Source organism: Natrix helvetica (genome assembly GCF_964273705.1).
Source record: "Natrix helvetica genome assembly, chromosome: 12".
NCBI classification, from domain to species: Eukaryota; Metazoa; Chordata; class Lepidosauria; order Squamata; family Natricidae; genus Natrix; species Natrix helvetica.
The window spans coordinates 10,891,601-11,154,706 of NC_138556.1; the positions used below are offsets into that span (position 1 = coordinate 10,891,601).

The 263,106-nt window shown below is 43.3% G+C and overlaps 3 protein-coding genes across 9 annotated transcripts; 1 reads left to right on the forward strand and 2 right to left on the reverse strand.

Annotated features, from left to right (window-relative positions):
• The first annotated feature begins 65,666 nt into the window (after positions 1-65,666).
• On the forward strand, positions 65,667-142,902 carry ACAN (aggrecan). 3 transcript variants are annotated; one of them, XM_081964549.1, is made up of 19 exons: positions 65,667-66,089; positions 87,761-87,837; positions 89,666-90,052; positions 92,259-92,433; positions 94,032-94,159; positions 97,943-98,236; positions 99,433-99,918; positions 101,894-102,068; positions 104,330-104,457; positions 105,474-105,767; positions 107,088-107,252; positions 110,152-112,275; positions 114,471-114,584; positions 122,095-122,208; positions 130,255-130,413; positions 133,279-133,361; positions 134,854-134,998; positions 137,714-137,896; positions 142,539-142,902. In XM_081964549.1, the coding sequence occupies exons 2-19, from the start codon at positions 87,768-87,770 to the stop codon at positions 142,613-142,615; spliced, it is 5,301 nt and encodes a 1,766-aa protein (XP_081820675.1). In that variant the 5' UTR covers positions 65,667-66,089; positions 87,761-87,767; the 3' UTR covers positions 142,616-142,902. The 3 variants fall into 3 exon arrangements, with proteins under 3 accessions (XP_081820675.1, XP_081820676.1, XP_081820677.1); XM_081964550.1 differs by having other exon boundaries at positions 89,669-90,052; XM_081964551.1 differs by lacking the exon at positions 122,095-122,208.
• Positions 142,903-150,911: 8,009 nt separating this feature from the next.
• Positions 150,912-168,355, reverse strand: HAPLN3 (hyaluronan and proteoglycan link protein 3). 4 transcript variants are annotated; one of them, XM_081964407.1, is made up of 7 exons: positions 168,200-168,332; positions 166,999-167,127; positions 166,620-166,728; positions 158,240-158,376; positions 156,643-157,011; positions 154,028-154,330; positions 150,919-151,939 (listed from the first exon to the last, which is right to left on the reverse strand). In XM_081964407.1, the coding sequence occupies exons 3-7, from the start codon at positions 166,655-166,657 to the stop codon at positions 151,659-151,661; spliced, it is 1,128 nt and encodes a 375-aa protein (XP_081820533.1). In that variant the 5' UTR covers positions 166,658-166,728; positions 166,999-167,127; positions 168,200-168,332; the 3' UTR covers positions 150,919-151,658. The 4 variants fall into 4 exon arrangements, with proteins under 4 accessions (XP_081820531.1, XP_081820534.1, XP_081820533.1 ...); XM_081964405.1 differs by lacking the exon at positions 166,999-167,127 and having other exon boundaries at positions 150,912-151,939; positions 158,240-158,357; positions 166,620-166,733; XM_081964408.1 differs by lacking the exon at positions 166,999-167,127 and having other exon boundaries at positions 150,917-151,939; positions 158,240-158,357; positions 168,200-168,355.
• A 20,188-nt stretch (positions 168,356-188,543) lies between these two features.
• On the reverse strand, positions 188,544-223,459 carry MFGE8 (milk fat globule EGF and factor V/VIII domain containing). Of its 2 annotated transcripts, none has more exons than XM_081964552.1 (10): positions 223,253-223,459; positions 212,010-212,135; positions 210,518-210,643; positions 208,136-208,249; positions 204,470-204,651; positions 201,342-201,497; positions 196,614-196,758; positions 194,659-194,843; positions 192,552-192,707; positions 188,544-189,774 (listed from the first exon to the last, which is right to left on the reverse strand). In XM_081964552.1, exons 1-10 carry the CDS (start codon positions 223,323-223,325, stop codon positions 189,631-189,633), a joined length of 1,407 nt encoding a protein of 468 aa, XP_081820678.1. In that variant the 5' UTR covers positions 223,326-223,459; the 3' UTR covers positions 188,544-189,630. The 2 variants fall into 2 exon arrangements, with proteins under 2 accessions (XP_081820678.1, XP_081820679.1); XM_081964553.1 differs by having other exon boundaries at positions 194,659-194,861; positions 223,253-223,458.
• Positions 223,460-263,106: the final 39,647 nt, after the last annotated feature.

The window sequence follows — 263,106 nt, forward strand, 5'->3', positions numbered from 1 at the left end:
AGCGATGGGCCGATTTGCATATTTTGAAACTTTCCCTGTTTATGAGTGCATCCAAAGGGAATTTGGGACCACTTAGGGCAAAACATTTGATATCTTTCTGCAGCAAATAAGGACTGCTTGGAAGAATAGAACTCTGCCCAGCTTCAGTTGTTGCGAATTCCAGTTGAAGTATTATGATGCTGAACAACACACACACAAAAAACACACACACACACACACACACAGGAGGGGAGGAGAACCCCACAGATGTTCAAAGCTAAACTAGGCTCTCTAGAATATTAAACAGAAGCAGGAATTAGTCATCTCTAAAAGCAACTAGGAGTTAAGGGAAAAGTGCCTCTCTTGTTCCATCATGCCTTTCTTCTATCTGAAATCTAAAGGTAGAAAGGAGTCTGCTTCACTGCTTTTGACAGTTGCTCACGGCTTGATGTTTTCCCGGAAGTCTCTGATGCCATCATCTGATTGTGTCAAGGCTCCTTTCGTTACTCGAACAGAAATGGGAAACCGGCTTTGCTTTAGAACCGTGATGGCGAACCTATGGCACTTGTGCCAGAGGTGGCACGCTGAGCCCTCTCTGCTGGCATGTGCACCATTGCCCCAGTTCAGGTCTCCGTGGCGTTTCTTTCGTGAGCTTCTGTTTCCCTGCAAACGACAAAACAAGCTCACGAAAGAAAAAGATCTTCCCTCTTGCTGCGCTGCCGGTGTTGGGATGCCCCACTTCCCACCGGCCAACTGATCTTCGGGTCTCCGTTGTGCATGTGTGCATGCCCACGCATGCATGCAAATCCGTGCGTGCGCACTTTTCACTTTGGGCATGCACACACACGCACAGTTTCAGCACTCGTTGTCTAAAAGGTGCGTCATCACTTGCTTTAGGATTACAATTCCCAACATCCCAAATGTTTGGCAAATACTGCATGAGAGTTCTGAGGTTGATTGTTTATTTGGAGGGGTGTCTGTGTGTGTGTGAATGATTTCTCTACCTGGAACTGGATTCCTGGTTAACAAACTTCTTTCATGTGTCCATATGCCTTTAAATTAAACTGCACTATAGTCACTGTTTCCACATAACACTGCATGCACATCAGAATTTATCCTAGCTAAACCACTGGCCTCTTTGTATTTTGGGGTGGGGAAGATACACAATTTCTTGAAAGAGTGCCATTGTTTTACAAAGTATTCCATGAGGAATATTTCTTTGCATTCTGTCCCAAATTTCCCACTGGTCAAACGTTGGTATGAGGATTAACATGGCTTTAACACCCTTTATTTATTATTATTATTATTATTATTATTATTATTATTATTATTATTATTATTATTATTATTATTATTATTATTATTATTATTATTATTATTATTATTATTATTATTATTATTTTAAAGCTTCATCTTGGTGTGTTGAGTTGAATGTCTTCTTTGGTATCTTTTTATGCATGAAGTATTCGCCCATAAGTTTCTCCCAGCTGGATTCGGAAATTTGAGGTCCCTAAACAAGCTTACTTCCTTTCCTTACATTTGTATAAACGAAAGTCTTAATTCATGCAGTGGGGGGGGGGGGGGGCTCGGGTCTTCTTGAGATATCTAGGACTATGTTCAAAAATACCTTTACTTTCACTAAACATTGTACATGTTATTCATATTTTGTGCATGTAAACATACATACATACAAATAATTTTGTTGAATGAGTAAATAAAGGCATTTATGTTTGTATCAAAAGAGAAAGAGGTACCTCAAGACCACTGGGATTTTGTTCTCAAATCTCAAGTACAGTTCCAAACCGAAGTATGTCACCTGCATTATTACCAACCACAACACAGAATGGTACGAAGTTTCGTAAATTCTCCCTCCTCCTGATCAATGCTGTGCACAAAACAATTAAGTCAAGTGTTCTCCTGTCCTTCCAACTATCTTAATTCAGGATGAGGGGTCATTAGTTGAAAAGTTAGGATCCCTGTACTTAAAAGTGCCTGGAAAAACATGAATGAAAAGTTAAGATGACTTAAATTCTGTACACGGAGGGCACAATCTAAAAGCAAGGATGCAATGAGTATCTCTGGAGATTCCCAGTCATCCAGGTCTTCGTTGTCCCAAAGATGGTTTTTTTTTTCCAAACGGCAACAGGGATTTCTTTGTTTTTCCTTGAAGATGTTTCGCTTCTCATCCCAGAAGCTACTTCAGATCTGAATTCACCTTCATTCTTCAAAACTGAAGAAGCATCTTGGACGAGAAGCGAAACGTCATCAGGGAAAAACAAAAGTCCCGTTGCCTTTTGAAACTGCACCTTCGGGATAAGGATGAAATGGGTTTTCACTCAGTTTCGTACTGGGTTTCTCATGGCTTCTCTTGCAGAACTCGGGGCAATTTGAACTGCAAAATGTGATTCATCGGTTCCAGAGATCTTCTATCTGAATTGTCAAAAATGGGGCTCAAGATTCGGAACAGTGTGAGATTACTGAGGTCTTGGATTCAGGAGTAATACAAAAGACGCAGCAATGGCAACTCTGAACCTGCCATTGCTGCGAAGTTGCAATCAATATGTTTTGAATACTGTAGAGTGATTTTGAAAAGTGATTTTGATCTTCATGGGGTTTTATTCCCCCCCCCCCATCTGCTTAAGGGAAGGTTAATGATGCCTTTATGAAACAAATATGAAGAGTCCTGCAGTGTTAGCTTTTGAATATGAGATGGATTTGTGCAATACCGAGCGTTCTGGAAACTGCAAAGGAGACACCGCATTTTTGTCGCTATTATTGCTTGGCATGATATATGTATTCCAGCTGGTCCGGTTATGGGTCAAGGGGTCAGGCGCACACACACTAACTGACTGCCCCACCAGTTTTATGTCAAAGGATGACCTTGAACATACCAGTAATAAATAAAGTTTTGCATCCAGTTGTCTATTGAGTCCTCATTGCTATCAGTGTATTGACTTTGATGGGAGGGGCAGGGGGGAGAATCCATGAATGTCAAATGCTGGTTCAGAATAGCAATAGCATTTAGACTTCTATACCACTTCATCATGTTTTACAGCCCTAAGTGGTTTACAGATTCAACCTATTACCCCCATCAATCTGGGTCCTTGTTTTACCGACCTCCAAAGATTGGAAGTGGAGTCAACCTTGAGCCAGTCAGGATCGAACTTCTGGCGGTGGGCAGAATCAGCCTGCAATGCTGCGTTTTAGCCACTGCAACACCCAGAGCTCTAAATATCTGGTAGCTTTAGAGAAAGATTTGCCATGGAAATTTGAAGTTTAAACTCTTCAAATGAGATCCATTGGAGGTTACTTTAAAGAGAGTTATAAGGATAGCCATCTCCTCCACATGGCGTGACTGCCTCAAATAGCAATAGCCCTTAGACTTATATACCACTTCATAGTGCTTTACAGCCCTCTCTTAGCGGTTTACAAAGCCAGCGTATTGTCCCCAGCAATCTGGGTCCTCATTTTAACGACCTCAGAAGGATGGAAGGCTGAGTCAACCTTGAGCCGATCAGGATCGAACTGCCAAATTGCTGACAGTCAACCAACTTAGCCCGCAATACTACCTTCTAATCACTGCGCCACCATGATACCCAAATTCACCTCTGCTCTAATTTGCCACCTTTGGTGTGTAACTTGCAATTGTTGGTTCCACTTTCCTGTCAAATACAGCTATTTGATGTGTTAATGTTTAGGCCCTTGTTGCGTTGCAGAACCTAATACTTGTTTCAAAGCATTTTGATTCTCTCTCAACCTGACAACAGCAGGGAAAGTTAGGTGGCCCTTGGCAGTCAGGCAGAGCACAAATGTCGCTCTCTTCCAACCCAGGAAAATGGCGGAAGCAGAGACCCAATATTCAGGAGGCTCAGCTGGCATTTGTGGTTTGAAGTGGCCACTTCGCTCTGTCTAATGCCAAGGATTGTATATGCGTGCCGGGAAGAAAATGTCCCTTTTCGTTCAAGGACATCAGTCTGTTCCAGCCAGCCAGACGGAGAAGGTATCTTGCAGAACTCTTGACTGATGGGGTCCAGGGAGACAGCCTTCTCTGCCATTGCCTCTGCTTCAGAGGGGGGTTCTACCAATTCAGACCAGTTCGGCCGAATAGGTAGTAACTTGGCGGTCTCTGTCACCGGAACCGGCAGCGACCCAGGCCTACCATACCCCCAAACTGATTCTCTCAGCGGCGCCTATGGCGGTGCCATCTTGTTTTTGGATTTTTTTATAGTACTGTGCATGTGTGCGCAGGGCGCATGAGCAAACTGGCAGTAGCAGCAGCTGGAGCCCAGCCCTGCCCTGTCTTATGGAATCTCCCCCACCCCTCCCTGCAGAGGTGAAGTCGTCCTCCACTCTCCTGGCTTTCCCAAAAAAGGTTTAAAACACGACATTGCATTAGGAGCCCCAAGGAACATCCAGCCATGGGGTTGGTAGGTGTCACGAGAACCCTCTCTCCGCCCTTGCCAACTAATTTTTAATGGGGTTCAATGATGCGTCTCTTGCTAAAATGTATACAATTTCATAACTCTGAAAAAAAAAACGGCCATAAGTCACATTTTTCAGTGCTGCTGCGACTTTGAATGGCCACTAAAACGACCTGCTGTAAGTCAAGGAATGCCTGTATATATTTTATGTGTCTTATTGTACATCACCCGAGGTCCTTCTTTGAAGGAAATGGGCAGTTCAGAAATGTGAAATGTAAATAAATAAATGATAAGGCTAACTCGGAAGGAAGTGTCCTGATCTTCTCCATCACCTACAGCTTTCCCAGCAATAGCACTTAGACTTCTATACGATTCACAGTGCTTTACAGCCCTCTCTAAATGGTTTACAGAGTCATCCTCTTGCCCCCCAACAATCCACGTCCTCATTTTACCAACCTTGGAAAGATGGAAGGCTGAGTCAACTTTGAGCCGGCCAGGATCCAACTCCAGGTTATGGGCAGAGTTTACCTGCAATACTGCATTCTAAGCATGGTGCCATTACAATCCTTCCTTCCTTCCTTCCTTCCTTCCTTCCTTCCTTCCTTCCTTCCTTCCTTCCTTCCTTCCTTCCTTCCTTCCTTCCTTCCTTCCTACTTAGCAATAGCACTTAGACTTCTATACCACTTCACAATGCTTTACAGCCCTCTCTAAGCGGTTTACAGAGTCAGCCTCTTGCCCCCCAACAATCTGAGTCCTCATTTGACCCACCTCGGAAGGATGGAAGGCTGAGTCAACCTTGAGCCTGGTGAGATTCGAACTGCCAAATTACAGGCAGCCAGCAGAAGTAGCCTGCAGTACTGCACTCTAACCACCGTGGCACCGTGGCGCCTACCCAATGATATGCAAAAAAAACCAAAAAAAAAACCCAACCCTGGAGTTCTTCCAGGAGAAAATCTGTTCCTCAATGACAGCATAAAGAACCCCAATCTCCCCCTCCCCACACCTCCCAAATTGTCTTGTAAGACCCTGACTGAGACTGGTGTGCCATCTGCTGTGTCTATGCAAACAAAATTGGCATGTCAAGTGACTGATTCTTTCATTATGTCTCTCTCCCTCTCTCACACTCCTGGTGTTATTTTCTAACAACTCTTGTTGTTGTTATTTTTTATATATATATAGCAAATTGGCCTCTTCCCCCTCCCCCTCCCTCTTTTAAAGGTTGAGCCAAGCAGATGGAAAACTCTGCTGGTTTTTACTATGTTTTCCCTTAGGTTTGCAAACTCACATTTTAATAAGTCGAACAGTGTTCTCTATAGCAATGCCACAGTATCGGGATTTGAGGAGGTGGTTTAAGTGAGAATTGCCTAGCCGAAGATGGGAATCCAAAGTAATGATGCTGGTGGAGCTTTGGGGTTACTGGGAGACCTTGCTGCTGACGCCTATTGTACAGGTACAGAAATAATCTAGTCAGAGATTTAACAGATTAACGGACTTGGAAGGGACCTTCTAGTTTATCTAGTCCCGTGATGGCGAACCTATCATGGGCATGCCAGCTGTTGCCCCAGCCCAGCTCCACCTGCCGGCCAGCTGGTCTTTGGATCTCTGCCATGCATGCATGGAGGCGGGGCGCATGGGGGAGACATGCATGTGCATGCACAGGGGATGCATGCACGGGGGGTCGTGTTGCATTTGGGGGCCTTACACAGAGCCCCCACATCCTGCTGTGGCTTCCAGGTTGGTGCAGAAGGCCTTCCAGGCCCAAAAATGGAGCACGGTGGTGGTGGTGGATTGTATTACAGGTGAGGGCACTTTTGGCATGTGACGACAAAAAAGTTAGCCAGCATTGATCTAGTCTAACCTCCCTGTCCAAGCAGGGGACCCTATACCACTTCTGACAGATGGCAGTCCAGTCTCTTCTTGAAAGCCTCCAGTGATGAAGCTCCCACAACTTCCGAAGGCAACTTCCGTTCCATGGGTTGATTATTCTCACTGTCAGAAAGTTTCCTCCTTGTTTTTAGGCTGAATCTCTCCTTCTTCAGTTTCCATCCATTGTTCCTTGTCCGGCTTTCAGGTGCTTTGGAGAATAGCTTGACCCCTATGGATATACCCTTTGTAACTGAGCAGCATGTGAAGTTGGATTCGTTTTAAACCGGGTTTTTTTTGTTTGAAGTTTGGCTTTCTTTATGAACTCAGCCCTTTTGTTTGATTTATGATTCTTTATATTGTCAAACCCATTCATTCAGTTATCACCTTAAATATTAAATAGGGAAACCCAAGATCTAGGATTAGTTCAGGATTCAGGGCATCAAATTCCACCCATAAAACTGGATTAATTTAATAAAATCTAAGGTAAAAATAACCACAGCTGGGATATGAATGCAGCCTCTAATTAGCACATAGACTGAATATGTGAATGATTCTCTTGGTAATTGTTGTAAGAATGAAAGAGCGCTCACTGTACAACACCCAGCCTTCAGAATTTCATCTGTTTCCTTAAATGAGTTACTGTTCCTCCAAAGTGGAATTAAAAACAGTTCAATCATCTGATTATAACCTCCCCCCCCCCAATTTTTTTTTCTGTGGGTGTGGCAGGGGAAGGATACTGCAAAATCCGCATTTCCTCTCCATCAGCTGGGACTTGAGAGGTAGAGAATAGATGGTGGCAGGGCCAGTCAGAGGTGGTATTTACCAGTTCTTCGAACTACTCAAAACTTCCTCTACTGGTTCTCCAGAACTGGTCAGAATCTGCTGAATACCACCTCTGCCCCCAACTCAGAAAATCAAAGAATTAGGCAGCCTGCATAAAGGAAAGAGACTGTAACTGGGTATTTTTTAATGTCCCCAAGATCCAGAGGTTCGAGGCCCAACATACGCTTCCAAGAGTGGGTCAACATATTTATCCTAAAGAGATTCACATTACACTGAGCCAACATCATGAAGAGACCATGCTACAGTCTATTCCATCTTTCACAGGGGCTTCTGGAGTCAAGTAGGACCTGTCCGTGGTACTGAGGATTTTTCCTCATTATGCTATGACACGCCCTCAGGGCTCACATCAAGAAGAGGACATCAAGGAGACAAGAAGGAGGATCTCAATTCCTAGTGTTTGTACAATCCATAGGGTTTCTGTGCAACTCCCAAGTCCAAAATTAGAAATCATTCTAATTTTCCTTTTAACACATAACCACAGACCCATGGTCATAGTGACTGCAACAGATTTCCAAAATGTTCAGAACACACCTCTTTTTAGAAATGGACTGTTCTGGTTTGCGAATAGCTTTTGTTTTCCCTCCAATAAGAGTGTATTGGGGTCATTTTGACCGCAGAGCTTTGTTAATGTATATATTTTTTAATAATGTCAGGGCCACATTTTCTGCCCAAAAAGAGGGTGATTTGGTGATCCAAACTTTGAAGAAACTGTTCTAACATGGTATGAAGAAGCAGAGAGAGCGATCTGAGTGAAGTGGAATTGGATTGCAATATATATTTTTTGTAATGGACGATGAGGAACCAGCCACTGGCACCGATTCTGATATTAGTGATGAGGAAGCTCCCGATGACGAGGTACAATCTACATCATGCCATACTTTATATGGCAAGAACAAATGCAAGTGGTCTCCTGCACCTTTTGGAAGCAATAGTTCCAGACCACTAGTCACAATATTGTAGTGCAATTACCTGGTCTATGGCCAGCATCTAGAGCAGTCATTATGACCTCATGTCTGTAATAGCATAGCCGGAATAGTATGTCTGTGGTTAAGGGTTAAAGCTGCACTTTAGGCTTTGGTAACTGGCAACCCAAGTGAATCAGATTACCAGCCTATTGCATTGCACTAGCATCCTTCAGTCTCAAAAGACACTGGTATCGTGTTCTGGAAAGAGGTCAAAGGTGGAGTGCCCTCTCCAGAGCACGAGGTCTGGGTAGATTAATATGGAGGATAGACTGTTACCCAAGCAGCAGATCCCCCTTCTCCATGTTGCTGAAATAGTCCAATGGAACAGCAGAGTCAATACGATTGGTTCCAGCTGCATCGCAGGAGTTACCAGAACGTCGTTGTACACAGTCACGAACTGCTTCCGGGACTCCGGCTCCAGATTTTGCCTCGAGGTTGACCCCTGAAGCTTTTTCCAGGAGTGGATAGAGCCCACAAGGTAGTGGAGGTTTGTCATCAGAGTTTCCCTTCTCCTAGAAGATGGTTCTGCTGCTTTATCTGCCATTGGGGCGTAGAGCCCTCTTCCGCCTTCAAAACCGTTGACTGTCTTCTCCTGTAACCCTGGAAAGGGGCCCTTATGAAGTGCTACCAGCTGGGCCAGCTGAACCAAGGTTTTTTAAGGAGGTGTTACTCCTCCATCACTCACCCTTTGTCCTGGCTTGTGACAGGCAAAGCCTGACTTACCAAACATTGGGCCCAGGATGGCGGGTTTACCAGCCTACTATAAATATTTTTAAGGATAGCGTGAGGGGAATTTATACAAAGCTTTTTGAACATTTCAAAATAGCCACATCAGAGACAGAATGGAGCAACGGCTCAGAAGTGCTCAAATTTGAGATCAGAGCTCCTACTAGCACAAAGGTTGTCTTGGGTGCAGATCGAGATTCCCCCCCCCAAAAAAATAGCACAAAATAGATTGGACAAGATGAAATATCAAAAGCTTTTCCTATTTCCCCAAGCTACTACCACGAAACCTGCCTGACAATTTTCTCCTCTTAGTCTACTGGACCGGGACGCCTTACGCACAGTCACTCATGCGCTGGTGACGTCTCGCTTGGACTACTGTAACGCTCTCTACATGGGGCTTCCCTTGAAATGCACCCGGAGGCTACAGTTGGTCCAGAACGCAGCCGCGCGGGTAATTATGGGGAGTACTAGGTACTCCCATGTGACACCGTTCCTGCGCGAGCTGCACTGGCTTCCTGTGGTCTATCGGGTGCGTTTCAAGGTTTTGATAACAATCTTTAAAGCGCTCCATGGCTCAGGACCTAGTTACTTGCGGGATCGTATTCTGCCCCATACATCCCTGCGACCAATCCGCTCGCACAGAGAGGGCCTCCTCCAGGTGCCGTCCACCAGACAGTGTCGAGGGGCGGCGCCTAGGAGTAGAGCCTTCTCTGTGGCGGGCCCAGCCCTGTGGAATGACCTCCCTCCGGATATTAGGAATACCTCTGACCTCTGCTCCTTTCGTGTAAAGCTCAAGACCCACCTTTTTCAAGTTGCTGGCCTGGCTCAACTTTGATCCAACTATATCGCTCCTGACGGGTTTTTTATTTGGGGTATTTTAATTGCATTCAATTTATTTAGGGGTTTTTAAACATTGTGTTTTTACTTGTTTTTATCTATCAGTTCACCTCCTCCTTGTATATGTCGTGTATATGTCTTGGTATATGTTTTGTTATATGTATGTCGATATATTTATTTCCTATGTTTTGTTGTACGCCGCCCCGAGTCCTTCGGGAGAGGGTGCGGCTAAGAAATAAATATTTATTATTATTAGTAGTAGTAGTAAGAGTATCCTGTTCTGAAACCTATACAGGATGGAGGTAGGATTGGTTACAAATACTGCAATACACTCACCTATGTTATGACTGCTGTTTCAGAATGAAGGTTTCCCCTGTTTAGTTGAGTCTGATTTCAGGTGGCGGTGCTCATCTCTATGTCAACTCATAAAGTATTCCTGGCCTGCTCTCGAGTTGCCATAGGCAGGAGGAGGGAGAACTGATGAAGCAGCTTGGCTGCCACAACCAGAAGCACATTCCAAGCATTCCTTTCTCCAGATTGTATCCCAGGTTACCAGAGCCAGCTGGAGAAGCGTGTTTTCTACAGCCCGCAAAAGTGCTCCATTGGAGAATGTGATTTATGGCACACCCTGGAAGGAGGGGGGAAACAAGGTCATGGTTGGGCCCTACATCACGTGGAGCAGAGCTGACTCTACTCAGGTAGGTGCTGACATGTTGCTCCTAATAAATAATTAGATTTATTTTGAAACTTGGCTCGAGGCTAATGAATTAATTAGGGCATCCATCAGAATCCTGACACTCTATTTCCGACCCGAGGGAGTCAGCATTATCCAAAGATCCCTCTGTGGTCATGTGGCCAGCATGTCTATACTCCAAAGCACATGGAACACTGGTATTTTCCCATTGAAGTGGTACCTATTTATCTACTCACATTTTCATGTTTTCAAACTCCTAACAGTGTTCGCCTTAGTGCCTGGAGAATTAGAGCCCCATTGATGGTGTGATGTGGGAGACTGTCAAAAATATTTTGATTGTCCTTTCATGTTCATGTTTTGATAGCAATAAGCAAAAGTGTTTTGGGGGGGAAACTCTGGTCACGTAGACCTGGAATTCCGAAGACTGTCCTAATCCATCTAAGAGCACCCAGCCTGGGGAACCTAGAGTAACAGGATTTAGGCTTGGATAATGATTACATATTAACAAAGAATTTTCTGTCTGGATTTTTGCAAAAAGAAGAAAAAAAAAAGAAATCCAGGTTGCCCTAAGGAAGCTTGGCATTGCCCTAGAATTCCAAATTTGGTGCCTTTATGAATACCAGAGTATTTATTGACCTCTATATCCTAAGAATGTTTTTACAGCTGCATGGCGGCCCCGATCAGCTCTGCGGCAGCCCCAATCAGCTGTGTGGAGGCCTCAATCAACTGTGCGGTGGTTCTCAGCTCAGCTTCTGGCATGCAGTCCCCGATCAGCTGCATGGCGGCCCCGATCAGCTGTGCGATAGCCCCGATTGGCTGTGCAGTGGCCAGGTTGCAGCCTATAGCAATTCATCCTCTCCTCTCATCGCCACGCTGCAGCCTTCATCAATGCTCACTCCAGCACCCATCTCCCCCCACCTTTGGCAAACCCCGGGCAGTTTCCAAAGTTTGCACAATTAGTGGGTGTTTGGTGAACTTCTACTGTGTCGACCTTCTACTTTCAAAGAAGCCCTCCTGAGTTATTGAAGGGAACCAACCCATTCTTTCAGCCTTGGAGCTACCCGCTTTCCAGTAAGAACTTTGTGTGGGAAGAGGCCTTGGAAATGAAATTTAAAAATCTGAGATTATCACCTATTCTTTGCAGAGACCTCTTCAAACTCTATTGCTTGACTTGCCTCAAGGTTCTTTGAAAGTCTATCTGAAAGAATATTCTTTAAGAGCAAACATCCAGCTTGGTGACCAAATTGAATTGAACATTTTATTCATCATTAGAACTCATTGCTGGGGGGGGGGGCAGGGGGCATTGCTATTAAATCAACCTCTGAGTAGCAGCTGTTGAAAAGGAAACAATTGGAATACAGCATTTTCCTCTGACGCAAGGATCTCCAAAATGCATTTCCTTTAAGTACTATTATAACAGTTTCTGCTAAATTACATTGCGTAGGTGGGCTTGGAAGATAACTCCCAAGATTCCTAGAGAACATGCTGGTCAAAATGTATGTTCAGAACTGCCCATCCTATGGATGAAGAGAAGACCACATTAAAGAAATTGTTTCATTATTTGGAGCTTACTTTTAGTTTCACTCTTTGTTTTAGCTCGGTATTTCATTCTTCCAATGTTTTCCTCTGGAACTTGTTTTAAGAAAGTGAACCGGGACACCTGTGTCTTTAGGCAAAGTGTAAAGATAAAGGTTTCCCTCGTACATATGTGCTAGCTGTTGCTGACTCTAGGGGATGGTGCTCATCTCCGTTTCAAAGCCAAAGAGCCAGCGCTGTCCAAAGACATCTCTGTGGTCATGTGGCCAATATAACTAAATGCTGAAGACGCACGGAACGCTGCTACCTTCCCACCAAAGGTGGTCCCTATTTTTTCTACTTGCATTTTTACATGCTTTCGAACTGCTAGGTTGGCAGAAGCCTGGACAAGTAACGGGAGCTCACTCCATTGCACGGTGCTAGGGATTCGAACCGCCGAACTGCCGACCTTTCTGATTGACAAGTTCAGCGTCTTAGCACCTGAGCCACCACGTCCCCTTAGGCAAAGTGAGGCAGCTGCTAAGCAGAAGACGTTGATGGATTCAGAGCAGGTAAGGTGTCGGAAAGCAAAGGTGTGAATATCTTGTGGCTCGCCCTGAACGTTTTAAACTGCTCTGTCAAGTAAGATTCCTTCCCCACCATCGATATTAAAATCAGATTCCACTTCCAGTCTAGTGGCCTTCCTTCTGTGAGAAGACAAAGGAAATCAACGTGACCAAGGACAAAGTGAACCAAAGCAAATGAGTTGCAAGGTAATCTTTTCTTATTGGTGGGTGTCTATTCCTTTCTTCTTCTAATCATAAAATGACTCCAATCCCCATTCCACCTAATTTTGCAAGATCACTTGACATGGTTGGGGACCCCTGAAAAATAGAAGGAAGGGAAGCAAAGACTGTTGAGTGACAATATAGGGCAGGGATGGGCCACTGTAGCGCCTTGACAACATGTGGACTTCAACTCCCAGAATTGATTTTCATTTGAACCCACCTACACAATATAAACCAGGGACGTGGTGGTTTAGTGGCTAAGACGCTGAGCTTGTCGATCAGAAAGGTCAGCATTTCAGCAGTTTGAATCCCTGGTTCCACGTAACAGAGTGAGCTCCCATTACTTGTCCTAGCTTCTGCCAACCTAGCAGTTCGAAAGCCCGTAAAAAATGCAAGTAGAAAAATAGGGACCACCTTTGGTGGGAAGGCAACAGCTCTCCATGTGCCTTCGAAGTTTAGTCATGCCAGCCACATGACCACGGAGACGTCTTCCGACAGCGCTGGAGTGTTCAGACATACCCAATTCCTACAACATGTTTAGCCTCCAGACCCCCTAAACAACTTGTGGGTCCCCACCCAAGTGTTGACCAAGTGAAATATGACATCATCTCAACGCTCTGCTAAGTTCTACATTTATAATCCTAGGACATCACTTACATCAAGTCCGGGAGAGTAATTTGTATGTTTGTGCCTTGATTTTATGTAAATATTGGCTTCGCATGGGCTTCGCATGGGCAAAGTAACTACCTTACTTGTGTATAATGAATTGGAACAAAGGGGGGGAAGGAGAGCTTTTATCATTGAGATATATTATCACAGCTGCTGCAGCTGATAAGTGATGGTGATGTCATGGAAGTGACCCTTTTCCTTCCTTACCTCCCTCGCTGCGCCCCACCCCCCACCCCCACAAGCAATAAAAGAAGGCTGGCATCCTCTGAATTGCTTTTCTGTTTAACAGCAACCTGATCATCCACCTACCACCATTCGGATTCCAAACTTCACCTCTTATCTCGTAGCAGCAATTTCCAGTAAGTGGCAAGGCTCACAAAATGGATTTCAACCCCGAGGCTGATTCGTCGGACTTAGAATCGCTCCATGAAATGTAATTGGATCAGAAAAAACCAACACCACCAAAAAAACCCAGTTATGGTGGAGGGATTGTTTGCTAACATACATTTCTAATCAACACCAAGATAATGTTCCTTCCTTCCATTTACAGGAACTCCACTATAACCGCAGCCAGTGACTAACTTTGCCTGATGTCAAAGGAGCAAAGCAGAATCAGGCACGATAGGATTTAAATTGAAAACCAACAGGATATTTCAGTGCTTCAGGACTAGTCTGGGAAGCTGAAAAACCGTTTCAGACTTTTAAAATTAACCGAGAGTTAATTTTTGACTCTAGAATAATTTTACTTTAGGTGTAAAGGTAAAGGTAAGATGCTCTTCCTGACCTCCATGTGGGGCAAGGAAGGGCATCTCGTAATAAATGCTCAGCTCCATCCAATCCAATGTAAAGGTAAAAGTAAAGGTTCCCCTCGCACATATGTGCTAGTTGTTCCTGACTCTAGGGGGCGGTGCTCATCTCCGTTTCAAAGCCGAAGAGCCAGCGCTGTCCAAAGGCGTCTCCACGGTCATGTCGCCGGCATGACTAAACACCGAAAGCGCACAGAACAGTGATACTTTCCCACCAAAGGTGGTCCCTATTTTCCTACTTGCATTTTTTTACGTGCTTCCGAACTGCTCGGTTGGCAGAAGCTGGGACAAGTAAGGGGAGCTCACTCTCTTACACATTGCTAGGGATTCGAACCGCCGAACTGCCAACCTTTCTGATCGACAAGCTCAGCCTCTTGGCCACTCAGTCACCGTGTCCCTGTTTTGCAGGAAATGAAAGTTGCCTCCAAGTTTCCTTCTTTTGCTCCGAGGCTTCGTTCATTAGCACAAAGAGGGTTGTGTATGTAGCCCAGGGGTGTCCAAACTTGGGAACTTTAAGACTTGTGGACTTCAACTCCCAGAATTCCCCAGCCAGCCATGCTGGCTGGGGAATTCTGGGAGTTGAAGTCCACAAGTCTTAAAGTTCCCAAGTTTGGACACCCCTGATGTAGCCCAACGTCAAAACTCTTCAGGCTTGTGAGACTCCTAGCCGTGACCCTCAAGATAATGCTTTAGAAGTGGGGCCTCTGCTTGCTTGGCATAGCAGCCTCAAAGAGTCGCTTTGTGGGGGCCATCCAAATGAACCACTCCTCCTAAATTTTGCTAAAGCCCCCCTCCCGCCAAACTTGTCTCCTTCCTATGAATGTACGACAGCTTCCCTCCTCCCTATGTGAGCAAGCCTGAATGCACAAACAAGCATCCTTCACATGTGCCTGCACATGTGGCTGTGTGGCAACCAAATGAGTTTATCCGGTTAAAAATAGAAAGGAAAGAAGGGGAATCAGACGAAGGGAAGCGGGGAGAGTCATCAACGCCTTATAAGCTCAAAATGAACCACTACCTTGTTGCTGTGTGCGTAAAAGCCGGCAAGACCGTCTGGCGTCTGGTTGGTTTCAAACGTATCCTGGGGACCAATGAACAGGGCCAGTCTGCGTCCTAGCAACAACATTTCACTAATGAGCACCCAAGGCTTGATGAGTCTGTCTGGATCCTCAGAGAAAGGACCTGATCCTGTAGCAACAAAATCAGAGCATTTATGAAAGAAAGAGAGAGAACAGAGGGTGATTTCTCTTCTCTCTTCTCTCTTTTCTTCTCCCCTCCCCTCCCCTTCTCCTCTGTCTTATCTCCCTCTTTCTCTTTTTTCTCTTTCTTTCTTTCTTTCTTTCTTTCTTTCTTTCTTTCTTTCTTTCTTTCTTTCTTTCTTTCTTTCTTTCTTTCTTTCTTTCTGCCTGCCTGCCTGCCTGCCTTCCTTCCTTCCTTCCTTCCTTCCTTCCTTTCCTTTCTTTTTACTTCCTCCCTTCCTTCCTTCCTTTCCTTTCTTTTTACTTCGTCCCTTCCTCCCTCTTTCTTTTTCCTTTCTTTCTTTCTTTCTTTCTTTCTTTCTTTCTTTCTTTCTTTCTTTCTTTCTTTCTTTCTTTCTTTCTTTTCTTTCTGCCTTTCTGCCTTTCTGCCTGCCTTTCCTTTTGTTTCCTTTTATTTCCTTCCTTCCTCCCTCTCTTTCTCTTTCTTTCTTTTTTCTTTTTCTTTCTTTCTTTTCTTTCTGCCTTTCTGCCTGCCTGCCTTTCCTTTTGTTTCCTTTTATTTCCTCCCTCCCTCCCCTCCCTCTCTTTCTTTCTTTCTTTTTTTCATTCTTTCTGCCTGCCTGCCTTTCCTTTCCTTTCCTTTTCCTTCTTTCCTTTCTTCCTTCCTTCCTTTATTACTTCCCTCCCTCCTTCCCTCCACCCCTTTCTCTTTTTTGATTAAGGTGATTTCTTATTACTAAGATTGCAAAGGTTTTTTTTAACAAAGGTTTTTTGTCCTGACAAGCAAAAATAAATAAACTGGGTGTTTTTGTTATTAACATCTCAGTGGCAGACACAGGCACCCACGAAATGCCCAAATGGCAAATGTGAACATGCTGTCAAAGCCCTAATCCCTTTTTTATGTCCATTACCTCCTGAGGTTGTGGACACCATCTTCAGTTTTTGATCTTTTCACCCACGGATGATCTTGCAGGCAGGATTGTGTTACCTTTCCCCATACATTAATTGATAACATTCTTGACTTTATACTGTATGTTATTTTTTATGCCAATTTTATTCAGTGTTAGCTTGGGAGAGGCAAGTTCTCCCAGTACAGGTAGTCTTCAACGTACGACCACAATTGAGCCCAAATTTTATATTGTTACGGTAAGTGAGACATTTCTTAAGTGAATTTTCTCTCATCTTATGGCTTTTCTTGCCATGGTTTTTAAGGGAATCATTGCCTTCATTAAGTGAGTAAGAGAGTTGTTAAGTGAGCCCAGCTTCTCCATTGTCTTTGCTTGTCAGAAGGTCACAAAAGGGGATCCCATGACCCCGGGACACTGCAACTGGCATAAATATGAACCAGTTGCCAAGTGTCCGGACTTTGATCATGCAATCATGGAGATGCTGCCAAAGTGTGAAAAATGATCATCGGTCCCTTTTTCCACTGCCATTGCAATTTTGAACAGTCACTGAATGGACTGTTGTAAGTCAAGAACTACCTGCAAATATTTTGATCCCCAGTGCCCTTCCCTGTATGTACTCTTGGAAGCGGATACACAATTTCTTTTCTTTCAATAATATTACATAAGGGAAATGTAAAACACATTTTGCCCCATCAATACAGTTCCTCTTGATTCTTTCCTTAGTACTCTTATGTAGCTCTTACATTCTTTTCCAAAACCCAGCCTTCCGCCTTTAAAAACCATCTGAAGAGTCAATGTTACCGTGGGGGAAGTTTTTATTTTATTTCTAATCCATATACTCCATTTTTAAGTGTTTTTCGGGTTGTATTTCAGAATAAAGTGCATCAAGAGAAAAGAGGAGAAAGAGGAAAAAAAGCGATGTCTATTAAGGCTACCAACATTTCAACATTTGTTGAGGAGTAAATCAGACTGAATTCAACAACGTTCTTTCTTGAGTCAGCAGGTGTCATGTGGACTTGTAGGAGTAGTTGTGGTCACGAAGAGTCCCCCACTCCTCTACTCACAATAGAATCCCTTATGCCACCAGCCTTGAAATTTTCGGCTTGGACAATCTGGAACTGTGCCGCCTACGGTCCGACCTAAGCATAGCACACAAAATTGTCTGCTACAACGTCCTACCTGTCAATGACTACTTCAGCTTCAACCACAATAATACACGGGCAAACAATCGATACAAACTCAAAGTAAACTGCTCCAAACGCGATTGCGGAAAACACGACTTCAGCAACAGAGTGGTCAACGCCTGGAATGCTCTACCTGACTCCGTTGTTACAGCCTCAAACCTTCGCAGCTTCAACCTTAAACTGTCTACTGTGGACCTCACCCTATTCTTAAGAGGTCCATAAAGGGGGCGTGCATAAGCGCAGCAGAGTGCCTACCATCCCCATCTTACTGTCCCCATTTACTTGTATTTACAATACAATACAATAGTAGAGTTGGAAGGGACCTTGGAGGTCTTCTAGTCCAACCCCCTGCCTAGGCAGGAAACCCTATACCGTTTCAGACAGATGGCTAGCCAACATCTTCTTAAAGACTTCCAATGTTGGAACATTCACAACTTCTGGAGGCAACTTCTGTTCCATTGATTAATTGTTCTCACTGTCAGGAAGTTTCTCCTCATTTCTAAGTTGCTTCTCTCCTTGATTAGTTTCCACCCATTGCTTCTTGTTCTACCCTCAGGTGTTTGGAGAATAGTTTGACTCCCTCTTTTTTGTGGCAACCCCTGAGATATTGGAACACTGCTATCATGTCTCCCCTAGTCCTTCTTTCTATTAGACATATCAAATTCCTGCAACCATTCTTCGTATGTTTTGTGCTCCAGTCCCCTAATCATCTTTGTTGCTCTTCTCTGCACTCTTTCTAGAGTCTCCACATCTTTTCTACATCGTGGTGACCAGAACTGAATGCAGTATTCCAAGTGTGGCCTTACCAAGGCATTATAAAGTGGTATTAACACTTCACATGATCTTGATTCTATCCCTTTACTTGTTTTGTTCATGTTTATGTTCATACCTATACTTGTTTCCTTGTACATGTTAGACAAACAAACAAACAAACAAATGTTGCAACATTAACTTGCCTGACGTGGAAAATTCTCCTGGCAAATATTTTTTCCCCTACTGTTTTTCATTAAAATTTGATGAAAGAGAAACGACTTTTGGCATTTTAAGACAGGTCTTTAAAGAATAGAATTTGGCTGGCATTCCCATGGCAAAGCATTAGGGTTTTGTACCTACGTAGTTGCAAAGTGGACAACATTTTAATTTTATTCTAGAAAAATAGAATCATAGGGACCTCGGGGGTCTTCTAGTCCAACCCCTTGCTCAAGGCAGGAAATGAATTTTATTTTACTTTTTACTTTCATTTATTTCTATCCTGCCTTTATTATTTTTACAAATAACTCAAGGCAACAATGGATACCAACCCAGGCAAATGGTTGTCCGGTCTGTTTTTGAAAACCTCCCATGATGGAGCCCCCACAATTCCAGGAGGCAAGTTATTTCATTCATGAATTATTTTCATTGTCAGAAAACGTCATCCTTCTAGGTTCAAACTCTTCACCTGTTACTTCTTGTCTCTAGTGCTTTGGAGAACAAGACAATCCCCTCTTCTCTGTGACAGCTCCTCAAGTCCTGGAAGACTTTTATTTGGCTGTCCTTAAAGAGCATCTTGAAAGCTGCAGTTGGTGCAAAATGCAGTGGCATGCACGGTTTTCTGCATACCCCAGTATGCACATGTATCACCTCTCCTGCTGCAGCTGCATTAATTGCTGATTTGCTTCCCGGTGCAATTCAAGTGCTGGTTGTCACCTTTAAAGCCTTTCATGGCTTGGGATTAGGTTATCTGAGGGACTGTCTCTTGTCGGTCACATCTACCTGACCCATCAGAGAGCGGGGCCAGGGAATGCTGCAGGCCCATCCCCTAAGAAGATATACCTGGGGGGACCCAGAAGAAGGGTCTTATCCGTGGTGGCTCCCTCTCTCCGGAACATCATTGCCGCAGAGATTAGAATGGTCCTCACTCTAATACTGAAGACCTGGTTCTGCCAGCCGGCCTGGGGAACCCAGAGTGGGATGGAGACCATTAAACGGGTCGTGTGATCGGCTATCGCTGGGGCGGGAGGTGAGGGGGTGATTTTATTACATTAATTGATTTGATTTTTAAAATTAGTTCTACTGTTTTTAGATATGTTTTTTTTTTATACTCTGTAAGCCACCTTGAGTCGCCATGGGTGAATTGGCGGCAATATAAATGTAATGATAAATATATCAATAAAATGTAATGATAAAAAAAGACTTTTTTGTTTTATAAATATGTACACACCCTCCTCCCGTCTTAGCTATGAATCCTGGGGGCCCTAACCACGAAAATAATATAATAACGAAGCCGCTGTAACTCAAGGCAAAAGCAGAATTAAAAGAATGCCAATACAATAGGCAAGGTGCCACTATGCAGCTGCCTTGCCTTCCTTTATATAATAATTTCTCCAGCGGTTTGTTCTAATAAGCCTTCTTGGTTTCCCAACCTTCCGTTCAGTCCATGGAAAGCTAACCGAGGGAACATCTCCCATTGGGTTTTGCAATACGATGTGGCTGTTTCCACTAAGGACATGACCTGCGCTTGAGAAATGTTGGAAAATTCCTCCTTCTGCTGAAGAAATATGGGGAGGGGAAAAAAAAATCCTCCAGCTCATTTCCCTGTCCACAATTTTCTTGTAAAATGTCCAAAATGTCCTTTTATGCCCAGCGCTTGTTCTTGGCTAACCTGTTTAAATTCTCCTTCTCTCCTTTTTCCCCCCCACAAAAAGCCACTGGGTGGAACTATTGGGCTGCTTAACAGTCTGCTCAATATGTTCTTTATTAAGACTGCTCCAAATTGAAAACCCATTTGGAACACAGGACTGTCCTTCTCCTCTTGAAATAGTGTTCATTTTCCAGGGGGTGGGGGGGAAAGGAGGGGAGAAAATGGTATAAACCTGACACAGAACAACCAAAAGAAATAAAAGAAACCTGTCATGGGCCCTGCTCTCTGGAATGAGGTCCCCTCCCCCTGAGATCCAAATGGCCCTTACCCTATTGCAGGAGTCGGCAACCCATGGCTCTGGAGCCACATGTGGCTCTTTCATCCCTCTGCTGCGGCTCCCTGTCTCCTGTTGGCTCCACAATTGATAGAGCTTTTAGTTAGGACAGGTAGAGGAAAAAGGACGCCTTGCTAGGAGGAGACTCTATGGTGGGGGAACTGGACTTCCGGTCAGCTCCAGAATTGAGCTTCCGTTTAGGACCTTTGTGGTTCTTGGAGTGTTTAAGATTGCCGACCCCTGCCTTATTGGCATTCTCAAGGACCATAAAGACCTGGTTGTTCTCCAGACTTCATGTTCAGATGGTTACATAATATTAGAGTTGGAAGGGACCTTGGAGGTCTTCTAGCCCAACCCTCTACTCAAGCAGGAGACCTACACTATTTCAGGCAAATGGCTCTCCAATCTCTTCTTCCACTGTTGGAGCATCCATAACTTCTGAAGGAAAGCTGTTCCATCCGTTGCTTGCTCTCACTTTTAGGGAAATTCTACTTAGTTCTAGATTGCTTCTCTCCTTGATTAGCTTCCATCCATTGCTTCTTGTCCTGCTTTCTAATGTTTTGGAAAAAGATATTGCCTCCTCTCTTCCTTGTGGCAGACCCTCAACCATTGGAACACGGCTATCATGTCTTTCCTAGTCCTTCTTTCACTAGGCCAGACACATCCAATTCTTGCAACTGTTCTTTGTGTTTTAACCTCCAGATCCCTAACTGTCTTTGTTGCTCTTCTCTGCAACTTATCTGTGGTTGATGCCCACCTTGCTGTATGGTAGTGGTTGGTGCAAAAGATGATTCATCATCTTTCTTCTTTTTCTTGTCCCAGTCTGGTTTAGTTGTCTGTTTGCTTCTCTTACATAGCTTTTTAATTGTATGGTGTTTTGTGAGCCCCCCAGAGTGGTTTAAAGGTGGGCAGCATCAAATCGATTCCTCATCATCTTCATCTTCTTCCTCCTCCTCCTCCTCCTCCTCCTCCTCCTCCTCCTCCTCCTCCTCCTCCTCCTCCTCCTCCTCCTCCCACCCCCCAGATTGGTTGGAATGGGAAAGCTTCTATGATCCAGACTGTTGCTCAAGATTTCCATGTCTTCCAAAGGAAAAAATTACTAAAAGGGGTTGTTTCTAATGCAAACAGCTTACCTGTTGCTACAGAAAACTAGCTATCATCCAAATTGTTGTTAAACGGGGCAACACCAAGGTGATCCTTTTAGAGAAATACTTGGCCATGTGACCGAAAAACAATTATGCAAACATTCTAAATTCACATCCTGCCCTCTCAATTTCTGAATATAATAACTCTTTTTTAGTCCTACCTGCTTATGCCCAGCGTGGAAAGACAGATTTAGCTCCTAATGGAGGAGAAGGCCATGGAAATATCCTGAGATGCACTTTCTCAAGAGCATAAACTATCCCTAATGTAAATGAAGAGGACGCGGTGGCTCAGTGGCTAAGACACTGAGCTTGTTGATCAGAAAGGTCAGCAGTTTGGTGGTTTGAATCCCTAGTGCCACGTAACGGAGTGAGCTCCTGTTACCTGTTCCAGCTTCTGCCAACATAGCAGTTTGAAAACACGTAAACAATGCAAGTAGAAAAATAGGGACCACCTTTGATGGGAAGCGCACTTTGTGCCTTCAAAGTTTAGTCATGCCAGCAACATGACAACAGAGACGTCTTCAGACAGCACGGGAATGTTTGGGCATACCCAATTCCTGCAACATGTTTTAGCCTCCAGACCCCCGAATCAACTTGTGGGTCCCCACCCAAGTTTTGACCAAGTGAAATATGACATCTTTGGTCAGCGCTGGCTCTTTGGGTTTGAAACATTCCCTAGAGTCAGGAAGGACTAGCATATATGTGTGAGGGGAACCTTTACCCTTAATGTAAATGAGAAAGGAAAACACTGTATAAATTACTTAAATTTACTATACCGTTACATTTATAGCTTACACTGCAGGAATTAGACATTATCCCTAAAGAAATCTGCATAGCGTCTTGTAACTTGTAACATCTTTTTTTTGCATAGAGATTTTATTATTAAAGAGGTTTTCAACAGAATAAAAACACTATAAAGCTTGAATTACAGAGAAAAGAGAATAGGGAAAAGTAATAAGGAAGTAAAAGAAAGAAATTGACAGAAATAGAGGAGGAGGAGAAGAAAGGAAACAAAGAGTACAGATGGCTACTAATCTGGTTAACAGCAGTTGTAAGTACATTTATCTTTTAACCTCTCTGTTTTAAGGTTACATTATAATTTTCTTCTTTGCATAATCTTTCCTTTATAATCATCACACTCATAAATCACCAGTTCATTTTTTTTATTTTTAAGCAAAAAAATAGTCCATAAGTGGTTTCCAGTCACTAATAAATGTAGTCATTGATCTTTCTCTAAGCAAACAAATTATATTTTACCATCTCTGCTAGTTCTATCGTCTTCACCAGAATCTTGTAAATGTCTACGGATTATTTTATCAGCTTCTCTTTTTCTTCTCTTTTTTTTAAAGCTCAGATTCTTGCTCTGAATTGTTACATCACTTTAAAGCAGTTGCTGCGCTATTAAATTGGTGTGGTCAGTATGTTTGAATTGGACAGGCTGGCCATGTTAGTGGTAGACTAACAACCTTCTTGTACTCTTTGAACCCTTTTCAAAGATGTTACTAAACTTCCCTGCTGTAATGGCTCAGAATTGACACTTTTGAGAAAGAAAGTACATGAAAATTGTACTGTTACTGTAGGGAAGGAAGGAAGGAAGGTTGGAAGAAGATTGAAAGGAAAGAAGGAAGGAAGGTTGGAAGAAGATTGAAAGGAAGGAAGGAAGGAAGGAAGGAATGGTGGAAGGAAGGAAGATTGGTTGGAAGGGTGGAAGGAAGGAAGGAAGGAAGGTTGGAAGGAAGGAAGGGAAGGAAGGTTGGAAGGAAGGAAGGGAAGGAAGGAAGGAAGGAAGGAAGGTTGGAAGGAAGGAAAGTGTCAGCATTCCAGATAGCATCCAAAATTAAATTAGAGTCCAAGGCAACAGCCTGACAAAAGGTGGAAGGAAGGAAGGATGGAAGGAAGGAAGGAAGGAAAGGAAGGAAGGAAGGAAGAGTGGAAGGAAGGAAGGAAGGAAAGGAAGGAAGGAAGATTTGAAGAAGATTAAAAGGAAGGAAGGAAGGGAAGGAAGGAAGGAAGGTTGGAAGGAAAGTTGGAAGGAAGGAAAGTGTCAGCGTTCCAGGTAGCATCCAAAATTAAATTCGAGTCCAAGGCAACAGCCTGACAAAAAGTGGAAGGAAGGAAGGAAGGAAGGAAGGAAGGAAGGAAGGAAGGAAGGAAGGAAGGAAGGAAGGAAGGAAGGAAGGAAGGGGAAGGGAAGGGAAGGGAGGGAGGGAGGGAGGGAAGGAAGGAAGGAAGGAAGGAAAGTTATCTACGCCATATAGGTCTTTCTTCCTCTTCCAAATAGATCTGGAAGATTCAAAACAAAGCCTGATAGTAGAGTCTCCTGCTGAAGCAGGAGCTTGGCCTTGAAGAACCACCAAGGTCCCTTCCAACTCTGCTCTCCTGTTCATTCTTCTATTATGTCCATGGATTGGAAATGCACAAAACGTCAGCAGCAGCAGGCCCTCTCATCCATTTACGAATCCAGCCTGCATGAAACCTAACAAATTTGTTCCATCTCACAGGGCTGGAGATGTCCTGGAAACTCCAGCATGCTGAGTCAGATTATGGGTTTTTTTTCCCCCTTGTTCGGAGTAAGTCACATCAGCTTCAGAATATATTGCCACTGTCTTCCTTCCCAACCCTAGACATTCTGACTCCTCTCTTGATGGGTTACCCTGAGAAACAAGGCGGCGTCTGCCAAAACTCACACTTTGCATAACTTTTTGTACCTTATAAGGTGTTTTTGCACTGTTTGAGATGCAACCTGTGCATATTTCCACATTGGAGGGGGGGGGATGGGACAGGACCCTCCTCCCTATGTTTCCTTCTGCTTTGGTTCTTCCCACCCACCGTGGAGAACTGGCAGTTCACCAGCTTCAACTTGCTGAATGAGGCATCCTCAACCTTTATTTCTTACAATTGGCTGAAGAGTGTTGAAAGCATGAATAATCCCACTTTATAAAAGGGAACGTTTACATTTTCCCTCTGATTCAGTTTGACTCCTGGTGATTAAAGGGGCACATCCTTGTAATTTTCAGGGTAGCAATTTGGAAATGGTTCACCACTACTGCCTTTGGAGAGTTGCTTAAAACTTCCCAGTCTAGTTACAGCGCCGTGATTTCCTAATGCCAGGGATTTTCTTTTTTAAAGTAAAATAAAATTTTAATCATGATACAAAAGGTAAAGGTTCCCCTCACACATACACTATATTGCCAAAAGTATTAGCTCACCCATCCACATAATCAGACTCAGTTGTGAGTGAATACTTTTGGCAATATAGTGTATGTGTTAATTGTTACTGACTCTAGGGGGCAGTGCTCATCTCCATTTCAAAGCCAAAGAGCCAGCGCTGTCCGAAGACGTCTCCGTGGTCTTGTGGCCGGCATGACTCAATGCCGAAGGCACACGGAACGCTGTTACCTTCCCACCAAAGGTGGTTCCTATTCTTCTACTTGCATTTTTACTTGCTTTCGAACTGCTAGGTTGGCAGAAGCTGGAACAAGTAACAGGAGCTCACTCCGTTACGTGGCACTAGGGATTCGAACTGCCAAACGGCAAACTCAGCATCTTACCCATTGAGCCACCACATCCCCAATCATGATATATATGTAAGGCTTACATTGTAAGCTAAGATATCCTGGAGGAAAGATATTGCAGGATTTCAATGTTACCTTCTTATGCTCACCTGGCAAAACAGATAGTTAATAATCTTTTAGGCTGTAAAGACTCCGTACAATAGTATTAATTTAAAACCCATTTTTAACAACGCCAAATAATGGGAGATTTATTCTGAGGGTAGGAATTAAACAATAGCTCTAATGAGATTCATCTTTTTTTTTTCAAGATGCTTGATTTCTCCCCATTGAAAAACTGTCAAATATAGCAAGAAGGGGTCCAGGATAATTTCTATTTCAAACGTGGAATTTAATTTTCAAATAAGGGACCCGGGAAAATAATTTCGGGACCGGATTGCAACTATCAGGCTGAAGCGCTTTATGTACTCTGATCAAGTTTAAGAGCCTTATTAGCCGCGAAAGGAAATGCTCATATTCGTTCTGCAGTGCAGGACGATGATGAAGACAATTTACAGTAAATGGGGAAATTAGATTGCAAAGTGACATTATAATTCCATCCATTTATCTGAACTGAAGCACCTGAAGGTTCGGTAACTATCCTTTAATCTACTTTTTTTTTTAAAAAAAGTATGTCAAACTATGAATTTGGATTTGATAAATCTGTCATAAAACCTTAGGTATTGCTCAGGTCATTGTATAAAAGGTCACAAGATGATGCTGATGATAATGCAAAAGAATGACAGGGGGTGTAATAATAATAATAATACAAAGGGTGCGATGGTTAAAGACACTGAACTTGTGACAGTTCAAGTTCAAGACCCGAGCTCCACACAATGGAGTGAGTTCCCGTTATTGGCCTCAGCTCCTGCACACCTGGCAGTTCAAAATCATGCAAATGAGAGTGGATAAATAAGGACCACTTTAGTAGGTGCTCTGACGAGGCTCCCCGAGAGCATGAAGCAAACTCCTTGTCCCGACAAAAAACCCAATTCAATTGACTGTGAATTCTGCTCATTCACATCCAGCAAAGTCTTTCAAGGGAGGATTTACAGTCACAGATCTTATCTAGCTTGGAGAGCTTCCAGGCCGATATCTGCAAAACTTGGCAAGGAGTCTCTGAGAGTCACGAACCAATTAATTGAACTAATTGTCTCCTGCAAACTCCACTCCCCTTTCGCTTCTCTTTTATTTCCTCTGGGAGGAGCCATTCATCCTCCACCTGTGGCCTTACTCTCAAGTCGACCCCTGTCCTTTAGCTGTTCCCTTCGTCTGGCAATTCTGCGCATGCGCACACTGGGAACAGGCTCCAGCTGTTCGTCTGCCTCATTGATGTCTGACTCTGAAGGCAGCTGATAACCAGCATACGGCTCTGCCCCCCCACTGCCTTAGACACAGAGCCCTCATCAGAGCTTTCCCCAGACTCCAGGAATGGCCCATGTTCCTCCCCAACCTCCTCACTGCCCGAGTCTGCTGCCAGCTCCACTGTCAGGCCACAATAGTAGGATGTTAACCACATCCTGTATGCCTTTGGCATATAGCCATGCTGTCCACATGACCACAGAAATTGTCTTCAGACAATGTTGGCTTCCTCAGTCAAGAAACCAAGATGAGCACCAGGCCCTAGAATTGGGCATGACCGACAGGGAAATCTTTACCCTTAATAATACCCCTAAAAAAGATGAAAGGAAGAAAACCAAGATGAAGAGGAGGGGAACTGGCATAGTAATAATAAAATCATCATCATCATCATCATCATCATCATCATCATCATCATCATCATCAAGTATCAAGATCTGGAAACTGAAATGGAAAGAAGATGGCATAAACCAGCTGTGATGATTGTAGTAGTTATCAGCACACTGGCTGCTCCCCCCCCCCAAAAAAAAGTTCCTTGGATGGAACTTAAAAATAATCTGTGCCTTAACCAAATTTCCATCTGTCAATTGCAAAAGTGCTTGGGTCCATGCTTACGCTAATATATTACAATATCCTAGGTTTTTGGGAAGAACTCAATGCGTACGAAGGCCAATACCACTTAATAACTGGCAGCTGTGGCCTCACATTATTGTGAACAGATAATAATAATGCTATTTAACTCTCTTAACTTTGCACTATATTCTCAAGAGCTTAACAGCATAACCCAGAATGCAGTTGTGTAGACTATAGCAAAACTGATGTAAATGTCTAAACGTTGGGCATGTATTTACACAAGCGGTTTTACTAGGCTACAATCACCTCTTCTTCTCTAATCTTTGAAGAAAGATGACCTCGATGCAAATACACAGGATCTGTTTCTTGGCCAAAGGGGGTTGAAGCATTTGTCCAGAACAAGATAAGATTCAGAAATGGATCAAGCAGGTCTCGTCCTATTTCACAGAAGGGGAAGAAGGCGTAACAAAATGAGACTGGCAAAATACTATTATTATAATCTCAATAAAAATAGTTTTAGCCTTCCTGTAGAAATGATTTCCCGGTCTGGTCTAGATAGTGGGGTTGACACTCTTAACATTTTACATTATCCTTACACACGGCACAAAATTGGTTGTGTGGATGTTTCTCAATTCTGAATCTATAAATCCAATTCAATGCCATATACTTTAGCATGAACAGATTCCCTGCTAAAGTCTTATCTTGGGAATTAATTGAATTGTGGGAAGCTAGGGAGGATAATTGGAATAAAACACACATACATACACATCTATCTATCTATCATCTATCTATCTATCTATCTATCTATCTATCTATCTATCTATCTATCTATCTATCTATCATCTATCATCTATCATCTATCATCTATCATCTATCTATCATCTATCCATGTCATACCTACCTACCTACCTGCCTGCCTGCCTGCCTGCCTGCCTGCCTGCCTGCCTGCCTGCCTGCCTGCCTGCCTGCCTGCCTGCCTGCCTGTCTGTCTGTCTGTCTGTCTGTCTGTCTCTGTCTATTTATCTATCTTTCTATCTTTCTACCTATCATCTATCATTTCTGGTCTATCGTCCAGTCTCCAACCTTCCCTTTCTAGCGAAGGTTGTTGAGAATGTGGTGGCGCAGCAGTTTCCACGACACCTTGACGAATCCGATTATCTAGACTCACACCAGTCCGGCTTCCGACCCGGGCACAGCACGGAGACAGCCTTGGTCGTGTTGGTTGATGATCTCTGGAGGGCCAGAGATAGAGGTTGTTCCTCTATCCTGGTCCTATTAGACCTCTCGGCGGCTTTTGATACCATCGACCATGGTATCCTATTGCGCCGGTTGGAGGGGATAGGAGTCGGAGGTACCGTTTTGCGGTGGTTTGGCTCCTACCTCTCCGACCGGAGGCAATGTGTGTTGACAGGGGGACAGAGGTCGACCCTGAGGCCACTCACTTGTGGGGTGCCACAGGGGTCGGTCCTCTCGCCTCTCCTGTTCAACACATATGTGAAGCCGCTGGGTGAGATCATCCGTGGTTTTGGGGTTGAGTACCACCTCTACGCTGATGATACTCAGCTGTATATTTCAACCCCAAACCACCCCAACGAGGCTGTCGAAGTGATGTCCCGGTGTTTGGAAGCCGTCGGGGTCTGGATGGGGGACAACAGACTCAAACTCAACCCCTCCAAGACTGAGTGGCTGTGGCTACCGGCACCTCGGTTCAGCCAGCTGATTCCATCGCTGGCCATAGGGGGTGAACAATTGCCCCCTGTGGAACGGGCACGCAATTTGGGTGTCCTCCTTGATGCCCGGCTGTCAATGGATGACCATGTGGCAGCCGTGGCAAGGGGGGCATTCCACCAGGTTTGCCTGGTGCGCCAATTGCGCCCCCTACTGGACCGGGATGCCCTACGCACGGTCACTCATGCGCTGGTGACGTCCCGCCTGGACTACTGCAACGCTCTCTACATGAGGCTGCCCTTGGGACGCGCCCGGAGACTGCAGTTAGTTCAGAACGCACCCACGCGGGCTGTGATGGGGAGTACGAGGTACTCCCACGTAACACCTCTCCTGCGTGAGCTGCACTGGCTACCTGTGGTTTTTCGGGTGCATTTCAAGGTCCTGATTACCAGCTTTAAAGCGCTCCATGGCACGGGACCTAGTTACTTGCGGGATCGCATCCTCCCACATACATCCCTGCGGCCAATTCGCTCACACAGGGAGGGGCTTCTCCTGGTGCCATCCACGAGGCAATGCCAACGGGCGACACCAAGGAGTAGGGCCTTCTCTGTGATGGGCCCAACCCTCTGGAATGACCTCCCCCCCGACATCAGAACCACCACTGACCTCCGCTCCTTCCGGCAAAAATTGAAGACTCACCTGTTCCGAATAGCAGGCCTGGCATAATTACAACTGTTCCTCCTGGTAAATGTACTATTAACTGGTTATTTTAGGGGTATTGTTTTTAATTTAATTTGTGTGTGTCTTAGGGGTTTAAAATTATATTTATATATACTGGCTCTGTACAGTTCTTTTTAATTCCATTTTTAACCTCCTCCATATTTAACTGTACATATTTAATTCTATTTATTGTATTGTGATATATTCTTTACATGGACTGTACACCGCCCCGAGTCCCTTTTGGGAGAGGGGGCGGTCTAGAAGCACGGTAAAATAAATAAATCAAATAAATATCATCTATCTATCATCTATCCATGTCATATCTATCTATCTGTCTGTCTATCTATCAATCTATTTACCAACCTACCTACCTACCTCTACCTCTACCTCTATATCTATATTTATCTATGATCTGATCTGATCTGATCTATCTATCTATCTATCTATCTATCTATCTATCTATCTATCTATCTATCTATCTATCTATCTATCATCTATCCATCCATCCATCCATCCATCCAGGTTGTGGGAATAAATTTACAGTGATAGAGAATTGACCTTGATTGAGATGAACCAGGTCTGTTACCAGAGGAAGAAGAGGAAAACTATGGCTTAAATCCAAAACAAGAAGACACAAATGACTCCAGCAGACCCCACCTTAATTCACATGGTGCATAAGGGAGGGGAGGAATAAATCACACTTGCAATAGTCAGTTAACACAGCCAATAGTAATGAAAGTAGTTCTAGTTTTCTTGTGAAGTTGATTTCTTGGTTTGGGTCTTCCTGGTGGGGCTGAGCTCAGTTGTGAAGTTGAATGAGAGTTGGTGGCATAAACGTCAAGAAGGTTGTTGTTGTTTTCCATAGCACTGCTATGGAGCCCATCCAGAGTTCCATGATGGAAGAAAGATATCATGTCTTAAATAAAATAAAATCCAAAGGAGCTACTGTATGTTCCCAGTTGAAAGATACTTTGTGTCCTTATCTGTTGAACAAACTTCTTTTTCTTTTCTTTTTTTTCTACAACCACCCCTTCCTTTCCCAGGTCCCAGATGTGACCATCCATTCATACCTTTGGTAGCCGATACTATACTTCTCACCTCCTGTTTCCAGTTTCTACAGCTCTCAAAGGGCCCACAGAAAGAAGCCCTGTGAATTGATCACTGAGGGCATTCCTACAAAGCATCTATTCATAGTTGGGTCTTTAAAAAAATTATACAAACTCCATGACAGAGCAGTGAAATAGCTCTTTATATACCAACTTGGGTTTAAAAGGTCAGTGTAATTAAGCTTCTGCCCCCTATAGATTACTCCTGCCTGCTCCTTTAAGTTACAAGAATTTCTCTGGATTGCTGGAAATATACAGATGGAAAAGAGGAAGCATCATGAATTGTTACGACCTTGCACCAAAATCTGTCCTCCGGATTCCTGAAAAGGTTCCTTCTCTGTCCAGTTTGGGTAATGAAATGTCTGCAAAATGTCTATGGAGATTCTCAGTCATCCAGGTCACGGTTGTCCCAGAGGTGTTTTTTCAAGGGACAGCTGGACTTTTATTGTTGTCCGTGGAAGATGTTTCATTTCTCACCCAAGTAGCTTCTTCAGTTGTGACTGAATGGTGGAGGATGGAAGGATTTATATTTCTTGCAGTCATCAGGTCCCTCTGCAGAGGGAGTGCTAATGACCAGATGACTGCAGCGAATGTAAATTCTCCACCATTCATTCATCTTCTTGGATGAGAAGCAACAGAAAAACAGCGAAAGTCCAGTTGCCTCTTGAAAAAGCACTTTTGGGAGAAACATCTGCAAAACAACCAAGCTCAGAGAGCTCCAAGGACCCCTCATTTCAACCCTGAGATACAAATAGTCTCCTTTATCAGCAATCATCTATCTCAGGCCCTTGACCACGAATTCCAGATTTTGTGGACAAGTGACATGAATACAAACCGTGGCCAGAAAAATATAGTTTAGTTACAGTTTCCCATAGTGCCTACAGAATGAATGATATCAAAGACCATTGTATTTGTATCTATTAGTTTGTCAAATACATACAAGATAAAACCCACCATCCTGGGCCCAATGTTTGGGAAGCCAGGCTCTGCCTGTTACAAGCCAAAGGACAAAGAATGAGTGATGGAGGAGTAACACCTCCTTAAAAAAAACTTGGTCCAGCTGCCCTGGCTGGTAGCACCTCGTAAGGGCCCCTTACCAGGGTTACAGGAGAAGATGGTTTAAGGTTGAAGCTATGAAGGTTAGAGAATGTAACAATGGAGTCAGGTAGAGCATTCCAGGCGTTGACCACTCTGTTACTGAAGTTATATTTTCTGCAATTGAGTTTGAAACGGCTTACTTTGAGTTTTTATCGATTGTTTGCCCGTGTATTAATGTGGTTGAAGCTGAAGTAGCCGTTGACAAGTAAGACGTTATAACAGACAATTTTGTGTACTGTGCTTAGATCATACCACAGGCGGCGCAGTTCCAGATTGCCCAAGCCCAAAATTTCAAGCCTGGTGGCATAGGGAATTCTATTATGAGTAGAGAAGTGGGGTACTCTTCTTGTGAAATACCTCTGGATCCACTCAATCGTATCAATTGTTGGAAGTCAAAGCCATGTTGAGATTCAACTTCCTGATGCCATGTGATGTGTTGGGCAAAGAAAGTGAGGACAAGTAGCACTGATGGACTCTGTTAAGGTGATGGGTCCTGATGTTGATTCTGGCAGCGGATGAGCAGGGAAACTTTTCCCTCTCAATGTCTGTTAAAATTTGCAATTATAGATGGGGCTTTTTTAGGCTGTAATGAAAAGCACATCTGTTGCATCCAATAGCACAGTGAGGAAGCCAGGAGAAGGAAATTGTTTCATCAGCCCAGAATAAGTCTGTTAGCAGAAGAAATGGATATTTGAGCAGAGGCATACACAAAATGTACTTTAGGTGTGTGTGTGTGTGTGCGCGCGCGCGCTTGTCTTTTAATTTTTACTGGGAAGGCAAACTGATGCAGAAACTGAACAGAAGGCATGAAAACAAGCAAGGAGTGAAAGTAACTTTGGAAGCATTTGCTGCTTTGCCTTTGTTCCAGCTGTAGGAAAATGCACAAAAAGATGCAGTAAAGGGCCAGCAGGCAGGCAGGCAGGCAGGCAGGCAGGCAGGCAGGCAGGCAGGCAGGCAGGCAGACAGACAGACAGACAGACGGACAGACAGACAGACAGACAGACAGACAGACAGACAGACAGACAGACAGACAGACAGACAGACATCTCAGCTGTTACAGGTGGCCAAAGAATTCTCCCATGGATGGCACCTCTAATAGATATTTGTTCCATATTATTAGACTGGTTGTTAAATAGTTATTTCTGAAGTTTGGATTTTCAGGCTTTAAAGAGATCATGGCTTCCTCTGGGGGACGCTCTTTCTGCTCAAGGAAATGGAGCCTAGGGAGACCATCCTTGAGGTGGAGAGGCTTACGAAGTAGAAACTGCTTCCGTGAAGAACAAAACTGCTTTACTAGCCCAGAACTGAATGGAAAGAAACCCATTTTATCAATATCTAAGGGTGTGGTGAAGGCAACTCTTTTTTAGATGATGGGGAGATCGTCTTCAATAAAGAGGCAATTGAGAGATGCAGAGTGTCATCAGAGGAACTAGAGGGTAGACATTTTTGGTCTTTCTGTAGGTAGGTAGGTAGGTAAGTAGGTAAGTAGGTAGGTAGGTAGGTAGGTAGGTAGGTAGGTAGGTAGGTAGGTAAGTAGGTAGATTAGATAGATAGATAGATAGATAGATAGATAGATAGATAGATAGATAGATAGATAGATAGATAGATAGATAGATAGATAGATAGATACATGATAGATAGATAATAGATAGATGATAGATAGATAGATAGATAGATAGATAGATAGATAGATAGATAGATAGATAGATAGATAGATAGATAGATGATAGATAGATAGATAGATAGATAGATAGATAGATAGATAGATAGATAGATAGATTCTTAGGGAGACGGGAAAAAGCCTTCTGTTCAAATTTGACATTTTGCTGTGGACATTCAGTAATTTCATATGGAACAGTTCAAGGATGAGCAGACAGGATGATGAAGAAGTGATCTAACCTTATCTACCTCCATGGCAACTGAGCCACTACAACTTGTTGAGAACTTGTTTCTGCTACCATCAGAAAATTGTCTCTTGGGCTGGACTTACCAGGCTCTTTGAAACCTGAATCTGGTCTTGGGAAGGAAAGAAAATGCCAGCAAAACATTAATATTAATTTTGGTTGCTGCTTCTCCAAAATTGCAACCAAGGACGTCTGCAAGGGAGGGTCAACAAAAGTCAAGATGGCAGCCGCAATGGAGCCCCTTCCTTTTTTCACAAATATCTCATGCCTTTAAAAAGAGATGGGGTGTCAGCTTTGTGTAGTTGTAGGTTCTGTCTTGACCTTTTGTCCTCCCCTCCCACCATGGATGCCTACTGCCTTCAAGCAGTTGGAATGGTGCAGTGGTTTTAATGAACTATCTCTGCTTAAAGCTCTGAAATTCCAGGGGGGGCCAACAAACCAGGTTGGGTTCATAGTGAAAGGGGTTAAACCTGCATCCAAGAGAAGTTTTCTTGGTTCTCCAACAAAGAAGAACTAGAGCAGGGGTTCCCAATCTTTTGGACCTCAGGGGGCACTAAATTCATGATTTTAAATCCCCAGGACCACTAATATGAACTACCTAATGATCGGTTGGTTGGGCATGGCTAGATGATCATGTGACTGGGTGGGCATGGCCAACTTGATGTCACTCACATGAAGGGGAGCCTCGCCGGCCTCCCAGCCATTCCTCGGCTCACTGTCTGGGCTCCTTAAGGCCCTAACAGGATGCCGTTGTTGGAGCTAAGCAGCCACCATGAGAAAGAGTTGGCAAAACAGCTGGCTCAGTTCAGATTGGATCTGACCAAGAAGGAGGCTCAGCAGAAGTACCTCACTGAGAACTACGAGCATAGGCTTTCCAAGCAGAGGGAAGACCTGCGGGAGTGCAAGGCCAGGTACTGGCACTTAAAGACTCAGCAGGCTGAGATGGTCAGCCAGTTCCAGGCCATGATGCAGTCCCACTGGAACGAGGCTCTCCGGCTCTTTGCCACCAGCGATGCTTCTCTCCAGCCTTCGACCAAAGCCCCGCAACAGGAAGCTGAAGCAGACCCCAAGTCAGAATTTCTGTCCCCCCGACCAGCACAAAAAGACCCCGAAGGGGGAGACTCGCTGCAACAACACAAACATTGCATGTATCCAGTCCAGGAGCCATAATACAATACAATACAATACAATACAATACAATACAATACAATACAATACAATACAATACAATACAATACAATACAATACAATAGTAGAGTTGGAAGGGACCTTGGAGGTCTTCTAGTCCAACCCCCTGCCTAGGCAGGAAACCCTATACCGTTTCAGACAAATAGCTATCCAACATCTTCTTAAAGACTTCCAGTGTTGGGGCATTCACAACTAAATAATTTAAGGACCCCTAATTTAATGCAATAAAAAAGTGCAAATAATTTTTCTGCGGAGCACCAAAATTTTCTCACGGACCCCCAGTAGTCCATGGACCACCAGTTGGTGACCGCTGTTCTGGAGAACATTCCTCCTGAGTTCTATACAGATGGCAAAGCCTCTGGCCACCTTCCTTTGGACCACCTAACCAGGGATACCTCAGGTGCATCCAGAGTGCTCCTCCTGGCCTTTTTGGCACTCCCAAGAAGAGAGCCACGCAGTTTGAATAGTAAGACTCTGTGACTTCTCCAGAGTCTTCCAAAGAGTGTCTTGTTCTGGGGAGAAATGAAACAGTGTTCCTCCAGCGCCAATCTCTCTGGCTTTTCCCTCCGCAAACATGTGATTATGTCATGCCTTCTGTGAGATGAGGCATGCACCCCTAACGTTAAAGAAGCTTCACCTGTGCCAGCCTCCTTTTGCAAGGTCAGCATGAGTAGCAATGATGTTACACTTCCCGAATTGCTGAATGTATGTGCGTGAATCCATCTCTCTCTGACTCTGCTATCCCCCACTTGTTTTCTTCCAGGCTGATCTTGAAGCGTATCTACAATCCCCCCAAAATAAAAAACAATCCACCACCAAATCTATTTCAACCATCATATAACACTTCGTGCTTTTTACATTTTGGGGGGTACGGGAAGGAGGGGCCCAAGCTTCCTCTTTTCGTAGCGTTTTGTTTATAAACAGGAAAGGGTTTTTCGGGGTGTGTGTGTGTTAAACATCAGAAATTCTATCAATGTACTAATGCCAATAAACTCTGATAAACAACTTGATTTGTACTCCCAAATCAAGGAACTGACCTCTCTTATTCCCTCATACATAATTGCCCAGAGTCAGTTGACGTCAGGTGGGGTGCAAATTAAAAACGCCTGCAAGAAAGGAAGCTCAGAGAGCACTAAGAACTCACTACAACTCTCTTTGTGCATGGCTAGGTTAGTCTGCCTCAGTGGTGGGTTCCTACCAGTTTGGACCAGGTTGGCTCAACTGGTAGTGTTTTGGCGGCCTGGGTCGCTGGCAGTGACCCAGGCCTGCCACGCCCCCCGAACTGGTTCCCTGGGCAGTGGCGACAGCGGCGTCATCTTCTTTTTCAGTTCTGCGCATGAGCAGAACAATTTTAATTGCAATGTGCATGCGTGCGCAGCGCGCATGAAGCATGTACATGAGCAAACCGGCAGTAGTGTCTGCCTGAACCCACCCCTGGTCTGCCTTCATCAGCTTTCCAGGGACAAAAGGAACGGAGAGGGATTATCTGATGCATCTTCTCTCTGGGATAAAAATCCACCTTTTTTGTTTCAGAATTATCTTTGAAGGACCACCATTTTTTAAAACTGTTCTTGTTACTATTATTTATTGGATTTTTCTCTTGTCCATAAGGGAGTTTTCCAGTTGGGGTGATGGATGAGCACGCTGACAGTTTAGTATAGTTGGGAAAAAAAAAACACCCAAAAAGTCTTCTGAAGGGAAACATTAGAACTGCCCTGAAAATTATGGTCTGCTTCGCTGCCTGAAACCTCTTGCAGCTTACATCAGAGTTCTTTTCATTCTACCTTTCACTCGAAGCGATGTTTTTGCAGCCACTTGGAACAAAAGGGAGCCTATTGCAAGAGGTCTGGTTGAAATACGGGGAGACGTATGCCTTCCCGCTTGGCTTGTTTAGCTCCTCGGCCTGAGAATATTCCATAATCACTGCCACGTATGATTCAGGAAGCAAATGCTGAAGAGAATAAGCAGCTCTGTCCTGCACAGAGAAGGATATCCAAACCCCAATCCGACATGATTCATTGCTCATGTTTCTGCTAGGAAAGGCAGCATAAATCCTGCAATGCAGGCAGAATAAGAAAAGAAGAAGAAGAAGAAAAAGAAAAAGGGAGGGCTCTTTTATTTCCTCATCTTTCAACAGAAAGTCTCGGTCTACATTTTGAACATGCCAAGCCCAAACTGGAATTCTTTGGCCAGTATCTTGAATTCCTGGTTCGGATTTCCCAATGGCAGTACCGCTAAGACTGCGAGAAGTCCAGCTGGTTCCTTTGCACTCTCTGGTGGGGAGGAGGGGGCATTGTCATTTTTTAAAGTGCCCCCATATCCAGCAAAGCCAATGTTGCTAAACGTGCTGAGAAGCTTGTCTGAAGTGGTGTAGGGTTTCCTGCTTGGGAAGAGGGTTGGACTAGAAGACCTCCAAGGTCCCTTCCAACTCTGTTATTATTATTATAAATGCTCCATTAATTACTAAGTACCTGCTTTAAGTCATTTAATCAACCCAACTTGGGAAGGAAGTGACTCGCTTGGTAAGGGCCAAAGGGATGGGAACCAAAATAAGGCCATTTGTGGGAAGTATCAACAGGATTAGGAAAAACACAACATGTTTGTGTGTGAGCATGTGTGTGAATAGGTGGTATGAAATGGGGGGGGGGAGTGTTGGGACGGGTGCCAATTCTTCCCAATAGCATTTGAACATGTTTACCCTATCAAGTGACTCTGGGTGACTTACAAGTTATAAAATATGTTTTAAAAAGCATTAAAATTACACATATTATGATTTTTAAACTATTGTTGTTGTTAGTTGCGAAGTCATGTCCAGCCCATTGCGACCCCATGGACAATGTTCCTCCAGGCCTTCCTGTCCTCTACCATCCCCCAGAGTCCATTTAGGCTCATGCTTCCCTATCCCTATAAATTAACTAACGAAATAAAAAAATGTTATATCTGGAGAAGAATTAGACATGGTAAAGGTAAAGATTCCCCTCGCACATATGTGCTAGTCGTTCCTGACTCTAGGGGGCAGTGCTCATCTCCGTTTCAAAGCCGAAGAGCCAGCGCTGTCCGAAGACGTCTCCGCGGTCATGTGGCCAGCATGACTAAACGCCAAAGGCGCACGGAACGCTGTTATCTTTCCACCAAAGGTGGTCCCTATTTTTCTAGTTGCATTTTTATGTGCTTTCGAACTGCTAGGTTGGCAGAAGCTGGGACAAGTAACAGGAGCTCACTCCATTACGCGGTGCTAGGGATTCAAACTGCTGACCTTCTGATTGACAAGTTCAGTGTCTTAGCCACTGAGCCACTGCATCCCTGAAACTACATATAGTAGGAGCTAATTGTATATGTAAAGGAAATTGGAAGCTCTTCTATTTCTTACTATTTTTTTTCTTTTTAGACATCTAGCCTTTTCTTTGTTCTTTTTCTCCTTTCTTTCCCCTTCTTCCTTTAATAGTAGTCCTTGTTAGTTTTTTTTTAATCTTCTTAAAATCCTTAATGAAATAAAAATAATTTATCTCCCAGGTTTATACGGTTACCTTGTATGCGTGCCAGAAAGAATAACGAAATAATAACACATAATCTTCCTTCCTTCCTTCCTTCCCTCTTTTCTTCCTTTGTCCATGCCTGCCAACAGACCTTGTCGCATCTGGTTTTAGTAATAAAGGAGAGAATCCAGTGACCACATTTTTATGGCCCAGTTAAGTTCAATAAATTTCACTAAACATACTAGTTTTGTGGTTTGAAGCACATGCTCAGAATTCATTGTTAGTAGCCTTAAGTCTGCAGGATTTTTAACTGCGGTCTTGTCAGATTTTCTTTGATGGAACAAGGGCCTGGCAACTGGAAGCCAAAGTTATGCATGATCCATAACCCAAAAAGCATAATGATTGGGTAAGATTCCATGTTTTCTTTCCCCTTGAATCAGCATTCGGTGATTAAAGTTACAGTTTTCACTTTGGCAATGGATCTAGAAATCCCGAAAGAACAAATCAATTCAAAGGAGATAAAATTTATCCTGTCTTATCCAAAGAATCGCGGGATTCATGCCTTACAAAGTTAGAGCGTTTGCATCTTTAAAATGATTTTTTAAATGAAAAAAAATGCGAAACATTAAGAAGCTGAGCTCCCGTGAACTTCAAAGGCTAACAGAGTTAACCTAATATGCCAATTAAATCAATCCGCTATATATTTAATCTCTATATTTAACCGAAATCCTGTTGGTCAAATGCTGAGAATTTTGACCACAGTGGACCAAATTAGGGAGAAATTTGATTTGCTTTTTAAAAAATATGCCAACTGCTAATAAAACCTCCTCTTGCATTCTAAATATAGTTTGAATACATGCAACTTTTATGTGATGTTTCCTTACTTTCTGCCAATTCATTTTCTATTCTTCTATCACTTTGCCAAATATGGTACTTTGAAGTAGGACATAAAATGTCAGAAAGAATCAAACCAATAACTGATTATTGACAGGTATGCCCAACATTGAGGGATGTGGTGGCTCAGTGGCTAAGACGCTGAGCTTGTCTATCCGTAAGGTCGGCAGTTCGGCGGTTCGAATCCCTAGCGCCGTGTAACGGAGTGAGCTCCTGTGACTTGTCCCACCCTCTGCCAACCTGGCAATTTGAAAGCACATAAAAATGCAAGTAGAAAAATAAGAACCACCTTTGGTGGGAAGGTAACAACATTCCGTGCACCTTCGGCATTTAGGTAGGTAGGTAGGTAGGTAGGTAGGTAGGTAGGTAGGTAGGAAGGAAGGAAGGAAGGAAGGAAGGAAGGAAGGAAGGAAGGAAGGAAGGAAGGAAGAAGCCTACTACTCATATACTGCTCCACAGTGCTTTACAACCCTTTGTAAGTGGTTTACAGAGTCAGCCTCTTAGCCCCAGCAATCTGGCTCCTCATTTTACCAACCTCAACATTGAGTTGGTGAGGACCGAACTCCTGGCAGTGAGCTGAATTAACCTGCAATACCGCCTTCTAATCCCTGCAGCACCACCGTACTTCTTAATACTTCTTATTTATGGACTCTTTAAACATTCCTCTGCACTTTTTCTCTCCATCCCTCTTCATAAGCTCTTCTTCCCCAAAAGCTTTTGAAAGGATTTTTCTTCTTTCGTGGATATCTATTCCAGCTGGGAAGCATGTTGCCAATACCACAGAAGTTCCAGGAGGAGGCCGGCTTTCAGCTGCCTGCTCCCTTGATTCATGAAAAAAAGGATATAGCTCCTAGTGGTGGACTGACAGTTCAGAAGAAAAATGTCCATATCTCATTGCTACAGGAGGCCTTTCATCGTCGTTGAGGCCAAGGGGCCAACAGCCTTCTCAATGACAAACATCGCCTAGAATAAACAGCTCCTATCCAACACTGGTCTCAAAATATCAAATGGAGTTACCTGAGGATAGCTAATTACCTGAGGATAGAAAACAAAATGGGAGACCTATAAATATAACCGAACACGGGCCTCTTTTCCAAAATAAATACAAATGAAATTTTGTGGAAGCAATGTAAGAGACACATGAACTGAATGGAGCTGGGTGTTTTACTGGCTTGATGCCCTTCCTGTCACCACTGTGGAGTTTTTTGTTCGGCAGATATATTCTCATTGTGCCCAGAGAAAGAAATATCTGCCTCTACCTAGGATCGAACTCACAGCCTCCTGATTGTGAGGTGAGAGCTCCACCTCTAGGCCACCAAACCACTCCTTGACACATCCTGTGGTGATGTCCATTTAAATGGCTCTGATGGATTTTGTTCCCTACTTGTGCTTGAATAATTCCACAGGCAGGGAACTACAAGTAGGATGGAGGTGGAGGTTCTTTCTCTGAGCTTATGGGTTGGTTTCTGAATATTTGGGCTAGGTAACATCTTCAGTGGAGTTTAGGTAATGTCAGTGCCGGTGTCCTTCTATTTATAAATGGCTTCAGGTGTAGAGCTATCTCATTCTAGCCAAAAAAAAAAATTAACTGCATTTTCCCCCATCCAAATCAGGATGGAGGCATTCCCTGCTTGTGGTTAAACTGATTTTTTCCTATTAAGTCATTCCTTGTCAACCTGACGGTTTATATGAGTCAAAGAGCATCCATTTTTTTCCCACTAATGTTTCACTGATAACTTCAGTTATTCAATGTAAGTGCACACATTTTTAGAACAGAATCAGCATTTACTGCATCGACTTGTGACCACAATTAAGCCCAAAATTTCTGTTGCTAAGCGAGTCCTTTGTTAATTGAATTTTGCTCCATTTTATGACCTTTCTTGCCACAGTTGTTAAGTGAATCACCAGATTAGTAACCCAGCTTTTAAGTGAATCTGGCTTCCCCATTGATTTTGCTTGTCAGGAACTCTCAAATGGGGATAATGTGACTCCGAGGCATTGCAACCGTTGTAAATATGGATCAGTTGCCGAGTGCCTGAATTTTGATCCCGTGACCATGGGGATGTTGCAACAGTCGTAAGTGTGAAAAATCGTCATCTGTCACTTTTTTCAGTGCCGCTGTAACTTTGAACGGTCACTCAATGAACTATTGTAAGTCAAGGACTTCCTGTATTGAAAGGTAAAATAAAATAAATATAATAATAATAATAATAAATTTGGATTTATTAGCCGCTCCCTTTCCGGGCAGGACATATTTGTAATGAAGGATGGGTGGCTCAGTGGCTAAGATGCTTAGCTTGTTGATCAGAAGGTCGGCAGTTCAGCAGCTCAAATCCCTAGCGCCGCATAACAGAGTGAGCTCCCGTTACTTGTCTCAGCTTCTGCCAACCTAGCAGTTTGAAAGCATGTAAAAATGCAAGTAGAAAAATAGAGACCACCCGTTCTGCCCTAGGCTTCCTGATACAGTAAAAAGCACACGCTTAGTCTCAAAAACCCTCTTTTTATTTCAAAGGCTGTAAATTATGTTCATTCACAGCCCATAATGAGTCCCAAATAGTTTGTAAAGAGTTCTACATTAGGCTGCCAAAGTCTTTCAGGATAAGGCTGATAAGCACCCACCTTTATCTTCCTTGAAATACTGCCAAAGACTTAATTGGCAATTAGCTTGGCAAACCACATGGAGCAAAGAGTCAGAACGGAGCTTCAGAAGGTAAACTGACCAGCATGACCCAAGTTGCTTCCTGCAAAGGCTCATGTGCCTTTGCTGCTCCATTATGTCCATTATGGGAGGGGCCAATCACCCCCAAGCCTTACTCCCGAGTCGTCCCTTCCGTTCTTGCCTTCTGGCAGCTCTGTGCATGCACACACTGGGAACAGGGGAAGCACGTTCCTCTGCCTCGCACGTCCAACTCTAGAGGCTCCGGAGGCAGCACATAACTCCCAGATGGCCCTGGCCCGCTCTCTGCCTCTGATGCAAAGCCTTCATCCAAGCCTTCCCCAGACTCCAGGACTGGACCATGTTTCTCCCCAACCTCCTCACTGTCCTAATCAGCTGCCAGCTTTTTAGATTGCCTGTGAGCCACAACACCACCTGAGTGGGAAGGTTAGGGTTAGGGTTAGGGTTACTCATGCTGGCCATATGAGAGACATCTTCGGACAGCGCTGGCTCTTCAGCTTTGAAATGGAGATGAGCACCCCCCCCCTAGAGTTATGAACCACTAGCACATGTGTGCGAGGGCAACCTTTACTTTTAAAGAGTGGGAGAGGTGAGTAAATGGATATGATTTATTTTGTTCTCCTGAACTTTCTTGGTTAACCTTTTTTTTTTTTTTTTGCATTTACAAAAGAAAAAGGAAACAGCCAATTATAGGGACAACACATGCCACAGATATGTTTACAGCCTTGGAAGTCAACGCGGAAAGATCCTTGGTATCTTTACAGATAAAATCTTAATCCCTCCAATGGGATAAATTCTATTCCTAACTTGCTAAATTCCTTTTCTTCTCCGCAGTCCTCTCTGCGACAGGCGGCTTCACTTCTACAAAGAAGTAAAGTCACAAGTTGATTGCATTCCAGAGACTCTCCCTGGCCTGAAGCTGGAAATGAAAACAAAGTGAACAGGCAGAGCAATGGAGCATGAATGTTGAACATGGTCAATGGAGCTAAGTAATATGCCACAGGGACAACTAATTTGCCACAGGGGTTTTGATTTAGCTTAATGTCTTCTACCGACCTAGACCCTTGCACATTCCACAAAGTTGAGGAAGCCAAACACCAGGGCTCATGTGCTTATTTATTACTGTATTTATTAGATCCATTACATTTCTGTCCTACTTTTCCTCCATCGTAGTCTCTATTCCAGTTTTATTTCCTGTAATAAAAGCCCAGGTTGTTAGGTTGAGTTAATGAGGGAGAAATCTTCTAGTGAAAAGACAGACTAGGGGTGACATGATAGCAGTGTTCCAATATTTGAGGGGATGCCATAAAGAAGAGGGGGACAACTGATTTTTCAAAGCACCACAAAGCAAGACAAGGAGCAATGGATGGAAACTGAACAAAGAGAGAAGCAACCAACTGACAGTAAGAACAATCAACCAGTGGAACAACTTGCCTTCAGAAGTTGTGAGTGTTTCAACACTGGAGGCTTTTAAGAAGAGACTGGACAGCCAGTTGGAATGGCTTAGAGGTTAGACTAGAAGACCTCTAAGATTAGACAAGGTATGACAAGTAGACCTCCAAGGTCCCTGTTATTGTGTATTCTGAAATGACCTAAAGACTATCATTGCTGAGACTGGATTTTTTACCTGGACTTCCTCATTTGTAATCCAACATTTTAACACATTGTATCTCAACAACATAATTCCAATGTCAGGATGGACATGAAAGGAGAAGTAGATGAGCCCACATGGAAATTGTTTTACAACAAGTATATCAGAATTCCAATTCTAATCTCAGGAGTTCATTTTTTTTTTAAATTTAAATGACTCTATCTAATTTGGAACTAATTAGAAAGATATATATTCATCCTAACGGTGAGAGCAATCAACCAATGGAATAGTTTGCCTTCAGAAGTTGTGAATGCTCCATCACTGGAGGCTTTCAAAAAGAAAGGCAGCCATTTGTCTGAAATGGTACACCTGCTCAAGCAGGGGGTTGGACTAGAAGACCTCCTAGGTCCCTTCCAACTCTTATTATTTTTCTATTCTAAATATTCAACACACAGGGGATCTTGATCCATCACTATACTAGACATCTGTTGCCAGAAAAAAATAGAGGAGGCAGAAGGTTTTTGTCTAGTTAGCCACAGTCCTTCTATTTCATATAGGAAACTCATGTGCTTTGGGTCATATAGTTGGAAGCCAAAATGATTGATTGCACTGGGGGGGGGGCAGTATTGGGAAGAAATAGGTGATGAACAAGAAGTGCAGATGGCAAAGAACACGTCCTAAGGTCCTACAACAAACATTAATTGTGAAATGAGTGTACCAGAACTTCCAGTGCTTCTCCAATATGTTGTCCTAAGGGATTACTGCTTGCCTGCCAGATTCTTGTGGACAACAACTTCTCTGGCTGAAGCACCTAAAACAAGATGTCCCAAAATACTCGAAATGAAGAGCTATGGAACCACAGAAGCCATATATATTGCTTTGCTACTTTCAGAAATTGTCCTAATGGAAAGTAGAGTAATGCTTTCTGTGACATGACATGAAGCCTTCTGTGACAGCATTTCTCAAGTTTGGGGCTGCAGAAACATGATTCCTTTTGGTTTCTTAAAAAAAAAAAACGCATCTATCTTTACGGTACAAAGAGTTTAATGTCTGGTTGGGATTGCACAACGTGTTTAATCATTTCAGACCTTCCCCATGCAATGTAGGTATCTATGTACATGGCTCTGCATTTTAGGATTCCTTTAAAGGAACAGTATGGAAAATGCTCACATTGGAAAATTCTACCATTTACTCCGCTGCCCTTAATCTTAGCATCAGAATGTTGGTGGGTTTAACACAAATCAAGATAAATCTGTCTCTTCACCTGATGTAGCTCTAAATTTTCTCTCTCTCTTGGATAATGTACTGGAAAATACCAGTCCTGTAAAGTTTTACGGCAAAAGCCATCTGCAGCCAGTTCTAGTTGACTAACTCCTGTGCCATCACCAACATACGCCCACACAGTAGGAAATTGTCATGGCTAATGGGCTAAGATCTTTCTGCTTCAGGATTTAGCGCACAAGAGCATCCTGCATATGGAAAATTACTTATTGCCACATAAAGTGAGCCTGGGACTTGAGCCCAGGAGAAAATGCTTAAGGTGAAAATAGATACTACTGCTGTAATGATGGAAGTGCTAATATGTGGCAAAGATACATATGAACCCAGAGGGAAAATATTTCATGCCAAAATTAGCAATAACAATAGCACTTCGACTTCACAGTGTTTTACAGCCCTCTCTAAGAGGTTTACAAAATCAGCCTCTTGCCTCTAACAATCTGAGTCCTCATTTGACCCACCTCGGAAGGATGGAAGGCTGAGTTAACCTTCAGCCTGGTGAGAATTGAACTGCTGGCTGTGGGCAGAGTTAGCCTGCAATACTGCATTCTAACCACTGCACCACCACAGCCTTGAACAAAATTAGCCTGAACAAACACAACGAAAAGTTTGCTAGAGCAAAAGTGGGTGTGAAAAGGGTCAGCAGAGGGAGCCATAAGTATCACAAGTTATATCATTTGCACGGTAGCCTCACATTGTTCACGATAGCATTGTGGCACCTAGGGTGCATCTGTGGATGAATTTCAGTGCAGTCCACCTTGTGGATCAATAGCACGCAGCTGTCCAAAGATGCAAGTATACAAAGAAACTCTCAAAGGATCATTCTTATTTTCATTTTCATTACATTTTACTTTTTTTTTTTTTTGCTTTCTTTTCATCCAGCTGTACCTTAAGATGGAAGTAGATCAGAGGTGGGATTCAAAAATTTTTTTTAAATTTTCTGTGAGTGTGGCTTTGTGGGAAAGAAACTGTGTTCCCCATGCTTTGGTGTACAGTCATGCTGGCCACATGACCATGGAAAGTGTCTTCGGACAATGCTGACTCCCTCAATTAGGAAATGGAGATGAGCAGAGCTCCCTCACAACTGGACTATCTATCTATCTATCTATCATCTATCTATCATCTATCTATCTATCTATCTATCTATCTATCTATCTATCTATCTATCTACCTACCTACCTACCTACCTACCTATCATCTATCTAACTATCTATCTATCTATCTATCTATCTATCTATCTATCTATCTATCTATCTATCTAGTCAAGTATATATATAAGATAACAGATAAAAGTATAAACACGATTTTGAATACATGAAAAGGATACAAATAAAAAGGGATGGTAGGCATGTTGGTGCGCTTATGCATGGCCCTTACAGACCTCTTAGGAATGGGGTGAGGTCAACAGTAGACAGCCTAGGGTTAAAGTTTTGCGGGTTAGGGGAATTTGTGATTTATTATAAAGAAACAGATACTGAATTTGTTCATATTAGACTAGGCTGAAATCTGTAATTCACTGTACTATGAAATTCAGCTACATTGTCTTAGTGAGTTGCATGAACCAGGATATCAAGTTGCACTTTAATTACATTTTTGCTTGTTTGTTTGTTTGGCATACCAAGGAATGCAAGAAGTACAGCTTGGATCACCCAATATTTTGGATTTTTTTTTTTTTTGCAATCCAGGTGTGGGGTACACCTAAGAAATGCAGACCTTATCCATGGTGTGTACGTTACCTATAGATTCTGAGAGCACATTCTCCTCTTACTTTATCAATGATCACACTGCATTTTAAATAAATTAAAAAGTATAACGTCCTTGTTTTTTTTGCTTCCATTGTCAGGCCTCTTTGAGGCTTATTCAAGGCCAGCCTGTGATTCAAGGAAGCCCTCAAGCAAAGGACTTTGTGAAGGCACTTTGCTTGAAATTAGCCTTGAGCAGGTTTCTAAACCCTTTGAATGGTGCAGAAGTATGAACAGATTCCAAAAAAAATTGCAGACTACAGGATTCAGGTGACCCTGAGGGCACTGAACCTCCAAGTGGCCTCAACGACAGAAAGATTGCTAATGACAAATCTAAGATCTAAGCATAGTACATAAAATTGTCTGCTACAACGTCCTACCTGTCAACGACTACTTCAGCTTCAACTGCAATAACACACAGACAAACAATCTATACCACTCCAAATTCGATTGCAGAACAGCAACAGAGTGGTCAACTCCTGGAATGCTCTACCCGACTGCATTGTTACAGCCTTAAACCATCACAGCTTCAACCGTAAACTGTCTACCGTGTGGACCTCACCCCATTCCTAAGAGGTCCATAAAGGGGGCGTGCATAAGCGCACCAACGTGCCTAACGTCCCTGTCCTACTGTCCCCATTTATTTGTATTCATTTTCCTTTGTTTATATCCATTATCATACTTATACCTGCTACCTTGTACTAATAAATAAATAAATAAAGTGACTACAAGGAATATAAATTCTTCCATTCTCCACCATTCAGTCAGAACAGAAGAAACTTCTTGGATGAAACGTCTTCAAGCAAAATTAGAAAGTCCAGTTGCCTTTTGAAAGAAAGCACCTTTGGAACACATATACTGTACTTGATGATATTGGCCTGGAGGCTTTGAAGTTATGACCAAACTCATTGAGATGTCACCCAGTTGACTAAAACTGTTTAAAAGATACAAGAGAAGACACCTCTGTTCCAGCCAAGCTCATGATGAATGCTTCCACCTCTGAAGTTGTGGCTAACCAGAGCAGCTAGATAGCTACATGCTGGAACAAGCAACCTCTGGTGAACCTTCGGTCAGACCTTTGAGTGCTTTGGCTCCAAGGGCTACAGCGGATAAAGAATAATGCCATACAAGTAGGAAAGGATGGGGTTTCTGGATTGATCTAAGGAGTTGCAAATATTTGTTCTGTGTTCTAAGTGAGCCACTGGAAAGAGGCAATTTATAGATTTAGTTTAGGTTTATTTTTCAGAGCAAATTAATAGGAAATAATGCCCTTGTTGAGAACCTTTTTGGTATAGAGCAGGGGTGTCCAAACTTGGGAACTTTAAGACTTGTGGACTTCAACTCCCAGAATTCCCCAGCCAGCCATGCTGGCTGGGGAATTCTGGGAGTTGAAGTCCACAAGTCTTAAAGTTCCCAAGTTTGGACACCCCTGGTATAGAGTAAGGGGAGTATCTATGGCTCCTTTATGACCTCTGGACCTCTATGGCTGGCTCAGGAATTCTGGGAGTTGAAGTCCACAGGTTGTAAAGGGGCCACAGTGCCCACCCCTGGTGTTGGGTTAAGGCACCAGGCTAGAAGCCAGGAAAACATCAGTCCTAGTTGCAGGGGTGGGATTCAGCCAGTTCGTACCAGTTCGGACTAACCAGATGTTAATTTTGCATCTGGTTAGCTGAACCAGTTGTTGCAAGGTGGATGGCAAACTGTGGGAATGGGAGGGGGGAGGTGAAGATAATGTGGGGTGTGTAATCATAACATTTTTCCCTTGGGAGTCAAGGTTGTTCAGCCTGCACCTGGGGAGGCGTGACTGGAGGTCAACCAAAGTTGGGACAGTGACCTAATTGGACCATGTGATGCACATGTGGATGGAGGGGAAGGAACTTTGACTTTACTTTGGGTGGGGAAAACCCTTGAGCTTTCAGATTCGGGTTTCCCAGAAGTGCCAATGTGACATCTCTAATAAATTCATGCCTTGACGAAGATGCCTGCTTCGGAGTTTTGATTCTGTCGGGAGTGTTACTTGGAACCCTGACATTAATCTTGACTTAGACACAAAGCCAACAAGACAACCTTGGGCTAGTCACTCTCTCTTAGCTCTAGGGTGGAGGCACTGGCCTACCACTATCAAAGAAACATGCCAACCCCCACCTTTGAGGGATTTGGTCTGCCATCACGAACAAAATAACCCTACCTCTAGTCAGAGTTACCATTAATCACTTTGTTATGTTGCCTGAGTGGATCTGAAATAATTTAGAAATAATTTAGAATAACAGAGTTGGAAGGTCTTCTAGTCCAACCCCCTGCTCAGGCAGGAAACCCTACACCACTTCAGATAAATGGTTATCCAAAACTTCCAGTGTTGGAGCATTCACAAATTCCGGAGGCAAGTTGTTCCACTGATTAATTGTTCTAACTGTCAGGAAATTTCTCCTTAGTTCTGCTTCTCTCCTTGATTAGTTTCCACCCATTTCTTCTAGTCCTGCCTTCAAGTGCTTTGGAGAATAGCTTGACTCCCTCTTCTTTGGGGCAACCCCTGAGATATTGGAAGACTGCTATCATATCTCCTCTAGTCCTTCTTTCTATTAAACTAGACATACCCAGTTCCTGCAACCGTTCTTCATATGTTTTAGCCTCCAGTCCCCTAATCATCTTTGCTGCTCTTCTCTGCACTCTTTCTAGAGTCTCCACATCTTTTCTACATTTTGGCGACCAAAACTGAATAAATCTTCAACTGACCCAGCCTAGCATTTTTTGTGAATGGAGTCATAGGGAATGCCGGTGACATTATAGTGAATCATATACCTTATAGTGAGTCATATATGAAGGAAAGGGGCCTACCATAATGTGAAATGCCTTGTTTTGTGGTCCAATATTTCCCCCAAACCAGTTTTGTTATTCTCACATCAACATGACGGAGGAGTCACCTTGACAAATGCCATTCAGTAAACCTGGAAAAATATACTGTGGTCCATTCTGGCCAATTTCTCCCAACACCTGGAAGTCCTGCCTTGCTTCTGAAGGAGCTCTTTCTTACAGCGTAAACCTTCATATTGTCCTATTCCATCACTTGCAGTCTGGAGGCTTTCAACAAATTGCTGCAATTAAAAGACAGAGCTTCCCTTGTTTCTTCTTTAACATTTCCAGTAAGGCCATTTTTTTTTTGTATACTATGTTCAGTTATTATAATGAGGTGTGAAATAGTTTTCCTCTGTAAATGAAGGGAAGTTTTTTTCAAAAAGAAAATCGACATACTGGAGTCCTTTCTGTTGACAGATCTTGAGGGATGGGGCCAAAAGAAAGAGCCAAGATGCATTGTGTCCCCAGCCTCCTGTGGATTTTTGCAAAACCACAATATTTGTGGTTTTTTATAACCACAAATCTGGTGTTCTCCAAGCCAATGGACCCAAGGTTCAATCTTTTGCCATTTTTAAGGAAGGGCTAGGACAGAGCTGTGCTGAAGTTCTGGAACATTTCTGCCATTTGATTGACTTTATTCATTTTGTAGCTCTTTATATCGTACTGATTAACCTGTAAGATTCCAAGATTATTTTACAGATCCACAGAAACGTGGTCATTACAGATTACAGATTAACAGAGTTGGAAGGGACCTTGTAGGTCATCAAGTCCAACCCTCCCACCCAAGCAGGAGACCCTACACCATTTCTGACAAATGGCAATCCAATCTCTTCTTGAAAGTCACTAGTGATGAAGCCCCCACAGCTTCTGAAGGCAAATTGGTGGATTGCATTGGTAGATTGTTCTCCCCTTCAGAATATATCAAATCACAAATTGTTCAATAGAGAAACATAAGTACCTTATCGTTATATATCAAGTCTTCAACTATAATTTATTCTTCCTTAATTTTAAATAGAATATTCTAAATATTGAATTCATGCATACAACATCATTCCATTACATCATTCTAATCTGTTTAACAATGCTAAACCCTTATAGTATCACATGTATCATTCTATTATTCTTAAAATATAAAAAAATTCTTCAATATTTTCCGTTACCATGATTGTTTATCTAACCATTGATAAAACAAATCCCAAACCTTATAAAAAGGTTAACAACTCTTGATGCCTTTTGCAGGGACCATTCAAAGTTACAACGGCACTGGAAAAAAGTGACTTGTGACCTTTTTTCACCGTTACAACCTTTCCAAGTTCAGATGTTTGGCAGCTGGTTCATATTTATGACCGTTCTTGTGTCCCAAGATCACATGATCCCCCTTCGCGACCTACTGACAAGCTACGTCAATGGGGAAGGTAGATTTACTTAACAACTGGGTTGCCAAGTGATCAGCTGCACTGATTCACTTAACAACCGAGGCAAGAAAGGTTGTAAAATGGGGCAAAATTAATTTAACAAATATCTCACGGACCAACAAAAAAAATGGCTCAGTTGTAAGGCAAGGACTACCTGCACTTGGCACCCAAACAGTTGGCTGAACAGGTACACAATTCATGCTGCCTCAATCCTCCCCTTAAAAGGGGACTGTAAAGGTCAAGATAAAGGTAAAGGTTCCCCTTGCACATATGTGTTAGTTGTTTCCAACTCTAGGGGGCGGTGCTCATCTCTGCTTCAAAGCCAAAGAGCCAGCGCTGTCTGAAGACGTCTCCTTGATCATGTGGCCGGCATGACTAAACACCGAAGGCGCACGGAACGCTATTATCTTCCCACCAAAGGTGGTTCCTATTTTTCTACTTGCATTTTTTACGTGCTTTAGAACTGCTCGGTTGGGAGGTTTAGCATTACCAAATTGGGATCTATACGCATCGGCAGTATCAATAACATGGGTGAAGGATTGGATAGAGCTAAAGAATAAAAGAATTTTGACTTTGGAAGGCCGTGATTTGCAAGCAGGCTGGCACACCTTCCTATGGGATGATAAAAATAAAACACACAAACACTTTCAAAATCATTTAATTAGAAGAGCGTTATTGCAAAAATGGCTCAAAAAAAAAAAAAACACTATGTGAAAATTCCGAATTGGTTATCACCAACAGAAAGGACGACTCATCCAAATTTTATAGATTTGGACAAAATGCTAAGATTGGCAAAGCTGGGACAATAACGGGAGCTCACTCCGTTACATGGCCCTAGGGATTTGAACCACCGAACTGCCAACCTTTCTGATTGACAAGCTCAGCATCTTAGCCACTGAGCCACTGTACCCCTAAAAAGGACTGTATTTATATTTAAATTCCACCAATCCATTTGGAATGCTCACCTACCCTTATAAATCATGACACAGTAGTTCCATGTGGTCCATCTGTTTGCTTTGCAACAGTGGACACCTAGGATGACCTTAGCTGACCTACATGGAGTAGTGGTTAGGGTGGCATTTTTAGGGCAGGGATGAGGGGGGGTGAGACTAGATACTCTTTTCTAAGCTCCCAGCTGATGATTCAGCATCTCCAGAATTCTCCTGGAGCGGTTCATTTGTATAAGCACTAGCAGTTAGGACGGCCCATCCCTGTTCACAAATATTGACCCAGAGATCGCCATGTCCAGTGCTAAGAATAACACTTCTAGGGCAGCTTCATCAGACCAATCTTTGCAGAAGCAAAAGGAGATGGAGGGAACTGGTGCTATCAGTCATTCGAACATGTTTTTAGGATCGCAATCAAAAGAAGGCTTGTAGTCCTTTAAACCAGGGCATGGCAAGGTTTGACTCTGTAAATACTGATGAAGTTCAGTTTGAATATCAGTCATACTTGTCCAGGTCTGAGAGCTAAGAGTGATAACTCATTGATCCCCAAAAGGCCACAGTTTGCTTAATCTTTGACCAATTCAATACTGGTGATGCCAGAAAGTTAGAATATAGATATTCTAAGTAGAAACCATTTATCCTCTTGTGACTTACAGCCTCTTCTCACCATCACCCAAACATCACTGCACTGATATAAAGGCTTTATAATGAATATCATGGTTTACATTTGTTTTTATTGTTCCAAATTGCTGGCACATTATATAGACTAAGATAAAGGAAAAGATGTTTTTCTGTTCAGTTGTCTCTAGGATGCGGTGCTCCTCTCTGTTTCTTGGCCAAGGGAGCCAGCATTGCCCGAAGACATTTCTGTGCTCATGAGGTCAGCATGACGATGCACAGAATGCTGTTACCTTCCTACTGAAGTGGTACCTATTTATCTACTCACATGTGCATGTTTTCAAACTGCTAGGTGAGCAGGAGCTGAGGCAGGAATAGAAGCTCACCCTGTCGTACGGGACTCGAGTCTCGAATGCAGACTGTCAAGCTTTCCAGCTGACAAGCTCAGCATCTTTAACCACTGAGCTGTCATGTGAAAAGAGACAAAAGCAAATAAATAAATACTTTGGGCATAACAATGCTGGATGTCTCTCAAAAACCCTGTAATTCACTAGTGGAGAAATGACTAGATGATGTCCATTTTCTGCATAAAGACCTTCAAGAAACCTACAATATAGAACCGTGATGGCAAATGTATGGTACGCGTGCCAGAAGTGGCACGCAGAGCCCTCTCTGTGGGCACACTGCTCTTCTGGTTTCCAGTGCACACACTGGCTGGTCTTAACAATTGCTAGAAAACAGCTTGAAATCCAGGCTGTTTTTCAGGCCATTTTCAGGCTGTTTTTTGGACTGTTTTTAGGCCAAAAACAGCCTGGAAAATGGTCTGGAAATGGCCTCAAAACAGCCTGAAAACAGCTAAGACAAAAAAAACCTGAAAACAGCCCAGAAAACAGCTAGAAAGTGGCCTAAAATGGTCTGAAAATGGCTTGAAAAACAGCCTGAAAAACTGCCTGAAAATGGCCTGAAAAATGGGCAAAAATGGGCAAAAACCAGGCATGTGCACACCTGCCAGCTGTTTGGGGGTTTCTGTTGCTCTGATGCACATGCATGCACGCATGTTCCAGTTTGGGCACTCGGCCCCGAAAAGCTTCGCCGTCACTGATATAGAAGCATATCCTATGACTTTTAGAAACTAGAAAGATACACACATGTCCATATTGAGAAAATTGCCTGAAAATCCCTCTGTGGGAAAAGAACCAACCTGTATTTTAATAGAGACGACACACGTTGACTCTCTCCTCCCTAAATCCATCATTTGACATCTTTTTTTCTATTATATGTGTTCTGCTATATTGTTGTTGCTTATGATTGCTGGTGGTCGTTAATATCATTTTATCTTGGGCTGTAAGCCACTTGAGAGTGCCAAATAAATCGCTTTACGAGCTTAAAAATGATGGCTGGCTCATAAGAACAAGGTAACAGTAAAATACACCTAAAGGCATTGGTGTCTTGGTTTTTTTTTTTTTTATGTTTAATTTTCTGATTTCACCCATCCTGTTCGAAGAGGATCTTGACATCTAATTGGGGGGGATGTCAAGACTTGCGCGTGAATTGGACTCGAGTGAGGGAGAGGTGCGCAGAGTCAGCCTCACTCTCTCTTCCCAGATTCCATCTTGCTCCAGTAGCAGGACAAGAGTCGAGACAGTTGGAGATGGGCTGGGCGCAAGGGTTGACCAGGGTGTCTTCCGTGTCTTGCCGTGCTCTTAGCGTACCACATCGCTTGCAGAGACCGCCTTCATGACCGCCGTCCTATTCTAGTAGGTTTCATCCACTCGATCCCCCGGAATCTGTCTTCACATGCTCAGGATAGACAAGTCCCTATCTCACCAAAGGTCAACGACCCAACGGCTACTCTCAACCTGGTTTGGCCAACCGGTTGAAGCTGTTGCCCGGGGTGTGGCTGCTACACATGCTACAGCTACTAGGAGCCACAGGTGAGAGCTGAGTGACAGGTAGGGACCAAAGGTGGAGGAGCTGCCCTAAAAGATGCCCTAAAATGAGCTGCCCTCAAAGGACACAACATGCCCCTACACTATAGGTGCTACCCTTCCGTGAACACCCCAGACACCCCTTAATTTTCTGGTTGGTTTTACACACGCTCATACCCCACCTTCTATGGGAAAAAATGTTCTTGCAATCCTAGCATTTGGAAATAATTTTTTAAAACTATTTTAAAGTTTGGAAAAGAGGAGCACAGGTTCCTTCAAAAAAAAAAAGAGTGCAGTTAAACCAAAGGAAAGTCTAAGAATAAACCTAACCTCTATTTCTCGCCATCTCGTAGTCTGGAAATGTCCTGAACCACAGGAGTTCCTTAGAGATCATCTCAGTAAGCTAATTTAACAAATGACGAGAGGGATGGAATCTTCTTTCAAATTTATGAAAATATATAACGACTAAGCCTGGAAAAAGGACACCGGAACTGGTGTATATGAGTAAACTGACATTCCGCATTTATTTAGGCAAATACGCTGTAGCTCAATTTGTATCAATGATATGGTTATCGTCAGAGGTGGGCTTCAAACATTTTAGCAAGGGGTTCTCTGCCTGGTTGCTGGGTGGGCATGGCCATGCTGGGTGTGGCCTAGTCACCCTCCGTTTTTGCCCTCCCTGGGCTCTGGAGGTTTTCCTTGAGTCTCCGGGAGAGTGAAAACAGCCTCCCCAGGTTCTGGAGGCCAGAAAGGGGCCCATTTTTGGCCTTCCTGAACTTAGGGGTATTTTTCGCCCTCCCCAAGCCTCTATGCGCGCTCTCCACTTACCTGGATCCAAAACGGGCTGCATGGGGACTCCTAGGAGGGGCAGGGTGGGGTGAGCGGGGCCAGCCAGGTGGGATTTGGGGGTTCTCCAAACTGAACAGAATCTTAGCTTGAGGTTCTCCCGAACCCCTGCGAACCCCCAGCAGCGAACCCCTGGTTATAATATTGGCAGAACTTAATACGTATCAATAACATGGATGTGGTATCGGCAGGGCATGTATCCCAATGTTTCTATATAGGTTCCCACAATGGTATTTTATACTTTTTTTTTCCCTGGAAAAACTGCGATGGGAGGCTTCCAGTCTTCCAATCCATTTTATCCCAGTCTGATTTGGTGCGAATTCTTTTCTTCGGCTTCCAATTGATAACTTACTCCAGGTTGTCATCTCCCATTTCTCCACTCGCAACTTGACAGCATCTTCAAGAATTGTTAGACCTTCATTGCGATAAAAGGAACCATGATTTAGCGACCCAGAGTTGCCTAAAAAGGAGAAGTCGGGGGGGGGGGGCATATAAATTTAATAAATAAATCAATATCAATAAGGATAAGCTTCGTATCATTTCAGCAATGGCTGGAAGAAGCTATGAAAACCAGTAGAGAGATGATCTTGGAATGCTTCATGTGTTTGTTTGTTTGTTTGTTTGTCTGTTTGTCTGTTTGTTTGTTTGTTTGTTTTGTCATGTTTATGTAGTGTATATTAGAGGTGGAGAGCCTTTGAGAGCTGTATGCAATGACATTTCATTTTAATGTATGGCTATTAGTGGACATTCAAAGTGACAATAAAGTTATTCTGTCTTCTAAGTCTAAGCCTTGAAAAACAGTTGGCAAACCCCACCTCTGTAAACATAAATAATCCCAGATTGATGAAAGATATTTCCTTCCCCTCCTTTCTTTTTTCTTGTTTCCGATGTGCCTATTTTTTAATACATAAAATATATTAAAGGAAACTGTGGTTCTGGGGAGAAGGGAGGGTATATCCCATTACTTACATCATTACTGTTCCCAAATAGCATGTCAGAAAAACAGAAATAACGGCATGAGGTTTGCAGCGATTTTGAACAGGATCTTTATTTGGAAAACAAACAAGTCAACAAGTGGATTCTTAAATCAAAGTTCACCCATCATCTTATTTGCTAATTCCATGTTCACTTCTTTGCCCTCAGTTCATCTTCTTGGTTTCGAATAACAGAACCTGCAATATTTTCCCTGAATTTCGATTCATATTTGGGATTAAACCCTTCGATCAAAAAATATGGCTTTAAAAGCAGGGACCAATGTTCTGGGGCAATCATTTATGGAGTAAGAGAATATTAGTTGGAAAATGTTTACCTTGCCATTTATTTTAAAATAGGACCTCTAACAAGTGTGTCCTGTCTTTCTTTCTCTTTCTCTCTGTACATTTCATACTACCAAATCAACTCAGATTTAAAAGAAAAGTCTTCTTTCATCATGATTAGGCTTATATTAGGTTCATAAGTATGGGACACAATGGCTCAGTGGCTAAGACGCTGAGCTTGTCAATCAGATAGGTTGGCAGTTCAGTGGTTCAAATCCCTAGCAACGCGTAATAGAGTAAGCTCCCATTACTTCTCCCAGCTTCTGCCAACCTAGCAGTTTGAACGTATGTAAAAATGCAAGTAAAACAATAGGGACCACTTTGATGGGAAGGTAACAGTGTTCTGTGCTCCTTTGGCATTTAGTCATGCCGGCCCCATGACCACGGAGATGTCTTCGGACAGCGCTGGCTCTTTGGCCCTGAAATGGAGATGAGCACGGCCCGCTAAAGACGGGAACGATCCTTATCTTCTTATGACTATAACTTTGTTCCTTGCATCTTATGATTTGCATTGTTTTATTTAGTATCCTAATATGATTTGTGTTGATTGCTTATTTAGTATCCTATGACTATCGCTGAGTGTTGTAGTTTATGATTTATGATGAAAGCCTTTTATGATTACGATCACGATTTGTCTCATTGTTGCTTGTATGTACACTGAGAGCTTATGCCACGGAGACAAATTCCTTGTGTGTCCAATCCCAGTTGGCCAATTCTATTCTATTCTAATCTATTCACCATGTTGTGCAAAGGCTGCTTAAGAGTGAATGGGGCAAGATGGGAACGTCTGAATCATGAGAACAATGGTCTGTGTTTCAGGCCTCCCCCAGCTTTTACCTTTGCAGAGGAAAAGAGAAGCATTTCATGAGAACAAGCATTGCCATGAAACATTCGTGGGAACCCAGAGCACAGCAACTGTCAATCACCTGAGGTATTCCCTCTGTCCATCTGCAAGGTCAACAGAGCATTATTTGTCAAGAGCTGAACTCACAAAATTCTGGCAGAAAAATCAACACGGGAGACATTCTGTATTCACCCATACAATAGTCGCAACATTCTTCCATTGCCCAGTTTCATGGAGCATCAGAAGGAACAGACAATTCATTCAATTTTCATTTGTTTGTCCATATTAACACCTTCGCTTTTTTTAAAATTTGTGCTGCATTTTCAGCCCTGTGATTAGCAGAGAAGTTAAAATGCAAGGGATGGGCAGCTAGAGAATAGAGGCGATGCTGGAGCTGGAGTGAGATGGAAGCATTTTAAACTAGGTAAAGTAATGCAAGCTAACCTTATCCATCCAAGGTATCTTCTTTGGTACATACTGTCTTGTTCCAGAGTTTAAAGGAAATGAAAGCATCAATAGAAAACAAAATACTAGCACTTCATGAATAAGAATCTTTTTGGAGGGGAATGGGAGAAGAACTTTGTATCTCCTTTGACGCAAGAAGAAAGAAAAAAGAAGAAAGAAGAAAGGAGGAGGAGAAGGAGAAGGAGGAGAGAGAGAAAAAAACTTTTGAATAAAGCAAAATACACACACACACACACACACACACACACACACAAACATACACAGATACTGTATATATCCATACTGTATATATCCATTATTCAGTTATATCTTGGAAGGGAATTAATGATGTGAAATTAATAATGTAACTTGTAGCTACATCTTTATTTCTAAGATTGCCATTGGGCAAACATTGGGATGTGTGCATTTTATATAAAACTTTACTCTCTTGTTCTCATTTTTGAAACAATGGCTGTATCCACCTACGTGGCATAAATGAGAGACACTAACCATAGAGAGTATTAATTCTGCTTAGCTTCTTTGTGGCTTAAGGTGTTGTTTGAACCCAACCTATACGATTCTTTCGAGACACAACGTATTGTGCCAATCCAGAAAATGGGTAAATCCAACAATCGGGCGATATTGGATGTTGCATGAATGCAGCCAGTGGTTACGCCGGCAACTCAAGCATTTCTCAGATAAAGCTTCCAGATCCTTTAGTTTACTTTACTTTACTTTATTTCATATTTCTAGACCGCCCCCTCTCCCAGAAGGGACTCGGGGCGGTGTACAGTCAGGCTAAAACACAAACGGAATGCATAAAAATGAATACATAAATATACAAATACTTAAATACTTAAATAGAGGAGGCTATATACAACTGTACCTTCAAGTAAAGCAATTAAAAAACAGTATTTAAAAACGATCCCTAAAAATACCCCCAAAAAATTAAATTTAAAATAGTTACCCATAAAATTCCCAATTAAAATATCTGCCAGGAGGTAGGATAAAACTATGAGTGGGCCAAGCCGGCTAATCGAAACAGGTGAGTCTTTAGTTTTACAAAGATGAAAGATTTACAAAGATGAAAGATTAAAAAAGCTCGGGCTACCCAGGAAGGAAGCAGAGAGATAAGTGTACAGAGCCAAGCAAACAAAAATAAAATGAAGTTTTCTTTAGTCTCTAGCCACTCCGCTCAAAACAGTGTCCTCTGAGGTTGTTTCCTTTAAATGAAGTGGATCAAATCAAGAGTTTCTGACATTTGTTTATTTGGAATCTGAGCGTGCCATCTTTCAATCAAAGCTGCCCAAATGGCAGTTGGTATTCACTGTAGCGTGTGGGTTGCCCTACTACTTCCTGAAAGATCTTTATGTTTAATAAAAAGACACAAGCGTTTCCCAAGTGAAATAATAGGGATGCTAATGGAAACGTCAATTCTACCCAGTAATAGCTCCGGGGCTAGAATTATAGTTCAGATTTAACGTTTGTGTAGCATTTTCAAACTCTCAAAGCTCTGCATTTTGCTAAAGAAAATGTTGTAGCTTTTGTTTAGTTATTGTGACGGATTCAGGGGTGGGCTGCTACGGATTCACCCAGGTTCAGGAGAAACTATACCTGATACAATACAATAGCAGAGTTGGAAGGGACCTTGGAGGTCTTCTAGTCCAACCCCCTGCCTAGGCAGGAAACCCTACACTGTTTCAGACAAATGGCTATCCAACATCTTCTTAAAGACTTCCAGTGTTGGGGCATTCACAACTTCTGGAGGCAAGTTGTTCCACTGATAAATTGTTCTGACTGTCAGGAAATTTCTCCTGTTCTAAGTTGCTTCTCTCCTTGATTAGTTTCCACCCATTGCTTCTTGTCCTACCCTCAGGTGCTTCGGAGAATAGTTTGACTCCCTCTTCTTTGTGGCAAGCCCTGAGATATTGGAAGACTGCTATCATGTCTCCCCTAATCCTTCTTTTCATTAAACTAGACATACCCAGTTCCTGCAACCGTTGTTCATATGTTTTAGCCTCCAGTCCCCTAATCGTCTTATGTTATGGCTGGTTCGGAGAACCGCCAAATCCTACCTCTGGCTAATGCCTTCGGTGTTTAGCCATGCTATCCACGTGACCATGGAGACGTCTTCAGACAGCGCTGGCTCTTCGGCTTTGAAACGGAGATGAGCACCGCCCCCTAGAATCGGGAACGACTAGCACCTATGTGTGAGGGGAACCTTTACTTTTACTTAGGAGAAGAAAACTTTTGGAAAAAGACCTTAGCAATAATATGTTCATCGCTACCACTCATTAGGCTTTCCAATTTGTTTTTAAGGAAGTCAAACCAGAACTCTTTTTATGTAATTTAGATCTTTCTTTCAATTGTAAACATATAAATCAATAGCAGAAATGACCTTCTGATTCTAACGCTCCCTTAGACTTGAGGGAGGGATCACCAAAATTAATTAATTTTGGATCACCGAAACGAAAATATTTTATCATAAGTCCACTATTTCTTTTCTGAAAAAGGCTTCCTGGGGTGGGGTGGGGACACTCAAAGAAGAACCTTGTTTTATATTTATTCCAACCTCTTAGAATGGCACGTCGAACAAAACAGTTGTTTAAAAAAAATCAACATTTACTTTAACTTTGTTGTACCATAAATAACCGTGCCATCCAAACCTTACTTCATGACCTTCTAAATCAAGTCACGTCTTATTCTGGAAGTTCACCTACTCTTTTAGCCAGACCAAACAACAAGCATCGAAATACGGTTTCAAATCTGGTAAACCCAAACTCCTTCTTTCCTTAACATCTTGCAATGGGAATATGTTTGCAACCGAGGGCAGGACAAGAAGCAATGGATGGAAACTAATCAAGGAGGGAAGAAACCTAGAATTAAAGAAAAAAATCTCCAGGCAGTGAGAACAATTAATCAGTGGAACAACTTGCCTCCAGAAGTTGTGAATGCTCTAACACTGGAAGTTTTTAAGAAGTGATTGAACAACCATTTGTCTGAAATGGCATATGGTTTCCTGCCTGAGCAGGGAGTTGGACTAGAAGATCTCTAATGTCCCTTCCAACTCTGTTATTCTATTCTATTCTATTCTCCTTCCCTCTTCATTCTCTTCTATTCTACATGGTGGTTCCCAAGACCTCACGTTTTGGACCCAAGAACGTTGGAATGCTGTGCTGGTTGTAAGTCACTTTTTTTCCAGTTCCATTGTAGCTTTGAATTTACAACAAAAAGTTGTAAATCAAGAACTACCTGTAACAATTGGTGCTAACTACCTAAGTGGAAGGCTGGAAAGGCTCCCCTGTAGCCTCCCAATGCATTCACAGAAAAAGTATAGTTGGAACAGGGGATTTCCTGATTTGTAACTTAGTTTCTTAGCCTTGTTGGCTTTAATGCATCCTTTTTCTGGCAGGTTTGATGACTAACTGGAAAGATACAGAAGGGGTTACAAAGACAGCTGGGGTTGGGATAGCATTTAAATAGAGCTCACTTTGTAAGGCAGTCTCGTCCTTTTTGGACATGTCTGCTGCTATTTTTGCCAGTTGATGAATAAGCCACAATATTTGGGAGAGGGGGGGTGGAGAGAAGGGGAAAGAAAGCTTAGGGTGTTTATAACTAGCTATGTAAAGTGGCCCAGTCTACACCGCCTGCAATGAGAAGGAGTCTCTTTTTCAACCAACCACTGCAGGTTAAATAGACACATTGTCCCAGAACCTTTTGGCTGACAACAAAATGGTGTTAACAACCTGAAGGCCCAACCCACCTGTGGCTAACGAAGACGGATCCATCTGTCCCAGATATGAGCATAAATCTGTTGTAAGTATCATGACATGGAGATTTCAATTTTGACTCCAGCGCATGCAACCCAAGAGGTTGAGAAGAATCCAATCCAATCGGACCAAAACCCTTGTTGGTCTTCTCCGCGGATTCATGGACTCCATCTATAACACCTTACCTAAGAAAACATCTGGGAAACACTGATCTTTTTTAACACGGAATTACTGTGATCAGATCGGTATGAAATGGTTTCTTTGAGTGTGGCCAAATTCTGTGATGGGGAAAGGTAAAAAGAGTCCCTGCAGATGTTATTCAGCCAGTTGTTCCCGACTCTAGGAGACAGTGCTCATCTCGGTTTCAAGGCCGTTGTCCGGAGATATTTCCGCGATCATATGGCCAGCATGACATCATCGAGCGCTGTTACCTTCCCACCAAAGTGGTCCCTATTTATCTACTCGCATTTGTATGTTTTCGAACGGCTAGGTTGGCAGGAGATGGAGCGAGGATGGGAGTTCACCCCCTCATGTGGCACTTGGGGTCTCAGATATGGACTTTCCAGCCAACGAGCCCAGTGTCTTAACCACTGAGTCAATGTGTCACCCTGGGTTCTGCTATTCTACTAGGCTGTGTGCAAAATTAGGCAAACTTTAACTGCTCACTGTTCATCCACCATCAAATGCAATATATTATTCTGCCTTTTATTTTTATTTGTTAGCATCATTATGGTTTTAATGCTTTCATGTCCTGGTCTGTGGCCGTAATAAAAAAAATTGATCAGTTGATTGCTGGTCTTCGGTCTTTACATGGATGCCCACATATGAATGATGTATGGAGATAGCAATCTGGGCCATCCTTTTTCTTCAGTGCACTCCAAATAATGAAGATGAGGTCTATCAAAAGTGAGCATCAAAAACTATCAGTGGTGACATCAGGAGGTTGTCAGAATAGGTGGAATAAATACCCCCCAGTTCCTTACCCCATTTCAGGGAGAGGAAAATGAAACAAAGCAGCTATACAATTTTTGATTGAATGAAAACATGACCAAAATTGTGCTGCTGAGAGCTAATTTTCAATGGCACCAAGATGGAAGTTCCTGAAGTCTGCAGAAATAGGGAAACGGGTGTCAACTTGCTCATTTCTGCCCAAGGGACTCTAATATTTAGGAAGTGTATCAGCCCTGAACCAAGCAAAGCTAAGCATCCCGTCAGCAGCCACTGAGAGACTGCACTCCAGTCTTTGGCTTATCTGCCCCCTCCCTCCCTCCACAATTCACATCTATGGAATTCATCCACCCCAAAAAATCAGAAGAAGAAAAAAACACAACCTTTCTCAAAACTTCGCCGCTTAGAAAGGAAGATCAATGTTCTTCCTCTTCTCTCTCCGTTGTCATTGCATCATCCACATCTCTGTGTTAGTTTTAACAGTTCCAAAAAAAATATATGAACCTCAACTCCTGTAAAATTCCAGATAAGCTTCAGAACTATTAGAGGCTTTGTCACTCTTCCTAAAGTTGTGTAAAAAAAAAACCTAGCCAAGTTGGCATCACCTTGGAAAACTGACATGGAAAATTCCATAAACGTTACAAGGATTTGTTATGAATCTATTAGACTATTTTTAATTTCCTTGCGAAACAGGATTCTGGATTCTTTCAACCGCCATTGTCATCCTGTTTCAGAATGCATTTTCTGATTGTTTTATGGCTTGGGGGGTCCCATCGGATGACTTCCTCTTATGGAGTGATAGAAGGACAGACCTGCTTACCATTTTCCTCTTGAGGGAGAATTACCTAGGAAATGACTGTTGAGGTGATGGGACAGGTGAGCTGAAGGAAACGATGGGTAAGCAGGATTGTTTACGGTGGAATGGAAAAAGAAGTCCAGATGATGGCTGCAAATGTACAGAGCCCCACCCCCTTTTAACATGCTTGGTATGGTGTGGATGGCCCTGACATGGAACCAATACCCAGAACTCAACTCAACTCAACTCAACTCAACTCTACTCTACTCTACTCTACTCTACTCTACTCTACTCTACTCCACTCCATTCCACTCCTCCCCCTTCCCTTCCCCTCCCTCTTCTCTTCTCCCCACCACTCCCCTCCCCAGCTCCCCTTTCCTCTCTTCCCAGCCCTTCTCTTCTTTTCCTTCTCTTCTCCTCTCCTCCCCCTCCTCCCTTCCCTTTCCCTCCCTCTTCCCTTCTCCCCACCTCACCCTTCCCCTGCTCCCCTCTCCTCCCTTCTCTTCTCTTTTCTTCTCTTCTCTTCCCTTCCCTTCTCTTTTCATAGGTGGTCCTCATTTAATGACTACCAACTGTCCAGCAACCATTCAAATTTATGACAGCATTGAACCAGTGGTAACTATGATCCTTGCAGTATCCCATTACTTTAAGGAGTTGAAGAAGGATATTTACAGACCTTTCTAATTGACAAGCTCAGCATCTTAGCCACTGTGTCCCTTTCAGTATTAATACTGGTGGATAAATGCACAGCCACTGTACAGCTTACAAACCTCCCTAGTTTAATGAGATATATTGTATTGTCTTCATAGGTAACATTATTTCTATGCTTGCATGCTTTCGTATGTGCACATTACTAGATGCCTAATCGGATACAAGATGGCATCCTTTTGGGGGAGAAATTGTTTCTTAGAAGTGAGGCCATCCACATCAGCAGACTCTTGAAGCCAACCAAAAGAAATTCTGCTAGCTTTCCTTTAGTCTATCTTTAATCAATTAATCAATCAATCAGAATAGAGTTGGAAAGGACCTTGAAGGTCTTCTAGTCCAACCCCTTGATCAAGCAGGAGACCCTGTACCATTTCAAGCAAGTGGCTATCCAGTCTTTTCTTAAAAGACTCCAGTCACGAAGCACCTACAACCTCTGAAGGCAAGCTGTTCCACTGATTAATTGTTCTCACTGTTAGGAAGTTTCTCCTTAATTCCAGGTTGTTTCTCTCCTTCTCCCCATTGTTTCTTGACTTCCCTTCTGGTGCTTTGGAAGATATGTTGACCTCCTTTTCTTTGGGGCAGCCCCTCAAATACTGGAATACTGTTGCCATGTCCCCCCTATCCTCCTCCACCTCCACCTCCTCCTCCACCTCCTTCTCCTCCACCACCACCTCCTCCTCGTCATCCTCCTCCTTCTCCTTCTCCTCCTCCTCCTCCTCCTCCTCCTCCTCCTCCTCCTCCTCCTCCTCCTTCTTCTTCTCCTTCTCCTTCCTCTCCTCCTCCTCCTCCTGCACCACCACCTCCTCCTCCTCCTCCTCCTCCTCCTCTTCCTCTTCCTCTTCCTCTTCCTTTTCTTCTTCTTCTTCTTCTTCTTCTTCTCCTCCTCCTCCTCCTCCTCCTCCTCCTCCTTCTCCTTCTCCTTCTCCTTCTTCTTCCATATCCGTCATCAGACATTGGCGATCATGTTGGCAATTCTATTTTTGTCAACAGCTGCATGAAAAAGTGCTGCCAGGCTTTCTCCAAACCAGTCCCTTAGGTTTTGAAGCCATGATGTTCTTCTTCTTCCTGGACTTCATTTGCCTTCAATCTTTCCCTGGAGGATGAAGTGAAGGATGCTGTCATTTGAGTGTCGCATCACATGTCCAAAGTATTCTAACTTTCGCTTCCCTTCTCTAGACTAGCCAAACCCAAATCCTCCAACTGTTCTTCATATGTTTTGGTCCCCAGGCCTTTAATCATCCTAGTTGCTCTTCTTTGCACTTTTTCCAAAGTCTCCACATCTTGTGGCGACCAAAACTGGATGCAGTATTCCAAGTGTGGCCTTACTGAGGCTTTATAAAACGGCACTAATACTTCAGGTGATTTTGATTCTATGCCCTTGTTGATACAGCCCAGGATTGTATTTGACTTGCCCGATCGGAGCAGCAACCTCCTATGTAGGATGCTCTGAATATTTATTTCAAAAGCTTATAGCCAGCTTGCAGTAATATTGACTGCATTGCAGACACTCTCTTTTTTCACTCATCCCTTCTTGCTGAGAGATTGAGGTTTAGATGTAGCTGCTTTTTCTTTTCCCTTTTAAATTAAGCCGTGGTCCTTTGCATCTTATTCCTTGGCTCACACCTTCCTTTTCAACCACTTGTGATGTACAATCTGGCTGGTTTCCCCTCCAGATGATCCTGGTTTTTTTAGGGGGGAAAAATCTTTCATTTTTTGCTCAAAAGCTTTCTTCCTTTCCCTGTTTCTTCTCCCTTCCTCCAAGAGGTTTGGCTCCTACTTTTTCTCCCATTCCTGCCTCCCTCCTTCCCTCCTATCCACCCCCACCCCACCCCCTTGCCACTCCAGCCCATGCCTTATTTTTCCTGGATCTTTGCCTACCTGACTCAAAGTTTCATAGGACAGTTCAGTCCTCTTAGCAATCCACCAACTAGAGCAAGAGGTATCTAAAGAAGAACAGGAGGAGCCTCTCTGGAGCCGGTTGCAGCTCAACAAGGACTGTTACTTCTCTCCCTCCTTTCTTCATTCATTTCGACTTTCATTCTAGCATTAACCCTGCTGCTGCTTTTTGCTGCTTTCCGACTGAAAATTCGATACACCAGTAGCAGGAACTTCTTGGTTTTTTTTGAGGGGGGAGGGTGTAGGGGGAATAAATCAAGAACAAGGTGACCCCAGAGAAAAGCAAGGACATCTGGAGGCTGTGAAGAAGAAGCCTTAGCAGGGCTGGCCAGAAGTTATCCTGCCTTCCTGAATTCCCTCGGACACAACTACGAGACTTCTAGCCTTTGGTTGGGGCGTATGGGACTTAACTTCTCAAAGCACTGATTTGTGAAAGGTAAGATGTCGCCTGTTCTTTCCTGCTTTTTACATGTTCAGGTGTGTAAATTGATAAGGGAATTTGGGTGCATCCTTTCTCTCTGCTAGACAGCATTGGGATCACACAGCAGGAGCGAACGCCTTGAGGTCATGTTGATGCTTTCCTGGTAAAATTGCTCCACTTTAAAAAAAAAAAAAAAGGATGCTGGATTAAACAGAGGAAACCTTTTTCCATCTAGCCATGCAGAATGCCTTGTAATGCCTACCTTGAAGGGGGAGCAATTATTCCCTTTGCCAACTGTTCCAATTAAGTGGCATCCATGAGCATTCGGCTGCCTCAACAGAAAAAAGTTTGTTCATGATGAATGGTTGGGTAGACTGATGCTTATTGTTACCAGGCAACCAAGAAAAGGAACAAAACTTACATCCAACTTTGTTCCCTCATTTTGTTTTGGGGGTAGTGGGGATGGATCTGTAGACAGGGAGAAATGGATAATTTGATGATATTGCTTTTATGAGGGAGGGTTAGAAGTGGCATCCCATTAAATTGAGCTAAGGGAGTATGGGTGGGGGTGTTCTTTTGCAGAAAACTGATTTGGTCCAGGTCTAGGACCAATCCACTAGAAAGTTATGCCGGTTATTGCAGATTCTTGTTATTATTATCATATCACCATTTCCCCTGCTCTGTTAATCTATTTGGCATGTAGCCAATTTACAGAAGCACCATACATGCGTCCTTTCCCAAATAATCTGCATTTGGACTAGGATCATACTAAGCATCCATTGCTTTAACTGCAGTTTACTGAATCACAAATTCATCGGCTTCACACAACGCATGAAACCCTAGTTTACCAAAGTGGTCCATCAAATATTACAGCTTAGCGTAATGTATATTTGCAAAGTGGGGAAGCAGAGATGGAATGAGGAATGTCACTAAATGCAACGGATGCTTTGGAATTAGCTCTCTCTCGAGCAGATAAGGGAGTAAAGAAGTTAACAAGTTTGCAAATATGCAATTTGGATGCAGGCACATCTGCATTTCCAAAAAAATGGCTTCATCGGTCGGATAGCTACTTGCATTATTCATGAGCTAAGCTGTCAAAGTAGCACTAATGACTAAGCTTATTAATTACACAACAACATGCTTTTTGTCTTAAAGGATCACAAAAGTCAAAATAGATTTTTCCCCTTTTCCTTTATTACAGCAACCCTATGAGATTTGTTACACTAAGGAATGATGACTGGCTTGGCATAACAAGATTATTCAGGTCAAGTAGAAATTGCGGAGCTGAACTAGAACATCATATTAAGATTTAGTAATGTTAGTTACAGTGGCTAAGGCGCTGAGCTTGTCCACTAGAAGGGTCGGCAGTTCGGTGGTTTGAATCCCTAGTGCTGCATAATGGAGTGAGCTCCTGTTACTTGTCCCAGCTTCTGCCAACCTAGCAGTTCGAAAGCAGGTAAAAATGCAAGTAGAAAAAAAGGAACCACCTTTGGTGGGAAGGTAACAGCGTTCCATGCGCCTTTGGTGTTGAGTCATGCCAGCCACATGACCATGGAGGCGTCTTCGGACAGCACTGGCTCTTCGGCTTTGAAACGGAGATGAGCACTGCCCCCTAGAGTCAGGAACGGCTAGCACGCATGTGCAAGGGGGACCTTCACCTTTAATGTTAGTTTTGGTTTTTCTATGCGCTTTTGGTTTAATTTCTTCCGCATACCATCTTTTTTCTTGATGGTTTATTACATTGTTGGAACCTAAAAGATGGGTTCATCCACCAGCTAGGTCAAGGAGTTTGTGTGAATATAGGCAGCAATGTAGGATCACTTAGGGGGAAGCCGTTATTAACAAATGAGGATTTCAGTGGAGCAACTTGCCTCTAGAAGTAGTGAATGTTCCAACACTGGAAGTTTTTAAGAAGAGGTTGGATAACCATTTGTCTGAAATAGTGTAGGGTTTCCTGTTTGAGCATGGGGTTGGACTAGAAGACCTCCAAGGTCCCTTCCGACTCTGTTTTTCTATGTCTAAATAATCTTCCCAATTCAGTGTCATAGTGCTTGATCATTATTCCATTTTTCTTGGCTATTCATTACTCAGCGACTAAGGCTCAGTGTTAAAAATTGTGAAATTATAGATTTACATCTGCAAACCAAGAGTTCTATTATCCCTTCATGCTACGAACCCGTAATATTTGGAGGTTTGTTCTTAGAATGTCATTCTTTGATCTTACTGCAGCCTGTAAGCTGTTTGGAAAGATGGAATATTGAGCAAATGTTTTTTTTTTAAACCATATACAAATGATGAATGAGAGCATTAAGAGCTGGGGGAGAACAGTGGCTGTAGATCCTGCATTTTTTTTTAAAAAAAAAAAGTTTCTGGCTGTGAAAAGTTGATCCTAAGTCTCCGGTGACTTCTTACACAGTCTAGAGTGACTAGGGATTTTTTTTAAAAAAAAATCCAACAGATCAGCTTAGAATGGCTAAAGACCTACTTTCTTTTTGAATGAATGCACAGAACTCTCTCTCTCTCTTTTTCTTCAATGTGGTTTCGTTTTAAAAGAGAGTGTGTCATCGGCGTTTTCAAACCCTTCATTAATCCTGAATGCTTGTATTTTCTGCCTGATGCCAAACCCCTAAACTTTAGCCTTGGCCAATTAGAACTAGGCTTTGCCCAAAGAGAAAAAATGTGACCACATACATTTAAAAAAAAAAAAAGGGAGGGGGGAGAAGGAACAAGGAACATGCATGGTTTTTGTTCCTTTATTCTATTAGTCTGGTTCTTTGTGTGTTCTTTAAACTTCTTCTTTTAATTCCTAATGGGTAAGAGCCAGAATACATGTAATTATTATTATTTTTTTCTATGGTTAAAGGCGATTGCTTTTCTCCAGGAATAAATCAGTCCTCGCTGACCATAGTAGTTTAAAGATGAGACATGCTGCCAGCGTCAGGAGAAGTTTGACAAACTTTTTAGAAGTACCCTAAAGCCACCCACGGTGCACACTTTGATAGAAACCAGCAGTTTATATGAATAAAACAATAAAACAAATGTTTACACCTACAGCACCATCGCATTTTGGTTCAATAGATGTTCAAAATGTGCATTTTTCTCATGAAATGACTACCACAGTTCTTACGCAGTGCAACTCTCAAACGTTCTTGATGAATGTATCTTTTCTTTTATGTACACTGAGAGCATATGCACCAAAGACAAATTCCTTGTGTGTCCAATCACACTTGGCCAATAAAGAATTCTATTCTATTATTCTAAAGCCGTAGAGACGGTTCCTCATTTCTTAAAAAGAATCTTGGCTTATAGAATAGCCTAAAATGTTTGCCCATTTTCTATAATCGGATTTTACAAAGAAAAATACTCTCGCCCGGGTGTGTATAATCTAACACACTTCTAAAAGTTGCTGGGTTATTGGGATATTTTAAATTGTGGGGGATGGGGTGGGTGGAAATTGCTCAGATTGCTGTTCAACATTTGAGTGTCTGTCTGTCTGTCTGTTGGCTCCTGGCAACTGCCTTGACAAGTCCTTGCCGTTTTCTTGGCGAGGTTTTCCAGAAATGGTTTGCCATTGCTCCCTTCCAAGGGTTGAGAGAAAGTGGCTGGCCCAAGCTCACCCGGATGGCTTTTGCACCTGTGGTGAGACTAGAACTCACAGTCTCCTGCTTTCTAGACTGGGGCCTTAACCACTACACAGTATATGAAATCAAAGAAATGCTCTTGAATCTGATGACTTCAAGCCTAGATCCATCCATGCCATTAACTAGGCAAAAAATCACAGAAATAGGCTTCCAAGTAACACCTCCAACAAAAGAAGACTCTGAGCCTTGAGGTTCCTCAAAGTTCCATTTTATTAGAGATGTCCTATGGGCACATCTGGGAAAACCCGAATCTGAAAGCTTCCAGGTTTGCCCCACCCAAAAGAAAGTCCAAGTCCCTGCCCAGCACCCACATGTCCATCCCATGGCCCAATCAGGCACTGTCCCAACTGGAGATGCCTCCAGGTCACACCATTGCAGCTGCAAGGCAAGGTGTCCTTGACTCTCTGAGAACGGGATGTTATTTTGACTATACCCCCACATACTCCATATAACACCCCCCCCCGCCCATTTTCCCACAGTAAAAAATGTGGCAAGCCTGAAGGAGCAATGTAAAAGATGGCTACCGGGTCTGACAATGGGAGCTTCATCACTGGAAGCTTTCAAGAAGAGACTGGACTTCCCTTTGCCAGAAATGGCGTAGGGTCTACTGTTTGGGTGGGGAGCTGGACTAGATGACCTACAAGGTCCTTTGCAACTTGGTTATTCTGTTATTTAAATCATTAATTCCAAACATGTGAGGCACTGTGCAAATTTACAAGCTTTTTATGCTGTAGGGCAGGGGTCACCAATCCGCAGCTCTGGGGCTGCATGTGGCTCTTTCATCCCTCTGCTGTGGCTCCCTGTTGCCAGTTGGCTGCACAATTGATAAGGGCTTTCAGTTAGAACAGATAGAGGAAAAAGACTCTATGGAGGGGGAACCGGACTTCCAGTCGGCTCCAGAATTGAACGGGGGGCTTCCGGTTAGGACCTTTGTGGCTCTTTGAGTGTTTAAGGTTGCCAACCCCTACTGTAGGTTGGGTGTTTTTTTTGGTCAGGTTGTGTCCAATGACTGCCTAACGAGATTTAGATTTTCATTTCTCATGGCTACTAAGTCAACGATGGCTGACTCCTTTGTAGCTAAGATCACACTCTAGCTGGTGGATAGTGACAACATGCTGCTGATGAAATGACATTGAAATGCTGAAGGATCCACGCAGCTGCTGTCTTTTCAGGGTCACTGAGATGGGTGAGATGCAGAGATACTCTGTTCATTCTGGCAGGGCTCCAGGGAGTGTGTGGAGCACAGAAGGCTTCCTTCCATTGTCATTTCTAAAACGAAACAGCAAAAAAGATTCCAGTAAAAAAATTTTTTTTGCAGTGTCATCTTATCGGAGCGTCATATGGTCTTGGATTTCTCTGCAATTTGCAATCCTCGCTTTAAAGCCCAGGTTCATTTGCATTGTCCCCAGAATGCTCCTAGATCAGACACGCAAACCTCAGCAGCAAAACGACTTATTAAAGCTGCCCTTTCTAGTGATTTTTCTTCATTTGCTTGCTTGCCTGCCTGCTGACTCTCAATCTGGCCTAGAACAAAAAGACAACACAATTGGGCTCCCCAACCCCCCACAAAGCAGTGGTGGGATTCATTTTTTTTTACTACCAGTTCTGTGAGTTTGGCTTGGTGGGCATGGCATGGCTTGGTGGGCGTGGCATGGCTTGGTGGGCGTAGCAGGGGAAGGATACTGCAAAATCACCCTTCCCTCCCCACTCCAGGGGAAGGTTACTGCAAAATCCCCATTCCCTCCCGATCAGCTGGGACTCAGGAGGCAGAGAATAGATGTGGGCGAGGCCAGCCAGAGGTGGGATTTATCGGTTCTCCAAACTACTCAAATTTCCACTACCAGTTCTCCAGAACTGGTCAGAACCTGTTGAATACCTCCTCTGCCTCAAAGGCTTAGAAAAATCCATTTCAATCCCACTAAGTATACAACCCCTTGGCTGGAAATAGTTGATTTGCCCAGCTTTGCTTTAAGGGAATGGAAAGCTCTGATTTAAGAAGAAATCACACAGTCCTCAGACTTGGCATCGTCCATGCCAATAGAGCAAGAATAAGCAAAGCTGGCAGGCTTCCAGCTCTTTATTTCCCTAGAAAATTAAGTGACATGTTGCACCTGCTGAAGCTCCTCTTTCTACGCCTCTAGAAAAAGTAATATGAATGGATTCTGCTCTTGCAGTTCCCTGCCCTACCTATCAGATTCTCCCCATTTTGTTTGCTCCACCACTGTCTTGTCCCGTCTCCACCTTTATCAGGGTGCCAAGCCTTCTTCTGGGGCTTCATCTCATTTAGCTCCATTCATGGCACACACCTATATAATAATTTTGATATTTTTTGCACCCTGCAAGTTAGAGGTGGTATTCAGCAGGTCCTGACCAGTTCTGGAGAACCGGCAGCGGAAATTTTGAGTAGTTCAGAGAAACAGCAAATACTACCTCTGGCTGGCCCCGCCCCCATCTATTCTCTGCTTCCCGAATCCCAGCTGATCAGGAGGGAATGGGGATTTTGCAGTAACCTTCCCCTGCCACACCCACCAAGCTACACCCACAGAACCGGTAGTTAAATTTTTTTGAATCCCACGACTGCTGCAAATCCCTGCAAGTTGCATCGTATGTGGAGACTCTAGAAAGAGTGCAGAGAAGAGCAACAAAGATGATTAGGGGACTGGAGACTAAAACATATGAAGAACGGTTGCAGGAACTGGGTATGTTTAGCTTAAGAGAAAGAAGGACTAGGGGAGACATGATAGCATTGTTCCAATATCTCAGGGGTTGCCACAAAGAAGAGGGGGTCAAACTGTTCTCCAAAACACCTGAGGGTAGAACAAGAAGTAATGGGTAGAAACTAATCAAGGAGAGAAGCAACTTAGAACTGAGGAGAAATTTCCTGACAGTTAGAACAATTAATCAGTGGAACAGCTTGCCTCCAGAAGTTGTGAAAGTCCCAGCACTGGAAGTCTTTAGGAAGATGTTGGATAGCCATCTGTCTGAAATGATACAGGGTTTCCTGCCTAGGCAGGGGGTTGGACTAGAAGACCTCCAAGGTCCCTTCCAACTCTGCTATTGTATGTGAGCACAGGATTGGGTTGACATGCATGTATCTGTGACACCCTTTGTTCATATGCAATGCCTCTCTCATACCTTCCTCTTTTGTCCTCACCTCGCTCTTGCATATTAACCTTGAGCAGGCCGGGAAAGCAACAAAGCTTTCTCCCACTAAGTTGGTTTTATACTGCCATTTGATATGAAAGGCCAGCAGTTTCCCCTCAGTGTCACTTCCCAATTAAGTACTATAGAATTAGCTCATCTGGTTGATATTCCTTATCTGGTTTACCCTGCGAGGGCAACCTCTACATTGCAAGTCTAAAACTCCCTCCTTCCTGTCTCCTTTGCAGCCTGGGAAACAGTTTCCACCCACTATACAATTGCAGGCTACGTTGTCTCTTATCTGACCGTTCCCTTAACAGCAGCTCTTTGCCCAGTCTCTCAAGGCCTTTCCTACATTACAGAAATAGACAGGATTGCTCTAGAATTGCTCTTCAATTATATGTCTGAGAAAATAAGAGCAGGTAAAATAGCAGATAAAGCATTCCATCCTACCACGATAATCTTTTTTTTTAATGTTTAAAAAATTTCACAATCCTGAAGGATGTAACACCCACCAAGAGACATGGTGGTACAGTGGATAGAATGAAGTACTGCAGGCTAACTCTGTCCACTGCCAGGAGTTCGATCCTGACCAGCTCAAGGTTGACTCAGCCTTCCATCCTTCTGCAGTCAGTGAAATGGGGACTCAGATTGTTGGGGGCAAGAGGCTGCCTCTGTCAATTACTTAGAAAGTGCTGCAAAGCAGGATTCCCCCAACCCCCCAGGCCATGTCCCACTACTAGGCCGTGAGCTGTCAGAAGCCAAAACAGTGGGCGAGCATGCCCATGTGCGCCTCCACCAGCGGGCAAGTGCATGCACACCTGCCTCATTTGCGTGAGCAGCAGGTAAGAGTGTGCACACCACTCGTGCAAAGGGAGCTGTGTGCACCTGTGCGCTTGCTTGCTGCTCATGCAAAACTATCCCTTCTCTCCCCCCCCACCCTCCACTGGTCCACAAAGCCAAAAAGGTTGGGGAACTCTGCTGTAGAGCACTATGAAGCGGTACATAAGTCTAAGTGCTATTCTTCTAAGGACTGTCATTTCAACCACCTTTATAATGGATGGGAATAACAGAATAGAACACGGATGTCAAACTCATGTCGTCATGGCGGTGGCGTGTGACGTATCAGGGACTTTTTTCCCCTTCAAAAAACTGGGCAGGGGTGGAGCCCAGCACATGATGCATTTGGCCCATGGGCCACGAGTTTGACACACCTGGAATAGAATAACAGAATAACTGAGATGGACGGGACCTTGGAGATCTTCTGGTCCAAATCCTCTGCCCAAACAGGAGACCCTATACCAGGGGTGTCCAAACTTGGGAACTTTAAGACTTGTGGACTTTAACTCCCAGAATTCCCCAGCCAGCCATGCTGGCTGGGGAATTCTGGGAGTTGAAGTCCACAAGTCTTAAAGTTCCCAAGTTTGGACACCCCTGCCCTATACCAATCTGATTCACACAAAAGGGATAAATCTTTAACACCCAGGGAGCTGCTTACAACTACTGAATGTTACACCAATATAACCTGCAAGTCTGCTCTACTCTTACAATGGCTGGATCTTCACATGGGACTGAGTCATCAATGTATTATGGGAACGGGCACGATGGCCTAGTTCCGGGATGGTGAACCTATGGCACATGTGCCACAGGTGGCATGTGGAGCCATTTGTTAGTGCGTGCAAGACGTTGCCCTGTCAGCTCCAGTGTGCATGTGGGTGCTGGCTACCTGACTTTGACCTTCATTTTCAGCCATCTTTTGCCCTCTGGGGCTTCACTGAAATCTCCAGAGGGAGAAAAACGGCCCTATGGGAAACCCGGAAGTCCGTTCCCGAACTTCCGGGTTGCGTGATTGCCCTCTGAAGGCTTCAGGAGGCTTCGGGAACAGACTTCCAGGTTGCCCATAGAGCCATTTTTTTGCCCTCGGAGGCATCAAGGAAGCCTCCTAAAGCCTCCAGAGGGCCTCCATGGGGAGGCGGGCAGGGAGGCCATTTTCACTCTCCCCAGGCTCTTAGAAAGCCTCTGAAGCCTGGGGAGGGCGGAAAACGGGTCCATTGTGCGCAAAAAGTGGGGGGAGGGTGGGGTGGGGGGTCACACCTGTATGTGTGGGGGGTGACACACATAGAATTATGGGTGTGGGCATGCCCGCATACGACACCACCACCCTGCGCTCCCCTTGCTTTAGGCATGCAATGGCAAAAAGGTTAGCCATCACTGGCCTTGTTCATCCAATATGCTAAATTAATTGATCATTATTTTAACATATTTAATGTTCTAGGCCAGGGGTGTCAAACTCATGGCCGGGCAGCTGGATCTGGCCCACGGGGTGCTTAGATCTGGCCCGCAGTGAAAAAGGAGCTCGGGAACCCATTTTTGCTGGCAGAGCGCTTGGGCCACCACAGGCACCCCTAACATGAGTGACATTGAGCTGACCATGCCCCCTGGCCATGCCACGCCCCCCCTCAAAGGTCAAACACAACCCTGATGCAGCCCTCAATGAAATTGAGTTTGACACCCCTGTTCTACGCCATCGTGCCCCCACCCCTTTTTTTCCCATTGAGCTATCCCATTTTCTGCCAATGGAGGAGTCATCTTTTCTTCATCCAGATTTACAATTTAGCATGTTGCTTCAACCCGAGCTCCCGCGAGCTCCAACGGGCTTTTCCAATTGATTCCTCACTTTGCAGGACTGCCAGTCCCGACAAATCTGGCTCATTTCAGACCTGATCATTCTGCTCCAGAACAATGCCAATGTTCATGGGCACAATAGGAGTAGATGCTCGCCGAGGTTATGATTCAAGGCCGGCTTTGCTTAAGCAAACTTTTCAAGATCGGAATGGCCCATCTTTTCTGCCATTCCCACACACCAAGCCGAGACAATGCGATGCCAGGCACAGAAAACTGGGGCCAAAAAACAACAGGATGCACTTTTATGTTCGATTTTATGTAACACCATCCGTGGACTTTTATGGAAACATCATTCAGTTCACGCTTCCTTCTCCCCGGTTTATAGTCTGTAATTAAAAATCGGGATGGCTGTTAATCTAGCCTTCTTGATTCCTGTCCCATGCGCATTTCTTCCCAATCCAGTAGCGATTCAAACACAGCCAGACAAACGCAACAAGGTGATTTGCATCTATCCCAGCCTCCATTATTTGCTCACTTTATGTGGGGGAGCCCTGTGTAAGTTTCCTTGGTGCTTGGCTTCAAACAAAAATAACATTGGCACAGCCCTGCCTTTATTTTTTCACAAGGAGGCGCATTGGTATGCAGCTGGAGTCAACTCCCCCCGGCGTCTTCATCTCATTTTGGAGGACAATAGGCAGGTTCATTGGCTTTAAATAAGACATTTCCAATTCTCCAATCTGTCTGTCGTCCTCTGCGGCGGCTGCTTCTTTCCCAGAGTTGCACTGGAGACGAGCACTTGGCTCTTGGAAAATTTCCCCTTCCCACAATTTGGTCATCTCCTCAAAGGCCTCCACTACAGCTTTCCATTGCCCTGAAAAAGCCACCTGCCATGTTGCTCATCAGGCCAGAAGACACGGTGAAATCTCTTTAATTTCACAACATATAAACGGACTTAACCATAGCTTCTTCTTCAATTGGGAAAATATGACCATCCTAGATCAAGTCAAGTCCAAAAACTCCAAGGAATTTCTGGAAGCCTGGCGCTTTGATAAATTAGCCATCTATCTATCTATCTATCTATCTATCTATCTATCTATCTATCTATCTATCTATCTATCTATCATCTATCTATCTATCTATCTATCTATCTATCTATCATCTCTCTATTTCTCTATTTCTCTATCTCTCTATCTCTCTATCTATCATCTATCATCTATCATCTATCATCTATCATCTATCATCTATCATCTATCATCTATCATCTATCTATCATCTATCTATCTATCTATCTATCTATCTATCTATCTATCTATCTATCTATCTATCATCGCTCTGTGTGTGTGTGTGTGTGTGTGTTTGTGTGTGTGTGTGTGTGTGTGTTCCAGCATAACTCGGGAACACCTTGAGCAATTTCAACCAAACTTGGTACACAGATGACTTACTCTCTGGAAACAAATACTGTGGGGGGTAAGACACCCCTAACACCCCACTGGGTGTGTGTTCTGTTAAGATACAGCCTGTTGTGCCATAAAATGGCTTCTACTGTACAGAGCAGTGGAGTTGCCATGGTAACAGCTTCACAGTACTCCACAAGGGGGCTCCCTCTGGTAAAGGGGAAAATCCAACATTAGAAATTACATTTGGTGTGGACATTTCCCCCCTATAAATAAATACCCGAGCAACGCCAGGTTATCGGCTAGAAGACACATAAAAATAAAGGGAAAAAATTGCCTTAATGATCTTAAAGTGGAAACAACATAGAATGAGGTGTGCCAGAAGACAATGAAATATCACCTGTCTTTTTCTCAGCTTGCCTTGAAGAAGTATTTCTCAAACTAGACAGGGCAAAAGATGCAATAGAAATCAATGGCACCTCTTTAAATCACTTTAGATTTGCAGATGATGTTAGATGAGCTACAAAGACACATTCAAGAGCAGTACGAAGCAGGAGAACCATTTGGCTCAAAAATAAACCCAAAAAGGAGCCAGGTTGTGTTTAATAAATTAACTAACGAAATAAAAAATGTTATATCTGGAGAAGAATTAGACATGGTAAAGGTAAAGATTCCCCTCGCACATATGTGCTAGTCGTTCCTGACTCTAGGGGGTGGTGCACATCTCCATTTCAAAGCCGAAGAGCCAGCACTATCCGAAGACATCTCCGTGGTCATGTGGCCAGCATGACTAAATGCCAAAGGGGCACGGAACGCTGTTACCTTCCCACCAAAGATGGTCCCTATTTCTTTACTTGTATTTTTACATGCTTTCGAACTGCTAGGCTGGCAGAAGCTGGGACAAGTAATGGGAGCTCACTCTGTTACGCGGCGCTGGGGATTCAAACCGCCGAACTGCCAACCTTTCTGATCGACGAGCTCAGCATCTTAGCCACTGAGGCACCGCGGCCCATGTAGTGGACATGGTAGACCACTATATATACCTTGGCCAATGGATCTCAGTGGAAGATGATACAGTAAAGGAAATTGAATGGCGTATTAAATGTGGTTGGCAGGCAAGCTAAGCATAATTTTCAAAACTAACCTCTCCCTATGGCTTGAAGGAAAATCCGTGTCTGCTACCTGCTCTAACATATGCTGGTGAAACATGGACACTAACCTCACAATCAATCCAAAGGCTACGAGTGGCACAAAGAGCCATGGAAAGATACCTGCTCAGCATTACAAGACAAGATAGAAAGATCTGCACATGGATTAGAGAACAAACAAAGCTATACAATATCAAGAGAGTAAAAGAATTGGAATGGAAATGGGCTGGTCACATAGCAAGAAGTGACGGCAGATGGATCAAGGAGGTCATAGAGTGGATCCCACTTGATCAAAAGTATCAACGAAAGAGACCTAAAACGAGATGGATCAACCACATCATCAACTATTGCAGGCCCAACTGGCAAAAGACCATATAGTTTGGAAACATGCAGAAGAGGCCTTCATCCTGCAGTGGACAGACAATGGCCAAAATGATGATGATGAAGATGATGATGATGATACACATAGACATTAACAACATCTACAGACTATGCAAAAAGACAATCAACCAGCTAAAAGGGGAACAAAAGACCCACCCACCTCTCCGCCAGCAATCAGCACCCAGATCAACAGTTATAAGCCAAGTCAACTTGTATGCTAAAAGGAAAGGCGAATCTTCCATTTTACGATTCATAAACACTCCCACGGGCATATTTTACACACCTCCAAAGATAAATTTTGGAGACTAACACCCCGCCAACAAACAAGTCAACAATACTCCAATCAAGAAACTTCAAAAGAAGCCAACAGTAAGCACCCCAATCAAAGAACCTCTAAGATCAACCCTATCAGCATTGACAGGGCAAACGGAATATAAACTGAGCGCAAATCACACTCCTTACTAGCACTGATGCAGTTACCTAGTTGGGTAATGAAATGTCTGCAAGGAAAGAAGCAAGTTCAGAGTGCACCAAGGAGCCCTCAAGTTGCCTTTCCACAGCCAACGTCTCTGCAGCAGCAGCAAAAGTTGTGTTCCTCTCACGGCCCACACGCTGCCAGCTTTTGGCTGCCACGCAGCAGCAAAGACCCTTTAAACGTTTCATTGTCATTATTATGAATAAAGAAGCTTATTAAAAAGTTTCACACTCTTTCTGAAGAGGGCAAGAGAGTAGGGTGGCAGGCTGGCCGAGAGGGTGTTGAGGTGGAGTGAGAAACCAAGCAAGTCATTACATACGAAATTAACCCAAGCAAGATGCAACAGCGGAAATCATAGCATTTGCTTTTGAAAAACTCCCTGTTCTCCTTGGAGGGGAGCAGAACAGTTCATCCTATGTGTGTGTAACTAGAACTACTCCAGTCTCCATCCATCTGTGTGTACAAGGCAAACGGGTGTGAGCAGCTGTTTCTGCCCATCTTCCCTCAATAGACTTACAGTGCAGACATATAGAAGCTTTTTTGTTGAGCCATGGAATAGATGGGCCCTTTTTTAAAACTCTATAATGGGGATCATCCAGCTTAAAAAAAAACCTCTTCATAGCAACTGCACACACATACACACCAACCTCTGAGAGTAAGCCTCATGGAGATTTCCTCTTTTTCCACACAAAAGGGACGGATTGTGTCTTCTTCAGATAACACGCTGTTGGGCTTTAAAGAAAATCAAGGGGTAGCTCATGAGATTGCAATAGGCCATCTATCTTCAGATGGAACACCAGGTTATGCTCCAGTGGGACTGGATGGCTTGGGGTTCAGTACACTGGGAACCTTGCCAGGGTCTAAGAAGGAACAGGTGGAAGGTCATTAATGAGAGATCCAACTTAGAACTAAGGAGAAGTTTCCTGACAGTGAGAACAATTAACCAGTGGAACAGCTTGCCTCCAGAAGTTGTGGGTGCCCCAACACTGAAGATTTTCAAGAAGAGACTGGGCAACCATTTGTCGTAATGGTAAAGGCCTCCTGCTTGAGCAGGGAGTTGGACGACAAGATTTCCAAGGTCCCATCCAACCCTATTATTCTAGTTCTATGGCAGGGTGGTCAAACTCATGGCCTTCTGGCCAGATGCATCACATGTTGGCCACTCCTGGTTTAGCGAAGGGGTGAAAAGTCATGATGATGCCGCCATGACAATGCAAGTTTGACACCCCTGTTCTATCTTAGCTTAATGTGTGAAATAGGTAATCTCATTAAACAGAATATTTGCTAGTCTTGATTTTATTTCAGTTTCCTGATGTTGGACTCTATTTAAGGCTTTGATTGATTTCCTTGGAGTTTCTCTTCTGTTGTTTAGAGTTTATCTCTGACCTACATCTGCCTTCTGACTGAGTAGTCAACTAACAATGAGCTTATTTATCTGTCCTCACTTACTATCGGTGCAACAGGACATTTTCCCCTCTTCACCCAATGATTGGCACCAGAAGCATTGGAAAAGATAATTCTATGGCTGTTAAGGCACCAGGAAAGCTGTATTTCCTCCAGTGGCTGAAAAGTGATTAGCTTCAGATTCTGGGGAGTGAGAGAAAGGAAAACACGCACACATCAGTAATGTAAAATGAAAAGAATAAGAGCAGCTGAGTCAAGGAGAGAAATTCGAGAAGAAAAGACATTTTCAGAGCAAGTGTTGTCCTTTGGTAAATTTTAGGAATGACATTTAAAGAAATATGATATTGCAGCTGAAATCCTATTGGCTCTAGTAAGCAGGCCACAACTGGTCTGATGCCTGAACATCACAGAAGACCACTTTCTACTTGTATAATTCCAGAGTTTATAGGTCAGTATACAGTATAATCTCCCCTTATTAGAGAGGTTGCCAGGAAAGCAGACAACTTTTATGTAGGCTTTCTCCTCCAGGACTCAAACCTGGCTAGCATGCGTGCAGTGGCAAACTTCTGTGTTGCTGCAATGTCCACAAGAAAAAAAAATGAATACAAAATTATAACTGTCAATTTGTGCCAATATTTTGGAGATCTAACAATTTTTGAAAAATTATACTTACTCACATACTTATCGGCTCTCTACTCACGTAAACTAGGGAGTGACCCTAATGGTTGGAGAACATGCATTTTCTTAACAGGGATGTTATTATCCACTATTAATGTCAGTACTATTTTTTAATATATTGTAAACAATGCTGTCTATTGCTGGTCTATGACCGTAATAAAGTTATACGCTATTCTACTTGTAATCTTCCATGAGAAAGCATCCAAAAACATTTTCACAGAGGATAACAGAATAACAGAGTTGGAAGGGACAGTCCAACCTCCAGCTCAGGCAGGAAACCCTATACCATTTCAGACAAATGATTGCCCAGTCTCCTCTTAAAAACCTCCAGTGTTGGAATAAGCGGAATCTCTGGGGGCATGAAATAGCCTGAGAAATATTTCTAGCAATACTGAACAATTTCTACAAATTGCTACTCTTTGGTTTAAGATGTCAGAGAAGGGTGTGACTTTATCTAAAACCTGATAAATGTGATGCCTTTCGGGGCTCATGGAAGAGTAAAGTTGCCATAAAAACCAAGGAGTGGGAAAAGTGTCTGCAAGATGAGAGATGCAGAGAGGTGTGAAATTTCTACAACAAAGGGGTCTTAGAAAGAGCACCCAGGGGCAGGGCGCTTTGGGATCCACCCAAACCACAGCCCGGACTGGGGAAGCAGACAGAAGCTTCTTTGTGAATCAACAAACCTTCGTGTTTGCCTCCCTGGTTAAGCTATGAAAAAGTTAAGTTGAGTTTTAATTCTAGGTGTGGCCATTTCGTTCATCTGTGGTCTTGTTTAAATGCAGATGTGACTCATTCCGCTCTTTACTCAGGAGCCTGCCCACTGGAAAATAATTTATTCTTTAAAAAAAAAAACCTGAAATGAGAAGGTTGTTCCGTTCACTTTCAGCCTTGTACAAAATGGTTCTTCTAAGCATCTCTATGAGTCATTTGACATAACAACGGCCATCTTGTTTTTTCGAAAATGGTAAAGTTCTCCCAGGTACTCTGCTCCAATCTGGATGCTCCCAGATAGATAAACTTCATCTCCCATAATCATCAGCCATTTTGGGCAGCGTTAAAGATTCTGGAATTAAATTCTCCTCAGACTCCACACATTCAGAGCAGGGTTGGGTTCCGGCAAGCACTACTGCTGGTTTGCTGGTTTGCTCATGTGCGCCCTGGGTGCGCCCTTGATGTGTGCTGCGCACGTATGCGCAGTGCAATTAAAATTGTTCTGCACATACGCAGAACTGAAAAACAAGATGGCCACACCTATAGCGCTGCCTGGAGAACCTGTTTGGGGCGTGGTAGGCCTGGGTCGCTGCAGGTTCCAGCGACCCAGGCCGCCAAATAACTATCGGTTTGGCCAAAACGGTCCAAATTGGTAGAAACCCAACCACTGATTCAGAGGTGTCCTAGTTAAGAAAGGCTATTCAGGAAAAAAGATGGAGGCAATAGAACCAGATCCAGACTGCAATCTAGATAACAAATTAACCAAGTGACAAATAAACAGTGTTGTACCTTATGATTCTTGACGAAAGTATCTTGTCTTTCTACGTACACTGAGAGCCTAGGCACCAAAGACAAATTCCTTGTGTGTCCAATCACACTTGGCCAATAAAGAATTCTATTCTACAAATAAACAGTTTCAAGCATCAGAATTGTAGAGCTCAGTGCTTTATGATTACCTGTGTAGTTAATGGCTGAATTAGCTTGGATTTTTTGTGTTTGTAAGAGTGTACTTATTCAATATTAGTTATGGAAAGGTTAGTGATATTGTGATGAATAATTCAAATATCAGAGTTATAGAGTTCAGTGATTTATAACATATCTGTATGGTCCCTTTGCAGCAAAGGGCAGCACGATGTCGTGTAGCAACTATGTTAACGATTAAACTTACATCGCCTTGAAACGTTTGTGTTGTGTTTGAATAAGAACGTACTCATTCAACGTTAGTTATGGAAAGATTGGTGGTATTGTACTGAAATGATATTCACACTGACTGCTACAGCTGTGTTTTTATTGTGTGCTTTCTGTAATGGCTGGGTTGCTGCTGTTTTTAAATTATTATTGCTTTTCAGGTTTGTCATGTTGCTTGCAATCACGTTCCTAACTGCTAAGAAGCTGAAATAACAAGGAACAAAATGAATGGGGGTAGGGGTGATTTAATTATTATTATTTTTTAAAAAGGAAGGTCTAATGAACATTTGCAAAAGACTTAAGAATGTGCAATTAACACTCCAGAAGCTCCAGTGGGGGCAAAATGAAGCAGCATGCATGGTTTTGTGCAGACCCCGGTGTGCGCATGTATCACCTCTCCTGCAAGAACTGCATTGGCTGCCAATTTGCTTCCGGGTGCAATTCAAAATGCTGGTTGTCACCTTTAAAGCCCTTCATGGCTTGGGACCAGATTATCTGAGGGACTGTCTCTTGCCAGTCACATCTACCCGACCCATCAGAGCGGGAGGGAGGGAATGTTGCGGGTCCCATCCCAGAGGGAGATGCACCTGTTGGGACCCAGAAGAAGGGTCTTGTCCATGGTGGCTCCCTCTCTGTGGAACCTCATTCTCCCACAGATTAGAACGCCCCCCACTTTAGCACTCTTCCGGAAGGCTCTGAAGACCTGGCTCTGCCAGTGGGCTTGGAGAACCCAGAGCGGGATGGAGGCCATTAAATGGCTTCTGTGATCTGCTGTTGCTGGGGTGGCTGATTTTATTATATTAACTTATTGGGGTCATTTTATTAGTTTTACTGCTTTAAATGAGGTTTTATACTTTGTAAGCCGCCTTGAGTCATCAGGGGCGAATAGGCGTGTAATATAAATTCAATTATAAATAAAATAAATAATAAATACCATATAAGTCACACCTTTTTTCCTCAAAGAAAAGAGGCTGAAAATCTAGCTGTGTTTTATACACTGAATACAGCATTTTTTTTGCCTCCTGAAACCCCTCCCCCTTCACCAAAATGGCCATGCATAGCCTTTAGGAGGCTTTCAGAGTGCTCCTGGGGGCTGGGGAGGGCAGAAATGAACAAAAAATGGGCCATTTTTGTTCATTTTTTGCCCCCATCTCACCCCCCAGGAGCACTCTACAAGCCTCCTAAAGGCTATTCATGCCCTTTTTTAAAATTTGCCTCTTCAAAACCTTGGTGTGTCTTATACTCCGGTGTGTCTTATACTCCAAAAACTACGGTTTTTTTTTAAATTGTCTCTCTTTTGCATATTTCTTTTTAACAGACAGAATGCAGGAGAAAACTCCCTAGGCTGATTTGGCTTCCCCAAGCTGCAAGTTAATTTATTAAGTGATCCTGGCAAGACTGGTGGCACTTTTCATGGCAATGCTTCATTCTCTGCCTTTCTTTTTTATCTCCTTCCTTCCCTGTTTTCTTCTGCAATTAAGTAGCTGACAGACCAGTAAGGAAGGATTTCCCTGAAATAATGGAGGCACCTGATGTTCTTTCCCTCCATGACCCAGAACAAATAGCTATAAAGTTTCTCCTTTTTGATTTTTGACGTTTTTGTGCTCTCACAGTTTGATTGATTCCAAAAATGTCCAGGAGAGAATAGCAGCAAAACAAGAGAAGATTTTTTTTCAATGTTCTCTTCCCCCACCCCTCCCACCAAAAAACAACAGTCTTAATCCAAAGTAATTATTTATTTCCCAGGCCCATGGATAGAAAGAGGCAAGACTGGCTGAAATACACTGAGTTCAGCAGACCTGCACAAATTTTGACGTGCTAAGTGGGACCAAAGTTCGAAAGCGTGTAAAAATACAAGTAGAAAAATAGGGACCACCTTTGGCATTTCCGTGTGCCTTTGGCATTTATTCATGCCGGCCACATGACCATGGAGATGTCTTTGGACAGCGCTGGCTCTTTGGCTTTGGCTTTGAAACAGAGATAAGCACCACCCCCTAGAGTTGGGAACGATTAGCACGGATATGCGAGGGGAACTTTTACCTTTAAGTGGGATGAAGTGCATCAGGCACATGTAGGCAAACATTGGGGAACACCACTAAATCTGTTTCTTGAATAACTCCTGTTCTTCTGGCTTTGTACAATACACCAAACTCTAAATTAACCTACTGAACTGGAGCTTTGTACAAAGTTCTAAGCAACAAGGTGAAGAAACCAAGATTAAATCTGACTCGACGTGCTATATCACTAGGAATGAACAAACTATTTGATTTTGCACAATTGTGCTGCAAAATATAAAGAAGGTGTCTTTTGTACATTTATCTTATCACAATATATAGCCAAAATGGGCCAACTTTCTGTGGGACAATTCAACAAAAAGAAACGTTTTCCTTATATGCAGTATAAGGAAAACTTGTACAAAATGGTTTTATAGATGGCACTTTGCACCAGCAAGCTTGGCTAGTATGTACAAAGAAAGATCAGCCAAATGTTGGAAATGTAACCAAACACCAGGTTCATATTACCATATGTGGTAGACATGTCCCAAAACTAAAAAATACTGTTGAAAATTCATATCTGGTTGGGCACCCTACTGGAAAAATACGACAAAAAGACTACATATTTAATTTTACATATACCGACCACGGCTAGGATTGTATTTGCGCAACAGTGGAAGAGTGAGGAGATCCTGTCAGACAAGAGGGTAATTCAGAAAATAATGGAATGTGCAGAAATGGACAGATTAACACTTATTATCAAGGACAGAGAAGAAAGTGAATATTTTTTGACATGGGATGTATTTTATCAATGGCTGGAGAATAGAAACAGAAGTTAGGAAGGAGGAGATATAAGAAGAGAAAATGTTACTTTGGAGAAACGTTTATGATGATATTATGTATTATTGTAATTATCTTGATATATAGTTGTGTTATAAATGTTATTGTAATGAATATAACAACAAGTATGAATTCTCAAATAATCGTACCAAGTTCACACACTGTTTGATGGAGCTGAAAAGTATTATAAATAAAATAAATAAAACATTTTTTAAAAAAAGAAACGTTAAATTAATTTCTACAGGACTGTGGCCTATAATCATAAAAGAAAGATAAGCTAACCCAGAAATGCAAGAGTTACAATCATTTCAATGAAAATGTGGTCACCAATAGAAAAGTAACTGAATGAAACGATTAATACAGTGTTCAATTATCCCATGGCAAGTAATTTTCCTAACTACTTGTATAAGGATTATTCTTTATGTTATTCATGTTGTCTTCCATTTTTGTATGGACTGCACCAGTAGAGGCTAAACCAATTTCCTTGTATACATGATGTCAAGAAAGGCTTTTAATTTGAATTTGAATTTGAATTTGTCCTGCAACGAGATTGGCAAGTTGCTCTGTGCTGAGTTAACTGTGGCAAGTTGACAAATGATCCCAATGTGTTAGCCATGGTGAGTTGTCCTAGACCCACATAGAGCAGGACAGCAGTTTGATATTCCAACTATGGGTGATTGATTGTGTGCCATCAATTAGATGTTGAATCTTAGAAGACATCTAAATAGATCTTCTCCAGGATGTTGTCCCTAACCTGACCCTTCAAGCCTTCCAATGGTGTACCAATCCACCTTGTGACTAGTTGGCCTCTTCCTGATTTTCATTCCATCTTTCTCAGATTAGAGCCTAGAAAGCTAGATCTTTGTATAATGCATCCCTCTTTGACTAATTCAGTCTTGGTCATTTGTGCTGGATTAAATTGAGGATTAGTTTATTCTATAATCCATTTGTTTCTTTTCCCGCTGCAGTGGCCCAGTGGCTAGAATGCGGTACTGCAGGCTACTTCTGCTGACTGCTGGCTGCCTGCAATTTGGCAGTTTAAATCTCACCAGGCTCAAGGTAGACTCAGCATTCCATCCTTCTGAGGGAGGTAAAATGAGGACCCAGATTGTTAGGGGCCATAGGCTGATTGTGTAACCATTTAGAGAGGGCTAGAAAGCACTGTGAAGCAGTATATAAGTCTAAGTGCTATTGCTATCAAGAAACCAATTGTGATGGATATAACAGGCTAGACAGGGGGGGGGGAATCTTAATGGTAAAATGTTTGGAGAATTTCATTGGTCTTTGAAAATTTTCCATGAAATTGCTTCTACTTTCTCCCTTCTTCATTCCCCATCTGACCAGAACTAAATTGGAGAATTTTGAAAGATGATTTCTGCATCTTTTTATCGGCCCTTCCTAGAAATCCAATAATGTATGACTTGGTATATTAAGTACACATTATTGTCTGGCTCAGCTTGACCCACTTTCTATTCCTCTCCACTTATGCTCGTAAGCCAATTCTACTTTAATATCAACTTGTGCCTCATTAGATATTTGGATATGAAGCCAGCTGAGCTCCTGCATTTCGGTGTACTTGGCTTTTATAGTGCAATTTCAATTCACTGAAGAATTGATGCAAGTATCGTTTGCGCCATGTGTAAGCCAATTTCCTTGTTCAGATGCATCAGAAAAACTGTGATTTAATAAACCTTAGCAGCTGCTAATTAGGAGGTGACAATGTCCAGTTTCCAGCTGTGACTAAACACCAATTTTGAGCAACTCCAGCTGGTCTGAACAATGGTAAGGGAAGTGGAAATTCTAACTCATCAACATCTGGAAGGCTGAGCATTGTCACCTCTTCATTTAAATTCCGTATTGACTGTAATAGGCAGCGCATCCAAAATATTGAAATGCAGAGTATTTTTCTTCCTTGCCAGGTACAGGAGGTGAAATCCTAAATGTGTCGTTGTATAAACTCTTGCTGTCTGTCTATGTACTTGATATGGACTGTTACACGATCCTTGGTTATTGTTTTGTTCATCCTACCAAAAATACTAATTCACTATCCTCTGTTTGTATTTCAGGAAAAACATGACCACTTTACTACTAGTATTTGTGTGTTTGCCTGTCATCGCTGCAGCCACCTCTGTGGAAATTTTAGGTATGTCACACCTGGGGCTCACCTTTACTATGAAATGTAAAATAAAACAGAAGCAATTCAGTGCCTTTTCTAGGAAGTAATGGAGTAATGAGTTTATGCAAGTCGTGGTTTAGCTATTATTGTACATCCAGAAGACTCCATCCCTTCTGCCCTTGTCTAAAGAACTTTCGGCATTTTACAGATGCACTCATGGTAGAAACTGAAGAAGGAGGAGAAAATATCGTAGAGAAACAACAACCGAAGTAACAATAAGTGGGCTCAGTCCCCAAATGCTCTACAAAAGAGCTCTGTTTTAAGTTTTTTGCAGAAGGCAGAGAGAGAGAGAGAGAGAGAGAGAGAGAGAGAGAGAGAGAGAGAGAGAGCGCCAAACTAATGTCAACTGGGAGTCCATTCCAAAGAGGCGGCACTGCCACAAAGAAGCAACTTCCCAGAATTGAGGAACCACAATCCTTTTCACCTCCTGGAAGTGAGGAACCACAGGCTGCTTCTTCTGGAATAGTTGTGCAGCTCCAGCTGATTCTAACTGGAGAAAGCCGTCTTGGAAGCCACCAAGTGCCAAGCCATAGAGGGTTCTACTGATTGAAACCAGTACTTCAAATTGAACTTAGAGAAGCTTATTGGCAACTCGTGTAAGGGTTGTAGCACATACATCATGTGCTCCCAATGACATAAATTAAGGAATATAAAGGCTGCTGCAATCTGGACCCTCTGCAGCTTCCAAGTAGGTCTTTAAACAATCCCAAGTACAGCATGCAAGAGAAGGCTAGTTGGCTAATGGGAAAGGCATGAGCCATTTTAGCGAAGTTCTTTCATCCCAGGTAGGGCCTTTGCTAGTGTACCAACCAAAGCCAAACCAAGCCTCCATGGCTACAGTCTTCACCTTCTCTTTCAGAAGAAGTCCAAGAGGATCTTTAAGTTGCAGACTTGCTTCTTCATGGGTAGGAGCTTCCCACTAAGTGACAACAATGGAACAAACAAAGAGTTTTGGTGGACTATAATACCGCCATATTGCTTGGATTCAACTGAGCCTGTTTTTGCAGTTCAGACTTCATTTTTTTCCTGGCAGTGGGACAAGACTGATAGCCTCTCCAGCACTATGAAATCATATAGACTGCTATGGTGCATTTTATTTTTCCCCCTATATAGGGCCTCCGGGAGGGCAGAGAAGGCTGTTTTCGCCCTCCCAGGCTCCTATAAAGCCTCCGGAGCCTGGGAAGGGTGAAAAAAGCACACTAAAAATGGAGGGGAATGCTGGTCGTGCGCGCATGCACACTGGGGTCACGCGCATAACACTATGGCTGTGGCACACCCATGCATGACCCCCCCTGCGCTCCCCCTGTTTTTGGTACGCGATCCACAAAAGGTTCACCATCACTGGCCTAGAAGTTTGGAGCGGGAGGGGGAGTGACAAAATGTGTGTTGTGATCTTCTGTTCAATATTGCAACGTACATTACGTCATTTTGGCATCAGTCTGGCGAACATGGATACTTATAGTGTTCAAGGAAGTATTTTGCCTTAGTTTGCAAAAGTTGTATTTGTAAATGTTATTGTATTCTTTACATAAACAAATTAAATGCAAGGTTTATATATATATGGAAACGCCTGGCAATGGTAATATTAAAGATTGAATTGCACTGGGGGGTGGGGAAACCATACCACCAACATTTAGAGTTGTGTCTAAGGGCTGGCCATGTTTGCCAATAAAAGGATACAGGCAGTTGTTCCATGGGGCCTGGTTTGGAAATGATTCTGCCTGTTTAACAAACAAGGATGATTCTGCGGTACTGTTATTTCACTCTTCTTTTCTCCTTTTCTTTTGGGGATCAGTAGATCACAGTGGCACACTCAGTGTGAGCATACCTTTACGTGCTCCTCTGCGGGTTTCCCTGGGAAGAACTTTGACCATTCCCTGCTACTTTATCGACACTTTGGGGCCGGTCACCACAGCTCCCAACACCCCACCAGTGTCCCCAAGGATCAAATGGAGCAAACTATCAGAAGGGAAAGAAGTTGACCTTCTAGTGGCCATGGACGGGCAGGTCCGGATCAATAGTCCCTACAAGGAGTCTATCTCTCTACCCAATTATCCTTCCATACCAACTGATGCTACTCTGGAAATCAAGACACTCCGGTCCAATGACACTGGGATCTACCGCTGTGAAGTCATTCATGGTATCGAGGATAGCCAGGACACGGTGGAGGTGAAAGTTAAAGGTGAGTGTTCTGACCTAGGCTTTCCCCAGCAACACGAAGCCAAGCCCTCATCCCGATAAACCCCTTTTATTTAATTTACCGTGAATTCCTCTCCAGCAAAGTCATTGCCCACAGTCTTTTAAGATAGTTCACAATTACTGATCTTTATCAGGCTTGGAGAGTGGCTAAGCTGATATCTTTTAGACGCTGCAATACTTGGCAAGGATGCAGGAATGAACTAATTATCTCCTGCAAACTCCACTCCCCTTTCGCTCCTCTTTTATTTCCTCTGGGAGGGGCCATTCACCATCTACCTGTGGCCTTACTCGCAAATCGACCCCTGTTCTTTAGCTGTTCCCTTCGTCTGGCAACTCTCCGCATGTGCACACTGGGAACAGGCTCCAGCTACTCATCTGCCTCACTGATGTCTGACTCTGAAGGCAACTGATAACTGTCAGACGGCCCTGGCCCACTCTCTGCCTCCAACACAGAGCCCTCATCAGAGCCTTCCCCAGAGTCCAGGACTGGCCCATGTTCCTCCCCAACCTCCTCACTGTCCGAATCTGCTGCCAGCTCTGCTGGCCTCTGACGGACCACAACAGTGAAAAAGAAAATCTTCTTTACTGCTTTGGGGCCATGTTTTGATTGGAGCATGTGCTACAATTTTCTCTTCCATTTTTATGAAGGGTCCTTGATGCTCTCTGAGCTTGGTTAAATTGTTTGGGTAATGAAGCATTTGCAAGAAAACAACCAAGCTCAGAGAGCACCAAGGACCTCTCATTTCATCCCTGGGCTACAAATATTCTTCATTATTGGTACCTCCATTTTTATTCTTACTGGTCCTCATTTATTTTGATGAAAGTATATGTTTAATTATGAATCAGAAGGCTAAATTTTAAGTCAGAAAGTATGAACTAGTGTCGTTTAGATTGCTCTGGGTGAACATGTAAAAGATGGCAATTGTTGTGTGTTGCGCTTTAGTGATAATAAAAGGACTACAGATGAGCTTCAGGGGGAAAAATGTACAATATTCTCTGATCCAGCATGATAAAATATTCTGCTAAGAAGCCTGAATGGATGGGTGGGAATGAGATGAGATAGCACACAGAACAATGAGTTATTCAGAGATCTAAGAATGACCAAGTTCTTAGATCTCTGCACTGAGTCTGTTTACACTGAACATGTATTCATTTGAATGTGTCAAAGAAGCAAATATAAATCTAAAAGCATTACTAATGTACTGTTGAAGGTTAGAAGGTTATACCTTTTGCTTGGCAAGATTCTGCCTATTGGTTATAAGGATTGGATCTCACTCTCTCATCTCTTGTCTTGGCCCTGACATCAATCTTGCCAAATTAAAGTATAACCTGCTAAGCTACTAGATACAACCTGAAAGATTCTAGAGTATAATTACCCTGAAGTTCTTTCCCCTCCCACATCCATCTTGGGATTGCACATTCCCTTGATCTGGGTCTCTATCTGGGAATGGTCTGTTTTGGCAAATTCCACCCTCTCTGCTCCTACATATTATATTGATATTGGTGAGTCCAAAAGGGATTAGCATAACTACACCATAGGCACAGACAAAGGATAAAGTGATTGCTTTCAGTATAAACAGCATGAAATTTCAGTGTGTTTCACTTCCTTTGACTTCCTTTGACGTCACCATGCTCTTTGGGTGAAATGATGTCATTGAGTGAAGTCAGAAATATTCATCCTTTTTTGTGGAGTGTTAAATGTCAAACTTGAAGTGCGAAATGAAGATCACGTTTTTCTCCTAGTTTACTTTACTTTACTTTTATTTGTGCTTTCTAGACCACCCCCTCTCCCAAAAGGGACTCGGGGCGGTGTACAGTCCATACAAGAAATACAACATATGAATAATTAAATAATTAAACAGTTAAAATTGTTAAATAGATAGATAGATATGGAGGAGGTTAAAAAGAAGGTTAAAACGAACTAAAAAGCACTTCCATTTGACCCATTTTTATTCGAAAATGGTTTTACATTTTGTCATTGACCTCTATGGATATGAACGGCTCAAACTGCAAGCACACATCATACAAAGTTTGGCTGCTTTTTTTTGGGGGGGGGGGGAACTAGCATCGTGTAGATACTCAACCCTTTTATTAAGCTAAGCATCAAAATATTGCAGCAATCCAGAAAGTGGGTAAGTTCAGAAGCCAAGTGGAGCCTGTGGTGTGAACTGAACCAATGTGTTTTCCAGGGATCGTGTTCCATTACAGAGCCATTTCTACACGCTACACATTGAACTTTGAGAAGGCGAAGCAGGCATGCATCCAGAACAGTGCAGTCATTGCAACTCCTGAGCAGCTCCAGGCTGCCTATGATGATGGCTTTGACCAATGCGATGCTGGCTGGTTATCTGATCAAACCGTCAGGTAAGCAATAGCTAGGGGGGATGGTGGGGCGTTGTGTTCCATTTCTTACAACACATCTGTCAGGCATGAAGAATTGGGACCACGCATTAATTTCCAGTTAAGACGATGTATTGCTCATGTCGATACACAAGAATCTAGTCAACAAACAGTCATCACTAAATTGGCACTAGACAGAGTCAGTGGAATTCAAGAGGGGTTGGAGTTAGACCATTTGTGGGAATGTAATGACTCTAGGCTGATTCCATTCTTGACTCCACCACCTGGCTCTTCCTGCCCTTCTCGTACACCGTCTGGGTAAACGAGAATACATTTCCATATTCCCCAGCCAGGGTGGTCAGTATGGAGAAGTAGGGCGATATGCAAACACAGAGATTAATAATGTTGAAATATCAAGTGGTGCTGTAGAGAAGGAGTAGGAAATTATATGACTTGACTAACTCCCTCCTGTCCATATGATGAGAACTGAAGGTTTTATAGTAGGTGAGGAATCGGGTTTCTCTCTCCACACGATTCTGCTGTCCTGGATAGTATTAGAAATTCAGGAAAGAAAAATAAAAAATTGCAGGGATCACTGAACTATTTCTCCCACCATCCCTCACAGATTGGCCTGCTTGCTGTGAGTAGTAGTTAAGTGACTTCCAGAAGGTTACGTTTTGTATAACTCTGCTGCAAGGCAGAGATGGGCAACTCGAGGCCTCATCCCTGAGATTTACACCTCCAGAATCCAGTTGTCATGGTTTCCTATCAGTTAAAGGTAGGGTACCCATTGAGCTACAGTAAAAGCCCTAGAAGAGGCTTAGCCAAGTGGGGGGGGGACCCGAAACAACTGAATAGAACAGAATAACCAAGTTGGAAGGAACCTTGGAGGTCTTCTAGTCCAACCCCCTGCTCAGGCAGGAAACCCTATCCCATTTCAGACAAATGGTTATCCAACATCTTCTTAAAAACTTCCAGTGTTGGAGGATTCACAACTTCTGGAGGCAAGTTGTTCCTCTGATTAATTGTTCTAACTGCCAGGAAATTTCTCCTTGGTTCTAAGTTGCTTCTCTCCTTGCGTAGTTTCCACCCATTGCTTCTTTGTTCTACCCTCAGGTAGAAGAATAGCTTGACTCCCTCTTCTTTCTGGCAGCCCCTGAGATATTGGAACGCTGCTATCATGTCACCCCCTAGTCCTTATTTTCTTTAAACTAAACCAGAGGCAAGCAACCTTAAACATTCAAAGAGCCACAAAGATCCTAACTGGAAGTTCAACTCTGGAACTGACTGAAAGTCCGGTTCCCCCACCATAGAGTCTCCTCCTAGCACGGTGTCCTTTTTCCTCTACCTGTCCTAACTGAAAGCTCTATCAATTGTGGAGCTTACCGGCGACAGGGAGCTGCAGCAGAGGGATGAAAGAGCCACATGCGGCTCCAGAGCCATGGGTTGCTGACCTTTGAACTAGGCATACCCATTAATTAAAGCTATTGTTCCGAATGCTCCTTCGGTCTCAATCATATTTTTTCTGGAAATTATTTATATCTCAGAATACACTATTTCCTTTCTCTGTCCTCTCCCTGTGAAAATAAATTTTCATCTCCCTAACTCTTTTATTAAACTAGGTACCCAATGCACCATCCTCGGGAAGGTTGTTATGGTGACAAGGACAACTTTCCTGGAGTGAGAACATATGGTGTTCGAGATACAGATGAGACCTATGATGTCTATTGTTATGCACAGGAAATGGAAGGTAATGGTTTCTTTTTATACTCAACACACTTGTATTCTATTCTTCAGCTAGAAGGCCTTAATGATAGCTGGTGCAGGGTTTAAAACATGGCTCAATGATTTGAGCAGCAAAATAAACACATTGATTGGACGTTCTTTTAGATGCTTTTTAGGGTTGTGTGCCTTTCTCAACCCAACGTGTACAACGATTATTAAATGGGAGTTCTTGTCATCTAAAACATTGGGAATATCCACGCTACTCAGGAAGGGTACTGTGGATATTTTAATCAGCACAATTAAAGGCAATAGCAGAAGAGGAAATGTTGATGGTCAGTCAATGAAGCAGTTACAGAGCAGCTGTTAAGATCAACCAGTTTGATCCACCGACAAAGCAAAGATTTGTCTTGTTCTTCTTTGCCCATTCCCCTTATCCATCCATAGGTACCTATTCAAGAGTTCCCTAGAATCGAGTTCCACAGAATTTCTTGAATTCGAAACTAGAGTCACATCTTATCTAGATAATAATGATATCAAAACTTAATTTCTGGGTGACTTCTCCAAAGGGCGATATGGTTTGCCTCCAGAAGTTGTGGGTGCTCCAGTTCTGGAGTTTTTCAAGAAAGACAACCATTTGTCCAAAATGGCATAGGGTTTCCTGCCTGAGCAGGGGATTGGATTAGAAGACCTCCAAGGTCCCAAGTCTGTTATTCTGTGCTTTGGGTCGGGGAGAACAGCAAGTTTTTTTTTTGAAGGAACTGACCTCCCTTTTATTTAATTTATTTATTTAATTAGATTTCTTTCCCCCTCTCCCCGAATTCTGAATTCCAAAATTATTTTGGAAAATGAGCTACCTCTAACGTTAAGGCAAATGCTCTTTAATAAGTGTTTGGGGTCTATTGGTATCAACTAGTTATTACAAGTAAATTTGTGCTATAATAACTGTACCTTCAACACCAACCCTATTCAGAACATTTTCTAGATTTATCAAAACTCTTATTTCCTTACTTTTTAAAACCCCTGTACTCAAGAATCTGAAAATAGCAGATTTGATACCCTGCTTCTAATTTAATCCTCTCAGCAACCCATGGAGATAAATTATGCTGAGAGAAAAATTGGTCAAAATTGTAGGGGGTGACTGATGGGCTTTATAGTTTAATATTCTGGATTTATCTTTAGGACTGAATGAAAAAGGTTGAATTTGCAGGTAGCAAACTTGGGGAGGAGGGAGCAATTTTCAGACTATTCCCAGGGAGACATAATTCTCTTCTACGGTGTAGCATCTGAGTAGTTAATGAAAATGTATTATAAGTGAAAGAAGGAACAAGCTGAGGAGGGAAAATCTTAAGAGAAAAAGACAGGGGACACCTGTTATTCTTTTCAAATGGATCCAACAGGGAACAACCTCAATTGTTATCCACATTTTTCATTGTGGCCATGACTGATAAAAAATAGGCGGGGTTGCCTTTAGATGATAGGGACTGTAATTTTTCCATGGTCCAGTTCTTCAGAAACCAAGAGTTCCAATTTATTTATTTATTTACCATATGGCAAATACATTGACTTAGACCGTGTTTCCCCCCCCCCCAAATAAGATAGGGTCTTATTTTCTTTTGACCCCCCCCCCGAGATTGTCACTGCGTTAATTGTTTGCTAGCTGAACTGAATAGTTACTGCGCAGGTCATAGGCCCTTATCAGCCATGATTTACTGCGCATGCTTCTTAACACGTTTCATATACATCACACATTCCAGAGACTTCTGTACTTTTGTTCTTCTGTTCGTCTGCCAAGAAGGTGGACGATATTTTGCTCTTGCCAAAATGTAACAATTAGATAGATTTGTTTATTTTTATTTTTTTATATTAAAGTTTGTTTTCATTAGAACTTGTTATCGGGTTTTATTTTCATTTTTTTCTGAAGATATACTTTTTAGGAAAGCCGACGGTCTACACCTCATTAGCTCAGGGTGAAATTTCCCCTGACAGAGATAAGCGCTTGGCCTTATTTCGAGCAGGTCTTATTATTTTTGAGGTGCAAGAGACCCCTTAAGCTTGGCCTGTGGCCCGCAGATCTGCTGATCCAAGAGAGGGCCTGAAGTTTTGTCTTTTTTCTGGCACACTCTTGCCAGCTCTAATGCCACTGGGCCTACCACTTTTTCTGTGTCACCCCTAAGAGAAGGGGTATGATAGCGAGGGTTTGTGGGAGTGGTCTCTGTGAGGCCATTCTGTGTGGATGGCAGGTGCAAGTGGGATGTGTGGGGCATGTCTCCCCCCCCCCCCCACAGCTAAATGCCAGGGACTGGCTGTGCATGGGTTTAAATATTTTAGGGGAGGGATCATTTTTGGCGGAGGAATTATTTTAGTGCATGCACTCAAAAGCCCGATTGGGTTTATTATCTGGGGAGGTCTTATTTTCAGGGAAACAGGGTAGCAGTTCAAATGCTAATATCCCGTCCACCCAGCCATTCAAGGACAGATTGGACTATGTTGGGAAAAAAAAACAGACATTGGGTTGCTGTAAGCTCCTTTGTTGTCCTTTGTGTTAGATATCCACACAAGCTACAGTAGTTTCCACTCCAGTCCTCCATTTAGGCGGGAACCTAGGTTTAAGCTGATTGTTTAAGAGGCCTGACAGCTCCCTATAAAAGGGGAGCTGTCAGACCTCACAGTTGCTGGATTGTACATACTTGTCTGATAATAAAGAGCTGTTGTTGCCTTCAGTCTGGAGTCTGTCCTCTCATTGCCCTGATCTAACACTTTGGGCTTGACAAGGCCACTTTGTTTACCCATTGCCATGTATTGAGAGAGCCAGGTGTTCTACAAAGATGTCAGCCTGCCAACTGTCATTAACTGCCCATTAGTCTAACTTCCAATGGTTGTTAGTCATTTGGTTCACACGTCCTTGCTATCCAGGGATGGCAAGGGCATGTAACATGAGGAGGGGAACTAGCATCACACCCCAAGAGTTCCAATTTCTATTAGATCCATTCTCAGAAATTTGTTTTCTAATCCATTTTCCCCTCCAACGGGTTTTCCCTCTGGACTCTCCAGTCCCTGCATATAAGCAAAGATAAGGTTCTGACTTAGGCTTCCCCAAAAAGCACGAAGCAGATTCCTGATCCTAACAAAAATCCCTTTTATTAAACGAATGTGAATTCCTCTCATTCACCTTCAGCAAAAGCCTGGTAAACAGGCTTTCAAAGGTGAAGTTATGACCACAGACCTCATCTAGCTTGGAAAGCTGCCATAGTAAATATTTTCCAAATGCAATGCTGTGCAAGGAAAGACTTGGCACAGAGTCTCTGAGATTCACGGACAGATCTTCACACTCCTGAAATGAATGAATGAATTGTTTTCTGCAAAAGGCCACTCCCCTTTCGCTCCTCTTTTATTTCCTATGTGAGTGGCCATTCACCGCCCACCTGTGGCTTTACTCCCAAGTTGGCCCTGGTTTCTTAGGTGTTCTTTTTTCTTCTGGCAGCTCTGTGCATGCATACACCAGGAACAGGCTCCAGCTGTTCCTCTGCCTCACTGCTGTCTAGCTTCAAAGGCAGCTGAGAACTGCCAGACAGCTTTGGCCCCATCTCTGCCTCCAATGCAGAGCCCTCGTCTGAGCCTTCCCCAGCCTCCAGGACTGGCCCATGTTCCTCCCCAACCTTCTCACTGTCTGACTCTGCTGCCAGCTCCACTGGCCACTGGCGGGCCACAACAGATAATGGATAGAAGAGTCTAATGAAGCTTCTCAGTAGATAGAAAGGGCACCATTGGGCAGCTCGTCAGTGGCAATAATTGTGCATTGTGATTGCAGGCAAAATCTTCTATGCCACCTCGGCTGAGAAGTTCACCTTTTCAGAAGCAGCAGAGAAATGCCACAGTCTCGGGGCACGTTTGGCAACCACAGGAGAGTTATATCTGGCCTGGAAGGATGGGATGGACGTCTGCAGCGCTGGCTGGCTGGCAGACCGCAGTGTCCGGTATCCCATCAACAAACCAAGTCCCATCTGTGGTGGCAACCTAGTGGGCGTACGTACGGTGTATCTTTACGTCAATCAGACAGGGTATCCTTACCCTCATTCCCGCTACGATGCCATTTGCTACACTGGTGAGTAGAAACAGAAAGAGGCATTGAGCCTTTTTTCCCCCCATTCTGTCTCTATTTTGGCAGTTCTTTCCCCCTCTATATTTTATGTTACCTTCTGCTCCCCACCCTCTTTAAAACACACACAGATGTGCATTTCTCTTCCTCTCAAATATGCATTTGTGTGTCAACATCCTTCCAAAATACACAGCCTTATAAGTTTTCTTTTCTTTCATCTACAAAACTACACGCATCATTTAGGAGATTTAGAGAATCATCTTTCTGCTCTCATTGTGAGAAGTGCAAATATTGTACATTAAAAAAAAAACAGTTCAAACAAATGTGCCCAGCATCACTTTCACTAGAATTACCATAACAAAGCTGTTCAAAATGCACATGTTTCGCCAATGTACCCTAGGAAGATCAAGTTCCACTGACTTTTGTAGGATGATCCTAGAAGAGAAACTGTGGCTAAACATATACATTGCTATATGCCATGGTTTGTTTGAACTGTACATTGTGAAACAAGACAATGGTTGGTGTAGACTATGCTAAGCCATAAGCCATGATTACAAGCCATAACGATTGGAATCACACACAGCCCTCAATCAAAGATGAATAAATCATATCAGGGATTAGTGCAAAGTGTGATCCAAGTCTGGGATCAGAATTAAAGTGCTAGTTAACAAGGTAAACCCATGCAACTTTCTTAAAACGTAGTCTCTGCTATGTGCATAATGCTTACCGCCCAAGTCAATTTAATTCTCTATTACAAGTGAGCCAAATTCGCGGCCTTAGGCTCTTGAAACCCTTTGGAACAGGTACTAGAGATCTGTAAATGGTTTTATTAAATTTAATCATGGTAACTACATCGCTTATTATTAAATTTATAAACAAAAATCAAGGTGGCGCAATGATTAGAATGCAGTATTGCAGGCTAACTCTGCCCACTGCCAGCAGTTCGATCTTGAATGGCTGAAGGTTGACTCAGTCTTCCATCCTTCCCAGGTTGGTAATGTGAGGACCCAGATTGTTGGGAGCAATATGCTGACTCTGTAAACCACTTAAAGAAGGCTGTAAAACACTGCGAAGCGGTATATAAGTCTAAGTGCTATTGCTATTGCTAAAGTCCTGGAAACATCCCTAAAAAGGGTGTGCTCCCTATTGTGATTTGCCTTCACCAAACGAATAACCCGACAGTTATCTCTTTTGTGCTTTAGATGTTGGCATTCATGTCATCCATGACAATATCACAGAGGACTCTGTCGATGAAGTGGGCAGTGGCTTCCCCATCCAGACATTCACTGAGACGGATATTGAGCTGGAGCTTTCACACACCACTACCAAAGAAGAAGCTCGAGGAAGCATTGCAACCTTGGAACCTATTGACTTTACTGCCACCACCTTAGAGGTGGATGAAGCCATCACAGAAACTCCAGATCTCTTTCCAACAGGTTTCACGAGTGAGACAGAGAACAGGACTGAGATTGGGATCTGGGAGGACTTAGAAAACGGTACGATCTCAACCCTGGAGACACTCTTCCCCACCGATATCCCAGAAACAACATCAGAGGAATATAATTCATGGTCTACTGCCACAACTGAATCTGAATCAGCCTCACCGTTTACAGTAGAAGAGCAAATTGTGCCAGGGACAGTGGCTTCTCCTGTTGATCAAGTCCCTCAGAAACCCACTTCTCCCACAGGTACACAACCAAGGCTATCCTCTGTTTTTCAATGAATATTTCACCTTTGTGTTTGTATTTATTAGTTTGTCAATCATGTACAAGATAGCAGGTAGAAGTATAAACATGGACATGAACAAGGGAAATGAGTACAAATAAATGGGGACAGTAGGACAGGGATGGTAGGCACGCTGGTGCGCTTATGTACGCCCCCTTTAAGGACCTCTTAAGAATGGGGTGAGGTCCACGGTAGACAGTTTGAGGTTGAAGCTGTGAGGTTTGAGGTTGTAAGCACGGTAGAGCATTCCAGGTGTTGACCACTCTATTGCTGAAGTCGTATTTTCTGCAATCAAGTTTGGAAGGGTTTACCTTGAGTTTGTATGTATTGTTTGCCCGTGTATTATTGCACATGAAGCTGAAGAAGTTGTTGACAGGTAAGACATTGTAACAGACAATTGTGTGTACTATGCTTAGATCGAACCACAGGCAATGCAGTTCCAGATTGTCCTTCCTATATGCTAAGGTGAAGCATCAAGCTGATTAATGGACAAAAACAATAGAGAATTCAAAAACAATAAGCAAAAGCACTGAAGTGATTAGTAGCATATTATTATTATTATTATTATGCTGCATGGCTTGGTATCAGGTTATCAGAAGGATAATTTTTTTTCCCAATCACATCTACCTAACCCTTCAGAGCAGGGAGGCAGGGAATGTGCAAGTCCCCTCTCCAAATGAGGTACATCTGGTGTAAGTGGGACCCAGAAGAACGGTCTTCTTCGTTATCCCCGTGGCAATTAGATTGGGCCCCATTTTGACACACTTTTGCAAAGTCCTGAAGACGTGGTTTGGTCAACAGGCCTAGGAAACCCAGAGTGGGATAGAGTCCAACAAGAGGATTATCTGATTTAGTGTTTTCACCAGGGAGGTGGAATGGAGTTATTGTTTTTATTGTTTCTTGGATTTTACTGTATACTAGCTGATAACCCGGCACTGCCCGGGTATTTATTTATCCCAACCCTCCTTCCATGAATGTTGCCACAATTTCTAAGGTTGGATTTTCCCTTTTACCAGAGGGAGCCCCTTTGTGGTGTACTGTGAAGCCATTACCATGGCAACTCCACAGCACTGTACAGAAGAAGCCATGCTAAGGCAGTACGGTAGAAGCCATTTTAAGGCACAACAGGCTGTATCTTAACAGAATCCCCCCCCCCCCCCCCAGGGATGTGTCTTACCCTCACAGTATTTGTTTCTAGAGAATAAACCATCTGTATACCAAGTTTGGTTGAAACTGCTCAAGGTGTTCCAGAGTTATGCTGGAATACACACACACACACACTCTCTCTCTTAACCATTGATAGATAGATAGATAGATAGATAGATAGATAGATAGATAGATAGATGATGATAGATAGATAGATAGATAGATAGATAGATAGATAGATAGATAGATAGATAGATGATATAGATATAGATATATAAAAATGGATTTTTCTTTTTGTAAGCTGCCTGGAGTCACTGAGAGTGAGTGGGCAGCTATAAAAAATCTGTTCAATAACCAAACAAATATCACTCAAAAGCATGGCCAGAGAGAAAAGTTTGGGGTCTTTGCTTATAGATTCAGAGTGGGAGTGAAGTCCCTGAGAATGCAGTATTCCAAGTGTGGCCTTACCAAAGCCTTATAAAGTGGTATTAACCCTTCAGGTGATCTTGATTCTATCCCTCTGTTTATGCAGCCTAGAACTGTGTTGGCTTTTTTGGCAGCTGCTGCCCACTCCCAAACAGACTTTTTAAACAAACTTTTTTTCTGAGTGTTTGGTCCACGCAGAGACTCCACCCTCCTCCCTTGGGTCATACGAATCAGATGCCAAGAACTGTGCGGAATACAGGAATACCTCCCAGCAAAATATTTTATCTTGTTTCCTTAATTACCACCTGTGTGTCCTATTTCTTTTTCAACCTACTTCCACTTGGTGTTCTGCTGATTTCTCTGCAGGTGTTGTTTTTCATTACCGGCCATCCACCAACAGATATTCCCTGACTTTTGTTGAAGCTCAGCAAGCTTGCCTAAACAATCACGCTGTTATTGCTACTCCGGAACAACTACAGGCTGCCTATGAAGAAGGGTACGAGCAGTGTGATGCTGGCTGGCTGAACGACCAGACAGTCAGGTAAGGCTCTGGGCTGATGGTGAAGGAAGGAAAGTATCCCAAAGAGGGATTTTCCTGTCTACAGATCAGATCTTCCTGTCTACTTTAATCATCTTCTGGGGATCCCCCACTAAACAGGATTACCGCTAATTTCTATAGATTCTGGATGCCAAGGGGAAAAAATTCCCCATATTATCTATCTGGTTCCAAGAATAGAGATTCAGGAATATATGGGATTTTGTCCCAAAGATGCTTTTACAAGAGGCAACTGGACTTCCTTGATTTTCTTTGAAGACGTTTTGCTTCTCATCCCAGAAGCTTCTTCGGAGCCTAGTCAGCCTCCTGCGCCACGGCGAAGGGGATACTTTCACCTTCCCCAGGCTCTGGAGGCTTTCCTTGAGCCTCTGGAAGGATGAAAACTGCCTCCCCTGGTCTCCGGAGGCCTTCTGGAACTTCTAGGAGGCCTGTTTTTCCCCCTCCCTGAGCTTCCGCGTGGGCCCTGGACTTATCTTGCATCCAAAACAGGCTGCATGGAGACTCCTGGGAGGGGAGAGGTGGGAGGGGAAGGGCCAGCCAGGGGTGGGGTGAACCCATCCCTGAATAAAGGACAATATTTGTAGCTTGGGGCTGAAATGAGGGTTTCTTGGTGCTCCCTGGGTTTTGCTTGTTTTCTTAATGCCTCATCTTCAAGAAAACAACCAAGCTCAGAGAGCACCAAGGACCCCTCAAAGACATAATACTTCTAAAGCCATACCAGTTTGAAGCACTGGTATGAGACTCTGGCTACCTTAGAGTTATCAACCCTCCCATTTCTTTCTCTCCATCAAAACATTTACACCGAACTTGTCAGCTCACAGGGGAGTTTCAAATTCTTCAAACTGCAGTGAAGAGGCTGCCAATGACGTAGTTTGCAAACCTGAAAGGAAATGCGTTGTTCTGTTCTTAAACATTTTATTGATTACAAAGTACATTTTCTCTCCCGCGCACATTTGGAAGGCTGCTTCTATTTATTTTTTATCCGTTTTGTTAAATGTCTAAGGCTGTTTGATGGCAAGGAGCCTCTAAGTGGTTCACAATTGGTTTAAAGCAGGGGTGAAATTCAGCAGGTACTGACAGGTTCTGGAGAACGGGTAGTGGAAATTATGAGTAGTTCAGAGAACCTGCAAATACCACCTCTGGCTGGCCCCAGAGTGGGGTGGGAATGGGGATTTTGCAATGTCCTTCCCCCAGGAGTGGGGTGGGAATGGGGATTTTGCAGTATCCTTCCCCTGCCACGCCCACCAAGCCACGCCCATGGAACCGGTAGTAAAAAAAATTGAATTTCACCACTGGTTTAAAGAAATATTATAAAACAAAACAGAAATCAGTAATAATGACAACAGCACACATAAAGGAATACAAAAAACTAAGAAACAATGCAGACTAATAGGATTGGAAGAATCTATAAACTTGAATCTCAATGCAGGTTCGCAATGGTTTTGGACTCATGCAAAGCTGTTGTCACATTCGTTGTCATTTTGTTCAACAAAGAGATTGTGAATGTGATCATGTGCCAGCTGAGGAACTTGGTTCAAATCTGCCCATTGTGACTTTGCCAGATACCCAGAACAGAAAGCTTTGGGTGGACTATGAAGTATTTCCAAAGGTTGTCAGCCAACTACAGCTTTTAACGTTTTTATCCATTAAGTACATGATGAAGTGATCATAAAATTCACGGAGTTAATGAAATATAAATTTATAAAATCGTTTCAGCCTCCTTTACTTTGGGAATGTAGCTCCAAACACATTCCCAGAAAGCTACAGTAAATATAATCCTTTCACTGAAAACAGTTACATGATCCTAGCCCACCTAAAGGGCCGTGGTGGCTCAGTGGCTAAGATGCTGAGCTTGTCGATCAGAAAGGTCGGCAGTTCAGCAGTTCGAATCCCTAGCGCCGCATAACAGAGTGAGCTCCCGTTACTTGTCCCAGCTTCTGCCAACCTAGCAGTTCGAAAGCACGTAAAAAATGCAAGTAGAAAAATAGGAACCACCTTTGGTGGGAAGGCAACAGTATTCTGTGCACCTTTGGCATTTAGTCATGCCGGTCACATGACCAGGGAGACGTCTTCAGATAGCGCTGGCTCTTCGGCTTTGAAACGGAGATGAGCACCGCCCCCTACAGTCGGGAACGACTAGCACATATGAGCAAGGGGAACCTTTACCTTTTAGCCCACCTAAAGCAGTTCTCAACTATTAGTGAAAAATTCTTGAACCTTTGATGAGATTCATCCCTGTTGTCCAGGTATCCCATTGTCGTTCCACGCAGCAAATGTTCAGGAGACAAAGAGAACTCACCTGGAGTGAGGTCATATGGCATGCGCCCAGCATCAGAAAAGTTTGATGTCTACTGTTATATTGAAAGACTGAAAGGTATGTTTACACTTATGGGACCTTCTGCAGAAGTGCTTTATTCATATCTGATGTAATCATGGAAATAGGGTTAGACAACATTTTAGTTTCAATCTCCAAAGATGAAGGAAGGTAGAAGCAGTCTACAACATCTTAAGGTGTTGACGGCTGAAGTGCTCTGTGGGGGTGACTTTTTGGGGGAGCAGGACTATGACCTGAAGAAAGGTTCATGAAGTGGGTTTCATAGCAGAGAGGATATTTATCTTCAGGAAAAGCATTGTAGAGATAGACACAGCCTAGACCCGCGATGGGGATCCTATGGCACGTGTGCCACAGGAGCATGAGCCATCGCCCCAGCTCAGGTCCACCATGCATGCACATGCACCTCCCACCAGCCAGTTGGTTTTTGGATCTCTGCCATGCATGCACAGGGGTGGGGCACATGCAGAGGGGGTCATGCATACATGCATGGGGGAATGGGCACAGGGGGGTTATGCAGGCATTGCATTATGTACACGGACTTTCAGCACGCAATGACAAAAAGGTTAGTTATCACTGGCCTAGACCCTAGAGTCCACTAGGAAAAAACTCAAAGCCTTGAGCTTTGTTAGAAATATGTCCTGGAAGAAAGACAGAAGTAAGTGACTTCAGGTTAGCAAACACTCTTAGACCCACGTTTCTAAACCTTGGCAACTTTACGACATAGGGGACTTCAACTCCCAGAATTCTAAGAGTTGAAATTCACATATTTTAAAAGTTGGTAAAGTTGAGAAATGCAACGATAAAGAGCAAGCAAAAGGTGAGGTCAAGAGGACCTATTGTTATCAGTAGGTCAAGGAGTGTTGATGAATCAACGCATTGGATGTGAACCTCCCACAACACCAACGGCATCCCTTTACGGGATTTGTCAGCTGCTTGGAGGTGTTATGGATAGATGCTAGACCTATGCTCTATATAATATGGGGAAACTTGAATCCCAAGTACTGTGTAGCTCTAATGAAAGTGGATCTCACCGCCTTTCATTCATTTATGTGTAGGTGAGGTCTTCTTTGCAACTCAGACAGCACAATTCACCTTCTTGGAAGCCCAAAGATACTGTGAGAGTCAAAATGCGACCATGGCTTCCACTGGACAACTCTACGCTGCCTGGAGACTAGGCCAAGATAACTGTCAGGCAAGCTGGTTGGCTGATGGAAGCCTCCGATATCCCATTGTTCATCCCCGCCCTACCTGTGGTGGAGACAAGCCCGGTGTGAGGACGATTTACTTGTACTCCAATCAGACAGGATTCCCTGACCCACAATCGAAGCATCACGTCTTTTGCTTCAGAGGTAAGGAACCTGCTCGTCTCTCTAGAACTAGGGAAACAACCTTTTCCACCCAGAATTCAACCTTCAATCCTTTATATCAGGGGTCTCCAAACCTGGAAATTTTGAGACTTGTAGATTTCAACTCCCAGAATTCCCCAGCCATCATGGCGTTTGGAAACCCCTGCTTTATATCCAGGGGTGGGATTGAAAAATGTTAACAACCTGTTCTTTACCCGTTTGCTGGGTGGGCATGGCCATGATGGGTGTGGCCAGTCAGCCTCCTGCACCATGGTGGAGGGGGGAGGTCACCCTCCCTATGCTCTGGAGCCTCCAGGAGGGGAATAACAGCCTCCCCTGGGCTCCGGAGGCTCTCCAGAGGTTGGAAATGGGCACATTTCCGGACTTCCAGGAGGCTCATTTTTTGCCTTCCCAGAGCCTCCACGTGGGTCCTGCACTTGCTTTGCATGATGAATGGGCCACATGGAGACTCCTGGAAGGGGACTGACAGAGTGGGCGGGGCCAACCGGTCCTTACAACAACTGGTTTACCGAACTGAACCAGTGCAAACCGGCTGACTCCCATCCCTGTTTATATCATAGAACATAGAATCATAGGATTGGAAGGGACCTTGAAGGTCTTCTAATCCAACCCCTTGCTACACCAGGGGTCTCCAAACTTGGCAACTTTAAGACTCCCAGACCCAAATTCCAAGAATTCTCCAGTCAGCCAGAATTGATTACAGTTACTCCTTGACTTACAAGAGTTTGTTTAGTGATTGTTCGAAGTTACAACACCATCATGAACAGTGGTGGGTTTCCAAAATTTTTAGAACCTCTTCTGTAGGTGTGGCCTGCTTTGTGGGAGTGGCTTGCTGGCCATGTGACCGGGTGGGAATGGCTTGCCGGCCATGTGACTGGGTGGGCATGCCAACTTGTAAAATGTGGTGAAACTCACTTAACAACGCTCTTGCTTAGCAACCAAAATGTTGGCTCAGAAACTCTGGCATTTGAAGCACGCAAGTCTTAAAGCTGTCAAGTTACAAAACCCTTGCACCTCTAACCTTTAGAAAAAAAACCCAGGGGTGTTCAAACCTGACAGTTTTAAGACTTGTGGACTTCAACTCCCAGTATTCCTCCTTTCGCTCTTCATCTTGATGATGTGCGGACGGGCGGAGGGGAGGGAGCTGGAACCAGTTCTAAACGGCACTGTAGATTTGTGGAACCTCTTCTATAGAAGAGGTTAGAACTGGCAGGAACCCACCCCTGATCACGAAGATTTCATTATACATCTTCCTTGATTTTCCCTATTTAGATATTCTGAACAATGATTTCTGTCTTTCAGCAACACCATCTTTGTATGGGGAACTAGAAGAAGACTTAATTAAAGTCCAGACAGTCCCTGGTGTAGAAGAAGTTCCTTCTGGGGAAGAAACGTTTACCACTGATTCTGACCATCAAACTGAGTGGGGAACAGAAGTATTTCCAACTGATACATCACTGTTATCTGGTAAATAGGTTCCATTGGTTCAACTTCAGAATAAACTGTTGCCGCTGCAAAGAGTCTAGGAAACACTGGATATATATTTAACAATAAGAACATAGTAAATCATCTTAATCTTTGAATATTTAAAGTGATTAGTAGCTCAACTCTAGTAGATTCGAAATGAATTCCCATTTAACAGGCTTCAAATGTAATGTATAAAATCTAAATCCAGACTAATTCTCCCCACTCCCCCAAAATGCACATAGTCCAGCTAATCTCAAAATGTGGTTTTTGTCTATATGTAAAAAAAAAATGACATTGTTTGCACATATCTACTGCCTTTATAATGTACTTTATTCACTTGTAACTACATGATACAAATGACACACATTTATGCTAGGGGTCTCTAGATTGAGCGTTTAGTGTGTGATGTCAACCCAGGCTCTTTTTGGTGCCAGTTTTATATTTAAATTAAATGGCAAACCACTTTAGGAAAAGCCTTCTCAAAGAAAACTACAGGGATTTATCTAGGCAGTTTCTGTGTTGTGGCCAGCCAGCAGAGCTGGTAGCAGATTCGGACAGTGAGGAGGTTGGGGAGGAACATGGGCCAGTCCTGGAGTCTGGGGAAAGTTCGGACGAAGGCTCTGCATCAGAGGCAGAGATGGGGCCAGGGCAGCCCCGTTCTGTAGGGAGAACGAGGCAGATAGGCAAGGCAGGTTGAAGCTAACACAACCTTTATTAACAGTATAACACAGCAAAATGTAAGGCAAATTTCGACCCAGCAAACAGCAACATTTGACAGCTGACAGCCCTTTTTATACCAGAGCTGTCAGACGCTGAACCAATAGAATGGCTGCATTCTCCCGCCAGCTGGCTGCGTCTCAACCAATCAGGGGGTGGCAATGATAGCCAATGGCATCGTAGCCTCGAGGACTTAACAGTCCAACAGTTAACAGTTGCCTTCGGAATCAGAGTTGAAGTCCACAAGTCTTAAAGTTCCCAAGTTTGGACACCCCTGACATAGACTTTAGCAGAGAAAGAAAAGCTATATCTGCATCAAGTAATGGGCATTAACACTACTGCCAAAAAAATTAAGCTCTTGGAAATCTATTTGACAAAAATAATAAGAACTCAGTTTAAAATACTTATTTACAGAGATGGAGAAATAATACAGCAGATGTTTCCAGATGGGAAAAATTAAACCTTTTCCGCTTAGGAAAAATTGCCTCTATCAAAATGAATATTTTACCAAGACTTAACTTGCTATTCTGTATGATTCCAGTACATATTGAAAAGATTTTAAGCAACTGGCATCAATGAGCAATGAATTGCATATGCTCCAATAAAAGATCAAGGATTAAATTCAAGATGTTACAGGATTCAAAAGGGTGAGACAAATTAAAGAGAGTGAGGACGGCATTCGTAGATATTTCTAATCTGATACAAATAGAAACAAACTGCAGAATACATTATGCAGTAATAAGTAATATATTAAATGTCTAGGATAAAACAAAAAAATAATAAGTCCTGATTGTTCCCCTGTTGTTTTGTTATTAACTGTTTATTTTTATGACGAGCAAAACACTGAAATTCATTCAGTGGAGAGAGAACAATCTGTTTAGATTGCAATATTTAATTACTAACAAGACAAAGATAAAATCTTTTGAGACTCTTCACAATGGTCTAGTACACTTCACCGAGTTTATCTTCATAAAAATAGAGTACAAAAATAATTGCAGAAACAAAGGGGGAAACACAGAGACTCCACGGAATTTAAACATTTTATAATGCATCACTCAGAATATCTGTGTAGCCTTATTTATAACCTGATAAAGTCTGATTCGGAAACAGGTTGAAGATGATACCATAGAATTAAAAGGATACAGAACTTATAGATGTAGTAACAGATGTGCGACAATGAAAACTTCAGTGGAAGAATGTAAAATTTACTCTGAATATTACATTTAGAGAAAAATTATAGATTTCACTCTTGGTATATTATTCCAGTTTTGATTACCAAAATGGACAAACCTTTTTTTCTTAAGGTACGTATCGTTGCTTGTAGCCTTGTATTCAGTGGTGGGATTCAAAAATTGTTTACTACCAGTTCTGTGGGCGTGGTGTGGCTTGGTGGGCGTGGCTTGGTGGGCGTGGCTTGGTGGATGTGCCAGGGGAAGGATACTGCAAAATCCCCATTCCCTCCCCACTCCTGGGGGAAACATACTGTAAAATCTCCCTTCCCTTCCCACCCCACTCCAGGGCAAGGATCAGAGGTGGGTTGCTACTGGTTCAGCCCAGTTCAGCCGAACCGGTAGTAGAATTCAGGCCTCGGTTGCAGAACTAGCAGTGACCCAGACCTCACACGCCCCCCAAACCAGTTCTCCGGTGTCTTCTGCCATTGCCAGCATGGTTCTGTGCATAGTCAGAGCAATTTTTAGTCAAATGCGCATGCACAAGCAATGTGAGGCCGGCGCGCGTGTGAGCAAAGTTCTCTGCACACGCCCAAAGCTAGGAACCCACCCATGGCAAGGATGCTGAAAAATCCCCATTCCTGCCCCACCCCACTAACCTGCTTTCCAGCTCCATTCCCCTGTGCAGGGCAATAGAAGAATACCCAACTGATCCGCTGGGATTCGGGAGGCAGCGACTAGATGGGGGTGGAGCCAGCCAGAGTGGTATGCCAGTTTCCCAGTTCTCTGAACTACTCAAAATTTCCGCTACCAGTTTGCCAGAACCGGTCAGAACAAGGTTGAAAACCACCTCTACTTGTATCTATATGCTAATATATATTTCATGCATTGCAGAATAATGTTGCTTTTTTAAAGAAAGGGGCTTGAACGTAGCCTAATGTTGATGTTCCTTTTCGTATTGCTTGAGTATTCACCCTTGCATCTATATGCTCTCTGTTTCTCTTTCATGCAAGTGAGTCCACCAGCTGTGAGTCAATCAACCATTCTTCCCACTGATGCAATACCTGATGAAACAAGTTCAGAAGCTCCAATCACAGAGACATCTGCTTCTGGTTGGACTTCTGGAGCCCCAGAGATAACCGGAACCGTCGAACCTAGTGAAACACCTTCAGGATTTGGAGAATTCCCCTCTGAAGTCCCTGAAACAAGTGGGCTGCCTTCTGGAGAAAGTGGGTTACCCTCAGGAGACCTAAGTGGCCTATCTTCTGGGGTTATTGAAGTCAGCACCTTACCTCCTGGAGAAGAAGAAGTGGTTAGTTCAGGAATCCAAGAACCTGGGCTCCAGGAAGGCCAAGGGATCCCAGAATTTAGTGGATCGCCTTCTGGATTTAGTGGAGACCATTCTGGTATTGATCCCAGTGGCTCACCCTCTGGAGAGTATGATTATAGTGGTCTCACATCTGCATTTCCTACTGTGTCCCTGGTGAATGCCACTTTGACAGAAGTTGTGACCACAGCAACAGAAAGGGAAATGGAAGGGAAAGGGACAATTGCGGTCAGTGGAGATGGAGATGTATCAGGTTTCCCCTCTGCTGACTGGGATGTTAGTGGCACAACCAGTGGATTGCCCTCCGGAGCTGATGCCTATGGGACCACTGACTTCAGTGGGCTTTCTTCAGGAAGTGATATCAGTGGGGAACCGTCCAGCACACCTGATATCGGTGAATTACCGTCAGGACTTGACTTCAATGGAACATCTGTTGGGACACCTGATCTAAGTGGTGATGTCGAATTAAGTGGCCAGCCTTCAGGTATTGATGGGAGTGGTGAGCCTTCAGGTGTTACCTTCATTGATACTAAATTATTTGAAGTGACAACTCCTTCATCTAAAGAAGAAGAAGGGAAAGGATTTGTAGAAATAAGTGGATTTTCTTCAGGAGAGGAAGATCTATCAGGCACTACACCAGGAATTTTAGATGTCAGTGGCCAGCCTTCTTCTGGACAAGTGGACTTCAGTGGGTGGGCTTCAGGAGTTACTGAAGTCAGTGGACTTCCTAGTGGACTAACAGACATTAGTGGAGAAAGCTCTGGCATTGATCCTGTCAGTGGCATTTCATCTGGAACATATGATTATAGTGGTCTCACATCAGGGTTTCCTACAGTTTCCCTTGTGGATACAACTTTGGTGGAAGCTGTAACACATCCATCTGTTGCACAAGAATTAGGAGAAGGGACATCCGGGATATTAGAAATAAGTGGGCTTCCTTCAGGACAGGAGGAAACATCTGGAGCATTGTATGATGTGACAACATCTAGCGGAGTATCATCTGATAAAGTTGACTTCAGCGGGACTTCCTCTGGCATTCCATATTTTGGTACAGAAAGTGAAGATCTCACTGATGTAAGTGGAGCATCTTCAACCACAGCCAGTGCTAGTGGTGATGTCTCTGGAATCCCAGAAATTATCCTAATAACTGATTCCATAGAAACAGTGACAAGACCAACAGTTCAACAGCAACTGATTGGACAAACAGAGTCTTTCCATTTTCATGAACCCAGTGTGGAAGCCTCTGCGTCTGGGGCAGAAGTTTCTACCTATCCTGAAAGTACCATATCACCCCCAGAATATCATGAAATCAGTAGCAAGGCATCCACATTTCATGAAACTAGTGTAGAAACCCCTTTGTTTAATGAAACAAAGGATGAAACACCAGTCTCATCAAAAAGCCATCTAGAAACTTCAACCCATTATGAACCAAGTGGAGAAACATCTTCATTATCTGAAAGCTACTCAGAAACATCTGGGGCACCATTCATCAGTGGCTTACCCTCTGGGACTTACGATGAAAGGAATCAGTTTAATGGAGACAGTTCAGGTCCAGCACCTGAGGCAGTGTCAGATACACCAGAGAAAGATGCCCTACTTAGTACCAGCAGTCCAGGTGTTGAACTAACTGAACATTCAAGGCTTCTAACAGAGACTCAGGCTGAGAGAGAGACCAGTACATATCCAACTTCAGAGTTGGAAACAAGAGATGCTGCTGCTCCAGTGATTCCACTACCATCACCAACTGCTACTGCTCTCCTTCCTAACGTTTCATCGGAGATGACTGATGGGATACAGCTTATGACACAAGGTAAATTGGGAAATGCATATATGCAATGGAGCTTCCAATAGGCATTAGGCTAAAATTTCACCCTTGCTGATCTTTCTCTTATTTCTCCCATGACATAGTGACTCTCAAACGTAGACTCTCGGGAAGGGTAATCTAACTGGTTGATTAACTAAAGATAGTGAACATTCATTTGCACAGTTTTGTCCCTCTCTCCTATGAATGTGGTGGCTCAGTGGCTAAGACACTGAGCTTGTCAAACAGAAAGGTCTTTCAAACAGTTTGGCAGTTTGAATCCCTAGCACTGTGTAACGGAGTGAGCTCCCGTTACTTGTCCCAGCTTCTGCCAACCTAGCAGTTCGAAAGCATGTAAAAATGCAAGTAGAAAAATAGGAACCACCTTTGGTGGGAAGGCACAGTGTTCTGTGCACCTTCGGCATTTAGTAATGCCGGTCACATGACCAGGGAGACGTCTTCAGGTAGCGCTGGCTCTTCGTCTTTGAAACGGAGATGAGCACTGCCCCCTAAGAGTCAGGAACGACTAGCACATATGTGCGAGGGGAACCTTTATCTTTTACCTATTGTTTAATAATTTTTTTAAGCACGTTTTGATCCATTTTTAACAGACGACGTCAGGCAACTGCTTTGACATAAATTCAAGGTACCAAAGGGAGAGGGGAGGAAAAATAGATAAAATATTAAAAAGATTGACTACAATGAGAATAGACAGGTACTGCCATGTATATATGAAGTTTTCAAATGGATTATAAGCCATTGAGATAAACCACAAAATCCATCCAGATTTGATGAAATTGTAGCTCCTGCCTCTGATATCTCATTCATTTAATTTTGTGATTTTTTTTTTCCCAATGTAGTCATTGAAGAGGCCTCGTTAATTCAGAACCCAATTGTTACATTCTCTAGAGTTTTCCAAAGTTGCACAATTATCATTTGGGCTGCTAAAATTAAGTGTATAATAAGATCTTTATTTTAAGCTTATGGTTCGGTCCCGTAAATTAATGCAGTAAGCCTAGCCTAGGCAGCATTCAATTCTTCAATTAGTAATAGTAGTTATCTCCACAAAGATGTATGCCTTTTACTTAAGGAGCCCTGGTGGCACAGTGGTTAGAATGCAGTATTGCAGGCTAATTCTGCCCCCTACCAGGAGTTCAGGACTGAAGGTTGACTCAGCCTTCCATCCTTCTGAGGGTGATAAAATGAGGATCCAGATTGTTGGGGGGGGGGGCATAGGCTGACTCTTAGAAAGGGCTGTAGAGTACTATGAAGTGGTATGAAAGTCTAAGCGCTAGTGTGTAAGGGTGAGGGGTACTAACACTTATTTTAAAATTATCTGTATTTTGATCTCCTCTTATTATCTCACCTCTTTTGCCACAGCTGGGAGATAAAAGAAGTTAGAACATTGTAATGTCGGAGAGACTCATCAATTCTATAACTTTCCAAATAGAGGGGGGGGGGAATAAATATAACTGTATATCTGTCCCTTACACGAGCTGATTTGTTTTTAAAAAATGTTTTTTACCTATCTAGGAAATAAAATGCTCAGTTTGATGAAAAACCCAAAGTTCTTTGAACCCTATACTCAGAAAGGACTTGTATCTTGACTAATAAAGGCACGTAGTTATAAAATTACATCTGTCTCACCAAAACCCATGAACTATTATTTCAGGCATGAAATGCTCCAATCTTCTCTACCAGTTCGGTACCGGGAGTGTGCACGCCTCTGGCACTTCTGCGCATGCCCAGAGCATCCATGATAATGTCTGGGTGGGTGGGCAGAGCCTCCCACCACCACCAATACCAGTTTGCCCAAACTGGGGCGAACCAGCTGAATACCATCTCTGTGTTATTTCCATATTATCTCACATGTGGTCGCTGTACAAAGTTCATAGGCATTGAAAGCGTTTTCTGCCCAAACTTTGGACCAAATCCAATCCTTAATTTACTTCTACAATCCTTAAAACCCACAGGGGCAATAAGAGTGAGTGAGGTAGAATTCAAGCAATGTCGCCTTACTAGGGAAAGGGAGTTTCTTTCAGGATTGTGCTAAGATGCCAGTGGTTTTATTTAATCCATGCTGGAACTGAACCCTTATTTGGGGGACAAGAAAGTCTCATCAACAAGGGGGCTTGTCTTTCAAAGTAACTTTCAGCTTGATGACCCTCAAGAATAGCTAAAGAAAAAAATATTTTTGATTGCAGCTACTCCTAAGACTTGTGAGGAGAAACTATGTGGAAGTGGGACCTGCCACGAACAAGAAGGAAACATCACCTGTCTATGCCCAACTGGATTTATGGGTGATTACTGTGAGATAGGTGAGTATTGATTTCTTCTTAATCATGATGATGTTGTGTCTGACTCTTGATGATTCTATGGGCAAGGTGTCGACACATCTTCCAAAGAACAGCCACCATTTGTTCTTTGGCGGTCTGGTTTTTTTAATTATTGCTAGTTTTTCCAAACAGATGATATTTTTCAGAGTGTAAGACACACTTTTTCCCCCCTAAAAGAGGGTGGAAATTTGGGTTCATCTTATTCAATTTCAATTCAATTTCAATTTATTAAATTTATAAACCGCCCCCTCTCCCCGAGGGGACTCGGGGCGGTGTACAGACAGAAATAAAATGCACTATAAACAACAGAAATACAAAACCCCAGACAAACAAATTGAACAAAAAGTCTGTACAATGATCATAAAATTAGCCAATAATTAAAACCAATTAAAATACCCCAAAGTTTAAAATTTAAAATACCGGCCAGGAAGGTCGGGATTAGATTATGATTATGATTGGGCCAGGCCAATATATACCAAATGTAGCCAAAAATGCAAGGCATGGAGGAGGAATGGTCTGTGGCAATCCCTGCAGCCTGGAACAGCTGATTAGGCATATTCCAGGAGGCCAATCTACCCGCCAATCAGCTGCTCACACTGAATCAGGCTGCAATAACGTGCATAAACTGACCTGGCTGTTCGCAGAGTTTGCAGCAGCATCACACTCAGAAAGCACACACAAGTTTCAGCAGGATTCAATAACGTCTCTGTATATATATAACATAACATATTAAGTAAAGATACAGTACCAAAAGCAGGTTTTCCAACGTGGTAGTTCAGCAGAGAAGTTTCACTTGCAGTTTTAGTTTCAGATATTAGCACAGCATGCAGCTTTAGTACCGAACAAGCCACACCCAGGCTCCTTGCTATCTCCTTCCTTGTTGCTCACATAGCAAATACTGTTTGTTTCCAAACAGCCCTCAACTCTCTCACACACTGACAGGATGCTAGCCAGATGAATATCATGGATGCTGGTAGGCAGAGGCAGATTTTTTTTTCTTATTTTCCTCCCCCAAAACTAAGGTGCGTCTTATACTCCAGTGCGTCTTACAGTCTGAAAAATACGGTAATTGCTTTCTCCAGTAAAATCCCCCATATGACATGACGAAAATAAGTGAGACGCAGTTTTGTGGTTTTGCCCTTCCAGAGACATGCCTGGTGTTAGGCACTCCAGTACTTTGCTGTCCAAGGAACAGGCAGGAGCTTTCCCCCTGCACCACACCTCAAATGAGTTAATGTTCTTCCTATCTTGCTTTTTTAAGGTCCAACTTTCACAATCGTAGGTAGCTACGGGGACCACAACAGAGCAGACTAACCTATTTTTGGTTGCAGGCTGATGTCCTTGCTTTTCCATATTTCCATCATTGCTGTGCAGGCTAGTGCAAGCCAACATTTTATTTCTGGGCTGCATTCACCATTATGAGCAATTTGCGATCCTAGGAAAGTGAATTTTTGTCACACATTCTATCTCTCTTGCTGCTTTGTTTCATTACACAAAAGCAATGTAGGAAAAGTGACTATTGTTTTGATTATTTCAGCTTCTGCTGTTGTTTCTTTCTTTCTTTGATTGCAATTGATTAACGTTATAACCATGGGGAAGGAAGGGGAAGGCATATTAGTAAGGATTTAATGGAATTCCAATAATATAATAGATTTTTTATTTAAACTAGCTGATAACCCAGCCAATGTCCGGGTATTTATTTATAGGGAGAAAATGTCCAGACAAAACATAATTTCTAATGTTGGATTTTCCCCCTTACCAGAGGGAGCCCCCTTGTGGAGTACTGTGAAGCCATTACCTTGGCAACTCCACTGTGCTGTACAATAGAAGCCATTTTAAGGCACAACAGGCTGTATCATAACAGAACACACATCCTGAGGTGTGTTAGGGGTGTCTTACCCCCACAGTATTTGTTTCCAGAGAGTAAGTCATCTCTGTACCAAGTTTGGTTGAAATTGTTCAAGGCATCCCAGAGTTATGCTGGAACATACACCCAAACAGTCATTTTAGATAGCTAGATAGATGATAGATAGATGATAGATAGATAGATAGATAGATAGATAGATAGATAGATAGATAGATAGATAAATAGATAGATATTGACAGATGATATAGATATATAGATAAATAGATAGATAGATAGATAGATAGATAGATAGATAGATAGATAGATAGATAGATAGATAGATAGGTAGATGATAGATGATAGATAGATAGATAGATAGATAGATAGATAGATAGATAGATATTCATAGAATATTTCATACTATGTATTTCCTGTCAATTTTAGTGTTATGTGTTATATAGGACTAATGCTAGAGAAGCACATTCACATTAGCAAAGTTCAGTGTTTTACCCTCAATCTAATAAAGGGGACCCTAACCATATCCCCCATGCAAAATGTTCCTGCTTCTTTTCCAGCTCTTCTTTTGTTGTCCTCTCTATTGTGTTTGGTGTGCAGAGCTCATAACTCATGCCTTACCCACGAGGCTGCCTGTTTGAGTTCAAGTTTCCTACCTTTTACTTGCTGATTTCTCCAGTGAAATTTTCAGTCATGGAACAAAAGCTTCACTCAATTGCAATTGCTACTAGATCATTCAAAAACACCTGTTTACTTACGCACACTGGATTAGCATGGTAGGTTAAAGTCCTTGACCTTTAATGAAGAAACTTTCATCCTGCAGTGGATAAATTCAAGATTCTCCTGCTGCTGCTGCTGCTGATTTCTGACTTTTAATATATTATACTCCCTTCAGTGACCTTGGAGACAGGGAGATTGTATGTTTTGGGCATGGGGCTATAAGCTAATAAAATAAGTCCGTTGTTTTCTTCTTCTTATCTCCAAGTTCATTGTTAACCACTGAGATGCTAAGTGGCTAAAAACATTAACCATGACAGGTCAGCTTTCCGAAAGCATGTTTGAATTCCAAGTACTGATCTGATCTGATCTCAACTCCATTATATCTAGAACTTTTCCGATGAAGAACTCTGTCAGAAGAAGTAAATAGCAGCAGAATTACATCCCCAGAATGCTGGGTCTGCCTTTCTTACTGAACAATTGTGAAGCTCTTCTCAATAGTAGGAATTTGAAAATGAAGTGGCAGGTTGGAAGTCAGGATTAACTTTCATCTCACCTGCTATACTTTCAACTTTCATCTTCGCTCCTCCCCACTCATGTTGTTGCAACATACGAGGAAAGCAGAATAGTAAATTTTAGGAGAGAATTGGGGAGAAGAAGGCAAAAACGGTGGAATGGGAGAACTCACCACAGGTGGGACAACTCGCGACAGGGCAATTCAATTTAATTATTTAAAATAAATAAAACATTATTTTAATTTTTGTCATTCAGATTTCATTCTGTCCCTCCTTTTGCATCTTTTCCTTAATGATTATATTCCACCATTTCTTTGGTATTAGTGTAAGAGCCTTAGGGGCCAGTGATTAGAATGCAGTACTGCAGGCTACTTCTGCAGACTGCCGGCTGCTAGCAGTTCAGCAGTTTGAGTCTCACTAGCTCAAGGTTGACTCAGTCTTGCGTCCTTCTTTAGTCAGTGAAATGAGGGCCTGGATTGTTGTGGGCAATAGGCTGACTCTGTAAAGCACTTAGAGAGGGCTGTAAAGCACTGTGAAGTGATATGTAAGTCTAAATACCACTGGAGACTAAAACATATGAAGAACGGTTGCAGGAACTGGGTATGTCTAGTTTAATAGAAAGAAGGACTAGGGGAGACCTGATAGCAGTCTTCCAATAATCTCAGGGGTTGCCACAAAGAAGAGGGAGTCAAACTATTCTCCAAGGCACCCGAGGGCAGGACAAGAAGCAATGGGTGGGAACTAATCAAGGAGAGAAGCAACTTAGAACTGAGGAGAAACTTCCTGACAGTTAGAACAATTAATCAGTGGAACAGAAATTGCCTCCAGAAGTTGTGAATGCCCCAACACTGGAAGTCTTTAAGAAGATGTTGGATAGCCATTTGTCTGAAACGGTATAGGGTTTCCTGCCTAGGCAGGGGGTTGGACTAGAAAACCTCCAAGGTCCCTTCCAACTCTGCTATTGCATTATTAATATAAATGCTATTGCTAACCTGCAGCAAGTTGTCCCGTGATGAGTTGACTATGACAAGATGGCCATGGCAAGTTGGCTGTGGTGAGTTGGCCATGGTGAGTTGACTGTGACAAGTTGGCTGCAGCAAATTGTCATAGACCCAGGAACAGAAACATGAGGACAAGAATGTACTAGTAAGGATGGATCCAGAAGTAGCCAGGCAACTAACATAAGAAATGAAGGACAACAGGTTGGTAGGAAGAATAAAATGTCAAGTCTAACCTTAAGATCTTGCAAATCTTGGATGGAATGTGATTGGAAGAGTATGTGGGGAGGTATTTGCAAATTTCAAATCTTGTTTTGCAATTAATTGTTTCATTTTGTGTTTCTGGGTCAAGTTTCACAAAAGCCATGGGACAATTTATGGATGGCATGGGGATCAATGGGTATTAGTTTTGAGGGCAGAATGCCTGACTCTGAATGACATCTTCTGGGAGAGTAGTTGGCTTTCTTGTACAGTTGGTTGGTACTCTGAAGGCTGCTGAAACTAATTGAGTAAGGGATCCAATCCAGCTGGGCACTGCTTAGGAAACTATAAAGATAATAAAATTTTTGGTCTGTTGGTTCGGAACGTACTTTGTTGAATGTTTGACACTCTGGTGGATCACTTTTTTGAAAATTCCTACTCTCCATTTCTGTTTTTGTTGATTTGAAGAAAATACATGAGCTATGGCTAGGAAGGTATTTTATAGATATTGGGCTTTGCAGATAAAAAGAGAGGAGATTTACTTCTGACAGTATAGTCCACATACTCAAAATTGATGCTTGAGGTCTTCACTCATATGCTGCTGCACTGTTCGCAAAATACTTTTTATCAGAATTTCTTACTTTTTAAAAGTACTTTGCAAGTCGCAGAATCCCAAGTCACATATAAAAATATGTGACATTAATTGATAACTCATCACCTCTGCAGTCTTGGGCAAAGGCACAATTTTTCTAGAATTTTTCTTATTATAAAAACTTTCCTGAACTTAGATGTCCCTCAGATGTGTGGATATGGCACATATACACACACACACAGAATTCCATAGGCATTGTTGATCATTCTGGGACATATGCTCACATATCTGGAGGCTGTCAGGTTGGAAACATGTATGTTTGGTGATAATTTTCCCAGGAAAGAAAATTGCAGCCTCCTATGTCCATGGGGCATGGTGGCTCAGTGGAAAAGATGCTGAGCTTGTAGATCAGAAAGGTCAGCAGTTCAGCGGTTTGAACCCTAGCGCCGCATAATGGAGGGAGCTCCTGTTACTTGTCCCAGCTTCTGCCAACCTAGCAGTTCGAAAGCACGTAAAAATGCAAATAGAAAAATAGGTACCACCTTTGGTGGGAAGGTAACAGCATTCCATGCATCCTCGGCATTTAGTCATGCCGGCCACATGACCACAGAGACGTCTTCGGACAGCGCTGGCTGTTTGGCTTTGAAACGGAGATGAGCTCCACCCCCTAGAGTCAGGAACGACTAGCACATATGTGCGAGGGGAATCTTTACCTTTATCTTTATGTCCATGCATCTACCTCAGGGAAGCAGAATTTGTAGAAGGCAAATGGCACAACCAGCTGATAAAGAAAGCAAGACCTTGTACTGCATTCAAAATTCAAATCTTAGATACCAGAAGAGAAATGTCAAGACAGCCAGAATCATGGTCAAGAATATCAAGTGGAAAATGTTTTCAGCACCCTGGACAGGTCATTACAAGTAATGACTAGTATCAATGCCGCAACAAAACTTTTAGAGAACTTCTAGTCCTGATTATTTCCTGTCCTAGACTTTCCATAGTGGTCCCAACCTTGTGCCTTGCCAGCATTAATGAATGTGAAATATAGACATATCCATTTATTATTCTTTGCTGCAAAACATTCTTCTTATCTAGGTCACCATCTTTGTACATTTGCAGCAAATGCTAATCTTTTTTTTTTTAGCCCTACCGCAGAGATAATTTCTAGATTATCACTATTTCAGGATCAACATTTCTAAAGCTTTTCGCTCCCTCAGAAACTGAAGGACAAATCTTTCAAGGATGAAGGTACAGTTTCGTTAACAAACATAAACAAGAGCAAATTCCATTTGATAGCCTTGAATATTTTCTTCTTACAATTAAAATTGTTTCCATGCATGTTGGTTTTGTTTTCTTGAGCTAAGAAAACACCATCAAGGCAACTTTTACTGTCTTTTTCATCAATCAGTAAAGCAGCAGGAAAGGATACTTCTAATGGACTCAAGCCTTCAGACTCACAGAACACCAATCTGACTACAACTATCTTGATATTTTGAAGGCAATTTTGATCTGCATGTATGAAATTCTCAGTCAAAAAGTAGTTTTATAAAGGCCTAAGAGACACATTTAGCTCTCTTCTCAGATGGGCAGTCATCAATGATCATTCATTTAGCCCAGCTCTCCTGTCATTGGGCTGGTCACAAGTTAACAGTTAAGTCTTTTCAGGAACTGTGTTGGGGAGCTTCAGCTATTAGTCCTAATGCTGCTTGAGCAGAAGATGGTTTATGCATTAGTCTTTGGGCTAAATGCCTTTAGAATAGGAGAGGAGAGGAGAGGAGAAAAGAAGAACAGAACAGAACAGAATAGAATAGGAGTAGAACAGAGCAGAACAGAGCAGAACAGAAGTAGAACAGAGCAGGGAAGGGCAGGACAGGACAGGACAGGACAGGACAGGAATAGAATCAGTGGTGGGATTCAACCAGTTTGTACCACTTCGGGAGAACCGGTTGTTAAATATCTGAGCAGTTTGGTGAACTAGTTGTTAGAAAAAATCATTGGGGCAGAGAACCGGTTGTTAAATTATTTGAATCCCACAATAGAATAGAGTAGAGCAGAGCAGAGCAGAGCAGAATATTCTTTATTGGCCTTACATGATTGGATATACAAAGAATTTGTCTCTGGTGCATACGTTCTCATGAGGTTTTTTTATTGAGTTTTTATTTTATGAGATTACTGAATTTCCTCTGCTGAGCTCCAAGAAAATTAGACTCCCTCAATGGGCCAAACATAAGAAAGTGGCCGTTCTCCATATTTTTGCTATGTTTACTAATTAAGGATATCCCATTCTTCCCATAATTTGGAGTGATTGACTCTCATCTGGGCTTGACTCTCATCCTGGTGGTCATTGAGCCAGGTAGCCAGGTAGTTGCCAAGCTTTTTTTAAATTTTGTCCTACGGTTGGGAAGTTCCTCCATTTCCCACTCATTTTCTTCCACTCCAGTGGCTGCAGTTTCACTTTGCCCCCATCTCCAAATGGGTCTCGTTGAGTCTATGCATCCTTTAGTTCACCGTCTCCTTCTATATTCTGGTTAAATCAAGAAAACGGAGTCTCTTGTTGTGGACTTTCTGCCCAGCCGAAGTCCTAATGGCAGCCCTTGATTTCTTCCAGACATTGATGAGTGCCACTCCAACCCCTGTCTGAATGGAGCGACCTGTGTTGATGGCATCCACACTTTCACATGCTTATGCCTTCCCAGCTACGGAGGGAACCGCTGTGACATTGGTATGGCCTGCTACCTTACCCAGCTTCAGCTAATTCTACTAACTGTATTCCCCTTTTTTTTCCTGGGGGAGTTGGGAAAAAAAAGATAATCTAACATACACCCAGTATTATTGTATTGCAACCTTTTCTCATCTCATCACAATTAATTCCTAAAATATCTGTTGCTCAGGGTATGGGGGGGGGATTTATTTTCTCTTACAACAGTAGCTCTTAGACTTACACACTGCTTCATAGTGCTTTACAGCACTCTCTGGGCAGTTTACAATGTCAGCATATTGCCCCCCAACGATCTGGGTCCTCATTTTCATCGACCTCAGAAGGATGCAAGGCTGAATCAACCTTGAACCAGTCAGGATTGAACTCCTGACTGTGAGCAGAGTTAGCCTGCAATACCGCATTCTAACCATTGCATCAACAGGGCTCTTATCATGATCTATCATGAGCCATGGTGGAACAGTGGTTAGAATGCAGTACTGCAGGCTACTTCTGCAGACTGCCTGCTGCCAACAATTAGGCAGTTCGATTCTCACTGGCTCAAGATTGACTCAGCCTTCCATCCTTCCAAGGTCAGTAAAATGAGGATCCAGATTGTTGAGGGCGAGAGGCTGACTCTGTAAACTGCTTAGAGAGAGCTGTAAAGCACTGTGAAGTGGTATATAAGTCTAAGTGTTATTGCTACCTACCATTGACCTCAGTCAAACACGTGAAGGCTTAGAAGTTAAACAGAGTCTGGCCTGGTTAGGCCACCCATGGAAAACCATCTGTAAATGTTGAGAGTTCTTCTAAGCTCATACAAAGTAAACACCTATAGCTTCTATGGGGAATTTTCCAATCCCTTCACTAATATAGGCCATAGAGAAGATCTGTATTTTCTTCTGTGTAATGAACAAGCATCTCGTGTTTGTGTGCACTTTCTCTCCAGGGAATAATTGGAGTATATATTGCAAATTGGAGTATGTATTGCAAAGAAGATTCTAATCAAGTGGATGTATACAAGTTGCTTCTGTTTGTGTGTCATGGATCTGTTCTGACCCAGTTTCCTAAACACAACAAACCCTCTGTAATCAATCAATTATTCCTTTATTAGGAGCACCAACAGCCCCGGCAAAAGTTTCTCTCTCACAACAAGCTAACAAGTCTGTCTGGCAGTGGGATGAATAGCTGTCTGCCACATCTATTCATCTTCGCCCCCTGGCCTTTATCCCCAGAGCTAGGGTGGGGCTTTGCTGGCAGCCATGGCTCTTCTGTCCCAAGGACCGGCCCATAGATTTCCACTGCTCTCCTCTCCTCTGCTTTCTGTGCATCCACATGTCAGACACTGGACCCAGCTGTTCCTCCTCTTCCTCATCAGCCACCTCCAGACCTGGGGGCTGTTGACTCTCCATCTGAGGGCTGATGGATGGCCCAGGCTCTGCCTCTATCTCTCTATCTGCCATCCCCATTTCCTCTTTCCCCTCGGAGCTCTCAGGTTGCCTTCATATTGATAATGATTCCCAAACCTCCTCCTCATCTGATTCAGCTGCCGAAGGGGTCACAACAGGGTCTAACAGGGAAAGAGTGGGAGAAACTGAGGATTGTTCTTTTTTTCCCCACAGCCCTCAACCTCATTCGGCTTACTTCTAAATTTGATCTTTCTTTTGCCAGCTTCTTCTCCCGTAAAGGATTCTGTTTTCAAAGGTATCCCGCTGCAGATGGACAGAGTCCCCGAACTGTTCCACCATTCTTTTTGTCATCACAGAATAATACACCATTTCTATATTATTGCCAATTAATAAACAACTGTGATGTGTTTGTGAAATTACGAGGAATACAGCGTCACTTAGGGGAATCTTTACCATTTGATGGAGCTAGTCCTCACTTACCAACCACTTCATCAGGGAGCTTTCACTGTTAAAAGGACACTGAAGAAGAATTCTTACAATTGGCCCTTGGGGTGAAGATATTGCAGCATCCCTGCTGTCATATGATTATGATTCAGTCACGTGATTGCCATTGGTGACCTTCATAGCTGGCTTCCAGCAAGCAATAGCAATAGCACTTATACTTATATACCGCTTCACAGTGCTTTACAGACCTCTCTAAGTGGTTTACAGAGCCAGCATCTTGTCCCTCAACAATCTGGGTCCCCATTTTACCCACCTCAGAAGGGAGGGAGGCTGAGTCAACTTTGAGCCGGTCAGGATTGAGCTCCTAGCTGTGGGCAGAGTTAACCTGCAATACTGCATTGTAGCCACCGTGCCACCAGGGCTAAAATGAAGTCAATGGGGAAGCCAGCAGCAAGTTGCAAGCTGCAGTTAGTGACTTAACAAGTGCATGAGTTGCATTGGTGAAAGCAATTGGATATAAGCCTGAAATTTATTAGAAATACCTAATGAATGCCAGTATGTGGTTGTGTCCTTAAATACAAATGATTCTAGATAAAAGCACGTTTAAACAAATATAGTTAAATGAGAGTGATGGTACATTGATGGTATATAAAGATTTTTCATTTAAAATATATAATCCAATATGAATGAAGTATAAAGAATGATTGTGGTAGTAACGCACGAAATTTATTTGTAACCAATCGACATGCTTTCTGGAAAATGTAATGAAGAATGGTTTTTTTTGTGTGTGTGTGTTTAATTAAAACAATAAAAAAAACTTTAATTTAAAAAAAAAAAACAAGTGCATCGCGTAGTGACAGAGTTACCAGTCCCAATTGTGGGTGGTAGAGGAGAACTCCTTGCACACTTGAGAGCTTGACGTCCTCCAACTTTAGAACTGACGGCCACAGTTGAAATAAGCCCGACTACAAAATAGCTAGCATATACAGCAAAGGTGTCCAACCTTGGCACCTTTAAAATCTGTGGACTTCAAGAATTCCACAGCCAACCATGCAGGCTGGGGAATTCTGGGAGTTGAAGTCCACAGGTCTTTAAAGTTGCCAAGGTTGGTACGTCATGATATATAGGATGTTCCCAGCATGCCTGTGTCCATTTTTGTGGACAGAGAGGCCCATTTTCAAACATAGCCATCATCTTCGTTGACATCTTTGTTTTCTAAGAATGTCTATGTGGCCCAGGATGCAAATAAATCCCGGTGATGGGATTCGTTCAGTTCTCACCAATCACTAGAATCCATTGTTAACTTTCTAAGCAGTTCGGAGAACCGGTTGTTGGAAGAAATGATTGCATTCTAACTATTTTAATTCCTCGAGGTGCTCTGGCGCCCGGCCTGATTGGTTACTCTGGGCTGCAGGTATTTCAAATCTAATGATTGGTATTTAGGGCAGCTTTTTGCAAGCAAAGAAGATTTTTATATTTTTGTCCAGGTACTCCTCGACTTACAACGGTTCACTTACTGACCATTCAAAGTTACAGTGGCACTGAGAAACGGTCACTTATGACCATTTTTTTCACACTTACGACTGTTGCAGCATCCCCATGGTCATAAGAGGCCAAGCAAGGAGAAGCGCCCCTCAACGTGAGTGATGTTGAGTCGGCCACGCCCACCTAGTCACATGACCACCCAGCCACGCCTACCCAGCTGGTCATTAGGGCAGAGAACCGGTTGTTAAATTATTTGAATCCCACCACTGCAATAGCCATTGCTGGAAATAAACCTGCCCTTCCCATTTCTTATTTAATTCAAAGTTTAAAGGCCAATAGGATAGGGAACTGAAAACAAAGGAAATGTTTGTTATTACACTGTTATCCAAAAGCAGTCCCCACTTTAGTGTTGTGTGTGTGTTTGTGTGTGTGTTATTAATAACTATACCCTAATTTTTTGTGTTATCATTTTTCGTAAGCAAAGAAAAACCTTTTAGCTAAATCTGGAGGCGACTCTCCCTCAGCCTCAATTACAGCTGCCACTTGAAAAATCATATCCTTTGTTAGAGGCAATTTGCCCTGAAAAATATGCATTTTATTCAAGTGCTGCTTCTTTTTGGCACTCTTCGTTCCCTAAGCATCTATTTCCATTGGCATACCTTGATCAAAGCTGTGGGACCTGAAAGTTGTGGGAGAAAACAGAAAGAGAATTGCTTTTCCCTTTGTCTTGCCAAATTATGGGACCCGGTGGCTCGGTGGCTAAGACGTTGAACTTGTCGATCAGAAAGCCCGGCAGTTCGGTGGTTCGAATCCCTAGCCCTGTGTAACTGAGTGAGCTCCCGTTACTTGTCTCCGCTTCTACCCAATCTAGAAGTTCGAAAATGCAAGTTCAAAAAATAGGAACAACTTTTGGTGGGAAGGTAACAGCATTCTGTGCCCCTTCTGCATTTAGTCATGCTGGTCATATGACCATGGAGACATCTTTGGATAGCGCTGGCTCTTTGACTTTGAAATGGAGATGAGCACCACCCCCTAGAGTCGGGAACGACTAGCACATATGTGCGAGGGGAAACTTTACCTTTACCTTGCAAAATAGACTGGTTTGTATTCAAATGCAAGCCACAACAATGTATGGATGCTTCAATGTGTCTTCAGCTAGCAGGTTTTGGAAGCTTCCCTACAGAAAAATGAAATCTGAACTATCTGTAGTCCTCAACGCACAAACACAACGGAGCCCAACATTTCTGTTGTGAAGGGAGACAGTTGTTAAGTGAGTTTTGCCCCATTTTACAACCTTTCTGAACAGTTGTGAAGTGAATCTGGCTTCCCCTTTGACTTTGCTTGTCAGAAGGTTGTAAAAGGTGATCACATGACCCCAGGATGTTGCAACTGTCATAAATACGAGTCAGCTGCCAAGGGTCTGAAATTTCATCACGTAACCATGGGGAGGCTGCAATGGTTGTAAGTGTGGGGAAAGGGTCATAAATCACTTTTTTTTTCAATGCTTGTTGTAAAAGAACTGTTGTAAGTTGAGGATTATTTGTATTCAAGCTTTTATTTTTATTTTTTGCACCATGGTGAATTCAGAAGGACAAAACTGCCTGGCAATTATTCATAGGGGAAAAAGTTGTGAAGAGTCAGAGCCAAAAAATACCTCTGTGTGTGTCAGATGTACTTGAGATGTATATATTAGGTCCTTCAGCTGGTCTACTATAAAAGGGTACTTATTTTTAGAAGTAGAAAATAAAGAGGAGAGAAAACACGTACTTATTCTGTTCTACTTGGCATTAATAATGTGATGATTGTGTTTAACTTTCGTTTCTCCTTACAAAAGGTTCCTATTCATTTGTCTCCCTGGCAGGAAATATAGACTCATCTCTGACTTCTGCTTGGAGACAAAATCAAATATATTGACATCTCTCCATTTATGGTTTCAGAACAAAATTAAAAGGTTTATTTATTAAAAAATAGCTGATAACCCAGTTTTGCCTGGGTATTTATAGACGTCAAAGCGACCACGAGCCATTGAGAGGGGCCTTTCTTGCCTCTACTCCCATGCCCATCATCCCTGCCTTCTCCCTCCCCACTCCCATGTGCTCCTCTTTCTTGCCCTGTCTACGATCCTGGAACTTTGCCCCAAATCTATCAGGCGCTTCCTCATTGGTCCACTGGAAGGCGAATTCCACTGCTGGCTTTCCAGAGGAAGCTGCAAAGGAACTGACATCACAAACAATTGCTGCTCTAGGATGCCATACTCACTCTCTTTAACAGGCCAGGCAATCCAGAACACACACAGAGAGACACACACAGAGAGACATAAACACAGAGACACACACAGAGAGACACACACCAGGGGTGTCTTAACCCCCCTCCCACACTATTTGTTTCCAGAGGGTAAGTCATTTGTGTACCGTTTGGTTGAAATTGCTCAATGCGCTCCTAAGTTATACTGGAACATACGTACAGCCCTTATATATATGATTGGTTGTGTGGTTGTATCATGATTGGTAGATTGGTGCTGATTGGTGCTGGTTGTGTGTCCGTTGTTGTTTTGTGTTGTAACGGCCTGGGTGGTGGGTAGGGCTCATTTGTTGACTAGGCTGGTTTCCAGATGTCTGGTAGGCGGGAGCTATCATCACGTTTATTCATGTTGTGGGGGTGTTTCTCTATTTCGATAGCTTCCATAATTATTCTCTTCTTGAAGTGTTCAGTTTTGGAGATTAACCTGGTTCCTTCAAAATTAATTTCATGTCCTGTAGCTTTAAAGTGCTGGAAAAAGGAGGAAGTTTTTTCTTTTTTTCTTACTGCGTTCTTGTGTTCTGCGATGCGTGCATTTATTCTCCTGTTCATTTGTCCTATGTATGTTGCAGGGCAGGTTTTGCATGGTATTTCATAGACACTTTGGTTTTCTAGCTGGATTTTGTCTTTGGGGTTTCTTAAGATGTTGGCTATTTTTTGGTCAGTGTTGAAGGCTGTCTTGATATTGTGTTTGTGGAGAATTTTGCTGATTTTATCTGTGGTGCCTTGGATGTAAGGGAGGAGGGCGATGCCGTTGTCCTGTTCTGTGTCTCTCACAAAGGTATTAATCTCCAACGGATTCCAAAGAAAAACAATTACCAACCTAATCCAAAGGGAGACTCCCCCAAAAAGCCAAGACACAGAACAGGACAACGGCATTGCCCTCCTCCCTTACATCAAAGGGAGGAAACGTTGCCAAGACAATCTCAATCTTACACGGGAAAAGACCCGAATACAACAAGACCAGCGTACCTACACCCGTGAAAATCTACGAAAATAGATAGATAGATAGATAGATAGATAGATAGATAGATAGATAGATAGATAGATAGATGATAGATAGATAGATAGAGCAGGGGTTAGAGAGATAGAAATAGATAGATGATAGATGATAGATAGATGATAGATAGATAGATAGATAGATAGATAGATAGATAGATAGATAGATAGATAGATAGATGTAGATGATGCAGATATAGATATAGATATATATGACAAGAATGCTGCATAACTCTATGCAATGCAAAGTATATAAGCATAAAATAGTATATTTTAGATAGTTGGCAAAATCCAGATCCCTCAATGAAACATTGCCATCAGATGGCAGGTCGTCTCTGCCCCATGGCATGGCATACCCCACATCCATATTCAGATGGATGTGACTTTAATGGCTTTCATAAGGCCTTCAAAATCTGGGTCTGTCCTGGCATTGAGCTAGGATGTTAGATTAAGAGAATAACTTTAGATGTATATAACAGAATAACAGAGTTGGAAGGGTGCAACATTTGAAAAGGGCCATGGAGGTCTTCTAGTCCAACCCCCTGCTCAAGCAGGAGACCCTATACCATTTCCGACAAGTGGTTGTTCAATCTCTTCTTAAAAACCTCTAGTGATGGAGCACTCACAACTTCTGAAGGCACACTGTTCTTACTATGTTCTTACTATTCTTTTTACATTTGTATTACTTTGTTGTGTTCATCTGTTGTAGACAATCATGGATCCCACAGTCACAGTTTGCAAGTTGGGCAGTCACATTATCTGATAAAATGCATGCATATGCAGCACAAAACTTTGGCTGTCCTTTGTGTGTGAGAAAATGCATAGGAGGGCACAACAATTAAACCACGAGCACAAGGAACTGATTTTTTAAAATGTCATATTCCCTCTTAAGGAAATTGTATGGATGAATTTCTCCAAAACAGGTATCAAGCTATACACGACGAAAGAATATCTTGCAGGATTTTTTTTTACTAGCTCATAATCTTAATGTTTCCTTAGATCAGGGGTGTCCAAACTTGGGAACTTTAAGACTTGTGGACTTCAACTCCCAGAATTCCCCAGCCAGCCTTTACCTTAAAGCAGGGGTGTCCAAAGTTGGCTGGCTGGGGAATTCTGGGAGTTGAAGTCCACAAGTCTTAAAGTTCCCAAGTTTGGACACCCCTGCCTTAGATAGAAGCTCTATAGTTTAGATGACTGTAAAACACTTTTTTTTTCATCCATCTTGACAGTTCTGATAAACTCTTCAGTACCCTTTACTTTAAGTGATGACATTCATTGGCAAGAAATCAATAATGCTTTGTTTTTGGAGAAACAGGTAAGTTTTACACAACATCCGAGTCAAGAACCATCACATTTTCTACAAAGGGATTTGGAAGGGGTTAAAGGTCACTCTCCGCTTTGATTCTTCTTCATGTGATCTTTTTGTGTTCATGTCTAGATCTGGCAGAATGTGAAATGGGCTGGACTAAATTTCAAGGTAACTGCTACAAGCATTTTGAAGAGAAACTCACCTGGATGGAGGCAGAGAAACTATGCCGAAAACATCAATCCCACCTGAGCAGTATCATCACACCCGAAGAGCAAGAATTTGTGAACAGTAAGAATGGCAACTTGATATTTCTATTAAAAAAATAAAAAATACCCCAAACCAATGGACTTCTAGGATTACAACACTGATACAGAATACAGTACTGATTCTGAATTTCACTTAGAAGAAACGGTGTGTCTAGACAGGTTAAGTGGTATATTTTAATTAGACTGCACCAGTGCCGCTGTATATTATTATCATCAACTGTAGTTCACAGAAGCTGTGTTAAATCCAAATATTTCAGCTGACAGAGCCATAAATTAATCTAATCAAAATACCATTAGAATCCATAGAAATGTCAAATAATTTAGCCCTGATCAAATGATCCAACTTTATATTCCTTCCTTTTGTGCTTCACAATCTTAGCCTGTGATTCATTCCAGTTGCGTTGCAGGACTTGGTCTTCCAGCATTCTTTGATATTCCAAAACATTTTCAGAAGCTTTATCAAACTACTTTGTGAATCCAATAAAGAGGCATTGCCCAGGATTCCTTGTTATAACTGCTGCTTGTTCTTTTCTTGATTTATCTCTTGTATTTCCATTTCAGTAATCTTTTCAGTTGTATTATATTCCAAATGTTCAAATTCTACTTCAAGGAGAAGTTTAATATTTTATTCATGTTCTAATCTACCCAAAGAATTTCAGTAAATAATTGGGTGCATTGTAAGTGTGCTAAACATATCATTATTCAATTGATATTCAGTAGTTATTATGGGACAAACTAGATTAGACTATAGATTCTTAAACTGTAAAATGTAAATTGCTGGCAATCTCTGCTACTTTTCTGGAGGGAGATGTTTGGAATTTTTAAAATCTAAGTATTGAATGTCCTTAGAATATCCAAGCAACTTGAAATTAAGTTATTAGTTTTATTTACTATGGAAAATTGAAGCATGCACAACTTTGGGGGGGGATCATAAATTCATCATTAATAACAAATTTGGGTTTTAGTTCCTGCATTCATTTCATCATTTTTTTCTCTTGCTTTTTTTCAATCTCTTTGAATGCTGCTTAGTGAATTCCTAATATTTCCGCTTTAGAAATAAAAGCTGCATGGAAATTTGATAGATCACTAACACAGCCAAAATAGTTGGACGTGTTCATTCTATATTAACATTGATCAAGCAGCAAAACAAGCATTTCAGAGCTTAATTTTTATTTTATTTTAAAAAGAAAGTCAAGCAAACTTGATAATAAGGTGGGAGGCTATGAAATCTCTTATATAAAGGGAATATATAAACCACAGAGGTCCAGTTAAAACTTCGCCATTAGTAAGTAGATTAGATTTAGAGAAATCAATGATTTCTAAAGTAAAGTCTAACAAGAAAGATTCCCAAAATATATGCAATTACAAAAAAGAAAAGTAAACAGCTAGTAGTCTATAATAAAATCAGAAAGGTTAAGAATATCTGCATTTGACAATGCAGCTGATTTTTTTTTAAAAAAATGGTCCTGGTTATTAGGTACTTTAGTACACCTTTGGGCCACATGATACTATATGAGGATGCCTGGTGTTTATTTTTTTCTATTAAAAAAACATACAATTTAAAGAGATCTTTCATTTCTTGGTAATGAAAAATGGGACCCTTTTAGAAAACTCTTTGATATGGATGTAATGGTGTACTAGAGGTCTGTAAATCATTCACAATGTAATTTGGATTTTCAAATGGATTCAAAGACCTGACTTGACCTCATTCAGACGTCTGAAATAATTTGGAACAAGGGTTTTTCCCCAGATGCAAAAAAAGGTCCCTTGAATTGCCGATTAAGATCCACATCAATTCAGAGGCATCCAATTCGAAGCTTCAGATCATTTCAGATTCCAATCAACGAATTGCATTTCTAAACTGAATGTTTGCATCGGGGTGGCTTCAAAAATTTCAGCAGCAGGTTCTGTGCCCGGTTGCTGGGTGTGCATGGCCATGGTGGGCGTGGCCATGGTGGGCATGGTCTAGTCAGCCTCCTGCACCATGGCAGGGAGGAGGGGGAATGTTCCCCTTCCTCAGGCTCCAGAGGCTTTCCTTGGTGGCTCAGAAGAAGCTTCTTGGATAAGAAATGAAATGTCTTCAAAGAAAAATCAGAAAGTCCAGTTGCCTCTTTTAAAAAAGCACCTTTGGGACAGAATCCCATATATTCCTGGGTCTCTACAGATCGATAATATGGGGGGAAATTTCCTCAAGGATTCCCTAAAAGAATGCAAATGACCAACTTCCATTCCCCACCATCCAGTCAGAGCTGAAGAAGCTTCTTGGATGGTCTAGTTTGCCTCTTGAAAAAGCACCTTTGGGACGATAATAAAGGTTGTGTAGCAATCTTGTGCATCAATAATAAAGCCATTTCCCATAGCTGCTGATAGCAACACATTACCATTAATTACTTTCCAGGGCAGGGAATAATTTTTAAGGGTATGTGAAGACTGAATCACTCCAGTCCTCTATGCAGTATTTTCTAAAACTAAACCAGAATAAATAGCTCATTATTACTTACTGAATGAAAGAAACTGTTCCTCATTTAAAGTGATCATTGCTTAAACTAGAGCTGTGCAGTACTTTGGATTCAAAAGCAAGAAGGTGCTTCAGAATCTGTAGAGGCATACCGCAGCATCTCTCGATAACTCCTTAAACCTTGTGTGTCTCTTCCAGGGATCTTTGTGCAACTCAAGAGACAGATGTGCACTGCTGGGAAAACATGCAGCTGCTTTAAAGAACTGTAGGCAGTTTGGGTGTTCCAAAGCTCCTTTTTGCATTGAATTTAAAGTGCTCCTTAGTTGAGTTTGAATCTCGCTCCTTAAGCTCAAAGTCTAGAGAGTCATCCTCTGCCTCCAAATAAACCAGCATTCATTGTTAATTTCTCTTTCTCTCTGTGTTATCTAGGCAATGCACAGAACTACCAGTGGGTTGGGCTGAGTGACCGAGCTGTAGAAGATGACTTCCGCTGGTCAGATGGACATTCTCTGGTAAGTTAGACTCTGGAAGATATCAAATATAGAGATGTTTCTGGACTGTTGGGAAATCAATGCTTCAGAAATCCAAGAATCCAACAGGACCTCTATTTGGGGAGTGCCAATTTGAGAAAACACTACAAATCATCTTTCTTACCCTAGAAGTATATTATCCAAGTCTCCAGATCTTCTGGTGAGCCTTTTCGACACCGAGTGCCGAAAAAGGAGCATGTGTACGCACTCATTGGGGCTGCAACCTGGAAGAGGAGCGACCCAGGGGACATTGCGGGCACCGGAAAATGAACATCCGGTTTCCGATGCACGCATGCGCACTGTCCGGCTCATCTTCTTGTTACTGGCGCGCATGCATGTGCAATAATCAGCTGGCACCAGAAATCATGCTCACACCAGAAAACAGAAGATCAGGTCTTCCAGTTTCTGGCACTGACGCACGAATGAAGGCCAGCTGATTGTCACCTGTGCATGCACGCCAGTCACCTGGAAGATACCGCGCATGCCAGGCAATATGGCTCCATGAGCCACATGTGCCATAGGTTCACAGGTGGTCCTAGAGCAACCCAAAGTCTTAGCTACAGCTTCCAGAACCCACCAAATAATTACTTTTTATGTTACAGGAGGGGAATGGTTAAATATGCAGGGAGTAATACTACTCATAGCGCCTTTCCATTTGTACTAATATTGAGAGGGCGATCAAATTAAATCAGTATTGATCTTAAGGGCTCCATCCTTAATCTTAGCAATGCCCCCTTTAGAATGCAGCTCTCATGAAGCCAAGATAGTCCATGGTCCAAAAAAGAGATTGGGCATCTCAAAGCAGGATGAATTAGGCATCTTCCTTAATTAAAATTCCTTCCTTCCTCAAAAGTTGCTTGTGATCCATAATGGAAAATGAATGTTTGATGGGGAAAGTATACCCCTAGCTAAGAAGCAGGTTATGACCCTCAAATTCCAGCATTATAGAGCAAAACCACTTTATGGGAAAGTGGCAACTGCTGCTAACTTTAAAAAAAATGTGATACCGAAATATAACTTTATCATATTTTACTATATACAATACAATACAATAGTAGCGTTGGAAGGGACCTTGGAGGTCTTCTAGTCCAGCCTAGGCAGGAAACTCTATACCGTTTCAGACAAATAGCTATCCAACATCTTCTTAAAGACTTCCAGTGTTATCTTAAATTAAATCTTAAATTATTGTATTCTATTCCCATTTCATTTTAGACTGCATTTTATTCCAATTCCATTTTAAATTGCATTTTATCCAATTTTAGTAATAATTTGTTGCTGGAACTTTGCACTTTGATATGGCCCCACGCATGGCTAATCAATAAATAAAGACTTAAGATTCTAACTTGAAAAAAAAATGGAGAATTGTGAAAGGTCTAATGTCTTTGTCCCTTCTCCCCTTCCTCCCCCCCCCCCGCCCCCTCCGCCTTCATCTGGCTCTCTGTTTTACTCCAGATCTTTTTCCCTCTTTCCTTAGCAATATGAGAATTGGCGACCTAACCAACCGGATAACTTTTTTGCCAAAGACGAAGACTGTGTGGTCATGATCTGGCATGAGAAGGGTGAATGGAATGATGTGCCATGCAATTACCATCTCCCGTTCACTTGCAAGAAAGGAACAGGTGAGGCATGGGTGAAATTCAGCAGGTTCTGGAGAACCGGTAGCGGAAATTTTGAGTAATTCGAAGAACCGGTAGTGGAAATTTTGAGTAGTTTGGAGAACTGGCAAATGCCATCTCTAGCTGGCCCCAGAGTGGGGTGGGAATGGAGATTTTGCAATATCCTTCCCCGAAGAATGGGGATTTTGCAGGTTCCTTCCCCTGGAGTGGGGAGGGAATGGAGATTTTGCAGTATCCTTCCCCCTGGACTGGGGAGGGAATGGAGATTTTGCAGTATGCTTCCCCTGGAGCAGGGAGGGAATGGAGATTTTGCAGGTTCCTTCCCCTGGAGTGGGGAGGGAATGGAGATTTTATAGTATCCTTCCCCTGGAGTGCGGAGGGAATGGAGATTTTGCAGTATCCTTCCCCCTGGAGTCGGGAGGGAATGGAGATTTTGCAGTATGCTTCCCCTGGAGCAGGGAGGGAATGGAGAGTTTGCAATATCCTTCCCCTGCCACGCCCACCAAGCCATGCCTACAAAACCTGTAGTAAAAAAAAATGAATTCCACCAGTGAGGTGAGGCTCAATGTCCTGATCAAAAGGATTCACAGCCCCAATCAAGCAGTCCAAGATGATGGACTGCAAAAGGCTTGCAACTCAGCAGTCCAGATCCTGAGGACTCTCAGGACTGAGCAATAATTAAAAGGTGCTAAGCAGTGAGGCAAGACTCGAGGAAAGACATGGCAGATCCAAGGACAGGCTGTCCCAGCAGCTGAACATGAAATATTGAAAGCTATTGGCCCTGTTGCAAGTGCAACACATGCTAATCATAACCAGTTGCAGAAAACAAGCCTCTGGGAAGCAATAATTCACTCTAAGGGTATTGCTACAAGTGCTACATTCATGGGTCTCTTCCAGGTAATTTAACATGCCTTCATTTGGACTTCTCCAGGGTACATGCATTGCTCAGGTACAATTCTCTGCACATCTTTATGCCTGTTTAGTGCCTGTTTGTTCTCCTTCCTGGGATGACAGTTTGAGAAGATCATAATCCATGTCTCCTGGAATTAATAAAGAAAGGCCATAGCACTTCTCCCAAGCTGTAGTTTCTGGCCTATTGTTTCAATCAGCACCACATAACTGGGTCTAATATTTACTTAAATGTCCTACAATGCTTCCATACCACATTGGATTTTGACACCATGGGAAATTTAAGCATAACCACATGCTGCAGTGCTACTAGTCCTCAGGCAGTTGTTTCCCCACGTCTGTCTCAAACCACTCCTCCATATGCCAGTATTGTTTGTGTTACGCAATACAAATATTATTTGTAATATAGCAATAGCACTAAGACTTATATACTACTTCGCAGTGCGTTACCGCCCTCTCTAAGCGGTTTACAGAGTCACCATATTTGCCCCCAACAATCTAGGTCCTCATTTTACCCACCTCGGAAGGATGGCTAAAGCAGCCTTGAGCCTGGTGAGATTCGAACTGCTGAATTGCTGGCAGCTGGCAGTCAGCAGCAGTAGCGTTGCAGTACTCCATTCGAACCACTGCGCCACCGTGGCTCTAATATGTAAGGAGCTTCTTCATGTATTTTATAACAAAGTCACTTTGTTCTTACCACTGACTCAATTCCCACTAGAGTGCCTTATTACTTCAAAGTTGCCCTGATATTTTGGTATACAGCTCAATATTATCCTATTTACCTTCGGGTAGCAAGATCAGATTAAAAAACCAGCACCATGCACTTGTAGTAAGGTCAGCGGGCCAAACTATAATTCTAAAACAAATCCAGCAGTTGAAACATAAACATGAAAAAATTACAGTTTTCAGGGTTAAGCAGCAAGGGGTTAACCAGTGGAAGTAAAAGTCAGACTGTTTTGACCTAGGTTTCCTGAGAAAACATAAATCACACGCTTAGTCCCCCAAACCCTCTTTTATTTAAACCGCTGTGAATTATGGCCATTCACAGCCCGTAATGATTCACAAACAGTCTGTGAAAAGTCCGACAGATGTCTGCCACGGTCTTTCAGGTTAATGCTGATAAGCACCCACCTTTATCTCCCTTGAAACGCTGCCAGAGACCTAATTGCCAATTATTTTTGCCAGGCCAAACGTAGCACAGAGTCAAACAGAACTTCTCAGAGCTTAAAACTGATCATATGAACTAATTGCTTCCTGCAAAAGCTCACGTCCCCTTGCTCCTCTTTTATGTCTTATGGGAGGGGCCAATCATCTCCCAGCCTTACTCCCGAGTCGCTCCTTTTTTCTTAATTGTTTTTGCCTTCTGACAGCTCTGCGCACGTGCACGCTGGGAACAGGCTCAAACTGTTCTTCTGCCTCGTGGATGTCAGACTCCAGAGGCTCCGGAGGCAGCACATCACTCCCAGATGGCCCTGGCCCCCTTCTCTGCCTCCGACGCAGAGCCTTCGTCTGAACTTTCCCCAGACTCAAGGACCAGCCCATGTTCCTCCCCAACCTCCTCACTGTCTGCTGCCAGCTCCGCAGGCCACCAGCGGACAACAACAGAGACATTCCCAAGAAATTAAGATGGTTTAGAGTCCGGACACAAAGTCACATTGATACTACTATACATTTTCAAGCCTTTATATAGTCTGGTGCATTCTGATGATCAGAAATTATAACTATGGGAGCAGCTAGGAGCATCCTGTTGGCTGACTGCTGCTTTGAGCAGAAAACAGTTTGGAAAACAAATCTCCTTTTCTCCCCCAGTTGCCTGTGGAGACCCTCCCGCAGTTGAGAATGCCAGGCACTTTGGCAAGAAGAAAGACCGCTACGAGATCAACGCTATGGTGCGCTACCAGTGCAGCCAGGGTTACCTACAGCGCCATCTGCCCATCATCCGATGCCAGTCAAATGGGCAGTGGGAAGAGCCTCAGATAGCCTGCATAGACCGTACGTAAGGTTTTCTGATGAACTTTCACCATAGAGGGAAGACATAGCAGCCCAAATAGAGAGTGGTGCAGTGGCCTAGAGGGGGAGCTCTCCCCTCACAATCAGGAGGCTGTGAGTTCAATCCTACCTAGAGGCAGATATTTCGCTCTCTGGGCCCAATGAGAATATATTTGCCGAACAAGACTTCGCATTGGCGACAGGAAGGGCATCCGGCCAGTAAATACTCTGCTAGCTCCATTCAGTTGCTCAGACTCCATCCCGCGAGGGATTACGGGGTTTTTAAAAGAGGAGGAGGAGGAGGATAGCAGCCTAAATGGAAATTTACAATAATTATATTTATTCAACTGGATTAGATATAGGCATGATGTCATATTGATGAATTTAATTGTCTGGGTTTGCATTACCTTGGTTCATAAACTAAGGTGGCTAGTTCTGATGAGGCAGTTAGTCTGCAACAATCTATATTAAGTATTTTTGGATTAAAATAAAAAGGCGGAGAGGGGAAGTGTGGTTATTATTTGCCTGGGATGACTCAGTGAAGTAGACAACTCGGGAGAAAATCAAGTCGAAGGAGAGATATTGCCTTTCCTCGGGATAGAATTAGAGCTGCAACAGATTCCTACACACTATTTGTACAAACCACCTACTCGTTTGTAACGTTCTTTTAATTAGGAGGGAAATCCCTGAAAGACTTTCCACAAATGAGATTCAAACCTGCTTTCGATTAAGACAATGCCTGCGCACTGTTACACAATCGTCCCTTGTGCACCCACGTTTCTGTCCTAGCTTTCTTTCCTTGTTAGCCGCGATCGGATGATTCATTCTAACATTCAAGCTGCTCCACCGAACCTCTCGCCACGTGGGGAAACGCTCCTTGACAGTAGCTTGACCCCGACAGAGATCACAGATACAAACAGCTCCTAGGAAAGCTGGACTGCAGGGGCTGGCTGGTAAATGGAGCCCCGAGCCCTTTAATTACCATATTTATCGAAGTATAAGACGCACCTTTTTCCCTCAAAAAAGAGGCTAAAAATCTGGGTGCATCTTATACACTGAATACAGCATTTTTTCACCTCCTGAAACCCCACCCCCTTCACCAAAATGGGCGTGCACAGCCTTTAGGAGTTTTGCAGAGTGCTCCTGGGGGCTGGGGAGGGCAGAAATGAGCAAAAAACAGGCCATTTTTTGCTCAATTTTGCTCCCCCAGCCCCCAGGAACACTCTGCAAAGCTCCTAAAGGTTACGCATGCCCTTTTTTTGTCACAAAATGGGCCATTTTGTGCTCGTTTCCCCACCCCACCCCACCCCCCACCCCCCACCCCGCAGTAACACTCTACAAGGCTCCCTAAAGCTATTCATGCCTTTTAAAAAAAACAGGCCTGTTTTTGCAAAAAACGGGCCGTTTTCGGGAGGTCTGCAGATTGCAAAAACTTTTTTTTAAAAAAATTGCCTCTTCAAAACCTTGTTGCATCTTATACTCCGAATAATACAGTAACTAAAGGATTGCCAATAGTTGGCAAGGTCTTCTTGGACCACATATGGTCCTCAGCAAATTTCTATAAATCTTGGGTTTCTCAGAATTGTACAAGAGCACAGAGCAAGAAGAGGAAGTCGCAAGGCAGGATGAGTATAAATTAAAGAAGGGTAATAGTAGTGGCCTCCAGGGGTTTGGAATTCAACCTTTCAGCCCAGCCAACTGGTCAGCGGTAGAAGGATATGAAGTTCTAGTCCAAGCTCTCTGCTCTCCTACTGTACCCTCAACATTTCCTGGAAGGGTCATGTAAGCACATATTGCAAGCCGCATGACCATCTCGAAAGACATCCGAAAAGATGGATGTAGTAGGGAATAAGAGTCCAAACTGAAGCAAAAATCGGTTGCAATATGGCATTTTGGAGAAGGACAAAGACAGGAGTCGGTTCCTACTCCACAAGTTAAAAGCCTGATCTTTTGATGCATGGATTTGTTTTGGACAAACCAAGAGCCAAAGAAAAATGGTCCTGAGATGCAGAACGTGGTTATTTTCCTGCTTGATTCATGCAGTTTTTCCTTTCTTCAAATGTTGCACACTCAGGGGTCAACATAAGATTGCTGTAGAATAGAATAGAATAGAATAGAATAGAATAGAATAGAATAGAATAGAATAGAATAACAGAGATGGAAGTGACCTTGGAAGTCTTGTAGTCCAACCGCCTGCCTAGGCAGGAAATCTGTATATCATTTCAGACAAATGGTTGACCAATATCTTCTTAAAAACTTCCAGTGTTGGAGCATTCACAACTTCCGGAGGCAAGTTGTTCCACTGATTAATTGTTTTTACTGTCAGGAAATTTCTCCTCCGTTCTAAGTTGCTTCTCTCCTTGATTAGTTTCCACCCATTGCTTCTTGTTCTGTCCTCAGGTGCCTTGGAGAATAGTTTGACTCCCTCTTCTTTGTGGGAAACCCCTGAGATATTGGAACATTGCTATCATGTCTCCCTTAGTCCTTCTTTTCATCAAACTAGTCATACCCAGTTCCTGCAACCGTACTTCATGTGTTTTAGCCTCCAGTCCCCTAATCAACTTTGTTCCTCTTCTCTGCATTCTTTCTGGAGTCTTCACATCTTTTTTACATTGGGTGTGTTTGAGTGCATATGCACCCTTCGATCACTGTTCACTCCTGATAATATGGCTGGACAAGTCCTTGCAGTATTCTAGGCAAGATTTTGGGGAGTGTTTTGCTATTGGCTCCACCTTCTTGGAGCTGAGAGAGAGGGACTGGCCCAAGGTTATCCAACTAATTTTGTGTCTAAAGCAAGAGTAGAATTCACGGTCTCTACCTGATGGCTCAACCTCTACAATAAACTGACTGTCTGTTTAACCCAGCTGGAGAATTTGAGCTATACCACAGAAGTGCCCAACCTGTGTGCATCTGTATAGTTCATCTGAACTGACTCTTTTATTAGAAATGGTAGCATAACCTTCTTCGTAGAGCATAGAATGATTGGGCTACAGGGGACCTTGGAGGTCTTCTAGTCCAACCCCCTGCTCAAGATAGGAGATCTTGTACCATCCCGGTCAAATAAACTAAGTTCAATAAGTTCAATAAACTAAATGGTTCTCCAGTCTATTTTTCAGTTGATAGGCTAAACGTATCTTATGGGGTAGATTTCAAGGCTCCAAGAAAGTTTTGGACCATTTTTTATCTTCATCATAAAAAAAGCTCCAATCAGGGAGCACCCACAACTCTGGGAGGCAAGCTATTCCATTGATTGATTGTTCTCACTGTCAGAAAATTCCTCCTTCCTTCTTGGTTGGATCTCTCTTTAACGGTCTTCCACCCATTGCTTTTTGTCTTTCCCTCTGGTGCTTTGGAAAGTAAGTCAATCCCCCCTTCTCAAGTCCTAAAAGACAGTTATCATGTCCCCCTAATCCTTCTTGAAACTCAAATCCTTTGGCCACCTAATGAGAAAGAGAAGAGCCGAATGCTGGGAACGATGGTGGGCAAGAGAAGAAGGGGACGACAGAGAAGGAGGTGGCTGGATGGAGTCACCGAAGCAATCAGCGTGAGCTTAAATGGACTCCAGGGGATGGTAGAGGACAGGAAGGCCTGGAGGAACGTTGTCCATGGGGTGGCAATGGATCGGACCTGACTTCACAACTAACAATCCTTCTTTGTCACTGCGTTAAATGTTTGCTAGCTGAACTGAAAGAGTTACTGCGCCAGGTCATAAGTTTTTATCAGCAATGATTTATTGCGCATGCTTAACATGTTTATATACATCACACATTCCAGAGACTTCTTTCCTTTTTGATCTTTGTTTGTCTGCCAGGAAGCTGGAAGACAAACTGCTTCTGCCAAAATGTAACAATTAGATAGATTTGTTTTATTTCTATTTTCGTTTTATTTTAATATGAAAAGTTTGTTTTTTATTTGAACACGTTCTCGGGTTTTATTTTAATTTTCGCTTCTTGAAGAATATGCCTGTTTGGAAAAGGCGTTGACTCCTAGACCTCATTTAGTTCAGGGTGAAATTTCCCCTGACATTCTTGTTGATAGGCTAAACGTATCTTATGAGGTAGATTTCAAGGCTCCAAGAAAGTTTTGGACCATTTTTTATCTTCATCATAAAAAAAAAGGGGGGGGGGAGAAGCTCCTGTTTCATTTTAAGCCACCAGGTCAAAAGATTAAACTTTCCTAACTCTTAATGCTAACAAGGCTTTCATTTACAAGCAGCTCCCCCTCTCCATCTGGGTCCCCTTCAAGCAGCTCTCTTGCTCATCCAGGGGACAGGAACAGAATTCTCTCTGGCAGTGCCCGAAATCTGTTTGTGGGAAGGAGGAAGATTGGAGGGACAGGAGGAAGGCAGGACAAGACCTGCCCCCACCCCCACCCCCAAGTGCACGAAGAAATCCCCACCCTGCTCATACATCAACTCCCGGGGGTCCACAATTAAGAAAAAAGCATAATTGTGCAAGAGAAAGAAATCTGGCACGGTCACACACTTCCCATGGGCAGCCAGAGAAATAACATGCTGCAGCCTCTGTGGTGTTTTTCCACAGAGAGAGAGAGAGACAGCAGGAGGGGAAAAGTCATTCAAGCCAGGCCTTTGCAGCCACCCTTCCTGAGTAACAAGGTCTCCTTTCTTCCCTCTCTCCTCCCACAGCCTCCACCTATAAGCGCAGACTACACAAGAGGAGCTCACGGGCTCGGTCAAGAACCAATGGAAAGATGACAGCATGATCCACCCTTCCAAGAGAGAGCAACCGAGGAGGAGCAGAGAGGGACAGGCAGAGAAAGAGAGAGAATTTATGGAACAGTTATATTAACAAAATTGATATATTTTTCATTGTTGTTGCTTTTAAAGGGGGGGAAGTCTCATTATATAAGGAACAATGTGTGTACATATAAAGAAAAAGGACAAAAAGAAGGCGGAGAGAAGGAGGGGGGAAACCTTTTGCCAAATAGGAAGCAAACACGATTCCAGCATATATATTTTTTATAGAATGATTCTTAGAGCCAACTATCTTTGTGCCTTTGTGGGGAAAGGGGACAGGGGGGTGGGGTGTTACAGAGGGTTAAGTTAAATAATAGATTATCTGGAGGAGGAGGAGGAGGAGGAGGAGGAGGAGGAGGAGGAGGAGGAGGAGGAGGAGGAGGAGGAGGAGGAGGAGGAGGAGGAGGAGGAGGAACAACAGGATAGGGGGAATCCTGTTTTTTATCTCACACGAAACGTAATTTGTAAACTGCAGAGTGGACAAGTACTCTTTTTAAAAGCCCCCTTTCCCATCCATTGTTCCACATTTGCAGCAAATATCATGGGATGGAGTGGGAACTACAGGGAGGAAGCGAGCAGAAGCGGGTGGAAGTATCGTTAAGGTCAGGAAAGCTCTTTTGCAGCTCTCCCGAATACACATCATCATGGGTGCGAACTGCGATTCGCTTGTTTTTGGATATGTTCATTCCTTTAAATAAATGCAAAATGTCAAATCACGTGTGGGAGTTGAAATTAGCCAGAGCATCAGAGCCGCTCAAATGCAAACAGGTAAGAAGAGGGAGGGGGGGAGGCAGAACAAAACTCCACACCTTACTGCCTTTTTTTTTCCAGTTCCGGACCTTTGTGGTCAGAACCCGAGGGTCCTAGCTCAGGGGTCAGCAACCCGGAGGCTTTGGAGCCGCATGTGGCTCTTTCATCCCTCTGCTGCGGCTCCCTGTAAACCAGTCAGCTCTACAATTGATAGGGCTTTCGGTTAGGACAGGTAGAAGAAAAAGGACGCTGCGCTAGGAGACTCTATGGTGGGGAAACTGGACTTCCGGTCGGCTCCAGAATTGAACGGGGAGCTTCGGGTTAGGACCTTTGTGGCTCTTTCGAGTGTTTAAGGTTGCCGACCCCTGTCCTAGCTGAACCTGATGCTGCATCTCTTCTGACTTGCTCCCTCTGCTCCCCATTTTTATTCTGCGGGAACAGGCTAGTAATGCAACTTCATATTGCTTCTGTTTCTTCTTTGCTGCAGTTTTCTTCCCCCCGGGACACCTGGCAAGGCAAAAGCAGCTCCCATCCTGAGATGGCGTACTCTCTTTCAACAGGGAACGGTGCAGGGCGCTTGAGATTCCCTGCACCTATTTATATATTTTTTTTAGAAAAAAATACATATATATGTTATATTAATGGAAAGCAGAGAGGAAACCAAGAGGGGTCATTTTTTTTTCTACAGTAACTTAAACGGACTTGCCAATGTCTCGGAGATGCTGGTAGGAGTTCAGCTTTGGTTACGTGCTCTGTATACCATGGGGAAGGGGGAAATGCGTGGAGACGGGAGGGAAGAGTGGGTCTGGTGAACAGAACCAGGAAGAGCCTTTTATATTGCAAAAGAAAAAGAAAGAAAAAGCCATCAAGGAAAAGAGCCCCAGAAGTATTATTTTCTTTTCTTTTAAACTTCTGTGCACACACAAAAAAATAAAAATAAAAGCAACTCTGGAATGAAAAAAGAGCCAAGCCTATTGCTGTCAGTGCTATGGTGAATCCTTGTACAATAAAAGTTGTTACAATTTAACCTGGCTGAGGTGCTATTTGCATGCACTGCGGGAGGGGGGAAGTGCACCTGGATGGACGCATGAATGTATTTGATTAGCGGGGTATACATGTACCGCTTGTGGGTGAGTGGTGCGGTGACCTAGAGGTGGAGCCCTCAACTCATAATCAAGAGGCTGCGAGTTTGATCCTAAGTAGATAATTTTATCTCTGCGCACAATGAGAATAGATCTGCTGAACAAAGCTCCGCATTGGTGACAGGAAGGGCATCTGGCCAGTAAACACGCAGCTCCATTCACTTACCCAGAGTCCACCCCCCCAAGGGATTATGGGGTTGTTAAAAGAGGAGGAGGAGGAGGAGGATGCACCGCTTGTGGGTATTGGAAAGGTAAAGGTTCCCCTTGCATATATGTGCTAGTCATTTCCGACTCTAGGGGGCGGTGCTAATCTCCGTTTCAAAGCCGATGAGCCATCGCTCTCCGAAGACTTCTCCGTGGTCATGTGGCCAGCATGACTAGATGCCAAAGGTGCAATGAACACTGTTATGTTCCCACCAAAGGTGGTCCCTATTTTTCTATTAGCATTTTTACGTGCTTTCGAACTGCTAGGCTGGCAGAAGCTGGGGCAAGTCACGGGAGCTCACTCCATTACGCGGTGCTAGGGATTCGAACCGCTGAACTGTCAACCTTCTGATCGAGAAGCTCAGCGTCTTAGCCACTGAGCCACCGCGTACAATACACCTTGGGTATTGTAGGGCAGATTAAATGCCCTGCTTGGTCACATCCAAAAGAGGGGATAGCTAAGACCCCACAGCTCAGAAGATTCACATGGAGGTGTGGAGATGAGACCCTTCAAAAGATACTCCTAACATCGGTCCTAATGAGTTGACATTGTTCGCTGAAGCAGCCTCCTGTTTCGTACATCCTTTGATTAGTGGGTGGTTTGTAAACGTTTAAAAATGCTCATCCAGTTGTGCTTGTTTACCTTCCACACAGTCACATGGTCCTCATCCCTAAATCACTGTATTTTCTGTTTGACACGTGGTGGTAGAAAACTCCCATGTTATAGCCCTGAAATCATGACAGTGCCAGCACCCAAGTGAAACCGGGGGAGTAAATTTAAAGTGGGTGGTGGGGGAGAAGGTAGCCCCAGCCTTTATGGCCAAAGTGTACTTCCGAGTCCTTGGTGCTCTCTGAGCTTGGTGCTTTTCTTGCAGGCGTTTCATTACCCAATCTAGTAACATCATCAGTGCTAGTAAGGAGTGAGATTTGTGAAAAGGAGGAGGAGGTGATGGAGGAGGAGGAGTCCTTGGTACTCTCTGAGCTTGGTGCTTTTCTTTCAGGTGCTTTTCTTTCATTACCCAAACTAGTAACATCATCAGTGCTAGTAAGGAGTGAGATTTGTGAAGAGGAGGAGGAGGTGGTGGAGGAGGAGGAGTCTTTGGTACTCTTTGAGCTTGGTGCTTTTCTTGCAGGCAATTTCATTACCCATATTAGGTAACATATTAGGTGCTAGTGGCAACATCTGATAACATCAGATAACATCATCAGATAACATCAGATAACATCATCAGGACTAGCACCAATCCATCTGGATGGATGACAACCGACTCAAGCTCAACCCCTCCAAGACGGAGTGGCTGTGGGTACCAGCTCCCCGGTTCAGCCAATTAATTCCATCATTGGCCATTGGGGGCATTCAACTTGCCCCCGTGGAGCGGGCGCGCAATTTGGGCGTCCTCCTGGATGCCCGGCTGTCCATGGATGACCATGTGACAGCCGTGGCAAGGGGGGCGTTCCACCAGGTTCGCCTGGTGCGTCAATTGCGCCCCCTACTGGACCGGGACGCCTTACGCACAGTCACTCATGCGCTGGTGACGTCTCGCTTGGACTACTGTAACACTCTCTACATGGGGCTTCCCTTGAAATGCACCCGGAGGCTACAGTTGGTCCAGAACGCAGCCGCGCGGGTAATTATGGGGAGTACTAGGTACTCTCATGTGACACCGTTCCAGCGCGAGCTGCACTGGCTTCCTGTGGTCTATCGGGTGCGTTTCAAGGTTTTGATAATAATCTTTAAAGCGCTCCATGGCTCAGGACCTAGTTACTTGCGGGATCGTATTCTGCCCCATACATCCCTGCGACCAATCTGCTCGCACAGAGAGGGCCTCCTCCAGGTGCCGTCCACAAGACAGTGTCGGGGGGCAGCGCCTAGGAGTAGAGCCTTCTCTGTGGCGGGCCCAGCCCTGTGGAATGACCTCCCTCCGGATATTAGGAATACCTCTGACCTCCGCTCCTTTCGTATTAAGCTTAAGACCCACCTATTCCAAGCAGCTGGCCTGGCTCAACTTTGATCAACTTTGATCTAACCATATCGCTCCTGACGGGTTTTTACTGGGTATTTTAATTATATTTAATTATCTAGGGGTTTTTAAATACTGTATTTTAATTGTTTTATTTATCAGCCGACCTCCTCCTTGTGCATGTCTCGGTATATGTCTCTGTTATATGTTTGTTTTGTCCATATTTATTTCATATGTTTCATTGTACGCCGCCCCGAGTCCTTCGGGAGAGGGTGCGGCTAAGAAATAAATATTTATTATTTATTATTATTATTATGTTACCTGCCGTAATTTGGCTAATGAAACATCCACAAGAAAGCCACCTAGCTCAGAGAGCACCAAGGACCCCTCATTCCATCCCTGACTTACAAATATCCTCCTTTATTGGTACAAAGCTACTAGGAAAGTAAGCAGGAAAAAGATGAAGATACAATTCTCTAATAGACCCTGTGCTGTCTTACACAAGGAGGGTCAACACCGTTAAAACATGGTAACATCGCCTGCAGCCTGAGTTTGCTTCAATGGTATGAAGAGCAAAGCAACCTCTGTGAACGATTTAGACTCTTTACACAAAGAGGGTGTTTTCATTTGATTTCAATATTTAGGCAGAGCATTTCGATCTGTGCTGTAAACAGCAGAGACCTTTCATTAGCCCATGATGAATGCAGCTCATTCAAAGCTCCTTCCACCAGCCTTCCAGTTTTTCCTTTGGCCCCTCCATGCCCCCTCCCCATGTTTCCTTTCCACCCACCCACCTCTGACCAACGCAACTCACTTTTCAACACTTTCTTTCCATTCTGCTCCAAAATGCTCAGGATTCATCGCGGTTATCCCGCTATCCACCTCAGTGCTATATGTGAATCAGGTAGAGGGGAAAAAATTCTAGAGGAAAATTAGGATCGGTTGACGGACAACTTCGGTAATCAGGATGGAGCCTGCAAATTGACATGCAAGTTACTTCTTTGAGTGGTTTCTTCCAAGTTTTATTAGCAGACATCCTAGAGACCCCCATCTTTGGACACACAGCCCCACAAGACAGCGTTCAACTCACATTTGACAATACAAAAGGTATGGAAGCCATTGTTCTCCAAAATAATGGTTGGGTTGAATGTCCCAACAGAGATTTGCTTGTTCTGCATACAAAAACTGACAAAACAAGGTGGCTTACTCTGTTTCCCCAAAAATAAGACCTCCCTGGATAATAAGCCCAATCGGGCTTTTGAGCGCATACGCTAAAATAAGCCCTCCTCGAAAATTTTGCAGCATAGCAGCAGCCATGAGGTGACCATGCTCGCCGCCTCCTGCACCTCAAAAATAATAGGACCTCCCTGAAAATAAGGCCCAGTGCTTATTTCTGGGGGGGGGTGTCAAAAGAAAATAAGACCCTGTCTTATTTTGGGGGAAACACGGTAGTAAAATGTGTTAATCCATGTCCAGATTTGTCTGCCCTTACAGCAAGCTGAACAATAGATTGTAAATGATTCTTTGTTTTCTCCTCAAACTGGTCTACCTCTAAATTAGAAAAGGTTTATATGTAGGTTTTTACAAAGACAGAAACCAGGACTCATACATTTCTCCAAGCCATAGTTTAACTACGGTTTGCTAAAGGGTTGGGTTAATAATAATAATAATAATAAGTTTGAATTTATTAGCCGCTCCCTTTCCAAGTAGGACTCGGGGCGGCGTACAATGGGGCATATAAAACACAGAAAATATATAAAAACACATAGGCGTACATACAGAACATACATACAGATACACAAACACGGACTCGAACTCGGAGGAGGTAAACAATTTACATCATATAGACAGTTAAAAAACCCGCATTAAGATACCCCAATTATAAAAACCCCGTATAGAATTAAAATTTAACGTTTAAAATACAATTTAAAACCAGTTAGGAGGAATAAGAATAATTACGATTGAGCCAGGCCAGATAATTGAAAGAGGTGGGTCTTCAGCTGTACACGGAAGGAGCGGAGATCGGAAGTAATCCTGATGTCACGGGGGAGGTCATTCCACAGGGCTGGGCCCACCACAGAGAAGGCTCTGCTCCTGGGTGTCGCCCCCCGGCACTGTTTGGCGGACGGCACCCGGAGAAGTCCCTCTCTGTGTGAGCGAATTGGTCGTAGGGATGTGTGAGGCAGGATGCGATCCTGCATATAACTAGGCCCTGTGCCATGGAGCGCTTTAAAGATCATAATCAAAACCTTGAAACGCACTCGGTAGACCACAGGAAGCCAGTGCAGCTCGCGCAGGAGAGGTGTTACAGGGGAGTATCTAGTCCTCCCCATAATCACCCGCGCGGCCGCGTTCTGGACCAACTGTAGTCTCCGAGTGCATCTCAAGGGAAGCCCCATGTAGAGAGCATTGCAGTAATCCAGGCGAGACGTCACTAGCGCATGGGTGACTGTGCGTAGGACATCCCGGTCCAATAAGGGGCGCAATTGGCGCATCAGGCGAACCTGATGGAACGCCCCCCTTGCCACGGCTGTTACATGGTTATCCATGGACAGCCGGGCATCCAGGAGGACGCCCAAATTGCGCACCTGTTCCATGGGGGCTAGTTGGACGCCCCCGATGGCCAGAGATGGAAGCACCTGGTTGAACCGGGAGGCCGGAAGCCACAGCCACTCCGTCTTGGAAGGGTTGAGTTTTAGTCGGTTGCCATCCATCCAGACCCGTACGGCCTCCAGACACCGGGACATCATTTCGACGGCCTCATTGGGGTGGTTCGGAGTGGAAATGTATAGCTGAGTATCATCAGCATACAGATGATATCCCACTCCAAAACCACGGATGATCTCGCCCAGCGGTTTCATATATGTGTTGAACAGGAGAGGCGAGAGCACCGATCCCTGTGGCACTCCACATGTGAGTGGCCTCCGGGTCGAACTCTGCTCCCCTGTCAACACACGTTGCGTCCGACCAGAGAGGTAGGAGCCAAACCACCGTAAAACGGTGCCTCTGACTCCCAGCCCCTCTAGCCGGTGCAACAGGATACCATGGTCGATGGTATCGAACGCCGCCGAGAGATCTAATAGGACCAGGATAGAGGAACAACCCCTATCTCTGGCCCTCCAGAGATCATCAACCAATGCGACCAAGGCCGTCTCCGTGCTGTGACCGGGTCGGAAGCCGGACTGGCGCGGGTCTAGATAATCATTTTCCTCCAGGTGACGTGGGAACTGCTGTGCTACCACACTCTCTACAACCTTCGCTAAAAAAGGAAGGTTGGAGACTGGACGATAATTGACTAGGTCCGTTGGGTCCAGGGAAGGCTTCTTGAGCAGGGGCCTCACCACCGCCTCTTTCAAGGCGGCCGGTAGAGACCCCTCACCCAGCGAGGCGTTCACCAGGCCCAGGAGCCAGTCACGCGTGACCTCCCAGGATGCCAGTACAAGCCAGGAGGGACACGGGTCCAATAAACATGTGGTGGGTCGCAGACGTCCACGCAACCTGTCCAAATCCTCGATGGCAACCGAGTCAAACTCCTCCCAAAGCGGTCCCTCAAGACTCGCAACGGGCGTCTCTACTGAACCACTGAAAGGGGTCCATCCCATCCGGATTTGAGCGACTTTGTCCTGTAGATAATTCCCAAACTCCTCTGCTCTACCCTGTAAAGGGGCTTCCCGTGGTCTCTCAAACAAGAGGGAACGGGTCACCCGAAACAGGGCGGCAGGGCGGTTATCTGCAGACGCAATAAGAGCAGCGCAATGTTGACGTTTGGCCGCTCTTAGTGCCACGAGGTACGTCTTCAAATATGCTCGTGCCTGTGCTCGGTCAAATTCGGAACGGGAGGATCTCCAACGACTCTCTAGGCGTCTCTTGTGGCGTTTCATCACCCTTAGCTCCTCGGTAAACCAAGGTGCCAGGGTGGTTCTTCGCCGCAGGAGAGGCCGCAAAGGCGCCACCCGGTCTAGGGCCCCGGTAGCCGCACTATTCCATGCGACTACCAGGTCCTCTACTCGGGGGCGGGTCAGGTCCACAGGAGGTGGCCCAAGTTCCGTCTGGAACCTATCCGGTTCCATCAGGCGCTTGGGGCGGAACCATCTAATACCTTCCAGTTCCGCCTCCTCGCGGCGGGGGGTAGCACCAGGGAAGTCCAGCCGGAGAAGTGAGTGATCCGACCATGACAGGGGTTGGCACAACAATCTATGCCCAAACCCAACAAAATACAGCTCAGCCATTCCACTTTCTCGTCCCTTTATAAAAAGAGTAGGAGACAATTTGATGACTTGCATTTCCCCCCGTTCATATCAACAGCCTGAAGAACAGGAGAAAAAAATACGGAAAAACAGCTCCTTCTGCATCCATTTTTTGCCCTGAGATTCTTGTTGATCCCTTATCCACACAGTGTTCTGAGCCATTAAAATAGCTGATTCAATTTGAAAAGTTGTAACTATTGGACCACTTAAGACGAGATCACATGCTACTAAAAGAGTTGGGGATGTCACCCTGGAGCAGGAATAACTTTCACAAGAGAGTTATTACAACAGCTGCCTAACCGATACTGCAGACGGCTTCCCTAATCTCACTGACAGACGTCGGCAGGAGCAAAAGGCATCATCAAATGGCAAAAGATATCATAATCAGATGAGCATCTTCTCGCATGCGCGGGCCTCATCCCTAAGCTCAGGTTTTCCGATCGCGTAATTAAATGGGCAACCAAGCCTGGGAGCTCTTCCCACCAGCACCAAGGCACCTCAATGTCCACATCACAGCTTGTATAGCATTTTCTGTTTTGTTACAAAAGTGTTTTAAAAAAAAACATAGAAGAAAACAGAAACTGGAAAACATACAGTTAAAACAGACCTACCCCATCCCTCCCACTGCCCGAGACCGGCCCTTTAAATAAAAAACTCCAGGTGCTGATAAAAAGGACACCCTCCACTGATAAAGGACGTTTTCCCTTAGCTCATCTTATAACAGTAGACTCCAAATTTCCCAGTTTGGGGAAAGCCAAAACTTCGGATTCCTGGTTCTGGTGGGCCACAATTGGGCCGGGGAGAAATGATGGGGTAGCGCACGCTGCCATCTGCCAACCAGCCAACATTGCACTGGTCCAAGTCGAAGAACTTCCAGGCCGAGTAGAGCTGACCCACCTTGGCAATTTCAGCTTGGTCGTCTTGGCACGCTTGCTTGGCTTCTTCTAAGGTGAACTCCTTATTGTGATCAAGATAGTAGACAGTCCCTGTTTGGGTGGGCAAAGAATATTTTACTGATATGGATGTATTTTTTAATATACTGTATTTTTCGGAGTATACACTGAATACAGCATTTTTTGCCTCCTGAAACCCCTCCCTTTCACCAAAATGGCCATGTGTAGCCTTTAGGAGGCTTTCAGAGAGCTCTTGGGGGCTGGGGAGGGCAGAAATGAGCAGAAAATGGGCCGTTTTTTGCTCAATTTTGCGCCCCTAGCCCCCAGGAGCACTCTATAAGCTTTCTAATGCTCTTTTTTTTTGACAAAAAACAGGCTGTTTTTTGCTCTTTTTTGCCTCCACCCCCTGCACCCCCCCCCCCAGGGAACACTCTACAAGCCTCCTAAGGGCTTTTCATGCCCTTTTTTTTTAAAAAAAAATGGGCCCGTTTTCATGAATAATTGGCCATTTTTGGGAGGTTTACAGAGTGCAAAAACTTTTTTTAAAAAATTTTCCTCTTCAAAACCTAAGTGCGTTTTATATTCTGGTGCATCTTATACTCCAAAAAATATGGTGCATGTATGTATGTATGTATGTATGTATGTATGTATGTATGTATGTATGTATGTATGTAATAAAAGGTCAGAATTGCTAAAAAGAAAAGAGAATGAATACACTGCAAATGATTACTTTTGCATACCCGTTGAGTTATTCTACTCAAACAAGCCAAATGTTGGCTAACATAGGTAAAGGTAAAGGTTCCCCTTGCACATATGTGCAAATCATTCCCAATTCTAGGGGGCGGTGCTCATCTCCATTTCAAAGCTGAAGAGCCAGCGCTGCCCGAAGATGTCTCTGTGGTCATATGGCTGGCATGACTAAATGCCAAAGGCGCATGGAACGCTGTTACCTTCCCACCAAAGGTGGTTCCTATTTTTCTACTTGCATTTGTACGTGCTTTCGAACTGCTAGGTTGGCAGAAGCTGGGACAAGTAACAGGAGCTCACTCCGTTATGCAGCGCCAGGGATTCGAACCACTGAACTGCCGACCTTCTGATCGACGTCTTCAGACAGTCAGCTCTGGCTCTTTGGCTTTGAAACGGAGATGAGCAGCACCCCTTAGAGTCGGGAACGGCTAGCACATATATGCGGGGGAAACCTTTACCTTTATATATATATAACCTGAAAATGAAGTCTCTATTAATGTTGATACAATACAACTCAAGAGAAGAACCCCTTTTTTCAAATGAAAAAGGTATTGGATTCCACCCTTAATCGTTTTAGTGAAGAAGTCCTACGAACGAATCAATGGTCCTACTTTGAAGATTCTCAACAACTGTCCATTCCATAATCTAATCTTTGGATACTTTTCATTTGATTATAATTGCTGTTTTCAAAGCTCCTTCGAAGGCAGACGTGTGTACGAGACAAGCTATCAGTGGATCACAAATGACATCAGAACATGGAAATCACCAAAATGAGAAAAGCTCCCCAGCCTATTACCTCTTACTCAATACATCTGCTTCTACATGTCTATGGAGATTCTCAGTCCTCCAGGTCATGGTTGTCCCAAAGGTGCTTTTTCAGACAGCAACTGGGCTTTTTTTTTCTTCTTTTGAAGACATTTCACTTCTCACGCAAGAAGCTTCTTCCCTTCTGACAGTTCAGGACTGTAGAAGCTTCTTGGGGGAGAAGCAAAACGTCTTCAAGGAAAAACAAGGCAAGGCCAGTTGTCTTTTGGGGGAGAAAAAAAACACCTTTGGGACATCCTTGGAGAATTACATTTTGTCATGTTTTTTTTTTTTTCCCGAAAGGAAAACTTACAAGCTCACCAAGCCTGGTGAGATTCCAAAATTTCATAATACCCCCTAAGAGAGAAGTCATAAAAACTCTTAACCCTCAAAACAGGAAAAAGAAGACAATGCAGATAAGGATTTGAAAGAAAGGACTCCGTATCATATCTGAGTGGGGAATTAGAAGATGGCAATTATTTCTTGAAAAGAAAGCCGGAAAGTCACATTTTATAACTTTTGTTTCCTCCCTCTCTCCTTCTCTCCCTCTGACTGGATGGTGGGGAATGGACCATTGTAAAATGGTCCCCTTCTACAAAGAGTCTCAGCCCCAAAGATAACTCCACTCACCTTTCAGAGCAGAAGAGAAGCAAAAGACATCGAAGCGATGGAGAGTCTTGTGACGTTCTCCATAGCTTCTGATACCAGGTTGTAGGTGATGCCCGCCGCAGGGCTCCCGGGGTACGGTAATAGGATACTGGACCGTGCCATCAATCAGCCAGCCAGCATTGCACCAGTCTAAGCCGTCTAACCAGGACTCGAAAAGCTGGTCAAAGGAAGCTATTACTGCATCCTGATCTTCACAGATCTTCTTGGCTTCGTGGAAGTTGAGCTTATAGCGTCCATGGGGAGGCTGGTAAGGAAAGACCACTCCTGAATCGGGAAAAGCAAACGAATACAAATGGAAAGATTACTGAAGGTGTGCATTTTGTAACTGGATAATAGCAATAGCACTTAGCCTTCTATACCACTTTCCAGCCCTCTCTAAGCGGTTTATAGAATCAGCACCTTGCCCCCAACAATCTAAGTCCTCATTTTACCCACCTCGGAAGGATGGAAGGCTGAGTCAACCTTGAGCCTGGTGAGATTCGAACTGCTGGCAGTCGGCAGAGTTAGTCTCCAATGCTGCATTGTAACCACTGCACCACCATAGGTCTTCCTTCCTTCCTTCCTTCCTTCCTTCCTTCCTTCCTTCCTTCCTTCCTTCCTTCCTTCCTTCCCACTTAGCAATAGCACTTAGACTTATATACTGCTTTACAGGACTTTACAGCCCTCTCTAAGCGGTTTACAGAGTCAGCCCTATTGCCCCCAACAATCTGGGTCCTCATTTTACGCACCTCAGAAGGATGGAAGGCTGAATCAACCTTGAGCCTGGTGAGATTCGAACTGCTGGCAGTCGGCAGAGTTAGTCTCCAATGCTGCATTGTAACCACTGCACCACCATAGATCTTCCTTCCTTCCTTCCTTCCTTCCTTCCTTCCTTCCTTCCTTCCTTCCTTCCTTCCTTCCTTCCCACTTAGCAATAGCACTTAGACTTATATACTGCTTCACGGTGCTTTACAACCTTCTTTCCTTCCTTCCTTCCTTCCTTCCTTCCTTCCTTCCTTCCTTCCTTCCTTCCTTCCTTCCTTCCTTCCTTCCTTCCCACTTAGCAATAGCACTTAGACTTATATACCGCTTTACAGGACTTTACAGCCCTCTCTAAACGGTTTACAGAGTCAGCCCTATTGCCCCCAACAATCTGGGTCCTCATTTTACCCACCTCAGAAGGATGGAAGGCTGAATCAACCTTGAGCCTAGTGAGATTCGAACTGCCAAACTGCAGCTAGCAATCAGCTGAAGTAGCCTGCAGTACCTCATTCTAACCACTGAGCCACCTCGACTCTAATCCAAGGTTCTAAACAAAGTACAGAGTCACATTGATGCCTGGAATTGGAGGAGTGACTCAAACCCAACTTAGATGACCTTAATTTGGGAAAGGTTGTGTAAAACAGAGATGGGCAACTTTGTGGCCATCTAGACACTGTTTGACTGGAAAACATAGCATCCCTCACCGCTAGCCATACTGGTAGTAACATCTGGAATTTTTAGTCAGCAACAAAGGTTGCTTGGTTTTTAAAATATATCTCCAGATTGCAAGCCGCATATTTTTGTTTTGGATCTGGATTGTGTCAAAGCAATCACACAATAGGCAGCTTACATCAAAAGGATACCAATAAAAAAAATGACGGACTGCTGGTGACATCTGGTGGCCAGAAAGAGGAAGAAACTCTAATGTTATCTTACCAAAATAAATACGATTGATCCATCCCTCAACTACCAATATATCTCTCTCCCTCTGTCTGTCTGTCTGTCTGTCTCTGTCTGTCTGTCTGTCTCTCTCTCATCTATCTCCTATCTATCTATCTATCTATCTATCTATCTATCTATCTATCATCATCTATCAATCTATCAATCATCTATCAGATATCATCTCTAACATCTCTATCATCTACGTATCTATCATCTATCTATATTTATCATCTATCATCTATCATCTATCTATCATCTATCTATTTTCTATCATCTATCATCAATCAATCAATCATCTATCATCCATCTATCTATCTATCTATCTATCTATCTATCATCTATCTATCTATCATCTATCTATCTATCTATCTATCTATCTATCTATCACCTATCATCTATATCTATCTATCATCTAATATATCATCTATCTCTATATCATCTATCTATCTATCTATCTATCTATCTATCTATCTATCTATCTATCTATCTATCTATCTCATCTATCATCCATTATCTATTTTCAGTATTATTGTTTGTCTGTCTGTCTGTGTGTGTCTATCTATCTATCTATCTATCTATCTATCTATCTATCTATCTATCATCTATCTATCTACCTACCTACCTACCTACCTACCTACCTACCTACCTACCTACCTACCTATCTACCTACCTACCTCCGCTGATCTTACTGTTTCTAAACAAAACAGCAAAATACCTTCTTGCTATATAGTCAGAAGTTAATCCATCAAATTAAATGTCTCTATCATGGTTTCAAGTAACAATCCCAACCAACTCCTGGTGGCCTCAGTCAGACTCCACCCCTCAAGGGATTTCCGGGTCATTAAAAGACAAAAACAAAAAGTATTGGCCACATCAGTTTCGTCCCTGTTCACCTTGCAGTTCTAGATCCACGGTCCCACTTTCATCTTCCAGACCATCAATGACTTCACAGCGGTACTTCCCAGCATCATTCAAGCGCAGGTCATTGATCACCAGGGAGGCTTCATCAGCCGACTCTTGCTGCAGGTGAGTCCTTCCACGGAAATCGCCAAAGCTGCGGTGATTTCGCCCAGATGCCACCAACACGTCTCGATCTTTAGAGTTGTCCTCCCGCAGCTTGGACCACTTGACGCGGATCCTGCGAGGGGCATCCAGCTTAGGTGCATAGTGATAATGGCAGGGCAGCGTAACATTGGCACCACGCTGGGTAGAGATGGCATCGTTGGAGGTCTCAACCAGTAGTCGGACACCATTGTGCAGACCTGAGAAAGGAAGAAACCAAGGTCAGATGTCAGGCAATACAACACAAAACACCAGGTCTGGTAAACAACAGTGGGAGAAGGTGCATATCAAGTCAACTTCGATGGGAGAAGGTGCATCTCAGGTGATCAATAGTGGGAAAAGGTAAATCTCAGGTGAACTACAATGGGAGAAAGTGCATCTCAGGTGAACCACAGTGGGAGAAAGTGCATCACAGGTGATCAATAGTGGGAAAAGGTAAATCTCAGGTGAACTACAATGGGAGAAGGTGCATCTCAGGTGAACCACAGTGGGAGAAAGTGCATCACAGGTGAACTACAATGGGAGAAGGTGTGTCTCCAGCTCCAGTTTGCAAACACCCTAAAGCAGGGCCAGGCAATTAATTTTCCCAAGGGGCTACATAAGACACTGGACTGTTGCGGAGGGCTGAAACAAGAGAGAAGTGAAGGTACATTACATGTACACACTGCATAGGTAAATTTAAAAATAATAGCAGTTGCCTTCCAAACAAAGCAATCCATGTGGGCCAGACAGGGACAACCAAAGGACCAGATGTGCTATAAAATGCCCAAGTCTGCCCCAAAGGCAGACAAAAGTCTGGACTAAGATGGACCTTGGACTAGCTCAGTAGAGCAATTTTCACAATTGAATGTAATTTGCAAAACAACCTCAGTGCTATAAAATGTGCACATTTCTTGTTAGGTCAAACAGTTCTCTGACCCACGTTGCCCACAAGTCATATCAAAATTAAATGGAAAATTGTGAATGCTCAACCACAGTTTTTATTTCTCTCCTGTGCGCTCTAATATTCCCATTTCAGAGCCCTGGGAAGGGGGGGGGGGAGGTTCTATAAATTTTCAGTGAATCAGCCAGAGATAGTATTCAGCAGGTTCTGACTGGTTCTGGAGAACCGGTAGCAGAAGTTTTGAGTAGTTTGGGGAACTGGTAAATACCACCTCTGGCTGGCCTCGCCCCCATCTATTCTCTATCTCCCGAGTCCCGGCTGATTGGGAGGAAATGGAGATTTTACAGTATCCTTCCCGTGCCCGCCCATCAAGCCATGCCCGCCAAGCCACATTATGCCTACCAAGCCACGCCCACAGAACCTGTACTAAAAAAAATTGAATCCCACCACTGGAATCGACTTGTTAACTACTTACTCTACCCACCAAGCCCAGGTATTCAATTCCCCCATCCAAACTGTATCTTCTCCATCTCCCTGATCATCACCTTTATCATTTACGGGTCTGTCATAGTAGAAGCCATTGTAGAAAGGGAGGCTGCCATGACTACTCTCGGTTTGTAACAACATCACCACCAGGGGGAAGAGCATCAGTTCTGGAAGATTCTGGAAGTGGAAGGAAAACCTGACAAGTGAAGGAAGAAACCATCCAGATTAATAGTGTCTTTACGATATTGCCTCACCAGGGGGAAGCATCAAACTGACCTTGGGGGATTCCCCCCTCAAGCTAAGCAGGATAGACCCATAGCATGGGACAGCAAGGCAAACATAGTTTATTCATTTTGAATTTATATGAGCTACGGTGGTGCAGTGGTTAGAGTGCAGTACTGCAGGCTACTTCTGCTGACTGCCGATTGACTGCAATTTGGCAGTTCGAATCTCACCAGGCTGAAGGTTGACTCAGCCTTCCATCCTTCCGAGGTGGGTCAAATGAGGACTCAGATTGTGGGGGGCAATAGGCTGACTCTATAAACTGCTTAGCGAGGGCTGTAAAGCACTGTAAAGCAGTATATAAGTCTAAGTGCTATTGCTATTTATTCCACCTTTATTACTTTAGAAATAACTCAAGGCAGCAAACCAGAGGTGGGTTCCTACCGGTTTGGACCGTTTCGGCCGAGTGGGTAGTAATTCGGCCTGCCATGCCCCTGAACCGGTTCTATCGGCGGGACCATAGGTGCTACCATCTTGTTTTTTGCTTCTGCGTATGCGGCAGTAACATCAGCCAGAACAAACCCCTGCAGCGAACATATAGAAATAACTCAAGGCAGCAAAACATATAAAATACTACTTCGCCTTGTAGACCAAGGGACTCGCAGGAGTCTTCTCCAGCACCGTGGCTCAAAGGCCTCAATTATTTGGCGCTCAGCCTTCCTTATGGTCCAACTTTCACAGCCATCCATTGCAACTGGGGAAACCATCGCCTTGACTATATGCACTTTCGTTGGCAGGGTGATGTCTCTGCTTTTTTGTATGCTGTCTAGATTTGCCATAGCTTTCCTCCCACAGTTAAAGAATAAAGATTATCTCAACTTGAGTTCAATTTCCGGTGACAACACAAACATGGCCAATTCTTTGGCAGCACTCCTGAAGTGGCTTGTAATTTCTCTCTTCAATGAAGTTTTACTAACTTTTCCATCTAGCCTATAATTCTGGAATGTCCTAGTGATGTCTCCTCCAAGTGATCCTGCTTTAACCTTTTTATAATCAGCCAAGGTCAGCTAAGTAATGTTACCTATCTGGGCAAAAACTATTTCGGAATGCTTTTAAGGCTTTCCAAGTGCCATAAAACATTTTTAATTCCAAAGTTTACAAAACCTTTAGAATAAAAAACACTGGGGAAGCCACTTCTCAATATGTCTTTGTTCTTTTCTATTTTTGAATCTAAAAACATTTTATGATGAGTACATTTTTTTTTTTGTACTCATCATTTTCTGCCTGCCTTGGGCTCACTTAGCCTAGAAAAGTATAAGTACTGTGGCTGTCTGTTTTGGGAGAACTGTTTTATATAACTTGGATGAAAGGCAGCTTAAAACTGAGAATTCGATGTGTTTGGCAACCCATTGTTCTTCCACTCTTAGCGTTGGAAGAACAGATTCAGTAGATGTTCAAATGTTCATTCTTAAGGGAACTGAAGAAGAATAGAAGAAGAACAGAATTGGAAGGGACCTTGCAAGTCTTCTAATCCCCCCCCCCCCTGCTTAGGCAGGAAGCTGTATATCATTTCAGGCAAATGGTTGTCCAGTCTCTTCTTAAAATGTTGGAGCGGCCACAACTTCTGGAGGCAAGTTGTTCCACTGTTTAATTGTTCTCACTGTCGGGAAATTTCTCCTTAGTTCTAAGTTGCTTCTCTCCTGGATTAGCTTCCATCCATTGCTTCTTGTCCTGCCTTCAGGTGCTTTGGAGAATAGCTTGAGTCCCTCTTCTTTGTGGCAGCCCCTAAGACAGAGGTAGTATTCAGCCAATTCTGACCAGTTCTGGAGAACTGGTGGAAATTTTGAGTAGTTTGGAGAACTGGCAAATAGGCTAGCCCCGCCCACTGCCTCCCAGCTGATCTTCTTTTGTTGAACAGGAGAACGAAGCTGGAAAGTGGGTTAGTGGGGTGGGGAGGGAATGGGGATTTTGCAGCATCCTTCCCCTGCCACACCCACAAAGCCAAGCCCACAAAGCCATACAAAGGGATGAGGCAGAGATGGGGACAAGGCCGTCTGGCAGTGATCAGGTGCCTTCAGAGCTAGACAGCAGTGAGGCAGAGGAACAGCTGGAGCCTGTTCCCGATGTGCGCATGCGCAAAGCTGCCAGGAAAAGGGAACAGCAAAGAAATCAGGGTAGACTTGGGGGTAAAATCACAAGTGGGTGGTGAATGGCCCCTCCCATAGGAAATAAAAGAGGAGCAAAAGGGGAGTGGGCTTTTGCAGGAAACAATTCATTCATTTCAGGAGTGTGAAGATCTGTCCGTGAATCTCAGAGACTCTGTGCCCAGTCTTTCCTTGCACAGCACCTCATTTGGAAAATATTTACATGGCAGCTTTCCAAGCTAGATAAGGTCTGCGGTCATAACTTCACCTTTGAAAGACTGTTTGCCAGGCCTTTGCTGAATGTGAAGGAGAGGAATTCACATTCATCTAATAAAAGGGGTTTTGCCCGGAACCAGGAATCTGCTTTGTGCTTTTTGGGGAAGCCTAGCTCAGAACACAGTGCATCTGATTAAGGTGACATAAATGTGTCTTTAATTCCTCCTCCGATGCAAGACTTCTCTCCTTTTCGCAGGGCCAAATTATTGCAAGCCGTCTGGCATGATAAGATTGAATCTCAAAAATACTGCTCCTTTCTGCCCACAGAGGGCGCTTTGCACCCATCACTATTTTTTTTTCCCCTGTAGCTCTGTTTGCTCAGAAATTTGACTTTTGGGGCTCCGGGCTTAGGCAAAGATTGAACCTCCTTTGGAAATTGCCACCTCCCTGCCTGCTACCAAAGGAGCAGCTTTACAAAGAGGCTTTCTCTTCTTATCAAAGGCCTTAAATGGCCTTTCTCATCATACGCACATCTTGCAGAAATTCACATGCTTGGCTTCTTACTTACGGAGCCCAATAATGAGTGCCTTTCTTAGCCCTGTGAAATCTGGAAAAAAAATGTAAAAGACGGTCATTATGGTAACTGCAAGCTGATGTGCTAAATTTTAGCAGAACAGAGCCAAAAAGTCACAGAAGGCTTACGGTTGGGACTGGGGGGCAGAAAACCAAGCTAGAAATGCAGGTATCAGAAAACAGCATAACTAGTGGGCTGATGCCTTCAATAGGAGCATTCCAGGTGAAGCAATTTATCATTTATTCATATTCTGGAATCGAGGGACAGAATACCTTGCATTATCTTCTAATTTGCTTAAATTTCTGGAATAAGCCACCCTTAAGAGTTGTGGTGGCGCAGTGGTTAGAGGCTACTTCTGCTGCTCACCGGCTGCCTGCAGTTTGGCAGATCGAATCTCACCAGGCTCAAGGTTGACTCAGCCTTCCATCCTTCCGAGGTGGGTAAAATGAGGATCCAGATGGCCGGGGGCTCTGTAAACTGCTTAGAGAGGGCTGTAAGGCTCCAAGAAGCGGCATATAAGTCTAAGTGCAATTGCTATTGTTAAGCACCAGAGGGCAGGACAATGAGTGATAGGTGGAAGCTTGTTAAAGAGAGATCCAATCTAGAACTAATTTTGGTCACCACACTGTAAAAGAGCTGTTGAGACTCTAAAAAAAAGTGCAGACAAGTGCAGAGAAGAACAAGCAAGATAATTAGGGGATTGGAGGATAAAACATACGAAGAACGGTTGCAGGAACTGGATATGTCTAGTCTAGTGAAGAGACGGAGAGGGGAGACATGATAGCAGTCTTCCAATATCGGAGAGTCTGCCACAGAATGGAGGGGGTTAAGCTATTTTCCAAAGCACTTTAAAACCAGACAAGGAATAATAGATGGAAGCTGACCAAGGAGAGCTTCAGCCTAGAAATAAGGAGGAACTTTCTGACAGTGAGAACAATCAACCAATGGAACAGAAGTTGCCTTCAGAAGTTGTGGGAGCTTCATCACTGGAGGCTTTCAAGAGGAGACTGGATTGCCATTTGTCAGAAATCATGTAGGGTCTCCTGCTTGAGCAAGGGGGTGTTGGACTAAAAGATCTACAAGGTCGATTCCAACTCTGTTTAATCTGTTTAATTTAGGATAAATTTTCTGATGGAGACAGTGGGAACAATTAATTAATGGAGCAGCATGCCTCTGGGAATAGTGAGTGCTCGATCACTGGAGGTTTTCAAAAATAGACTGGAGAGCCATTTGACCGGGATGATATAAGGTTTCCTGCTTGAGGAGGGTGTTAGATTAGAAGATCTTTGAGATCCTTTCCAGCCTTGTGTTCTATTTCTTGAATAAGCCTCAGTTCAATTCAGGTTCTTGAATAAGCCACAGTTGCATGGATTGACGCACAAGCAGGGCCTCGGCCACGGTTTAACAACACACAGTGACTGCATTTGCACATGAAGGGCAAACTAAGCCAACCACATCATGGTTTTGTGCAAGCCACATTTGTTTAAAGGCAAAATGCCTGGCGTTCAGTCCATGTGTGCCTAAACTAAGGGTAATTGTCCTTTTTACTATCGAGATGTGCTGGAGACATATTTCACTTTTGCAGCAAAAGTATTTCCTTTCCAACCAAAACACAGTAAGAATTGCTTGCTTGCACATTCATCCCTCTGCCCATATTTCTGAGCCAACAGCTCTATCCTATGCTATGTTAAGCACTGTTTAAGTTCCATGACAGCGAAATCTCTGTTGTATTATCTTCTGGGGGAGTTATCCATGTCTTAGTTGGAGCTGTTATCAATTGTCTTTAAACAGAACCATTGGTTCTGGAACAATCCTTAGAATATAAGTCATACCATCTTCTGTGCAGCTAATCACATCTTCTCTAACCCCTAAACCATTTGTGAAATCTACTTACCTTCGCTACCGGTTCGCAAATGTGAGCGCAAGCATCACCTCTGCGCATGCGCAGAGCGTCAAAAACAGACATGACAACATCCGGGTGGGTGAGTGGAGCTTGCTACCGAGTGCACCTAAAAGGTAAGTATCCGCTGTGCCACACGATTTAAATTAGCTAGAAATCAGGAAATCCTGCTTTCTAACTAACATAAATCGCACGTCACAGCTGACTGTCAGAAATACCGCTTTGCCTGAACCAGTAGCATTTTTTTACTACCAGTTTGGGCGAGCTGGTCTGAACTGGTAGCATTTCACCCCTGCAGCAAACCCTTTATTTCTCTCAAAATTGTCCACTATAAATTATGATTACCGGTCTTTGGAAGGACTTTTATTTTAAAAGCATCCAGCACAATGCCTCTTCAAAGTCCCACCATTATTTATCATGTAATAATAGCATTGACAAGGGTAAATTACATGTTGGCATTCTTTTGAGATTTCCCACACAGGAGTGGGGGGAAGGAATCAAAGACACCCTTCTACATTCTACAACTTAAAAATAAAAAAAAAGTTAACTTACAGGAATGATGAAATAAAACAGAAAGGGGGCAGGGAGCAGAGGTGGCATTCAGCAGGTTCTGACCAGTTCTGGAGAACCGGTAGCGGAAATTTTGAGTAGTTCGGAGAACCGGTAAATGCCACCTCTGACTGGCCCCGCCCCCATCTATTTTCCGCCTCCCAAATCCCAGCTGATTGGGAGGAAATGGAGATTTTGCAGTGTCCTTCCCCTGGAATGGGGAGGAAATGGAGATTTTACAGCATCTTTCTCCTGCCACGCCCACCAAGCCACACTCACAAGCCATGCCACACCTACAGAACCCGTAGTAAAAAAAATTAAATCCCCCCACTGGTAGGGAGCACCATGAAAAGACTCCCCAGTCTATGAAATCTGAACATAAGAAGTGCATATACCACAGACAATCCAAGCAACATAATCTGTTTTATCTGGCAGGTGGGAAGATAATTAACCTGATCCTTTTGCTATCGGTTTTTTTACATATTTACTGCAGCCAATTCAGGGGTGCCAAAAGGATTCATTCAGATTTTTAACAGCTAAGTGTATGCTAATCAAAGTCCCATAAATTTCAAGGAGCTGCTTCTTCAGGACATAGTTAATCTTGCGTGATCTACAAAATATAAGCAAAAATAGTGGTTGCATTGGAATTCACCAAGGAATCCCACGGCTGGAAGGCAAAGCAATCCTATCCACAGAGTCTACATAATTGCAGCTTGACTCAAATGAAACTTTATGTTCCTTAGTCTAACTTTGTCTAGCAGCACCCGGCAAAACCTGGTTTGTCTAAGAAGCGAAGCAAAGTAGATCCTCTTTAGCATTAGGCTAGAAGGGCACCAGAGGATTCCTGTAGGCAAGACTGGACAGTTGCAGTGTCCTGGGGTCAAGTGATTAGATTTTGCAACTTTCTCTTAAGCAAAGTCAATGGGGAAACCAGATTCACAACCAAGTTACTAACAACTGCAAGGATTCACTTAACAACTGTTGCAAGAAAGGTCGTAAATGGGGCAAACCAAATATCCTACTGAACAACATCAATCTTGGGCTCTATGGTGATCGTGAGCCGAGGACCACCTGTATTACAAAGTCAGTTCTGAAGAGAGAAAGTAAAAGTGATCAATTACAGAATTCAATAAAAGTTATCACAAGAAGAGGATCCATTTGCAACCACAATAGAAACAGAGGAATTCCTTCATCCCTTTTTAGTTGAAATCCATTACTAAAGGTAAAGGTTCCCTTAGTACATATGTGCTAGTCATTCCAGACTCTAGGGGGCGGTGCTCATCTCTATTTCAAAGCTGAAGAGCCAGTGCTGTCCGAAGATGTCTCTGTGGTCATGTGGCCAGCATGAATAAATGCCAAAAGCTCATGGAATGCACCTTCCCGCCAAAGGTGGTCCCTATTTTTCTATTTGTATTTTTACATGCTTTCCAACTGCTAGGTTGACAGAAGCTGGGACAAGCAACGGGAGCTCACTCCGTTACGCTGCACTAGGAATTCGAACCATCGAACTGTAGACCTTTTTGATTGACAAGCTCAGCATCTTAGCCAGTGAGCCAAAGCATCCCTCAATCCATTACTAGCCTGATATTAAAAATAGTCACCAGAGCCGCAGAAATACATTAAAACTTGGACTCTGAAGACACCGTTGAGTTGAAGATGAAAGCAGGTTTTAAGACATGTGCGCTATCAGTGTTATCACAGATTCCCCAGCTCATTTTGAAGAAACCGGTGCTGCAATCCAAGCCATGCTTACACTAGAGTGGAAAAATTATAAAATCTGTTGGCTCAGCCAGACAGCTTTCCAAGCATATATAGAAAAGCAGAGTTGCTCTCATAGATTCCACCAGGAGACAAGCAGCGCAAAACATCCAGCTATGTATTTGCTTAGTAGCTCATCCCAACCCATAGAGCAGATGGAAAGAGTTCATCGCGCCCATGTAGTCATCCAATGCATAGAATTCCCCAAGTGAAGTCATGGCTTATTGCAAATACTTAATCAGCAGTAGTAGGTAAAAGTTAAGGGTTTAAATAATCATGCAATTGCACAATTCTTGGGAGGCAATTGGACAGTTAATCTCAGGTTTTCATTCAGTTAGACCACAGTCAACAAGTTATTCCTTTCCGTCGTCCTTTTCGAGGAAAACGATGGTTATTTATATTGGTCCGGTTACCGGTTTATCAGTTTGGCAGAGTGGTTAAGGCACCAGACTATAAACCAGGAGACTGTGAGTTCTAGTTCCACCTTAGACATGAAAGCTGACTGGGTAACTTTGGGCCGATCGCTAGGAGATAGTGAGTTCTAGTCTTGCCTTAGGCATGAAACCTGGCTGGGTGACTTTAGGGTAGTCTGTCTGTCTGTCTGTCTGTCTGTCTGTCTGTCTGTCTCTCTCTCTCTCTCTCTCTCTCTCTCTCTCTCTCTCTCAGCCCAACACACTTCACAGGGTTGTTGTTGTACAGAAGATAGGGGGAGGAAGTAGTATGTTTTCTGCCTTGAGTTATTTATAAACAACAAGATGGAATGCAATAAATAAAATCAAATTACTTTAGGCAAGTTTTATCCTGGATCCATTCAAGGATATCATAATTGGATATCAAGTTTATGTCTGATAAAACTTTCCTTCATATCAGCAGTTCTCTGCCTGCTAGGCTCAGGTGGGTTTCCATCCTCCTCCTGTTCAGATAGTAGCCCAAGTAATTTCATACTTAAACATGTTGGGCTCAGTCTTAATACCCCTTTATAAGATGTCACTGGCCACTAAGTGCAAAGGGATGTTTCCCAACAATGCAATATGATCAGACCATACATTTCAGGTCTCTTTGGCAGCCAAGCCCACCTTGATAACACGAGAGGCATCTCCATGCTTGTAGACATCAGCCCAGTTGGTTTGTTCTTGAGACCAAGGCGCTGTTGGGACCAACTTCAAAGCCGCTGGATCCTCCCCACTGCTCTCCAACACAAATGTGAAAAAAGATAGAACAAAATCACCTTGCACTGCAATTGCCCTGTGCCATCAAAATACCCTCAAAAGATACAGACGAGATGTTCGAAAGTGTCTTAATTGGTAGGGATCTTCTGCTCGATAGATTTAACAGAACAATAGTGTGCGAAGAGACCTTGGAGGTCTTCTAGTCCAACCCCTCTGCTCAAGGAGGAGACCCTATTATTTCTGACAAATGATTGTCCAATCTCTTCTTTAAAAAAGAACTTCCTGCCTTGGCAATACTCAACACCTTCGTTTGCCTCTCTAGCCTTGCACGAAGGTTGGGTTTAGGTTGGGTTGGGTTTATTGTCACTGCACCTCATACGGTGAAATTAAATCCCATCTTCAGTGTACATTATAACTATACACTGAATTACACCCGGATCAAACCAGCTGAGTTCACACAGCCAACTAAAATCCAAGGCTGGGTGGGGAAAACAAACCCTAACTGAGATTAAAAAACCCTAAACCAAGGGTCCTGTACCCGCTAGGTTTATCACCGGCCTGATTCTCTAGGTGTGTGGTATCCTTGCTAACTCTGCAAATTGCTCCCTTGTGCTTCTCCCATTCCCCAAATTTCTCCTCCATTTCTCACATTCCGCCTCATACCTGGGGATCGGGTTTAAAATTGCGCCAGGGCACATTACCTCCCGTGCTCCGATTCTGTCTCTTTCCCAGTTTGCCAACCAGGGGATGAAAGTTAGAGTCCCACAGCAGAGAAAAAGAGAGGAAAACCGGAGGGAGGGAAGGGATCTCTCACTCGCTCGCTCTCTTCCCCTCTCTCTCCCTCCCCCTTCTCTCCCCCTCCCTCCCTTTCTCTCTCTCTCTCTTTCTCTCTTCCCATCTCTCTCTCTCTCTGTCTCTGTGTGTCTCTTTCCCTCTCCCTCTCTCCCTCTCTCTCTTCCCCTCTCTCCCCCTCCCTCTCTCCCCCTCCCTCCCTTTCTCTCTCTCTCTTCCCATCTCTCTTTTTCTCTCTCTATCTGTGTGTGTGTGTGTGTGTTTCCCTCTCCCTCTCTTGCTCTCTCTCCTCCCTCTCTCTTTCCCTCTCTCTCCCCCTCCCTCTCTCTCTCTCTCGCTCTCTCCCCCTCCCCCTCTCTCTCTTCCCATCTCTCTTTCTATCTCCCTCTCTGTCTCTCTCTGTCTCTCTCTCTTCATCTCTCTCTCTCTCTTCCCATCTCTCTTTTTCTCTCTCTGTCTCTCTGTGTGTGTCTCTCTCTCCCTCTCTCGCTCTCTCTCTCTTCCCATCTCTCTTTCTATCTCCCTCTCTGTCTCTCTCTCCTCATCTCTCTCTGTCTCTCTCTTCCCATCTCTCTTTTTCTCTCTCTGTCTCTGTGTGTGTGTGTCTGTCTCCCTCTCGCTCTCTCTTCCCCTCCCCTCCCTCTCTCTCTCTCTCTCTCTCCCCGTCTTCAACTTCTCCATATCGCCTTACTTACGGAGCAAGAGGACATAACCAGCCCGCAGCGTCCTGAAACGGACTCCAGCAGCAGCAATTGCAGAAGCGGAAAAGTTGAAACTTCCCTCCGCGGCGGGCAAAACCCAACTGAGCCTCTTGCAACTTTACCGAAGTGGGTTGTAGAGCCGCGGGGCGGGGCGGCGGCGACCCAAAAGGAAACCGCGGCAGGACCAATCCCTTAAAGGAACACGCGAACACCCTCCCTCCCCCCCTCCCCTCTCTCTCCTCCCTCCCTCCTCCCCCCCGGCTCCCCCCCCCCCAGAGCCGGGGACCCCGGTAAGGTCTCCGTTGGTTTCTCGCTTTCTGTCCGTCCCCCCATTTCTTCGAGCTGTGATTTTCGGCAACACCCGCCTCGTCTGAAAGTTGGAAAAGGTCCCCCGGGGCTGAGAGCAGAGTTAACCTTCCCTAATTCTTATTCACGCCTTTGCTTCCGAGGGAGTTTGTGTCTTACTTACGCCTTGGCTTCGGCGCTTTAAATATTTGTCGGCTGCTTCATGTTAGAAACATGCCGAAGAAGAGTTATTGTTGTTGTTGTTGTTATGTGGTTAATCTTTGGTGGGATTCACAGCCTTTGGGGCTGGTTGGTAGCTCAACAGCTCGAGTCCTAACCAAGGGTTATTATTATTAGTATTATTATTAGTATTATTAGTATTATTAGTATTATTAGTATTATTATTAGTATTATTAGTATTATTAGTGTTATTAGTGTTATTAGTATTATTAGTATTATTAGTATTATTAGTATTATTTTGGGTACAGCTACTGCAAGAGTTTGCAATGGTTACTGCAAAATGTAAGCGGTCTTGTGTCTGGGCTTGTCCTTTTGTTATTTATTTATTTCATCAATGTGTTAAAGGAGGAGGAAGAGGAGGAGGAGGAGGAGGAGGGAATCTTGGATGAAAAAGAAAGGCACAATATTTGATCTTTTAAGCATGTGTGAGAGAGATTATTACATAACCCTGATCCATAACAAGATCCGATATGAACTGATCTGAACCTCCAGAAGTTGTAAATGCTCCAACACTGGAAGTTTTTAAGAAGAGATTGGATAACCGTTTGTCTGAAGTGGTGTAGGGTTTCCTGCCTAAACAGGAGGTTGGACTAGAAGACCTCCAAGGTCCCTTCCAACTCTGCTATTCCATTCCATTCCATTCCATTCTATTCATCTTCATCATCATAAGGGAATCATGCTGAATTGAAGGGGGGAAATGGATGAGCAAAGGCTAGTCTAAAAAAAAAATGAGTGTTTTCCCCAAATATCACTTTGCTCCCACTCTTAACGTTTTCGTCATTAAGCTTGAAATGTACATTCCAAAAAACAGATCAATGGTATCCAATTTTCTACCAGGGAAAACCACCCTTTGTTTTCTCAATCAATTGACACCAAAATGTACTCTTGGGCAACGGCCAAGAAAGATGGCTTGGGTTTTGTGTTGAATTGCTTCTTGGTTTCTAGCCATGGTTAAAAGCCACATGTGTTGGACCACAGTTCCTGCTGCCCCAGCCAACTTGGTCATGCTAGCTGGGGATAATCAAAAACGCCATCTGCTCAATCGGGGTTGCCTAAGGTTATCTTAAAGCCATTTCCACACTATTCTTATTCTACATGTGTGTGCAGGTAATCCTCGAGTTACGGCCACAATTGATCCCCAAATTTATGTTGCTAAGTGAAACATATGTTAAGTGAGTTTGCCTCATTTTTATGTCTTTTCTTACCGCCATTGTTGAGTGAATCATTGCAGTTGGGAAGTTAGTAACGCAGGGTTGTTAAGTGGATCTGGCTTCCCCATTGACTTTCCTTGTCAGAAGGTTGCAAAAGTTGATCCCTTGACCCCAGGACACTGCAACCATCATAAACATGAGTCAGTTGCCAGATGTCTGAATCCTGATCATGTGACAATGGTGTAACAGTTCTAAGTGGGGAAAACTCTTAGTGAAAAGTGAAAAGTCACTTTTTTCAGCATTCTTGTAACTTTGAACGGCCACTAAATGAACTGTTGTAAGTTGAGGACTACCTGTATAATATCGGAAGAGGCATGTGCTAGGTTTTTAAGGCATAGCATCTTCCTTTTCAGTGGAATTCTGATCTTAATGATCATGGAGCATTTAGGTAAAAGGTAAAGGTTCCCCTTGCACATATGTGCTAGTCGTTCCTGACTCCAGGGGGCGGTGCTCATCTCTGTTGCAAAGCCGAAGAGCCAGCACTGTCCAAAGTCCATGGTCATGTGGCTAGTATGACTAAATGCCAAAGGCGCACGGAATGCTGTTACCTTCCCACCGTCCCTATTTTTCTACTTGCATTTTTTACGTGCTTTGAACTGCTAGGTTGGCAGAAGCTGGGACAAGTCATGGGAGCTCACTCCATTACACGGCGCTAGGGATTCGAACAGCCGACCTTTCTGATCGACAAGCTCAGCTTTTTAGCCACTGAGCCACCCCGTCCCATGGAGCATTTAGGATTGCGCAAAAGACTGGAAACACCCCGATTGAAGTTCTCAATTTCCTCAGGAAGTTTCTCTGGTGTGAGTCTGCATTAGTCACAATCTCTTAGGCAGTCTTTCCTACCTGAGTAGTGAAGGTGACTAGATGGATAATCATGGCGTGATCCCTTCAGCAAAAGGAAAAAGAAAAGGCGAGATGTAAATAAGCAATAAAAATGATGGCCTTAGCTGCAGGTGCTGTCTGAAGTCTACATACAAGGCAGATTGTCCAATTTTTGTTTGAGTTATGGCTCTTAAGACCTCAGGGAATGGATGATGGATAAAACTCTGAGAGAGCAAATTCTTTTGAAGGTGGCTGATCCTGGGCAGATAGAATGAAGCTTGCACTGCATAAAACCCCCTTTCTTTAGATGTTCTTCAGCTTTTGAGACCATTGGTAGGTAGCAAGTAGAAAAATAAGAAACCAAGAGTTTGCTTGTTCCATCCCTCTGTTTCTAAAAGGAGTTTCCTGCTTAAATTTTGAACGTTAATCTTATGTTATCAGCACGAGAAAAGAGTTTCTTGAAATGAAGCATTTGGGAGGGATGACCTCTTGTCTGAGTTATTTTCTGCCTCATCAATCATCTCTTTAGATGCCTGATCTAATGGTGGCCCCAGAAGCTTTCCACTCATATGCCCAAGGGTGTATCGGTTCCCCCCCCCCCCCCCAGGTCTTGTGATCACATCTCTCTGAGCCATAATTCCATTGTAATTTGGTCTGGCTTAGCACATTTTATTTCACATCAATGCTGGACTTTCCATTTTACCATATGTAGCATGGAATTTGAATGCATACCCTATTCTTTCCGCACGTCAATAAGGCCATCAACTGATCGAAGAACATGTCAATTAATCCATCCACAATCCAAATCACCCACATGATCTAAATTAGCTTTAATACAGTGTCCTTTCTTTTAACCTTAGCAACTATAAGATGTGTGGACTTCAACTCCCCCAGTATGCTGGCTGGGGAATTTTGGGAATTGAAGTCAATCTTTCCATCCCATCTCCCCCCCCCCCCCCACCATCCTGTCAGAACCTATCATTCCCTTTCCTACCAACTAATCTCAACTGTCAATAACTGTCTTTCCATCTCCCACGCCGTCCAATACAACTGATGAAGCTCCTGGGATAGGAAGCGAAAGGACTTTTTCTTCTTCCTCCTCAAAAAAATTCAGTCCAGTTGCCTTTTCAAAAATAAAAAAAAACACTTGATACAACTGTGGCCTGGATGGCTGAGAATCTCCATAGACACATATCTGAAAGTTGCTAACTTTGACAAACACTGCTCTGATACAATTTTTGGTAATTGTCTATGGAGATTCTCAGTCATCCAGGTCATGATTGTCCCAAAGGTACTTTATTCAAGAGGCAATTGGACTTTCTGGTTTTTATTTTTCTTTGAAGGAGTTTCGCTTCTCATCTAAGAAGCTTCTTCAGCTCAGACTGGATGATGAGGAAAGTCAAAGGTGGACAAGCTTCTTGAACGGGAAGTAAGACATCTTCAAAGAAAAGCCAGAAAGCCCAGTTGCCTCTTGAAAAACCACCTTTGGGGCAATTTTTGGTAATGTTATTTGCCATTCTGAACAGCAATTATGAGAAGACTGAAAGAAAATAGATGCAAGAGAAAGGTATTCAAATCTGCAGCAAAATGTTATAACTAGATTCCCTGGACCCTGGTATTATCAAGGGCAATTTTTTGTGATTTCACATGTATTGGTTAGAGGGCTTATTTTTATCGGGATAGGTAAAGGTAAAGGTTCCCCTCCCATATATGTGCTAGTCATTCCCAACTCTAGGAGGCGGTGTTCATCTCTGTTTCAAAGCCAAAGAGCCAGCGCTGTCCGAAGATGTCTCTGTGGTCATGTGGCCGGCATGACTAAACGCCGAAGATGCACGGAACACTGTTCCCTTCCCACCCAACGGTGGTCCCTATTTTTCTACTTGCATTTTTTACATGCTTCCGAACTGCTAGGTTGGCAGAAGCTGGGACAAGTAACAGGAGCTCACTCCGTTATGTGGCACTAGGGATTCGAACCGCCAAACCGTCGACCTTTCTGATCGACAAGCTCAGCATCTTAGCCACTGAGCCACTGCGTCCCTTTTATCAGGATAAAGCTACCCAAAAAAAAAGAGAGTTCAGTTTAGTCTCTTAAATTGGGACTCTTGAAGCAAGAAGATAACCGATATCCAATCTCAAGCTAGTTAAGATGAGTTGAGCTTGGATGGTGTGATTTTTAGCCCAACACATCTGTAAGGAGCCTGATTGAATGAGATGGCTGAGGTTTCTTCTGCCTTCCAGGCACAAATTCCTGGATTCCGCCTGTCACTGCTAGCCGCTGGACTGTTGTACCAAAAGGAATTGGAAAATTGTGTGCACTGTGACCTCTCTGGCCTCTTGGGCTGCGGCTTAGCAGGGCAACCTTGTTATTCTAGGATGGAGGAAATGGGGTTTTGGATCCAAGCAGAACTCTGGAATCAGGAACTGCTCAATGTAGAATGAAAACAGCCTTTGATTTTTTTTAAAAAAAAGAAAGAATAATAATAAAACATCTGCCTGGTTCGGAGCACCGCGTGTGGATGGCACCCTAAATCTGGGGATCTTTGGAAGCAAAGTCTGTGCTCTGGTGTTCAGCTATGGAGTATCTCATCCCCAGACAGCTGTTTCTGCTTACTTAATTAACATGGACATGTTAGCGAGTCTCTGGTGGCTTCCCCAGACCTCCCTTCCCTGCACGGAGGCAGCCCTAGCCAACTAGCTATCTCTCACCCAGATCCCTCCCAGAATCCTCCTTTGATCTTGAGGGTCCAAGTATCCTGGTTAGGGACTGCAGTGACGCTATTCTCTTTCTGTTGCTCTGATAAACAGCCGGTGGCTTTATCAGACAAAACCAGTCTGTCTCCTGGTCCCAAACAAGGAAGCCTTGTCTAGAAAGGGTGAGGGTAAAAATTCCTTGTCTCTGGGGGTTTACCTTTGGAAGGTAACCCTGTACTGGATAGGCAAACTCCAATGTTTATTTCTTATTTTATTTATTTATTGAGTTTATACAAGATAGCAGGTATACGTATGTCCATTTGACATGAACAAAGGAAATGAGTACAAATAAATGGGGACAGTAGGACAGGGACATTAGGCATATTAGTGCGCTTATGCACGCCCCCTTTACGGACCTCTTAGGAATGGGGTGAGGTCAACAGTAGACAGTCTGAGGTTAAAGTTGTGAGAGTTTGGGGATGTAACAACAGAGTCGGGTATTGTATTCCAGGTGTTGGGCGCTCTGTTGTTGAAGTCGTATTTTCTGCAATCGAGTTTGGAGTGATTTACCTTGCGTTTGTATCTACTTTTTGCCTGTGTATTATTGAGGTTGAAGCTGAAGTAGTCATTGACAGGTAGGATGTTGTAGCAGACAATTTTAAAAAGGTATGAACTATATCTACTGTACTATGTTTAGGTCAGATCATAGGCAGCGTAGTTCCAGGTTGCCCAAGGCCAAAATTTTGAGCCTGGTGGCATAAGGGATTCTACTGTGAGCAGAGGAGTGGAGTATTCTTCTCATGAATACCTCTGGACCCGCTCAATCATATTAATGTCCAATGTGCGGTCTGGATTCCAAGCAGATGAACTGTATTCGAGAATTGGTCTGGCAAAGTTTTTGTATGCTCTAATTAGCATACATGTCCAAATACTTCTTATTTCAGCAGGCTTCTCTCTTGCCCCCGAGACCTGTTCCTTGCCATTTGCAGCCTCGCTTAACAATGTTATATTCAAGAAGAAGAGGCAGCTGCCATTGTTTGTAGATGTTTATTTGTATTCCTATTTACAGACTAAGCACACGGGGAATCCAGAATGATTAAAAAGTAAAAGCAAGGAAAAACGGGTGGAAACTAATCAAGGAGAGAACCAACCTAGAACTAAGGAGGAATTTCCAGACAGTGAGAACAATTAACCAATGAAAAAGCTTGCCTCCAGAAGTTGTGGATGCTCCATCCCTGGAGATATTTCAAATCAAATCACTTAATTGTGGTCATTAACCATAAGAACTGGAGATTTTTAAGAAGAGAGCCATTTGTCTGAAATGGGATAGACTCACCTGCTTGAGCAGGGGATTGGATTATAAGACCTCCGAGGTCCCTTCCTACTCTGTTATCCAGCATCTTCTCCTGCCTTTCTTCTAGGATTCTAGCTAGCTTCTATAAGGATCTTTATTCAACCAAGAAATCCAGAAAAAGTCAATGGCAAACCACTTCCATATCTTTGCCAAAGGAAGAACACGAGCCTATCTCTCAACAGTAATCCATCAACACAGTTCTATCAACAGCTATCAACAAATCCTGAGAATGTAGAGACGGAGAAAAAGGTCATTACAGGAGATGTTACAAAAAAACATTCCTGAGTCCAAAGGAGAGGGGAAAACTTTAAAAAAATGACTCCGATGAACTCCACTTTAATTAGACTTGGTATAAATCGAGCTAGAGAATTGCTTTCAAGACATTGTTGCACTACTCTACTAGCAAGGAAGCTCTTTCCAGAAATCCAAGGGTGTCTTATTTCCTGAGTTTGCCTGCTTAACACATCTCACACCCATGAGCTAAGCTCAACCAAGGGGTTTTTTAATTTTTATCCAGCCCCAGATGCTACTTTTGGAATGCAGGCTTGGCTCGCCAAGTCAAAGGTCAAACGTTGACCTGGAAAAAAAATTGCACACATTTGGTTTAAACTACACCTTGGGGGCTTCACTTCATAAGGGTTGGGGTTCGCCTTACGGGTAGGGTTTTGTTATTTATATACATTCTCTATTTTATATGCAGCGTGAGACAATTCCTCTTCACTCAATGTGGCCCCAATTCCTCTTCACTCAACGTGGCCCAGGCAAGCCAAAGATTGGAAAAACTTGCTTGAGACCGGCACCCATAGATGGACCACTGTAGCAATACTTGTGTGCATGTTGACTTACCACTGTTCTTTGGTGGTTAAATACAAGGAATAATGCCTTGTGTGCATTACCGTGGTGGTGCAGTGGTTAGAATGCAGTACTGCAGGCTACTTCTGCTGATTGCCAGCTGCACTTTAAATCTCACCAGGCTCAAGATTGACTCATCCCCTTCCATCCTTCTGAGGTCAGTAAAATGAGGACCCAGATTGTTGGAGGCAAGAGGCTGACACTGTAAACCAATTAGAGAGGGCTGTCAAGCACTGTAAAGCGGTATATAAGTCTAAGTGCTATTGCTATCACAGGTGTGGCTGACAGCATAAGAAAAACAAGGGGCGTAGAAACTTCTGAAAATAAAATATGGTGGAATATGGAGACAAACTAGATGTTCCCCAGATTGCAAAAGTAAAAACCATCTATAAGTCTAAGTGCTATTCATTCCTTCCTTCCTTCCTTCCTTCCTCCTTCCTTCCTTCCTTCCTTCCTTCCTTCCTTCCTTCCTTCCTTCCTTCCTTCCTTCCTTCCTTCCTGCACCGTGGTTACAATGCAGTATTGCAGGCTAACTCTGCTCACATTGCCAGGAGTTTGATTCCTCACTGGCTCAAGGTTCTCATAATATGCTGCACCCGAACGTATCAACCATATTGGGTTTTATTTAATAGAGCCCTGGTGGCACAGTGGTTAGAATGCAATATTGCAGGCTAGTTCTGCCAACTGCCAGCAGTTCGATCCTGACTGGCTCAAGGTTGACTCAGCTTTCTGTCCTTCCAAGGTCGATAAAATGAGGAGCCAAGATTGTTGGGGGCAATACACTGACTCTATAAACCACTTAGAGAAGGCTGTAAAGCACTGTGAAGCGGTATATAAGTCTTAAGTGCTATGGCTATTGGTTCCCTCCCAGACCCCTGACACAAATTTATCTCAAGTCCACCAAATCCCATTTCTACACACCATGGGGGGGGAGGGGGAGATAGGATCTCTTTTTAATCAAATGGAAGAATGCAGATGTGATTTCCCAGTGTTGCATTTGGTGGTGTTTATCAGTGGCTAAGATGCTGAGCTTGTCGATCCGAATGGTCGGCAATTGGGCAGTTTGAATCCCTAGTGCCACATAACGGAGTGAGCTGCCGTTACTTGTCCCAGCTTCTGCCAACCTAGCAGTTTGAAAGCACGTAGAAATGCAAGTAGAAAAATAGGGACCACCTTTGGTGAGAAGGTAACAGCATTCTGTGCGCCTTGGGTGTTTAGTCATGCCGGCCACATGACCACGGAGACATCTTCGGACAGCGCTGGCTCTTCGGCTTTGAAACGGAGATGAGCACTCCCCCCTGGAGTCGGGAATGACTAGCACATATGTGTGAGAGGAACCATTACTTTTATCAGTGTTCTAGTTTAGCCACCATTCTGGAAAACTCATTCTAAGGTTTCTCATCCCAGTATTTATCCAACCCTGCTTAATTTAGGAGCTGAGATAATTCCCTACCACCTGCTGAGATTCTGGAGGAAAACATATTTATTTGCTTCAGGTCTGGATTAGGTTTCTTTTATCTCAAAGCAGCTATCTCTGCCATTATTTTCATATACTCTGGCCTCCTTTGATATGATCAATTTTGATTATTGTGTTGCATCTGGAGACCTTCTCCTACTTAAATTTGCTGAGGACAGCGGTATGCTATTAGAAGCATAATAAAAAAATATGTTGTTCTTAAAATAAAATGGAAAGATCTAAAAAACCTAGGCATTTCCTAGCACAAGACTTCTCGGTATACGGCAAAATATGTTGTACATACAAGACCTGTTCCATAGACTCTTCCTCTCTTTCTTGTTCCCAAATGACTTAATAAAAATAGCTTGGCAAGAGATTTGAGTACGAGAAACGCTGAAACATTTAATAGAGGTTAAAAATCCGATTGAAGTACGAGAGGGGGAATCTGGCTACAGAAAAGGAAAAGGAGAGTGAAGGTTTCATGTGTCACACAGAGCTGTTGATTTTGGATTAGAATTTTCTAACCAGGCGCCAGAATCTGGGCGTCTAGATGGTGCCGGGAAATCAGTTCAGATGGAGCCCCAAATGAGCAGGTTTCCCCCCCCCCCAATTTCCATGAAGCATTTTTGCAGTTTCTTGGAATGAACCCCGCCTCCCCCCCGTTCAATTACAATGGTGGTAGTTTTGCAAAACACAACATTACAATCTTTTGGGGGATTTAGTGCTAGGTTGAGAAATGCCCTTGCATCACACACACACCCTCCCCATTATCCATTCACACTTGGTTTGATGGAAGAGAATTTGCCTCTGAAACTCTTCTCCGTGGAAAATATTTTGGTGAAATTGACAGGCACGAGAACTGTGTTTTCGCACCCATTTGATGGCCAGAATGCCAAGAGGCATGTGTGAACGTTTCAGTCTGTCAGCTGCCACTTTACGCATGCTTGTTAGGCTTCGCTACCGTGCAGTGACAGATTGCCATGAACTCTGGGCAGGAGGGATGGGAAGAGGAAGACTTGGGGGAAAGCAAAAGTAACTACTGTATCTCTCCGAGACTCTGTTTCAAGTTCAACTGGCCGGGAGAAGAAAGCAACTGCATACCAACCTAAGCTTGAAGTGACCATTGTTCTGACTGAGGCTTCCCCAAAAAGCACAAAGCAGATTCCTGGTGCCAACAAAACCCCTTTTATTAACAAATGTGAATTCCTCTCCTTCACATTCAGCAAAGGCCTGGCAAACAGTCTTTCAAAGGTGAAGTTATGACCGCAGACCTCATCTAGCTTGGAAAGCTGCCATGTAAATATTTTCCAAACACAGTGTTGTACAAGGCACAGAGTTTCCGAGATTCACAGACAGATCTTCACACTCCTAAAAACGAACAAACAAACGGATTGTTTCCTGCAAAAGCCCACTCCCCTTTCGCTCTTCTTTTATTTCCTATGGGAGGGGCCATTCACCGTCCACCAGTGGCTTTACTCCCAAGTCAATAGATTCTCTTCTTCTGGACTACGCAGAACCCTTTATTTCTCATGTCATGTCTGATCTGGTCCCAGATCAGTGGTGGGATTCAAAATTTTTTACTACCGGTTCTGTGGGTGTGGTGTGGCTTGGTGGGTATGGCAGGGGAAGGATACTGCAAAATCCCCATTCCCTCCCCACTCCTGGGGAAGGATATACTGCAAGATCTCCATTTCCACCCCACTCCAGGGGAAGGATATACTGCAAGATCTCCATTTCCACCCCACTCCAGGGGAAGGATATACTGCAAGATCTCCATTTCCACCCCACCCCACTAACCTGCTTTCAAGCTCCATTCTCCTGTGAAGGACAACAGAAGAAGACCCAGTCGATCAACTGGGACTCAGGAGGCAGCGAATAGATGGGGGCGGGGCCAGCCAGAGGTGGTATTTGCCAGTTCTCTGAACTACTCAAAAGTTCCGCTACCGGTTCACCAGAACCAGTCAGAACTGGCTGAATACCTCCTCTGTCTCAGATGTTTGAAGGTGACCCATGATCCTTCCATATTAGAAACTAATGGATAGATTCAAAAGGTTCTGTTAACTAATGCAGCAACAGCTGCCTGATACACATATGAGAGCCCCAACCAAACATAGGAAAGGTCTCTTATGCACAGTTGGCATAAACATTGGGTTAAATAATCTAAAAAACATTGTTGTTGGGGTTTCTTTGCCCAGAGTGTTTGCTCTTGTTCCTCTGCTGTTTCTGGAAGTGTTGCCTTCCCTAACTTCTCCACAATCATGGGATCCACAATTTCCCAAAGCCAAAGTTGCTGAGTCAGCTACTCCATTGTTTCAGGTAAAGTCTTGCGTGTGGCAACGGAGCACAAATGGCTCCCGGGAGGCTTCTGGAATGTACCGAGGTGTGCACAGCCTGTTCCTTTTCTTCCTGGAAACAGAACCAATTGAAGATGCTTGGTCTTGATAGCAGTTCCTTGCCAAGCATCACAATTCTCCACTGTGGTACAAGGATGAATTTCTTCAGGGTTACAGAAAATACCTTTGGCTTCTGTCGACTGAATTGGTGTGACTCAAACAGATCAAAATAGCTCGATGCTCTGCCGCCATGATTGCCTGGCCTCTCCTTACATCACAGAAGTAGGAAATGACCATTGGCTGCTACCAACTGAATCAGTGGTCCCCAACCAGCCTGGTCTGGCCTAGGCAAGTGTGTGTGTGTGAGAGAGAGAGAGACATAGAGAGAGAGTGGTAGACACAGGCTCACAGTTCCATTTGTGTGAATGGTACGCACAATGTGCTTTCTGCTCGTGCAAATCGAACTATGCACATGAGTGGAGGGTGTTTGAGCTAGCGCACGCAGCTTGAGCAATACCGTGAGCTGTTTGCATGGGCATAGCTTTCACACATGCACGGGTGTACGCTTGGCCATTTCTCCCGTGACTCGGTTTCAAACACGCTGTGGCCCAGGGTTGGGGACCCCTGACCTGAATTATTATTAGCCAAGAGAGTGGGGTGATAAGGCAAAGTCTAATGACCTTCGGTAGGAAAGGTCTATTGGAAAATATTGAAAAGGTACCTTGGAAGATATTTAACAGAGGAAAACATTGAAAAGAGGAAGATGTTGAAAAAAATATATATTGGGAGGAATATTGCAGAGAAATAATTTTAACTGGCAACCAAAAATGAAGAAAGATTCTGCTTCCAAATTTTCCTTTGAGTTTCCTTTAAAAGATGTCCACTGGTGGCATGTGGCATCTTAAAATATTTCAGGGAGTGGAGGATAACATAGATATGTGCATTTAAAAGTCCATGCATTGTTGCTGTTGTTAGTTGTGAAGTCTTGTCTGACCCATCACGGTCCCATGGACAATGTTCCTCCAGGACTTCACGTCCTCTACCATCCTCTGGAGTCCACTTAAGCTGACGCCAACTGCTTCAGTGACTCCATCCAGCCACCTCATCCTCTGTTATCCCCTTCTTCTTTTGCCCTCAATCTTTCCCAGCGTTAGGCTCTTCTCCAGTGAGTCCTTCCTTCTCATTAGGTGGCCAAAGTATTTGAGTTTCCTCTTCAAGATCTGGCCTTCTAAAGAGCAGTCAGGGTTGATCTCCTCTAGGACTGACCGGTTGGATCGCCTTGCAGTCCAAGGGACTTGCAGGAGTCTTCTCCAGCACCATAGTTCAAAGTCCTCCATTCTTTTGCTCTCAGCCTTCCTTATGGTCTAACTTTCACAGCCATCTATTGCAACTGGGAAAACCATCACCTTGACTATATGCACTTTTGTTGCCAGGATGATGTCTCTGCTTTTTGGTAACTATCTAGATTTGCCATAGCTTTCCTCCCCAGGAGCAAGTGTCTTTTAATTTCTTGGCTGCAGTCCCCATCTGCGGTGATCTTGGAGCCCAGGAAAATAAAATCTGTCACTACCATGCATTATGATGCTGCAAATATTGCAATACTCTGTGCTACATCAAACAAATTAAACACATGCGTGTACAAAGCACAAAGTTCGGTTAGTTTGCATCTTAATTAGGATTTTTGATGACTTAGCATGTTAGATGAACAAAAAGCATTTATGGGGTCTCTCAGCTTTCCTCAGAATGATCAAAACATTGCAGTGTGACCTCAGTCCATTTGAATGTGTCAACACTACAATGCACATAGAAGAGGGTTAGAAGTTACGTTGTGAGACTACTTTCAACACTCTGTCCCTTGCCCTTTGTACAGATACTACTAACTCAGGAACTAACAGTTGATTATTTTGGACAATAAAAATCAGTCACCATGTTAAGGGGGGATTGGGTTAACCAAGCTTGTAAAAGGTAAAGGTAAAAAGTTCCCCTTGCACATATGTGCTAGTCATTCCTGACTCTAGGGGGCGGTGCTCATCTCCATTTCAAAGCCGAAGAGCCAGCGCTGTCCAAAGACCGCTCTGTGGTCATGCGGCCGGCATGACTAAACGCCGAAGGCGCATGGAACGCTGTTACCTTCCCACCAAAGATGGTCCCTAATTTTCTACTTGATTTTTACAGGCTTTGGAACTGCTAGGTTGACAGAAGCTGGGACAAGTAATGGGAGCTCACTCTGTTACGTGGCGCTTGGGATTCGAACCGCTGAACTGCTGACCTTTCTGATCTACAAGCTCAGCATCTTAGCCACTGAACCACCAAGTCCCTAAGCTTGTAAACACCCACAATCAACATATCTGTTCTAAGTCATAGTATCTCACTAAATATTTTCTGTAGCTGATGATGGAATTCAGAGCCATTCCAGCAAGTAAAGTTAAAAGACAAACACATCGTTTAACGGTATCCAGGTCCCATGCCTTTTTTTTTTTCTTCTTTAAAAGCATGTTAGAAAATTAAGTCAGTTCTGAAAGACTGGAAAATACCAGAAGTGGTAACCCATGAGCAGACAGGTGTGTGTGGGTTCAGCATCGCTTACTCTTTAACAGATTAACAGACATGGAAGGGATCCTGTAGGTCTTCTAGTCCAACCCCCCACCCAAGTAGGATACCCTACACCATTTCTGACAAATGGTGGTCCAGTCTCTTCTTGAAAGCCTCCAGTGATGAAGCTCCCACAACGTCCAAAGGCAACTTCTGTTCCATGGGTTGATTGTTCTCACTGTCAGAAAATTCCTCCTTATTTCTAGGTTGAATCTCTCCTTTTCAGTTTCCATCCATTATTCCTTGTCTGGCCTTCAGGTGCCTTGGAAAATAGGTTGACCCCCCTCCTCTCTGTGGCAGCCCCTCAAATACTGGGAGACTTCTATCATGTCTCCCCTGGTCCTTCTCTTCACTAGACAAGCTGTGCCCAGTTCCTGCAACTCTTCGGAACTCCTTCAGAAGGGGTGCACCCCTGGGCGGTAATTGTTCTTAGCAATCATTCCATGGAAATCATTCAGCTGTCACAGTTTGGCAAATGCGTTTGGGTTCACTCTGACCCCATACATCATATTTAAAGCTGGAGGTAGATGCCTACAGAAGGAAAAGTAGAGCTTTTGAAGGCACCCATTGCCCAAATCTGCAAGGACTTTCCCATTCATGTCGAACCATAATTCAACAAGATCAAGGCACTTTGGGTCTTGATTCTATATGAACATTTTCACTTTGTTTACTGGGCACAGTTACATGGCCTCTTCTCCTACTACAGCATCCTCCGCCAAGTTTTTTGTGAACATAAATTGGAAATGGTGGGCTTTTCGCTCCCTTTCAGGAAGCGGCTTTCATGATGGATTTCAGAGAGAGTCTTTCCAGGGCATCTCGCTCTGGCTCGGCACCATATCGCTGGCCAGGAATTTCCTTGTTTGAAGAGAGGATGGCCAGAGCCTTGTGTTTCCGGTGCTGCAGCTGTCTTCCAGACACCTGGCACAACCAGCAGATTGATATGCAAGAGTGAGAGACAATGTCTGTCTCTGCGGCACGACCTACAGAGAGACAGGATTCCCATCTATTTCCTGCCTTGATATTCTGGAGACTTTATCAGTTTCTGCTCCACAAAGTGGGGGGGGGGGATGTTGGAAGGTTTGCTGGTGGCAAAAGGCAGAGGTTACCAGGAAAAGTTTGTTACAGGCCATTCCCTGTTAGGTCCATGGTCTGGAAAACATCAGTGTCAGTGTATTGTGAGCCACACAATACAGAGAGAGAGAGAGAGAGAAAGAGAGAGCCAGAGAGAGACAGGGAGGGGGAGAGAGACGGGGAGAGGGAGAGAGACAGAGAGAGACAGACACACAGAGAGAGAAAGACAGAGAGTCAGCTTTAAACTAAAGTCAGAATGAATAAAACAAAAAAATGTAAATATTTCTGGTTCAAAGCACAAAGAAAATTTAAGCGTATCCCAGAGTCCCCTTATAAGAGAGATGGATGTTATTTTAAAAATTAATAAATAGATAAAATAGATAAATAAGATGGAGATCAGGGATTTATTTAGTACCTTGTCTATCTATTCAGAGAACGCTGCATACATGCTGGCTGAATTCACAGTCACATTAAGCCCGTGATTTTTCAAAAAAATTGGTTCATCCAATATATCGAAGTAGCTCCCACTCATGCTGAGCCAAAAGCAAACAAAATGCATTGCGGCTTAGTGCAATGCAACACACATACACACACACACACACACACAGAGAGAGAGAGAGAGAGAGAGAGAGAGAGAGAGAGAGAGAGAGAGAGAGAGAGAGAGAGAGAGAGAGATCCCTCTCAAATATCTGTGACATTTCTCATAGAATAGAATAAGATTTGCAAGAAACCTGGAAACTGCAATAGACAAAACCAAACTTTATCCAGTCCATTCAAGGCAAGGGGGAGATCGGAAGGGTAGACTTCACAGCTCCCTTTTCCAACCACCCATCGGTCATGAGGTCTTGCCTGTTTTAAATAGAGGATTAAAGATCCTGAAAATCAGCTCTAAGCTCATGAGTGCACCCAACTTGATCAAAGAACGCCTCTGCTGAAAGCCAAACTGTTAACAGTATTTACTTTTTTTCAAAGAAGCAGAAATAAAGCCATTCTCCCAAGTATCGTTTTGGATCACTAGGTGAGAAAAAGGTGGAGAGAAAGAGTGACAGGCTGTCCCGAAGCATTGAATTAGATGTGCAAGTGTACGAAACTTGAATCGATCTGCCAAATGCCGAGTTTTGTTTAAGGAGCTGACAATTGTATTTACAACTGTGAAGCAGAGGTGCGAGGGAGGGACTGACTGAATGGAAGCATGGGTGGGGAGAATGGAAGGAGTAGGGAGAGTGAAAGCAGCTGGTAGAGCCATTTTCCTACCTTGGCACCAACTTTTATGATATCTGTGCCTGTCTCGGACGGCATCCAGGGCCCCAGTATTTATAAGTAGCTGTGGAGCAATTAAGAACGCCCCATCCTCCCTCCGAGACTAGCACCTCAAAACCTTTGATTCTGGAAGAGCTGCAATTGAATAGTTTGGATCTGGGGTCCTCCCAATTTCCCAGGGAGAGAAGGAGCTCCTTCCCAGATGGGCTACGACCCAAACCCAAATGAGAGCAGCAACCATGAAACATGGCCAGATGACAAAACCTTGAAGTAAAGTACGATTTGAAATAACAATAGGCCGAAAGATGCCCCTTTTCTAATGGCCCACAAACCGTGAGAACAAGACGGATTTGCTTTGAAAGGCACTCCGCTTCGGTGAGTGTATTCGCACGACACGCTTACATGTCGTTAATCGCGGTTTCTCAGGCCAATTTTGTGCAACCCACTGAACCACAAACTAATTTCACCGCTTGCGTTATGCTAAATTGCAATGGGTAGTTGTCGGAGTTTGCACAACACAATTCGGCGCTTGCGTTGAAAATTTCCCACAAATTGATGGAGAATTTTAAGAGCCATTCTGAGGATCGGAAATGCCATTTTGTTCAGAAATTGGAAGCCTTTCTCTATTCATGGTGCTGTTGGAAGAAACGTCCTTCTGGGTACGGTTCCAAATGGAGAGAAAGACCCTGGAAACATGGAGGCTGCTTGGAAAGATGGTTTTAATGGTGGACAGGACCACATGGTTTGAGATCCTGGGCAAAAAAAAAAAAGGCACATGGGTGAGTGAGGGAGATAGATGTATACCCTCTCTTGGGCTCTGCCTTGGAACTTCCTGTTCCCGTATAAGAAATGTATTCTGATTGGTCATCAGACTCCCATGGAGCTAGGTTTAATCTTGCTGGGTGATGATGTAATGAAGGGGCTTTGGGCAATTCCTATTATGGCCGAGGGCTAATCCTACCTTTGTTGGATCTTGGGTGGGAGCATTTGCTTATGAATAGGCCTAGCTATCTCTTTATCTCTTAAGTGCTGACATCTGCTGTGGGCTATTGAGGAGGGTGGGTGCTATTAAGAATGTGTCTGCTTCCTGCCTTAAAAAAACATGTTTCTCCATTTCTCATCCAGGGAAATATAATATTCTGCCTTTTTAATATTTCCTAGAATATTTCATTTTCCTAGGAGAGGGGTGGGTGCGGACTTCCTACAGTGCAAACAACTGAAACAGGGAAGGAGCATGGCTTAGCATCACAGCAATTCCTTGTAGAGTCAAGGTACTAAAAGTCTCGCCTAGAGTTTATATACCAGTCAATGCAAGAATTGGTGTTCACACATCCACCTAACCATGGTTTGCTTGGCATTCACACATCTTAGTCAACGATTTACCAACATCATAAAGGCTTGATTCAGACAACAGGTTGGGTCACAATATGGTCCTTTAGGTTTGGCCGAAGGGCTGAAGTGGAGATTCAGCTAGTAGTTGCTTTGGCTTCTAGAGATTTTGAGGTCCAGATCAAAGCACTCTTAAGCCCTGAACTGTCTCCAGCGAAGGGTTTAATCCCCTGGAGATCTGCAGTGCATCTGGCAGAGATACTAAGAAAAGGATTTTTCAGTGATGCTATTAAGTTACACTTGGAAAGAAGACAGTGGCCTTTGCTTAGGAAAAAGAATACGAAAGATAAACAGAAAGGGGAGGGGGGAGTTGGGGAAATTCAATATTTTGATCACTGGAAAAGTAAAAAGGGATTAGCAGACATGGCTGGGTGGAGTTTATTGGTTCCCATAGCATTCTTCCAAAGTCTCTCAACCGTGAATTTGTTTGGATTGTTCTTCAAATAAACAGTTTGCTATTAACTCCAAGTACCTATCGGTGCTTACCTTGCTACGAGGTTTCTCCATTGCATAAATATCTATTCTGAGCATCTTCCGGCATGGCAAGACTGCCTCGCTTCTACCCTGCACCACCCCAAAACCCCCTGAAGATAATCTGGAGAAGAAGATGCTTCTACTGTACTCTTACACATTCCCCACCCAAGGACAATTCACTCACTCGCTTCTTCCTCCTGAACTCCATCTGCCCCCCCCCCTTTGCTACTTCTTGTACATTGGATTTGTTCCCTGTACTGACATTCTCTGCTTGGCTCCTTTGAAGCCTCAACAGTTCAATTGTCCTAGTTTAAAAAGAAAACCAAATATCGAAAAAAGAAGAGAGAATGGCCCTACAGTAAATTGTCAGAATTTCTTGGTGTACCTTTGTGACTTTATTGTGTGGAGAAGAGCACAAGGTGTGCTGCCCTTTGCTGAAATACTCCAGGGAATTGTTGAATGTGCAGCGTTGAGGTTCACACCTTCTCAACAGAAGAATCTTAACTATAAGGGATCAGTGACCAATGGTTAGTCAAGTCCTGCTTAAATGCCTTCACCAAAAAGAGGATCAATACCTCTTGATGTTTTTATTCTCATAATATGCTGCACCCCAATGCATCGACCATATTATGGTTTAATTTAAGAGAGGCCTAGGGGCAAAATGGTTACAATGCAATATTGCAGGCTAATTCTGCCGACTGCCAACAATTCGATCTTAACCAGCACAAGGTTGACTCAGCCTTCCATCCTTCTGAGGTTGGTAAAATGAGGACCCAGATTGTTGGGGGCAAGAGGCTGACTCTGTCAAACACTTAGAGAGGGCTGTAAAGCGGTATATGTCTAAGTGTTATTGCTATTAATAGCTTAATCCATACAGGGATAGAAGAGTGAGAAGTTCCACACCTTTAGTATAAATGTGGGAGGTGATAATGGCCGGGTTATTCAAACTTTATGACATTTTTTTTAATTCATAGCATTTGTTGATGTGGTGCTATTGATTTGGCTTTCATGAAATGATTCAATAATGTTGTACACTGCCTTAAAGTGTACAATGGAAGCTGTTTAAAAGTACTGGGTGGATGGAAGATCAAGGTAGGCCTGGAAAGCCATCAGATCAGAACGTGAAGACACGTGACACAACTGCTGTTAAAATATTCATGAACGGGAGAGACATGGGAACAAGGTCAGCCAATGAATAGGCACAGCAACTAAGTCAGCCAATGCGAGCTTAATGGGAACAAGGTCAGCCAATGAATAGGCACAGCAACTAAGTCAGCCAATGCGAGCTTAAACAGATGTGAATCTGTACAGAGAACTGAAACAGAAACTTAAGAAGGAAGCAATCTGCTGCTCTGAGAAGTAAATTTGTGACTGAATGGATATCAACATCCTCACCTGGGCTTTGAGCCATGAGGACCCAGACTGTTGGGGGCAAAAGGCTATGCAAACTTCTTAGAGAGGGCTGTAAAGCACTGTGAAGTGGTATATAAGTGCTATTGCTGTTGCAGATTAACTCTGCCCACTGCCAGGAGTTTGATACTGACCGGCTCAAGGTTGACTCAGCCTTCCATCCTTCTGAGATGGGGAAAATGAGGACCCAGCAATAACTGACTCTGTAAACCGCTTAGAAAGGGCTGTAAAGCCCCGGGAAGCAGTATATAAGTCTAAGTGCTATTGCTAGTCCTATTGCTTTCAAAATGTGGATATGCCATACTGCGGCTTCTTGCCATTTCCATCTGCTTTGTGCCTTGATAAGGGGAGACATTGGGCAGTTTTCTTCAAACTTAGCCTGACAGAACACTAAACGGGGATGGAACTGACCATCGCTTACATAGCTTGAATTTCCAGAGACACAAAACTTGGAAAAAAGTTTCAAAGGGTTTCTCGGAGTCTCCTGAAAGTAACCAGTCTAGGAAGATGCCTTTTCATTTGTACCACCCCAGATCCCTCGCCCCCCCCCCTCTGTTGGTTCTTTCTTTTTTTTAAAAAAAAAAGCTTTTCTTAAAGTTCTTTCTGAGTTCTATACATGGAAAGAGACATCAGAAAGCAGAGACCTTGTTTTAATATTGCCCGTCCTTCTTTAACACTGCATCCCATCGCGAAGTCACAGCCGTCATCAGAATTGCTTACAACTTTGGATTTCCTTTGCTCTGGGGTTAATTGCTTCCAGAACCCACATCCTCATTTCTCCCCACTCCACCCCAAAGCCAGCCACCGACTACAGAAAGACATATGTCCCAGCCTTCCCCTCCCTCAGCCCTGCCAAAAGAACAGTCCGCATCTATTCGCGTTTTTTCTTTTTTTAAAAAAAAAAAACATGTTTTTCTTCCCCTCCAGAAAATTCTGTTTTTTCTTAGCGTCTCTGCCAAGCATGGAGCTGACATGACGGTGTGGAATCCTTGGTGGCAGCTGGGACCAGGGTAGAGAGGGGAGGGAGAAAAACACTTCAGTTCTTCCAGTCAGTAAAATGCCTGTGTACTTGGGGGCAGGAAGGGATGGAGTGCCTTCAGAAGAGTCTGGGCGGGAAGCTAAAGAAGAGAAAACAGCAGGATCCATGCCAAGTGAGAAATCTCATTCTCGTGGCTAAAAACAAAAAAGAAATCAAGTTTCTAGCTCTCATGGTGGCAAAGTTAAATAGAAACACAGTTGGGAATTGGCTGGAGCTGAGCGAATTGTGATGTACATTCCTCAGGCAGGAGAAGCATTAGCAAAGATGACTTATTCTCCCTCAGCAACCGGAGTGGAACAATATATATACACAAAACTGGGCGCATCTATTTAATTTTCAAAACCGGCGTGGCAAAACTACCTGTTCCATAAAATGCACACCAGCTGTCTAAAAACCTAAAATCCTGGGAACTGTGATTTCTAGAGGAAGGAAGGATCTCTGCTACAGAGCTCAAAAAGTTTCCCCAAATTATAGTTTGGGGGATGCCTTAGAGAGAAGGAATGACTGCTAAACTCACTTAAATCTACAGTGTATGGTCATGCTCCAGGAGAACCCAAAACATGGCAGGACCTTAAAAACATAGTCTGCCACAGAATAAGGTCCTTAAAGTGCAGTATTGGGGACCCATTGAGGAGGTCATACCACGGTCATCCGGACTGGGCAACCATGCCTCAAAGAGCCAGCCACATAATTGGAGAAAGCAAGAAGGGGCAGAAAAGGACCTACTAAAATTCATTCTTTCACCAGCTCCTGGTGTCACCTCTAAAAGTTTGGCAATGCCCAGAAAGATGGGACATTCTTACGAACGGTGCAAAAATGAAAGATGGAGGAGAGGATGCTGGAGATTGTAAGCCCCATGGGATCTTGGGGAGGGGAGGGGAGAGCATCCGTGGGGAAATGTGGAGCCGTCCGATTCTTGGCACCATCTCTCCTAGGGTCGAACCATCTACTCGTCGCATCCCAGAAGTTCCATTCGCAATGTGATGCGGTTATGCCAAGCCTCGGGGTAGATACGCACATAGCGGGCATAGAAGGGCTCATCAAACATGTTCTTCTTGTGAGAGTTGTTGTCATGGTTGCCTTGGAATATCTATGTGGAGAGGGGAAGGAGGAGAAAAGAAGAGGTTAATTTTTAGGAAGTGAGCAAAGGTCTCCTAAAGGTGCTTTTCTTTTTTTTCAAGAGGCAACTGGACTTTCTGGTTTTTTTCTTTGAAGACGTTTCGCTTCTCATCCAAAGAAGCTTCTTCAGCTCCGACTGGATGGTGGGGCATGGAAGGATTGATACTCCTTGCAGGCAGCTGGTCCTTTGCATCCTTTGGGGACAACCATGACCTGGATGACTGAGAATCTCCATAGACCAGGGGTTGGCAATCTGTGGCTCTGGAGCCGCATGTGGCTCCTTCATCCCTCTGCTGTGGCTCCCTGTTGACGTTGGCTCCACAACTAATAGGGCTTTAAGTTAGGACAGGTAGGGGAAAAAGGAACCTTGCTAGGAGGAGACTCTATGGTGGGGGAATTGGACTTCCAGTTGGCTCCAGAACTGAATGGGGGGCTTCGGGTTAGGACCTTTGTGGCTCTTTGAGTGTTTAAGGTTGCCAACCCCTGCCATAGACCTTTAGCCCTGCCCTTTGGGATGAAACCCCGTTCGAAGGGTGTGGGAGGATGAACAGATGTCCAGAAAAAAAAATTGAGGACTACAGGAACCATTTGCCCTACTCAGGTGGCCCTAAGGATGCAGATAAACTTCCAACTGGCCTCAATGACTCTCTCAAAAGGATGCAAATGACCCGCTGTCTGCAAGGAGTACCAATCCTTCCATTCCCCACCATCCAGTCAAAGCCGAAGAAGCTTCTTGGATGAGAAGCAAAACGTCTTCACAGAAAACACAGAAAGTCTAGTAGCCTCTTGGGGGAAAAAAAGCAGCTTTGGGACAACCCCAACCTGGATGACTGAGGCTCTCTATAGACGTTTAGCAAAGATCTGAAATTCTCACCATCCTTCACTAAACAACTTTGGCCAAGATAGCGGCAAAGCTTACTTACCCACTCTCTTGCTCAGCAACAGAAATTGTGGGCTCACCTTGCAGAGAGATGGGTTGCAAACCCATTTAATAAATAAAATAGGAAGTAATAATTGCAGTCCTAAGTTGAGGGCTACCGGAGTATGTGGATTGAGATAACCAAATTAAATTTGTCTGGGAAAGTGCAAAAAAAAATCCAAGCTACCATGTTTTCCCCAAAATAAGACAGGGTCTTACTTTCTTTTGACACCTCCACCTGAGAAATAAGCACTGGGCCTTATTTTCGGGGGGGTCTTATTATTTTTGAGGTGCAGGAGGCGGAGAGCATGATCACGTCAGGGCTGCTGCCGTGTTGCAATATTTTCAGGGAGGGTTTCTTTTAGCTCATGCGCTCAAAAGCTCAATTGGGCTTATTATCCGGGGAGGTCTTATTTTCGGGGAAACAGGGTAGAAACATATTTCTTCTGCCTGAGAGAGACATTTTACTTCTTCTTATGATGCCTTATATCAGGGGTGTCCAAACTTGGGAACTTTAAGACTTGTGGACTTCAACTCCCAGAATTCCACAGCCAGCCATGCTGGCTGGGGAATTCTGAGAGTTGAAGTCCACAAGTCTTAAAGTTCCCAAGTTTGGACACCCCTGCCTTATATTCATAGACTGAGTCCAGATATTTTTAGCATGGGAAACCACAGGCAAGCAACACCGGTAAAAAAAAGGGGGGGGGAATGTTAATGAAAGTCAAGTCTCTTCAAATTATATTTAATTCCAAGTGACTCTGTTGCTTTCTTGGGAACACTGTAGAAATAATTCATTACTGGCTTCTTTCGGGATGTTTTTAAAACACCCTCATCTGGTTCACTGTCCTTGGATTTCCTGATAGTCTACTTTCCTAATAGTACTAAGCAGATCTGACCCCATTTAGCTATTTTCTAGATTAAGTGCTGCCACCTGGTGTGACAAAAAAAATCACTGGCACTTTGATGCTAGAGGGCAAGAAGAAAGCTTTGAAGAAGTCTATGGAGATTCTCAGTCATCCTGGTCATGGTTGTCCCAAAGGTGCTTTTTCAGAAGGCAATAGGACTTTCTCGGTTTTTCCTTGAAGACGTTTCACTTCTCACCCAGGAAGCTTCTTCTTCACTTCTGACAGTTCAGGACTGAAGAAGCTTCTTGGAGGAGAAGTGAAACATCTTCAAGGAAAAATTTAATCAAACAAAACAGGAAAAAAAGAAAACGCTAAGGGTTTAAAGAAAGGATTCAGTATCATATCTGAATGGGGATTAGGAGATTGCAATTATTTCTTGAAAAGAAAGCTGGAGGTTACATTTCATAACTTTTGTTTCCTCCCTCCCTCCCTCTCTCCTTCCCTTTGTCCCTCCCTCCCCTCTCCTCCCTCCGTTCTTTCACAGAGGAATACAATTTTGGAGAAACTAGAGAAAAGATTTCAGCAGAGCATTAATAGAACAGTCTTAAGAACTACTCCATAACATAGAAAATGTGCTGTGAAGAACAGTTTGATTATGAATGAATTAACAATATCCTGGTGTTGTTGTATCTTATTAGATATCAGCTGTTTTCATTTCTTTATATCTGTTGGGGACGTTATAACTTTAACAGAAGTTTTTGTCCATTTTTTTTGCAAACTGAGCCTGTGATGAATGAATGAATCAATGAATGAATGAATGAATGAACGAACGAACGAATGAATGATAAATGAAGTCAAAAGATGAATGAATGATTGCATACATGAATGAATGAATGAATGAATGAATGAATTAATTAATTAATTAATTAATTAATGACCCTGCAGTGACTCCCAATCCTACAAAAAGACTTTGCCCAATTCTACCTTGGTATTGTTCGTCCTGCTGTCGCGGTAAAAAGTCCATGTTTTTCCATTATTGCTGTAGGCTACTTTGTAGGATGCGACATATTGAATGTATCCAAAATCTCGTGCTCCCTGTGTTATGATCCCAGTCACTTTTTTCAGTTTCTGAAGATCAACCTGCAGAAAACAAGCATAATAGTTGCACCGGTAGAAGGAAATCAATCAATCAGAATAGAGCTGGAAGGGACCTTTGGAGGTCTTGTAGTCCAGCCCCCTGCTCAAGCAGGAGACCCTATACTGTTTCAGACAAGGGACTGTCCAGTCTCGTCTTAAAAACCTCCAGTGACGAAGCTCCCACAACTTCTGGTGGCAAGCTGTTCCACTGGTTAATTGTCCTCACTGTTAGGAAGCGTCTCCTTAATTCCAGGTTACTTCTCTCCTTGATTAGTTCCCATCGTTTCTTGTCCTGCCTTCTGGCGCTTTGGAAAATAAGTTGGCCCCCTCTTCTTTGTGGCAGTCCTTCAAATATTGGAATACAGCTTTCATGTTACAACAGCACTGAAAAAAGTGACTTGTGACCATTTTTCAAACTTATGACCATTGCCACATCTCTGTGGTCACGTGATTAAAATTCAGACACTTGGCAAGGGGTTCATATTTATGACGGTTGCAGTGTCCTGGGGTCCTGGGATCACCTTTTGCGACCTTTGAACAAGCAAAGTTAATGGGGAAGCAGATTCACTTTAACTTACTAACTTAACTTCACCTAACAACTGTGCCAAGAAACGTCCTAAAAATGGGGGGAAACTCACTTAACAAATGTCTCACGTAACCACAGAAATTTTGGGCTCACTTTGTGGCTCTAAGTCGAGAACTATCTGTGCACACATTAATATGCGAGTCATAAAAGATTTGAAAAGTGCAAATTTAAAGGAATTCCGCAGTAGATCGCTACAGAGTGTAAAAAGTAAAAAAGGTAACCAGGAGTTACTTTTTCACTAAAAAAAAGTAAAACTGTCTAGAATCATTGGCAATCAGGCACTGTGCACATTAAATTTATTAATTTTTTAAAGATGATTATAACATATGAAAAATATTTTTTTTTAAATGAGATGGGAGCAACAGAAGAGCATAAGGGAATAAGAGCTATGGGACTTTAAAGAAGCTATTCTCAATAGGAAACCTTTAGTACCCTAAACTACATTCAAGAGGGGTGGGTTGTGTTTTGTTTGTTTGTTGTTGTTGTTGCTTGTGGGGGGGGGGGGTTGGATCAGGAGGAATATTACCCTTTAAAAACTAAGGAAAAGCTGATGCAGACTGAGCTTGCATCCTTCGCTTCTCTCCCATCTCTCTTTCCTTTTGTGCTAAGGCATAAAGGCTTTGCAAACTCAACGTTCTTTGAAATGAAAAGAGGCCCTGAAAAACTTCAAAATAATAATTGGAGACCTGCTGAGAAGGATCCACTTTGATTTACCGATTGTATGAATGAATCGAATCGGTTTGGACCAAGAATTTGAGGCTGGAAAGACGAGGAAGGTATTTTAAATCTATCAAGGGACTGCCAAATGTAAAAGGCCTTGTTTGTTATCACCCCCAAGATCAACTCTTTATTTTAGGACTCAGATTAGTTGTCTGCCACATCTATTCATCGCTGCCTCCTGCTTTTTATCCCCAGAGCTATGGTAGGGCTTTGCTAGCAGTGGTGGCTCTTCCTTCCCAAGGATCAGCCCACAGATTTCCACTGCTCTCCTCTCCTCTGCCTTCTGTGCATCTGCACATCAGGCATTGGACCCAGCTGTTCCTCCTCTTCCTCATCTGCCACCTCCAGACCTGGGGACTATTGACTCTTCATCTAAGGACTGATGGATGGTCCAGGCTCCCCGTCCCCTCCCCTCTCTCTGACAGCTCCATTCTCTCTTCCTTCTCAGAGCTCTCAGATTGCCTTGACTCCCACGCCTCCTTCTTATCCAATTCGGCTGCTGGAGGAGCCAAGCTTGACAGACCCCAATACATGCAAGGAAGCTGGATGGTTACAATAAGGACCACATTTAGCAGCCCTACCCCACAGATTCTATTTAAAGCCGTCTCTTCTTACCCCAGCTTAGATCGCCCTCTGGCAAGGACATACCTGAAGCCATTCGCCTGCCTTCTTGTGGAGGGCAGTCCAGGCATTGGATTTCCCAGTGTTATCAAGGCGGGCGAGGTGAGGGAGCCAAGACATTGTACTTATGCCCCAGGTCTTGTACACGCTGGAGGCTGTGATCTGCCGGTCGGAGATGTGATGGGACTTCATGCCCAGTGGTTCAGAGCAACCTGCCGTGTTGAAATACACTGTAACACAACGATTTATAGACAGAGTGAAAGGCAAAAGTCTGGAAGGAAGAAGACTCTCCCAAGGATGGTGGCATTAAGGAGAACCCCCTCCCACCCACCCCCAAAAAGTCCCCCAAGAGAAAGGTCAATTTTTAAAAGCAACAAGAGACATTTAGATAGAAACCACCACCAGAGGGTGTCTTGATGATCACTGATGCAGATAAGAGGATGTTTTCAGGTTAGCATTTAGGTAGCAACAACCTGCCAGAATTCTACACTCCAGATTAAGGATATTTAGAATAACAAGAGTTGGAAGGGACCTTGGAGATCTTCTAGTCCAACCCCCTGCTTAGGCAGGAAACCCTACACCACTTCAGACAAATGGATATCCATCATCTTCTTAAAAACTTCCAGTGTTGAAGCATTCACAACTTCTGGAGGCAAGTGGTTCCATTGATTTTTACATGCTTTCGAATTGCTAGGTTGGCAGAAGCTGGGACAAGTAACGGGAGCTCACTCCATTACGCTAGGGCTTTGAACCACCAAATTGCCAACCCTTCTGATCGACAAGCTCAGCATCTTAGCCACTGAGCCACCGTTTCCTTTCTACTAAAGGCCTTCCAAATGTTTCATTTCAACCCATTTTATTTATAACATTCATATAACCACCCCTCTTATAACCAGCCCCCCAGTCAAAACAGCCGAAAAGCTATAGTAAAACTACAAAAACTAACTGTTTAGCTTCACATTTGGGAGTGTGAAACTATTTCAAGTGCAAAATGACCTATCTTGGGCACTTGGGAATGGACATGACACAGGATAGATCAGAAGATGCTTTGAAATGAAGTCTTTTGAGCCTCTCTACTTTCTACCTAGAAGTCTACTAAGGACAAAGAGATGGGACTGAGACAGCTTCACGATGTCTTGGGATGCTTAGAGATTGTCCATCTGAAAGCAGGTCCAGGCCCCCATACGCTGGAATATGGAGACGTCACAGTTAGCAAGAAAGGGTCCCAGGGCCATAAGTCAAGTTCACTGAAGCCTAATTTTATTGTACCCTATGATGTACACTGAGAGCATAATCACCAAAGACAAATTCCTTGTGTGTCCAATCAAACTTGGCCAATAAAGAATTCTATCCTATCCTATCCTATCCCATCCCATTCTATTTTAACTCAGCCATGGTGGCAAGTCCCATCCTTCAACTAAAGGTACCCATTTCAAATGATGAGCAATGTCAAATACAGAAGACTTGTCTTCTAAAGAAAATACTTAGCATCCCCTCTTTGCATCAATATGTCACCATCTAATTAAAAGAGTCAAGATGGTCCATCATTCTATCCTTCCCCAATTTTGGAGTGGAGCCCCAAATTATGCAAAAAAGCTGGCCATGGTCATCTACATCATTTACACAGCTTGCAAAATTCTGCTTTTCCTGGGGGGTAATTTAAACCACCCAGGCACCCTTTTAATTTTTTTTTTTAATACACCAAGCTGGTCAATTGTCCCATGTGCTCCTGGTGTCAGGACAGGCCCAATTTTCAAGGGCTATTGGAAAGTAGGAGAGGTCCAAAATGAAGTTTTTGATTGCGGAGAACCTCTCCAGGGGTTTCCATCATCTTCTGTCAGCACTTTAGCTTTCTTGTGCTCAGTCCCCAGTTAAGAAAAAAGGACACTGTATGGGAAAAGCACCAAAGCCCCATTACCCAATTATCCATGCGGGATTGTGTGCCTCCACTCAAATTCATTAGACCAATGGGAAGCATTTACCATTCATTTCACAGCCAATCAGTTCAAACCGCAGAGTGCAGCCACGATAGCACGTCCCTGGATGGATTCGGAAATACTGGGCGATGATTGGAGAGTTAAACATGTTGGTCACTGGGCTATATTTGTCTTGATTGCCCGAGAAAATCTGCAGGAAGAAAAATACAAAACGAAAAGTGTCTTTAAGAGTAGGAATGCGAATCCCTTTCCAAGGCTACGCAGCCCTGGAGACACTGTGTTGCCATATATACTTGTACAATTATAGCATAAAGGCTGGGTTATGGAGCTTTGGTTAGGGATAGGAGAATACAGATCCATTTTTGGACACATGGATAATTTGTCTTGAACCACTTATACTTTTAAGTCAACTTTTCAGAGTAAGTATGACAGGAACATGGGTTGACAATTTAGATGCAGACTAATTTAAGTTCCTAAAGCCCATTTGGGCTCAAAAAAACCCATAGAAGCTATTATCCTCTACAGCAGGGATGTCAAACTAAAGGCTACTTTAGGGTACTTAGAGCTGGCCTGCTGGGTTGCCCTGGAAACAGTGAAGGACCAGCCCATTATGCGCCTGCCAGTGAAAACGGAGCTCAGGAGGGGGGAGCTGCCGTTTTCAGCTGCGATGGCCTCCTGCAGCCCGCTGCCAGTGAAAACGGAGCTCGGGTCTCCGTTTTCGCTGGCAGAGTGCTCGGGCCACCACAGGAGCCCCTGACACGAGTGATGTCGAGCTGTCCACACCCACCGTGGCCATGCCCACCAGGCCCCCAATGTCAAATATAACCCTGATGCGGCCCTCAATGAAATCAAGTTCGACACCCCAGAACTACAGTAAGCAAAACTAACTCACACTTGTTATAATATATCAAAGAATATGAAGGAGGGGTTTGAGAAAAGAACTAAACCAAGAACCTGGATCATACAGGCCAACAAGATTGAGGAGATCCATATTTTGAAACATCTAGGAGTGCTTTTTGATCACAAGGATTCTTGGAAGGGCATCATAATGAAATTTTCTATGTAGCACTGCTGGCATCAAGCTTTTTTTTTTTCACCAAAAGGGGGAGCCAATCCCTCCTACCCCGCCTAGCTTTTCAAAGCTAAAACAAACTCAAGATGTTACATACAACAGAAGTGGGCATCTATGCCATAAAAACACAATGGAAGTGCTGCAATCAAAGTTCTTCAGAGCAAAAGTTTGGCCACTCCAAAGATGTTAGACCTAGAAGTTCGAAAACATGGAAAAATGCAAGTAGAAAAACAGGAACCACCTTTGGTAGGAAGGTAGCAGCGTTCTGTATGCCTTTGGCATCTAATCATGCCGGCCACATGACCATGGAGACATCTTTGGACAGCGCTGGCTCTTATGCTTTGAAATGGAGATGAGCACCGCCCCCCAGAGTCGGGAATGACTAGCACATATGTCCGAGGGATACCTTTACCTAAAGATGTGTATGGTATCCATTTACCATCTTCAGTCTTGAGATAGGATGCCTGTCTCATAGAAAGACAAAACTTGGATTCCAAGGAGATCTGTGTATACTAACCAAATATCTAACAGCTCCCACTTTCCCTAGGTTGAATAGCAAGCATGATATCTTGCTATCTACTTTTCTTGCAGAACAGATACTCAATACCGCCTTTACTTAAATGAACTTGCCCATCCAATTCAAGAGAAATCAAAAGCTGCTTCTTCGGTAACATTGTATGGCAAACTAGGGCATACAAAACCTTTGCCAGACCAATTCTCGAATACAGCTCGTCTGTCTGGAATCCACACTGTATATCAGACATTAATACAATCGAGCGAGTTCAGAGGTATTTAACAAGAAGAGTCCTCCACTCCTCTGCTCACAACAGAATACCTTATACTTCACAGCAGATGTTTTCTCTTTATGCCCAGAGAGAGAGAAATATCTGCTGCTACCTAGGATTGAACTCACAGCCTCTTGATTGTGAGGCTCCACCACACCACTCCTGTAACTGGCCGATGAATCAAAGTAAAACAATATTCATTTGTTAGATTCCCCATTAAAAGATACGATATACCATTTTATATACATTCAATCCATTAATAACAGAAGCTTCTGCGCCCATCCTACTTTAATCCCTTTTGTCAAAATTAATATATTTTGTGAAATGTTGGTAAAAAGTAAGTCAAATTATATGAAACTAAACAAAACCGTTCATGTTCTTGGTTTTTAGTCATTATTAAACTCTTGTGATTTTAATAAATTTATGTTTTTATTGCACTGTAAGCTGTCCAGTGGGATAGTGAGATGGGCAGCATATAAATTTAATAAGTAAAATAAAAACTAGCTAAACCCAGTTACAGCATGTGGGATTTTAATATTTAGCAATAGCAATAGCACATAGACTTATATGCCACTTCACAGTGCTTTACAGCCCTCTCTAAGCGGTTTACAGAGTCAGCCCTATTGCCCCCAACAATCTGGGTCCTCATTTTACCCACCTCGGAAGGAGGGAAGGCTGAGTCAACCTTGAGCCTGGCGAGATTCGAACTGCCAAACTGCTGGTAATCAGCAGTCAGCAGAAGTAGCCTGCAGTACTGCATTCTGACCACTCCACTACCACGGCTCTTTATTTAAATGCTCTAAATATGCTCTGTTTAGCATTCAGCTCAAGAAAAAAAAGACTTTTCTTTGTAATATTGAACAAGGGAACAAGGATGTAACAGCCTGGTTAGTTTAACTAGATCAACAAATTTTGGTTGATTTAGTAAAACTTAGTCCTGAGTAAACATGATGCTGGAAAATTCAGATGACGGCTTTTACTAACAGTTTCACCAATTCTGATTGCTCATTAATGCAGGGACTTGGAGAGTAACTTAGCCATTTTTATTTATTTTTTTTAGAATGAGGTCAAGTCAGCATTCAGTTTTTAGAGGCTACACCCCACATGCCTCAAGTTAATACTGGAACTAACTCACTCAAAGGTGCTTTGTGCCTTTCTCCCCCAGCCCCCCCCCCCCCAAAAAAAAAGGTGAGAAGAAAGGGGAGAGAGCAGAGAGAAAGAGAAAGGAAGCCCAAGAGGAACTGACAAAGTCAACGATGCTTGAAGACAAATGTGCTTCTGATTATCTTGCTAGTCAGGGCTTGCAAACTAAATAAATAAATTAAAAATTCAGAGCTGCTGGATTTCCAAATGTTTAACACCAACTGAAGCTCTTCAAATACCCTCAAGCTAGAAAACGGATGCTACCGACCCACCTGGAGCAGGGTGAAAATTAAATATAATTAGCATTAAGTATAGGGGAGGGCAAGGTGCTAAAACATCCGTCTATAGGAATGGAATTCTAGCAATGCAGATATTAAGTCATTCCCCCACACACACCATCTATCCCCAAGGCTTTTTTTAAAAAAATAGTGGAAAATTTTGTTCCCGTTTATGTTTACAATATCGCGCAACATATAATTTTCTATGCAAGAGCCAGTTTGGTGTAGCGGTTAAGGTACCAAGCTAGAAACTGGGAGACTGGGAGTTCTAGGCCCACCTCAGACCCAAAGCCAGTAGGGTGACTTTGGGCCAGTCCTTCCCTCTCAGCCTGGGACGCAAGCAATGGCGAACCACTTCTGAAATCTTGCCAAGAAAATTGCACATATTACTATTATAATCTGGCCAGGAATTAACACTAACTCAAAGGCACCCACCCCCCCCAAAAAAACCCAGACCCTCCAGGGCTCTGGAAAAAAAACCACTGAACATTTTGTCCCCATGTATGTTTATAATATTTCATAATATAGAAAGAATTTCTATACATCTTACAACAATTTACACCATGGCTCAGATAAATTGCCAAGGCTTTTCCTTACTTTTAAATGCAAATCATACTACTTTACATATGTAATTCATACATTTTCCTCATGGGAAACTTGTTTGTGTGTGAAAGACAGAAAGGGAAGGGAGGGAGGAAGAAAAGACGGAGGGAGGAAAGAAGGAAGGAAGGAAAAAAGAGAGGGAGGAAGGGAGGGAGGTAATAAGGAAGCTAGGAAGCTAGCAAGGAAACAGTAAGAGAAGGGGCGGGGAGGAGAGACAGAGGGAGGGAGAAAGGAAGGAAGGAAACAGGAAGAGAAGAAGAAGGGAGGAGAGAAGAGATATCCCTCTTTATGTGAAAGCTTTACGTAAAGGTAAAGGTTCCCCTCTCACATATGCACTAGTCGTTCCCGACTCTAGGAGCCATCTCTGTTTCTAAGCCGAAGAGCCAGCACTGTCCAAAGATATCTCCGTGGTCATGTGGCTGGCATGACTAAATGCCGGAGGCGCACGGAACACTGTTACCTTCCCACCAAAGGTGGTCCCTATTTTTCTACTTGCATTTTTTATGTGCTTTCGAACGGCTAGGTTGGCAGAAGCTGGGACGAGTAACAGGAGCTCACTCCGTTAAGCGGCGTTAGGGATTCGAACGGCTGAAATGCCGACCTTTCTGATCGATAAACTCAGCGTCTTAGCCACGGAGCTACTGCGTCCCTGAAAGCTTTAGGCTTTTGCTTTAATAGAAAGAAGAATTAAGGGAAGAATGAATGAAGGGTTAAAGGAAGCCAAAGATCTCCCTTCTGTAGAACACCTGAAAATGCTTTTGTTGTCTACTTTTATGCTCTTGAAAGGATAACATTGCGATGTAAGTAAGGCAAATCTGATCATTCCAAAATGCTTACGCATCATAAGCGTGGTTTAAAATAATCCCTTTGTTTTTCTTTCCTTCTTACCCACCTTTTCCTGATTTTGGTCTTCTTCTTCGTAGAATTCAAATCGTCGTCCATCTAGACTGTAGGAAACTTTGTAAGTCTGGACATACTCTGCGTATCCTCCGCGGCTGGCCCCTTGAGTAACAATCCCAGAGAGGAACATTGTTTTCAACAGATTGACCTGCATGGAATTTAAAAAAAGGGGGGGGGGCTTTAAAATCAAATTGGCTGGGCACATAAATGAAAACAGAAAATGAAAAAAAGCAAATGAAAACAGCAAAACTGAGTATTTGATTCTGTGTCCAAAAGTCAGACTGTATCGAAGTTACATTATTCTTTGAGTCTGTTCTGCATATGTGAACTCTGTTTCTGTTTATTAGCTCAACAAAGTAATTTTCATAAGAAAAGGTTAAATTGTAATCTGCCCAGGGCATAGATGGATCTGTGTTTTTTTAAAAGCCAAGAAATTAAAAGTAACACTTACAGTACAAACTTATCACCAGAAAATGAAAAATTCTGTAAGAATTCCCACGCCAAGCTCTATCTAACGAAGGACCAACTGAAGTTTTATTGTTATTGGAATACTTTTTATACATCATTTTGTGTTTCTGTTTCAACATAGATTAAGAGGTTATTTTATTATATATGAGCTGGATACCCGTGCTCCATGATGAACCCTGTGATTAGGCTACACAGGATGGCTCAGTGGTGGTCGGTGAATAAAACACATAAGGGAATCTCTCCCGCCACCTTGAGTTTGGACACAGTTCCATAGGTAGAAGGTGTAGACATTTTGGTGAGGTACCAATGTTTAGTACTGTAAGGAGCCCGACCGCTCTTGAGTGAAGGAGTGAAACGTCTGCCAGTTTGAACTGAGGTAATGGAATGTGAGGCAACTGGCAGTTGAAACAGAGTTCTTTTCAGGTGGGGAGGGGGAGTAGAACTCCTTAGCATCAGAGCGTGTTAATTCCGTATAAGAAATACTAATGATCTGATGGTCATTTCGAAAAATCCTTTCTTAGCAAGCACCTAGAAGCCAAGAGAAACATACGTGCCAAAGTTCAAGTTTGTAGGCTTTACGGTTCTGGAGACTTCATGATGAGTGAGTGGTATTTGGCTTTTAGATATATAGATTTGGATCTGTACTGAAGAATGTTGGAAGTTACTCTTTTTGTATTGCTTTTCCCCATTTTTTTCCTTGTCCTTTCTAACTTCTTATTCCCTTTGATTCCCTTCCTTCTTTTCCTGTCATTTTGTACTTTATCTCTTTCTGAAACTCATAAAATTGGCTAAAATAAAAAGAGGTAGGATTATAAGGAAGCTTAGCAAGAGGGACATTTACCTTTCCTTCCTCAGATCTATCGCATCACCACCAGCAAATCCTGGCATTGTGTTTATATTTTAAAGAAAGCTTTTGTGATATCAAAAGGAGCATAAAAAGAAGTTTAATCTTGGCAGGCATGCCTACTTCTCCAGATGTTCTTTAACTCCAGATGTTCTTAGCAGGCTTGTCCAACTAAAAAAATAAAGAAGCTGCAATCTAAGAACACCTAGTTGACTTCATAAACACATGGCACAACCTAGGAGAGCAAACCCATCTGGACAAGATTCAGCAGTCCATCTCCATTTAAAAGGCAAAGGCCATTCTTTTGAAGACAGCAAAGTCCACATTTTGGACAGAGAGGACCACTGGTTTGAAAGAGGGGTCAAAGAGGCCATCTATGTCAAAATTGAAACAGCCCTCTCTCAAAAGAGGGGGAGGGATAAGACAACATCTATCTCCGGTCTACAACACAGTCCTTTCAACAGTTCCAAGAAGGCTCCTCACCCATTTGCATCACTCAGGTGATCCCGAGGACACAGATAAACCTCCAAGTTGCCTCCCTCAAAGACTCTCTAAAAGAATGTAAATGGCCACCTTCCATTCCCCACCATCCAGTCAGAGTTGAAGACGCTTTCTTGGATGAGAAGCGAAACGTCTTCAAAGAAAAACAAGAAGCTCCAGTGGCCTCTTGAAAGGAAAACAAAAGCACCTTTGGGACAGCCATGATGTAGATGACTGAGAATCTCTGTAGACACTCTCCGCTACATATTGCATGTCTCAGCGCGGCTGCAGGTTGGGTGAAGAACCCACAGTGTCACGTCATAATCATCAACAGCCACTCAGCTCTGAGGCCAGTTCATACAGTGAGCGCAATAATACCAATAGTCCTTAGACTTATATACCGCTTCACATTGCTTTATAGCCCTCTCTAAGCAGTTTACAGAGTCAGCATCTTTCTCCCAACAATCTGGCTCCTCATTTTACCCATCTCGGAAGGATGGAAGGCTGAGACAACCTTAAACCGGTCAGGATCGAACTGCTGGTAGTCAGCAATTAGCAACAATTAGCCTGCAATATCACAATGTAACCACTGTGCCACCAAGGTTCTTCCTCCCTCCCTCCCTCCCTCCCTCCCTCCCTCCCTCCCTCCCTTCCCTCCCACTTAGCAATAGTATTTAGACTCATATACTGCTTCACGGTGCTTTACAGCCTTCCTTCCTTCCTTCCTTCCTTCCTTCCTTCCTTCCTTCCTTCCTTCCTTCCTTCCTTCCTTCCTTCCTTCCCACTTAGCAGTAGTGCTGAGACTTATATATTGCTTCATAGTGCTTTTATAGCCTTCTCTACGCAGTTTACAAAGTCAGCCTCTTGCCCCCAAAAATCTGGGTCCTCATTTTACCCCCTCGGAAGGATGAGTCAACCTTGAGCCAGTCAAAATTGAACTGCTGGTAGTCGGCAGAATTATCCTGCAGTACTGCATTGTAACCACTGTGCCACCAAGGCTCTTCCTCCCTCCCTCCCTCCCTCCCTTCCTTCCTTCCCACTTAGCAATAGCACTTAGACTCATATACTGCTTCACAGTGCTTTACAGCCTTCTCTAAGCAATTTACAAAGTCATCATATTGCCTCTAACAATCTGGCTCCTCATTTTACTGACCTTATAAGAATGGAAGATTGAGTCAACCTTAAGGCAATCAGAATTGAACTCCAGACTGCGGGCAGACTTAGCCTGCAATACTTTATTCTAACCACTGCGCCACCATGGATAATGACCGTATGTTTCCATTCCCCTTCTTGCTACCTGGAACAGAGGATTCCTCTTGCACCAATACCTGAATCCAAGGTTTTTTGTCATAGCTGCTGGCTGTCCAGGCATTGACAACTCCTCCGTTGTTGAGGCGAGCGCATTCCGGGCCCCAACGTTGCATGCCCAGGAAGCCGTAATATATCGATGATGCTGTCAGCTGGGTGTTGGCAATCGCTCCTGTCTGCATGCCCAACTCATCTCTGCAGCCTGGAGTGGGTGAATTTTGGGGAGGGAGAAATAAGAAAACAAGAGCACTGGAACAAAGCTGGAATAAAAGGGCAGAGGAGGAATGGAAGAATCAGAATTTTAAAATACAAAACAAAACAGGAGAGTTTCCTATAAAATTAGGACCCAATTATCCAATGTACTCCTGGGGAACTCGGGAGTCAAACATGGATCTGGCTACAGTGAAAGGAGAATCATTCACACATCAGGTAGTTCAAGAAATGACTCTGAACTTTGCAGAAGTGTTAAATAAATTTTAGAGGGGGGTGGAGATATCTGTAAGGTGGCAAAGGCACCTTTGATGAGATGGATGGCATACAAATTAGGAAGGAATGAAGGAAGGAAGGAGGGAGGGAGGGAGGAGGAGGAAGGAAGGAAGTGCTTCCTCTGCTTCACTTGCTTGCTACCAGCTGCCATAGAAACGGGGGGAGTGGGGGCATGGTATTTGGGATGGGAATTATATGGTACTGGAGGAGATATGGAAAAGGGAGTTTTCTTCTCACCATCTTCTGCGCATGCTGGTGGCTGGTGTTTGGGCCTGGTCAAGGCCAACTGTCTTGCATACCAACCTGATGATGCCTTATGGAGATGCAACCCACCTGACACCTTAGGGTGTTGCAGATTGGACACTGGGGTGGGGTCATTGGAGGGAGGGGGCTGGGTAATCATTTGATATGTACTTCTTCGCGCTTTTCTGGCTCAGATCTTGCTTTCCTTTCGCTGCTATCTTTTCATAACCAGTAAAAGTATTTTAATTTCCACAAACAAGGGAATTGAGAGTTTTCTTTCTTGGTTATTGATGGAGACACGCCTGACAGGAAGGAGGAAGGGAGGGAAGGGAAGGGAGGGAGGGAGGAAGGAGGGAAAGGAACGGAAGGGAGGAGGGAGGGGAAGAGGGAAGGGAAGGGAGGGAGGGGGAGGAAGGAAGGAAGGAAGGAAGGCAGGAAGGAAGGAAGGAAGGAAGGAAGGAAGGAAGGAAGGAAGGAAGGAAGGAAGGAAGGAAGGAAAAGCGTGAGCAGAGAATGCCAGTTACCACCTGAATTAAAAACAATAATAAATCACCAAAGAACTAGATGGTTAGAAAAACATTGTTCAATTTTTTAACCCAGATTTCACACATGCTGGAGAGCCTTGAGTAAGCCCTTAACCGTTGCAATACAGCCTACCTCACCAGGCAGTTGTAGGATTAAACAAACAAAAAGACAAAGGCCTTTTAATGCTTTTTTAAAAAACGCATTTCAAAAAAAAACCCTCTGAAGCACAATGTCCTTTTGTGCGGCTTGGTTTGTTTTGCGCTGTGCTGCGCTGCTAATGAAAGCAAGCTTTTGCATTTGTTCAGAAAAGCAGAAAACATCCATGCGTTCTCTTGCCTTATGACTGAGCCGTAGGTTTGTGTGTGTGTGTGTGTGTGTGTGTGTGAGAGAGAGAGAGAGAGAGAGAGAGAGAGAGAGAGAGAGAGAAATCACTGCACTTTTGGCTACAAGGACTTACTAAAAGGGAACGAGCAGATCTTAATCAAAGACCTACATAACCCATTTAAAAAAAAACCTCATTGTGAGGATATTTATGAAGAGCTGCCCTGATTAGGAAGATATTTTTTTTGCCCTGAAAATTGCTGGCTAGGGCATATACCCAGATGCACCTGGGATTACTTTCTTGCTCATAGAAATTCCCAAATGTTTCCATTTCCTCCATCCCAGGGTTCTTGAGCGTGCAGGGTGTGTGGCAGGGAAAGGAGGCTACAAGAGTCCCCCACCCTACCCCAAATGGTTGCAGACTTTTCGATATTCCAAGGTGGGAAAAGAGTGACATTGAGAAGAGGGGGGGGGATGGTTGGCGAGAGAGGTGGGGGGAGGACAGTCAGATTGGTCTCAAGATCTCTGTTAATGGCAGCAGTAAACAAGCAATCTTGAATGGTTGGTGGGAGGGAGGGAGGAGGAAGGAGGGAATAGGGAAGGAAGGAAGGAATAAGGAGGGAAGGAAGAAAGGCATAGGGAGGGAGGGAAGGAAAGAAAGAAAGAAAGAAAGAAAGAAAGAAAATAGGGAAGGAAGGAATAGGGAGGGAAGGAAGGAATAAGGAGGGAAGGAAGAAAGGCATAGGGAGGGAGGGAAGGGAAGAAAGAAAAGAAGAAAGAAAATAGGGAAGGAAGGAATAGGGAAGGAAGGAAGGAAGGAATAAGGAGGGAAGGAAGAAAGGCATAGGGAGGGAGGGAAGGAAAGAAAGAAAGAAAGAAAATAGGGAAGGAAGGAGGGAGGGAGGGAAGGAAGGAAGGAAGGAAGGAAGGAAGGAAGGAAGGAAGGAAGGAAGGAAGGAAGGAAGGAATCCTCTTCAATCCCTAGCTGTAACATCTGTCCATCTGTAGCTTTCCACTGTAATATTTTTGTTCTCCTTTCACAAATCTTAAGATTTCCTCAAGCCTGCTGGTATCTCCAGGATGCTTTGAGGTCCATCAGGAACAAACTTTCGGAATATGATCGCTATCAACAGAATATAGAGTTTATCAGACAAAATGCTTTCTGTGGGACCTCTACCTGAGCATGCCCACCTCTTCTTCCCAATGTTCATTTGCTTGCCTCTCTTCCCTTCTTTGTGACTGGCTGGGTGAGATCCAGAGGGAAAGAAGAAGGTGACAAGAGATATGGGTGACCTTTCCGCTGTTCAGTAGCTTAGAAGGACAAGCGGAGAGGCGGGAAATGCAAAGAGGAGATTGTGAAGGTGTGAAATCAAGTTGGGTCCAACATGCTTAGTGCTTGGATAGGAGGAAGGACAGTGAGAAGTAGCCTTCAAAATCAAAAATCATCCTAGAAGAAGCATTGGTTGCAACCATGAAAATTGCCCGGACACTTCCACAAAATCCACCAGGTGGGGTGGTTGCTGGGGATCTAGCTAGAACCTCTAGCTAAGATTCTGTGCAGTTCGGAAAACACCCAAATCCTGCTCCTGGCTGGCCCCGCCCACTCCACCCCTCCCAGCCCATTTTGGATGCAGGTAAGTGCAGGGCAAGAGCAGAGGCTCAGGGAGAGAGAGAAACAGGCATACTGGATGTTCAGGAAAGGCCTCCAGAGCCTGGGGAGGCCGTTTTCGCTCTCCCGGAGGCTCAAGAAAAGTCTCTGGAGCCAGGGAAGGCAAGTCCCCCCATGCCATGGTGCAGGAGACTGACTAGGCCACGCCCACCATGACCACGCCCACCTACCAACCGGGCAGAGAACCCCTTGCTAAAATTCTTGAAGCCCACCCCTGGTTACGATCCAAGGAAACGTTAACTTGTGGGTTTAATGCTTTGTGAACCATGGCTCAGCATTCCTTGAAACTGCAGGAATTGCCCTTCTCAGACCAATGCAGGTGACCTGTGCCTTGGGGGGGGGGGACCCTGTCTTCTCAGTGCAGACAGACCCAGCAATGGTGCTCGGAGCCTTCTTCATTCCGTAACTCTCTTCCAACTCGCTATCGGGACTAAAGACTTACGCAACTGGCAGGTCTTCCCAATGAAGGGCGAGGGGCATTTACAGTCGAAGTTGCCCTTCAGATCCAGGCAGGTCCCTCCATTCTTGCAGGGCTGGGAAACACATTCATTCACGTCTAGGGCAAAAGGAAATGACAGATGCAACACAATTACTCCCAGGTTTCAACAGATTGACCTTTCAAGAAAGCCGGATCAAGCCATGCCTAGTAACAGTAAGACTACGGCAGGGGTGTCAAACTCGGTTTCATTGAGGGCCACATCAGGGTTGCGTTTGACCTCGGGTGGCCAGGGTGGGCATGGGCAGCTCGCCGTCACGCCTGTCAGGGGGGCCTGTGGAGGCCCAAGTGTTCTGCCCACAAAAACAGGCTCCTGAGCTCCGTTTTCATCTTCCACAGCCTCCTGCAGCCCTCTGCCAGTGAGAACGGAGCTTGGGAGGGCCGCCATTTTCACCGGCAGAGGGTTGCAGGAGGCTGTGGCAGCTGAAAACGGAGCTCGGGAGAAGCACCACAGGCCGGTCTTTCACTGTTTCCAGGGCAGCCCCGTGGGCCAGATCTAAATACCCCGCAGGACAGATCCACCACCCCACCTCCCCGGGCCTTGAGTTTGACACCCCTGGACTACAGTCAAATACTTTCCATTATTTGAAAGTATTTCAAATGTGGCTCAAAACACAGCACTGGTTCATACGATATACGTTATTCATTTAGAAAGACATCACGTTGAGTCTTCATTGTTTTCTGGAAAATCCAGAAAATGTTAAGATGAGCATGACATTGGTGCTCTTTTTCCAATGTGATGGTTTTGGGGAAAAAATAGCAAGAGGATGACTAAAATGGCATGTTTTTATGATTGCAAATATATATATATGGGTCCTTCCAGGTTGGCAGGATGCCCATTGTTTGCTAGTTGTATAACTAGCTATTAAGAGGGCAAAGTTCAGATCTGCACACACATCAATCTCTCTCTCTCTCTCTCTCTCCATTTTCCTCTCTCTTGCGGGAACAGACGTTGCATGGCATTACGCTACAGCTTTGTTAACCGTGTTTCGCCGAACATGGTTTCCACCACCGTTTCATCAACCATTTATTTTATTTCATTTATTGGAATTTGTCAAACATAAACAAGAATAAGAGAATAAAAATACAATGACAGGGAGGATAGGCATGTTAGTGCACTTATGCACGCCCCCTCTACTGACCCCTTAAGTATGAAGTGAAGACCATGGAAGTCCCATTTGTGACTGAAACTGTGAAAATGTGTAGCTGAGACAACTGAATCAGGGAGGGCATTCCAGACTTTGACACCTCTATTACAGAAATCATATTTTTTTACAGTCAAGTTTAGAACGATTTACATGCTGTTCGTGCATGTATTATTACGATTAAAACAGAAACAGTCACTTACAGGTAAAACATTGCTACGTATAATTTTGTATGCAATACCTAGGTCAACTGCGACGCAGTTCTAAGTTATCCAATGCAGAATTTCGAGCCTTGCAGCATAGGGAATTCTATTCTGCATCATGAATGTTTATCAGGCTGAGGGACATACTCTCAGTCCTGCTCCTAAACGAACAGGTGTGGACCTGACCTTGGGAATGGAGAAGGACTAAAGAAATCACGAGGATGGGTGGTGAGGTGGCTTTCAGAAAAGATTCCTAAAAAGAAGTAAGCATGAGAAAAGTCTTTACCCTAGTTTGGGTAATGAAACGTCTGCAAGAAGACAACCAGGTTCAGAGGACACCAAGGACCCCATATGAGAAAGGAAGTCAAAATAACATGGCCTTCGTTTGGTAGAAGATGGACAGTGGAAGACATGGACATGCCTTCAAGATTCTGTCATCTATCCTACTACAACAGGGCTGTCAAACTCATGTCGTCATGGTGGCGTCATGTGTCACATTGGGATTTTTCCCCCCCTTCGCTAAACCGGGTGTGAGCGTGGCCCATGCATGACGCATCCAGCTGTGGACCGGGAGTTCAGCAGCCCTGTAGTACAATAAAAGATATTCCTGCAATTCCTGTGGTGCCTGTTTCTTAACTTGAACTATCTCCAAGGAATGACATCCTATCACAAAACGTCCTTTTTTTATCACTGCAAAAAGAAACACAGGGAGATAAGATGAAGGATGAGGGAGTCCGAAATACTGGCTCATTGTTCGGTTTTGCATCTCACAATGCCATGAGAACAGAAGAGGCTCTCAGTGAGTCTTGCAGGGGGCAAGAATGGCATAAAATGGTGACATTTTTCTGGATGGACCTGAGAGAGTTGGGTAGGGATGCCCGTAGTTTTAAGTCCCACTTATGAGCTTCTGGTTCGAAACTGCCAAGAGCAGAATCGTCTGTGACCTGTGGGATATCTTTCCAGAAGAAAATCATACTCACTGTACTGGCAATGTTTGCCATTATACCCGGGACGACAGATGCACATGTATTCATTGAAGGCATCACCCCGATTGGGAAGTAACTTGCATTCCCCGTCATTCTTGCATGGATTTGGATGGCAGGGACCTAAAAGCGTGAAAGGCAGGAGGAGGAAGAAATTGGGAAGAAAAGGAACACAATCAGCCTCCGCAAAATCCGTCTCTCTTAAGAGTAGCATTGAGCCAGTGGTTAGAGTGCAGTACTGCAGGCTACGTCTGCTGACTGCCGGCTGCCTGCAATTCGGCAGTTCAGTTCTCACCAGGCTCAAAATCGACTCAGCCTTCCATCCTTCTGAGGTCGGTAAAATGTGGACCCAGATTATTGGGGGCAATATGCTAACTCTTTAAAATGCTTAGAGAAGGCTGTAAAGCTCTGTGAAACAGCATATAAGTCTAAGTGCTATTGCAATTGTATTTAAAACAACCTAAAGTAGCTACATCACCCTTTTCCCCATTGCCTGCATCTTAATTCAAGAGAAAGAATGAACAGCTGCTGAATTCTAAATGTGATTTGCATATTATAATGGCATGTATGTATGTATGTATGTATGTATGTATGTATGTTTGTATGTATGTATGTATGTGTATATGTATATGTACATATATATATGTATATATATATATGCATGCTCTGTTTGTGTGTGTGTGTGTGTGTGTGTGTGTGTGTGTGCGTGTGTGTGTGTTCTAGCATAACTCTGGAACACCTCGAGCAATTTCAACCAAACTTGGTACACAGATGACTTACTCTCTGGAAACAAATACTGTAGGGGTAAGTCGCCCCTAAAAACCCCTCAGAATGTGTGTTCTGTTAAGATATAGCCTGTTGTGCCTTCAAATGACTTCTACTGTACTGCCGTAAAAGGGCTTCTACTGTACAGCGCAGTGGAGTTGCCATAGTAACGGCTTCACAGTACTCCACAAGGGGGCTCCCTCTGGTAAGGGGGAAAATCCAGCATTAGAAATTATGTTTGGTGCGGATATTTTCCCCTTATAAATAAATACCCGGGCAATGCCAGGTTATTAGCTGGTGGTTAATAAAGTTTGGTCCATTTGCCATGATTCAACCTTTAGATACATTTGACCTGGATGACCAAGTCTTCATTGACAGAAACTACCCAACGAGCTGTCCAGATTTGTTGGGCAATCCTCTCCTCCCCTAGAAACTTAGTGGAAGAGATGCGCTGCCAAGGAAGGCAACATTCACAAGAATTCTGGCTTAGTGGACATTCAGACAGGACCTATTCTATAATAGAGGGCAATCTGCGGTTCCTGGACCTCCCCTTCATGGCCCTAGGAGTCCTCTCTGCTCTGACCACTGAGGTTTATTGAATTGAATTTTATTCAGCAGCACGGTTGCCAAAACTGTCTGGTATTGGTCACACCACATCTGGACCGTTTAGAAAAGGCTTCTAAATGGGACTTCTAAACATCTGGGCTAAGAATGTCATACTTACCTTTCTCAGTTTCATTGCAGGTAGGTCCAGTGAAACCGTCTTCACAGATACAGAAGAAAGGAGATTCATCTAGACTCTTGAGGCAAGTTCCTCCATTCTGGCACAGATTTACATCACAGAAATCACCTATTTTAAAAAAAAACACACACAATTTAACATATCAGCGCAATAGAGAAGAAAAGGCTTGCATCTCTGCCCTTCTGAGCATTTATCTAACCCTCTCTCTCTTATTTCCAGTGTTGTGCAGATAGAACAGCAGGGCTCTTGCACAGATAGCAAACGGGTGAAAGAACATCCAGCAAAAGAATACACCCACACACACACACACACTTCCAAACAAGGGCATGAAACCCATTCCAGGTCAAGGGTTACACTAATGTTTTATGTGACACACTGGCCAAGGCAAGAGCAAGATTGCATTTCAAGGCAATGAAGCTTTTGATATCATTACCGCTGAGCTAATTATTTATTCATTCCTTTGTCCGGGGGTCAAAAGAATTACCACGTGGAGCTGACTTGGGTCACACCCAACTCACTGAATAGGCATGCAAATCTATAGAGCCACCAATGGCAAGAGGAAAAAAGCTCCTGGCTCAGATCAAAAGCTGATCAGTTTTGACACTTCTGTTCATAGAGGAACAAGGAAATGATTCTGGGCAATTCACAAGCAGGGTCCAATGGTCACTGGCCTCTCTCCTGTTCTTGTTCTACAATGCACAGTTTTCAGTGTTGTAGCCATTCTGACCTTAGATATAATCTCCATCATCCTAACCAATAAAAATTGAAAGTCTTATCATCCATGAATTAGTTTAATCCCTTCTAAAAGACTTGGAAAATAGTCCCTGCTTTCGAACCCCTGGATATATAATTTTCCTTTTCAACCTAAGGTAAAGGTGTTCCCTACTCTAGGGGGCGGTGCTCATCTCAGTTTCAAAGCCGAAGAGCCAGCGCTGTCCGAAGACGTCTCCGTGCTCATGTGGCCGGCATGACTAAACGCCGAAGGTGCACGGAACGCTGTTACCTTCCCACCAAAGATGGTTCCTATTTTTCTACTTGCATTTTTGTGTGCTTTGGAACTGCTAGGTTGGCAGAAGCTGGGACAAGTAACAAGAGCTCCCTCCGATACGCGGCGCTAGGTATTTGAACCGCCGAACTGCCAACTTTTCTGATCGACAAGCTCAGCATCTTAGCCACTGACCCACCGCATCCCTGAGGCCCATGGTTATTCAATACTTAATTACCGTTGATAAAGAGCTACCTTGTGTGCGTACCAAATCACTCATGCTCACTTACTGCAGGGCTTTCCAAAAAGAAAAAGACAGAAAAAGAGAAGTCACCATCACAGACTCAAACTCTCTGAGATCAGACAGATGGGGTAGCTTCCCACACTGGCTCATGAAATGCAGCTTTCTTTGGCTTAAGCTACTCCCAAGATCTTTTTATAGCACAAGTTCCTTGGAGCTAATCTCACTTCCTGCCCTTCCGCAGACTTCACCGCAGACTTTGCCAAGAAACTTGGCTCCATGCAGGGAGTTCAAAGGTGCTGCTGTGACTCCTACAGCCAATCCCGGGGCAGAAAAAAAGGCAGCAGCGTTGGGTAGGAGTTCAAGTCCTTGCTTGTACTGTTGTTGCCCTGGCTGGTTCTAGATGACTTCACCCTCTATCTATGCATTGCCGTGAGACAGAACCAAAGGAGAAGAGCTTGCCAGTTGAAAGGAAGCAAAACACTGTCTTTATCCAACTCAAGACCATCAAAGGCTGGGAAGAGAGTCTCACTCTTGAACAGCTTTCAGCCAAGGATTTCTAAGGTGTCTGCCAAGCTACTGTAAAAACCCTAGACCTCTTGGAAGACAGAGATGGTTTGAATAACCATGTGCTTTTATTGTCAGGGTTCCAAGTAACATTCCCCCCAGCAAAAGAAGTTCCTCAAAGTTCCATTTTATTAGAGATGTCATATTGGCACATCTGGGAAAATCCGAATCTGAAAGCTTCCAGGTTTTCCCCACCCAAAAGAAAGTTCAAGTCCCTGCCCAGCACCCACATGGTCCAATCAGGCACCATCCAAAACTGGAGATGCCTCCCAATCACACCATCGCACCTGCAGGGCAAGTTGTCCTTGATGCTCTGATGAAGGAATGTTATTATGACTATACATCTCCCATACTCCAGATAATCCCCCCCCCTCCCATTTTCCCACAGCATTGAATGTGGCAGGCCTAAAGGCCCAATGCAAAAGGTGGCTTCCAAGGCCTGACGTTTATTTGTTTGGATTCTTCTCTTGCATTCCTCCAGGGCTCCTTTGAAGTCAAGGTTCATTCACTCACTTCCAACAGGTGGGAAATTTCAGATGCAATGCTAGTTAAAGCTAGTTTAAAAATTTTTTTTAGAAAAACCTAATACAAACTCAGATAAAGTGAGATAAATAAAAGGAGAAACAAGAAACTGAAGAAAAAGCTAAAAATGCAAGAAAGGGGGGGGGGAGATTAAAATAAAATAGAAAAGAAAGAAAGATAATAAGAAACTGAATGTAGAATAATAGAGTTGAAAGGGATCTTGAAGGTCTTCTAGTCCAACCCTCCTCAAGCAGGATACCCTATACCATTTCAGACAAATGGTTGTCCAATCTCTTTTGAAAGCCTCCGGTGATGGAGCATTCACAACTTCTGAAAACAAGCTATTCCATCAGTTGATTGCTCTCCCTGTTAATACATTTCTCCTTAGTTCTAACGTTGCTTCTCTCCTTTGGTTAGTTTCCATGCACTGTTTCTTGTCTTGCCTTTTGGTGCTTTGGAAAATAGTTTGACTCCACCTCATCTTTGTAGGAGCCCCTCAAATCTGTAGAGATTCTCAAGTCATCCAGATCAAGGTTATCCCAAAGTTGCTTTTTTTAGGAGGCCACTGTATTTTCTAGTTTTTTCTTTGAAGACGTTTCACTTCTCATCCAAGAAGCTTCTTCAGCTCTGACATAATAGTGGGCAATGGAAAGGTTTATATCAAATGACCAGCTGTCTGCAAGGAACATAAATCCTTCCAGTGACGTGCGGTGAGGTTTAGGGCTGGTGAGGCTGGTGATGTCATCAAATTATCATAATGAAGGGAGGACTGTGACAACTTTGATCTTTGCAAGCGTGCAAGCAAAATACACCAGGATCATGGTGGCGGGGACAGCAACTCCTTCCGCTGCGCTGTGGAGAAGAGCCACAGGAAGGAGGGGAATGGGACCACGTGTGCAGGAGGCAGACCTTCATGTTGGCTCAGGAAGAAAGGGAATGGGACCACATGTGCAGGAGGCTCCTCAGCACCAGCCTCAGATCAGCACGAGCCATGGTCCCCTTCCCCTGCACATGTGGTCCCATTCCCCTCCTTCCTGAGCCAACATGAAGGGGACCGCGGCTGCGCTGATCTGAAGCTGGTGCTGAGGAGCCTCCTGCACACGTGTGGCTCTTCTCTGCAGCGCAGTGGAAGGTGTTGCTGTCCCTGTCGCCGTGGTCCTGGGGTATTTTGCTTGCATGCGCAAGAAAGAGATGAAAAAGTGGAGATTTTTCTTTTCTTTTCACGATGAGAGCGGTGAGGCTCTGCCTCCCCTGCCTCCCCTGACTGCACGTCACTGAATCCTTCTATTCCCCACTATCCTGTCAGAGCGGAAGAAGCTTCTTGGATGAGAAGGGAAACGCCTTCAAAGAAAAACCGAGAAAGTTTCATGTAGTGACCGTTTTGCAACAGCACTGAAAAAAGTGGCGTACAGCCGTTTTTCACACCACCTTTGTAGCATCCTCATGATCATGCGATCAAAACCCAGAGGCTTGGCCACTGGTTCATAGTTACGACCGTTGCAGTGTCCCTGCAATTGTTTAAGTTAGTCAACATGGCTGGTAAGTGAATCTGGCTTCCCCCGTGGACTTGTCCGAAGGTCGTAAAAGGGGATCATGTGACCCCATCATGTGTGAACCAGTTGTCAAGCATCTGGATTTTGATCACGTGACCAACGGTCCTAACAGAGGTGGGTTGCTCCCGGTTTGACCCGATTTTGCCGAACCGGTAGTGGTGATTCAGCCTGGGTCGCAGAACTGGCAGCGACCCAGGCTGGCCACGCCCCCGAACCGGTTCCCCAGTCTCTTCTGCCATTGCCAGCATGTTTCTGAACAATTTACAGTCAACTGTGCATGCGCAAGCAACACGCGGTAGGCGGGCGCACACATGAGCAAAGCGAGCAGCGTGTGTGCAAAGGCCGCACATGAAGTGAACCAGTACAGGAACCCACCCCTGGATCCTAAATGTGGAAAATGGTCATCACTCGCTTTTTTCAGTCCCGCTTCTCTTCCAACAGTCACTAAATGAACTGTTGTAAGTCGAGGACTACCTGTACTTAGGGATTATGAGCCTTGCCATCCAAATAAAACTTCAGCGTGACGGACTGGAGAAGGTTGAAGGGCCTCTCTTTCGGCCCTCTTCTCTTCCTACTTCCGTGAGCCAATTAAGTTTGTGTCATTCTGATATTTACTTTCCAAACACAAGCCCATTTCTGTCCCTTAATTAAGCAACCTTCCTGTCCCTTAAATAAACAGCCAAGGAACAATGGGAACAGAAACCTTATCTGGCAGCAAAGGATAACAAGCTAACAAGGGAAGCATTGCCTAAGGATTGCAACTTCGTGTCAAGAACGCTGGATTCGGGCCAGCTTCTTGTTGTCATAACTTTACTCCTTATTCAAAATTTGGATGATCAGCATCATGGAATCTTAAATATAGATAGAGCGTCTATTGTGCAGGAGCTACTCCCCCAAATCTATCCATATTTAGGGAAGTTGGAGAGATGAACACAAGAAAAAAAGTGAAAACTACCCAGTTTCAAAAGTAGTACTAAGGCTTCACCATTTCTCCAAATCTCGATAAAAAATGCATTTGTTGCTCTACCACCTCCTTAAGGCACTCAGAATACAGGATTTGCATGTAGGCCTCCTCATCAGATGTTCAACATCTTAATACTGTCTGCCTTTTCCTATGCCTTCTTCTCCCTCCCTCTCTCTCTTATCCTTCCTCTCTCTGTGTGTCTCTCTTTCCATCCCACCCACTCTCTCTCTCTCATCCTTCCTCTCTATCTGTCTCTCTCTCCATCTTTCCCTCTCTCTCTGTCTCTCTCTCTATCCATCCCTCCCCCTCTCTGTCATCCTTCCTCTCTGTCTCTTTCTTTCCATCCCTCTTCTCTCTCCATCCCTCTCTCCCTCACCCTCTCTCTCTCCATCCCTACCCCCTCTCTCCATGCATCCCTCTCTCTCTCACCCTCCCTATCTGTCTCTCACCCTCTCACCCTCCATATCTGTCTCTCTCTCACCCTCTCTCCCTCTCTCTCTCATCCTTCCTCTCTATTTGTCTCTCTCTCTCCATCCCTCTCTCCCTCCCTCTCTCTCTCTCTCCATCCCTATCCCCTCTCTCTCACCCTCTCTCTCTCTATCTGTCATATGTTCATTCGCATAATGACTTGGTCCTTGGAATGCCACTCAGTCACTAAGTGGAGAGCAGGTGCAGACGTAGGATTAAGAAAACTTAAACACTCCTTTTCATCTAATTACTAAATAGACTCTTACCAGCTAATGCAGAAACTATCCCGTCATTCCTCCCCAGTCAGAACTGATTTCATTCCAGAATTATCAACAGAGGGGGCAAAGACCATCAGATGCATTTAAGGACCTTGAATTTATCCCTTGATCACTTCTTGGTTACCGAAGCTGAACCAGCCACAACTGGGGAAATGACTTCCGGGCAGAAGTGAGAAGATGCGCTTTTGCTAACTGTGTTGATACCTTCTTCAGGGAGGATCTAAAACCTCTTTATCCATTCCCTCTCTTCTCTCCATTGGCATCCTTCAGTCTCCAAAGACTATGGTATCGTGCTCTGGAAAGAGGTCCTAAAGCAGCATCTGGAGTGGCTAAGAAGGCCAATTCGGGAAGGGCAATCCCTTGCACACTGAGGGCAGATACATTCAATTGCTGAGACTCCACCCCACAAGGGATTATGGCAGCTGGCTGGGGAATTCTGGGAGTTGAAGTCCACAAGTCTTAAAGTTGCCAAGTTTGGACACCCCTGGATTATGGGGTTGTTAAAAGAAGATGTACCTTCACCCTCCTTCATGAAAGACTGCCTTGTTTTTAAATGCTTGTGACAGCAAGAAACCTCACGCTGAGATTTTCATTTCTGCAACTGGCTTTACCCAAACCTCTTCAAAACTAACTGGTTTCATTTTCCTTTGTCAAAAGGGCTGAAAGTGCTGAATCAGCTCAGAAACATCCCAACTGTCTGGGCAGGTAAAATGCTTACTGCTGCAGATTCAGGCCAAGCCTCACGCAAGCAGCTCACGGTAGAAATTTAAACCATTCCTTCCTGCTGTCACCATCCATCAGGAATAAAAGTACATCATGCTTTCTCCTTCAGTGCTTGTTTTGGAAAGGAGGCAAATCCTTAGCAGAAACAAAAAGCTCTCAGATATGGTGACAAGCATCGCAAGTTAGTTTACATAACGCTTGTCACTTTGTTCTGCACTGAATGAGGATTAGCGTCACACACAGCATGCTAAGCCAAAATATGACTAGCTTGGCTTTGACTCAGTGTGTTATACAAAGCAAGCCCCTGTTATTCACAAGCCATGATTTATGACTTAATGTTGTGTGAATTCAGCCAATGGGGGCTTAGTCAACAAATCATTATTTAAGTGCAATACACAAACTATGTTTATAGTTTGGTTCTTCCTCCAAATGGTTTAAGTTGATCTTTTCTAGAATGTAACTTCTTCCCCAATGTAACGGCTGGGGAAGGTTTATTCAAACACAACTTACTGAATAAGCCATCATAGGCTGGTTTCACACGACCATGTAAGCTATAAACCATGGTTTACAAATTGCAATGGCCAGATTTGAGGTGGGTGTGGAAAAATATACCTGTCAGCGTTCCAAATATCATCCAGAATTAAATCAGAATCCAAGGCAGAGCCTTCCTCAAAGTTCCAATTTAATAAGAGAGACATGTTGGGACGTCTATGGAAAACCCAAATCTGAAAGCTTCCTGGGTTTTCCACCCAGTTGAAAGTTCATGATCTTGCCCCACACCCACAAGTCCATCACATGGTCCAATCTTCCACTGCTCCGCTGGCATTTCCACCCATCTAGTTCTGGTCAGGTGCAGAGACAAAGGATGACCTTGGGCTTCTAGAAAGGAATGTTTTATTTTGACAACAACACATTCTACTCCTTACTATTCCCCCTCCCCATTACCTCACTAATGAAACAGCATAGTAAAATAATAGAGAGTTTGGCAGGCCAAAGATCCTAAAAGGAATATGACTGCAGGCCTGGCCAATACCTTTTTAAGGCTTAAGCTGGGGATTCTCAAATAATGGTTCAGGTTAGGATTAGGGGGTGCCGTAAGCAATTTAGAAGGTGGTCACAGCCCCCAAAAGTGGGAATGCTGCAAAACCTCACTGGGCACTTTGTGTTAGCCTGAAGAAGTTTGGGGGCAGCTGCAATACCTCATAAACCCGAGACTCTCAGGGATTAAAAAAAAGTTTACATTTATTAAAAGTAAGTGGTGCATTTTTTAAACCATCCATATCCCCAATAGATTCTAAATTAGCATGGCCATGGTTATCCCAATGGTGCTTCTCAAAATGCAAAACTGGGAAGAAAGTCCAGTTGCATTTTGAAAAACACCTTTGGGATATCCATTTGATTTATGTATGAGACATCCCAAGAGGTTTGTGAAGCCCGACTTATGAGTGATGTAGAAATCCAGCTATATTGTCTTCACGGCAGTGCAATGGGGTGTGATGGCTCTCTAAATAGGGATAGGGTCCCAATATTTGGCTTAATGCTTGAATGACATTTGGTGGTAGGGAGGAACCCGCTTGCATATCTCAACCTACAATCAGAGGTGGCATTCAGCAGGTTCTGACCAGTTCTGGAGAACCGGTAGTGGAAATTTTGAGTAGTTGCGAGAGCCAGTAAATACCACCTCTGACTGGCCCCGCCCCCATCTATTCTCTGCCTCCCGGGTCCCAGCTGATGGGGAGGGAATGGGGATTTTGCAGCCACGCCCACAGAACTGGTAGTAAAAAAAAAACGGAATCCCACCACTGCCTACAAAGGTGTTATTACCAATGTATTCAGAGTTTTAAGAACTTACTTTCGAAGTATTTATCCTTGATTAAACTTGGAATTTCAAACATTATAACAAGATCAAAGAGGCAAGCATCAGATCCCCAAGACAGCAATTTGGCGCAGGAGCAGAAGAATATTTTAGAGCCAAGTTAGGATCCGCAGCCTGTATTTTTCCAATCCATCTCCAAAACTTAAACTATAAAGTCTCCAGCTTTCGCTCAACCTCAAGTGGATCCCCGCCGAAGTGTGCGGAGGGAAGAAGATGTTATTATCCTTATTTGCCTTATTCACCAGAAAAAAACACCCTGTTCTCCACACATACAGAAAAATTATACACTGCCTACTGGCAACAGTTCAAGGCTGCAAGCGGTCACTGAGAAGAGAAACGGTTACTAGCATAGGCATGAGAGGTCCTTGGTGCTCTCCGAATTTGCTTGTTTTCTTGCAGACGTTTCATTAACCAAACTAGGTAACATCATCAGTACTAGTAAGGAGTGAGATTTGCGAGGAGGAGGAGGAGGAGGAGGAGGAGGAGGAGGAGGAGGAGGAGGAGGAGGAGGAGGAGGAGGAGGAGGAGGAGGAGGAGGAGGAAGCAGAGCAGTTGGAGTCCTTGGTGGTCTATGAGTTTGGTGCTTTTCTTGCAGACGTTTCATTAACCAAACTAGGTAACACCATCAGTGCTAGTGAGGAGTGAGATTTGCGAGGAAGAGGAGGAGGAGGAGGTGGTGGAGGAGGAGGAGGAACAGGAAGAGGAGGAGGAGGAGGAAGCATAGCAGTTGGAGTCCTTGGTGGTCTCTGATTTTGGTGCTTTTCTTGCAGACGTTTCATTACCCAAACTAGGTAACAACATCAGTGCTAGTGAGGAGTGAGATTTGCAAGGAGGAGGGAGACCGTGATGGGAAGTCCTTGGTGCTCTCTGAGCTTGCTTGACTTCTTGTCGACATTTCATTAACCAAACTAGGTAACAACATCAGTGCTAGTTATCTAGTTTGAGTAATGAAATATCTACAAGGAAACAAGCAAGCTCAGGGACCACCAAGGACCCCTCATGTCAACCCTGAGCAACCTATATTCTCCTTTATTAGTAGACTAAGCATGGTTAGGAAAAATAGGTCCTGGCTAACAACGTTTTGCAGATTTACCTATTAGCCATCTCAAATTAAATCTCCAGTTTCTATAACAATAAGAGTTCCTTTGATCCAAGATTGTCCCTGTCCAACTATGCAATTTATCTTATTTTAAAGCTACCACCTCAATAAGAAGAAGCTGCAGTGAAGCTGAACCAGCCAACTACACACTTAAATTAATGAGCTGACTTCATTTCAGCCGAGTAAGCAGAGGCAGGCTCTATGGGAATGTCAAAAGGCATGCTGTCATCTAAACATGTACAGAGTTTTCTTCTCACTCTCAGGAACCACAGATAGGAAGTGCGTGTATCAAGACAAAAATGTCCAGGTTTTCAAGGACAACGAAGCCCAGAGAGATGTGTTGTTTAGCAGTAAAACATATGTTTCACTGACCAAAGATTTTTGTCCCAGGGAAGGCTCTGATTTGAAACCTCAAAGACATCTTAGTCAGTGGCTGCTTTCACCCAGCACATTAACCCATGGATAACCGAACTAGACAGAACAAATTCAACTGCCTGGATTGGCACACCATGCTGGACCACAAATCAGCCAAGCATCCTTCAGCTAACATACTGCAAACTGTTTTAAAAATAAACAGTATGCATACTGAGTTCACACATCATGCCAAGACCTCATTGGTTTGAACCAGAGTTTGCTGAATAACCACCATTGCCTGGATTCAGACATTTCTCTAAGGCTCAGAGCAGAGGGGATCAAGCCTCCTTTTGGGGGCCTTCAAAGGTCAGCACACTGCTTGAAGGTGCAGGAGAGAGATCACAGGTTAATGCACTGCAGCTAATTGGTGTCTCCCAATTTTACTTCAAGCTTCACTTACAGACATTATGTGACGTGGTCCCATCAACTTGGCGACCACAGTAATCCCCAAACTACACTTGAGATTGTTTATCTTGGGCTAAAGTGATCCACAAACCTAACCATTGCCTACAAATCACAACAATTGAGTTCAACACTCTAAATCCAAATCAAGCTAACAATATGCCTTCCATGGAGGACCTGTACACTGCACAAGTCAAAAAGAAAGCTGTGAAAATATTTACAGATCCCTCACATCCTGGATATAAATTGTTTCAACTTCTACCCTCAAACCGATAGGCACTGCACGCCAGAACAACTAGATACAAGGAGTGTTTTTCCCCCAAACACTATCACTCTGCTAAACAAATAATTCCAACACTGTCAAGCAATTCACTAAGGCTGCATTACTATCACTATTAGTCTGCTCATAGTTCCTATCACCCACCTCCTCCCACTTATGACTGCAGGACTGTAACTTTGTTGCTGGCATCCTTACAACTTATATTGATATTGATTTTTTCCTGATTGCTTATTTGTACCCTGTGACTATAATTAAGTGTTGCACCTTATGATTCTTGGGGAATGTATCTTGTATTTTTATGTACACTGAGAGCATATGCACCAAGACAAATTCCTTGTGTGTCCAATCACACATGGCCAATAAAGATTTCTATTCTATTCTATTTTCTTTATTCTTTATTCCCTATTCTATTTTCTTTATTCTCTATTCTATTCTATTTTCTCTATTCTATTCTATTCTACACCGGCAAAGATAAAAACAGGATTCCTTGCTTTTTCTAGCAAAGCAAGATTACTTAGCACACCGTACTTAATAAGTCAGCTCGGGGAAGACTTAACCGCTGGCACTCACGTGCAAAATGGAAACCTTCACCTCGGGAGATTACCGATTTTGCGTGCCGAGCGAAACCAGGCGCGTCAAAGCGCAAGAGAACGAGCAGCCTGAGCTGAAAAGGATCAGATTCAACACCCCGTGGGAACGCGACGGAACCCCCCGCGGCAGGTTTCGAGCGCAGGAGGACGGGGGTCTCGACCCGAGACCCCGTCGCGCGCTCTCCCCCCCCCAATTAACCGGTGGCACGGGAGCCCCTCGAGAATCATAAAGGCAGCAATCAAATCCCGGCTCTCTCCCTTACCTCTGATGCTGCTGAAGGCGGAGAAGGCGAGCCAAAGCCCCAGTAGGAGCTGCCAGGCGCTGGATCTCTCCATGGGGTTCCCTCCGGCGCAGGACTCCCGTCCCGTCCCTAACTCCGCGGCTGTTTGTGTTTGGCTTCCTCTCTCGCCGGGATGGAAGTCGGTGAGCGAGTGACTCAGTGCCCTCCGCCCCCTCGCTCCCCGGGGACTCGAGCCTGCCAGTTACGCCCGGCCTCCACGTGCTCCAGCCGGCCAGCCAATGGAGAGACGGCCCCGGGGAAGCCGAAGGGGAGAGGGCAGGCTCGGATCTCTCCCTCCCATCCCCACCCACCCCAAAAAAGCCGCCTCCTTTGGCTCGGATGGGCCCCGGCTGATGGACCAGGCTGGGCGGACAACCGTCAACTTTTCCAAAAGGAGAAGGAGGAAAAAAAATCGGTGCGCTCCTTTTCAGGGTTCCAGGAATGGTCTTCTTAGCCATTGCGTGATTTATTAGCCGGATTCACGCAACTCCCTGAGAACTAGACTAATGCTCAAGCAGCGCAAGAGCTGACCCTGAAGTGGGCTAATTCCCCCCTCCCGAATGTAGGTCAGCGTCTGCCAGCTCAACCAACATGATTTCAGGTTAACATTCTATTGCAGTGATGGCTAACCTTTTCTGGACTGAGTGCGCAAAGCGTGTGGGCGCCCGAACCCCCAAAATGCAATGTGTGTGCAGCCCCCCACACATACGCCATGCCCCCCGTCCATGGTGTGTGGCCCACACACGCACTCTGCCCCACTCTGTCCCCTCACATACACCCCGCCACACACATGTGCAGGTAGTGCCCCGCACACCATCACCCCCCCCTGTACATGCATTTGCAGCCTCCATGCATGCGTCGTCCCCCATGTGGCCCCACCGCACAAGTCCCACCACACATGCGTGGCAGAGACCCGAAGACCAGCTGGCGGGAGGCACAAGCGCGGCAGAGCTCAACTGGGGGCGACGGCTCAAGTGGCCACAGAGAGGGCGCTGCATGCCACCTCTGGCGCACGTGCCACAGGTCCGTCATCACGGTACTATTGCATGGGCTCATCTGTTTCTACTTCTACAGGGAGCCCCTCCAGTTACCATCGTGGTTGAGCTCACAATTTACATCGCTAAGTGAAACATTTGTCAAGTGAGTTTGTCCCCATTTCACCACTTTTTTGGGGGGGGGGCAGGGTGATTAAGTGAATGACTGCAATTCTGAGTCATACACACAGTTGTTTATTTTTATTTTATTTATTTTGTCAAAGCATGTATTAGATAACATGTATAAGGGTAAACATGATTTTGAATACATGAAGTGGATACGAATACAAGGAAACATTAGGACAGGGACGGTAGGCACATTGGTGCGCTTTTGCACCAAGTTATGAGTGAATCTTATGATTCAACTTATGAGTGAATCAGGCTTCCCCACTGATTTTGCTTGTCAGACAGTCGCAAATCATGTGGTCATGAGACACACACACACACCCGGGACACTGCGCCTGTCATAAAGATGAACCAGTTGCCAAGAGTCTGAATTTTGATCATGTGACCACGGAGATGCTGCAACGGTTGTAAATGTGAAAAACAGTCATCAGTGGCTTTTTTTTTCAGTGCCGTCGTAACTTCGAATGGTCCCTAAATGAACCGTTGTAAGCCGAGGACTACCCGTACTTCAACCACTGCTTGGCACAGCTGTCTTAATTGTTCTGCGGGATGTGCCATGGCTTTTATTATTACATCGCAACCCATGGCATATATCTTGTTGTGAGAGCTCAAGTTTTAATTGCTCTGCTGGGAGATTTGTAAGGCTCCAGATGTGGTCAAACGAGATCTTCCAATATTGCTTCAACATCAGGCGAATGTGGATGATCATGGGTTGTTTGGCCTGTAAGTAAAACTGCTCATTGCACCAGCCTGCAAGACCTGTTGGGACCTAATCTTCGCAAGAGACACTGACCCACATTTTTGGATAGGGTGTGGCCAAAGCCTTCAACCATTCTCCATGCAGGAATGGTGTAGAAATTAATCAGATGCTCTGGTGCATCTATGTATGAGTCACTGGACTAGTTGACTAGCTTCCTAACTGGAAGCACTGGCTTATGCAAACATGCAGAGGATAGTTGTTTTGTTTCAAACTGGGACATTCTTAATTTGCAGATAAAACAATCTCTGACTCCCTTGGGCCATCTTGTCAGAGATATTTCCTTCCCAGATTCCTCAAAGCCTTCAATAAGATTGGACTGCCATTTATCAGGGTCTCCTATTTGGACTAGATGTCCTACAACAGAGGTGTCAAACTCATGACCCATGGCCTGGATGCGTCACAGGCTGGCCACGCCCAGTTTAGCGAAGGGCGAAAAAGTCACGATATTTCTCACGTGACGTCATCATGATGACGCAAGTTTGACACCCCTGGCCTACAAGGTCCTTTCCAACTCTGTTAATCTGTCTGTTTAATGGCTTCCAATTTTCTTAAAAATTCTTTAGGATTAGTTTTATGTCATGCCATGTTTTTGTAAATGTTGCCAAATTTGAATTCCACAGGGAAATAGTTAGAGAGGTATCTGCCTTGAAAGCAGTTGATGTAGAACTGCATAGCACAGTCATACATCAGCAGGAAATGTTTGGTGACGTTTGATATTATGCCATAAAATGTTTTGTGATTAATTTTATGTCATGTAATGTTTTATAAAACTCACCAACTTTGAATTCCACAGGAGTCACGGGCCCCAGAGTTTTGGTGCGTTCTGTAAGTTGATCCATTTGAGGTCCCTTGGTTCACAAATTTTTGCTCTACGATGCACCATTTTGGCCGGTTAAAAGTTACAGACATGTGAGTTTTAATAGGAAAGAAAGAATGCATGAAAGTTTGTTCAGGGAGCACCGGAAATTGGGAATGTCTAGTCCAAGGCAATGATGGGTTTCAAACATTTTTACTACCAGTTCTGTGGGCGGGGCTTGGTGGGCGTGGCAGGGGAAGATTACTGCAAAATCCTCATTCCCTCCCCACCCCACTAACCTGCTTTCCAGCTCCGTTCTCCTGTTCAGGGCAAAAAAAGAAGATCAGCTGGGAGGCTGGGAGACAGCAGGGGTGGGGCCAGCCTATTTGCCAGTTCTCTGAACTACTCAAAATTTCAGCTACCGGTTCTCCAGAACCTATCAGAACTGACTGAATACTACCTCTGGTCCAAGGGTGTCAAACTTCATTTCATTGAGAGCCACATCAGGGTTGTGTTTCACCTCATACGGCTGGAGTGGGTGTGGCCAGGTGGGCATGCCAGCTCAACGTCACTCGTGTCAAGGGCACCTGTGGTGGCCAAGTACATTTTTGCTAACAGAGGCACCGTGGGCCAGTCCTTTGCTGTTTCCAGGGCGGCCCCATGGGCCAAATATAAACACCCCACGGGCTGAATCCGGCCCACAGGCCTTGAGTTTGACACCCTTGGTCTAGTCTAATGAGGAAAGGCTAGGGATGACATATTTTCCAATATTTGAGGAGCTATTACAGAAAGGAGGGGTCAACATATTCTCCAAAGCATCTCGAGGGCAGGACAAGAATAAATGGAAACTTATCAAGGAAAGATCCAACCTAGGACTAAGGAAAAATTTCCTGACCGTGAGAACAATTAATGCAATGCCTTGCCTTCAGAAATTGTGAGTGCTCCATCATGAGATTTTCAAGAAGAGATTAGACAGCCATTTGTCCCAAAAAGTTTGGACTAGAAGACCTCCAAGGTCCTTTCCAACTCTGTTATTCTGTATTCTGGGTCATAGAGGTATGGAAACCCCCAGGAGTGGAAAAGAGAAGTGACAAAGAAACAGAGGGGGGATTTGGTAAATCCAAGTTTATGCCCAACAAGAAGTTGCCTGCAGCTGATGATTCCTCCTCTAAAGCCACATCGAAAAACTTGCTTACCAAATCTTTTCATAATCTGTAATGAGGAAACACTGTTTTTACAGAAGTGTCTCCACTCTTTTGAGCTGAACCCCAAAGAAATCAAATTTCTAGTTCCTGATACTCAACTTGAAACACAACTTCAATGTCTGCATAGCCTCTACGTTTTTAAAAACAGATTTACAAGAAAAAACAGAGGTTTCTTGAATGCATATTTCTTCACTTGGATTGTGAAAAACGTATTAAAACAAATTTTAAAACAAAACCGTTTTTTAAAAGTGTTATTGCAAAAACTTTTAGGAAAAGTTTACACATCCCCTATTAGATGTTTTAGCGATGAAAAATGGGATAAAAGCAGGGCTGGGATTCAATTCTTTTTTACTACCTGTTCTGTAGGCGTGGCTTGGTGGGCATGGCAGGGGAAGGATACTGCAAAATCCCCATTCCCTCCCCACTCCATTAACCTGCTTTCCAGCTCCGTTCTCCTGTGCAGGGCAACAAAAGAAGACCCAACTGATCAGCTGAGACGCCAATCAGCAGGGACTCGGGAGGTAGAGAATAGATGGGGGCGGGGCCAGCCAGAGGTGGTATTTGCCGGTTCTCCAAACTACTCAAAATTCTTCTACCAGTTTGCTAGGACCGGTCAGAACTGGCTGAACACCACCTCTCGAAAAGCAATAAATATTGATTATAACTCCTACTATTACTATTAAGCCAACCAATTACCTATCATAAAAAAGATGTTTCCCATCTATTAAAACAAATTACACTCTTTCTTTAAATCTGCCTAAGGCCCAGATTCTATTACTGCAGTTAAATAAGAATGAATCCTCCTCAAATCAATAGCAAATGTATTGAAAAACTATTTACGGTACATATAAATCCAATAAACAAACAAACAAACAAACATATGAAGAACGGTTGCAGGAACTGGGTATGTCTATCTTAAGAGAAAGAAGGACTAGGGGAGACATGATAGCAGTATTCCAATGTCTCAGGGGCTGCCACAAAGAAGAGGGAGTCAAGCTTTCTCCAAGGCACCTGAGGGCAGAACAAGAAGCAATGGATGGAAACTAACCAAGGAGAGAAGCAACCTAGAACTAAGGAGAAATTTCCTGACAGTTAGAACAATTAATCAGTGGAACAACGTGCCTCCAGATGTTGTGAATGCCCCAACACTGGAAGTCTTTAAGAAGATGTTGGATAGCTATTTGTCTGAAACGGTATAGGGTTTCCTGCCTAGGCAGGGGGTTGGACTAGAAGACCTCCAAGGTCCCTTCCAACTCTACTATTGTATTGCATTGTATTGTATTGTATTGTATTGTATTATTGTATTGTATTGTATTGTAAACAAACAAACATAAATATCTTATTGGAGGGAGGAGGAAGAGGGCAGCTCCCTTCTTGAAAAAACCAATCTATTATGATTGATTCAGCTGCACATATATTTCATTAAAAGTATTTTGCACTCCTTACTCTCTTGAGAAATAGAAAATATGCCAGGAAAAAGAAATCTGTAGCAAACATCAGATGGAAGAGGTCCTTTTTATCAGAGACTATTGATTTTGACTGAACAACCCAGATAAGTCTGATAGAGGTATCAGCATGTCCTTGCAGACACTAGTAGATTTGTCATGACCTAAGAACTGCATGTGATTGGCAGGCGTTGCTTGCTTGATTTGTTTTTAAAAAATAAATTTTATTAATTTTCTATTTATTACATTTCTTAGTGCTTAATAAACATTGTGTTGCCTGGGTATTTTAAATTGCTTAACAATACACATTCCCTTCTTACTCTCCACCCCTTTTTCTCAACCATTGGTAAATTAGGTTCAATGTTTGATAATATTCTGTCTCTTCTTTCTTATTGATTTTCGACGTCAGTCTATCCATTTCTGCACAGTGTAATATCTTCTTAATTATCTCTTCCTCTTTGCGGTGTTTCTTCATCTTTCTAATATTGTGCGAAAATAATCCTCGCCACATGTAATGTTAAATACATACTTTTCTTATCAATTTTTTTTCTGATATCATCCTTAATAAAAACAATTCAGGTTTAAAATCTACATGTTTCCCTATTATCTTTTCTAGCCATCTGTGTATTTTTGCCCAATTTTTGTTTGCTTTAACACAAGTCCACCACATATGATAAAAACATACCCATTTTTATTACATTTCCAGCATTTGCTAGACATATTTTTAAACATTTTAGCTAACCTAGAAGGTGGTAAATGCCATCTATAAAAACATTTTATATAAATTGTCTTTATAAGAAATTGTGATTGTTAACCTAGTTTCTTTCCCATACATTTTACCATTTCTCTAGTTCTATGTTATAGCCATTTTTTTCTGTTGATTGATGTGTCATCAAGTCCCTTTTGACTCCTAGAAACCACATATTTTTTTCCATGACAATCCATCCGTTATATATTCTTTCAAGTTTTCTAACAGTGCACTCATCACTGCCATAAGTCCATCAACCTTGTCCCTTATTCTCTTTCCTTCTACTTTTCCTAGCTTGATAGTCTTTTCTGGCAGCTGTGTCTTCACGTAATATATCCAAAGTAAGATGCTTCTATTTGCAAGTCCTAAACACCATGCAGAATTGTAGGAAATTCATTGAGGATTTGAGTTGTAGGAAATTAATTGAGGATTTGAGTCCTGGAGAAAGTCCATGGAGTAGCCGCATACATCATTAGAGTGATTTATGCCATTTGGGTGATAACATCTCTACTGTATACAAATTAGGTACAGTGATACCATCAGATAAGCACCATAAACTGATATCTAATAAATTAAGGCTTTCGTTGAACTTGGCAGACCGCAAAATGTTTTCATTGACATTTGATGGTCTGCAGCATTTAACAAAGTAAAACAAAAAGATGGAAAGGTCTAAGGATTTCCAAGTAGGAAGGATTTCCCACTCTGGTCCTGTCCTTCCAACAGACAAGAAAACGATTGCATTATGCTTTGTTCAAGGCTTGGTCTACTTAGGCATGGGTTACTGAATCAACAACACTTTGCAGTATTCACACAATGCTTTACATACTTCAAGGACTGGATTCATTTATCCTCCAAAGCCAAAAGTACAGGGAGCCCTTGACTTGTGACCACAATTGTGATGAGAATTTCTGTTCCTAAGCCAAGTGGTTCTTAAGTAAATCTTGTCCGATTTTACTATCTTTGTTTGGCATGATTCCACTGCGGTGGTTAAGTGAACCATGCCATTGTTAGGCAAATCTAGCTTCCTCCATTGACCTGGCTTGTGGGAAACCAGCTGGGAAGGTTACAAATAGCAATTGCATGATCCTAGGATGTTGCAATCATAAATACATTCCAGTTGCTAACTGCTGAACTTGTGTTCATGTAACCATGGAGATGCTGCAATGGTCATAAGTGTGAGGAACTGTCATGTCACTTTTTTTCAGTGCCACTGTAACGTTGAACAATCACTAAAGGAATGCTTGTAAGTCAAGGACTACCTGTAAGGAAACCACATAGCTTAACAAGATCCACACAACTAACCAATGTAGTTATTTATGAAATTCTCCCTCCCGTGATAGAATGATAGAATAAAAGAATAATGGAAGGGACTTTGGAAGTCTTCTAGTCCAATCCCCAGTTTAGGCAGGAAACCCTGTGCCCTTCCAAACAAATGGTTTTCCAATCTCTTCTTAAAATCTTTCAGTGTTGGAGCATTCACTTTTGGAGGCAAGTTGTTCCATTGATTAATTGTTCTAACTGTCAAAAAATTTATCCTTAGTTCTAGGTTGCTTCTCTCCTTGATTAACTTCCACCCAATGATGTTGCGCTGTAACTTGATACATTTAAGAAAATGGACCACATGAACTAAACTAGTGTGCCACGGAATACCACAATCTGAACCAAATAATGGGTTGATGACCAAAGAGAAGTCACAGAAGAGACCTTCAATATCATCCCTTGCTTGCAAACTTCCTAAAGCATCTATTTGGCCAATCAGGATCAGATCGCTAATTACACCAATAAAGCACTAATATTGATTCCATTTCCCTGACTTCTTGACTTATTTGTGTTTGATATGTCATTCTAATGGCCAGTTCAGCACCAGCCAGCTTTTTAGAGCATGAGGCTCATGATGTGATGAATGAGTCTAGAGTTGTCATGATGAAGAAAAAACTGATAAGACCATTCCTTTCTTATTATCCCTTCTAGCTTATGATACTCATTATCTGTTGTATCATTAAGCTGTGAAGCGTCAAGGTTGACCCAACTTCCCCTAAAGTAGACTTCATATATAGTTATCCAAGCACAATTGTTAAAGACAAAGGATATCTTTTGCTCTTTGTGTTCATTGTTTCCACTCTTTATTCCATTAAGATGATATTCTATAAACACAACAATACATTGATTTTAGAACCATGTACGATTTACAGAATGCATAGAATTACTAGGGTCACTCAGAGGTCTTAGCTGTATCCCATCATCAAAGTAACTTAGTTCTCCCTCGTTTCTCCTTCTCACAACAATTCTGCAAGGAGATGGAAACCGATCAAGGAGAGATTCAACCTAGAAATAAGGAGAAATTTTCTGACAGTGGGAACAATGGGACCAATGGAACAGAAGTTGCCTTTGGAAGTTGTGGGAGCTTCATCATTGGAGGCTTTCAAGAAGAGTTTGGACTGCCATTTGTCGAAAATGGTATAAGGTCTCGGGGTTTGGGCAAGGGGTTGGACTAGATGGCCTACAAGGTCCCTTCCAACTCTGTTAATCTAATCTAAATGCAGTGGTAGAGAGGTGTGGGAGACTATTAAAGCCAATACAAAATGGACAAAAACAGATCAATTAGATGGGCTGGACTAGATGTCTCGGAAATAAAAATAATATATTTCAGGGGATATGCTTTTCAAATCTGATTAAACTTACTTTAACAGATATTAATACAGTTTTCCTGAGTGTCTGGATTTAGGAGGTTAGGAAGTTAAGCCGCAGAGATACTCCTGGGAATGGTAAAAATGGGACCTTGGGCTGCTGGTTGACCACCATAGTTTTTATCATGCTTCTCATACCTTCCTGTGATTCCTTTTTCTAGCAAGAAGTTCATCTGACCTTTCTATTTCAACATGTCCAAATTCCATTTCAAATTCTATCCAAATGAATCCCCATTTGTTCCAAGCAGTCAAAACAGAATTATAGAGTTGGAAGGGATCTTGGAGGTCTTCTAGTCCAACTCCCTGCTCAAGTAGAAGACTCTACACTATTTCAGACAAATAGTTGTCCAATCTCTTCTTAAAAACCTTCAGTGTTGGAGCATTCCACTGGAGACAAGGAGATTCCACTGGTTAATTGTTCTAACTATCAGGAAGTTTCTCCTTAGTTCTAGGTTGGTTCTCTCCCTGATTAGTTTCCATCCATTGTCCCAAAGGATGCTTTTTCAAGACGCAACTGGACTTTTCTTTGATGGCATGAGAAGTGAAACGTCTTCAAAGTAAAACCAGAAAGTTCCAGTTGCCTCTTGAAAAAAGCACCTTTGGGACAACCCTGATCTGCATGACAGAGAATCTCCACAGACATTTCCATCCATTGCTGCTTCTTCTGCCTTCAGGTGCTTTGAAGCATAGTTGACCCCTCTTCTTTGTTGCAGCCTTTGAGATACTGAAACACGTGAGGAATGTTTTGATGTTTGCCTTGGCCAGATACCAAGGCTGAATAATATTTGAATGTCTGGAGGCTCTAGAAGGCTACTCAAAGAATATTCTACTCACAGCCTTGAAAGTTGGGGCACGTGGAGATAGACAGTCTTTGAGCAAAAGGCTGCGATGACCAGCAATGTCTACAGCAAACTGCAAGGACAGCAAAATGAGGACAACGCATGCACTACCCTCACGCAAACACTGCATGACCGCTGATGCAAATATGCGATGGTATCACACGATGAATATTGTGTTGAAAATTTCATCATCGGATTCCACCACCATCATTTGTCCTCCTCTCTTGATTTCCCTGCGTGAGAGCTGAAGCCAGCTAGGCTGCAAATAAAAAAGTGTGAAAGGACACAACGCTGTTATCTAGATGTTGCACAGATGTCCACAGTATTCAAGGCCGACAAGCAAGCAGCAAAAAGTTGATTGCTACATAAAAAGCAGGAGTGGCCTTGGATCTGTGAGATAAATTTGGCAAGGTTCTATGATCCTGCAAAGGCCTTCAGATAACGTTTTTGAGTTTTGGGTATAATTTGTTCTGTATTCAGATCAATAGGTGGTAGGTGGCTAGAAGGCTTTTATTTGCAAAATCTCTGGTTATTTTATTTTATTTATTTTATTTATTTATTAAATTTGTTAGCCGCTCCCTCTCCACAAAGGGACTCGGGGCGGCGTACAATAAATAAAAACACATATTATAAAATTACACATTGTACGGAGGAGGTATAAAACACAATACAATCATTATAATAACATAGAAATATTAAAATAAGTTAAAATTAAAACCCCAATGGAGATTACAAGTTTAAAAATTGCGAGGAGGAATAAAATGGAGCTATGGTTGAGCCAGGCCTGCTAGTTGAAAAAGGTGGGTCTTGAGTTTTGAACGGAATATTATATTCGGTTGGGGTTGTTTTCTTTGAATCTTAATGTTAGAAACTTTGAAACTTCATTGGATAGAATAGCCACAGCCATAATAACAGTAGCAACAACAGAACGGAATGGAGTGGAATGGAACTGAACGGAACAGAACAATGGAATAGAATAGAATAGAATAGAATAGAATAGAATAGAACAATGGAATGGAATGGAACGGAATGGAACAGAAAAGAACAGATCAGAACAGAACAGAACAATGGAATGGAATGGATCGGAATAGAACAGAACAGTGGAATGGAATGGAACGGAATGGAACAGAAAAGAACAGATCAGAACAGAACAGAACAATGGAATGGAATAGAATAGAATAGAATAGAATAGAATAGAATAGAATAGAATAGAATAGAATTCTTTATTGGCCAAGTGTGATTGGACACATAAGGAATTTGTCTTCAGTGCATAAGCTCTCAGTGTACATAAAAGATATAAGTGATAAATCATGATCATTGTCATCATAAATACATTCATCATGAATAATAAGATACAACACTTAGTGATAGTTATAGGATACTAAATAAGCAATCAAAATCACACTAGGAAACTAAACAAAACAATATAAATCGTAAGATACAAGCAACAAGGTTATAATCATAAGTAGAAAAGGAGATAGGTAATAAATAGGAAAGATGAGAAGAAGAATAGTAATACAGTCTTAATAAATAGTTTGACAGTGTTGTGGGAATTAGTTGTTTAGGAGAGTGATGGCATGTGGGGGAAAACTGTCTTTGTGTCTAGTTGTTCTGAGGTTATCCCTCTGTTGGGGTTTACTTAATTTTAGGCATCTGGCCTCAGACATACCCTTCAAAGGCTGTTACGATCCTTAGCCCAAGAGGTAGGACACCCTAGTCTAAAATAACATCTTCTCCTTAAATTCCTGCTTTTATGATCTGAAAGCGAAGAAGTCTCTGTCCTTCTGTTCTGTCTTGCTGAGACACAATCGCTAATTATCAGCCTTGGAGCAGGAATCTGGACTGAAGGATAATGAGATTATAAAGCATGCCAGGTCTTTAAGTCATTACTGGGGGTCCAGTTTCCTCTGGGATTACTTGCAACCCGCCTTGACATGATCCGTGTGGAAGCTTTGTCATGTGGTGAGACGCAGGAGGTGCCAGGTCAGCCTGGCAATAGGAAAACAACACAACAGACAAAAGAACCTTCTCTGGCAACAGCTGTAGAGGTGTAAAAGCAAGAGAAAAAACACATGGGAATCCTCTTCATAGCTCAACATCCCTTTTTCCTCTGTTCATAAAAATGAAAGCCAAAAACAAACAAAAATACATCCTCCTCATCCTCTTCTTCTCCTTCTTCTTCTTCTTCTTCTTCTTCCTCCTCCTCCTCCTCTTCCTCCTCCTCCTCGTCTCCTTCTTTTTCTTGTTATCATTGTGATTTGAAATGTATATCTAAACTCCCAGCTTTTCAGGACCCTTTGAAGACACCAGCAGGATGGAGACAGGGAAATTCATTCCAGATGACAGGGGCTGCTAAAGAGAAGGTATGTTTTATGGGGTCCTGAGAGATGACACGGTTTAATGGAAGGAATCCAGAGCGCAGCAACCAAGCCAGATCAGATCAGCTGGGCAGATGCTGTGGGAGACAGAAGGTCCTTCCAGGCCATATGCCATGTAGGACTTCATAGGTAACGACCAGCACTTTGAATTGCACCGGGAAGCAAAGGGGCAACCAGGGCAGCTCACGAAGCAGAGATATCACACAGTTACGCCAAGGCATGCACATTGCTGACTGTGCCCCTGCACTCTGGACCAGTTGAAGCTTCTGGATAGCCTTCAAGGGCAGCCCTATTTAGAGAACATTGTAATAGTCAAGCCTAGGAGAATGTTAGAACCTGGGCCCCCCAAAAAGTGAGAACTTTTTCCCAGTGTGAAAAGCTGGTTGGGAAATTTTAGAACTCCTAATGTATGATAGGGATGACTGACTACCATGGAATTCTACCAATGAATTAATACATTTTGATAGGAAGGGTCCTTGGTGCTCTCTGAGCTTGGTTGTTTTCTTGCAGATGTTCCATTATCCAAATTAGGCATGATGATGTTACCTAGTTTGGGCGATGAAACGTCTACAAGAAAATAAACGAGGTCAGAGAACACGAGAACTCCTCATTTCAACCCCGTGTTACAAACATTCTCTCTTTTCAGTACATTTCGACAGGTCCCACATTCTGAGGATTTCTACATGCCCTTTTCTTTGCTTCTGGTTTCACTAGCCAGTATCTGTGATGTCAAATGACAAATTTCCTCCTTAATCCACATATGTATTTCCTTGGTATCACATTTTTATTTTATTTTATTTCGTTTGTCAAACGTGTGCAAGATAACAGGTATAAATATAAATATGGACATGAACAAGGGAAATGAGTACAAATAAATGGGGACAGTAGGACAGGGATGGTAGGCACGCTGGTGCGCTTATGCACGCCACCTTTTACGGACCTCTTAGGACTGGGTTGAGGTCCATGTTTAGACAGTTTAAGGTTGAAGCTGTGGAGGTTTGAGGATGTGACAACGGAGTCGGGTAGAGTATTCCAGGTGTTGGCCACTCTGTTGCTAAAATTGTGTTTTCTGCAATCGAGTTTGGAGTGGTTTGCCTTGAGTTTGTATCTATTGTTTGTCTGTGCATTATTGAGGTTAAAGCTGAAGTAGTCATGGACAGGTAGGACGTTGTAGCAGACAATTTTGTGTACTATGCTTAGATCAGACCGTAGGCGGCGTAGTTCCAGGTTATCCAAGCCCAAAGTTTCGAGCCTGGTAGCATAGGGAATTCTATTGTGAGCAGAGGAGTGGAGTTCTCTTCTCGTGAAATACCTCTGGACCCACTCAATGTCCGATATACAGTGTGGATTCCAGGCACACGAGCTGCATCTGTGACGTCAAATGATAAACTTCCTCCTTAATCCACATACGTATTTCCTTGGTATCCTATAGCTGTTATAAAAGCCCAGGGGGAAAAGAATGGAAGCCTCTTTAGGGAGGCCCTGACACCCATTTTAAAGCCGTCTGCATTTGCATCTGAACCAGGCTATTTTTTTTCCTGCCAGAACGCAGTTTAAAGGAAGCAGGAAGAATTTTCAGCTGTCATTTAGTACATGGCATTTAGCAAGTGGCTACGGGCATCTTGCCCAATGACACAAGTCATTATATAAGGTTGTGAGATCTCTTGCCAAGTTTGGTTGCCACTTTGGTTTGAAAAAGATAACAGCCTGGCTAGCAAAATACTGTCTGGCACGTATTCATTGTTTCACGTGGCATCGTTTGGAATTCATTTCGCCAATAAATAGCAGCTCTGAAAGCCTACACTCTGTAACATGAGTGAATGTCAACAGAGGGATAATGTTTATACTCTGACAAGATCATAAGGTGGTTCCTTTTTTAAAAAAACTAACAATACATCCATTATCACACGAAGCGCCAGTACCGCTTTGTAAGGCCTTGGTGAGATCACACTTGGAATACTGCATCCAGTTTTGGTCGCCACGATGTAAAGAAGATGTGGAGACTCTAGAAAGAGTGCAGAGAAGAGCTACAAAGATAATTAGGGGACTGGAGGCCAAAACATATGAAGAACGGTTGCAGGAATTGGGGACGGTCTAGTTTAATGAAAAGAAGGACTAGGGGTGACATGACAGCAGTGTTCCAATATTTGAGGATTGCTGGTAAGAAGAGGGGGGTCAACCTATTTTCCAAAGTACCCGAAGGCAGCACAAGAAGCAACGGATGGAAAGTAATCAAGAAGAAAACCAACCTAAAACTAAGGAGAAATTTCCTGACAGCGAGAACAATTAATCAGTGGAACGGCTTGCCTTCAGACATTGTGGGCGCTCCATCACTGGAGGTTTTTAAGAAGAGACTGGACAAACATTTGTCTGAAATGGTATAGGGTCTCCTGCTCACACAGGGCTTGGACTAAGAGACCTCCAGGGTCCCTTCCAACTCTGTTATTCCTTCCTTTCCTCTTTTCCATAAGCCAGCAAATTTGGTGAAGAAATAAGCCATATTCAAACACTGAACGCATGAAGGATTTTTATAGTGGGCTAAGGGGAAATGATAGGCAAATCTATAAAAGCAAAATACCATTCAAGCAGCATCACAAAATCTCCAGAATGGTGAAGCCTACAAACTTGAAGTTTGGCACATATGTTCCTCTTGGCTTCTAGGTTCTTGCTAAGAAAGGATTTTTCAAAATGACCATCAGATCATTAGTATTTGTTATATTATTATTATTATTATTATTATTATTATTATTATTATTATTATTATTATTATTATTATTAACACGCTCTGATGCTTAAGATTTAGACATTCTACTCCCTCTCCCCACCTGAAAAGAACTCTGTTCCAACTGCCACTTGGGTGTGGGCAGCCTGCAGGCTGGCAGTTTAGACATTCTACTCCCCCTCCTCATCTGAAAAAACATCTGATGCTAAGACTGAGGGAGAGAAGGGGGGAGAGAAGAGGATCAATGGGGCCAGCCTGAGGGAGAGAAGGGGAGAGGAGAGGACGATTGTTACTACTGATTAATTTTCAAGCTGTAAGTGTCGATTTATCAAGCCCGATCACATTGTTTCATAGCAAAGCACGGGTATCCAGCTAGTACTCAATAAAGGCACTTTTTTCTCTAAAAAAATACTTGCAATGAAGGAAAGAAGGGAATCTCAACATCTACAGAGATAATAATGTAGGAGATATCTTAGGCAAATAAAACATAGTTGCCATGTACAGGGTAATTATCTGAGAAACAAATCTAGCTTTTTGCAAAATCTAGAAGGATCTTGAGTCCCTGGAAATTTTTCTCCTGCAAATCTTCAAGCTGTTTATTCACAAGTTGGCTAAGACTTCATGGGGGAAAATGCTATTTATATCGCAGTGGAGGAAGTTATATACCATTTTACTTCTCCCGCATACAGTACGTGTGTTGACCTAGGGTTGTTAAGCTCGCATTACAGTTACCCCAGCCAAAGTTAGAGAAAGGGAAACATTTGGTTCCGCTTTTCACTCTTACTTAGAACTTCTGAAGAATAGCTGGTGGTTGTTGTTTTTATCAATGTCCTGTACTTTCCCCCAGACACTTTCTCTCCTTGGGGAAAATAAAACTAGCTTCACAGCAAGATTTCTCTCCCATAAAAGGCTTCTGCAGGGGAAGAATCTCTGTTCTGACCTAGACTTCCCAAGAGCATGAAGCAAACTTTTTGTCCCAACAAAAACCCCTTTTATTAATTGACTGTGACTTCTGCTCATTCACATCCAGCAAAGTCTTTCAAGTGAGGATTTACAGTCAGAGACCTTATCTGGCTTGGAGAGCTGCCAGGCCGATATCTGCAAAACTTGGCAAGGAGTCTTGGAGAGTCACGAACCAATGAAGCGAACTAATTGTCTCCTGCAAACCTCTGGGAGAACCATTCATTGTCCACCTGCACCCTTACTCCCAAGTCGACCCCTGTTCTTTAGCTGTTCTCTTTGTCTGGCAACTGTGCATGCGCACACTGGGAACAGGCTCCAGCTGTTCGTCTGCCTCACTGATGTCTGACTCTGAAGGCAGCTGATAACCGTCATACGGCTCTGTCCCCCTCTCTGCCTCCGACAGAGCCCTCATCTGTGCCTTCTCCAGACTCCAGGACTGGCCCAGGTTCATCCCTGTTGCCTTGAAATTTCCCGAGGACACATTCTTGAATTCTTATAGGTCTTATAGTTTGTTCTAGAGCACCACAATCACATTGCGGGCTCTCTTGGCCATTCCCTTTTAAAGAGCTTTGCCTTAATTCCGGCATGTCCTGTCCTGATTCTATTCAAGTAGCTCCATATTTATCAGCGTAACTACATTCCTGTAAGTAGCTTGCTTGGATCTTGTGTTGGATCTCATCCCATGTTCATTGCCCTTCCTCATTTAGATTGTAAGACTGCTTACCAACCCTATACCATTTCAGACAAATGGCTATCCAACATCTTCTTAAAGACTTCCAGTGTTGGGGCATTCACAACTTCTGGAGGCAACTTCTGTTCCACTGATTAATTCTTCTCACTGTCAGGAAGTTTCTCCTCAGTTCTAAGTTGCTTCTCTCCTTGATTAGTTTCCACCCATTGCTTCTTGTTCTACCCTCAGGTGCCTTGGAAAATAGTTTGACTCCCTCTTCTTTGTGGCAACCCCTGAGATATTGGAACACTGCTATCATGTCTCCCCTAGTCCTTCTTTCTATTAAACTAGACATATCCAGTTCCTGCAACCGTTCTTCATATGATTTAGTCTCCAGTCCCCTAGTCATCTTGGTTGCTCTTCTCTGCACTCTTTCTAGAGTCTCCACATCTTCTCTACATCGTGGTGACCAAAACTGAATGCAGTATTCCAAGTGTGGCCTTACCAAGGCCTTATAAAGTGATATTAACACTTCACGTGATCTTGATTCTATCCCTCTGTTGATGCAGCCTAGAACTGTATTGGCTTTTTTGGCAGCTGCTGCACACGGCTGGCTCCTATTTAAATGGTTGTCCACTAGGACTCTAAGTTCCCTTTCACAATTACTACTGTTGAGCAAGGTACCACCTATACTGTACCTGTAAATAATAAATAAAAGTATGCTCCATGCACATGCACAGAAGCCCCGAAAACCTTAAATACCAGTAAGGAGAGCAGGCAGGCGGGTGGGCCCTCCAGAGCACCGGAACGGAATGGTACCTGGTGCTCCCAGCAGGCACCGGTACGCCCATACCAGGGCGTACCGGTCATAACCCACCACTGGAATGGATGGCAAACATGTGGAAGAGAAAGATATGGGATTGAGGTTGGACTTTCCTGCTGTGGATTGTAGCATTTTATCCAATGTCAAGTGTGCTTTTTCTGTGGTCTTCTTTGTTGTTGATTCTGAAAGAGGAAAGGAAATAAAGCAAGAATAAAAAAAGAAAGAAAGACGGAAAGAAAGAAAGAAAGAATAAAGAAAGAATAAATAAATAATAAATAAAATTATTTTAAATTTAAAGAATAAATAAATAATAAATAAATTTATACGTTTAAAGAAAAAGAAAGAAAGAAAGAAAGAAAGAAAGAAAGAAAGAAAGAAAGAAAGAAAGAAAGAAAGAAAGAAAGAAAGAAAGAGGCTAGTCTAGTGAAGAGAAGGACAAGAGGAGACATGATAGCAGTGTTCCAAAATTTGAGGGGCTGCCACAGAGAGGAGGGGGGTCAATCTATTTTCCAAAGACCAGATGCAGAATAATGGATGGAAACTGAACAAGGAGAGATTCAACCTAGAAATAAGGAGGAACTTTCTGACAGTGAGAACAATCAACCCATGGAACAGAAGTTGCCTTCAGAAGTTGTGGGAGCTTCATCAATGGAGGCTTTCAAGAAGAGATTGGACTGCCATTCGTCAGAAATGGTGTAGTGTCTCCTGCCTGAGAGGAGGGTTGGACTAGATGACCTATAAGGCCCCTTCCAACCCTGCTAATCTATTAAGGATTACATTACACACTAGTTTGGTCTGAGTGTGTGTTTGCAATCACATTTCTCTCTTATCGGCACTAAGAAGTTGGTAAATCACTTCAACTCTATATCTTTTCTTCCCCCAGACTGCAGTAAAATCTCGCCAATTAACCTCTCCCTAAACTTTCGCATGTATAGTGGCAGCCTAACCCTAAACACAAAGCATTCTGAGTCATCCAGGTCATATTACAATGAAGTTTACATTTTATAGCACCTTATCTAGGCCCGGAGGAATTTTACCTCCCTCAAACTGTGAATATGCTCGGTGTGGAGGAAGCTAGCAGCACAATCTCACATCGGTCTCAAAAGGGATTAAGCTGTAGGGCAGTTTCCAATCCTTCTGTCAAGACAATCAAACACCTCTTGGTTTATTCCTGATTTGTCCAACAAAGCAAATTTTAGCCAATGGTTAAAAAAAGAAATAAAGTTAGCAGGTCAGGTCAGAGCTATGATTAAAGAGGAGACTGGTATGATCCCATCGATTGCGTTCTCGGAGTACATTTTTGTAAAATCCATCCATTTCCATTCATCTTGTTTCCTTGTTAGTTTCACACTTTTTAAAGAATGGTTTTACTTTAACCTGCGTATGTATTTGGGGGTACATTTCTTCCTAATATTCAGCCTTTCTTATTGCAGTTTTGCCTAATGCACATATTTGGGGATGCAATTCTTCTTGATGCCATGCATTTTTGTACATTATTTCCATAGCCATTGTTTTTTTGTGCAAACTATTCTCTAATGAATGATTTTTACAAACAAAGTGTGAACTGCATTGCAATGTTTGGAAAATGCAGGTTTTGAAAACTGAGTTTTATATATATGGTCAGGTTGACAAAGTTGATTGGATTGGGCTCAGTTGATCATGTAAACTCAGCCAGGGATTGTTCCACTGTGGAATATTTACTATATCCATACTTTATTTACTCTATCTAAACTATAGGATATTTACTATATCTGGGGTGCAAAAATTAACACGGTCACTAGATTGCAGCAGAAATCCATATGCGGTAAGTCTCATTTTTGATGCCGCCTAATTGTTATCCAGATGTTTGCAGCCTACGTCTGATAGCCTTGGATTGGGACCTGGACTTCCTCCATCCTCCATTCCTTCATTCTAATGCCATCTTACAGATTCATTTAATGGCATAGCATCTGCTCAGGAATTAATAAAATCATGAAAAATGAAATGAGTATCAACCTTTCATAATAGGTCGGGTCAAAAAAACAGATGCCACAAGGATTAGTGGAACCTACGGTACTATACAATTTCAGGTTATAGCAACAGAAACAAGCAACTGGTGGTTATAGCTATGGGTGGGATTCACATTTTTAAACTACCAGTTCTGTGGGTATGGCGTGCCTTGGTGGACGTGGCAGAGCAAGGATAGTGTAAAATCCCCATTCCCTCCCCACCCCACTAACCTACTTTCCAGCTCCATTCTCCTGTGCAGGGCAACAGAAGAAGACCCAGCCGATCAGCTGGGCCTCCAATCAGCTTGGACTCCGGAGGCAGAGAATAGATGGGGGCGGGGCCAGCCAGAGGTGGTATTTGCTGGTTCTCCAAACTACTCAAAAATTCCGCTACCGGTTCACTAGAACCGGCCAGAACTGGCTGAATACCACCTCTGGTTAAGGCCCTTAGGGCGAGAAGCAGGAGACCACGAGTTCTAGTCATTCCTTAGGCATGAAAGCTAGCTGGGTGACTTTGGGCCAGTCAGTTTCTGTCAATCCACAGAAGAAGGCAATGGCAAATCGGTTCCAAAAAAATGTTGCCAAGAAAACCACAGGGACTTGCCCATGTAGTTGCAAGAAGTCAAGCCAGACTCAAAGGCAACATAACAGCAACAACAAAAAGAACGTTGACAACATAATCAAGATTCTCTCTCCCTGATCTCAAACCAAGAGCATCAAGGCCAATGAGGAACAATTTTGAATGGTTTCCTCCTTCCTTTTGGGGGCTAAGCTGGTGTTTAAATAAAGGCTGTCAAAGATTTCTGTCAAGGCCATCTCCATAACTGTCTGCCTCAGAAAGTTAGTTCCTTATTAATGTTAGTTCCTTTGTAATCCACATCTCTGTTTTATGTCTTATGGAAGGAAGTATTTTGCTTTTCTGCTAGGGAGGAGTGGAAAAAGAAAAGTCCCAGGTTGTCCTTGAACTGGGTTTTTTTTTTTCAAGTCTCTTTCTTGTTTTAAAGTCGCATAGCAACTGGGTTTTTCCCTAAACCTCCTGGTTTTTACACTTTGGAGATTACTGTTAGATCTGCACTACAGTAACTTTCAGCAACCTTTAAAGCATTTGATCTGATGAATGTATGACTTGTCTTATCTGATAAACCAGTGCTTTTCAACTTTGCAATTTTAGGATGGGTGGATTTCTTTTTTTTTTTTTTTTGTACAATTTTTTTCCCCTTTCAAATTCATTCTTAGATATACATTCTTATAATTGTTATTTAACATATGTCAATTCATATCATTTTTCCGCTTGTATATTTACATTTTAATATTTTCTTATTTCCCCTCCCCCTATATTAATCATGGGTTGTCTGAGATACTTATTTCATGTTTTGTTCCTTTTTCTTTCTATTTATACCTTTTTTCAAACCAGTCGTAAAATCGCCCCCATGTCCTCTAAGTACACTGATTCCTCTTTGTCCTTTATTCTCAATGTCAACCGGTTCATTTCTGCACAATCTAATATCTTCTTTATTACTTCCCATTCCGATTATGGGTGAATTTCAAGTCCCAGAATTCCCCAGTCTTGAATTCCCCATGGGACTTGCAGTCTACATGTCTTAAAGTTACCACATTTGCTAGCTGGGGGATTCTAGGAGTTGAAGTCCACAAGTCTTAAACTTGTCACGTTTGCTAGCTGGGGAGTTCTGGGAGTTGAAGTCCACACGTCTTAAAGTTGTCAAGTTTGCTGGCTGGGGAATTCTGAGAGTTGAAGTCCACAAGTCCTCCTCCTTCATTAGAGGTTTCCAAATGGGGACTAGGTGCCTACCCAGTGAGGGACATTTAGTGAATTTTGGCATTTTGCAAGAGCTTGGATTTGGTGATCTCTAAGGTCTCTTCCAATTAATATGTTCTTGGAAAATAAAAGTTTCCTTAAAAGTTTCCAAATGGCACAGGAGGTAATAAAATTAAATGACAAACTCAGTGCAGGATGCTAGATGTGAAATTCAGACAGAAACATTGCTGAAGTTCATAATTAAAAATTGCCAGCTTGAATCTGGGCTCGTTTCAGAATGCACTGCCTAAGCAAGTCTAAGCATTTGAAGCATCTGTGTCTTTTTCTCCTTACCAGGTTTTACGTAGGCAAGAAAACAGCAGAAGCAACAGGGAATTATGAGCAAGACATGGAAAATACCTGCCCCCCCCCCTGTAAAGTCATAGGACTGTGTATATTTATTTAACAGATTAACAGAGTTGGAAGGTGTTTTATAGGTCATCTAGTCCAACTCCCCGCTCAAGCAGGAGACCCTACACCATTTCCGGCAAATGGCAGTCCAATCTCTTCTTGCAAGTCTCCAGTGATGAAGCTCCCACAACTTCCGAAGGCAACTTCTATTCCACTGGTTAATTGTTCTCACTGTCAGAAAGTTCCTCCTTGTTTCCAGGTTGAATCTCTCCTTGATCAGTTTCCATCCATTATTCCTTGTTTGGCCTTCAAGTGCCTTGGAAAATAGCTTGACCCCTTCCTCTCTGTGGCAGCCCCTCAAATATTGGAACACTGCTATCATGTCTCCCCTGGTCCTTCTCTTCACTAGACTAGCCATGCCCAGTTCCTGCAATTGCTCTTCATATGTTTTAGCCTCCAGTCCCCTAATCCTCTTTGTTGCTCTTCTCTGCACTTTTTTTTAGTGCATACACAGCAAAAAGATTCAACATCAAAAATGAATGAACCAATGAATCAATCAGTCCATCAATCAATGTTTGTGAAGGTACAAGCAAGAGACTACAATGGAAGAAAAATAAGAAAATAACCTACATTACAGAGCATATGAGACATGTGACAGCTGAAGTCTATTTCTGGGTCATTTGTTCTGTTCACCACGTTCAGTGGGATTTGACTCCAGGCAGCTTGTGATTAAAGCATTTTCTAAAAACATTGGCGATGTCTGAATTCTGAGTAATATCCCAAAAGGCGCCAACCTCCAGCCTAAATACCTTACTTTAAAACCTCTTCCAAACTTTCTCTCTTACTAAAAGTGGTCAGTCAACCCCACCATCTCAAAACTTAAGCCAAAAGGAATAAGACAACAAGTCGAAAACTCTGGAATACCCATTTCCTACTTGGATTGAGTTTTTGTTTTGGAAATTCCTGCCCGCAGCTTTACAAAAATAAAATTTAAAAAAAATCACATATTTGCAAAAAGGCTGGAAACCTCATGCAAAGTCAGGCCTAATAAAATTCCACATCGAGAGAAGATTTTTGCCCACGGCTGCATCTTCTTTTCTCCGTATGACCATTCTTTTCCTCGTGGGGTAGAGAAAGGCCTTCCCAAACTGGCAAAGTCCTGAATCATCCATCTGGCCTAAATGAAATCCATATGCTTGACTGGCAGATATTTTCCAGCAGAACCAACGCGCTGAGTGGCTCCCTTAGCTTGTGATTTTCTCTGCAAAGCTCTTCAGCAAAACGAGAAAAATAAAGTAGGTGTCACATGTTCACAAACCACAATGTGTGTTAGGCAAACAATTTGCCATCTCCCTACTACCTACAACTCTGCATTTCAAAGGTCTTTTTGGTTAGCATTATTGTCCAGAAATGATTCGGTGCCGTTACCGCTTTTCAGTGGCACAACAAACGAGACAATTTGTAGCCCTTGATTTATGATTACAATTGAACCTGAAATGTCTATTACTAAGTGAGACATTTCTTCAGTGAATTTGGCCCCACTTTTTGACATTTCTTGCCACCGTTGTTAAGTGAATCACTATACTTGTTAAGTTAGTAGGTTGTTAAGCAGATCTGTCTTCCCCATTGACTTTGTTTGTCAGGAGGCTGCAAAAGGTGATCACGTGTGACCCCTGCAAAATTGTTATAAATATGGACCATTGCCAAGCATCCAAATTTTGATCATGTGATCATGGAGATGCTACGTTAGTCATAAGTATGAAAACCAAGATTGGTCATCTTTTTCAGGGCTGTTGTAACTTTGAACCATCATTAAATGAATTGTAAGTTTAGGATTACTTGTACAGTGTAAAGTTTAGGAATGAAAGAAGAGAATGTAATTGTTATAAAATCAGGGAGTGATCTGTCCTTGAGTAGACACTTACTTCTCAGCCAGCAGGTGCTTAATTGCATCTTACTGGAGCCAGGCAGAAAAATTCTCTATTTCTCCTTCAGTCTCATGAAATAGCAATAGCAATAGCGCTTAGATATATACCGCTTCATGATGCTTTATATAGCAATAGCATGTGGACTTGTATACCGCTTTACAGTGCTTTACAGCCCTCTATAAGAGGTTATAGAGCATATTTCCCCCAACAATTTGGCTCCTCATTTTACCCACCTCAGAATGATGGAAGGCTGAGTCAACCTCAAGGCAGTGAGAATCAAACTGATGGTAATTGGAACAGTTAGCCTGCAATACTGCATTCTAACCACAACACCACCATGGCCCTTCCTTCCTTCTTTTCTTCCTTCCTTCCTTCCTTCCCTTCCGTTCCTTCCGTTCCTTCCTTCCTTTCTTCCCACTTAGCAATAGCACTTAGACTTATATACCACTCTACGGTGCTTTACAGCCCTCTCTAAGCGGTTTACAGAGTCAGCCTGTTGCCCCCCAAAATTTGTGTCCTCATTTTACACACCTTGGGAGGATGGAAGGCTGAGTCAACCTTGAGCCTGGTGAGATTCAAACTGCCAAATTGAGGTCAGTCGGCAGTCAGCAGAAGTAGCCTGCAGTACTGCACTCTAACCACTCTGCCACCAAGGCTCAGAGAGGGATTCTCCTTTTATCTTTGTCTCAAAGTGGAGAAGGTTAGTGAAATTCTCGCGAGTGGAGTGTAGCGCTATTCTTCCAGGATTTAGGACGGCATATATAAATTTCCTGTGTAGCCAATGCAGTCAATTTTTCCTGCTACCTGTTTGAGACTGAAGCCCAAAGCGACTCTTCCTTCATTTTGTTTCAATCCTTCCTTTGAGAAATCCCGAAATAAAGTCTCGTTTCCCTTGAGACTTTTGGAGAAATTGCCTATCAAGTGGCTTTCATGGCAAAATTTTTGAAAAGGGTGTTGTTGTTGTTTTTATTCAGGGCTTTGGCAATATTTGCTTCCGTTTGAAGGCTAACTTAGAACACAGATCTGAAGATTCAGTGTTCTAAATCCTAATTCGTGGCATGAATGCCCATTACAAAAAATCTATCTTCATTTTCCTTCCTCGTTTTCTGTTGTTCTGGAGATTGATGTGCACCTGATGTAGAAACTCGGAGAGCTATGACATCCAGGAAAAGGGCATTCTTAAATGGGCCAAACTTGGACCAAAAGTGAAATGCCAAATTATGAAAAATCAGGAAGTTGGAACTAATTTCTCAAGATGCTCTTTGTTTCGAATGCCAAAAACACGCCAGCCATGAAAACGGAGCTCTATCGTTGGTATTGTTCATTGTATTCCTCCTCCTATCAGTCACGAAGGCAGGGTTGAAGGAAAGTTGGAACAGGAGTCTTGTCATAATCATCCGTCTTTTAAGATCAAAGGTTGACATAGTCCTATTTACGTGAAGTGGTTGGGTCGTAGCTACACTAAGATGGTGTCTATTACATACATGGTGTTCATCCCCATGATCCCTACAGAACTGACAGATGGTTACTGCCAATTTCAACCTGGGGTTCTTTTCTGACCGAGGCTTCCCGAGAGCATGAAGCAAACTCCTTGTCCCGACAAAAAACCCTTTTATTAATTGACTGTGACTTCTGCTCATTCACATCCAGCAAAGTCTTTCAAGGGAGGATTTACAATCACAGACCTTATCTGGCTTGGAGAGCTGCCAGGCCGATATCTGCAAAACTTAGCAAGGAGTCTCGGAGAGTCACAAACCAATTAAGCAAACTAATTGTCTCCTGCAAACTCCACTCCCCTTTCGCTCCTCTTTTATTTCCTCTGGGAGGGGCCATTCATCACCCACCTGTGGCCTTACTCCAAAGTCGACCCCTGTTCTTTAGCTGTTCCCTTCGTCTGGCAACTCTGCGCATGCGCACACTGTGAACAGGCTCCAGCTGTTCATCTGCCTCACTGATGTCTGACTCTGAAGGCAGCTGATAACTGGCATACAGCCCTGGCCCCCTCTCTGCCTCTGACACAGAGCCTTCCCCAGACTCCAGGACTGGCCCATGTTCCTCTCCAACCTCCTCACTGTCCAACTCTGCTGCCAGCTCCACTGGCCGCTGGTGGGCCACAACAGATTGAAAGAGGATGGAAAGAGATGCAAGTCTTGTGGTTAAAGGAATTAAAGAACCCCGTGTTACAGATGTGTGGTTCTCATATTGCTTCCATCGTTGTTTGCCCTGTTTTTCTAAGCAGCTCTCCTATGCTTTCATCCCCCAAATTTGCTGGGAGGTTGTTATTCTTCCTCTCCTCCTATTTCTTTTTTCTGTTTTCTTTTCTTTCTCTCCTTTGTTTCATTTGCTTCTTGTTTTCCTGCTTCCTGGCTCCAACCTTCATCTCCAGTTGCTCCTTCCCAGGCTCTCGAGGAGGTCCTCTTCCTGAAAAACCGAGGAGCCACTGATACGTTTCTGATTGATGAAATACGAAGACATGTTCAAAGCATCATCTTTAGCCTACTTTCCGCGGCTCCCACCGGGGATGGGGCAGCGGTGGTCCAAAATGCTGCTTTGCATCTCTTTAAACCACTTCGCACACAGCTGGATTTAGAAGAAGGGTATTCAGGTTTCCTATTGTCTATGTTGAGCTGAAGATTCTGTGATGTTACTGCATATAACTTCGAGCATCACTCACTGTTGACCTTCCTGGTTGGGTCTGTTGGGAATTGTAGTTCAGCAACATATTGAAGATCACAGATTCTCCATTCTTGGTCTGTGTAGCAATCCTATTTGGTTGTCTGGGATTTTAACAGATTAACAGAGTTGGAAGGGACCTTGTAGGTCTTCTAGTCCAACCCCCTGTTCATGCAGGAAACCCCAACATAATTTCACACAAATGGCTGTCCAATATTTTCTTTAAAACCTCCCGTGTTTGAGTGCCTACAACTTCTGGAGCCAAGTCATTCCACTGATTAATGGTTCTCATTGTCAGGAAATTTCTCCTTAGTCCTAGGTTGGTTCTCCCCTTGATTAGTTTCTATCCATTACTTCTTGTCCTGACTTCAATTACATCAGACTATCTCATTTGCTCAGTACAGAAATTGCACGCTTTGTGCAAGGCCTTAATCCTGTTAATTTATCACACTAGTTTCCCAGCTCTCAACCATATTATTGTTTTAAAATGATGCCAATATAAATCCCTATAGTTTATTTTCCTTCAAACAATATACAAGCCGAGGTTTTTTATTTCAGTATTTCCATGTGATGGAAGCACAGAAAGATAGTGTTTCTTAGCATCAACACTAAGCCTTTTGTCTATAAAGAATCTGTTGAAACAGTGTGAGAAAGGACAAAGGTGTAAATAGAATATTGACAGTACAGATGTCAAAAAAAACCAATAAGGACATAGATTAAAAATAAACACCGATTTTCTGATTCCATTGTTTTACCTTTAATATAGTGCCCCCTAGCAACATTACAAGATGTTTACACATTGTTAACTGGGTTTTCCCATTTTTAACGCCAAGTTCCCCTTTGTTTCGGGTAGACTAATTTAGCATTTGTTATTCCTGCCCGACTTTCAATTTTCCTGAACAAATATTTACACCCTGGCACTCGGTGGTTAGGCTGTGTTCTAGGACATCAAGAATGAAAGCTATGGTAAAAATGATTTCCAGGGGGAAATCCCAATGAATCGGTTCTTAGCAAAATCAGCTAAGAATACTGAGATACTTTTAAGGCTAAAAAATGGAAGTGCAAAGTTTTTTTATAAAGGGCTTTAGAGTGTGCAAGTGTACAAGTGTTACACCTGTGTGCAACTCCATAAAAGAGCCACAGGAGTCCAAAGATTCAGGTATGAAAGGGAAGGGAATGGAATGGCATGACATGGCATTGCATGGATTATGGATTATGGGCTATGGATTACAGGTTATGGATTACGGATTAGAATTGAACAGAACGGAACAGAAGAGGAGAAGAAATAGAATAGAATAGAATAGAATAGAATAGAATAGAATAGAATAGAATGGAATGGAATGGAATGGAATGGAATGGAATGGAATGGAATGGAATGGAATGGAATGGCATGGCATGGCATGGCATGGAATATGGAATATGGATTAAATGGAACAGGACAGAATACATTATTGGCTAAGTGTGATTGGACACGCAAGTAATTTGTCTCTGGTACAGAAGCGCTCAGCGTACATGCAAAGCAACAGAGTAATAATAATCATAATGATGATATCAATTATAGAGAGTAGTAGAGGAGATGAGAAGGATAATGATAATACTACAGTCGTACAACATGGGTGAATATACTTAAGACAGTACTGTGAGGATTAGGTATTAGGAGAAACTAGGATATTCCTTTCAAGTTTTTATTGATGTCAGCTTTAACTTGAAGCAAATATGTTACTGAAAAAAAGAAAACGGGTATCTCCATTTCTTAGTTTTCAGGCCACTTGTGATAAGGTTTGGACAGTCTCTTCTACCATGTAACTGGAGGCTACTGATTTCAAGCTATGAAAAAATAAAAATGTCCTCTTCTCAAATAAAGTTATGATTAACAAAATGAGGTTCTACTTTTTTAAACAACTAGTAACTAGCTGATAATCTGAACTTAAAGTTCAAATAAAAATTAGAATAGAGTAACAGAGTTCGGAGGGACCTTGGAGGTCTTCTAGTCCAACCCCCTGATTAGACAGGAAACCCTACACCACATCAGACAAATGGTTATCCAACATCTTCTTTAAAACTTCCAGTGTTAGAGCATTTACAACTTCTGGAGGCAAGTTGTTCCACTGATTAATTGTTCTAACTGTCAGGAAATTTCTCCTTAGTTCTAGGTTGCTTCTCTCCTTGATTAGTTTCCACACATTGCTTCTTGTTCTGCCCTCAGGTGCTTTGGAGAAAGCTTGACTCCCTCTTCTTTGTGGCAGCCCCTGAGATATTGGAAGGTTGCTATCCTGTCTCCCCTAGTCCTTCTTTTCATTAAACTAGACATACCCAGTTCCTGCAACCGTTCGTCATATATTTTAGTCTCCAGTCCCCTAATCCTCTTTGTTGCTCTTCTCTGCACTCTTTCTAGAGTCTCCACATCTTTTCTACATCATGGCGACCAAAACTGGATGCAGCATTCAAAGTGTGGCCTTACCTAGGCATTATAAGTGGTATTAACCCTTCACGTGATCTTGATTCTATCCCTCTGTTTATGCAGCCTAGGACCATGTTGGCTTTTTTAGCAGCTGCTGCATTAAGGATGGATGGCCAAGACAACATTAGCAGTCCATATAAAACCCTGAAAGCCATGGATGTATTAATCAGTTGTAGACTAGGTTACTGTTTAATGCATTCAGGCCACATTAAATCCATAAACCAGAGTTTCCAAACCACATCAGAATCTTAATAATGGATGAGTCCTTCTAGTAACTAGCAGCACCTCTATAAGTCTCCAGTAGAGGTCCTTCTTAACCTCAAATCTTAGCAACGCTGACATGGAGTCAGCCTTGTGTGAACTTCAAAAGATGGGTTTTCGTTTACTACCTTCTGAATATTTAATGTTGCACCAATTGTTTCCTTAACTTTTTTCGTGTTTTTAACATGTTGGAAGGAGCTTTTTTTGTTGTTGTTGTTATTTTTTTACTTTTGTGGCAAGCCTTTCTTCATTGTGAGCCTTAGCTTTCCTCACTTCATCTTTACAGGCTCGGGCTATTTGCTGATATTCTGCCTTAGTTCTGTTAGTTATGTCTTTCCACTTTTTATATGTATCCTTTTTGTCTTTCAATATAATGCCCTGATGAAGGGACTACCAAGGAGAAAACCACATCCTCACCAACACTGGCAGAGGAAGCTATTGAATATAAATAGGAAACAGACTCCACATTCACTTGTAATGTTGATGTTATTTAGACTGGTAATGACATGGGCAAGCAAATAGGCAGGGCTCAGAGAACATGAAGGAGTGCCTTATATCATCATCTATGGAACACGATTATGAGAGGACCTGCGGCTGAAATAGCCCCAGAGAGAAGGCAGGCAGCCCCCGACATGATTGTCCCATCAGGGCTACTATAGAACAGTGTTTCCTAACCCTTCGATTCTCAGAATTCCCCAATCAACCAGGGAAGTTTTGGATGGAGAAACCTGTTTTTTGAAGTCTACACTCTTAAAGTTGCCAATATTGAGGGGGAAAATATTGCTGGAGAACATAAGAATTGAAACTGATTAACATTTGAGGAGCAAAGGTATAGCAGAATAACAGAGTTGGGAAGAAACTTGGAGGTCATCCTAGTCCAATCCCCTGCTCAAGCAGAAGACACTACACCCGTGATGGCAAACCTATGGCCCTCTCTGTGGACACGCGTGCCATCGCCAGCTGCCCTTTTAGTTTCCAGCATGGCCAGTTAGTCTTCTTGGGCGCCAGGAAACGGCCTCAAAACAGCCCACAAAACAATCTGGAAACAGCCTGAGAAATGCCCAAAAAACAGGCATGCACACCAGCTAGCTGGTCTTCGGGTTTCCGGCACTCTGGTGCATGCATGCGTGCCAGGCATGGAATCCTCTTACCTTTGCTTCCAGTTCGGAGCACATGTGTGTGCCGGCTTGCTTCGCTCTCATGCACGGCATTCTGCGCATGTGCAAAACCTTCCGCGCATGAGCAGAACCATCTAGGATGACGGAAAGATTCGCCATCTACGGCACTATACCTTTCTAGATAAATGGGTTGTCCAATGTCTTCTTAAAAACCTCCTGGTCAGTTACATTCTTTCTCCAACGCCTGAGGGCAGCCATGTGACTGACAGGGAAAGTGACCGATAAGCCACAAAAGCACAGTTCAACTCTCCTAATTGAAAGACTCACTCATGAGCTAGGGGTAAGACCAAAATAATGGTTACACAACAGTAAAGGTGAAGACAGTTGCCATCAGACCTGGGCTACGTCCTGCATAAGGAGGGCGTGGGATCTAAGCTGAGTAGCCATTGGCTATGTATAAGGTGACCAATTTTTTTACAATGAAAAGGAGGACAAATAAATTGGAAAAAAATATCGTAAATAAAAAAAATATTTTATTCATTGCAACAATAATACACTAAAATATGATATATGCATAATAAAAACATTTGTAACATTTTATATTGTAATTATGCTTACATGCCTGTTAATTATTATTTAAATGAGTATTTTTCCATTGAATTGCCCCCTACTGCAATACAAAATTCTCCTCTGCAAATATTGCAGAAAACAATGGCATCTTTCTTTGATATGAGGAATGGAAATTCCTTTTTCAATTGATCGTTGAAATGGCATTTCCTCTTTTTTGATTTTTCCATCCCTAAATGAAATTTAAAATTAAAAATAAAATATAAAGCTACACGAACGATGCAGGCACATTATGAATAAATAAAATTAATTATTACAACTGAAACTTTAATAACACAAGCGAATAAACTTCACTAAAATTTAAATTATTTTACACTTCTGTTGACAACAGGGTTGTATAAACTTGTAAATAAAATTATACGTATTTGGAAATTATTAAATAGATAATGAATTAATAAAACGTGAATTGTACTTACCTCTGTATAATTGAATATTCACAGAGAAAGAAATAATTACCGTGAGTCATTCAATTGCCGACGTGCCGTGAGTCTACTGCGTGCGTATGTGCCGTGTCGTGTTTCGGTAAGAAGTAAACAAAGCCACTTTCGTGCGGTGCTCTCTCTCAAGGTCTCCAGTGCGGAGCGCATGCGTCTCATAATCGCATCTTATACTGCACTATACCGAGCCTTGACGAATTGTCATGTCAAATAAAAATACGTCACATAACATGCAACAGATTAGTCTTCAAATATCGAAAAGGAGGACATGTAGGATGACACTTTTCGAGGGAGGACAGAACTTACAAAAGAAGGACTGTCCTCCCTAAAGGAGGACAGTTGGTCACCTTACTATGTAATCCCTTTGACACAGAGACCAGGGCAATGGAGTTGAGTTTTGGCTGATGGACTTGTGTTTTGGCTCCTACTCTTTGGGTGGGTTGGATTTGTAGGCGAGACACGATTTGCCTCAAGGTAGGGCGGAAAAGAAATCCAACCCTTCTGGATCTTATACTGTAAATAAAGTAGGCAAAGCATACAAACAAACAACAGTCAGGTGATTAACGAGGAAGTCCTACTTGAATTTCAAAGCAGACAACTCATTGCAAAGGCTTCTTTGGTTACAGAATGGCACCGTTCAGTTCTTCCAAAGGGCGTAGGGCACCACACTTTCAAAGCTCCAAACTCCATCGTCACTTTTAACCGCCACTGGAATCCACTGTCACTCTATTTCCCAGCATTGTGGTGTTCACTAAACATACTAAAATGTGGGCTAGATCAAGGGCAGGCACTACTGCCGGTTTGCTCGTGTGTGCGCTGCATGCGCAGTACAATTAAAATTTATTATGCGCATGCGCAGAACCAAAAAACAAGATGCACCACTAGGAGAACCAGTTCGAGAGTGTGGCAGACCTGGGTCGCTGCCAATTCCAGAGACCCAGGCCGCCAAACCCACCATACTAGCTTATATTGACACTGCAATTGATGAAATTGTTATATCTTTTCTATCCTGCTGTACGGAGTAGAGAGTTGGCCTCTGACAGAAAACCACTTGAAGAAACTAGAAGCATTTGAAATGTGGATTTACAGACGTCTGTTACGTAGAAGCTGGGATGACAAAGTCAGAAATGAGGAGGTGATAAGCCACCTGGGAAGCAAAGGCACATCATCAAAGCCATTAAAAAGTGAAAGAATATTTTGGACATGCGATGTGACACCCAGAAAAATACAGCATATTTCATTTGATCCACCAGGGAAAGATTGAAGGCAAACGAGGTCCGGGCAGAAGAAGAACCTCATGGCTTCAAAAATCTAAGGGACTGGTTTGGAGAAAGCTCGGCAGCACTTTTTCATGCAGCTGTTGACAAAAACAGGATTGCCGACATGATTGCCAACGCCCAATGACGGATATGGCACAAGAAGAAGAATTGATGAAATGATGTATCATAGAGAAACCATTTTTACAGGATCCAATCTGGGTCGGTCACTGGGATTAGTGGTTTAGACTTCTGAGCTTTTGGACTTGGGCTGGAGCCCATCCTCAGAGAGGATGATCCAGCAGGCTAAGGGTGGTCTAATATTTTATTTAGAAAGTTGAAAGTTGATTTTCAACCTGATAACAATGGTTTTATTGTAATTTTAACAGTTGTGTATGTTGGGTTAGGAAGACTCTACTGATCAATGAAGCAAGACTTTTGAGGCGCTGTCAAAGAATTTGCATGACTCCCGTTAAAACAGAATAAACTATATGAGTCACAGATGGGAGCTAATCTTAAAATGTAAGTCCTAAGTAGATGGCTGAATTCACTGATTTCTCCAAGCTTATTCCCAAGGGAATCTTGCCTGTTTTCAACTTAGCTGTTTATTTCCAGTGTCCATGGCGACTCAGAATTTTGGGACTTAGTCACCTTGTTAAATATATTACTCTTGGGAAAATGTGACTGTACCATATTCCTACAAAATGCTTTTTAAACAATCATATTCTACATAGAGATAAAAATAGCATTTTTTAAAAAATGATGTGGAAGTTCCAGTAAACTATTCTAGACAAGTTGATTAATAAAGACACAGAGGAAAAGTTTAGAGGCTAATGCAATATGGTTATTTTTTTCTTAAAAACACTTGCCTGGTTAAGGATTAATTTAGCCCTTATGTGACAGTTCCCATTAATTTTAAAAGTTAGTTTTGCAATATTCCAAAACAGGGATGTCTTTGGGAGGGGGGGGCACCATGCTAAAAAAAGGCCAAGGTGAAGAGAGAATTTGTTATCTGTCTTGTACTTTTTGTTTTAAAAAAACCTGTCTTCCTTGAAAATAAAGTCATTTTTAAAAAAATATTGATTGAATATTGGTTAGAATACTGGATTGCTTTTTTTTTAAGTAGTTAAGTGCTTAAAAGTTTTCTAAAACCATTCTGGAGAATTAAAATGTAGGCAGCTAGATAGGTAGGTAGTAGGTGATGCCATGAGTACCAATCAATGCCGTGCCAGGCAGTTGGTTTTTCTGCAAAGTGATGAAAAGGGTTAACTTGGGAAAGGAAATAATTTGTCCAAATATAATACAGGAAATGTGTTTCCATGGCAACATTGCAGCTCTTCAAACAATACACTTCTTACATCGACTTGAGCTATACACAAAGCTAGGCACGCACTCAATGGGGCAAAATCATTTTGGCAAGGATGCTGGATAACAGTGACTACTGAGTAAGAAATTTGAAGCAACCATAGTCTGTGGACTACAAAGTTGGACGTTCTCACTTTGGTTTGAGTTAAAGTACTCATGCCTTTTATTCCAGCTTGCTATTTGGCGAGCTAAAAGCAGGATTGATTTCATGTTTTGTGAGCTTGTGGGGGCTCTTAGCTACAAGAGCCAGTTGCAGCTTTGGACGGATGTACAAAGCTGAATAAATATTTGCATTTATCCTTGGAGTCATTTTGAGAGACTTCCCCTAAAACCAACAGGACTAACCTCAAGCGATTGGGAGGCGTGTAGCCTTATTATAGTTTTATCAGGAGACGACAAGTTGGAACATATGACTCAACTCCACTCTGCAAGGAAATGTGGGTCCAAGATACACACACAGGCTGAATTGTTGGGTCAATGAGCACCATGAATAGAACAGAAGACAGAAAAATGCAATGCAGCCTTTTCTTTTATTCATTCCAAGTCTAGGCAAGCATGAATAATTTTTAAAAAGTTAGTGCCTTCCCGAAGAACATATACTGAACATGAAAACAGTATGCCTAATGTAAATAAAAACACAATAAAAGTGCCAAACATTTCATTAGTAATGCATTTCCTCATCTTCTACAGTATTCTAAAGAAGGAATTTCATATGTGTGTGTGTGTGTGTGTGTGTGTGTGTGTGTGTGTGTGTGTGTGTGTGTGTTACAACCCCTGGTATGCCTAAATGTGGGAGGAAGGTCACTACTCCCTCTTTCTGTCCTTCGGCTCATCACAGAAGACCATGCAGGCAGGAAACCATATTTTTATTTTTAATGTTGCCTTTTTATATTTGTGTTGTATTTGTACTGATAAATAAATAAAGGGAGACTAGTATAGATCTATTTCGAGCTAATTAGCTCTCATCAGCTAGCCATATATATATAATGAAATAGATGAAAAATAAATGAAAGGTTATTTGTTTCTGCATTCGCTTTCAGCTCATAAATTCTTTCACTCAAGCCTTTAAAGTGAAGGATATTGTGAGCTGCAGAAGTCTATAGGGTCTCCTGCTTGAGCATGGGGTTGGACTAGAAGGCCTCCAAGGTCCCTTCCAGCTTTGTTATTCTGAACTTGCCTTTCAAATTCTTCCCAGTTTTCCTGCACTTTTGCGACAATGGAAAACATTCGGGTCATTTGCTAGTTCCTACTTATGGCAAAACCTTTCACTGTTGTTAATAATAGCTCCTATTGCTGGGGGCGGGGGGGGGGATACTTGAGCTTTTGCCTAACAGTTGGTACTATCCATTCTGGTAATCTGAGAATAAAACAATTTAAATGCCTGACCAAAGACTTAGCACAAAAATTCCTGATCCATGCCATGGATTTTCTTCTGAAGCAAAGAATAGGTCCTTTTCCAAAAATAGCTGACGAAAAAATATATATATCTAAAGTTAAAAGTGTGACTCAAACCAAGTCGTCAAATTCCCTTTCACCAACATATATTATAGATTAAGACTGCAACGTCCGTAGCACAAACTTATCACTGGATTCACTAGGAACTAAATTAATCATCCAGGACTATGAGCCGGCAATCCTATGATTGCATTTACCTGGCTCCCTTTAACTAGCATTAATTTGCCAATCTTGGTGGTGGTTTTTTTTTTTTTTAATGCTTTGTTGTGCACACCCAGCTTAGTTCATGGTTCAGTTTAGTTTGGTAACCTAAAAAGGTTCCCCTTGCACATACGTGCTAGTCGTTCCCAATTATTTTGAAGGCAGAAAGGATTACAGTAGTGGGATAGTTCAAGTTAACATGAGAGTTGGAGAAATCTATTTAGAAATTAGGGAAAATATACGAATAGGAAGCACGTACACCTGAAGCCTGCTTTTCTTTTTCTGAATTTTGTTTATTTACTTATTTTAGTAAAGGTAAAGGTTCCCCTCACATATGTGTGCTAGTCGTTCCTGACTCTAGGGGGCGGTGCTCATCTCTGTTTCAAAGCCGAAGAGCCAGCGTTGTCCGAAGACGTCTCCGTGGTCATGTGGCCGGCATGACTAAATGTTGAGGGCGCACGGAACGCTGTTACCTTCCCACCCAAGGTGGTTCCTATTTTTCTACTTGCATTTTTACATGCTTTTGAACTGCTAGGTTTGCCGAAACTGGGACAAGTAACAGGAGCTCACTCCATTACGTGGCGCTAGGGATTCAAACTACTGAACTGCTGACCTTCTGATCGACAAGCTCAGCGTCTTAGCCACTGAGCTACAGTGTCTCTCACTTACTTACTTCTTTACTAAGTGTTATATGCCATGGCAATATAGCAGAGTCCAAATGGTTTGCACACCCCTCTTACAGTGAAAAAATAAACCAATATAACACAATTCATAACGAATTCATCCCTAGGGTTATGAATTGATACAATTCATAAGCTTAGTGCATAAGGAACTATCACCAATCTACACTCAAGTCTCTCCCCAAAAACTCCATTTTGTGGGGAACTATTTAATTTTAGAGAATATATTGTTCCTCTTGTTATCTACTTTCTTCTCGGGGCTTATACCATAGCAGCATATTCACACCCCACACTTAACCAAATCAGCCAGGCAACCGGCAGCCAGGCAATATTTAACACAGCCAAGTGTTTTGTTTTGTTTTTGTTTTGAAATATGCAAATCCAGAATATGACTAAATTCACTAGTATTTCTATGCTGACTCAACCGGCAAAAGACACTTTCCAACCTTATCCACATTCTGATCTACCAGGCTCTAACGCGTGGCAGAGATCTTCACCCTGTGATGGGTAATTTCAAAGTGCGGCACATTCCTGCAGCATCCATTCTTAACATTAGAATGGCTTTGTATGCAAAGAAAAACGCCAGTCAGTTGTCAACACCTACATAAAAGCATGTCCTGTGCGAGGGATGAAGTAGCATCCTTAAAGAGACACGCTTGGTGAATCATATGGTGTTGCAGAAGAATTGATGGAACTTCCTCCAGATAGCTTAGACAAGCAACTGGAAAAGTTCGGGTAGTCCCCGACTTATGACAATTGAGCCCAACATTTCTGTTGCTAAGTGAGACAGTGGTTAAGTGAATTCTGCCCCGTTTTACGACCATTCTTGCCACAGTTGTTAAATGAATCACTGCAGCTGTTAAGTGAGTCACATAGTTAAGTGAATCTGGCTCCCCCATTGACTTTGCTTGTCAGACGGTCACAAAAGTGGATCGATCCCCTGACCCTGGAACACTGGAGCCGTCATAGATATGAGTCAGTTGCCAAGCATCTGGATTTTGATCATGTGACCATGGAGATGATGCGATGTAAGTCTGAAAAACAATCATAAGTTGCTTATTCAGTGCTGTTGGAACTCTGAACAGTCACTAAATGAATGGTTGAAAACTACCTCTACAGTTTTTGTTTTTTTTAACCCTGGCCACTTTAAGAGGAATGGACAGACTCCCAGAATTCCCCAATCAGCAAAGCTGAGATTTGAAGTATTTAAAAAAAGATTCAAATCATGGCAACTGGACCAAAGTTTGTTAATTTGAGATTTTTGGTTACTCCTCCAAGGAACTTCATCAGTCAAAATTTTAAAAAATTAGGCAGAGAGCCAGAAAGTCATTGTAATGTGCCACACCAACTGCACCCAAGTAACTGAATCCCAGTAACTTCAATTAGGAGTGATCTTAAAGAGGCCAAATTTGAAAATCACCAGGACACACATGGGCTACATTCAACTCAGTGGGCATCTTAGCATCCGTAGGTACCCAGCCAGTCAAAGTTGGTGAGCTGCCTAAAATCTTCAATCAATCAGAATAGAGCTGGAAGGGACCTTGGAGGTCTTCTACTCCAACCCTCTGCTCAAGCAGGAGACCCTATACCCGGGATGGCGAACCTATGGCACGCGTGCCACAGGTGGCATGCGGAGCCATTTGTCAGGGCATGTGAGGCGTTGCCCTGTCAGTTGGCCAGCGCGCATGTGCGCTCTGGCCAGCTGAGTTCAGCCTTTTTTAAAGCCATTTTTTGCCCTCTCCAGGCTCCAGAGGCTCCCCAGGCTCCAGAGGCTTTATGGGGAGGGTGAAAAGAGTCTCCCCCCTGGAGGCCCCCCGGAGGCTTCAGGAGCTTCCCTGAAGCCTCTGGAGTGCAAAAAACCAGCCCTACGGGCAAACCGGAAGTTCAGGAACGGACTTCTGGTTTGCTCGTAGGGTCGGTTTAAGCCCTCCGGAGGCTTCAGGGATCTTCAGGAGGCTTCCCTGAAGCCTACGGAGGGCAAAAAAGGACCCTATAAGCAAACTGGAAGTCACTTCTGGTTTGCTCCTAGGGTCTTTTTTAGTCCTCTGGAGGCTTCAGGGAAGCCTCCTGAAGGTCCCTGAAGCCTCCAGGGGGGCGGGGGGCTCTTTTCGCCCTCCCCAGGTTCCTATAAAGCCTCTAGAGTCCGGGGAGGACAGAAAAAGCATGCAAAAAATGGGGGGGAGCACCTGTCATATGCACATGCGCACTGCGAGGAGTCGCACATTGCATTATGGGTGCGGCACGCTCACGCACGACCCCCCCTGTACTCCCCCCACTTATGGCACGCGAGCCAAAAAAGGTTTGCCATTGCTGCCCTATACCAATCCAGACAACTGGCTGTCAAGTCTCTTCTTAAAAGCCCCCAGTGATGGAGCATCCATAGCTTCTGAAGTGAACTTTACCACTGGTTGATTATTCTGTTAGGAAGTTTCTCCTTAGTTTCAGGTTGCTTCTCTCCTTGATTAGCTTCATCATTTTCTGTCCTGCCTTCTGGTGCTTTAGAAAATAATATCACTCCCTCTTCTTTGTGGCTGCCCCTCAAAGACTGCAATCCTGCTATCCTGTCTCCCCTAGTCCTTCTTTCCTCTAGACTAGCCATACCCAAATCTTGCAACTGTTCTTGCCGCATTTCCAGTGTAGACTTACTAAGTCTTTATAATGTGGTACTAATACTTTGCATGATTTTGATTCTATGCCTGTTTATACAACCAAGGATTGTATTAAGATTTTTTTTTGGCTGCTGCTGCACACGGCTGGCTCATATTTAACTGATCGGCTACTAGGACTTCAAGATGGCCTCCGGATCCCGTCGCAACCAGTACACTGTGGCGGGGCTGAGCATCCACCATGTGCATGCGCGACGCTCCAGCTGCTCGGCGGAGCATCGCTCTGCCGCCGTATGCTACGTGCATGTGCAAATGCCCCGGTCTGCTCAAATAGAGGAAAGGAGAGTGGGCAGGCGTGTGGGCCCTCCGAAGCACCGTACCGAAACGGCTGGAACCCACCACTATTCAAGATCCCTCTCGAGAGTTCGTTTTTGAGCCAGGTTTCGCCTAATCCAGTGATGGTGAACCTATGGCACACCAGGTGGCACGCGGAGCCATTTGTCAGTGACTTCCGGTTTGTTCGGAAGGTCGTTTTGAGCACTCCGAAGGCGTCAGGGAAGCCTCCGGACGGTCCCTGACGCCTTCGGAACGCTTAAAATGTGCGTCTGGGGGGGCGGGGAGGCTATTTTTGCCCTCCCCAGGCTCCTATAAAGCCTCTGGAGCCTGGGGAGGGCAAAAAAAGCATGTAAAAATGGGGGGGAGCGCCTGTAGTGCACGCATGTGCACTGGGGGGGTCGCGCATTGGATTATGGGTGACCCCCCTGCGCTCCCCCACTTATGGCATGGGAGCCAAAAAAGGTTCGCCATGGCTGCCCTAATCTGTCCTTCTCCCTTTGATTTTTTTCCTGCCTAAGTGTAAAATCTTGCTTTTCTCCCAAGTCATTTCATGCCAGGATGCATCGGAATGGCAGCAAACGGAGCAACTAGTGTTGATGGAAAGCAAAGGGGATAAACCTACTCAAGAATATATGTTGTATTGGAGGGGATATATGTTGGAATATATTGTATATCTAACGATTGTAATAAGGGGGAAAGGTCTCCAGGGGGTGGGAGTGCACTGTAGTATGTGGGATTTTTTTCCCCCTTTTGTCTTTTTTTTTTTGTATTCAGTTGTAAATGTAGTTTGTATTAGTGCAGGGGTGTCCAAACTTGGGAACTTTAAGACTTGTGGACTTCAACTCCCAGAATTCCCCAGCCAGCTGGCTGGGGAATTCTGGGAGTTGAAGTCCACAAGTCTTAAGTTCCCAAGTTTGGACACCCCTGTATTAGTGTTTAAAAAAATTGAAAAAGAAGCAAATGGAGCAACTAGCAAATAGTCTCATTAAACCTGCTATCTTCCCAAATAATCCAACTTTTTTGGGGGGGAATAAACTGTATTTTGATCTAATTCTAAGCAATTGGGCGAGAAGGCTTCTAA

Bases quoted from the DNA above. Each gene is read 5' to 3' on its own strand.
- ACAN (XM_081964549.1), top strand. From the start codon at position 87,768: ATGACCACTTTACTACTAGTATTTGTGTGTTTGCCTGTCATCGCTGCA. The intron at 105,768-107,087 runs GTAAGGAACCTG...TCTGTCTTTCAG, and splicing joins TCACGTCTTTTGCTTCAGAG to CAACACCATCTTTGTATGGG. The intron at 114,585-122,094 runs GTGAGTATTGAT...GATTTCTTCCAG, and splicing joins GGGTGATTACTGTGAGATAG to ACATTGATGAGTGCCACTCC.
- HAPLN3 (XM_081964405.1), bottom strand. The intron at 154,331-156,642 runs GTGAACAGGGAC...TTCCCGATTCAG, and splicing joins CGTGGATCTAGAACTGCAAG to GAGTGGTCTTTCCTTACCAG. The intron at 151,940-154,027 runs GTGAGTGGAGTT...CCACCCAAACAG, and splicing joins CTTCTCTTCTGCTCTGAAAG to GGACTGTCTACTATCTTGAT.
- MFGE8 (XM_081964553.1), bottom strand. From the start codon at position 223,325: ATGGAGAGATCCAGCGCCTGGCAGCTCCTACTGGGGCTTTGGCTCGCC. The intron at 210,644-212,009 runs GTAAGTATGACA...TCACGCTTTTAG, and splicing joins CTGCAATGAAACTGAGAAAG to GTCCCTGCCATCCAAATCCA. The intron at 192,708-194,658 runs GTATGTCCTTGC...TGTTTTCTGCAG, and splicing joins AGGCAGGCGAATGGCTTCAG to GTTGATCTTCAGAAACTGAA.